The 288,358-nt window shown below is 33.9% G+C and overlaps 1 protein-coding gene across 1 annotated transcript; it reads left to right on the forward strand.

Annotated features, from left to right (window-relative positions):
* The first annotated feature begins 20,490 nt into the window (after positions 1 to 20,490).
* ABCA12 (ATP binding cassette subfamily A member 12) lies at positions 20,491 to 240,766 on the forward strand. Its single transcript, XM_074298763.1, has 55 exons — positions 20,491 to 20,550; positions 21,451 to 21,871; positions 39,477 to 39,570; positions 99,923 to 100,076; positions 111,520 to 111,611; positions 113,641 to 113,741; positions 118,741 to 118,926; positions 120,473 to 120,651; positions 124,989 to 125,101; positions 129,062 to 129,137; positions 131,388 to 131,506; positions 132,482 to 132,588; positions 138,523 to 138,779; positions 138,883 to 138,995; positions 140,645 to 140,769; positions 145,874 to 146,047; positions 149,635 to 149,799; positions 152,769 to 152,982; positions 153,257 to 153,396; positions 154,633 to 154,752; positions 159,258 to 159,348; positions 162,841 to 163,020; positions 164,152 to 164,467; positions 167,302 to 167,416; positions 176,265 to 176,594; positions 178,290 to 178,359; positions 178,445 to 178,579; positions 181,614 to 181,769; positions 183,214 to 183,400; positions 183,990 to 184,208; positions 186,347 to 186,543; positions 187,250 to 187,410; positions 188,525 to 188,761; positions 189,124 to 189,277; positions 192,945 to 193,197; positions 194,260 to 194,346; positions 194,752 to 194,845; positions 197,944 to 198,071; positions 200,912 to 200,999; positions 201,875 to 201,980; positions 208,667 to 208,721; positions 209,287 to 209,464; positions 211,838 to 211,953; positions 214,123 to 214,282; positions 216,012 to 216,265; positions 217,031 to 217,235; positions 220,912 to 221,021; positions 221,963 to 222,104; positions 225,479 to 225,613; positions 229,273 to 229,376; positions 231,828 to 231,920; positions 233,909 to 234,014; positions 236,171 to 236,308; positions 238,547 to 240,383; positions 240,543 to 240,766. The coding sequence occupies exons 2-54, from the start codon at positions 21,803 to 21,805 to the stop codon at positions 238,652 to 238,654; spliced, it is 7,806 nt and encodes a 2,601-aa protein (XP_074154864.1). The 5' UTR covers positions 20,491 to 20,550; positions 21,451 to 21,802; the 3' UTR covers positions 238,655 to 240,383; positions 240,543 to 240,766.
* The last annotated feature ends 47,592 nt before the right edge of the window (positions 240,767 to 288,358 follow it).

Raw genomic sequence — 288,358 nt, forward strand, 5'->3', positions numbered from 1 at the left:
AAGCTAAAATGATTACTATTATTCCATAAGAGGATTAAATAGGGTAGAGAGTAGCATTAGCACCAAATGAAACATGGTGGGAAAACTAGGTTAGGCTTTTTAGCCACCTGTACCTTCTCCTTTGAGAAGAACTCTGAGACCTGCTAATGCATTGAGACAATAATCATAGATTATCACTGTATTTCTATTCCTAACTGAGATCAAGGATAGATTGTTTTCTCAGTTGCAACCCTCAGACTGTACAGAAGTTGATATCCTCGGAAGATATCCTTGAAAGAGAGGCTTTGCATAATTCTAGATGGACTTATCCATATGGTATACATTTTAATGTATACAAAAGCCAACCAAAATGCAAGCTCACTAATCTTATATATAAATATCTAGACTCAGGAGAATCATGATAGCTATCTGAAAATTCTTGAAGGATTGAGGAAGAGGGAATAGACTTGTCCTGACTGGCAACAGTAGAAGAAATATGTGGAGTTATAAGAGAAATGTTGAGTCTTGATGAAATTAAAAAACTTTTAAATCATTAGCACTATCCTAAATGGAATGACCTAACTGGGAGAGGTAGTGAGCTCTTCTTCATTAGAGATGCTCAAGCAAAGCCTGTGTGAATACTTACCAGGAAATTTGGAAAAGGAATTCTTGTTCAAATACAATTGAGTTTAGACAGGTTACCTGTCAAATGTAGAATTCTCTCTGATTCAATCAGTTAGCAACTGGTGATGGAGAAAAAAAAAAAAAAAACAATCTGTTGAATCTCTTGAATATGTTTTCCTTCCTCAAGGCTAGAGACTTTACATAGAAGTTGCATTTATTTGGGGAAGAATAAGATTGGAAAGAACATCAAAAGACCTCATCTTCTTTTCATTCAGTCAGGAATGTTTAAACCATACACATTAAAATGTTGTCCAATTCCTTTAAGAATCTCCCAGAGGAGGGAGACTCAACTACCAAATTTCTGATATTTTACTCTTTGAAGTAAGTGAGGGAAGGAGGAAATGTTAGAATGAGAAGAATCCTTTCTCTTCTTTTACAGGTAATCTTCACATCAACACTGGAGAGTTATTTGGCATTAGAAATGTGATCTGATAACTTCCATTACTGTTCAATTCAGGTGTCCCCACAACTGAGTGCCTTCAATTATTAGAACTCTCTCACAGGTAGCTGGGTGATGGCTGGATTTAGGAATATCTGAGTTCAAATCCAGCCTCAGATACTTAATTAACTATGGCAAGTCATTTAACCCTTTTTGCTTCAGTCTTCTCATCTGTAAAATGAGCTGGAGGAGGAAATATCAAACTGTTCCTATATCTTTGCCAAGAAAATCCCAATGGGATCACCAAGAGTCAGACACAACTGAAAAGCAATAATAATAATGACAACAATAAAAGACATTTAAACTCTAATCAGTGGAATAACTTCATAGGACTGATGATGAAGCATGTCTTATACTTCTCAGCAGAGGGGAGGTAGATTATGAATGTAGAATAAGGCATACATTTTCCAACATGGAAAAAAAAAAAAAAAAAAACTGAGTGCCTAGTCCATAGTTGTGGGTGGTAGAGTTAAAGGCAATAATCTGCTTCTAGTTCTCTAAGTTACTTGGTCTACTTAGAGAAAGAAGTTGTATTCTTACAGACAAAAAATACATATTTACACTTAAGTTTATAGGAAATCAAATAGAATGCGTTAGAATTTGGAAATAAGTAGCTAGGTGGATATCTACAATGGATAGAGAGTGCTGGGCCTGGGTTCAAATATACCCTCAGATACTAGGTAAGTCACTTAACCCTGTATGCCTCAGTTTCTCTAAAATGAGCTAGAAAAGGAAATAGCAAACCACTCTAGTGTCTCTGCCAAGAAAATCTCAAATTGAGTCATGAAGAGTCAGATATGAATGAAAAAAAGGATTTGGGATTTTTTCCCTGAAGTTATACATTGATTGCCTGCTGTCTTCCTCAATAGACTATGCATTTTTTGAGATCAGGGACTGTCTTTGGTCTTTCTGTATATTCTTAAAGGTTAGTTCAGTGCCTGACACATAATAGGTCCTTAAAAAAATATTAATCAGTTGCTAGTTTATGCTTAAATAAGAGCCTATATATAGGAGAGAAAACATATCTATATTCTTAATTTTTCCTTTCTACAGTTGGATGCATATGATAAGAGTGGAAAGGCTTTCCAAGTTAATATTTCAGAATTAAAATATTTATTGTCTCCTTAAAGATGTCTGTTTTAAATATACTGATTTATTTCAGTCTTTTTCATAGTAATAATAGGTAACTTTTATTTAGTGTTCATTTATGTACCAGGCATTATACTAAGTGCTTTACAATTATCATCTCATTCAATTCTTATAACAATAATAGGATGCTATTATTATTATTACCATTTTTATAGATGAAGAAACTGAGGCAAACCAAAGTAAAGTACATCTCCAGGGTCACATAGTTCATAAATGTCTGGGTCTGCATTTGAATTCAAGTCTTTCTGACTCCAGGCTCAACATTTTAAGTGTGTGACATTCCCTCAACAAATCTTTCCCCCCCAAAAAATCTCTTTTTCTTTTTCTTTTGTGTCTTGTGAAAAGTACATATAAAAATTAACAACATCTCCCTCTTACAGATAAAAGTCAAATAACATCAGCTTATGCCAAGATTTTTAACTATTTAATTCATTTCAATGCAGCTCAATTGCTGTCTTGTACTTGAAGCCTTTATTGATCTTCTCAGCTGTTCTCAAACTACTCAATGTTTATCCACTTTGTATTTGTTTTTATTTATTCTCTTTACATTTATTTTGTGTATGTGGATTCATATTTTCACTAAAATGTAAGTCCCTAGAGAGTAGGGAGTGTTTTCTCCCTTGCAACTGTATTCTATTGCTTGGTAAAGTTTGTTAAACTGTTGATGGATTGATTGTTGTCTTTCATTTTCAAAGAAGAACAAAATAGCATTATTCTGTCAGGATAAATGAATAGTGTATTCAAATGTGGTTCATCAGACCAATATGATCTGAGAAGGTTCTGCCATAGATTAGGTACAAATAGTTCACATGAACATTCAGAATGGAGATATTTCTAAATTTGTTCATCTCATATTTCCTTTGAGCTACTATTATTAAGCTTTGCTAGTGGAGCACAGGGCCTTCCTTTATGGGTACACCATGCTACGTTGTCCTGTGCCAATGTCTCCCACATCTCACAACTGATTTCAAAATTCTTCAGAGAGACCTTGAAAATGTCCTTGTATTGCTTCTTTTGACCTTCATAGAAGGCTCGTCTTCTATGAATTCTCTATAAAATGGTCTTTTAGGTAAATATAAGTTGGCATTTGAACAACATACCCAGCTCATCAGAATTGTGTTACCTACAGTAGTGTTTGAAGGCTTGGCAGTTAAGCTCAAGAAAGGACTTCAGTGTCTGGTACCTTATCCTGCCAGGTGATTTTCAGAATCTTCCTAAGACAATTTAAATGGAAGCAATTCAGTTTCCTGGAATAATTATGTACAGATTTCATAGACATACAATTATGGGGTCAGAACAATGGCTCTATAGAACTTCAGTTTGGTAGACAGCTTCATACCTTTGCTTTAGAGTTTTCCACACACTGATCTAGCTCTAGCAATATGTGCATCAACCTCACCATCTATGTAAATATCCCTGGAAAATATATTGTTAAGTAATCTTATCTACAGCATACAAAGTAATTCCACATGTACGCAATGTGATGCCCTTTTTTTAGGGTGTGTTAATTATTAGGCCAAAATTAGCAGAAGCAGTAGAGAATCAATCCATATTTTGATGCATCTTAGCCTCAGAGGCTGCATTGAGTGCCCTATCATCTGTGATCAAGCACTGACTCTTCCTGTACTTTAGTGTTAGTTTATAACCTTTTCAAATTAAATAACTTGCTAACCATGTAGATACTGATCTTGAAGCCTTTTCTTCCTCATTTAAGGCATGGGAGAAAACTGAGAGCCCTGCTTTCAATCTATTGGTGACTGGGAAAGCTCATTATTCAGAACCAATGTCATCATGAAACTAATGGAAAATACTGATGAATTTCTCCAGGCAACTAAAATTTGATGTAATATTCCATAAGCTCTCATGATTGACCGTATTGAAGGCTTTGGTCATTTGGAGTTCTATTCTGCTCCTGGCATTTTTTCTGAAGTTGTTAGTCAAGAAAAGCCATATCATCTGTTCTTTGGCCCTTTCTGAAGCTATAATGGCTCTTGAGTAGATGAACATCTTTCAAGTGAAAGATCAGCCAATGAAGGGAGACTCTGGCAAGAATCTTGCTAGCAATGACTAACAGAGAGATCAAAGTCCACCCATCCACCCCGTGATTGTCACAGGATAACCTATTTCCTTTATAGGAATAGACAAAGGAGACATCTTTGAGCTTTTGGGGGGAATAACTTCATTTTGCCAAATAACTTGGAAATTTTCAGTCAGCTTTTGTATGCTCAGTAGATGCCTTGTCTTGTAATCTCAATGTAAATAGAATCAGCATCAATCATTTTGCCTCAGGAGAGGAGTCTAATGACATTCAAAACTTTTTTCAATTGAAAGTTTGGCTAGAGAGACATGTACTTCAACTTCAGGTATAGGTTCAATGGCTTCAGCACTGATTGATAAAGATCTGAGTACTATGGAAATGTTCAGTTTATTTTTCTAGGATCATATTCTTTTCACTAATCAGTGGTTCCATCAGCATTGAGTAATTGAGATCTTTTGATCTATTGGTCTTTTGTCTTTAGGGCACCATAAAAGCACTTTGGATACTATTAATATAAAACTGGATTTCATTTGCCTTCTCACTGAGCCAAGACTCCTGCATCTCTCTAAGCTTAATTCATTTTACTTTTGGTATACTTAAATGCTACCTTCTTAGAGACAGATAAAATATCCTGCTGGTAAACTGTGTGGAGTTCTCATTTTTCATTTATCAGCTTCTGACTTTCCTCTTCATTTTCATTAAGCCAGTCTTGATGTTTATAAGTGTTATGGTGTGGATCAACTAAACATGATATCATACACAAAATCTCTGAAAAATGCTCACTGCTTTTCTTTTTCATTGTTGCTAACCATGTGTTGGCTCAGCTTTCCCTTCAAATTAGCAATGAAATTTTTGTACAAGGAGAAGCACTTTAATCTGTTGATATTGTCTTTTGGTTGTGGTTTTGTCTTATTAAACAAGAATGTTTAGTTTGGAGGGCATAAATCTGTGATCATTCCAGCATTCTGTGCCACATACTACCTCATCACTTTCCCATCTCATCTGTCACTTTAAATGCCAATGTTTGCTGTAAGGGTGCATCCAAGTTTTAATTGCATTTAGGTAAACTGAAGACAGTGTTGGTGATGAGACCATGAAATGCACAATCTTCAGTAATGAGTGATTGTTTTTGATTCCATTCCTCTCAAGAGCTCCCTACTATGTCTGAAAGTCTGTGCCTACTCTGGCATTAAAATCACCCAGAATAATAAGCCTGTCCTCTTTCAACATTTTGATAATGATCCTCTCTAGGTCTTCATAAAATTTTTCTTTGACTTCATCAGGGTTTCTCATGAATAAATGCTTATATATTGATTGACTCAACAAACATTTTTCACCCTCTAAAATGTTAGGCAGAGTTGTTATAATTAATTAGAGGTGACCCAGATACAATCCCGTTGTGAGTGCAATTGCTTTGGAATGTTCAGTTCCCCAACAGACTCCTCGCCTTTATCCATTGGAAGTGGGATCTGGAAGGATAATACCTTAACAATAGGATCCTGGAGGTGACTGGTTGCAGTTTAGCATCTTTCTGCAAGGCCCTGAGAAGAGATATAGTCACCTACAGAAGAAGCACAGTGCATTGGATGGGAAGGGTGCTCTCTAGATATCACTTAGCACCCTGGAGCAAAGCTCTATTTACCTCATGCTAGTTAGGGCTCTGCTGCAAGCTACTCCATTTTGGAGCATTCAAGAAGGAGTAAAATGTACTTCCAAAGGAATTGGAAATTATTTTTCTTCTATCCATAGGAATACAAGAACCAGCTCAAACAAGGAAAGCCAATTGTAAAATTTTCAGGGTGCGCATTATACCCTAGAAATTGGCTAGGGCTACAAATCAGAGCTTGATTTATTGTTTTGTTGATTGTCTTGAGAAAGTAGTTTGAAATGTTTGTTCAAGCCACTAGGAAGACATAAAAAAATGCCCAGTAGCTAAAAAAATGCTTGCAGGCATTGGGGCTTAGCTTTCAAATATTAGAATGCCACAAAACATTAGGGGGAGGTTACCCTTCAGCAATTATGGGAGTAACAGGGGGAAAAAAAAGTGTTGAATATTCTCCAAGATATTTTGCCTATCCTTCTGTGCCAGGCTTTTCAGGTAAAACTAGCTGAAGAAACTCTGCTTTTTACTTATTAATTCATTTCATAAAATATTTGAAACTCTTTGGATCATGTAACTGGTATAAATTGTTTTTTTTGGCATATAATATTCATATAATGTAAGGGTGTATTCTTGAAAATAGAAAGAAACATCATATATTTTGAACTGATAATCTATAGCTGTAATGAAAACCTGTAGAAAATGTGTTTCTTGAAAATTAAGGGAAGGAGACAGCTAGATGGCACAGTGGATAGATACAGAGCTGGTGAGCCCTGGTGTCAGACACCTAACACTTATTAGCTGAGAGCCCCTAGGAAAGTCATTTAATCCCAATTACCTCACAAAATAATAATAATAATAACTAAGGAAAGAGGTATTCATTTTAGACCTTTATGACATTTGAACACTCGAGTATTTAGGGCTCTTAAGAACAAGATTATAGATCTGTAACTAAAAATGATTAAAGAGGCCATTTAGACTTTTAAATGACTTACCCAGTTAGAAAGTATCAAAAATAGCATTTGAACTCAGATCTTCTGACTTAAGAGCCAGTGTTCTTCCCAATATACTCTACTTATGCTTTTTAGCACTCAGTGATGAAACCACTGGATCCTCTCCAACAAAGGACACGAGGATACCCTCTTTTCTTTTGCCCTTGGCCATTTTCACCAGCAATACTCTAGGTATTGAGCAGTACTGAGCAATTCTTCCCCCCCCACCCCAGACTTTAGTCTGACCTTTATCAGTTATCACACCCATTCTCCAGAGTGAATCAGACAAATCTCAATAAGCTCAACTAGGCATTTGCTTAATATGTGACATGTGCTTCAGAGGGTGTGAAGAATCTCCTGATATAACCTAGATAAAGGAGAGGAATTGTAGTGAGTTGGGCCAAACACTAAACTGAAGACCTGTGTTCTGCTCAGGGCTAGCTGAACCCAGTATCTTGTAGATTCGTCATCTTGAGGATGAGGAAATTAGGTAGAACACTGAAGCCATATTCAAACTGAAACAGAGCTACTCACTAAGCCATATATAAATACGCTTGTAGCAATATATTGATTTAGAAAACCACTAATTTATATTAATTATGTTTTATTATATTTTTATTTATTTTGTTAAATATTTTTCACTTATAGTTTAATCTATTTCAGGCTAGAAACTTCTGGCTAGATGATCTCCTTTGATTCTAGGTAGCCAATTTATAGGCAGAGTCCTGCTTGGGATAGTTTAATACACAAGTGTAGCTTCTTGATCTAACTTGCCTCATAGCCAGGTAAGCTATTTTCTTCAACAGAATCAACAAATCACTCAATGAATATTTATTATGCCATTATGAAAACAAGAACCTTTCTGATTCAATTCCAGATGCAACAACAGAATTCATAAATGCCTTCTCTTATTTTCTGGGTAGATTTATTCTTAAATTTTTAATGCTGCATTTACAACTCTATTGTTTTAACTTTGGTAGAGATATTGGTTAGTTAATAATTTTCTCGATAAGCACACACACACTTATATATTTTTAATTTTAAAGTTAAAGACCTTGTAGTAAGTTTTTTTTTTTTTTAAATCAAAGAGTTGTTTTGTTTATTGACCTATTGCCATTGGAAATTTTGTTCCCGTGTGTCCAGATTTTTGCATGTCAAGCTGCATATAATACAGCTTTAATCTAATCATAAACAGCAATTATATATATAATATGCTACATATGTGATTATATAATCACACAATATAACATATATATATAATATATTCAATTACATATATACTGTATGTTATATACACTCAATTGTGTTTTGCATATTTTATATATGCATACCTATATATATCATATAGTATAGACACATGTATAGTATATGTGTGATATGTGAGTATATTAAAAGGATATAACCATATTATGATATGTTAATATATTACAGTGCATTTAAATGATCACACATAACACTATGTGCATTTTATATGTACATCATGTACATGCATGCACACACATGTGCATTATATGCATGCACATGTGTATGTTTTAATCCATACTTCTGATTTTTATTGTTATAAGGCACATTTGTTAAGAAAACTCTTTGTACTAATATAATCTGGCTCTTTGTCTAAAACTTCTACTCTTTGCTGTCTGGGGCATTGACAAGTTAAGCACACAGCTCAGGGTCACATAGCCAGGATTTCTTTGAAGCAGGATTTAAATGTAGTTCTTTCGAACACTGAGATCAACTAAGCCATACAGCTTCTCATGACAAATTTTTATATATTGCCTCCCATAGGAAATATTCACCTGCTTAAATTGCTTAAATAAATTAAGCCATCCTAGGTTTTGCTGGGTAATCTTATTTCCTTCTTAAATTATAAACCAACATATTAAATATGAATCATTGTATGTGATGTCCCAAAAATCTTTGTGTGATTTTAAACTTTGGGGACACAGCATATGATGGCTCTGAACAAGGTTTTTGTCCAGTCTTATTTGTTTCCTGGTGTTCTTCTGATTTTGCTAGCTAACTTTATGTTTTATGCCAGAAGAGTTTTCCCCCAAGAAATTCTAATAACTTGTTTGCTGCTGACCAACTCAGGACTTTATGGTTTTATTTTCAATTGTTTCCACTCACTCTGTTACTTTAGGTCTAACTAGAGTCATGTTCCTTTTTTTCCTCCTGGTATCAGAAAGTAAAAAGAACCACGAATGACCCAAATATTATTTGACATGTGACTATATTATGGATACATCAAGATTTATTTCTTTTTTTTAAAACCAATTTGTCTTGGTAGCTAAGAGTTGTTTCACCTATAAATCACCTGGAAGGTAATCTAATTAAACTGGAGGGGCTGGTAGAATTAATTCCATCTCACCCTCCCAACTGCACTCCCCATCAAGTTTCCCCTCCATCTACAGCAGCCTGCTCTATGGTCCGGGAACATGCAACAGGGAACAGGCTATAGATAAGTTTGATTGTATGTGTACTTCATTTTGTGCAATGGATGTTTCCTTAAAAACTGTATATAAATGAATTTTCAACCATTGAGAGTTTTTTGTTTTTTTTGTTTTTTTAATAACTATAAAGGGACCCTGTGGTAAGTTTTTTTTTTTTTTTAATTCAAATAGTTATTTTGTTGATTGAACTATTGCCATTGGAAATTTTGTTTCTGTGAGTCCAGATTTTTGCATGTTAAGCTGAGTAGAATAGAGTTTTAATCTATTCATGACAGAAATTACCTTGAGGGAAAGAAAAATAAAATGAAGAGCCCAGATCATATATATATATATTTTTTGAGTAGTTCTTGTCTGAAGACTATGCTTTCTCTTGTGATTTAGGAATTGACAGGCCTGTCTAGTACATTTTCACTCCTGATGGGCCTGTGATAGATTTACTTAGACAGTCAACTAGCATCACTTAACCCTGTTTGCCTCAGTTTCCTCAATTATAAAATGAGCTGGAGAAGGAAATGACAAACCACACCAGGTATCTTTGCAAAAAAAAAAACAAAAACAAAAAAAAAACCAAAAAAGTTGGACTTGCCTAAAAAAATGACTGAAAAACAACAATATTTGCTAAGTGTTAAAAATACAAAGAAATGCAAAAGACAATATGCAAATGTTTATGTCCCTGTTCTCAAGAAGCTCACAAACTGATAAGGGTGACAACATGCAACAATGGACAAATAATGTACAAAGTTGGAGGTAAGCAATAGAAGGAAAGTAGTAGCATTAAGGGGATTAGGAAAGACTTGTAGAAAGTGAGACTTTGGCTAAGGTGGAGATATTTAGTGCAGGCAGGGGAGGGATAGAGTTCCAGGTACAAGTTACAGCAAGTAAAAATGCCTGGAGTCTTAACTGTCTAGTTCAAGGAATAACCAGAATATTATTGTCGTTAGATCACAGAGCACATGGGGTAAGACTAAGAAGACTGGAAAAATAGGACATAGAGGATTTTCTATTTGATCCAGATATAGCACTAGAGGAAACCTCAAAAGTCACAGAAGAGGAAATTGAGACCTTAAGAGGCTTCCAGGGTTACACGGATAGTGAGAGGCAGAACAAAGATAGAACTTAGTTTCTCTGACTTTGCCCCATACCATGATATCTTAATCTTCATTGTTCTGGTTCATGAAATTGCTAGGATCAATCTTGGTTCAGGTGAACAGCTGATAAAATACATAATTTTATCCCCTCAGTAAAGAAATGAGAGTCTATGAATGTTGACTAGTATGTTCTCTCTCACACCCACACCCACATTGGCTAGTTGATTTAAGCTTAATTAATTTTCTTTGTTTCTTTTTCTTTCTTGTTGTTGCTGAGGCAAATGGGGTCAAGTGACTTGCCCACAGTCATACTTCTAGGAAATATTAAGTGTCTGAGGTCAGATTTGAACTCAGGTCCTCCTGATTTCAGGACAGGTGCTCTACCCACTGCGCCACCTAATTGCCCCAATTTTCTTTGTTTCAAGAGAGAATTCATTGGAATGGAAGTGATTAGAATTAAAAAAAAAAAAAACAAACTAAATTATCACTAAAAAAATTTAAATTTAAGAAAATTGCTCAGGAATGATTTTTAATGAATCTAAGTTTCCCTTTAAAATAATATTCCCCATGAGAAACCTTATGGTCACTATGCAGGACAACAGAAGGCATATGTTCAATTTACTATAATTAATTACCCATTAATATATAACTGTTTCCTCATAATACCTTCCCTCCACACATATATATATACAAATATCCCATAATGGGCTGCTTTTAGTCTCACTCACTTCACATGTGTACCCTTCATTAATTTCCAATTTTATCCTGTTCTGCCCTTCCAAGCACTATCTAATTTTTCACTTTTCCTCTTTAGTCAAATTCCTCAAACTAGAGGTCTGGAGAACCATTGCTTCCATTTTGTAGGATCACAGATGTAGAGCTGAAACAGACCTGGAAGGTCAAATACAATCCGCTTACTTTACAGATGAGGACACTAAGATCTGAAATGCTAAGTTACCTGCCCAGGGTAAAACATTTGGTAAGTGTACAAAGCAAAATTTGAATCCAGATCTTTCTGAATCCATATCCAGTGCTGTATCTATCCATTACACTAGAGGTGTCAAATACAAAAAGTTAACCTGAATAAAGTTAAGATGTATTTGGGAGATATTTAGCAAAATAAATAAAAATACAACATAGACAATGTTGATATGTAGTTTTTTAATCTATGCAGTTACAAGGATTCTTAGGTATAGTTTAGTTTCTATCATCCTACAGCAGACTATCCTTTCTCTTCACTCCCTCAAGTTGAGGCTAAATATATATATATATTTTAGTACCTAGGAAAACTTTTAAAAAACTTATAATCTCTAGGGAATCATTTTTCTATATTCTCAATGTACACAGTAGGCACTTAATAAATACTTGTTGATGGTTTGACTGATTAATATTTGTAGAAATGCGGCAAATTTGTAGGATTCTAAGATTTTTGAAGTGAAAGGGATTTTGGAAATATTTTAATTTAGCGATATCATTTGCAGTTGAGGAATCTGAGGCACAAAGACATAAAGTGTATTGCAAGAGGATACACAAGAAATATAGAACTGGAGAGGGGTATCTCAGTCAAGAAGCATTTATTAAGTATTTGTATATATTGGGCATTGTGTTAAGCATTGAGGAGGTACAATCTCTGCCTTTAATGAGCTCACTTTCATAAGAAGGAAGACAATATGCAAATGTCTATGTTTATAAAGATATGTACTGAGTAGATAATAAAATAATCTCAATTCATGTCCCTGAATAGATTCTTTTCCTATTGACTCCAAGTTGACATCTGTCAATTTATCACTATTTTTGGACTAGATTGACCAGTGTTCTTAAAAAGATTATAAAGCATCGCATTCTGAATTTTCTAATGACACAAATTTCATGGTACTAAAGATAATACTCTTTTCAAAATGGCTTTTTTGACTTGGATCAAGTAATATTAGCTAAGGGAAATTAAGGCTTAAAACAAAAAAAAAGTTACTGAGTAAGAAAATTACCCCATCTCTTGTCTTTGTAGGTTGATTCTAGCTTAGAGTCCTGCTCAGATCCACTTATATTTTATCACCAGATTTTATTATTATTGTTGTTTGGAGACTTGGAGGGGGTGTTAGGTTTTTACCCTCTGCTTCCTGGAGGAATTCTCTTGTCCATGTGTCATCACTGGAATACTTCTTTCCTGATAAAGCACTTGAAATTCTAGAAACTGAAACCTTCCCCACACCCACATGTTACATAGTACATCATATCATATCACCATCTTGCATCTTGAGTGGATCTTTGGTAATGATGTATTAGTAATTGGTGTCTCATTATCCTAACTCTCATGGTTCGGACCCGCCCTCCGCATGAAAGGAGTCTGCTATTATTTTTGCAGTGAGCTATCTGTAACTTCCCCCACCCCTCTTGTGCATCTTTGAGCTGGGGTTAAATTCGGACACTTGCTTCCTTTTTTGATGTCTTCCTCTCAGGGAGACTTAATTGTATATCTTTCCCCATTTCCTTTCAATTGTCCTGGAATGGCAAAGATTTTAGTTCTTTTTTACCTTGCTGGTCATCCTTCTCTGAATATTCTCCAATTAGTCACTCTCCATCCTAAAATTGATGCTTACAACTTGACAAATATGGAAATATGTTTAAAAGAATAACATATATTTAGCCTATATCAGATTGCTTAGTATGTTGGGGAGGGAAGAGGTGAGGGAGAGGGAGAAAAATTTGGAACACAAGGTTTTACAAAAAATGAATGTTGAAAACTATCTTTCCATCTATATGGAAAAATAAAAAAACTACTAAAATGAGATGCTTAGAATTCAGTTCACTACTCCATTTATGGTTTAGCCAGAGCAGAACTGAGTTTTATAGCAATATCATGTTGCTCATTATTTGGGACACTATGTTTTTCTTAATAAAGCCTAGGATAACAAAAGATTGAGTTTGGAGCTGTTTTTTTTTTTTTTCTTTTTTTCCTTTTTGGAGGGAAAAATTGAATTATAGTTTCTAAATAGATAATTACCAGATCTTTATTTCCAAGTCTAATAATTCTCCTTATCTATTTATGCATACATCATCTACTGCCTTTTGGAAATCTCAAGTTGGCATTTCACACTCAAATATGTTCAAAGCAGATTTTATTATGTGCACAACCCCTAAGTTCTCTTTTCTCTTAAACTTCCTCATTACTGTTGAGAGCATCAACATTCAACATAACTGTTGAGAACATTCTCCTATCCAATCACCTGGACTCCATGTATCCAATCTGTTACCATATTTCATCATTTTTAATCTTCACAATATCTGGAGCTACTCTCCTAGCCTTTCCCCATCACTCAAACCAGAAAGTCAGATTTCCCAGTGGAAATCTGTTTCTTCTCCCCTTAAGGTATATTTCTGGGGCAATGTCACTTCATTTTATCCAATATTTTTTACTGCTTTCAAATTAAATCAAGGATTTTTTTTTTTTTTTTTTGCTTTACTTAATGTCTTTGATTGGTTATCTTTCTCAACATCCCCCCCCCCCAAAAAAAAAAAAACAAACCTTTCTTCTTCCTAATTTCCTTATTTACTGTTGATAGCACCAATATCCTTCCAGTCACACTAGCTCACATGTAACAACCTCAACTCCCTACTTTCTTTTACTTCCTCCTCCTTTCCTCCTCCCAACATATCTAATCCATTGCTATGTCCTCTCAATTTCAAGTCTGCAATTTTTTCTATATGTTCCCTTTCCCCCTGACACTAACCCTTTGGTGTAGCTCCAGCCTTAGAAATGGGAGTGTGGCAGTATGGCTACCTTAGACAACTACCAACTAAGTTTCAAGCTTTTCTGAGAACTTCTGGATTTTCTGCTTTTGATTAGTAATGTTACAATTTAAAAGCAAGGTCAACTCTCTCCTTTTACATCATAAGTGACTGCGACTGAGTGTGTGATTTATCCAAGATCAGATAGTTAATAGCTCATGCAGAGCTAGGATTCAGAATTCCTCATTTCCAGATCAGAATTTTTTCTATTACTGCATTAGGTAATCAAATGTGTTTTTCATCTTATACATAATTACAAAGCATACACATTGAACTTTTCTTAAAGAGATAGAGATAGAGAAATAGAGGCAGATAAATAGAGAAGGGTAGATAGACTGATAGGCTTCTTCTCTCTATGTGTGTGTCTCTCTCTCTCCTTGTGAAATGTCATTGAGAAAGAAAAGAATCTATAATAGAAACTGTTTTGAATGTCTTCTGTTTTTGTCTGTTTATTGTCCTCCTTATAGTTTTATTTTTTAATGTCCTGAAATAATCTGGCTTTTTTGAATCTCTCAACAAATTTTAGTAAGCACATTTTCCCTTCTATATGAAAAGATATACGTGCTTTTCTAAGAACCATCTCAATAAGATTAATGAAACAAACTTATGTTTTAAAGTAGTGTTGGCTTTGGATGCTATATCTCACTGCTTGGCAAACAGATGACATTTGTTGCCCATAATGATTAAAAGGGAAACATTCTTTGTGTTGGTTGATTGATTTATGCTGAATAAGTTTTTTAAGGAAATGTTCATAATGTGTGTGAAAGTCTGTTGTTTTATTAATCTACCATTTTTTTCATTTAAATAAATTGGTCTGTAGTCAATTCAAATGCATTACATACTTTCTCATTTTGATGGTTTCTTCTAATTTGATATTGATTTTAATTTTTGAACTAACAAGTCAATGGCTGACTGGTATCAGGTCAGTAACTAGCATTTCCCTCTGTTTAAACATCATTTTCATATTCATGATGTTATTTATTGCTCATCCTGTCAATGTCTCAATTTTCTTCTTCAAGAAAATATGGATGATATATAGGAATGAACTTTTAATATAATCTTTAAGTTTTGGTAATACCAAATAATGTTTTCCAGCATATTTTTTCTTTATCTTCTGTCCATTTTTTCTATAGATCTCCCTAAGATTTAAAGTAAGTGTTGATTTAATTCATTGGGTCTTAAAATTGTGTTCTTAATACAATTTTTCTACCTCAACATCTTTGTATTAGACCTTTTGCATAATATGGCTATTGTTAGTCATAAATGCTATAATATAGGTAAAGTGTTCCCAAAAATAATGCCTTGTTGTTTTTGTATGCCCAATAAACTAACACCATTGACTGCTATATTTGCTTCTTTGAGATAAGTATATGAAGCATTCTTATATTTAGCTGTAGCTTTCTTCTTTCTTCTGATTCATTTATATTGGAAATGTCAGTGTTTATATGATTCATTTTCTCCAATAGCATGTCCACTTGTTGGTCATGGAACAAGGATTTCACTTATAGATTTCAAGCATCAATAGCTAATGTTTATAGATAAAAATTATCTCATTCCTAGTAAACTGTGCCCATTTTCCCATCAGTCTGTCCTAATTACTGCAGAACAGAAATATGGGACTATTTGTCATTATCTGACTGTCTTTGTTTCATGAGATATCATGGACAAATAATCCATCACTAAATGATTACTTTACTATCCTACCAGTGATAAGTTTCTGTATTTAAATAGATTGATCACTGAAAAGCAGACATAATCTGTTCTTGGGGCCATACTTAAAGACTTCCCAGCACGGTCAAATCTTTTAGTGATTGTCCTCTGATTAGAGATCCTTTGAGAACTGAAGGTCACTTTTATGTCATGGGAAGGCATTAGAAAAGGTTTTGTGCAAGATTACAAAGACAAACACTGTTATCCTTGTTGTTTTTGAGCATTACATTGTCCTGGGGGGATGGAGGTTGGTATCAGAAAAAGCTTTATGGATGAAGTGAAATATAAGATTACCTAAAGAAAGATGAGGATTCTGGAAGATAAGAAGGGGGAATGTGAATACCAAAGGTGGGAGATGGAACATATGAGTAACTGTTGGTAATCAAGTTTAGCAGAGTAAACAAAAGGAAGAAAATGAAATAAGGCTGGAAAGATAGATTAGAAGCAAATTCTGAAGCACTTTAAAAACTCAGCTGAGAAATTTGCATTACATCCCAGAAGCAATAGGAAGCTGCTGAAAGTTTTTAAGCCAATAAGTAATTCTGTCAGATCTATATCACAGGAAGAATATTTTGGTCATTGTGTGAAGAATGGATTGAAGGAGGGAGAGGCTGAAACAGAGATACCAATTATGATGTTGTTACAATAGTCTGTGCAAGACGTGATGAACATCTGAAGGAGGGTTTCAGCATCATGTAGAGAAAAGTAGTTAGATATAAGTGATATTATGGCAGTGGGCTAAACAGAATTTTGTAGCTGATTTCTATGAAAAGGAAGAAGCAAGAATGACTGTGAGGTTATAAACATGGAATGACTGGGAGGATGGTGCTTTCCATAGAAATAGGAAAACTGTGGATTTAATGGGAATGATGAGATATATAAAGAGATATTATAATGATGGCTTTTCTCTTCTATATGTAATTTGTACCTTTGGCACAGTTCCTGGTACATAGTAAATGCTCAACAAATGCTTATTGACTTGTTGCTTCATATTCCTGAATTTTCTCCCATTGTAGTAAAGTTGTTCTGCTGCAAAGCGATTATGTGACATGAATAGTAGGGGGCAAAGTGTAGAACAGTGATGTCACCAAAGAAACCATTTTAAGTAGAAAAAGCATAGGCCTAGAAATAAAACTTTTGAAGAAAAACACAAAAAACAAAACTCTGTGCTTACTTAGTTTTAATTTTCTTGTGGAAAGCATGCTTTGTGGGAAGCCCCAGAACAATGTCCATATTCCAGATTAATTTTTAAAGAAATTTCTATTGAATTTTTTTCTGAGAATGTTCAGTCTCTCACCCGATCAGAACTCAAAAAAAGATATTGGTGGGGCTTTGTACCAGGTAAAGATATTCCTTTCCTCCTTTTTGCCCTGCCTTGGCATTTCCTCCTATAGGAGAACCATCTGCCCAACCAAACTGCTTCCTCACCTCCCTCTAGAATGTCCCTCTCCAAAGTTCCATAATCATCATGTACTTCTCTCTAGTTCTATCTTTCCCTTTCCTTCCCCCTCCCTAGCAGAATACCTACAATATTCCTTTCAGCTCTAAAACTATTATACATTTTCTTATAAATCTCTGACTTAAGTAATCATATCATATGCTAGAGTTAGCTCAACATGGCTCAAATTGATTGTTAAGTTTTCAGTATAAGCATTTATAGTTTTGAAATGTAATACCATATTTGTATGGTCTTAATTTATTGTTTTGATTTTTTTTAACTTAAGAAGGTGATGATAATGGAGGGGGGTGGCAATGGTTAGAAGTCAGGGAGAGCCAGTTGTTAAACATTTACCTCCAAACTCCTGCATGTGAATTATGTTGAATCAATAGTAAAAGTATCTTGTTGCCATTGCTGCCTCCCTAAACCCAGAAGTTAACATACCTCCCTCCAATCTCTAATGTTTTCTGACTTTCTTTTCTACTTATATTACTATTCATAGAAATTGACAAATTCCCCTTCATTCATGAGTGTTTATTTCCACAGTCGTTCCATTTTTCTGGTACTTACTAAAAGCTAAGACATCTTACTTAGATTCTCTAAGATTAACTAACATGCAGGTTGAGGAGGAGGATGTAGGTTTCTCCTTGCTCCCCCATGCCGTTTTCAGACCCTTTTTTGCACTTATTATACCAAAAAAACCCTCTTTTCAAAATGATTCTATTCTCTCCAGGTTCTTGTTGCTTTTATCTGCAAATTCTTAGTCACTATTGCTCCGTACCTATGATACAGTCTTCTTCATTTTACCTACTATCTCTTTCGATACAAACAATCAGCAAACATCTATTAAATTCTTATGTTCCACACACTATAATAGGCAATGGGGAAATAAAGACAAAAATGAAACAGACATGAGGGACTGCCAATTTGCCAATGCAAAAACTCAGGATAGAAAACATGTCATGTATAAGAATAATAAAATGGTTGGTTTGACTGAATCCGTTCCTCAACTCCCTAGTTCTCATGACCCCTGTCCCCAGACTACCTCAAGCATGCCCAGTAGTGGTTACACCTTGGGTTTCCCCATTTCTCCCAAGTTATCCCAGGTCCTATAATTCTCAGTTGTAACTCCATCCTTTCTCATAATGTATAACTACAACTGCAAAATTTGTAGCTTATCCAAAGCATTGGTATGTTCAAGCTTTTCTGCATCCTTTCTTTTGCAATTAGGCCTTTCTTTGCTCTTATATCTTTAGTATTTAATCTGAATTTGCCGAATGTGCCAAACAATACCAAGGGATAATTATAGTGAGAATTGTCTTTATTCTCTTTGTTTCCCTACCCCTTATTACCAATCCAAAAGTTTTCACCTTTATCTTGTTACTACTATATTGTAGTAGGTATTACATTGGTAACCAACCAATCAGGTAACCTGGGCAACATTGATTTTGTTTCATACACTGTAAATGATTTTGTGTGTACTAAAAACAATTTTAGTTTGAATCTAATCTAATCTACTCTAATCTCAATCAGAGTACCTCCTGGAGAACTGAAGTGCAGTAATGGCATGGGAGAAAAGATACAAGATTGAGAGTGAAAAGACCTACGTTTGAATCTCTGCTCTAATAAATAACCCCCTGTTTGTATGCAGACCTCTCTATGAGGGATCAGTTTTCTCCTTTGTAAAAAACTGAATGTTTGGATTAGATTATAGCTTCTTAAAATGTGGGTCACTATTCCATATGGGGTCATGTAACTGAATGTGGGGGTTGCAAAATTATGATTTAATGTTTGGTTTGTGTACCTGGTTTATATACCTATATATTTGGAGTTGTATAAAAATTTTTCAGGTAAAAAGAAGTCACAAATGGTAAAAGTTTAAACCCTGGATAACATGACCTCCGCAGTCCCTATTAGGTCCAATTCCTTTGATTAAACCTCCCATTTAACATCTTTAGCAGTTTTCTGAGATGGAAGAAAGGGCCTCCTCTTATCCTTTAGCCAGGACAATTGTAAGAGTTTTATTATACTACCCACACTTCTGCTAAGTTCTGAAAAACTATAGATGTCTACCTAAAGAAAAACTAGAAATCTTTGGGTATATGTCTAATCCTTAAGGATAAAAATCATAAAGTTGCTGTAAGCTTTGCAAATCTAAGAAGAGAGATAGATACATAGCTAGACAACAGCTAGTAGGAAAAAAGATTGGAAGGATTTACTAGACTGGAAGCTCAATATAAATCAATGTTGTAAAAGCTAATGAAATCTTAAATGCTTTAATAGAGACATAAAGTTGAAAAATGACTTATTAATACCCAAGTACTATGCTTTGGTCAAACTACATTTGGGGTATTATGTTCAGATATGAGTATCACATTTTTAAAAGGACATTAAAAATTTAGAAAGTACCCAGAGAAAAGTAAACAGAATGTTGAAGGACTTTGAATTCTTAGCCTATAGAGTTTGGTGGGAGGAACTGGGGATGTTTAACCAGAGAAGAGAAGATCAAGAATGGCCTTCTGGTCTTTGAAGGACTGTCTTTTGGAAGAGGAAATAGATTTGATTCTCTTTGGTCTCAGAGAATAGAAAAAGGGTCCATGAGCAATAAGTATAGAGTATAGAGACTCTATATAGAGACAGATTTAAGATTGATAGGAAACACTTTCAGAGCCCTTTAAGAGTGGAATGGATCACAGAAATAAAAAGTGAATGGAAAGTATTAATTTAACATTGAATCCAATAGGTAAATAACCTATTAATTGTAAAATTTTGGTTCTTCTTAGTGTCTTTTCCCCTTATATTCCATAAATAGTCCCTGCTTTATTACCTCAGTTCGCTATTTTCCCATATGAGATCTAATTAAGTGAGAAATGGAGAACTGCCCAAAACTGCATTGCCACAAGGAGCTTTAAGCTATCAGAAGTCTTTGTTTCCTCAATTTCTCCATGATATCCTCATTTGTCTTCTCTCTATATACCTCATTTTATTGTTCAATTATAAAAATCATTCTAAATGATTCAAGAAAGTACCCTGGCCTTCCTCTTTGCAAATTTTATTTTAGTCACTTATTCGCACCAGCTTTCTTCTCTTGATCTGGTTGTTGAAATATGGTTACGACTTGCCTTTTAGGACACTGGATTTAGATTCAGGAAGATGAATTTCAAATATCATCTCATACACTGACTATGGGATTCTAGGTAAGTCCCCTAACCTTTTCCTATCTCAGTTTCCCTATTTCTTAAATGAGATTATTGGGACTGGATAGCCCTCTAAAGTCTCTTCTAGTTTTAAGAATTTGAATCAGTCACACATACACATATGTGTATACATATATACAAACATATACATATACATATATACACACACACACATATACATACACATATACACAACTGCATATACGACTGACCAAAACTACCTAATATAATGTTGCTGGTGAACCCTGGCCTCTGAAGCTACTGCTACTCAATTTTTTTTCCCCCTATGTATCTTGCATGTCATCTAGTAAAGATCTGCAGATTTGTAGGTTCATATTATAATTTTATAAGGGGAGCTTATCAAATTGTAATGACTCCAAATTGAGAAGAACCCCAGGCCATGAATTTATATCTTCAAATAATGCCTTAGTATAATTAAGATTGGGGAATAATCTCTGCCATAGTGCCCAGCATAGAGTAGGTATTTAATAAATTCTTGCTTACTCAATAAACTTAAAAAATGAAAATAGTAGACCTGAAGAATAAGATTTTCTTAATTACATTCAACAATATGTTAAAGTTCAAGCTGGAAATTTTAGGCTTAACTCTGAGTTTATTGTCTCAGGAGATATAATAGTAGTTCAATTAATTAAAAAAAAAAGTAATTATGCCCAGAGCTAGTACTGGGCAATACTTTCTGTGTCATGCCTCTCCTAAAGTAGATGATAAAGGAAGGTAAGAAAAAGCAAGACAAGTCATACTGGCCTGTCAAGGGTCCCACCTAATTCCTTATGACGCGTCCTATGCAGGTGACATGTTCTTGAAGGCGTAGATAGGCAGTTAATTTCATGGAGTGTAGGAGGTGTGTTTTGCTTTTTTTTTTTTTTTTTTTTTTAACAGTGAGAACATTATCTGAATGATATTCATTCTCTTTGGAGCCTAACATAATGCAACTCACAGCAACTGAATATTATTCTTGAATGAGCAAAAGCCACTTAAGCCTCTGATTTTGCCTCTTTCTGGAAGAAGAGCCCATTAAGAATTTCTATTGGATGAAAATTCAGAATAAGAAGAGAATAAACCTAGAAGAACAGTACTGTGGATTTCTGTCCTGTCTCCTTGCTCCTAAAGCTATGCCTTGAAGAGGGTTCAATCCTGCTGGACACTGCAAGTGGGACAGTGAATCCATTTTATATATCACTTTCCAGGAGTGGTGGAAAAGAAAGGATTGTTTCATTTGATTGTTTGAAAGATGGCTTCACACTTCCATCAACTACGGATTTTGGTCTGGAAAAATTGGCTAGGTGTCAAAAGACAGCCGGTGAGTAGAAGTTGGGGTATTTTATTTTAGTCAGTCACAAAAGCTATTATCAGGAGGTCCAAAGGAAAAAATGTGTGAAGAAAACTCTAAGAAGAGTAGCAAGTTCTTTAGAATTCATTTTTGTATTGCTTTGTAGTCAGTAGAACAAGCCTAAACATGGAAATGGAAAAAAAAAAAAAAAAAAAAAAAAAAAAAAAAAAAAAAAAAGAGCTTGGCTTTCCATAGACTCAAAGAATTAGCCAATGTATTATTTCAGCAAAGAAAAACATTATTCATTTTATTACTATTTATTATGGTGTAGCTAGAAACCCAGTATGTAGAGCTAGAGATGATTTCTAGTTTCAGGCTAAAATGCTTTTGAATATTTTCTTTACAAATTCAGTTAGAATTGAAAGCAAATGGAGAATAATATTCAGTGGAGAATTGATAGATAGAAAAAGGGGGGGTAGAAATATAGGCAAATTAAAACCAATACTTTCATAAGAGGACATCTGAGGACTATTAAGATTGGGAATCAATTCTATGGAAATGGCAAATGAAAAAAAATCAAGATGGTGTTACTGAGCTGTTACCATAGTTATGTCTTCCTCATGATCATTGCAAAATCCTTTTCTGTTCTGACACTGATGTTTTCTTTTCAAATTGTAGAGTAAGTTATTAGATTCTTACCAGATAGTATCCCTGGAGATTGGGAGTGGAAATGACTTATGCTCATTACATGTCATAAATTCAGAAGAGAATTTGAAAACTTGAGAAATTCAAACTGGGAATTTTATGTGCTCTGGTCAAGTACATATTTTAAAAATTTTGTTGAACAGGTAAAATAATAGCTAAATAGTTTATGGATTATGAAAAGCCAACATTTATGTGTCCCTTTTTTATTTCTAGGTTTTTTTTTTTGTGATAGTCAACATATTACCTAGGTATTTGAACATAAATATGAAATAGACCAAGAGAAGGAAGCAATTGTCAATAAGATTATAAATGTAGAAATATAAACTCATTAAAAGTTTGGTGACTTCTTTGCAATGGAATAAGCATGAATGAATAATTCTCTCTGTCAGATAGCAGCTACCATGGAGAAATTTGAAAGGTTGTTTAAAGGCAAATTTTAATTTTTCAAAGGTGCTGTGACAAGTTATTTAGAACAATTGTATTTATGTGGGAGTGTGTTTGGAGGGAGGTTTACATAAAACAAAGTTCTAAGAGAAAAGATGAAATACCTAGGCAAGGTCCTTCTTTAGTTCAATGCCATTATCTTTTAATGTTGGGCACTGCCATTAATAAACAGATCATGGAATCTAGATTCTTTCTTATAAGCCAGAAATCCATGAGTATTTCCACTGGTAAGAAAATCCTATGAAAAAGAGAATTTCTCCTGGTTATTGCACCTTTTGTCATTTTAATAACAATATTCTTTCTTATCTGGGAAGCTATTGTAATCTTTCTCTACTTAGGACCAACAGTTATTTAGGCAGAGCAGATTGCTGCTTGCCTGATATGATTTCAGCAGTGACCCAAAGGATGAAAGGAGTAAAGGAATCATAGGTAAATGGGAGAGGAGATTGAATTTGGAAATAAGTGGATGTAGTAAGGTTTGGTAGAGAGGTGAGAGGTTCAAGGGGGGGAACAGGGTAAGAGAAAGAGAAACAAAATGTATAGTGCTGCTGCCTCCAAATAATTCTCTCATTAATCTACCTCAAATACCTGCCTTGCAGTAGCAGTGTGGTTTTTGGAGAGTCTTTTAAAAACCCAATTACTTAAGAAAGAAAAATACATCAGTATCAGAAATTCATTAGCTTGAATAAGTTTATGTGATGGAATAAGTGTCACATGGAAAGTGTCTTAGGGGAATGTGAACCGCTTTGATGACAAAAAGGATACTAAGGAAAGACACAAAACATGAAATACTGCCAGTGAAAAAAAGGCCTCCGTGAATCACCTCAGGGAAGGTCCTTAGTGAGATAGGGGACAACCGTAGAAAATTAGGTACTTGGAGAAGGGTGCAGGAATATCTTTCAGGGGAGGAATGCTAAAGCGAGATAACTTTATATTTGAAATTTAAAAAATTTTAATTTGAAAATTAAGGTAAACTGTGATGCAGTGGTGTGATCATGATGAATCTATTAGTTAAGCTAACAGGAATCAATTTATTTATTTATTTTTTTGGGTCAGAGGTTTTTTTCAATGGCCAAGGACCCCAATTTAGGACTTACCCGGTCTTTTTTTTTTTTTTTTTTTTTTTTTTTTTTTTTTTTTTTTTTTTTTTTTAGATATAAGGGTTTTAAATTTTATTTTATTTTTTTTTCAAGAAAATTTTTCCCAATTGCAATTTTTCATTTTTTAATTAAAGCTTTTTATTTTGAAAACATATGCATAGATAATATTCAATATTCACCCTTGCAAAACCTTGTATTCCAAACTTTTTTCCTCCCTTCCTCCCACCCCTAGAGAGCAAGTAATTCAATATAGGTTAAACATGTGCAATACTTTTATATATTTTTTTTCATAATTATCATGCTGCACAAGAAAAGTCAAATCAAAAAGAAAAAAATGAGGCAAAATGCAAGCCAACAACAACAAAAAGAGTAAAAATACTATATTTTCTCACAGCCTTCTCTCTGGGTGTAGATAGTTCTCTTCATTACAAGATCAATGGAATTGACCTGAATCATCTCATTATTGAAAACAGTCATGTCCATCACAATTGATCATTGTATAATCTTGCTGTTGCCATATGCAATGATTTCCTGGTTCTGCTCACTTCACTTAACATCAGTTTATATAAATCTCTCCAGGCTTCTCCATCATCCTGCTGATCATATCTTGTAGAACAATAATATTTCATAATATTAATATACCATAACTTATTCAGCCATCTCCCAACTGATGGCATCCACTCAGTTTCTGTTTTCTTACCACTACAAAAAGGGCTGCCACAAACAGTTTTGCACATGTGGATCCCATTTCTTCCTTTATGATCTCTTTGGGCTATAGGCCCAGTAGACACTGCTGGATCAAAGTGTATGCACAGTTTGGTAGCCGTTGGGCATAGTTCCAAATTGCTCTCCAGAATAGTTGAATCAGTTCACAATCCCACCAGCAATGTACTAGATGACTTACTAGTCTTAATTTATTTTTGGGGAGTATAGAGTTGTATAGTTGGGGGAGACAATACAATCAATTATGGGGTAGAAATGATCATGAGCGTAGGTACATAATTGATTACATAAAAAAGTGGGGATATGATAAAGGTTAAATTGTTTCTATTCTTATATAGAGAATTATTTATAAGTCCTAAAAACTTTCTCATTATTAGAACAATTAGAAGGAGTTTACCTAGAAAGAAAATAGAAGTATGAGTTGAATGTGATTATTTAAAACAATGTAATTTAGAGATGAAAAAGAAGAATGTACTTGGAAAAGGATTAATGGAGAAGTAAAAAGATATAAATTATCTTATAGAAAAGGGACCTGAAAGAGATTTTAACAGTGGAAGGAAAAATGAAGGAAGTGGGGAGAGAAGCACATGAACCTTACTCTCATTAGAATTAGCTCAAAGTGGGAATAATATGCACATTCACTTGGGTGTAGAAATCTATTTTATCATATAGGAAATAAGGAGAGAAAAGAAGGAAAAGATAGAAATTTGGAAGAAGTGAAAGTCAGAAGCAAAATACTTTTGAGACCAGACAGGGTAAAAGTAGAGAAAAATAGGTTAGTAGGGGATATAAAATGGAGGAAAATACATATTGGGTAATCATTACTGTGGGAAATATGTACAGTGAATTTCTCTGATAAATACTTCATTTCTCAAACATATAAAAAATTGACTCAAATTTCTAAAAATGAGTCATTCCTCAGTTGATAAATGGTCAAAAGATTTGAACAGATAGTTTTCAGACAAAATAATCAAAGCTAACTATAGTCATATGAAAAAAATATTCTAACTATTCATGAGAAAAATGCAAATTAAAACAGTTCTGATTGGCTAATATGACAGAAAAGAAAAATGACAAATGTTGAAGGGAATATTGGAAAATCAAAACAGTAATGTAGAATTGGTGATGTATACTTCCAACCATTCCAGAGAGCAGTTTGGAACTTAGCCCAAAGGATTAAAAAACCATACTCTTTGACCAAGCAATATCACTACTAGGTCTGTATTCCAAAGAGATAAAAAAAGGAGTATATGTACAAAAATATTCAGAGCAACTCTTTTAGTGGTGGCAAAGAATTGGAAATTGAAGAGATTTCCATCAGTCGGAGGATGGCTGAACAAATTGTTTATGATTGTGATGGAATACTATTGTGCCTTAAGAAATGATGAACAGGGTGCTCTCAGAAACCTGGAAAGATTTACATTAATGCAAAGTTAAGTGAGCAGAACCAGGAGAAAACTGTACATAGTAAAAGCAATATTATATGATGATCTGCTATGAATAACAGCTATCATCAGCAATATAATAACCCAAGACAATTTTGTAGGACTTATGATGAAAGGTGCTGTCCATCTCCAGAGAAAAAATTGTAGAACTTAAATGCAGATCAAAGATGCTCTTGTTTTACTTTCTTTATTTTTCTTTGCCAGAATAACATATTTGAACATGTGTTTTGCATGATTACACATGTACAACCTATGTCAAATTGCTTGCCTTTTCAATGTAGTGGAAGGCAAGGGAGGTATAGAATTTGGAGACTTCAAAATTTTGAGAGAATTTAAAAAAATTATTATAGCTTTTTATTGACAAAACATATGCATGGGTAATTTTTCAACATTGACCCTTGCAAAAATTTCTGTTCCAACTTTTCCCCTCCTTCCCTCCACCCTCTCTCCTAGATGGCAGGCAGTCTCATACATATTAAAGTATATCTTAAATACAATATATGTGTACATATTTATACAGTTTTCTTGTTGCACAATAAAAGTTGGATTTAGAAAGATAAAAATAACTTAGGAAGAAAAATAAAAATGCAAGCAGTCCACACTCATTTCCCAATGTTCTTTTACTGGGTGTACCTGGTTCAGTTCATCACAGATCAATTGCAAATGAATTGGATCCTCTCATTGCCGAAGATAGCCACTTCCATCACAATTGATCCTCATAGTATTGTTGTTGAAGTGTATAATGATCTCGTGGTTCTGCTCATTTCATTCAGCATCAGTTGATGTAAGTCTCTCCAAGCCTCTCTATATTCATCCTGCTGGTCATTTCTTACAGAACAATAATATTCCATAACATTCATATACCATAATTTACTCAGCCATTCTCTAATTGATGGGCATCCATTCAATTTCCAGTTTCTAGCCACTACAAAAAGGGCTGCCACAAACATTTTTTGCACATGTGCATCCCTTTCCCTTCTTTAAGATCTCTTTGGGATATAAGCCCAGTAGTAGCACTGCTGGATCAAAGGGTATGCACAGTTTGATAACTTTTTGGGCATAATTCCAGATTGCTCTCCAGAATGGCTGGATTCTTTCACAACTCCACCAACAATGCATCAGTGTCCCAGTTTTCCCACATCCCCTCCAACATTCATCGTTATTTGTTCCTGTCATCTTAGCCAATCTGACAGATGTGTAGTGGTATCTCAGAGTTGTCTTAATTTGCATTTCTCTGATCAATAGTGATTTGGAACACCCTTTCATATGAGTAGAAATAGTTTCAATTTCATCATCTGAAAATTGGCATCTTGCAAGTCATTTTAGTAGACTTAAATTATCAGACTCCTTGATGCCTAGAAGAGTTTGTAAGGACAGACAAGGATAGGCAATATTTTGTTTTAAAATGTTAATTTGTGACTTTTGACTAAATAATAAAATTAACTTGTAAATTTAAACTAACTCAAAGGAAAATTTGCATTTCTGAACTTAACTCAGTAAGGAGAAATGTAGCTTGAATGATTAGACAAAAAAAGGACAGTAACACAGAATGAGTAGCTAGGTAGGATAGTAGACAAATTACTGGACCTAGAGTCAAGAAGACTCATCTTCCTGAATTCAAATTTGGCCTCAGACCCTAGCTATATGACCTTGGGCAAGTCACTTAATCATGTTTTCTTCAGTTTCCTCATGTGTAAAATGAATTAGAGAAGGAAATGGAAAACTATTCCAGTATTTCTGCCAAGAAGATTCCAGCTGGGATTACAAAGAATTGGATAAGATTAAAGAAACAAACAAGCAAACAAAAAATAACTGAATACAGAATGTCTGATTACAGAATAGAATCAATACTTAAATGGTATAGAATAATTTTAATTTACTCTATTTTCCTCATGGTCTTAAACTTCATCTTGGAGGATAAAGGGTTCCACCATTTTGGTAATATATGTTTATATCTGCTGGATGAATTATAGGGGACTGCTTAATCAATAAGAGAATTCCCTACTTATTGTCCAGTTAACAATACTATACAGCCTAGTCCAGTAGATTTTCCATTGATTCTAGAATCAAAGGAAATTAATTCAAATCCATTTTCTGCTCTTACTATGTGATTATAGGTAAATAATTAAATCTCACAAGGTCTCAATGTTCTCATCTGTAAAATGAGGACATTGGACTAAAGATGACTTCTCAGCATCCTTCTATTTCTACATCTTTGGTCCAGTATCTCCATTTCCCCTCCCCAACACCCCCAAAGACTATATCTTCTGTGCCAAATTCTATTCTTGTTCTTGACACACTTTGGGCTTATATTGAAGGAGCAATAGGACTGAAATATAGAAAAGTATTTTACAAGTTCTCTTCCAGAGACTGGAATGGAATTTAGATATATGGAGGTGAAATAGGATTTTTCTATTTTCTTGTAAGTTGTATAGTTGGCCTAGTGGTATATACAAAAATCTTCTTTTCTTTTGTATTTGATATCAGAGAATATCAGATGTTCTTTTAGGACAGTGGGATCAAATTCGGATAGAAAAGATGCCACTATACTAAATATAAGGCTCCCTTTGGGCTGCATATTAACTTAGAGAACCCACATTTGTTTTATTGTATTTTTATTTATTTTCTTAAATATTTCCCAGTTACAATTTAATATGGTTTGGGCCACCTTCAGAACTGCTGTGAGATGCCTTGTGTCCTGTAAATATATTTGAAACCTCTTTTCTAAATCTTTGGTCAGATCTATAATATTCAATATGTTGTTTACCTTTTCTATATCTGAGTATATAGTGAGCCTTGGTGATCAATGGGAGAGAAGACCAACTATCTAAAATTCTTTCTAGTCTTGTAAGCTGTCAAGGAGTGCATGTGGAAGAACATGACAGGAAAATTGGCAACCAGGTCATAGCATCAACCGATCAAGAAGTATTTTATTGAACACCTGCTATGTGCCAGACACTAGGATTAATGCTGATCTCTCCTGATCTGAGGAAGTCTAGTGAGAATAAAGGAAAGTCTTGGTATTACTATCATGCTTTGTAATCTATCAGGCATCATGTTAAAACAAATTAAGCTATTCCAGGAGGGTTCTGAATTTGTTACTCCAAACTGAATATCAGGGCGCTAATTTTTAGCATCCAAGCAATGATGAATTTGGGCTCTAGCTGATTAAATATGCCCTTACTTTATATCCCCATTTTAATTCTGTGATCTAGGTCCTACAGGTGTTAGTTGCAGGTAAATAAACTGAGGCTTAGCAAAGTTGTGACTTGCCTGTAGTTACACTGGTAGAAAATGTCAGAATCAAGATTTCAATCCAGACCTTTCTTGACTCCAGATTCGGTACTTTTTCTACTATGAAATTGTTCATTTTACCTTAAAGAAAAATACTGTTATTTTTCAGAGAAGAAAGCTGGAGAAAACACAAAATGCAGGCATAGGGAGTGTAATCAAGAGGACAAGGAGGGAAAAGAGAGAAAAGAGACCAAACTATTAAAAGAGAGAGAAAAAAATATATGCCTTCATTGAAACTCCTTGAGGACAGAGACTGTGTTGTTATTGCTCCTGTATCACTAATCCCTACTCTGGCACCTGATATATGGTAGGAACTTAATTTATGCTAATTAAATTGAATCAACTTCACCCATTCAGCCAACAATTATTGAGCCCAAACTAATTTTTTTTAAGATGGTCACTGCTAGGTTCTGAACAGATAGAATACAATATCAAAAGTGAAGAAGCAAATCTAATCATAATAAAAATGTCCCCATAAATTGAGGATGATTAAACTATTGCGCCTGGAATCAGAAGACCAGAGTTCTGCCTTCAGAAACTTACTAATTGTATGATCCTGCGAAAAATCACTTTAAATCCTCAGTTTCCTCATCTGTAAATTTATATGAGCACCTACCTCCCATTTTATGATGGAAACATAAAACCCTTTGTATACTTTAAAGTGCTTTATTATCACTACCTATTTTTATTATGTTATAATACAAATCTATACTTAGGAATAGCAATAAAGAAAGGATAATAGACAGTTATATAGTTTGTCAAATAGAAGTTCAGTGGCTGGAATTCGCTGATAATATTACTAGTTCAGGTTTATATAATATTTACAATTTAACAAAATAATTTCCTCACGTTGACTTTATGATTTAGATAAATTCGGTGTTACTATCTCCATTTTATAGGAAACCAGGAGTCAAAAAAGTTATTCATATAATTAAGAGATAGAAGCAGGCTTTCTGACTTAGCTCAGGGCTTCCTCCACCGTACCATGTCACCAATAAAAAGAATTGGCAGGATCAAAAGGGCATAAAGGTTGGAGAAATATTTACTCATCAATTCTTCTTAACCAGATTACTTTTTCTTCTTGTGTTAGTCATCAAGGATATACTTTTACCTGTTAGAAAATCTGCAAAGATTACAGTCTGCTAGTATTAGTTGTGAGGATAATTAATAACTTATGTCACCATTTATTATAAAATGTTGGTAAAAATGTATCAAGCATCAGCGGTATTCTAGGAGCTTTATAATATCAGTTAGGTACAGCCCCTGTCTGGTTGGGATTAATAGCCAGGCAGAAAAACAATAGGGGAGTAGAAATACATTCCAGGAGGAGGTGGGTAGCAATAAGGAGGCTTATTTAATGAGGTGCTTATTAAAAACAGGAAACAGTCATGGAGATGGTAGAGTTTGCAAGCTGAAAGACAACAAGAATGAGACACAAGGTAGTCATCCTTAAGGATGAGGCTTTAAATTGTTTTTGAGTGTTTTCCCTGTTCTATATCATCTTCTGTGATAGCTAAGATTCTCCTTTGTCTTTTCCTTCAATCTTGGTGATCAATTGGAAAACAAGGGGTCCTAGGCCCAGGTTCTTATTGTTGATTGATGGAGGCCTAAAACAAAGGGGAGTTAAAATGAATTAGGATCTTCACATGTAGGGACCCTCTCTTTCTTTGTACTGACTATAAGCTTCCATTTCCTTAGCTCCACTTCACTCAGTCTATTAGTACTTTTTAATTAACACCCAAATTTAAATCTATTCCTAGAGTGACAAGGAAAAAAAATATGGATGTTGGTTCTTTAGGGAGTGTCAGCCAGTTAAGGGTAAATTGTTTAAGTATTTGGTAGAGAAATTTGATGACTTCATGTAAATCAAAATAGAGCATATAGTTTCTAGCAACTTAAGATCCTATTATTTTTTCAGCTGGTTATTATTATTGGAAGGGAAAATCAAAGAAAAAAGTCTTAGCTATGCTAGAATGTAATATGAACAAGGGGGCAGAGTAAAATAGAATCCAAAGACCTAGCAGCTACAAATTGTAACTAAACTCCAAACATATTATGCCAAAGCTTCATAACTAAATTTTTTTGTAACTGATTTTTTTCCCATTCAATTCAACAAAAAATTATTAAGCACAGGTGATTTATTAAACGTAGACTATCCCACAATGTATACAAAGGCAAAATGAAATAGTCCCAGCTCTCACAAAGTTTACATTCTACTTAGAGGAAATCAACTAGATCATAAGATCCTATGATCAAAAATATATATAGCTGAAGAAATTTGAAAGATCGTCTGGTCAAAATATCTGTCTCTATAGGTGAGGAAACTAAGAATGAGAGGTGGAATTATTTAGTAGTAATAATATCTATCTTTTCAAAGTACTTTAAGATAAAAAAAAATAAATCCCACACTTCATATGTATTATCTCATTTCATTCTCACAACAACTCTTAGAGGAAGGTAATTTTATTATCCCCAGTTTACAGATAAAGTAACTGAGTCTGAGAGAGATTGAATGACTTTCCTAGTTACACAGCCAGGTAGTGTGTGAGGTGAGCTTTGAACTCAAGCCTTTCTAATGACAGTCTTACACATTGCACCATTTAGCTATCACCAATTATATAGGATAGTGGTAAAAATATTAGTCTAGGAGTTGAGACTTTATTGTCCACATCACTATGGACTAGTCACTCAATCTCTAAGGGTCTCCATTTCCTCACCAGTAAAATTTTAGAAAGTAATATTGCGATTATTGGGAATGAATGGGAAGCATTTATTGGGGGAAAGGTATATTAAGTGCACATCATATAAAAGTTGATATGCTTCATATTTTAAAAATCATTGTTCGCTAAGACATATACAGTATGATAAAATAAAGTTTAATTTTTTTTAATGAAAAAGGGGAAAATGAGGGGATTGGGCCAGATAATCTTTGAAGTACATTTCAACCAAAAAAAGCCTTTGTGATCTCAATTTTTATAATGTAAAGTTTGCATTACATAAATCTTGATGTATCTTGTTTTCATCTGACAGTGCTATCATACACAGTTGTCTTTCAAGATGACTTTGTTCAGGGTAAACAAGAGGAAGGGAAAGAAGGAACAAAGAATATATTTCCTATGGGAAGCTTTGAAAATTTTTTTCCAAAATATAAATCAAAAGTATTCCTTATCTGTTAGAAGAAGGCAAAAATTGAAGTTTGACAACTTATTATTGTCAATATTGTACTTATTCCACCTCAAAGCTAAGAAGATTCGAGTACAACTCTAATACATTCTAGGTTATGGGACAAGTTAGTCACATAAGTTCTTAGTGTTTCAGACTGGAATTTACAGACTGTAAGTTGCTGAGAAGGTACCAGCAGCCTACATTGATAGAGGGAGTTCCCTCATCTGGGAGTTCCTTATAACAATGAAATTATAGGTTCAGTTCATATCCCTCTTAATGAAATATAGTTTCCAGATCAAGGGAGGTTATGTTGTATCCTATGCTGGCTACAGCACATCTGCAAAATTACATTTTATTTTGAGTATCAAAAATTAAGGAGATGTTGATGCACCCTGGATATCTGAGACATAGAAACTTTCCTTTTGTGATCACTGATGCATTTTGAATTGATAATTTGTGAAATTATGAAATGATGTTATGCATACTGGCTCTTTGGATACTTGTTGAGAAAGATCATACTGGAAAAACTAAGGGGCGATCATTTTAATTAAGCACAGAAGGTATGGAGGCAAAAAAAATCACATAAAACACAGATAAGCAGGGTACAGGGGCAAATGGAGTGGAGACAGGAGATGGGATGGCAAAGAAGGCAGTGTGAGGAGGAGTATGAAAAAGGGAAGAGGTAGAGAGTATCACTCATATAACCATAGATTAAGTTCATTGGAAGCTCACTGGAAAGTAAAGAAATAAGATAGAAAGGGGTCTAGAAACTGTCATGTGAAGACAAAGGAATTGAGTATATCTAGGAAAAAGAGAAGATAGGGAGACAATGAGAGTTTTCCAATAATAGAATAAAGCATCTTGTTGAGTAGTGGGCGTCCTATCACTGGAAAGGATACTTTGGAATTTTTGAAAAGAAAAGTTTAATAATGTTGTATTTAAATGAAAATATTAATTCTCCCACAAGAAAAGATTAAGCAGAGGCTGGATATTTTTGAGGGGATATAAACATTGGGGTCACGTTAGTTGATATCTAAGATTCATTACAATTCTAAAATATTATTATTTTAATGAGAAGTAAGATGTATAGACCTTTTACTTTTTAATAGAGATGGGGAAAGGCATGCATATTGGAATTTATAAATGTCAATTGAAATGCATATTCCCATATATTAACCAAAATTTACATCTTGGTAGTATGTGTTGAAAGAGGAGAATCCAACTAGGTACTTTTGTTAGGGCCTAGACTGTAAATCTCAGACTAGTTCTAGACATTCATAGTAAGACCAGCAGAACACCAGATTTGAAAATTTTGACATGATGTGGTTATGTTAATTTCAAAATTCTGAAAACTTTGAGATGACATGGATATGTTAATGAACTAACTCCCCAAATTTTATCAAAATGAGACCTTAAATCCCTGTCTTCACCTATCCCCACCCCAAGCCCTCTTCCATCTCCAGTGGATCCATGCTGTCCTGTGCTCTAACTAATACTTTCTACCAATCCCCTTCCCCATTAGGATTCTTGGTACCACATAGGTTTCCAGGTTGTTTATCAGCTTGTTTGGGGAACAATGTTGCTGCTAGGAAAACATTATTATTATTATTATTATTTATTTCTCAATTTCACATTTAAATTTCTGGCCTTCACATTTGCAAGATCATTAGTAGAGGGCTATAAATACTATATATTTATTATATACATATAGTCTCTTCCTCATACTGCCTTTTTTGCCATCTCATCTCTTGTCTCCACTCCATTTGCTACTTTACCCTGCTTATATCTGTGTTTTCGGTGATTTTTTTGGCCCAGATTCTTTCTGTGTTTAATTTAAATGATTTCCCCTTAATTTTTCTAGATCTTTCCCAGCAAATAGCTAAAGACTAATGTATGTGACATTATTTCATATTTTCACAAATTATCAATTTAGAATGTACCAGTCATCAATAAAGAAAAATTTACAGGTCTCATATATCCAGGATAATATTAGGGCAAGGGTCACAATGATTGTTTAAGCATACAAGTAATATTCCCTTTTCATTTTATAATTGATTGGAAGTTTGCTAACAAACTTGATTGATCAGTCTGAATTCTCTATTTCCCTTTCAAACTTTATTCCCAATCTTGACTCTACTTACGTGTAGTACAATTGCTAAGACTATTGGTGAGTACAGAATAGAAGAATCAGAGAAGGTATCAATGGAAAGAACACCTCTGGGGAGGCAGCACAATATATAGGAAAACCACTGTACCTGGAGTCTGAGAAACTAGGTTCAAAGCTTGATGCTGAAAGTATTGGCTTTGATTGATATATACAGATATATGTACATGTATATGAATACACATATATATATATATATATTCCCATCTTTCTATCTGTCATCATCTATAAAATGAAAAGAGTTCATTAAAGTACTTCTAAATTTCCTCTGAGGACTAAGTCTATGATTCCATCAGCCTAAGTCACAGAATTTTCTTTGTCCTTTTCCAGGTTTAGATAAGAACAAGAATTCTATGGCTGGTTTAAAATCCCAGTATTGATATCCACCATGTCAAACTCACAGGGACAATACAATAGGCTGCAATAGGAATCTCTGTGGAACACTTATTGATTTCATTTTAAAATATAATGTTATCTAAGTTTTATTGTATTTTTTAAACTTTGTTAAATATTTTAATCTGGTTTGAGCTGTATTCAGTAATATTGTAGAATGAATGGGCATATTTGACACCTCCAGACTTAAACTTGATCCAGTTACCAAATTGTTGACCTATGGCATTATCACAATGACTGGAACATTAGAAAGTATTTAATAAATGTTTATTGATTAGCTGACTGTTCATAGAAATGAAGTCAGTCAAACTTTATTTTCCCATATCTGGGTAGAGTATACTGGATAATGCCCTAGTGCATTGTTTATCTCCCTAGCTTCTCCTTTTTCAAATCTTTTCCAATATTTTATTGTTCCTTCATTTTCAAAAAGTGGAGAACCTTTTGAAATGTGACAAGAGGGAACCAAACCTTAGAGAAATAAAAAGATGCAATACTTTTCAAAAAACATAACAAAATGTTTACACATTCTCTGAAGTTATATACCAAGGGACTGTGGGTTTGGAAAGCTAAATGAGAAATCCCTGGGAGTGATGTGAAAGAATTACTTTTAGTTCAATTATAACATTAATTAACTACTTCTTCCAAAAATTCTGAAGTAACCCTGATTTCAAGAAGTTTAATACCAAAGCCTTTATCGTCCACAAAATATATCGTCCAAACACACAGCTCAGATTTAATATTTGAGTGCCTATAGGGTTCTTGGTACCACATAGGTTTCCAGGTTGTTTATGATTAAGATCAGCTTTGTTTGGGGAACAATGTTGCTGCTAGGAAAACATTAATTTTTTTTATTTCTCAATTTCACATTTAAATGTCTAGCCTTCACATTTGCAAGATCATTATGTGGAGGGGTATATATTTATTATATACATAACATACTCAGGTATGAACAGGTCCATCTGAACTAACAATCCTAAGGGAAATCTTTCAATGACAAGTTTCCTTAAGAAATTTCTGATGGTTCTTGACATTAACATAGTCAAAAATAAATCAAATCATTTTAATCATGAATAATGGTTGATTTTTAAGATCACATCAAAAACTAATTTAAAATTTATCAAAAATGACCAAATTCAGCCCTTTAATAGTAGCTAGAAACTGGAAATTGAATGGATGCCCACCAATTAGAGAATAAATTGTGAATATTATGGAATATTATTGTTCTATAAGAAATGACCAGCAGGATGACTACAGAGAGGCTTGGAGAGACTTACATGAAGTGATGCTAAGTGAAATGAGATCATTATACATTTCAACAACAATACTATAATGATGATTAATTCCGATGGACATGGCTCTCTTCAACAATGAGAGGATCCAAATCAGTTCCAATTGATCTGTAATGAACAGAACCAGCTAGACCCAGAGAAAGAACACTGGGAAATGAGTATGGACCCAACATAGCATTTCTACTTTTTCTGTTATTGTTTGCTTGCATTTTTGTTTTTTCTTCTCAGGTTATTTTTACCTTCTTTCCAAATCCAAACTTTCTTGTGAAGCAAGATAATTGTATAAATATGTATACCTATATTGTACTTAGCATATACTTTAACATATTTAACATGTATTGGACTACCTGCTATTTAGGGGAGGAGTTGGAGGGAAGGAGGGGAAAAGTTGAAGCAGAAGTTTTTGCAAGGGTCAATGTTGAAAAATTACCCATGCATATGGTTTGTATATAAAAAGCTGTAATAAAAATATATTAAAAATAAAAAAAAACAAAAATGACCAAATTAACAACCCAAACCAGTCAAAATGATGGTTTAATTGGTGTGTCCTACAAAATTTGGGTCCTGTCTGTGTCTGAAACAAAATTTTAGTTGATGGTTAACTTATCTGAATTACTTTGTTCATTCTTAAGACCATATGAAGTTCTCATTGCTTGAAAAATCAAGGAGAAAATATTAATATTATTAAATGAGTTCCCTGAGAAGTTTAATGAATTGTCCATAATCATGCAGCTAGTGTGTGTCAAAGGTAGGACTTGAATCCAGGTTAACAGAACTTCCAAGATCAACCATTACAATATGCTGCCTCTTAGAGATTCATTAGAGCAAGATCATTGAAACTGTTCAGGCAAAGGTGTTCTTAAGATACTATTTATGATAGAAAACTAGAAAAATTCCAAAAACACCCAAGTTAAAAAAAGGTTAAATATCTCAATGTTAAAAGAATGACTATATGTCAAAAATCCTTGTGAGGTAAGTACAAATTTCTTAGTAAAATGGAAGTCAGGCAAAAATGAATAAGCAAATGAATGAAAGAATGAGCAAATGAATGAATGAAGCATTTTGTAATAATTTACTACATGAAAAGAACTGTTCTAAATTCTGAGGATACAAATAGAAGAGTAAAAGTTCAGTCTCTGCTCTTAAAGAGCTCATATTCCAATGAGAAGACAACACATGGAAGATTTCATTTGCAGTTCAGATGGAAGGAAAGATTTTATGTATGCAAAAATAAAAATGTACAAAATCAAAACAAAGTTTTCATCTATATAAATATTTAAGTATATAATTAATATCCCATTTCATTTTATAATTGATTGAAAATTTGCTAACAAACTTGACTGATTGGATTGAATTCTTTATTTCCACGTTAAAATCCTATTTACCCCCAACCCTGACTCTATTTGCCTCTGCTTACTTTATGTATAAAGTCACAGTGACAAAGCAAGTGGTAATGCATCTTCTCTAATGTCATTTCCACTGATAAACTCCTATTTCTGATGTTGAAGCACTTGACATTGGGTGGAAGCACTGATATTCCAAAGACTCTTTGACTGAATCCATTGATTGGGCTCTGAGTAGAGATGGTGATCAAAATATTATATCTTATATTTTTCTAGTACTTAAAAACTATGTATTTATAAAGTACCTACAATAGGCTAGTACCTAGGTGACATAGTGGATAGAGTGTCAGATCTAAAGTCAGGAAGACATCTTTATGAGTACAAATCTGGCCTTATACATTTAGTAGCTGTATGATCCTAGTTAAGTCACTTCATCCTTTTGCTTCAGTTTCCTCACCTATAAAATGATATGGAGAGGAAATGGCAAGCTACCCAGTATCTTTGTAAAGTAAACCCCAAATGGGCTCAGAAATAACTGAGTAGCAATAATAATACTCTGGGCACAACACTAGACACTTAAGATGCTTAAGAACCTTGCATTTCATGACTTTTCAAGGTTCCTTTCCTATATAGCATCACATTTTAGCTCTTTGAGAATATTCTTCTTTGACCCTAATTCAAAGCATAAATTTGATCAAGTGAATTAGAATCATAGAATGTTATACCTGCAAAGAACTTTGGGTGCTAATTAACTATTTTTAATCCCTCATTTTATAGATGAAGAAAATGAACCAAAGTTATATAGTAAATAGTATAACCTAACTAGAATTAAATTTTCTTGTTTCTCAGTTGAACCTTCTCACAACCATATTACTTCTATGTCATTAATTATGAAGTAGAAATATTGTGACTATAAAGATAGTTTGGCTAGATTGTGGAAGGCCTTGAGTGGTAGGCTAAGGAATTTTTATTTATTTACTAGGCCATGGATTGCGACTGAAGGATTTTGTATGAGAGAGTGATGTGATCAAAACTATACATTAGGAATATTTCTGAAGAGAACTGAAGTATTTGTTGTAGAATAGAGAAAGGGCAGAGGCAGAGAGACCCATTAGCAGATTATTACACTAGTTCAAAATAGTGTTTTTAAATGATTTTCCTATGTTTCTATATCTGCTGGTGCACTGAACTAATCTTTTTGTAAATACATTTTTCTACTCTCCTTGTTATTAATTTTATAAGTCTATAAAAATTATATGCAATGCATTAATGCTTTTCTAAGGGAATCTTCTTGGGAGAAAAAAAATGACTCATCCTACCTTGACTTTGAAGTAATTTTCTCTAGAGAATTTCATTGTCCTAGATAGATAGGATTGTGGTTATCCACATATCTTTTTTTTTTTTTTTTTTAAGGATAATTTACATGTATTAGGACCTCCAACTATTTACCATTAATAATTCATTACTGATTAGAAGCAGGTAGATGTCTAGCCCATGGTACTATATATCTTTTTTTACTTAGGTTTTGTGGTCAATCAATATAATTAACATTTTTAATATTATTTTACAGCTTTGGTCACTTGTCTTGATTTTATGGCCTGTCATTATTTTCATAATTTTGGCTATTACCCGGACGAAATTCCCTCCAATAGCAAAACCAACCTGTAAGTACCTTATCTAGATTTTTCTTTTTTATCTTCTGGATTTGATTTCAAATTCTCATGACTTCTATACCACCCTGGTGTATTGTTCTCCAATTGACTTCTTTGGAAATTAATTTTCATTTGAGCCTTTTTTTGTGGTCTTCATCATGTTATTTCAAATAGAAATTTGCCAAATAGAAAGTTGCCTTAGAAATATTTATTGTTCTGGGGGTAGGAGGAGAGAAAATACAATGATTCAAGATGCTTTCTTATTTTTAGTTATAAAATTTTGACTCACTTGTTATATATGTGCAATTGAAATTCAACATGGCCTATATGACATGAATCAGAATTCTTGAGAAGGATTATTCCCTACATTTTGCAGTAAATAAAATAATATTTAGAAAGGTTCAACATTAGATTTTTCTCAGTAGTTTTTGCTTTTGTAGTCATAATTAAGTATACAGTATAAATGGTGAAAATTCAGTGTGTAGGCAGGGAGGAGGAGGTGAAGAGGGATGGGGTAATAGCATGTATACAAACTAATTTGTGCTAGAAATATAGACACACTGATTGTTCCTTATATCCTGAGGAGGAAGCAAAGTGACAAGATTGAACCTGGAAGAGGGGTACTGTGGAGATGCAATTCTGGGTGTGTTGGTTTATGGAAGTGTGAAGGACTGGGAGGATAGTTGCATCACATGGTGAGGACTAGTGGAAGACAATAAAATGCAGGTTTGTCAAGCTGAAAGGTGGTTCTGTTGAGCAATTGCCTAAACTCTTCTATGCCAGTGCCCTGAGGCAAAGCTCTGATCCCTACATCCTAGTTACACCTCTCTTTTCTGTAAATGAAATTTTGAGAAGCAAAAAATATACTTAAGTTATCAAAGGTCTCAGCTGCCTCATCAGGGCTTTTTCCCTATCTATGGCTGGGTTATAAAGTGGATGATTTATTTGTTCTAGTTCTTTTATAAACATTTTAAAAGAAAATACAGAGAAAAAGAATTCATAGAACTGTAAGCTAATGCCAAAAGAGAAATAATATTTTTAAAATGATGTTTACCACTCAAGCTTTGCCTGGTGTTGATCTTCTGTCTTATACACTTAGTAGTATAATTCAACCAATTCCCTTATAAGACTTCAAAGAATAAAAAGAAAATTGTACCTTACTTCATGTTAGCATCATTGAGCCATAAGGAAATTTTGGAGATCATCCAGTCTAATCCCTCATTTTATAGCTAGGTTAAGTGACTTACTGAATATCAAAGTAGTTGCAGATTTAGGAGATTTTAAGACTCCAGATTCTCTGTCTTCAAATCCAAGGATGCTCTCTAATAAGCCATATGGTCCTTCCAATGACTGTGACCCAAAAATGTTATAAAGTAAAAAAATTATGAGTAAAGCAAATTGTGTTTCAACTAGACAGAACTTGTTATTTAATGGAATCTCTTTGTCTGATAAATTACCATCTTGTGTGTGTGTGTGTGTGTGTGTGTGTGTGTGTGTGTGTATACATATATATGTGTGAACATGTGTGAATATATGCAGATTGATCAAGATGATGTTAATATGGAAAGTTCAGTGGACTTGGGAATGCATTTTTTTATTTGCTTTACTATTTGTCAAGTAAAAAAAATTAGAATCACATACTAAGCTATTTCAATGAGCTGTGGAAATCAGAATAAAAATCTAGGCTATTTTATAACAAATATAGTCCATCTTAGCCATGGTTTGCCAAACATCATTCAAGTTTTTTTAATGAAAATATAAATAAGAGGAAACATGCTATGCTGGGAAAAGGCACTGAACTTTGAGTCACAAGTCTTGATTTCAGCTCTGTATCTTGACACTTATTGGCTCTGTGACCTTGGGTAAATAAGTTAATGTAGCTTCATTTTCCTTGTGTTTAAAGTGAAGGAGCTGATTTACATGAACTCTGAGGTGTTTTTCTAGATAGAAATATACAATCCTATAAATCTGTATTTTATTAATGATATTGTCATTTACATAGATTTGAAAATCAATAGCATGCACATATATGTGCAATTCAGAATGCTTGTTTATTTATAGGTTTGTAGGTCTTCTGTTTAGTGCATGGTACCCTAAAGTTTATGTTATATAATTTGGGGCCTAGTTCATTGAGCAGTATTATATAAGGTGACTTTTATGTCTCTAAACCTGAATTTAATAGGCAGGAATAGCATTTGCTTCTTTTTTTTTTTTTTAAGAATAAAAGTCTTTATCTTTAGGAATATAAATGAATGGAATTATCACTTGACTTTCTGTATATTTCTGATAAAAGGCAAATTGTTAGAAAGTATTTTAATACTTAAATGGGTTGGAATTAGCTTGGTTTGTTATGGCAAATAATATAAAACTATTGTCCATTGGACCTGCTGATTCACTTTTTTAGCTGGTTGATACCATTGTATGCTGCTTGGATTTTAAATACTATGTTATACATTTAAATTCACATTAACAATCTAAAATTTGTATTTTCAATGTAGGTAACTAATAAATATGGCTTCCCTTAAGTACTATACATATGTACTAAGAAGCTAATTTCACAATTTGCTAATTAAATGAAGAAGGCCAAAGGAACTTGAACCAATTTGTTGTTTCTGCTTTACTTGGTTTTTGGGGAGAATTTTTAATTTTATAGAATTCAGTTTATAAGTCAAGAAAGAAAGATAATATGTGTGAGTGAGGAGTTTTAAATTAGTCTGTCTCATTTAGAAGTTTTGAGAAGTGTGGGGAGAGAAATAGGGAAAGAAAATGACACCTTACTGAAATAACTGCTTTTAGGAATGAAAAAAAAATGGGCAATATTTTTATAAGATAGGGAAGTCCTTCAATTAATATGAAATACCAGTGTATATATACAGCATTTAGAAATATAAAGAAAATAATTCCCATTTCTCATCATGCAACTTTTATACTCTAAGATCATCAGTTGTGTGGCTACTAACTCTCTTTGAAAGTAGGAAGGTATAAAATTATAAGGTGATCAATCACTAAATGGGAGTTGACAATATTCATAAAGTACTTTGTAAACTTTAAAGCATTAAATAAATGCTAGATATCTTATTATTAATATAAATTATGTTTTGAGTTTGGGACTCATCAAGGAACCCATAAATTAAATGCTAGCATGTACATGATTTTCATTTAATTTTATTACTGGAGATTCTCTTTTGTGGAGGGGCTGGCTAAGGAAGAAAACTAGGTGGTGTAGTAGATAAGAATCCTGGGCCTGGGATCATGAAGATTCCTCTTCTAGACTTCAAATGTAGCCTTAGACACTTATTAATTCTGGGACCCTGGGCAAGTCACTTAACCCTATTTGCCTCAGTTTTCTCATTTATAAAATGATCAAAAGAAAAAAAAATGGTCAGCCACTCCAATATCTCTGCCAAGAAAATCTTAAATGAGATCATAAAGACTGGAACATAACTGACAATGACTGGATAAAAACCTGGTATGATTCAGAATAATATAGAACAGTTTTGTTTTGTTTTTTTAAATCACTAGCTAGGAATAAGTAACTTGAAAATGGATCCAGTTTAGATTGAGAAACCCATACTCTGATTCCTAACACCACACTATAGAATCTATTCTATTTATAATTATGGTTTGTAAAATCCAGTGAGATCAATAATGATTCCTCATCTTGTCTAGCTTAAAGTATTACATTATATAGGCTAAGAACTAAAAATAAGGGATGTAATACTATATTTTTCTCATGGTCTTAATGGTGAAATGACATGAAAGAGGTAAGAGGTATGTCTTTTGGAACTTCACAGAGCTTTGCCAAATTTTGGTATACTTTGCAGTATTCTAATTTATCTTAATTTCTCTTTAAACTGAATATAGCTATAGGACTAAGTGCCTCAATTATAAACTAGATTTGGGGGGGAGCCAGCTGGGAAAATGGATTAATGGCCCAGAAAATGTAAGAAGGAGAACACTTTATATTCTGTTCCAGAAGTAGCCAGACTGAAAAGTTATTTTGTATAAATAAAATCTATGACTTATTTTTTTATTGGACATTCTATGTGCTGGTGGTAGAGCTCTTATTTTTGCCAAAAGGATATATGTTCAAATAGGATACTTGCTTCCTAGGTGACACTGGGCAAGTCCCTTGACCTATATACATCTGTTTCTCTGTCTATAAAATGAGGACGAGATGATCTCTAAGGTCTTTCTAGTTCTTATTCAATGATTTTGGGATCTGAAACAAAAAATCAGGTGGTTGAAGAGTACAGTTGTTGGTTGAAGTTATTTCTATTACATGAGATTATAGATATTGAAATAGTTAATGAGATAAAGAACAGAGACATGATTTAAATTAAGATTCTCTTACTTTGAAGCTGGTCTTCACTATCATAATGCCTCCCTTAACTTTTTCTCAGAACAGGATCTTTATTCTGTGTATCCTGTGCTTACTCCCCTCTGGATTATGAGAGATGCTTTGGAAACCAGTACCAGCAAGCAATAAACCCAAGTTATATATCCACAAATCCATAGCACATCAGCTTTCCAAACCTGGCAAGCAGGCTTTCAATGCCTGCTTAGGCATAGGGAAGAAATTAGCAGTCAATGAGATTGAAAATGTCCCAACCACATGCAATGACTTGTCAACAGTCAAAATCCATATGTAAGAGCTGATACAGAAGGCTAGGGAAGTGGAGGTAGCTACTGCCTTCCTTGGGCCCCAGAATTCTTCTTAGGAGTAAAAACAGAAACTGGGGCTAAGCTTAGCTGCATCCTAAGGCTGGGAAATTTCCCCAAAATTGTACCTATGTCTGAGCAACAACTATGTCCACATAAAAAGGCATTTAAGAAATTCTTAATTATTCAGAGGTTGATTGTCTCTTTGTGGTAGGTTGCCACCCATCCTGGTATGACTCAACAGTTTGGGGAATTGTGAGATTTCCCCATGTTCCTGCCATAACCTTTGCCCCATAATGTTCTGGCCTTTGTTATTAGGGATTTGTGTGATCCAGGAGTTTGGGTACTTATAGTGACACTTGTGACTTGAGAATTATCCAGGCTTTTCTACCCTTTTTTCTCTTTTTCTTGCAATCTTTGGTTGGATCCATATTTCGTTAAAATGTCCAACCCTGAGTGGGCACCAGGAAGAAGGAGAACTTCTATTGATTTTGCTTTATGTTAGTGGCAAATAAAAAGTGTTAAGTTGAGGGAACAGGAAGGGAGAACCCAACTATTAGTTAACTGGAGGTTTGGGGATCCAAAAAATGTTATCCTGCCCACATCATCATAGATGATTAAGAAGTAGTTACCAACTCTTCTTATATTAAATTAGCTAATGAGGTGCCTACACCTTGATAGGGGTGAGAAAGCTAGAAAAACCACATGTTAGAGAGGTTATGTCTGGCTATGCTATTACTATAACTTTTTCTGTGCTACTTACTGGTAGAAAAAAAGAGAGGGAAGATTCAGATTCATGGAAACCAGTTACAAAAATTTCTGACCCCTCCCCTGGGCAGATAGTTTCCCAGTAGGAATAAAGAGACCCGCAATCAACAACTTTTATCTTTATCACTGAAATTAGGAGTAAAGGTAATAGTTTTTTATTTTTAACAACAATAATATTACTGAAATATTGTTATTTTTAATATAATATATTAATATCACATATAATTAATAATATAATGATAAACTGCTACATGTATAGTAATATAGCACTTTAAGGTTTGCACAGTGCTTTACAAATATTATCCCATTTGGTCCTTATAATACCCTTGGGGAGGTACTGGATAATCTTATCTCCATTTTACAGATGAGAAAATTGAGGCAGAAATAATTAAGGGCTTTGCTCAGGGTTACATAACTAGTAAATATCTGAGATTGGATTCAAACTCAGGTCTTTCTGATTCCAAATTCCACATTGTAGCCACTGTATCATCCAGCTCATAGTATTTCCCCATCTTGTAAATGTTTCCAGGTGGGAGAAAAAAGAGAGACAGTGAGAGACAGAAAGTGAGAGACAGAGAGATGGTGGAGAGGGGAGAGAGAGAGAAGAGGAGAGGAGAGGAGAGGAGAGGAGAGGAGAGGAGAGAGAATTGCATGCCAGCTTTTACTTTGACTTCTTGAAATTGTAGGGATAAAAGATAGAGAACTGGATTTTTGAATCTGAGCTCTAGGAGCAAATCATTTAACATCTTTGGGTCTCAAATTCCCCATCCTCAAAATGACAAGCATGGACTAGGTTGCTGGAGGGAGCTTCCCTAAGCCAATGAATTCACAATGAAATCTCCTGGACTGTATTACCTCTGTAGTCTCATTCAGTTCTAAATCTATGATCCTATCACAGGCCTCCTGCTTGTATTTTTGCAATAGCTTCCTGGGGCATCTCTTTAGCAATCTTTCTCTGGTGTAATCCATCATCTCTATTGTTTTCAGTTTCATTCAACTAGTATTGAATAAGTGCTTACTATGTGCTTAATAAATATGTGCTTATTAAGCACAGATATGTAGTGACTGCACTTAGTCCTTGGGATAGAAAGAAAAAAAATAAGATTAATCTTCCTCAATGCTTTTTTTAAAGTCATGTCATCTACCCTGCTTCAGAATTCAAAATGGTCACATCTTGCCTATACCAGGGCTTCTTTAACTTTTTTTTTTTTTTTTTTAACTCATGATCCTTTTTGACCTGAGAAATTTTTTCCTGACTCCAGCTATATAGTTATATTAAAAAGGAATACAAATCAAACATTTACTGATGATAAGTCATAATTTTGCAATCTCCACATTCAACTATTTGACCCCCATATAGGGTCACAATCCATAGTTTAAGAAATTTTGGTCTACAGCACCAAATTTGAACTCGCTGGACTGAGTTTTTTAGGCCTTTATACTCTGCATCCACCACACCTATCTATTTTTGTTTCCTACAACTCCTCAGTGTTTACCCTTCACTTTGACCTGCCTCCTCGATATTCCAAACACATACAATGTTAAGTCTAAACTGTCTTCTTTTTCTTTTGTTACCTCAACTCTCTTATTTTCTGTTTTTCTAAATTCTGAGTAATCGTTCAGGCAATTCCGTGAAGTTTTTCCTAATGATTTTCCTTTCTCCTCTCTCTTTAAATTTGTATTATATTTGGGTGTACTTATAGTACACATTGAACTATATAATTTCAAGTAGAAGCATTGTTACTTCCATTTTCTAAATAAGGAAATTGAATCAGGTAAAGGGACTTTCCCATAGTAATTGAGTGAGCTGTCAAGTCTCTTGATCCCAATGCCTGTGTTCTTTCTACTACATTATGGTTTTTGACATAATATTTCTTGTTTCTTGATTATTTTCTCTTTTATGTCGTTCTTCTTCTGATTGTCTTTTACATGTCAGTTCCATCTCTTCAAAAGATCATTAGCTTCTTTTAAAAAAATACTTTATATATTTATTTTTCATTCTTTTTTGAAAATTTTGAGTTCTAAATTTTATCCTTCTCTCCAACCTCTAGCTATTAAGAAGGAAAGCAATATAATATTAATTATACATATGATGTTATATAAAACATAATTCTACATTAACTATGTTGCAAATAAAATAAAAAGCAAAGAAATAAAAAATAAAAGCAAGAAAAATAAAGGGGGAGAGAAAGTATGTTTCAATTTGTACTCAGAATTCATCATGGACTATTAGATTCTTGGCTCATAGACGATCTAGGTTTAAGCAGCTGGGTGATATAACCTGGGTAGAGTGCTTGATCTAAATTCATGAAGATCTGACCTCAAATCTGGCCTTAGATAGCTATGTGATCCAGAGCAAATGACTTTACCAGTCTACCTCAGCTTCTTTAACTGTATAATGGTTCTACAGAATTACCTTCCAGGCCCAGTGCTCTATCTATTGTGCCATCTAGCTGCCTCTGAATACAAAGAATAGTTCAATTAAGTTCTGGTTATTGATCATTATGGACCATAATTTTCAAGTTCTGATTAGAGTGATGATCATTTCCAGGAACTCACCCAGTGGTGAACAGTAGAGACCTAATCTGGATCTGAGATATGGAATGAGCAGAGAGTGAATTGCTGATATTACTTTAGATTTGATCTTTGCCTCCTTGATACACATAAAGCCTTATTGTGTCTTCTGAGGCCTTTGTGATGTCATTGTGTGAATAAAGAGAACAGCAAGCAAACCCCTTAGGAATTCCTTTTATGAGTATTTGTGCATGCACATGAAAGATTTTTGTGTGGGAGAGACTTTACCTTTTGGCTCTTGTCAATGAGAATTCAGGAGACACTTTACTATCTGGCTCTTGTCTGTGAGAATCCAGAAGATGTTGGAACAGTGGGTTCTAAGGGATAGGATTAGCACATTCTGTCAGCAACAGTGCTGCAAGTAGCAGATTTGGTGCTAGTGATACCAGTAATCTCTTATAATAATATGGAGTTTGTTAAAACCGAGGATAGATAGAGACAGGAACTGTGATTTTATAAGAATAAGAAACTGCCAGCTAAGGAAATTTGCTCTACTAATGGTGATTCCTTTTCAATTTTAAGATGTTACAGAGTTACCTAGTTAAGAAATAAAGCTTTTTAATCCCACACCCCTATAGTGAAGAGGTAACACAAAACTGAATTTGGGAGTTGCTAAAAATTTGGTAACAATAACAGGTTTCTGAATGCAATGACCAAAAATTTTCAAAATCAAACACAACAAATCCAAGATATTTCTGGTAATGTTTGCCCATGTTGCATCATGTGACCTCACTGCAATCTTGGTCTTAAAAACACACCATGGACACTTTGCACTGTATATGCATGAATGAATGCTGCCTCAGCTCAGATTTGAAGTGGGTTGCCTAAAAATTTTTTTGGCCATAAAAGGTCGCAAAAACCTGTCCTAGAGCAGTAGACAAGAGTCACATGGTCAATATGTGTCTGAAAATGGACTTAAACTCAGGTCTTTTTAACTTTAAGGCCAGCAATATGCCTCATTTCCAGAGATGAAACTTAAAACACTTAAAACTTTCTCCACCTATCCATGAAACAAGGAAGAGTATGGAAACATGGAATGCAGGATAGGACCCAAGATATCTAACCATCAATGAAATTGTTTTTGGAACAGTTACCTTGCCTTGTCCAACAATTATTTCATTGAATTTCCTGCCTTCATTTAGGTAGTATCACACCCAATATTAGTTACCAAGTCAAGAAGATTACTCAATTAATGTTCTCCTAAATCCCAATTGAACAGCAACATCATCACTCGGTTTTATGTCCAAGAGAAATACATAACCTGATGGGCTGTTATTATTCAGTTGTATAAAACTCTTTGTGATCCTATTTGGTTTTGTTTTTTTTTGGCAGAGATACTGGAGTGGTTTACCATTTCCTTCTTCAGCTCATTTTATAGAGGAGAAAACTGAGGCAAACAGAATTAAGTGATTTGCTCAGGGTCACACAGTTAGGAATTGTCTGGGGCCAGATGTGAACTCAGAAAGCTAAGTTTTCCTGATTCCAGATCCAGCACTCTGTACTGTGGTATCATCTAGCACCTAATTTCAAGGACAATGGTAATGCTAAAGATAAAATTTTTAAAATTTAAGATAAAATTAAGAACTAAGGAATACAGAATAGTTCATAGGATCACAGATTTAGAACTGTAAGGGACTGTGGAAACCATTTACTCCAACCCTCATATTTTACACATCAGGAAACTGATTTTTGGAGAAGTTAAAGGACTTATCCATGTTTACATGCAAGTAGTAAGTAGAACACAACCACGGATTTCTGTTTCCAGATCCAATATACATTCTTTCCCCTTGACATGTTCATCTCCACTGCTCCACTGGCATTTCCTTATTCTGGCTAATGTCTGGTAGAGTTCTCAGAAATGGTGGTCTTGATGTTGCTGACCATAGGTGAGATGTGTTCATATTTAATGCTGTCAAGATACTGACTAGGATTCTAGGACACTCTCTGACCTATTTTTCTATTCATGTGGATTTGATTAACTATGGATTGAAATTCTTGAAAATACTTATAGTATCTAAAAAGAGGGGCAAATCATATTATGTTTAGGATTTTAGCCTTTCATCTATGCTTTTGAATACAGATGTTAATGAATTTTAAAATAAAATAGATGATAGCATAATACACATATCTATCCATCAAATTTCTCTCTCTCTCAGAACAACATAAAAATCAACATAATTTTCAATGTTCTACTAATATTATTAATGCATTTGTGGAAGAGGGTGATATTTTTCTAGAATCTAGGAGCTTGAGATTAATGAGAACTCTGTCAGTTTAGGAAACACTCTGATGGTTCCTAGCCAGTTGGAAAAGTTTTAAATATGACATAGTGGAAAGAGCAGAAAGAGCATTGACTTTTGAGTAGGAGTAGTAATCTGTAAATGTGTTTAATGTAAAAACAAAAGATGTAAATAAAACTTTTTTTTAAACTCCACATCTGTTTTTACTTCAGTTCTTTGCTTCCTTTCAGCTAAGTGATGGTCTTTAAAAATAGAGCTCTTTAGCAGATGCTACCAGGTGTGTTGATGATTCCATACTACAGAAAAATGGCATCCTATAAGAGGGTGGTAAAAATTACCTAGCCTATTGTCAGTGCCAAAGGTTAGTTCCTCCTCAACCCCTAGAAGACATCATGACCATAGTAGACATCTAGGGAAATCTTTTTTCATTTAAGGAAGTTTTCGCATCCTTCAAATTAAGATGCAGAAGTGAGTATGTCTCAGCTTAGCTTATTGCTTATTTCCCTCAGCTTAATGAAGGAATAGCCAAATTCTTCCTAATTTGAATCGCCTACCAATTTGGAACTTCTGTTCTCAATGAACAAGGTTGCTACTAGTTTAGTGATTCATTCTTGTGTTTTACAAGTAAATACTAAGTAGTATGGGGATACAGACAATAGCCCTCTCCAGACTTCAAGAAATTTATAATCAATCTTTTTTTTTGGATTTATGAGAAAGATACATGTCAAAAATTAAATATTATTGCTTCATGGTTTTTTCATTTCAATGGCATTGTACTTCTGTCTACCCAGCTTACCCTCACTGACAAATTTTATGACACAATAACACAAGTTAAACACAAGTTGGTTTTGTGAGGAGGATATCTCAAATGTTTGGGGGTATCAAAAGACTTTATATATAACTTTATAAGTAGATACCATTTAGCCTATGAGGAAATAGAAATTTGCAAATGTTAAATGACTTACCTCTGGTAATACAGCTTACTACAAAGTATCAACTTAACACAAACTTAATAGTAGATATCAGAAAAATGATTTGAACTCATATCTTTCATACTCCAAGTCTAGAGCTCTATACCATGCTAAACTTTTACAATGAGCAAATGTTTTCATCAAAGTATTTTATGCATGTAAAATGTAATATAAATGTGAGTTATCATGATTTATAACATTGCAATTCAGTATCCTATTCTCAAACCATTTATCCTGGTAAAAATTTCTGTAAATTTTGAACACTTTCAAGAGAATCTGCTTATTTCCTCTGAATCCAATTAGCTCTTATTAGCTACTTTTGAAATAGATTGCTAAACACATCCACCCCCCAAAAAAGCTGTGAAAAATTCAGTTTTGTGTATATAACCAAGCTTAATGTCCTTACTGATTTATTTTAGTTTTATGCAGAAAATTGGCATTAAATATCTAATCCAGAAAGTATATGATCTAAGGCAGTGAATTTCATAGGCAAAATTTATTTCTTGAATTATTGCATACTCTGTGATAACTTTGGATAATAACACTAACCTCCCAGAATAATGAGTAATCAGTTTTTCTTCAATGCTTACATATAGTCTCTAGTAGGTTTTACCTCAAATCCAAAACAAATGAGTAAAATTGAGATTAATCTTAGGTGTTAATAAATATTGTTGGAAGTAATTTTAGTAGTGATTCCAACTACTAAACTACTGACACTTCAGTTGCTTACTTATCTTAAATGATGGATATAAAACTCTAAAAATAACTTAATTTTATATTACTTTATTTTTTAAAGAATATGTCATATAATCTTTTTGGGGGGAGGAAGAAGATAGTGTCAAAAGAAAATGCAATATACTATTCCCATAGTTTAGGCATCACTAAGTTGGGAAAAAAAAAAACACATGATAAATACTGGGAAATAGAATAACTGATTAATAAATTCCTATTGCCTATTTTGCTGTATTATTCAGAAGCTTTCATCTTAAGATCTGAAAATAACAGTTTTTAGGAACATTAGTTTATTAACTTAACACTCAACCATAACTGTTATTCACACCTAGTGTAGATAGGATTTATTAAACAATGAGATGTTGGACTTGTAGCTCAACTGGTACACAACATAAATAGGAAATCCTTACCAACATTCAGTTCTGAGGGACACAGCCTTGACAAGTAGAAAACTCTGTAGGCAGTAATTGGAGCTGAAAATTCAGCAAATACTTTTTACTTGTAGCAAGGGTTCATCATTATATGTCTGTTTTTAAAGGTCCATATGGACAGACATGCTTTAATCATGGTCATTCGTGATGGAGGTTTCATAGATCTGAAAGGGATCTTAGAGATCATTTAGACCAAATTTCTTATTTTACAGCTGAAGAATCTGAGTCCTAGAAAGAACTGGTTAGCACTGGGCCTGGATATTGTAACCAAATTTAATAGCTTTTCTCATCTTCATTTGCCTGTATCTTTGAGATGCATTTGATATTATATACTTTCTCTGTTGGCAATCTCTCCTGCACTCCTTTTTTTCTGGTTTTCCTTTTATCTGTTTTCCCCTCCTTCCCTGTCCTTGAACTGTTGGGGGTCCTTTATTGCTCAGTTCTTGACTTTCTCTACTTCTTTCTTTGTAGCCACTTCCTTGGGGATAGCATTCTTTCTTTCTTTTGATCATCATCCATAATTATTTCTCTGATGCTAACTTTAAGAACTATAATTCTTCATCTTTATTCTCTCATCATCACAATCAGTGTCCCATTTTTTCAGTGAAAAACTAAAGGATTTTTCTATTACATTGAACTCATCAAGTTTAAAACCAAACTTACTTAAAAGAACTGGTAACATAATTCTCTTAGTTTTCCAAACACCAAATTTATGAGGGCATTTAAAATTTTTTTCTTCCTTTCTCATGTTTTCTATATCCAGTAGGCCAGCAAATCCTCTTAATTCTTCTTTCCCAATATTTATCCCTTCTTCATTCCTACTACATACAATTCAACTCTGGGCCTTAATCTCCCTAATCCTATAGTAGCCTTCTAAAATATGGTCTCCATCTTGCTTGTTGCTACTGTATTAGTTTTTCCAAAGATATTGTTTTCATTGTCTATCTCCTTTTCCTTCATTGCCTATCCCATTAAGTCCACATTCCTTATTTTGATCTTCCATTTTACCTATCCAACTTCTACTGCTCCCTTTTCATATCAGTCAATTGATTTCATCAAACAGAATCTTTGATTTTACTCATATTATTTCTTTTTCTGAATGCCTTTGCTCACCTTTCTGTAAATTCTATTTTCCTGCTTCTTCAAGATTTAATTGAATATCTATATTCACTATAAAGTTTCCCCAAATTTTCTCAGTCAAAAATAATTTTTATTCTTTTCTGAATTTCTATAATATTTATGTCCTGTACAGTTGATTAAATAATGCATTATATTGGTCTCTAATTATTTTGGCTATATATAACTTATTTCCCTGTAAATATCTATAAGGTCAGGATCCACTATTTTGTTTGTCCATATTTGACATGTTGTTTAGCCTGCCTAGTTATGACCAGGCAAGTCATAATTATTTAATTGAATTTGTAATGATTGTATGTTCTAGGAAGTATATATGTCTCTGCTTCTGGGTGCCATGCAGCATTAAAAAATGGATATAGAGTATTGGAATTGGATTTCACTCCCACTGTTCTTACTAGCAATATGGTCATGAACAAATCTCTAATGCTGTTGGCTCTTGGTTTATTCAGAAATGCAGATACACATAATATCTACCTCACAAGGAGTCATCAGGCTCAGTGAAATGATGTATATAAAGTGCTTTGAAAGCCATAAAGTGCTACATAAATGTCAGTTAATATTTATGTTTTCATGGGAACTGTATTGCATTAAAACCTTTCCCCATTTGTTGCACTCAAGTAACTCTATGATGCTTAACTTTTTAAAGAGGAAAATGGACATGCATTTTGAATTCAAACTCATTTTCCCTAATGAAAAAGTAATTCTTTGAGAGATAGCATAGAAATGTGCTACTGCTTTGCTTGTCCCAAGGCTCTAACCCTTCCATCCCCCAACCCATTCTGTTGTCCAACAACATTCTGTTGTGCACTTCTGGTCCTGAATAGAGGATCATAAACTATTATCATGTGCTTCTCTTTGGCTCCTTACTAGAGAAAGGCTAACACTTTTAGTGGAGTTTATTGCATGCAATTAAAGTGAAAATGACATTAATTTTTGTAAATGCTTATTATAAGTCCTTTATAACCTTTCATTCTTCCCCGTCCCAATCTTTTTAGTCTTCTTATACCTTATTATGCCTTCTCATTATAAACTTTTCAATAGGGTGACACTGGGCTCCTTTCTGTTCTACAAACAAGATGCTATATCTCTTTTCTCGAACTGTCCTCCATGCTTGGAATGTTCACTCTCCTCGTTTCCTCCTTCTAGCTTCTTTCAAGGCTGAATTAAAATCTTAACTTCTACAGAAGACTTTCCCTCTTAATATATAGCTTGTTTGTACATATTTGTTTGCCTGTTACTTTTCTTCTGTTATATTGTTAACTCCTTTTGCCTTTTTTTTTTCCACATCCTTAGGACTTAGCACAGTGCCTAGCATATAAATGGTATTTAACAAATGGATATTGACTAATTGACTGGCAGCATTTTTAAAACATGCTAGAGAGTATCCCTATTTTCATACTTGGCTAAAACCTCTCTTTTCATAACTTAGAAACATTTATAAATGATACTTGTAATAACTAATACTCCCAAACACCAAAGAACACAGTAATCCATAAAGATGCAATTTTAACCAAATATCAAAGGCAAACTAGGTTCATGTCTATAGTGACCAATTTTATGGAAGATGAGAAGCTTATTGAACTAAATTATTCTGGAAAATACAGAAGCAAAGTGAATCATAGATTTAGATCTTTCCAGGAAACTTAGACATGATAGAGTCCAACCTTTTAATTTTACAGGTGAGAAAACTGAGTCAGAGTAGCAAAATTATTTACTCAGGTCTCATGGGTAGTAAGAGAAAGTGCTGGATTTAAACCCAGGGCCTCTTACTTTAGAGAACTAGCATTTATAATCACTTTTTGATTTGCTAAATACCTTATTTAATCCTCAAAATAACCATATGAGGTAGGTGGTACTACTATCCCCATAATGCAGATGAGAAAAGTGAGGCTGAAAGTTGTTAAGTGGTTTACTTAGGGGCTCATAGATAGTGTTTGAAGTAGGTTTCAAATTCAGGTCTTCCTGATTCCAAATTTAACATTCTATCCACAGTAACATTTAACTGACCCAAATATGGCATTTTTCCCCCATAGCATTAACCTGTTGTTAATATCACTTTAAAGATAAATAAATTTCAATTTAAAAAAGCAATGTTTTAAGGGCTCCATTGATGGTGACTGAAAGCTAATAGTAGGTGTTGGACAGAAAGGGTCATAAGAAGCCAAAGGAACAAAATAATCACCAATATTGAAGAATGCAAAAAAAAGAGAAGGAAATGCTATAATAGAAATATTTGAATCTAGTTAAGAGATCACAAGAAATTATAGACGAAGAAATTGTAATGGTTGGGGAAAAAAAGGATCCAGATAATAAGAAATCTAGAACTAAATAAATTTTAGACCCCTTAAGTCATATGTGTTGTGTGTATATGTTTGTTGCTTTAATAATATATACAGTTAGGTGATAATTAAACACGTGAAGGGTCATCCTGAAATGATTGTTCTCTGAGCATTTTTGGTGGTTTTTGCTGAGTCAGATACTGGAATTCTCAGGAGGATTATCGCTCCTAGGTTTGTTGAAACACAGTTAATAATGACTATCATCTAGTTTCTGTTGTTGCATCTATACTCAATATATTCACTGATAATGCACAATCTTGATAGTTTGCCCTGGTCTAGCCAGAAGCATTAAAAGAAAGAGCAGTTAGAAAATAAAGAGCTAAAGAGCACTATGATCTCACATGAAGACTTAGGAAGGTATTTTGTCTTCCTGAGGCATATGTCTGGAATGAGAAGGAGAAAAAGACACACACACACACACACACACACACACACACACACACACACACACACACACACACAAAGAGAGAGAGAGAGAGAGAGAGAGAGAGAGAGAGAGAGAGAGAGAGAGAGAGAGAGAGAGAGAGAGAGAGAGAGAGACACTCTGTAAATATATCAGACTTGATAACCTCTATCTACTTCTGGTGATTCATATATGGATGAATGATATTCTAAGGAAACTAAAAACTCATTCATAGGAATTATGAGACCCTTGGCAAGAAACTGAAGCTGTTAGGTGTACAAGTTTCATTTCCATTCCTGGTGTTGATTGAAGGAGGGAGTTGTAGAAGGCATACACAAATTTAAAAAGTGAACAGCTAGATAAGAAGATGGAGTCTAAGATTTGGATTTCAGGGCCACAATTTGGAATGTAGAAATAATTGATTTGTGATCAGAGAGTGCATCTCATGAGATCTAGCAACTTCTATTTTTCTGGAGACACAAATATTGTAAAGAGGGTTTTGAAATGAGTTAAGAGAGGGAGGGAGAAATGTGCCTATGAATACTGTCAAGCCAGTAATTCTGGATATGATATTCAAGAATATGGGCAATAATAAACCCCAATACTTCATATGTCTAGACACTATTTTTATAGATTATGGATACTATTATTTCATTTTTGACACAAGGAGGTAAATTTTACCTATTGTCAGCTCTGTTGCTTCTGCATGACATTGAGGTAGTCCTGAGGCTCTTCACTAGAAGAGTTTTGAAGGCCATAAGAAAGAAATGTATTCTTTAAGACTATGCCAGAAAACTCTGATGGACCTTATCAACTCAGACTGTGAGTAATAGTATGTCATCCAAGGACAAGGTTAGCTGTTTTCAAGGATGTTCATCAACAGATTAAATACTAGATGTTGAAATTTTGATCCATTACAATTCATAAAACTCTCTACTTTAGTACATGAAAAAGGACTGTGAAAGTATTTGAAATAAGGTACCTTTGAGATTTTGTGGAATGACTCATGACTGCAATTTAGTTATGAATCGAAGTGTATCCATTATTCCAAAACAACAGAATCTTTCACTACTTCCTCTGATACTGCTACTACCCTAAACAATTGTATTAGGAATATTAAAATTAAGTATGAACTAAAGAAAAATAGTAAGTACTAAAGAAAATTAAAATGTTGTTAAGAATGCAACAATGTATTGTATTTCATTGTAATATAGCAATGCATTGTATTATTGTACAATAATAAATAATATTAGTGCTTTTAAAGAATAGAAGGAAGCAGATAAAAGACACAAGTCAGAACTTCATAACTATTATTTGACTTTCTTTCATTTATTTATTTATTTTTTTTACTAAAGAAGCAATATTCAGGTCAGGACAAACATGGTTAACAAGCAGTTGAAAATTTAGAAAAGTGAGGAGGTGGCAAGTGAGCACATAGCTGCCTTCAGGGAAATGAAATCATTAGGCCAAGGTGAACTACATCTTCAGGTGCTAAAAGCCTTGGTAGATGATTACTGAGCCACTGTCAATGTTTTTTAAATAATTATGAAGAATCTTAAGTGATGCCACAGGGCTGACAATAGGGAAAATGTTGCCCTTATTCTCCAAAAAAAATGAAGCATATGTAATTTCCAAACTATTCAAACCATGGTCCAGTGAGCTTAACCTAAATTTCTGTCAGGGTTCTAACACTATATGGTGAAGAGATGCTTCTTTAGTAATTAGAAAGGGATGTAGTAATCACCTGGAGTCATCATGGACTCCTTCAAAAAAAGGGGATGACATGCTAAATTCTTTCCTAGAATTCTGGGTCAGGAAAATATGAGTTCAAATTATGCTTCTAACTCTCCTTAGCTGTGTGACCCTACTTTAAATAACTCTATGGAACATATCCACCAGATTACATACAGATTGTGCTTTTTATCATCAGAGGGAATTCTAATAGCAAGAATTTCCTTTGTGTATAATTATATTCATTGTATGATAAATCAGCGAGATGCTATAAACCAGGAAGCCCTGTAGTCCAAATGTAGCCCTAACCAGGTTTAGCTATAATGGAGAAACATTTAACAAAATAAATAAAAATAAAATAAAACATAAATAACATTGCCTATTTAAAATACATGAACTGATGTTAAGTGAAGTGAGTAGAACCAAGAGAACATTGTACACAGCAACAAGAAGATTATGTGATGATCAACTCTAATGGATGTGGCTCTTTTCAACAGTAAAGTGATTCTGGCCAATTCTAATAGATTTGTGATGAATAGATTCATCTGCATCCAGAAAGAGGACTTTGGACTGAGTGTGGATCACAACATAGTATTTTCACCTTTTTTTGTGGCTTGCTTTTTGTTTTCTTTCTTATTTTTTTCTTTTTTTGATCTGATTTTTTTTTTGTGTGTGTGTATGTGTGTGCAGCATGATAAATATGGAAAAATGTATAGAAGATTTGCACATGTTTAACATATATTGTATTAATTGCTGCCATGGGGAGGGAATTGGGGGAGAGGAGAAAGAAAAACTTAGAATATGAGATTTGTAACAATGAATGCTGAAAACTATCTTTGCATATATTTTGAAAATAAAAAACAATTATTAAAAAAGTAGAAAATGCTACAAAGATCAACTACACACACACACACACACACACACACACACACACACACAACTAAATCAATATGTGACCTGCAGGGATCCTCATGTGAATTAGTCACCCTATTTCTAATTAGGTTTGACACCTCTGGGGTAGATTTAGTATTTGATTGTATTTCAGAAAGGTTCCAAAACAAGTGTTGCCAAAACAATTATGTCCTTATGAATAAAACAAAAGATAATAACAGCTAATTGGTCTGTGGAACATATGAAAAAAGTGCTTTGCAAATATAATATAATTTATCTTCTTAACAACCTAGCTAGAATTAAGGGCTATTGCTATCCATTTTTTGGTGAAGAATCTGAGTCGCCTATCTCAAGTTAAGTGACTTGCCTAGGGTCACCCAGCTAGTATCTAAGGCATATTGGAACTCAAGTCATTCTGGTTTCTGGGATTGTGGGAAGGGTAGCAGATACATAACACAGTGGATAGAGCATCAGACCTAGAGTCAGGAAGATCTAAGTTCAAATTATGAGTCAGATATTTACTAGTATGTGACCCTGGAAAAGTCACAACTCCTATTTGCCTTAGTTTCTCATCTGTAAAATGGGGACATATTGGAGAAGGAAAACCAATCCAGTATCTGTCAAGAAAACCCCATGGACAATTACTTATGGTTATGAAGAATCAGGCAAACTGAACTACAACAACTTTCTGATTCCAATTGCAGGTTCTATCTATTGGGCCATGTAGATGCCTAGATTAAGCTATTAGATTCCTAAAAACCCTTTTGATTGAAGTTTCCTGATTCTGTGACAGAATGTATTGTTTTTATTGTGCAAATGTGGAGGAATCATTAAAAGTCTCATGGAATAGTAGATCCCTTGAACTGTCTTGAAGAAAGACATTTTTTTTTTTTTTAAAGAAGTTGATCTGCAGAAGGAATTCATTACAGGCAAATGCACAAAAAGTCAAGGGGGGCAGATATAATGAAATTTGGGATTGTTCTAGAACCAACTCTAACCTGTTTATAATAACTGATTATTATATCTTCAGAATCAGCCTTTATACCTCAGAAATTGGCAAATCAAATCTTGGCTTGATTTTTTGTTTTGTTGATTATCTAGACTTAAGAAAATGATGGTGAAAATGCCAATAATATAGATTAAATAAAAATGTATGATGAGTACTTTTCTTTTCTCTTTTTTGGAGAATGAATGGTTAAACATTTGCCAGCACACCACTGCAGTAGTTCAATTTGGATACAAAGAAGTATATGAAATGTGTGTGAAGAAAGAAAAAGTAGTCAGAATAGGATGGACTATGAATGCTTGGACAAGAAGAGAAGATTATACTAGGAATCAGGAAGACCTGAATTCAAATCTGACCTCAGATATTGACTAGCAGCCACTTAACCCTGATTGCCTCTAAAAAACAAAGATTTTTTTTTTTTTTAATCGTTTCAGTAATGGGGCATCATTAAATATCTTGGAGTAGGATAGTGACCTGATATGTTTAAAAAAATTACTTTTGCAATAGTGTGGAGGATAGATTTAAGAGGAGAAAGACAAGATTGAGGCAATGAGACCAATGGGGCATCTATTATAATATATTTGTGAACTAATGAGAGACTGAATTAGAGTGGTTTGGTGGGGGTGGGAAGGAGTGTCAGATAGCAGGCATATTCCAGAGATATAGAATCTGACAACTGACCTGAGGCAGGGTTGGAGAAGTGTGGGCGTCAAGAATTCCTGTCATTGCTAGAAATTCCTAATTGCTTCTTGCTCTGTAAGAATATTATCCCCTTGATATTTATATTTATGAGTGTCTGATAACTTTTGCTTTCCTCTAACTCCCCTAACTTCTCACCTCCCCTTTTTCTGTTTCATTAAATTACTTCTTTGTGTCTCATTTTAATCTTTTTTACGAGGGACTAATATTGCTTGGCTTCAAAGGGCAGTCCTGGCTGTAATGGGTAGCTTCACTGCCAAATCCTCCTACTCAACTTATGTGGTTAATTTAAAAATAGTTCTTGCAACTAAAACCTTATTATTCTTCTATACACAATAAAGTAACCCAAGTGTATTGGCTAGAAGACAATTAAGGACAATGCAGCCTATATGGGCTTGGTAAAACCTAAAGGTGCCATATTGTGCTAAAATAAAGGTACCATATCAGGGACCCTTGATATTATTCTTGAAATATTAGGAGAATATGATTATTGTATGTTCAGTTATCTAGAAATGATATTAGACACCCCTAATATTCATGGATTGTGACTACAGAGCTGTTCTTAACTTTAAGAAGATCTAGGTTCAAGTCCTTTTTTCTCACATACATTTTCTTTAAGACCACAAGCAAGTTATTTAATTTCTCAGTTAGTAAATATTCCTATATAGTACTCGGGTAGAACAAAGTTTAAATCTAGTCTCAGATGCATACAACTAGGCAGTCTTATGACTATGGGCAAGTCACCCACTATTTGACTGTTTCCTCATCTGTAAAATGGGGATAATAATAGCTCTTACTTCCCAGAGTTGTTGTGAGAATCAAATGAGATGATAATTATAAAATGCTTAGCACAGTGACAGAGACATTGTAAGCACTATATAAATCTTAGTATTAGCTATTATTACTAAATATGTGTATATGTTGCTGTTGTTGTACATGTGTGTTAAAATAACCATATAGTCTACAATGACTTCCTCATTCAATAGTCAGCATTTCCCTCATAATGATAAGTAAACATGTTAACCTACTTACTCCCCTGAAGGAATTCTCTGTGAAGCCTTTCCATCACCCTTGGCTGTTTCCCTCTTGAAATTATGTTGTATTTTGCATTTATTTACTTATGTCTATGTGTTGCCTTGGTAGAAGGTAAGCTTCCTGAGGGAAGGAACTCTTGCTCATTTATCTTTGCACCACCAGTACCTATCACAAGGCATATCATAGTGTTTTTATTTTTATTCAATTAAACTAAAATTGACATTGTTCAATAGTTTCAATTGTGTCTAATCTTTCCTGACCCCATTTGGGATTTTCTTGGCAGAAGTATTGGAGTGTTTTGACATTTTCTCCTCCAATTCATTTTACAAATGAGGAAATTAAGGCACACAAGGTTTAACGACTTGCCCGGCATCACACAGCTCATTTAAGTGTCTGAAGCCAGATTTGAACTCAGGAAGATGTCTCACCACTGTCTATCCACTGCACCACCAATTAAAACTACGATTAGTAATTAAAATACTTGCACAATTCCACCCTTTGGGGTTTGCTAGCTATCTCATGACTCTACTAATGCTCCACTAATATACGTTTTATCCCCTTATCTCACCAATGAGGTGCTCATACCAAATGAGGAATGCGGGATGACTCCATTTTTCAAAGCTTAGCTGTTCACCCAACAATTCAGTCTTTTACTTTCAACTCTTTGAACATTTCTGATTTCTTTCTTCTCTCACCATCCCTTCTTGAATCTAGATTATTCCCTTATGGTTCTCCTGCCTTCCATCCCAGTGTCCTGACTTCTTCCTCTTTTGTAATTAGATCCCATTGCTTTTAACTGAATCGAGTATGCTCTGCTTTTCTTTGCATTGGGTGTCAGCCAATTCACAACTACTCTATAATGCCTTTAGATATAATTAAATCACTTAGGGAAGTTGTTTGGAGCTTTGTTTAGCACTCCAACTGTATCATAAAGGCCTCATGGAATGGGAGAGATAATATGATAACACAGAGAATAGGTCGATGGGGACAAGTATAATCCAGGACATGCATTTCTTGGGCATTTATAGACTCTTGGTTTAAGTATTTCTTGGTTCACTGTAGTTCTAACTAAATATAAAAATTTCCATTCAATGCTAACAGTATCAGTCAATCATATTTATTGTGAGCCTGTTTATGAAGAAAAATCCATATTCAAATTTGAGCTTACAAACAAACAATTTTTTTGGCAGCTTTTCTGTTGTACAGTTTCAATCAAACAACAAAGATTTTATTGAGCACCTACTGAGCTAGGCCCTGAGGGAACAAAGTCAAAAGTTAACAGGGCCTGTGTTTAAGGAACTTATAATCTAACTAGGAGAGACAACATGTACACATACAAATGTACATAAAATATATACAAAAAGATGCAAGGTAAATTTGTGGGAAAGACACTAGAAGCTGGGAGACATCTGTAACAGTTTATATATTATAAGGCTATTTTGACTGGATCATCATGTTTCTGAAGAGAAATAATATGTGATAATGCTAGAAATGAAGTTTGGGCTCATGCTGGCTAATTCCTAAAAAAAGGAATTTTTATTTGACCCTTGAAGCAAATAGGAAGGCATTGGTGTTTATCGAGTTCGTAAATGAGATCATTGTTTGATCCTTTGCTCCCCCACTTATCTTGGAAAAATACAGAATGTTACATTAGACAAACTCAATTATCCTCTTGGATGGACCTTGAAGTGCCATAGTTGTTCTAATCACTTAGTCTTTGCATCTCTTATGTTTCTTTTCCCTTTTTCTCTGTCCCTAATTCCATGTTCTATGAATAATTCTATTATGATGCAAATGAGAAATAGAAGTAGACAGAAAGTCATAGAGCTTTTAATTCTCTGAGACACGATTTGAATTCTTGTTTTCCTGACTCTAAATACAAGATGCTCTCTTTTAGCTCTCTACAGTTATTTGTGTGTAAATCTTAATTGTCTGCTTAGGTCAATAGTGCTCAAAAGTCTGATCCAAGAGTCCCACAAGGATCTCCATGACTCTTTTAGGGTCAAATTATTTTCACAATAATATTGACATTTAACTTTCAATACAGTAATTATTGATAGAATATTTCACATAAATAAAAACTCCAACTCAAGAGGTCTTCAACAATTTTTAAGAAAATAAAGGGATCTTAAGGCCCCAAAAGTTTGAGAACTGCTGACCTAGATTATGAGCAGCACATTTCCATACATATTAGGCTTTGTCAACATTTGTTTAATGTGTAAACAAATGAATAATCCCCCAAAAATTCTTTTCTCCCCAAATTTATGACATGAGAAATACAAAATAATAGCACATGAAAACAAATTAATATTGGTTATATCGTATTAAAACAAATACCATTGAAATGGAAAAGTGCATCATAATAAAGATTTCTAAGTCTAAGCTATAAGTTCACTTATTTCAGCCAATACTTCATAGCATAAGATTTTAATCATTACAAAAAACTTTGGAATTCCCTTAGAATTTTATGGGATAAAGTTTGATCTTTATTACACAACTACAGTGCATGAATGCTTAGAGCCAAGAATACCTGGGCACCATGAGAGTACAGAACATTTATTTAGCATGTGTATTTATAGAAAGCCTATATTAAATTGGATTCAGGAATATTCCATTCCATTTATGTGCCAAATTTGGTTTAGTCATTTCCCAATTGTGGTCATTTTTGTGTTTTTTTTTTAAATTTCATTTTATCGCTATCCTTAGTTTTTACATTGCCTACACTTCTAAAAAAAAATCCTTTCTCCTTTGCCTTTTAGAAAGCCTCTCTAACCAGTAGGAATTCGATCTTCAGATAATTGAACTTTTTAGTACACATAACTTTGGGGATTTGGGGGAGGGATCTCATCAAGTCACCCTGTGAGTTTGGACACTCTGATCTGAAATGGAGCTCCTATTGCTCAGTCTTTGTTATATTTATAACAAGACTAGAAATGGTATTTCATGAGGTTAGAGCACTCTAAAAAAAAGAAAAAAAGCCAAACAAACAAGAGAGGAAAAATAGTTCAACAAAACTGACAACCTTCTCAAAAAAGTATAATAATAATAGCTAGACATATATATATATATATGCACACACATAGATATATATTTGTGTGTATACATACATATGTATAGGCACATATGCACATATGCATACATATGTGGTTTTAATGTTTATAAATGCTTTATATGTGTGATTTCATTAATTCTCACAATAACCTTTTGAGGAAGGTGCAATTATTATTGCCATTTTTCAGATGAGGAAACTGAAGCTGAGAAATATATTTACCTGCCCAGGGCCACACAGCTAGTAACTTAGGAAGGATTTGAACTGAGGTGTTCTTGGTTCTAAATACAATGTTCTATCCACTGTCTTTTATTTATAGTGTACCACATTTATATTTCCCTATTTCTGCAAAGAAGGAAGGGAGGTGCTGTTTCATATTTCTTTGAGGTCAAGCTTGGCTAATCAGTCAAGAAGCATTTATTAAATGCTTATGATGTGCCAGGTATTCTGCTTTAGCACTGTGGATACAAAGAAAGGAAAAAAGAACATATAATATATAATACTTGCCCTTAAGGAGGGCATGCTAATTGGAGAAATAATATATAAAAGACCATGTACATACAAAATATATAAACAGTTCAAACTGGAAAAATATTATTGGGAAAGGGAGGGACAGGAAAGACTTCTTGCATAATATGTGATTTGACCTGATTATTGTAAAAAGACAGAAGGTGGAGATGAGGAAAGAGAACATTCCAAGCATGAGAAACAGCCAGTGAAAAGGAATGGAGTTGAAAGATTCAGTGTTGCATTCAAAAAACATCATGGTGACCAATATATATGATCCTAGGCTATATATATATATGTATATATATATATATGTATATATATGAAAATCATTTTAAAAATAAGTAGGAAGTTAGGAAGAGACCAAATTTGGATTCTAAAGTCAAAGAGGATTTTTATATTTGGCTCCAGATGTAATGGGAGGCACTGGAATTTGTGGGGTGACACAGTCAGACTTGTACTTGAGGATGATGATTTTGATAGCTGAGTGAAAAATATGTTGGAGTAGGGAGAGGCTTGAGTCAAGAACATCAACCAGCAGTCTATAACAACAGTTTAAATGTGAGGTAATTAGGATTCACACCAGTGGCAATTGTGTGAATAGAGTAGAAAAGACAAATATAAAAGATTTTTTGAAGGTAGAAATGATGACTTTGCAACAGGTTTGATATATGGAGTATGTATAAGTAAGGTTGCAAGCCTGGGTAAGGATGGTGGTATCCTTGATAGAAATGAAGGATTTTGGAAGATGAGAGGTTTCGAGGGGAGAGATAAAGAATTCTACATATAATGAATTTGATTCAATTCAAAATATCCAATTGGCATTTGGAGATAGGAGATAGGCAGTCAGGAGAGAGGTTAGGTTTTGATAAGTAGATCTGAGAATTGTCAACATAGAAATAATTGAACCATCATTCAGTTTCAGTTTTGATATTATTATTTTTGTTTTTCTTTTTACATTGTCATATTCACTGTGCCTATTCTTTTTTGTATATTTTACTTTGCATCAATTCATATAAATTTTCTTGTTTTTTTCTGTATTTAATTAATCATTTCTTACAGCAAGGTAAAAATTCCATTACCTTCATATACCACACTTTGTTTAGTCATCCTTCCATTGATGCAATTCTATTTTTCATCTGGTCTTTAGCTAATAAACAAACAAATGAATGAATGAATGGATAAATAAACATTAAATCTGCTACAAATATTTTGGTGTACACATGGTACCTTTATTTATTTATTTTTTTAGTCATTGGTCTCCTTGAGATATATACCTACCAGTGAAATCACTAAATCAAAGTATATGTATATTTTATTCCTTCTCCTTGTCTAATTCCAAATTGATTTTCAGAATAATTTGCCCAATTCAGAGCTCTGCCAACTGATCATTAGTAGACCTGTCTTTCTAAAACACCCTCCAATATTTAGCCCTTCATCTTTTTTGTTATCATCAATTTGCTATGTGGGACGTAAAACCTCAGAGTTCTTTAGATTTCATTTTCTCCTCATTAGTGGTTTGGAGTAGCCTTTCATATGGTTATTATAGTTCTCACAAGAAATGTAAGTATTTGAATATATATATATATATATATACACATATATTTTATCATTTACTCATTGTGAATGGTAATTGTTCTTCTATATTTATTATTTCCATATATATCTTAAATATAGGTCTAGAGATTTTAGTGATTTGCCAAAGTGGCTTAAAAAAAAGGATTCTAACTCAAGGTTTGGTGACTCCAAATTCAAGATTCAAAATTTAGCTCTCTTTCCACTATGCCATATTTAAATTAAACAGAAGAAAGCAAATGCAAAGTAATTTCATGGAACAGAGTATTAATACCAAGTCTTTCCTGACTTAAGACCTAAATTAAGCCTTGATGGGAGTTAGAAATTTCAAAGGGCAGAGGTGAGAAAAAAGAACCTTTCCTATATGGAGAAGGATTGGAAGAAGGAGATGGAGTGTTGTTTATGAGAAGTAGCAATAGAATAGTCTTTGTAGCTATTCAGTTTTACCTCTTCCCTTTGTCCCTGAAAAAAAGTGGAAGCCATCACCCATCAGGCTAGCTCCACAGGATAATTAGAATCCACCTGTCCTTATGTAGATCAACAGTTGATAAATTTAATCATGACAATTTTTACAATGTATGAGCCAGTGTGAATTGTAAATGTGAACCAGTGATTCATGTGTGATTCATGTGGAAAATTGCAGATTGGTTTCTTGAGGATCCATGTGTAGAGAGGGTGGGAAGGGAGAAAAACTATAATTATATATATGAAAATTACAAAACATCACACAGGGATACACACATCCAAGAGTCTCATAGGGTGTGGATATAAGAGAACAGGTGAATAAAATGTCCCTACTAGAGAAGTGAGATTGAGGAGTGACTACTGCATGGGATGACTATTAATGTCAAAGTGATTGTGTTGTACAGCAGGTTTTTCTCTTCCCTTTTAGAAACAGGGTGGGGAGGATAAAGGAAAAAAGCATTTCTGAAGCACCTACTGTATACTACACAGTGCTAAGAGCTTTACAAATACATCATGTCACATACAGTGCAACCTGAACCTCTCTGCCTCAAAGCCCCTATCTGAGGTCAAGGTACTTTCAGTACTAGAATTAGAACTGGTGGGGATCATAGAAAGCAAGAGTTTGACATTCCTGGCAACCCAGGGGTTTTCCAGAACCAAGACAATATCCAGCTCTTCTGAGAGGTGCTTAAAAGTCCTCATCTTCATTTTAATCAGTGCTTCCTGATCATGCAATGTCCATTTCCCTCTCCTTTGGACTTTTCTAAGTCACCCGGGTCAATTTGCTTGACCCTGGTCTGATGTGGTATAAAGTGCTCTGATGTTGTCATCAGGAGACCTGTGTTCAAATCCTGATTTTTGATATCTGAGAAGGCATTCAATTTCCTTGGTCCTCAGTTTCTTCATCCCTATAATAAGAGAGTTGAGCTAGTTGAATTCTGAGATTCTTTTCAACTCTAGAACTAGGTTGAAAGGATTCCTATTTTGCAATCTTGCAATCTTCTGCAATCAATGCCCTGATATTTTCCCTACCTTCTTTTCTCATAAGAACTTTATTATCCCTTGTCTCATTACTTCATTAACATGCTGACTGGTAAGTAATAATAGAAATTAATGACCAAGAATCAATTAACACACCTACCTTCCTCCTGAATTGTTAGATAGCTAAAATCTTATAGTACCAAGCAACACTATGCAATAACTTGGTTCAACTGTATCTTAATCAAGGCAATAAAGAGGAAAGTACACTGGACTGGGAGTCTGCAGAATAATGGTCTATTTTCTTGCTGTGTGGTCCTACGTAAGAAATTCTCTAAGCCTCAGTTTTTCTCTCTGTAAAATAGCTGGATTATATGACCTTTAAAATCCTTTCCAGAGCACCAGCTCTGAAGTCAAAAGGACCTGAGTTCAAATTCAAGCTCAAATACTTAATACTTCCTGGCTATGTGATCCTGGACAAGTCATTTAACCCTAATTGTCTCAGCAAAAAAAAAAAAAAACCATAAAAATAAAATCATTTCCAGCTTTAGCTTTCTGTGACAGAACTCTAGAAGCTTCTTAAGAAGCCGCTATGTTGGGAATTTAAGACCGATGGCAAGTTAGTAAGGGAGGTATTGTTAATCAGGTAGGCCTTCTAGCAACCTGAAAATCAAACCATGGAGACAGGTGCTAACTGTAACTCTTTTCATTATAAAGATGCTGCAATGAAAAATAGCACTGATGGCATGTATATTGTGCTCAATTCCAATAAAAGGTTGCAATCTTTCAACAGTTTGCCCAAAGCAAACTGGACTTTTCCTGAGAGTATTGATGCAGATAATGAGAGCATACTGTTGCTCTATTACAGGAAAAACAAACAAACAAACAAAAAACCCCAAATTTTCAAGATCCTGTTTTCATTTCAACAAAGGGTAATGTGTTCAGATAAGGGAATTGTAGTTTGGGTACCTAAATTCCAAGAGCAGATGGTTCCCTTAATAAAGCCTTATTATTTTGTTGTAGAAAGTAGAAGGATATAAATTCAGGGGGTCCTTGAAGACTGGTTTTAACTGGAGTTTTTGAATCTCAATTAAGGCAATCTTACTTAAAACAGATGCAGAGAAAATGGGAGAACCCTGTCCCTAACAGAAATTTAAACCAGTAAAGATTACTTTGGAATACAAAGATGTATGATAGGTAACTAAGTAATCATTTTCTTTGGTTAAATGGTGAGAGGCAGAATGATAGGATTGATTTCTTTATTTTGGTATTCATCAAATTCCAGATCTTTTTTTTATTTTTTAAATATTTTTTAATTTTATAATTATACATTTTTTTTGACAGTACATATGCATGGGTAATTTTTTTACAACATTATCCCTTGCACTCACTTCTGTTCTGACTTTTCCCTTCCCTCCCTCCACTCCTTCGCCTAGAATGCAGACAGTCCCATACATGTTAAATGTGTTATAGTATATCCTAGGTACAATATATGTGCACAGAGCTGAATTTCTTGTTGCACAGGAAGAATTGGATTCAAAAGGGAAAAATAATCTGGGAAAAAAACAAAAAAACAAAAGTGCAAACAGTTTACACTCATTTCCCAGTGCTCCTTCTCTGGGCATAGCTGATTCTATCCATCATTGATCAATTGGAACTGAAATTCCAGATCTTTTTAAAGATAAATTATCAAATAAAATGTGACTTGCTAAAGGTAATGGATTTCTGCTCCCCTATAACTAACATGGCCTCTTTCCTATTAGGAATGGAAATTCATATTGTATATGAAAGAATAGACACTGTAACAAGAGCAAAACGAAGGCACTAAAGATAAGAGCATGGTCTCCTATAAAAAAAAATTGGTTCTATTTTGGGGTTTGTGTGCCATGTGACCTTGGGCATATCATCTTATCTTTGTGTCTTCCAGTCTATAAAATGCCTATGAATCATTTTCCTTGCTTCCCTGCTCAGGGCAAGTACTGTCCAGACTTGACAATCATTGTGCTTTGAGAGAAAAGTGAATGGAAGCAACTTCATTTTGGATGGGAAAAAGACATTCTAATAAATCAAAATAATTGGCATCATCTTTTTTGAGGGGAAGATCAGGAGATTAAAGACAGATTTTTTTAGTAGCATTTTAAAATTTATTAATATAGCAAAGTAGATGTAGAGCTGCAAGAGATTTTAGAAGTCATCTAATCCAACTTATACATTCTACAGATGAAGGATCTGAGGATAAAAAAGGTTAAGTGATCTAATTTTAGAAATCAAACCATATATCTACATATTCTATAATAAACACTATAAAGCAGCAGTCATTAAACCCTTGATTTTAAATAGAAAAATAAAGCAGATTAAACAAAAGAGAATCAAAAATAGAGGAACTCATTCAATAAACTTGAAAATATAAGTTACTTGGGAAAAAAATTCTCTACTTGATAAATATTGTTATAAAATGAGAAAGCATTCTGATAGAAATAAAGCTTAGGCCAGCAACTTGCACCACATTCCAAAATGGATACATGTTAATGATGATACCATAAAAATTAGAAGAGAAACATATCATATTTTTTCATAGTTATGAGTAGGAGATAAATTTATAACAAAAAAGGGATAGAAACAATTACAAAATATAAGTTTGATGACATGAAATTGAAAAGCCTTTGTCCAAACAAAATTAATCTAAACGGAAGGGTTTCCTGGGGGAAAGAATTTTTATATCAAATATCTCTAGCAAGAGTTTGCTCTCCTCAACATATAGACAAATAACAAAAATACATAAAAACAAAAGCCATTTTCTAATAAATGAATGGTCAAACCCATAAAAAACCCAGTAAGAAAAATTGCAAACTTTAAGCCCTATATGAAAGAATTCTCCAAATCACTAATAATAAGAGAACTATAAATTAAAACAAAATTTTCACTTCTTCTCAGTAAGTGGTAAAGATAATACGATGGGAATATTCAATGTTGAAAGGGTTGTGTAAAGACACAAACATTAATGCATTGTCGGTGAAGCTGTTTATTAGGACAATCATTCTGGAAAGCAATTCAGAATTCTGTAAATATAGTGATTAAAATACTCATTCCCTTTAGTCCAGAAATTCCACTGTGAGGCATATTTAAAAACAAAGGCTCCATATACATCAAAACTTTTGTAATCACACCAGAAGGGGTAGAATTTGAACCCAAACCCTCTCCCAGGTTTAAAACTGTGGGTTCTGACTGAAAATGGAATCTGATGACTGAAAGTGGGGGGGTCATAAAATTATGATTTATTACCAACAAATGTTGGATTCACATATCTATTTTATATATTTATAAATCTGAAGTCATTGAATGATACATTCAGATCTTTGATTCATTTTGGAATATGGTGTAAGTTGCTGGCCTAAGCCTTATTTCTGCCAGAATGTTTTTCCATTTTTTCAACAGTTTCTATCAAGTAGAGAATTCTTGCCTAAGTATTTACTTAAATAAACATTTCTTGGGCAAAAAAGGTTCACAAGTTGAAAAAGTTTAAGAAGCCCTGCCAGAGGTAAAGTTTTTTCCAGAGTCTTTGAGTCCAGTTGCTGTTCTTAAAGCAAAGACTAGACTACTTCTTGATTGCTATACTTGGTGGTAAGGGACAGTAAGAATTATGTGTGGGAGGGAAGAGTTATTACTTGGCCGAGTTAGATTAATGAACTCAGAGATCTCTTTTTAACTTGTGGATTTTCAGATTTTACTTCTCCTATCCTCACTACTAGAAAAGTTTTTTCTTATTAAAGAATTATGCTTAATTGTGGCTGGATGTGAAAGGAGAAAGATATTTAATGCTGCTTGGGTTTAAGAAGCTTATCTATTTTTTCTTCCATGTGGCAGACTTTCAACTAAGGAAAAATATCCGTTATCTTTTCCCTCTCCCCCCAACATATCTTTTCAGTAGTCTAGGAAACCCTAGTTTCTTCAATGTGCCCTCATCAGTTTAGTCACCCACCTCTGGCTATGTCATCTCTCAGTTTTGGAAGTACTTTGGGATCCAATTAGCCTTCACTTGTTCCTACTTTTTTATTTAACTTTTGATTCCAATTCTCATGGGGTTTAATTAAACTGGAATTAATGTTCACCTGGCCAAAGACCTGGAAGAAAACTCAGTGGCTACCTAATCCAATCACCTCATTTTATCGATGTGAAAATGAGTCAATAGGATTAGCTTACTTTTCCGTCGTCCTAAATGTCATTGATATTAGAAGCTTGATTTGAACTCACCATGTTCTTTGATTCAAGGGCAGGGACTCTTTTCATTATGACACACTGCCTGGATTTCAGATAAATGGCAATCAAAATCACAGCCCATTTTATAGGACAACTATACTTCAAACAATGTGCTGTGCATGAAGCTGACATGAATATGAAAATGAATAGATATTTATTGGGATGTCTTGGTGGGAAAAGCTTGGGATTTATAGAATTGCACAAAGCAAGAAGAAAAATTAACCAGATCATGAAAATTAAAATGAAAAAATGAGCAAAGTCACCCTCAGTTAGGCTGCTTCTCTTAATCCTTGAAGCAGTCAATCCTAAAGCCACATGAGAAGTCATCTTTGAAATTGCAGGTTAGCTTTTAGAGGCTCACCCAGGCCTCGTTTCCATTATTTACCAATATGCCAAAGTGTTGGCATTAAAGCTTTGTTAATTAATATTTTAACAAGGCTATATTCCTCATTTACAGGTCAAGATATCTCATAAAAAGTAAGAGAGGGGCAAATATTTTCTCCCCCTTGAACTTAGAATTTCATAGCCCTTAGTTTTAGAGTACCTATGCCAGCTAATGTTTAATAACTTTACTGTAATTTTTGGTATCTCACTGCCCCAGATTTTGTGGTACTTTATCATAGTCAGTTGTGATTTTACCTGAAAGAAACAAATTATTTTATATTTTTAAATATTTTTGTTGCTGTCTTTTTTTTTTTTGCAAACTGGCAAATGACATTGCCACTCCACACCATACTATTTTTTACAAGGAGTATAATCATGGATAGAAAGGTGACCTCAGAGCTAAGGTGACCTAAATTCAAGTCCCATTTCTGACCCATACTGGCTGTGTGACTTAAGGCAAATCTCTGAACCCCTCAATTTCCTAGATAGTGATGACCTGTATTGGCTGTGGCGATTTTCTTCTCTGCAAGGCCCTTATATCAGTATTTCTGAGATTTTTTTCCCCACATGTGACTCTCTTTTGCCTGAGAAATTTTTATGCAAGCCCCAATATATGGCTATGTAAAATAGGTATACAAATTAACAATTTACTGATAATAAACCATAATTTTTACAATCCTCACATTCAATTATATGATCCCAGTTTTAAAAGCTTAGCTTTATATTAGTAATACCACAGACTCAGTTTGATCACTTTCATTTTCAAATACATTTTATGTTTCCTTTACTCAATGAGTTCTTTTGTAACAACAACAAAAAAAAGTTTGACAAAAACTACACTAAATATGTAGTGAACACATTTATGTAATGTTATATGCAATATTCCATACTAACAACAGTCCCCCATTTCTGTTGTGAAGGGAGAGTTAGGCAGAAAGCAATCACTTTTTAGTGTGTGCTAATAGTTTTATTCTTCCAATTTGGTCTAGGGCATGTCAGACACTGAAAAGAAAGAAAATAATAGAGGAGCTAGTGGGAAGATTGTGATTTCAATTCTTCTCTAGCCCTGAAAGCAAAGTATCTAAAACTGATGAATTTCCTTCTGTTACTCTTCATACCATTAGGCTGAGACTCAGAATTCTTGCTTTCCTTAGGTCACCCCAGAATGCCCAAATAAAAACAAAATCCATTAAATTTGGAAGAAAAAAGAGAGAGAAAGAAGAAGCCAAATGTACTCAATTTCTCATTTAATCCACTTCCTATCTCTATCTCCACTTTCAGCTCCTCTTAGGCTACCCAGTTCTGCTTTTCCTGACTGTATTCTCCTGGGAAGTGTAGATCCTGTGGGGCAGCCTCGGGAGATGGGGAATAGAATAATGGTGGTATTGACATAAATTAGATTTTATTCTTAGAATCTCATTAAGGCAGACACTATGAATTATGCTTTTCTATATTTCTCTATATAATTTTTCATTGGAATGAAAAAAACTGCTAGTTTTAAAGGAAAAGACTTTAGGTTAAGGATCCTGAAAATTACTGTGTGTCTTTGGAAAAAGACAATTTTGAATAGCCCTCCTGAGCCTCAGTTTCCCCATCTGTATAATGAAGAGCTTGGACTGGACAATCCCTAAGGTCCCTGAAGCTTTATTTCTATAATCATCTAATCATATAAAGCACAAAGTATATACTTAATAAATATCTGTGGAATGAATGAGTGAAGAAGCATCATGTATTGGATTTGGAATCAAGCCTTGTTATTGTTCAATCATTTCAGTCTTGTCAGACTTTCTAGAACCCTATTTGGGGTTTTCTTTGCAAAGATACTATAGTGATTTTCCATTTCTTTCTCCACAAATCAGGAGATCTGAGATTTAATTCTAGCTTTCCTATTTATGTGACCCCGGTCATATTTCATTGTATCTCCAGATGTTTATTTCCTCAATGTAATTATTATTGGTATGCTAGGTGCTACAGTGCTGGACTTAGAGTCAGGAAGACTCATCTTCCAGAATTGATATCTGGCCTTATATTTATTTATGTTTATATATAAATGTATATAATATAGATTTGAATATATTCATATATTACAAATTCATATGTTATGTGTTCATTATATTATTATGTTTGTATAATATATGCACATGTCATATTTATTTATATATGTAAATTTATATGTTTATATTGAATAGTTGTGACTGGGCAAGTCACAACCCTGTTTGCCTCAGTTTGCTTATCTATAAAATAAACTGGAGAAAAAATGACAAATTATTCCAGTATCTTTGCAAGAAAATCTCAAATGGGGTCACAAAAAATTGGATATGACCTAAAAATTACTAAAAATTATTATTAATAAAACTAATTATAATTAATAAAATGTAATTATTAATAGAGAGAAGTTTTTGACTTTGTGATTTCTAATGTGATTTCTAGGTCTCTATTCTATGATTATGTAAATGGTCTTTGAATTCTTCAATACTAGCCCAAGTCAATGATTTGGAATAATCCCCTTTCCATCAAACACATGGGAATAAGAGTAGAGGGTTTATAAAGATTTGAATTTTGAAAAAAAAAAAAAAAAAAAGTACTGGTCTTGAAGACTAAGTAGCCAAACGTGCAGCAATGAGACATTTCCAAAGTTGCCAGGAGGCTGCTAAGGGAACATGCAGAGAAAATAAAAGCCGAACTCAATGCAGTCACTCCCTGCATCATTAATCTCTGCCCTATGGGGGAAGGGGAGTTGCTTTGAGATTGCCAATGCAAGTGGGCACAGCAGCAACAGCAGCAGGTATGGGATATTAAAACAGAGAGGTTTTAACAACCAAGGGGAATGAAACTGCAGTGTCTCCCTAAGTGCCACATGGCTGTCGTTTAAAAAAATGACAGAAGGAAGCTGTGGAAAGAAACTGAGCTGCTGATAAAGCCGCGTAATTTCCCATCAATCACCAGCACATCACTAAAGAACTGCCAGCTGGCTAATGGCTAACCAGCCTTTAAAAATGAAGGGAGAGAGATCCTGGGAATTACACAACCAGTTTCTGCAAAACTTTCCCTTAGTACAAGGAAAGGGGAGAAAAAAAAAAAACCCTATTATCTATTCAGACTTTTAAAAGTGAACAACAATTGTGTCCCCTCTAATCTGACAATTTTTCTTTCTTTTGATTGATGTTTGTCTTAACATTACTCTTATTTTTCCTGTATTCTCCTCAGTTTCAAATGTTACTGGTGAAAAGAGAAAAAAGTTATGAAAAACGTACCAACAAAGCAATACTTTGTAACATCGTACACAAAATTCTGCAACTGTAGTCTCCCATCCCTTTAAGATATGTTCTCTGGAATCAAAATTATTCATTTTAATTAATTTGAATTTCCTACTGTTGATTTTCTTGAAAGAATTACCTAAATATCAATGGTTAGACAATCCAGTAAGTAACATATCTTTAATTGGTCTGTTAAGAGTCAGATTTTAAAAAATCCTACAAGGCAAGTTAGAAGGCAGTATGGTAGAATGGAATAATATGTACTTGGGGGCCACTTAAAGATTAGGAAATTCTAACATGAAGAAGGGACATAAAGAATAAGTTGACAGAAATACAATAGAAGAAAATGGCAAAAGATTCTTTGGACACAATAAAAGTAGCATTCTTGTAGTGATATCTGAATTGGTGGGTGGAAAACTTGAGTCCAGGTCCCTACTATGTGACTTTAGACAAATCACAACCTCCCTTAGCCTCAATCTTATGAAATATTATGATACTTTACTCTACTTGTTTCCCAAGGAAAGTTTTTATAAATGGTATACACATACACACAAACTGTGAACTGAGTAATTATGTCGTTATTAAGGGATTCATAAATGTGGAATGAAAAGTCAAGACCAATAACAGAGTTAAACCCAGTTAAGAATAATAAAAGAAAATGAAAGGTTAGTATTGACTGTGGGACCTAGAAACAAGTATATTAACATATTTATTAATATTTAAGAAGAGATGCAAAGAAATGGTATTTTTTTTTGCCAACAGTACAAAATCATTTAAGTTATTTAAAGCTATGGAGGATTTTGAGGAAACCCACAAAGGACTTAATTAAACCAGGTAATGGAGTAACACAATGGCAGATGATACTCAATGGAGATGAGAGCAAGGTAATATATAATGGAAGACTTTGCGTTTGTGCACATTAATGAGCTCTAAATTGGCTGTGTCTCTCAGGAGAAGAGATCTCATAGTAAACAGTTTAAGGCATACACAAGGTCAAAAAGTTCCAAAGTTTTTGTCAATAAGTTACAGGGAAGTACAAGGAAGCATTTTGGGCTCATCATCCAGAAGATCCTTATGATCATTCTTTACTTAACACATTCGTAAAGCTGTCTTACAGTTAATGAGAGCCCTTTATAATTGTAGTGGCTAAACCCAATGTGTTATGGTGTTTCAGGGAAGAGTTTTATATTTGCAATCATTTCATAGTTATAGTTCTCTCCTCTGTATTAAAAATATATAGTGAGATCAGTCATGTTTGACTCTTTGAGATCCCATTTAGGGTTTTTTTGTTTTGTTTTGTTTTGTTTTGGCAAAAAACTAGAGTGGTTTGCTATTTCCTTCTCTAACTCATTTTACAGAAGAGAAAACTGTGGCAAATAGTGTTAAGTGACTTACTGAGGTTCACACAGATAGTAAGTATTTGAGGTCAAATGAGGTCTCAGGTTCTCCTTACTGTAGGCTAAGTACTAGATCCATTATACCATTTACCTGTACTTGGTGACCATTTATCACATTAGATAAATACCAAATCTGTTCTTTACTAACTGTGACTTGGAATAAGTTACAGTATCATAATATATCTAGAGCTGCACGAGGCTTCAGTGTCTAAAAAATCCAATCTGCTCATTTTTTTCACTTAAAGAAACTCAGAATAGTATAGGTTAAGCGATTTGTGCAAGGTCATACAGCATGTAAGGCAGAGAGGTAGACTCTGAACACCAGATGACCCCATGTCTACCAGATGGATGAATGAATAAAGTATTTTTAAAGCATTTACCATGTTCCTGGCAGTATGTTAAACATCAGTGATATGAATAGAAAAGATAGTCACTGTTTTCTTAAATGGCTACTATTAGGTACTTGCTAAAGTCCACAGACCATCTTAATGCTGGAGGTACAAATAAGAACTTTCTAATAGTCTCTGCTTCAAGAAGCTTGTGTACTTGTAGGGGGAGATGAAGAATATGGGAAGGTTCACCATCAGAGTGCATGGTAAAACCTGTGAATCTTTCTAGTGAACTGCACCCTGATTTTCCTTTTTGAACCTCAGTTTTCTTCTCTGTAAAATAAATAGATGAATCTGAATGAATTCTGAGGTCCCTTCCAGCATTAGATATACCAGCCCATGACCCTATGATCAAGAACCAAGAGAAACTTGACTTCTACTCAATAGCAGTTGCATGATAATGAGATTCTTGCATTATTTTTTGAATGAAATAATCTTTTTTGGGTTGAGGATGTGGAATATTAGGTTCCTTTAAATCATCTTGCCATTTGAACTTGAAAACTACCAAGAGTGAATTTCCCTTCTGGCTGTTCTTTGCATAAGAGAGCAATGGATTTGGAGGAGAGCAGCTTGATGTTGCAGAAGAGAGAGACTAGTAGCCTTGGCTGTAAGGCCAGAGGTCACCCAGATTGTCTCTTTATGGTTGGCAGAGGTCTGGGTAATGGAATCTTTTGTCTAGGAGGGAAAATCAAGTCTGACAGGAAGACAGCCTTGCTCCCTATCAGCGGCTCCGTTTGAAAGAAAAGGTTGTGACATACATTTTCTGTTGGCAGGTTGTGACACGCTTCTCTTTGTAGATAGACATCACATGAATACCAAAGACCCGAGGATGATTCAGGCTGTTGAGAAGTGATGGGATCTGGAACCTGACTTCAGGTTTCCCAAGTGAATATGCCATCTGTTGAGTGAAAGAAGTTACTGAGCTCTGGCTTCTTGGGAAGTCTTTAATTTCATCCACAATTCTTAACATTAGCTAAAGCTTTATTATTATTTTTTAAACAACAGTAGAAAAAATTCTTCATGAAATTATCTGAATTGGAAATAACCTATGTATTTAATAGGATATGATTTATCCTCCTTTTTGAGGTACTAGATCCATTTGTAATTCTTATAGCAATCATGTTAGATAAATCACCATTATTCTTATGGGATGATTGAGAATGCCAACCACAGTAAAGGGAACAATTTGTCTATGGTTGCATAGGGTAGCATTTGCAAGATGAGGATTATATCAATTTTTTGACTATGTCCTTTACTTGCTAGTGGCAGAATTTTAAATCCTTGTCAATAAGTTATTACTGGCAGGTAAAAATATAAAGAAAGCCAGCCTGTGAGAAAGCTTGGAAATGGGAAATGACTGGATTCTTGCTTTGTTCATCAAAGCAAATGAGTTAATTAGGAGTTGGAGTATTTGTGTACATATGAATTGTTGCTTTTGCCAAATTCAAACTAGCTTTGTACTATTTCTCTGTCTTTTTTTAATGATATGATGTTCATTATTAGAACGTAAGCTTCTTGAGAGTTGGGGTTATTTGATTCTTTCTACTTAGATCCTCAGCACCTAAGATAGTGTCTGTCACATGGTAGGTGATAAATAAATATTGAATGATTGATTAATAAAGTATTGAGGAAGTTTCAACTTGGTAGCATTTCTATTATTTATGTAATGAGGGAGTCTAAAGGTCAGTGTATGGACTATGTTGGTGCTACTTAAATATTTTTTATTTATATCAGGAACAACTTTGAACAAAAAATAGTAGGTAGGTAGTGGATCATGAATCCTGGTATCTTTCCTACTCAGTAGAGAGATTTTTCTCCTAGGACTTGAGGCTGGATCCTGCCTAGAGGTGGAGATTAAAAGGCTCCAGAAGGAAGGTCCATGGCAAAAGATAAATTACACAATCTGCTGCTGGTGTTCTCCACTGTCATGTAAAACTAGCCCTGGGATGCAAGATCAAGTTCAGTATCTGAGGAGGGAAGAGGGAATGGAGAGACAAGAGAAAAAGCTGTTGCCTATATATCCACTCTTGTTTGTCAGCCAAAATAAAATGTTGCTATGGATAGAAATAATTGCACTGCTTTTAATAAAATAGCAGTGAACTAATTTTTTTTTTTTGAAGTTAGGGCTTTATTAAAAGGGGCACACATTTATTTATTTTTAAAATTTCCTTTACATATATTTATTAAACATCAGTTATGACTATGCAAGACACTGTTCAGAGCTGATTATATAAGATCATGCCCACAAAGAGCTTATGATCTAATGGGTAGGAAGGGGAAAGAATTTTTTGGTTTGTACTTATTACATAATAGTAGTAGGGAACGCCCATATGTGGACTCTTTTTTAACTGATACAGATAAGGAACTGGTCTATAACTTGCAGTCTTACTAAGCTGCCTAGCTCACTGAGAGTTTTAAGTAACTTTCCTGCAGTCACAATCACTGCTTATAGGCTTTCCTGATTTCAAAGCCAGCTCTCTACATTTACACCACATTGCCTCTTGGGGATAGGAATACAATATATACACACAGTTTTACTCCACAAAATTTCAGAAGGGAAAGATCACTTTTATCTGTGTGGTGGGTAGAAGATGGTGGTGATGGTTGTGGTGGTGGTAGTAGGTGGGCCAGAATTAGGGAGGATTTCACAAAGAAAATGACAACCTCAGCTGGGTTATGGAGGATTTCAGCAAATATAAATGTAAAGAGAATGAGTTCCAGGCATGATTAAATGGCTTATTTCAAGGTTAGGTAGTGGGAAATAGTCAGGTGAGAGATCAGGAACAAGTAATTTGATTATAATCTAGAATCCCATTTAGTTGAAATCTGGAATATATAAAGACAAATAAAGTAAAATTGGTCTGGAAAGGTAAATTAATAATCTGATTTAATTATTAAATCAACACTATTTAGGCCTTGGTTCCTAATCTAAGGAATGAAATGATGACTTCTAAGATTCTTTCTTCCTCTAAAATTCTTTTTTTTTCCTTTGAAATTCTTAAACTCTCTAGTTTCCTTCAAATTTCAATTAAAATATAGCCTCGTACATGAGGTCTATCCTTCCAAAGCCCCCAGCTTCTAGTTCCTTTCCCACATCACCTGTATTTTTTGTATATATTTGCATAAATTATGTTGCATATGGCAAAATATGTTACAATGAAAGCTTCCTGAAGGCAAGAACTATTTTGTTCTTGTCTTTTTAACCTCATCATCAAGCATAGTGCACATGGTAAATATTTAACAGTAAATATTTGTTTATTGATGCTTTAAACATTCATAGTATATATATAAAGTTGACCTGTAGTCTCTAACCATACTCTGAGACCCATTTCAAGAGATAGCATCAAGGGTGTCACTTATCTACATGTTTTACTAACGAGTACTCAGCTTCTGAATTTCCTAATTCTAGGCATGGCCTGTCACAATTTGCAAACTCTTCAGTCATGAATTTGGCTATTTTCCCATGTCTACTTAATTCTGATATTACTCACGAGTTCATTCAATTGTAAGGTCCAATTGATGGGCTCTTTGCAGGAGGGAGGGAGAAATTTTTCCCCAAAGGCAGGGAATCATTTTTCATAAGGTCATCTGACCTTTAGCTGGAAGAAAAGAAGTCATAAAAGCTTTCAGAGGAGCTAACTGGGGCTAATGGTAAATGACTCGGTTGACCTGACATGTCACTAAAATTATTTCCCTAATTTAGAGGATGAAGATTTTTTTTTCCTTTGTGCTCCTACATCATTTATAAAATGACTCCTCTATTGTAACAGGAAGAATAGGTTCTATCACCTTCCATAATGAAGAATATAGTAAAACCTGTTAGCCTTTGGGATGTCACAACCAGTATTATAATTACTCAGCACTCATTTGGTGAAGAATTAGGGGTTACTTTTCTTTATCTCCTATTGGGATCTAAATAGTTACATCTTCTTATATAGAAAATGAACAAAGAATAATAGCACATTTATGTGAGCACTGGTAAGCCAGCTGAGTTAGACCTCATTGCTACATTTCTTCAATGCCTTAGCAGATGATATGAATTGCAGTGACCCAAAAGTTTATGAAATGGTGCTCAATCTTCTAAGATGATGAAAAATCTCTAAACTGGTATTCATATGATAGATATAATCCATCTTTGATTTTGATAGGGCACAACAGTATTGATATAAAACTGAAAAAGGCTTAGAACTACTGAGTTCAACCTTTTAATTTTACAAAAAAATATTTATTTTACTGAGATACAGAAAGATTTGGTCAGGGGCAAATTGCTGGTAAGTAATAACAAATTTTGTAGAATGGAAACATCTTCAGAGCAAGATGTAATTCCTTTTTTTGGTAATTTGTATTCTAGGGTTTTGCAAAGGCACTTAATAAATGCTTATTTAATTAATTGATTGAAAAACCAAGACATATCATTGTCACATCTTTAAATCATCTAGCTTTAACATCTAGGCAGGATGTATAACTGATACTATTATAAACTTCATAGATGACATGGTTTTTAGCAGTTTATACATATATAACAGAAGAATGGCATTCGAGAATTGGCCCTTCCACTTACTGAGTAACCACCTTCAAGCTACTCTTTGAACTTCAGTTTCCTTATCTGTAAAAAAAAAGATGAAAACACTATTTTTCATCACACAACAAATAATGAGGTTGATCTATATTTAAATAAATGTGTTAATAAATATGATTCTAGTTCAAAAACCATTAACTTTTACTTCCTTTTTATATTCCATTTCAGTTCTTTTCCACTAACTTTTACTTTCCTTGTTATTTTTCTTGTTTGTTTCTCCTTGCAACTACTTTTCTCTTCACCTATACAATTTGTCTTTTTATATTAGTTCCTTCTTCCATTCTCATTTGTTTACCTTTCACTTTTTGGTCCTTCTCTTTTGTTCTTTCATATTTATTGTTCAAGTCTATTGTATCTTTTCTGCATGACCCCACTTGGTGGCTTTCTTGGAAAAAATACTAGAGTGCTTTGCCGTTTTTTGTTTTTTTTTTTTCTCCTGCTTATTTTACAGATGAGGAAACAGTGGTATACAGTATTAAGTGACTTGCCCAGAGTCATGCTGTTAGTAAGTATCTAAGGGTGGATAGGAACTTTGGAAAATGAATCTTCCTGACTCGAGGCCCAAGACACTCTCTACCCACTGTGTCACCTACCTGCTCAAAAGTTGATGTGTCAGAAGTAGGATATGAACCCATACTTGCAGTTCCCTCTGGACAATCAGCAATTCCTTCAATAAAACTTTTCAATGACCATGTGTTAGGAAAGGATCCATATCTTCATAAAATAGGATTATCATACCCTTGTGAATTTGGTTGTAGACATGATTATCATATTAATGCCAGAGATCTGTATATCACTGTAAAGTGCTAGCTTATCAATATTCTCATTTGATCTTGAAAATTCAGATCCCTCTTAGGGAAGATATGTAATAGAAAGGTCCTTGAATTCAAAGCCAGGAGACCAAGATTCTAGTAATTTAATTCTGAGGCAGCTTGTTGGCATAATAAATAGAACACTGGGCTTAGAGTCTGAAAGAAATGAGTTCAAATTTAACCTCAGAAAATTACTATCTGAAAGCTCTAGCCAAAATATTTAAATTCCATTTACCTCAGTTTCCTTAACTATAAAAAGGGAATAATAACAGCATAACCTCATCAGGTTGTTTTGAAGATTATATGAAATAATTGGGGAGAGCTTAGTTTAGTACTTGCCACATAATAAGTGCTACTTAAAGTACTTCAGAAATATGAGTTAATATTATGATTATTCTCCCTTCCCCCTCTACAAATGAAGGAAGTGATACCCAAAAAGGTTCATGGTCATATATCCAGAAAGTCCCAAAGCTAGAACTACAGACCAGACCAGGTCTTTCCTGTCCTCTTTTAATGTTCAATATATCAACCTCTATGGATATAAAATAAATCAGCAGTTCTACAAACATTAATCTCTTACTACGTGCAAAGCATTCTGAGTGTACAAATATAAAGAATGAAATATCCTATAGATAAAATATCACATAAAGTAAATAAATACAAATAAAGGAGTAATTTGATCATAGGGTAGCTTGAGAGGAGGACACTAGTAGTTGAGGGAATCCCAAAGATGTGGAAGATGGTATTTGAGCTGAGTCTCCAAGGAAGAGAGGAAGCAGAAAAGTATATTAATACCTTCTAAGCTTGGAGGATGAACAGTATAGAGGCATTGATATATGAGGAAGAGAGAAACCCTTGTTTGGTTGGATTGCAAAGACAGGGAAGGAGAATGAGAAAAAATAAGAATGGAAAAATTGTTTAGGGGCATCTTACAGAGGGCTTCAAAAGCTAAGCAAAGGAATTTATTGTTTCTTGGAGATGTGGGGATTCTTGGCCTGAGAATCCATAAAAATTGATTTTTCAAATATATGTTAACATGTATTTGATAATCGTATTTCAATATAATTGAATTATATTGAAACCAATTATATTGGTTTCCTTTGTGATGCTATGCATTTGAAAACATTCTTCTGAGAAGGGGTCCTTAAGATTCATTGGATTACCAAATGGGTCCATGTCTATTCAAAAAGCTTAAGAAACTTTAATTCAAGACCTAGAGACAATGAGCTCCTGGAATTGTTTGAGGAAGGGAGTCCCATGGTCAGATCTGCACTTAAAAATAATTACTTTGGTAGCCATGTGTAGAGTGGTCTGGAATGGGAAGACAATTGAGACAGGGAGATTATTTATGAGATTCTGGCAATAATGTAGTTGATGTATGATAAGGACCTGAACCCTAGTTCAGTGACAGCTTTGTGAGGGTAAAGAAAGGCATGGTTGTGGTATTTGTTGAGATAGAAGGATCAAATTTTTGGCAATTGATTGGAAATGTGGAGGGAAGAAGAGAAAGAAGGTGAGCAACATAACTAGGTTTAGTAATCTGGGAGACTGGAAGGATTTTTTGACCAAAAAAAAATGTCAAGTGTGGAACAAGAATGAGTTTAGAAAAAAGATAATGAGTTCAATTGTGTACATGTTGAGTTTAAGATGAAATGCCAGTTGATTGTAGTAGTTCAGTTTGAAAATGAAACATAAAATATATAGTGAGGAATAGTATGAAATAAGGCTAGAAAAAAATTTGAAGACACATTGTGAAAGACCTTAATAATAGCTTACATCTTCACAACAAATCTTTAAGATATATAGTGAAATAGTATATTTGTTTCCAAGATTTGAAAACACAGGCATCAATCAGGGAAAGGATTTGTTCAGGGTCACAAAGTTAGAAAGAATCACTCAGGAATAAAACCCAGGTGTCCTTATTTCACATGCAGTATTCACTGAACTGTGGAAGGGCATAACTACTACAACCCATACAGAATAAGCATTTTCTCTACAACATACCTGATCTTTCCTTGAAGAAATTCAGTAATAAGGAATCCATTACTAACCCCATGCAGCCCATTTCACTTGGGATAGCTCTAAGTGTGAAACTTTTTCTTGTTTCAAACTCAAATTTACTTCTTTCCAACTTTCTACTTATTACTAGTTTTGCCTCTTGGGGTCAACTCAATTAATTCTAATATTTCATCCATATAACAGTCCTTCAAATTCTTGGAGACAGTTTTCCTGGCTGCCCTTTCCCCCTTTTTATTTATTCTTTCCAGGACAAGTATATTTAATTCTTTCAACTAAATTTCATGGCATTGTCTTAAAACCATCTTGAATGTTTTTTTTTTTTTTTCTGAATATTCTTCAACTAAACAATGTCCTTCCTGAAATGCATCGAAATATCCAAATGTGTCATTACTACTAGATGACTTTGCAGCTGGGTCCCCAAGTCATTCTCAACTTGGGGGGCACCAATGCTAGACTGTGTGAAAAAAACCAATATCAATTCAATTCATAAGGTCATATCATTCAACCCCTTCTTTCAAAACAAAGGAATAAATACTGAGACACAAAAGAACAAAAGGGGTGGAATGTCAGGCACATTCTTCAATAACAAAGCAACCTTTGTAAAAGTTAAAAAGAATAGTGAAAGTCAGTTTGGCCAATCTATAAAATGACCACATTTTTTAGTTTGTTTGGGACAGAACCAGTTTTAGAAAATTTCTAGCAAGTAGACAAATATACCAGATTATATATTCTTGATTGGAATGATGATGACAATGATAATAGCTGACATTTATATTGCACTTTAAGTTTTAGCAAGTACCTTACATATGTGATCTGATTTATTCCTCCAAATAACCCTATGAGTTATTATTCCTCATTGCCAAAAAGGGAGCTCTAAAGTAATCAAAGTTCTGCAATGGCATAGAGAAAGGCTGAGTTGATCAATGAAGATTGGCTAAAATGACCAAAATGAAATGTTTTGGGGAAAGTTTACAAAATAAAAAATGTTTTCTTTACCCTTTAAACCACCTTTTCCTTGAGTAAAACATGTTCCCATGAGAAAGAATGCTGTTATTGGAGGAAAAGTATCTAGGTTTGAATCCCAGCTCTGCCAATTATTACCCATGGTCTTAGGCAATTTACTCCACTCCTCATCTAGATAATTAGGAAATTGATCCAAATGATCTTTAACTATGAAACCATGTTTACTAGGGAAAGTACCAGCTGTCTTCAAAGCTTCTAATCTTTTTTAAAAAAAAATTATACGTGTAGGAAGCAATGAAAATACCTGGTATCTATATATCTATCAATCATAGTAGGAATAAGATCTAGGGTGCTTTGATGAAGATGGAGACTGATTCTGTTCCCAATCCCTATTGGACAATCAGAAACATGGTTACTATATCGAAGGGTCTAGCTGGCATATATTTAGTGAGTTTCTTCAAAGAAATAAAATGTCCCTTGATGGCCTTTTTTTCAAACAGGAAATCTACTCTCCTTTGGTCACAATTTTATTTTGGTACCATTTTTTTCCTTCCCTTTGAGTCTTGGAAGAAAAAAAAATAAAGAGAAAAGGTTGCTGAGTGTAAGAGGGCTATTTGGAATGGTTATAACCTAGAGATTTTTAAAACAATTGAGATTTTTAGGGCCCATCCCAATCAGATCAGCAGATTGAAATATTCCCCTAAAATGGTGCTTTGAGCATATTGAGAATGAAAACGCTTTGAACATTCATAGAGAGTTGATTAACATAATCTCTCTTTGCCTTCTCTGCAATTCACTCAAGAATTGGTTATTTGCCATACCTGTTACGATTGTGCCTTCTGAGACTTGAGTTAAGCAAATTTATTTAAGACATTAATAGATTAGGTCATGGTCATTTGGAAGGAGCCCAGAGAAGAACTTTTTTTAAAAACATACAGCAAGGATAAGCCTGATTCTGACCTAGCATCTTTCTTTTAGATAGCAGTAGAACATCACTCTTGACCCTGAGTCAACTCAATTTTGCAATCAACTTACTATGCATGTTTTGGATCACATAGGTCAACTTCAAAGAAACTGAAAAAAAATTCTGATATACAGTACCACATTCTCCCCATTTTCTCTCATAAATAATCTGCCAAAAGGAAAAGGGAACCAGCAGGAACCCAACCCTCTTCTTCCTGCTCTCAAGTAACCTTTGATGTACCCACCAAGACATTTCTGATTGTGAGAAGTAGCAGCAGTTATGAGGAAAGCTAAAGAAAAGCATTTGGAATCAAATTGTACTTCCCACCACCATCTGTGAGACTTTGGTTGAATTATTTGATCTGAGTCTCAGTTTCCTCATCTGTAAAATGGGAAAGAATTGGGATAGACCAGATGGCTGCTTAGATCTCTTCCAGATTTTTTGATCTAATGAGTTTATGATCTTAGGGACTGAGAATAGACTAGATCTGTGATTTCATTGTTATAGAGAACTCCTGAATCAGGAGACTCTTTCTATGAATGCTGATGGGCACCTCAGAGGCAGTTAGGAATTCAGGAAGACCTGAATTCAGTTCTCACTGCAAACATTGGCTAGCTATATAAGACTGAATAAATCACTTTACCTCTGTTTCGTCAACTGTAAAATGTGACTAATAACATCCCAGAACTCTTGTGAGGATCAAGTGAAATATATATAAAGTACTTAGTACAGTGCCTGGCACATAGTATTTGGTTCCTTTCTTCCTTCTTTCCAACTTACAATCTTAAAGAGTTGCCTAGGCCATTGAAAGGTTGAATAATTAGCCAGTACATGTCAGAGATAAGACTTGAATCCAGTCCTTCCTGGTTTTAGGGTCCATTCTTTGTTTATTATATTACATTGCCTATGATCCTATGCAATAGAATCTTTGAAATTAGATTTAAATCAACTTACTATATGGCAAGTATCACATTAAGCTTTAGGGATTTGGAGATAAAACAAAAATATACTCCCTGTGTTCAAGGAGCTTACATTTGACAAAAATTGAAGAGTTTTTCTTAAGGAGAACAAGGCATTTTCTTATTATTTACATTTAGTCACCATTCCACACAAGCACATAGAAAGTAAGAAATGTTTAGAAACTCAGACCTCCCAATCCATTGGCCCTCATCCCTACCATAAGCAAGATAAGTCTACTTTTTTCATACCTGGGCCATGAAGCAAGACTTGCTTGTGAAAAATTAGTTGGTTAGTTAGTCACATCACCACACCCAGGGACACACCAAAATTTGAAGGTCTATACTAGTTATGCAGGTGCTTATTATGAATTACTACGGAGAGAAATAGATAACACGCTACTTTTAAATATTCACTGGATGCAGTCACATAGAAGAGACACTAAGAAGACCTGCCAACCCTTGGCCACTGAGTGGTAAATAAGACAAATGATGAAATAAAGAGTATGATTAACACTAATAATTCACATTTCTATTGGACCTTACTTCTTCAGAGTTGATAGTATTTTACAAGCATCATCTCATTAATCTTCACAACTTCCTAGGAGGTGGCAAGTGATATCATACTTAATTTTATAGATGTGGAAATATAGACACAGAGAGGTTAAATGATTTGCCTAGGGTCATTCAGTGAATCAGCAACAAAGAGCAGAGTTAGTGCCAACTCTTTAAATTCTCAGCCAATATGAGTTCTATCCTTATAAATTGACAAGTACTGAATCTCCCTGTTTCCGTTTCTGTTCAGTATATTTATCTAGGATACTGACAGATGGTATAGTAGTAATAAGGGTAGTTGAATACCTTGAAGTTAAGACATACCTGAGCTCAGATATCTCACCTTATACTTATTAGCTTATATGATCAAGAGCAAGTGCCTTGATTTCCTTTTCTATAAAATGGCAATAAATAATCTACTTCACCAGCTTGTTTCATCATATAATATAGGATGTCCCCCAAAACCTCAGTGGTTATTTTTTTTTGTCTTAGTATAAGACAGCTACTATATAGCAACTAATAGAGAACTAGTATAAATAGCAAAGTCTACACTATTTATAATGGTGCTATAGTACATAGAGTGCTGGACCTGGAGTCTGGAAGACTCATCTTCCTGAGTTCAAAATTGACCTCAGAAACTTAATTACTGTGTGACCCTCGGCAAGTCACTGAACCCTGTTGACCCCATTGGTAAAATGAACTGGAGATGGAAATGGCAAACCTTTTGTCTAGAAAACGCCAAATAGAGTCACAGAGAGATGGATATGACTGAAACAATTCAACAACAACAATAATTCTAGTGGAGTGTAGCTCCTAAAGCTTAAAACTTAACTGAAATTTTTTGGGTACCCTATATATGTAAAGTGCCAAATAAATATAAATTTTTAATATTGACAATATAAAATAAGTAGCTCCCCCATTATGTGTTAAGCAGAACACAATTCTATTTTCTCTGAAAAGCTGAAGACATTTAAAAAATGTTATAGGTGAGAATACACCAAATGCTTCTCCACCAATGTAATTATATTTTTAAGTCAAGGTTATCTACTGTATACTGTGCCAGTGCTAGTCATCTTGACTTTCATATTGCCACTGGACGTTGATGATACCAGAAGAGTGAAGCTAATGATTTTGTGTGATTCTGCCTCACTTAAATCTAACTCATGCTCAAGTCAAAATATCACCCCTTGCTGTCGGTCCTTTTCAAAAGTGAAGGACCATCACCAATAATAATAGCAACAACAGTCCTTAAATAGCTAGTCCTCATCAGTTTCTATGATGAAGAAAGAAAAAAAGAAGAAAAAAAGAAAAAAGGAAGAAGAAAAAGAAGGAAGAACAACAAGATTAAGAAGAAAGAAAAAGGAGGAGGAGAAAGAGGAAAAGGAAGAAGAAGAAAGAAGAAGGAAGCACAAGCACTTGTTGACCAATCTTTCATTAAGATTTCTACATGTCACTAGGTTGGGTTTTGAATGGCCAGTTCAGGCCCATACATAAAGCCTTAACAACTTGATAGGACCAATAAGCTTTACTGGAATAGGATCCCTGGTCTTATCCATACCACCTGAAAGGTATCAGTGGAAGACCAGTTTATAATGAGTAAAAATAAATTATCTTAATAAGAAAAGAGACTATATTTAACTGGAATAGTCCTTGGGTTAGACATGGTATGAAACTGGAAGTAGTATGACACTAGAAGGCAGAGAACTAGGCTTCTAGTGACAGTTCTTCCACAAACTTTGAACAAATTATTTCAACTTTATGAATCTGTAAAATAAATAGTCTGGGCTTGATGATTTCTATAGATTCTCCCCACTCTCAGTTTTTAAAGTTACTTGTGTCTATGCGTAATCACTTATTATTTCATTTTACTATCAACAGCTATTTATGAAGGACTCATTAGGTCCAGTCAGTGTCATAGGCACAAAGGATATAAAAATAGGAATTAATACATTGTAGAGCCATTACTTCTGATAAGCAATATCCTTCTACCTATCCATAAATGAAGTATTAAAATATGATCTGATTTCGTAGATATCTTACAAAAAGCAGTTCTATTGATTCCTAGTGACTTCTCTTATTTCACTTAAAAGTAATCCTATTCTCCTCAAATTCTATCTTGTATTATATATACTTTTGTACTTTCCTGAACTCCAATTTCCTCTTCTGAAAAAATGTGAAAGATAAACTGGTGGGAGATCTTCCACCTCTAAATTCTGATCTTATTAACTTATTCCACATCCTAATTCTAAGCTCTTTGACAATAGGAACTTTGCTATTTTTTATCTCTGTTTCACCAATGCCCAACACAATTTCTGATCCGTAGTTGGTATCCAGTAAGCATTCATTGAATGGGGAAAAAAAAAATCACACATGGTATATCACTGCACCAAATATACTGCAATAAATTAAAAATGTATTAAGGCATTGTCTAAACAAGACCTACAAATAATTAAATTAATTTCTATTATGGAAATAATGCTAACCTTCATGAATGAGCCCAAATCCCATAGCATCTTTGTTATGTTCAGGTATTCTTCTGATAGAATCCATGGTGAAATCTTTGAAATGATTATCACCAAAGAGGAAAGAGGAAATTGGGCAAAATCAACTAAGATATATACCAATTAATCACAAATTAAAATGTGGGAGAAATCAAATCCCCTATATTTCTTGTATACTGATGTGCAAGAGGGATATACAAGAGGTATATTGTAATTAGTATAATTATTTTGGACAAATGCAATTAAGAATAATGAAAATTAAACTACTCAATACTTATAAGTAAAATAAAAAGTTATATTTAGTGTCTATATTCTAGATAATGAAGTGAGACTATTTCTAGTAAATTTAGTAATTTTCTAAGTTATGCATAATTTTCATAAAGTAGTATGGTATTTATTTTTCCTCAATAGTTGCTTTGCTTTTTAAAGATGAGGTCTACTATTATTATCTTTCTCAATTTACATAGTAATTTCCTGTCATAATTCTTTCCATGCATTGAAGGTAGGCCTGTCATTCAATTAATCAAGCCCAAATAATTATTCATAGGATTTATTTTTCTACATATTTCAATATGCTTCTAAATTCTATTTTTTAAAAGAAAAACAGAATGCAAAAAATCTGGAATGAATGCAAAAAATAATGGTCTTTTTTTTCTTTTTTTCAGAATTTCCTTTTCATAATTAGTTAGCACAAAGTTAAAGAGACATTTTTTCCCTAAATATTCTTCTAGAGCAAATAGAAGCATTACCAATAGCTTTGGCCTGCTTTGCTCTAGTAAAAATAAAAAGAAAATACAGAAGAACATCAATTCCAGTTTTCTTTATATATTATTATTATCAAAGTGCTCAACTCAGAGCTTCCTAATCACATTGGCAGCAAATCAAAGTACATTTATTAATGACAGATCTAGGAAGTAGCCTGTGGAGGCTAGAATTCTTGGGGAATGTTGCCCCACTTGCATGTACCAGATCTCACTTAAATTCATTTTAAGGGACTGGTAAATCTTCAACATGATGGTATTATGTGACTATAGAAACTACCCTGTGTCAATGTCTATTAGAATCATTGTAAAGATTGTTGTTTAGTCATTTTTTTCAGTAATGTTTGACTCTCCATGACCCAAATTTGAGATTTTCTTGGCAAGGACAGTGAAGGGTTTTGCTATTTCCTTCTTCAGCTCATTTTACAGATGAGAAAACTGAGACCAACAGGGTTAAGTGACTTGCCCAGGATCACACAGCTAGTAAGAGCCTGAGATCAAATTTGAACTCAGGAGGATGTCTTCCTTACTCCACACCTGGCTCTATCTACTGTGACTCACAATCAGTTCTCAACAATTAATTATGTAAGGGGGACAAGATAGCAAGGCAGTTAAAGGGAACTCAAATGGCATGCTGCTCCAAAAACAAGTTTAAATATTTTGTAGATCTAGCCCAATGATGTTTTCTTTTTCATTAACATCTGAAATTATGGGAAATTCTTTTTGAATTGTACAAATAGACAAATATTACCAGACATTTTTATACAAAATTTATATAAATTTTTATACAAAAATATTTATCCTATGAGGCATGGAAAAGTAAAAAATAAGGATAAAATAGTCTCTATTTGACTGAGTCTGAAACTTAGTTGCCTATTTCAGTCACTAATGTAATTAATAAGCATTTATTAAATATCAACTCTATTCTAGACACTGTACATATGCTTTGGAAATTTTCCTCATGGAAAGAATAATTAAATCCATGGGCATAGATGAGATCAGTGAGATAGTATAGAAATAAAAAGCACCCTAAAAATGGCAGAACTTTGGGAAAGACCCAAGGTTAGTGGGCATGATATACTAAGAACCAACAAAGAAGATAGAGAAGATATAAGTGGGTAGGAAAGAGGAAGGTGAGGAAGAAAGATAGATAAAATAAAGGGGAAATCTATAAGCACATATTGAATTCATAGAAGAGAAGAAACAGGAAAAAGAATAGGAGGAAAAAAGAAGGGTAAGAGAAGTAGAAATGAGACAATGGAGGTTAGCATTCTAATTTTTCAGTTCCCTTCATCACCCTCCCCACTCTAGACCTAATAATTCCCCCAGAAATTCCCTTAACCCTCTGAAGAAGCCGCCTTTATTATATTCCATTACTGATATATATATATAGCATATAGTATATATGATATTGAATCCATTCCCAATGTGAGTAGATTTTCAGTACTATGAGTTCTCTTCCTCCTTTAATGCATTTGTATCTATTCTTCCTCTGCACCTCATTTGTATGGCATTATTATTATTTTTAACTTAATGCTGCCAATCTTTCTTTTGAGCCACCCTACTGCTGATGTGAATCTTAAACATAAAATATATGCATATAAAAACATAAATAATTTGTTCACGTTTAAGCAGTTTTTCCATGTTAAGTTCCTTAAAAATGATCTTTCCTATTGGCTCTTATATGTGAAATTTTCTATTATGTTTGGGTTTGGTTGATAGATAGTTCTGAAAATCTACAAGTTTGTTGAATGTCCATTTTTCTCATTCAAAATTATAGATAATTTTGTTGGATATGATAATTTTGGCCACAGGCCTTCAAAGGAAATAGTCAATACGCAACTTTTAAGGAATAATATTCTGAGAAAATTCGTGGAAAAGCCAAAAATGTGAATGCTCATACATTGAACTAAGGGGGATTATTGAATTAGGTTCCTGCAACTACCAAAAACTATATTTTTTTTAAGAAATTGGTAAAAAATATACAATTCTTTCTAACAAAGCATTAATTCTGATAATAGACACTTTTCATAACACAGTTAATCATAACATAGCCCATAAAATGCAGTACACAAAATAACATTGGTAATATGAAAAACATTTTTCTTGCTACTAATTCCCTGGAATTTTGTGACCATTTGTGCAAACATCTCAATTAAAAAAAAAAAAAAACTACTGATTTCTACTTATTATGATACATAAAATCTATAGTACCATAAATATCATATAGCAAAGAAAATTCTTAAAGCTAAAACATTTTTGTGGGAATACATTTAGAAGAATTGCACATGTTTAACCTATATTGGATTACTTGCTGTCCAGGGGAAGGGGAAGGGGGTGAGGAAGGGAGAAAAACTTGGAACACAAGGTTTCGCAAAGAAAATTATGTTTGTGTGAACTTTGAAAAATATAAAGCTATTATTATTTTAAAAGTTAAAACTATTTTCAACCTGAATTTTACCTTCCATTCTGTCAGATGGTGGATTTGTATTGTATATTCTCCTACTTTAAACCTCTTTGTCTTAGCCAGCTTCTGAAAACCAAGGGGAAAGGTCACTGGGACTTTAGTCACTACTCTAAGAAGATGCCAAGCCTATCACTTTGGAGCCCATAGGATTAGCACTATGTGTTGGCTGCATAATTGCAACACAAAATTTGAGTTTTAAATAAGGTAACCAATGAAAATATCCATTGAATGTACCCAGAGGTCTTTATTCTTAAACAGTAGGATAAACAGATGAATGAGCCATTTAATGGGATACCAAACACTCACAAATGTCTTTATTACACCTGCCATTTTTTCTTTACTGCAGAAAGCTGCAAATGTGTGATTGCTAAAGCAAAAGTAAAAATGCAGTTACTAAAAAAAATCAAACACATGCTTGAAGTCATGAAAGTTAAACACAGAAATGCTGAGAAATGTTGATTATATAATTATGTTGGCTGATAACTCAATTATTTACCAAGCATTTAAAGTTTTAAAATGCTTGGCCTTGAATTGAACCCTGTTTTCAATAAGAAAAACTGGCTCACTTTAGGGTTCAGCAAAGAAAAAAATCTAATATTTCAGTTTAGTTTAATTTGCTATTCATCAAATTAATGCAGTTTGTTCCAGTCCATGGTTTATAGTTTAGTTTGGCTCAAATCCTGAAATAATATTGAACTGAATTGAATGTTATCCAGGAGGATATTTTGGGAATATGTATGATTTGGGGGGTTGATATGTAGGGGTATGTTTTTTCCTTCATTGTATCACTTGTAAACTTAGAGAAGTCCAGGATTTTAGCCTATAGATACAAGAGATTACTTCTACCTAGTACAAACTTAAGGCCCAAATCAAAAGTTTTCAAAAGTCTATCCATGGTCTCATTATGTCAAAACTTTAGAAAAAGGAATCAGTGTGTGAAAAAGGACTCTCAACTCCATTTTCCCTTTTGCTGAGAGAAAAGTGGTGTTAATTCTGTTGTCATGATGGTTATGTGAGTGTGAATTTTACCTGTAGGATCTCCAAGATTCATGACAGTTTTAGTTTTCTTGAGAGGAAGAGTAAGGTGACTGTGACATTGAATGCCAGTAGGTGTTGCTGGAGTGTCTGCTCAGATGATATAGTTAGTTTTTTGTAATCCATTAAAAGAATTCTAACAATAAGGGCAACTTTGAAATAGTTATATACTTTATGAGAGTACCTATAATAACATGACCCAAGACCCAACACAGGCAGATTAACTCAGGTCACAATAGAATTTTCTTAATAATTTTGTATTCCTTTCTGATTGAGGAGTATAGATTTATAGTTTTATAGACTCTGATGGAGTCACTGGCTTTTGTTCTAGGGCACTAGATTGGTAGAATTTAACAGTAGAACTCAAAATATTTCTTCAGTGTGTTGAACTTAGCACCTAATTTGTTGTGATTCAGTCATTCAATTGTTTCCAACTCTATATGATCCCATGGACTTTGTCTATAGGGTTTTCTTAGCAGAGATACTAGAATGAGTAGTTTGCCATTTCCTTCTCCAGTGTATTCCTATTTTACAGATAAGGAACTGAGGCCAGTAGGAGTTATGTGACTCACTTAGGGTCAAAGAGTTAGTTTGGTCTAAGGCCAAACTTAAACTGAGATCATCCTAAACCCAAGGCCAGTACTCTATCCATGGCATCAACTAGCTTCCCTTTGCACTTAATTAATAAAAAGAAATTAAATAAAATAGAAAGTTACTGGATGTTAGAGTCAGGATGATAATGATGATGATGATAATAATAATAATAGCATTTCTATTTTGCAAAGTGTTTTACATTTATTATCTCACTGAATATCATGAATAGAGTGCTGAATAGGGAGTTATTGCCCAGATTCAAATTCTACCTTAATTATTTAACAAAATTTGTGATCCTGAGCAAGTCATGTAAATCATACAGTTCTCAGTTTCTTCATCTGTAAAACTGGACGTATTAGACTAGGTAGCATTCATAGACTCTTTTAAGTATTAATGTATGATGGGATATTGGACTGAGGTCACAAGATCATAGGAACATAAATTTAGTCCTTATAAATGGCAGAGTCAGGATAAGAATCTAGAGTCTCTGACTTCAAATTCACCTTAATTTCCACCATTCCAGATGCATGACCTTTCTCTACTCAAACAAAATGACCTTCTTGGACAATGACCTCACATTAAACTTTCCAAAATCTTGGTCTTTTCTTTACTAGCCCACAATTAAATGCTGTTTCATGTCACTTGCCCTTGGCATAGTTTGTTATATTTTCCCTGAATACCAAAATATCTAGTGGTAGTTCTTTAGGAGAATTTCATGAGGATTTGTCTCACTCTCTAATCTTTTTAGAAACTGTATACACCTTTGGACTTTCCCCTACCTTCTTTATATTCATATTAGTACCTTAATCCTATAAGAGCTGGACCTCCTTCTATGCAGCAGTTGTATTCCTGAAAAGTTCTCTGGAAACCACATTTTTATAAGTTTGATGACATTTCAAAAGTATGAGGGCAACTTGTTTTTGAAGAGAACACTGAGAAAACTTCTTTGGCAACTCAAGAAGCTATTTGTAATGGAATAATCACCCACTGAAAAATAATTTATTTCTTTTTAAAATGCTAGTGTTAGACTAACTGGCTTGTGATGCTCCTTGTAGCCCTTGGGCCCTATGATCTGTTACATAAATTTAGATTTCTGAAAAAGAGACACATCTATCCTTGCATATACCAAAGAATACTTCAGAGCTAATTAATCACTTGGAGCAAGTTCTTCTTAAGACACTCCCTATTAATTGTGAGCAGTACCTGCCTGAACCTGCTACAAATATACCTGCTAGTATGAAGGTCCCTGCCTTTTCCGTGGCACTATTCCCTTGACCTAATATTTCTTGTCTGTCTTCTTACTATCACATGTTCCTCTTCAGTTCCTATGCCCTTCTGTAGTCAGGGACACAAAGGGGTGCTGATGATGGTTCTGATTTATCCCTGCTGCACCTTTATTTTTTACCTTGAAAATTAGGAGCAGGTAAGAGGGACACAGTGTGTATTGGAGGGTGGAGACACTATGTACTTTAATTTTTTCCTTCCCAGGACCACACCCAAAGAGAGTGAACACTAATAATCAAAGTCTTGTTACAGTTGCATTAATCATTGTAAAGAAATTATTATAAAAGGTTTAAATATATTGAACTTTTATCCATATATAGTCTACTGTAGTAGAATTTTGTCATAAAGGGGAAATGTCAGAGGGATTCCAGGAACTTGTCTTCTGACCTACAAAGAATTTTTTCAAGATGGAAAAACACAAAAGGGAATTACTCTTGGTCTACTGTGGTTTGGATTTAGATTGGTTATGAGTCAAGAATAAGTTTTGTGCCAAAATTGTTTGGGTGAAGCAATGATTTTGATGGCATCAGGAGACACTGGTTGCTAAGGTCATCAGGGAAAGTGGGGATCTAGTTGCATGACTTTCTTCTGAGAGCGAATTTTAAAACATTTATTCACAACAATATCATTCTTCATTTTTTCCTTATGTTTTTTTCCTTTTTCCTCTTCATCTCTCCATATCTTATTTTCTTTTATTTCCAGTTTTCACTTTCTGTTATCTAAAGCAATTTTTATATCCACATGTATTTATGTTACTTGAATCAGATTTCCTTTTTCTCTCCTCTCATCTGGTATGTGACTCCCCACTAAGCTGTACAATTCTTACTCTCTCCTAGTCTTTGTTTTTTCTTCAAAGGTAAAGCAGACTTCAGTAATACCTTCAATAATGCTCTCCACAACTTCAAATCCATAGCATCATTTTAAGGATTTTGTAGAAGGTTTTTTGTTTGTTTTAATTTTCACTTTCCTCATCAATATGATGTTTCGCTCAGTTCTAAAAGCTGCCCTATCGAGAGTTCACTGTTATGGTGTCATTCTACACATGATATCAAATAATTGTATAGAAATTGAAATTCGACAGTTCACCTCTTACATTATCTTCTATTTAGTCCATTGTAAGGGCATTAGTAGATGGCAAGTAAATAGAGTACTAGATATAGAGTCAAGAAAACTCTTCTTCACGAGTTCAAATCTAGCTTCACTACTTACTGGCTGGCTATGTGACTCTAGGCAAGTCATTGAACCAGGTTTGCCTGGATTTCTTCATCTGCAATATGAATTAGAGAAGGAAATAGCAAAAAAAGCCCAAATGGGGTCAAGAAGGATTGAATTTAACTGAAAGGACTGAACAAAATCTATTGTTGCATTTGTTGTGGCAAATATTATAGTTAAGGATATAAAAAACTTTAATTACAAACCTATTGTTTTTTTTTAACCATTTTTTTTTATTATAACTTTTTATTGACAGAGCATATGCCTGGGTAATTTTTTACAACATTATCCCTTGCACTCACTTTTATTCTGACTTTTCCCTTCCCTCTCTCCATCTCCTCCCCTAGATGGCAGGGAGTCTTATATATGTTAATGATGTTATAGTATATCCTAGGTACAATATATGTGTGCAGAACCAAACAGTTCTCTTGTTGCACAGGAAGAATTGGACTTAGAAAAACCTATTGTTTTCTAACAGCTATAATACTTTTAGAAAAAAATTTTTTTCCAGTCAAACAGTTTCTTAGAATTAAGCATAGTAGAGCCTGACTTCTTAATGCCCTAAGAAAATCTCAATCAGTTGCAAAGAGGTGTTAGGAGAGGAACTTCCATTCTGGGAGCTTCCAATATAATGATAATAGTTATTATTTATATAGCATTTAATATGTGTCAAATACTTGTGCTATATTCTCTCTAAGTATTATCTTATTTGATAATCACAACAACCCTGGGAGGCTGGTGCTATCATTATCCTAATTTTACAGATGAGGAAACCCAGGCAAACATTACCTGATTTGGTCAAGGTTACAGATTGGTAAGTGTATGAGGCTGGATTCGAATCCACATCTTCCTAATTCCAGGCCTTGAACTTTACCTACTGCACTGCCTAGCTGCCTCACTATGAAATCCCTTGAATGTATACAAGACAAACTTGTATACATAAGACCAACTAATTAAAATGAAACAATATGACATCAGGTAATCTGATTTCCAATCAGATGAAAGATTAGAGACTTTAAAAATTGGGAGGGGGAGAATTAATAGATACAATTACCTGAATTCAGAAACAGAGGATGTCCCACTCCTCCCAAGTGCTTACATACAATCAAAGGAACATGGAAACAATCTCTGAGTGATTAGTACAGGGCTAGTTTTCAGATAAGACATGTGGATTGCTTGAGATGTACAACTGTGAGAAAATTCCTTGCATCAGTCTTTGCATCTGACTGGATTTCTGGTCAGCATAACTTAGAGACCCTTAGTTAAGGGTCATAATCAATAGAAAGGGAACTGAGTTATCTCCAGAATTGAGCCATGAGATGAAGTCAGTGTGGTTTACTCAGTTCCTATGATGAGCCACTTGCCATCCTAATCTTTTCAATTCCCTCAAAGTAAAGCAAAAATCAGGAAAAATTAAAGCATAATAGTATACCTCTAAATCTGGGTCAAACTTTCCTACAAGTGTCTTAAAATATAAAGTGAATACTAGTCAACTGATCTCAAGATTATTTGGTAGGGATGGAGGATAGACTTTCCTATCATCAAAAGAATAACTTTATTTTAAAAAATCAGACAACTCAAAAATCCTTCCATCTCCTTATCTTTAAGGGAAATATTGATGTGGAAGGGTAAGTTACTGAGAGAAATCAGTTTTTTCCTTCCACCAGAAGGTAATGTATGTATGTGGGGAAAATATTCTTGTATTGCTTTTACCTTTCAGAGCATACTTCTCATACCAGATTAAATAGTGAAACTATTTTTAAAATTCTATGAATTTATTTTCAGGTTACCTTGCACCTCGAAACCTTCCTAGTACTGGCTTTTTCCCATTTCTGCAAACGCTACTCTGTGATACAGATACCAAATGCAAGGATACTCCCTATGGACCACAAGATTTACTGCGCAGAAAAGGAATGGATAGCACTCTTTTTAAAGAAAGGTAAGGACATTTCTTAAACACGATCAGCTAACTTGGAGGCATAGATGTAAGCATCTTGTTGCAATATTTCATTTCTATAGGAAGTTTCCATAATTAAAAAGTGTTTATTTCTCTCTATATAAATATTTTTAATAGAGATTTTCATTCTCTTATTAGGAATAATACTTCTAGGCCCACTAGAGTTGTGTTTTTTTTTTTTAATTGCCAAAACATTTTTTGATGGTAGATGTTTATAACATGGTAAATATAGCCCAAACTTACAGACTTACCTAGATTTCTTTGAATTAAAAAGTGAATCTCAAGAATAAAAAATTATCTTTTAACAATCCCTACTATTCCAATCTCTACATTTTCTAGCTGATAACAAACATATTTTTATAGCAATGGTTAACAATTCTTAAACTTTAAACTTACTTTTTTTTTTTTAACTATTTTTCCTTTTTGAGAAACCTGTGCTACATTATAGTGGTTTATAAATGTGCCCTACAGCTTTCAAGTCCATTTAGAGGTTTCATTTTCCAAGATTTTTTCAATTGTATTTGTTTGTATATTTATATATAAAATTTAAATTTTAAAATTGTGTTCTAAGATTTCAAAAAAGCAAGCTATTTTGCTGTAATAGTTTTTCAATTCTTGGTGTTATTTTAAATTTTTGAATATACTTTGAGCTTCGCTGGTACTCATCCTATTTCATTGTGGGCTTAAATGAGCCTTGAAATGTTTAATCTTTATACCAACTTCTGGGGACAATATATCTAACAGTCATTGAAGTGTATTTTTTAAGAGCGACAGATTTTGCCTGCTTCACTGGGAATGTTGTTGTTGTTTGTAGTCAGTTTCAGTCATGTCTGACTCCTCATGACTCCTTTTGGGTTTTTCTTGATAAAGATATTGGAATGGCTTGCCATTTCCTTCTGCAATTAATTTTACAGATTAGGAAACTGAGGCAAACAAGGTTAAGTGATTTGCCCAAGATCGCACAGCTTGTAAGAATGAGTCCACATTTGAACTCTGGTTTTCCTGATTCCAGACATGGTAATCTATTTGTGGTATCATCTAGCTGCCCCTTCCCTGGAGTAATATTCCTTAAATATCAAAAGAAAACAATGAAATTCCATACTCAAGTGACAGAGAGCTAATAAAAGGAAGTGAAACCAGAGCAATATTCTTTTAAATGCTCACATTGAACATTTTGAATCAGTCTAATATTAGTTAGAAGCACAAATGCATGACCACCATGGTTAAAAAAATTTAAATTTATCAATTATTACTTTTTCCAAGTCTTTCCCATACTACTGGAGTCAGTCAATAAGCATTTATTAGGTACTTTCTATATGCCAAACATTATAAGTACTCAAAATACAAAGAAAAAACCAAAACATAGAATCTGTTCTCAAGAAATTAATATTCTATTTGGAAACATCATATTAAAACAACTATTTTTAAAATAGATAGAAGGCAATATAAAAGGCAACTGTAGTGGGAGTAGGTGGTAGTGTTGTTTGTTTGTCTTTTGTGCTAGAAGGGGACCACAACATCAGAGAGGTGTTACCATGACTTGCAGGTGAATTGGATTTAAGTGAGGGAGGGCTGTGCAAAGTCACCTGCCTCACTTTCTCCTCTAGAGGCTTCTGGGTCCAAAGGCAAAATATAGATCAGAATGAATGAAGATGACCCTCAGTGGGATGGTATAAGAAGTAAGGGGAAGAAAGAAGGTTGTTGGGCAAAAAAGGGTAGAATTTGGGAGGATGGCAGTGCCCTTGACAGTAATGTTATTTGTTTATTGTTCCCAAAGAGGACCATGTGATGGCATGCAAGTGAATTGGATTTAAGTGAGGAAGGGCTGTGCCAAGTCACCAGTCTCACTTTCTCCTCTTCATGTGGGTTCACTGTCAAGATCAGGATGATTGGAGATGGCTTTTGTAAGATAAGTTTCAGTCTGACTGAGGTGATGACCAGTCAGTGATTAAGGCTAGATAAGAAATGAGGCAGAGAAGGACTTTTTTATTGTCTATCTCTCCATCTATGTACATAAACATATACATAAGCTGAGCATATACATCTATGTATATAGACATACACACATACGTACATTTATATGTATATGTTATGTTCGTATGTATATATGTAACCCTGGGAGAGGAAGACAGACTATTTTCAAGGTTTCTGGGCAAAACAGAAACAATGTCATTTATTTTCACTCTGAGCTAATCAGGGCCCAAACAATGACCAAGCTGAAGGTTGAGCTAAGACCAATTGTTGTCAATCATTGAGAGCCCGAATAATTTGTGTTTAAGGTATTTTCCTTAAGGAAAAAAATCTAGTTTATCAGGATGATTTCAGAGAGACCTGGAGAGACTTACATGAACTGATGCTAAGTGAAATGAGCTGAGCCAGAAGATCATTATACACGGCAACAGCAAGATTATATGATGATCAATTCTGATAGACTTGGCTTTCATCAACAATGAGGCGATTCAGACTACTTCCAATGGTTTTGTGATGAAGAAAGCCTTCTGCACCTAGAGAGAGAACAGTGGGAACTGAATGTGGACCACAATATAGTATTTTCACATGTTGAGTTTAAGATGCCTATAGTAAAAGTAAAATTTACTAGAGAAGGAAAGATATGCAACCTAGACCCAGCTTAACTACAAGTTCTCTGAGATTCTCAATGTGATTTGCAGTTCTAAAAAGATCCACAGAAATCTAGTTTTTTTTTTTAAGATTAATAGGTGAAATTTTACTTTCCCTATTAAAAAATCCTGGACAAGAAGGTGGAGTAAAGGCAGAAGTCCCCTGAGTTTTCTCAAATTTCCTTCCAAAAATGTTAAAATAACACATCGAAACAAATTCTGGAGAGATAAAATGAATGCAAAGCTAGAATAAAATTATTTTTCAGCTTGAGACAATTTAGAAACTAAACATGAAACATCTGTCTCACTGGAATGAGAGTGGAGCACAGTCCATCCTAGGCCGTGCCCTGACAAGCTAGCAGTGGGCCTTGGAAATAACTGAATCTTCAGAGGTCACTCCCAGAGCTCTCAACTCAGACAGTAAAGGGGTCAGATAACTGATCAGAAGATGATTACAGAATATACTTGGCTGGTACTGGAAATAGGACTCTATTACATTGCCATTTACATTCTACAATGATAAAGATGTTCAAGAGTTTGAGTAAGAATTTGTTTGATGTGTTGGGGGGATAGGGGAGGGATTTAGGGACTAGGCCAGGGCACATGTTAGTCTTTTTCATAATTCTGAGAAGGGGTCCATTGATTTCATCAAACTGTCAAAGGGGACGATATCACAAAATAGATTAAGCTGTATTCTAGACTCACCTGTTGTAATTTATCAGTAACATCCATAACCCAGAGCTGGTTAGTAACTTTGCATCAATTTCCCACTTCTAGCATAGTCTGTATTTTCTGGAAGTAGCAGGTAATTGGAACTTAATTTACAAAATTAACTACAACAATAAAACTGCATTAATGCCATCATGCTATTAACTTTTATGCCTTATATAGCCATGTGGTGAAGCTGGGTCATATAGCTGCTGTTTTAGCAGCTCTGAATTCTCCCTCTTGGATGAATTTGTGAGCTAAATCAGGGTATGGTGTTACTTCATTTAGAAAGGAAAATGTTTGTTTCTTTTCTGTTTTGGAAAGAAGAAAGGAATACTGTTTTTGGCAATGATGTGAAAGGAAGCCCATGATACTCATTTCCATGAAAAATTCATTGAGAAGCCATAATCACATTCTGCCCCTTTCTTATTGGTCAGTTGCCAAGGTTTTTATGAACCTTGCTGCCCTGGCACCAGATTTCTGTTATTAAGTTCATATTGCTTTGGGAATCAGCTTTGATATGACCTGCCTTTTAATGAATGGCTATAGTTCTCTTCCCATTTCATATCACTTGCTACTTTGAAAGGAAGAACCATTTAAGTTTTCTCCTTTTTAGTAACCCTTGATGATCCTGACCTAAATAACTTGCCTCTCCTGTTTTTCCTCCCTTACCCTTTAAGAACATCTCAGAACAGTGTTGCATTCTGTAATTGCTCATGTGGTTGACATAAGGGAGGATGCATCTGTGAGTAATCTAGAAGTAGGGTAGGACTATTTTAGAGTCATTCCTTCCCTCACCCCACCTCTTTCACTTCCCATACCTCCCCCCACCATCCCATAGAAGAATTACTGTCAATGAACTAACTGCTGCATTTCCATCATTGTGACACTAATCTCAGCCCAATGGATACTAACCTCATCACTCTGCCTCTATTGACTTTCCTGCAAAGAAAGTTTGAAACAGTAAGATCCGAGTAATTGAGGAACATCATATCTTTGATTTAAAATCTAAAAGATATCAAGTAATATTGAGAGGGCTATTCTCAACAGGTAGCACGGAGGTATCATTATGTGGTTCAAAAAAAGGTAGAATAGAACTCTTTAGCCTCTTCTTCCCTCATCCTTACCCAAAGGAGACTTTACTTCCTGTCTGGAAGAGAGACAAAGCAAAGGTTGTTTTGGGAAACCACTCTGACCTTCTCAGAATGAAGAAGGCTTATCAGACTAGGATTATAGCTAACTTCCTTTAAATATTGTTAATTTAGGGAATATGATTTGCAGATTTAAGCTAACTTCTAGATGTTATTTTATTAAATGGGGAAAGCAGGATTCCAAATTTTATAAACATATCTTGCCCCCTTTCTAGCCAAATAGCAGTTCCACAATGAAAACACTTAGCAATTATCACAGAAACCATTTATCTAAATCATAGCAAAAACAGAAATCAGAGAGTATATGACAATATACACCAGACAGTATAGAATGAACGAGTCCTCCCATTGGAAATGAGAATATTCAGCCTTAACCAAGATACTGCCTTTGGCAGTGATATGAAAGAAGCCCATGATACTCATGTCCTAGATTTAAAATCCTAGAGAATCCTACATTTCAAAAAGTGGAAAGTTTCCCAAAGCCTCCAGTGTAGCAATAGCAACAGAGACTTAGAGATTCTCTCGAGTCAGCTTTTTTTCGGAATCTTTCTTTTCAATGACCTGAAATGAGGCTGGCATCTTCCATTTTATTTTTTGAAGCTAAAAAGCCAGAAGTATGTGATTTCTGAAATAAACACAATAGTGAATATGCAAAACATTAACAAACAGCAATGATTATAGCATGAATAGAACACAGAATATAGTCAAATAAGTATAACATAGAAGAAAGAACAAACATACTCAACTATGTAGTAGTTAATATATACAGAAATGAACATGCAATTACATGCAAGACATATTTCACATGGGCAATTACTAGTATCATTTCCTGAATGCATACATAATTGTATTCTCAGGTTTACCTGTAACATCTTAACTTATCCTAGTATCTGGCCCAATATACCTAGTTCTTTTGTCACAGAATGATCTCTGTGCTTCTAAACCAGAACTATTAGTTGCTATAAACTGACCATCAGGATCATTATAGATTTCTGTGTCTGCATCTGACCTGGGAGCCATGTCAAGTTAACTATCAGTATTGAGCTCTGTGGGTTGAATCTGTATTCTGAATCTCTATAGTAGTTTTGAGAAGGAAAGAAGTTGCCTTATAATAATGCAAGTAGTTTCTTTCACTGAGTGCATCATTTTCAGCTTCCATATCTCGGTGAGAAAGTCTTTGTACTAAAAGTGAATAGTCTCTTTTTCTCAATCTTTTCCTAGATGAGTATCCACCTGACCATTAAAAAACTAATTCTTTGGTGGACCAAAAGATGTTCTCTGGATCTAGTTTGTAAACTGGCACTTTGTCCACTCTCTCAATTATTTTGTATGGGTTAGCTTTCCATCTGTCAGCTAACTTGTGAATCCCTTGAAAGTTCCATTTCCTTTTCAAAGGTCTTGACAGCACGCCATGGTATCATAACATTTTTGTTTCTGTCACATATCTGAGCTGAATCTGTGGCTTATTAGGAGTGTACACAGTGTCATCACTTCCTTACATGTGAACATGAAGTACCAAACCACAAATCAATAAAGCAATGTGCTTTATGCTCAAACATGAGCAAGTATGGCATAAAACCTGTAGCATCATTCATAGGGGTATTGGAGGCATGCAATTGAAATGAGAGTGTTAACCATTGAACCTATTGTTCTGGTCACAATATTTCTAATATTTTTAATAGTGTGTGATTGAAATTTTCAGGCTTTAGGTCTCCTTGAGGATAGTAAGTAGGCCTAAACTTTTTGGTACTTGTCCAGGTCAACATTGCCTTGAGTACCAGTAGGTTTTGAGACTGCGGTTATAGGAGAAAGAAACTTATAAAGTGAAAAAAGAGAAAGTCACTCATATTTTGGCCAACATTTTCCCATTAATCAATTTCATTTTGCTGTTTTCTTTTCAGAGTATTTGACTGGTCAAAACATTACCCATGTCAACTTTTATGCAAAGATGGGGTGAAAAAGTAATACAGAAATCTCACTTTGTATAAGCAAAAATAGAAAAATGTCAAGACTTTTGTGCAAGCATTTATTTCAGATGTGTTTTACCCAGGACACTCTCCTAGAGACTGGAAGAAAGTACCTAGATAGGCAAGAGCAGGCTTGGTTCTCCATCTTGAGAAAGACGTTCCTACCATATATAAGGCAGATTGGTACAGAAAAAGGCTTGGGGCAGGAAACTATTTCAATTAAATATAGCATGATATTGCCATAAGTAGCAAGGTGATTAGGACCCCACATGGGGTGTCATGTATAGAAATGGTGGTAGAGACAGTATGATTTTTTTTTCTTAACTATAAACTTTATTTTAATTTCCATTGACCAGTATAGGTGTATCTCTCTCCTGCTCAAAAAACAAACAAACAAATCTTCAATTGCTCCTAGGATTAAATATACATCTTTCAATATGCATTTAAACTCTTACAATATAGTTCCAACATACCTTTCCATTTCTTATTTCATATTACCTCTTCACACACATTTTGGGGTACTCTATACTCTCTGAATTTTACATAAACCACAAATAATATTCCTTCAACTTTACATACCTAAATTTGCTTAGTAATTAATCAGTGAATTATGAAATTGTGAAATGTCATTGTTTCAATTTTGATACCATGAAAAATGCTACTAACAAATTTTTGATATTTGTAAGATCTTTTGTTCTCTAATTTTGAACTCCTTGGAGAATATTTATTGAGCAATAGGCTCTCTGGTTAAAGGTGTCTAAATAGTTTAGTCAGTTTTTCTAAACCATTCAAAGGTTTTCTCCCCACAAATGGTTGAATGACTTGATAGCTTTATTAATAGTATATTAGTAGGTCAATTTTCCCTCCAAAATAGCTTATTTCCATCTTTTGCCACTTTTACTGAGTTACTGAGTATAACATGAATTTTCATCATTGTTTTTATTTTCATATTTCTAATTATTAGTGATTCAGAATGATTTTTGATATGATTGTAGACAATTTGCTATTATTTTGGGGACTGATTGTTTATATCGATCTAATGCTGTCTCAGATGAATAGCTTTTCATCTTATATAGTAACATAATTGTTTTTTATTACCAAAAGTTTGAGTTGTTAGATGAAAATGTAGCCTTTAAGGCTCTTCCAAGATGAAATATCTTCACTACATATATTAAGATCATAAAATATTCCTTGACAAACCCATGTCTTAAAGACAGCTTTGTATAATGATCTTCTTATTGTTAAAATCAATTGAAGCATAAAATAGGGAGAAATATGCTCACCAGGAGTCTTCTAGAGTGTTATGGAGTGTACAGAGTCCAAATGGAAGAGATATTCCTTTTGAAAGGGGAGGTTTTCCAGATATATTCCTATTTTCATTTGACATCATGATGAATCTGTTCATTCTAATTCTAATGTTAGGGCTTTCTTAATGAGACATCCTTATCCACTCAGGAGTGATTGATGCAGCAATCTACAAGAGGGGAAAAATGGATGCAAGATCATAGCATGATATATAAGTGAATAGACAGTCCTTTGAGTTTACAGATAAGCACCTGTATCTTGTACAAGATGGGCAATGAGCTGGCCAAGAATTGAATAGGAAAATAGCCTGATTTGCATGAGGGAAATTATTCAGTATTGTCCATGATCCCAAGTTGCTTCCGTGTATGAAATCTCATTTTTAAACACCAATATTCTCCTGATGATATTATGAGTCTATAAATCACAGTACACCATAATTCTATTAGTCAAAATCATGAGTCACTAAAAGAGAAGTCTATGGGTTGGTGTAAGTAGACTGTTTTATCAATTGTACTTCTGTGCAAAAAAATGACATAAAAGATATCAAGGACATGCATGACAAGAAAAAGAGAAATGCTAGTTTTGCAGTGATAGCAAGGGATCACATACTCAACCCTGAATGATGCAAGTTCCCCTGCCCTACTAAAATCTACTTAAAGGGTAGATAGGTTTATGGAAGGATAGGTATAAAAATCAACAAGGTGAGAAAACATGACTGCACTATAAAGTATTCACAATGGAGAAAGTATCCTGATGAATGAAAGATATTGTAATTAGCTAAATTCAAACCTAGATAAATAAATTTACAAAATTAATTTGCCAGTCACCTAGGAAGTCCCTGAAAGATCTTGGTAAAGAAGATATAAATTTTGATGAGAGTGGGTAGGAGATTAGAGGGAAAGAGATATATCTTGTGCATTGATGTTGCATTTGGAAGAAAATCATAGGTACAACATGATAGGGGAGGTAGTACAGGCAAAAAGCAAAGGAGATTCCTACAACCCAGGAATTAGTATGTATTGAAAAGTGAAAGGAAAGATGGATAAATAAGATGATAGATGGATGGATAGATGGAGACAGTGAAGCAGGGGAGAGCGGAAGGAGAGAAAGTGACAGAGAGATGGACACAGTTACAGAAAGAGAGAAACAGAAACAGAGACACAGAGACAGACAGACACACACACACACACACACACACACACACACGCAGAGAGAGAGAATACTTATTAAACACTTATTGTGGATAGAAATGCAAGCAAGCAAGATAAGCCCTGACCTCAAGGAGATCATATTGTAATGGAGAAGGCAGCAAATAAAGGAGTGCTAGAAAAAGGAGAAAAGAGTGAGACAGATAAAGTGGAAAAAAGTGGAGAAGTGTTATGGAGACTTGCACTCCTATACACACACATTGCGTACACACACATGCACACATACTCACACACATATTCTCTGAAGAAATAGCATATATATATCATATATATATATATATATATATATATATATATATAATATGGGTATATATGCTATAAAAGAGTGTATATACTAATAAGGAGTTATTTTTACCTCTGAGCTGGTTTAGTCCCATCTGGAAGTTAAAAGATGTACTAAATGAATTCTTAAGATTTTTCTTAAACTTAGGTATTTTCCTTAGTTTTTGTGGTCCCTTATGATGAATTCTTTTCTATATACTTACACTCCTCTCTCCTTTCCCTTTATCACTAATTTCTATTACTTTCTCTCCTGCCCTCCTATTTTGCTCATCTCAGCCTATGTTATTCTTAATAGGTTTTGGTTTTTTATTCTATTTAATCAATCAATCAAATATTTATTCACTATCAATTATATACGAAGCATTGGAATTATAAATTCAAAGGATGAAACAATTCACAATCTTTTGAGGAACTTAGGTTTTTATTCTTGAGAAAAACCTCATGAACACAGCTGTTTATGATTTAAAATTTTTATGGTTTTCTAGTCTTTCTTTCAGTAATCCAAACTGAAAAGTACTGAGAAAATAGATAGCCAAGTTAACTCAAGTTTCTCAAACTTTCAAAAACTTCAACTTGAGAAAAGGGAAAAGGTTTAGGTCAGTTCTTATTTTAATCTTGCCTAGTTTTCCCATCCCAAACAGTCAGCAGAAGGAATGAGAAAGGACTTAAGGGAGCAGTATCTAGTCATGAATAATTCACATATACCTTATGAATGAATGCAGGACTTTTGCTGCACCTAGCACATTTTATAGGAAGAGACAGGAAAAACATTAAGGAAGGCAAACAAATGTTACTTTCTCTTTAGTGTTTTAAAAGTGGCACAGTAAGAAAGGAAATGATCCAAATTTCAAGAAGAAACTGACTAAATTAGAAAATACCTGAGAATATGGTTTGAAAATTCTAGTATGATTGTCAAAGATTAAGTCAATTATAAGGAGAAGAGTTAAAGGAAATTTTTCTCTTCACTACTGACATGAATCTCTATGTATCTTTGCCAAGCTGCTTTATTAAATACAGACCAGAAATACATACACACACACACACGCACACACACACACACACACACACACACACACACACACACTATACTGGTCCAAATCCAGAGATAGAGTCTACATTCTCCTTTATGATTCCTATGAAGAGCCAATGATTTACCCAATGGAGTGTACCTGAGTTCAAATCTTGCCTCTAAGACTGATTATCTATGTGACTTTAAACAAATGTCTGGACTTCCATGGACCTCAGTTTCCTCATCTGAAGATGAGAAGGCTAGACTAGATTCCAGCTTTTTCATCTGTGGGTCATGACCTCATATGGGGTCTTGTAACTGAATGTGGGGAGCCATGAAATTATGATTTATTATCAGCACATTTTTTTTATTTGTATACATATTTTATATACCTACATACCTAGAGACACATAAAAATTTCTTGGACAAAAGAGTCACAAGGTAAAAAACTTTAAGGAGCCCTGGACTAGATGACATCTGAGATCCCCTTTCAAGCCCTCTTTTATTATTTGATGATTCTCTCCCAAATGTTAATCTGATCAAGTCCTATTCTGGTTCCCTGTAATAGAGTAACCTTATTTGGAAAATGAATTGTCACAGAAATTGAAAAGTTGTTTATATGAAATGAATTTATTAAATATACTAACATAATACCTTGTCTTCCTTGCAAGAAATGCCTTAGCATTTATCTGTATATGTGATAGAAATGATTCATCTTGTGCCACATTCAAATCTGGTTTTAAATGTCTTTACATAGAAAGATATTTTTCCTTTCATGGTAAAAAATAAACAGATTTCATGTACCCTTCTCTGCCCTCAAATGATATTTCTGTCTAGTCTCCAGTAAAAGAATAAATTTTCATATAAGCCTTCATATTTCATTATAAACCCTTTCATCTTTTTTTGAAAGCTTAATACAAGGTTAAAACAAAAATAACTTTTCTTAACTATCTTTTGGACCATTTCACATGAATAAAAGTTCCCCTTGTAAGAATCTTTATATTGGTCATGTAACTCTTGGTGAGTTCATCCGTTAAAATTCTGGAAAGTAGATTAAGGGAAGGATGAGAGAAAAGTGGTATCACATCCCTGAACTCTTCTATGTAATACATTATTGTAACTGCAGTGGTAAATTAGTATGTGTAAAGTTACAGGATTCTTTCTTATCCCTCTCTAGTGAAATCCAGAGAAAGTCATCCAACCTGAGGAAGGACAGTAATTCATCACCTCGGAGTGTTAAATTTCCAGAAAGAAGGAATACATCACTGGGTAAATGTTCTGTTCTTTTGGTAAAGCAGGTGAAGGTCTAATCTTTTGAAAATCTATTCTCTAAACTTTCCAAACTGAAGTGGACTGCTCCAAAAGGAATCCCTAAGAGACTGAAACATGTCTTATGATTATGGGGGAGGCTGCACTTTTATATTAAGCTCTTTAGAATATACACATACCAAGATCTCCTTTAATTGGCAGAGTCCTTAATGATTATACAAGGAACTTTCACATTGCTCTTGATTATATAAGAATAGGGATCATGCCCAGTTCCTAGCAGCAATGAGGAACTCTCCAAAAATTAGGAGTAAGGTGTATGATTGCAAAGAAAGTGATCAGAAATTTTATTTTTCCTGTCACAGTGACTCAGATGTTAGCTCCTGTAGAATCCCATAAATTGAAAATATAATTTTATTTAGACCTATTTTTATTGTCATCGAGAAATGTCCATTTTGGATGGTTAAGATATCAAATAAATTCAATAATATATTGAATAATTTCATTGCAATGTTGATGGAAATATGAATTCATAAGTGGAAGAATTTGTTTGTCAACACAGATTTAGGGGATTATTTATGATACAAAAAGGCTAAGTGCCTTGCTTAAGGAAACACAGCTAATGTGTAAGAGAAGTAGATTTGAACCAAAATATTTCCTATTCAAATAAAAAGACTAGATGAACAATTGTTAAATATCATGTCTTAGTTCCTTCCAACTATCAGATTCTATAACTTTGTGATTCTTGTTGCTCAGTTCCACCTTCTATCTTCTATATAATTCTGCCTTTTGAATGAAGGAAATCCTGGGGTCAAGATTAGATTGTAGTGAACACAAACACATGTAATCATCTGTGGTTGTTTGCTTAGCTCTATTTGTGAAAACATAAACGAAATGAAGCTGGGGTTACATGAGCCAAAGAAACTGATTGCTAGGGTTCTTCTTCATGGCTACAAATAGCATCTCTTACTTCATCAGTGCATGGTCTTGGTTACAAGGAGCATCAGACAAGAGATATAAATCCATCTATTTCTGACCACTATTGGAGTAACATTAAAAAAAGAAAAAAAATAAACCCTCAAAAGACACATGCTATTAATAGCTCAGAACATTATTTTGAAATATAGCCAGTATTTTCACTGTGAAAATGAGATTTTTCAGACTTTAGTTTATGGAAGAAGCTGGCTTGATGTGTATAAATAATAAAAATATGAAGTCTGTTCCCCTGAATGGATTCCTCAAAGCTTGAAAATCATACTTCTTGAAATTCTTTTGAATGTTTCTTAATGGAAGGAGGGCATTGCTTTCTGGGATAACAATGTTAGCCTTTGATTTTGAATAAAAATAGCTAAGATGGATAATGTTGGGGAAGATAGAATTTGTGTTTTCTTATATCTTTTCCTCTAATTGAATACTTTTAAATAAGATCATAAACATTTCATGTTTATTGGCAGATCTTTAAAATAGATGTAAGAAATGATGGATAAAAGAATAGTAATAATTATAATAATGTGAACTAGTATTTTCATAGTACTTTATAAATATTATTTCATGTCATCCTTACAACAAACTGGGAAGCAGTTGTTGCTATTTATCTCCATTGTACAAATGAGGAAACTGAAGCAGATAATGGTTAAGTGATTTGTCCATACAGTGAGTTTTGGGATTGGGTTTGAAATAGGAACTTCCTGAGTCCAGATTCATCATTCTATTCACTGTGCTACTTAGAAATTTTAAAGAAGGGATAGGTAGGACTTGATTAATTGGGCAAAAATAGTAGTAATGAAGTGTAAGCACTTAACCTAGAATCAAAATATCTAAAAGATTGCTCAGGAGTGTTGATGAGGTGAAACAGTCAGAAATTTGTAATCATTGCTGTTTTTTGAGTGAGGATGAAATTACTAAGACAGACATGTATCAGGCAGTGATTTTGAAGGATATGGTACATGAGGGCCCTCATAATTCCTAATGGGCTAATAGCTATTCTACAATTGTTTTGCATGGCATACTAATTCTATCATTATTTTTACAGTCTTTTCCAGCTCAAGACCTGATTTAGAAAACACCATAACAGATTCCATCTCCACATTCAACAGCAGTCAGGTGCTTGCACGGATTCTAAAGTTGGAAAAGGTAATTTTAGTATGCATACCACAATGAACAGATTATCTAGAGAATAGATGGGGTTCAATGAAGCACCCCATATAGGACTTTGGGATAAATATTTCTAGAGGAAATTATAAAAATTTTCCATCATTACTTAAAGTTTAATACATGGTTAAAGTAAAAATGAAAAACCACCTACTTTAGGGAGTTGTTGTGTGACTCAAAGGAGATAGTGAATGCAAAGGTCTCAGAAAACCTTAAAATATTCTCTAAATGTCAGTCATTACAATTTATGACTATGATTCAGTTCCATTTCTCCTAAGTAAAATTTCCTCTTCTTCAATGCATTTTTCTCTCAAAGTCCTGGAAAGTCAATTTTGTAAAAAAGCAGATGCTAACACATTCTCAGAAACTTTTCATGATAAATACATGATTGTAGTTTTTGATTTCATGAGAATGTGGTCTTTAAATTCCTTCCATTCTGGAACCAGTGGCCAAGATGGTATTTTCCTGACGTGTTCTCACATTAGAAACTGAATTTAAAGATTCTTATAGGTCTTATATATTTACTACTTTTTTTTTTTTTTTTTTGCTAGGTCATTTTTAAGTCCCCAGAAGTATCCAATATCTTATCTGACAAGAGGGAAAGTGTCATAAGACAAGATCCTTTAATCCCTTAAAGAGGGAAAGAAAAACAAACCAGGCTAAAATAGTACACCAAACCTGCCAACTCCTCCATACTATTGCCTCTGGAAATCTGAATGGCAGATTCTTGTTGCAAATCTTTCCCCAAAGAGGAAAATGTCCTATCCTTAATATCTTCTGTAAAACTTACCCACAGAATTTCTACTGTTATTCATTTCATGTCCATCTACTTACTTTTAAGTTTCTCAAGCTGCAAGATGATAGATATAACTTTGGGGACTCTTCAGAAATAAAAAAATACTAGTTTGGGGCATTCAAAAAAAAAAAGAAAACCTATCAGGATCAATTTTTTGAATTAAAACTTTTTATTTTCAAAACATATGCATGGATAATTTTTCAACATTGATCCTTATAAAACCTTGTGTTTCAGATGTTCCCCTCCTTCCCCCCACTCCCTCCCCTAGAAGCAAGTAATCCAATAGATGTTAACATGTTAATATTATATATATATATATATTATATATATATATACACACACACATATATATAAACATCTTAATAACATGTTAAAATATATTAAATCCACTATATGTATACATATTCATACAATTATCTTGCTGCACAAGAAAAATCAGATTAAAAAGGAAAAAAATGAAAAAGAAAACAAAATGCAAGAAAACAATCACAAAAAAGTAAAAATGCTATGTTGTGATATACATTCAGTTCCTATAGTCCTCTCTTTGGGTGTAGATGGCTCTTTCCTTCACAAGATCATTGGAACTGGCCTCAACCATTTCATTATTTAAAATAAAAGTGCTGTCCAAACTGTCCACAGATAATTGAAAGTACAATTAGCTGTATGATATTTTTGTTATAAGGTTCAAATGTATAAGGAATGTAATACTAATTTAAGTAAGAGGAAATGCATCTATTGAGTTATATCTGAGGCAATGTGACATGGTAAAGGAAATCCTTCATTTAGAATCAGGCATACCTGGATTAAAATCTTTCCTTTGACCTTAACTACTTGTATAGTCATGGGCAAGCCACTTAGGAGCATACATTTAGACCTGGAGTGACCTTTAGAGGTCATGAAGTCCAACCCCCTCATATTACAAATGAGGAAACTGAGATCTAGAGATAGTAAGTAAAATGACTTTTCCTATACCTACAAAGTGTCTGAGATAGGATTTGAACTGATTCCAAGTACAGCCCATCTTTTATAACTCTGAGCCTCAGTTTCTATACTGTAGAATGAAAATAATAGCATTATGTTGTAGTGAGGCCCAAATGAGATAATATATACAAAACATATTTACAAGTCTTAAAGCATTGAATAAATATCCATTATTATTATTATTATTAGGAGGAAGAGTACTAGAATTAGAGAAAAAAAAGACATGGGTTTAAACTTTATCTCAAGCAGCATCTCTGTCACCTTTAGCCAGTCACTTTATTTTTCTAAACCACTGTTTACTTATCACCAAAATGAGAGTAATAATGTTTGTTCTATTGACTACTCCGAATTATAGTGCAGTGCTTAATTGCTATTTTTTGAACTTCAGAAAAATACACAGGGTGTACAAAATTTTAGTGCAGCTTAAATTTTAAATAATTTATATTTTACTTGCTTGAAAGTGCACTGAGGCACTGTATTTGTCTTTAGACACTATTCTGTAATTAAATTCATCAATAAGTGTATGTGTTTATATTAGTCAAGTGTTTGGGAGTAAGCTAATTTTTTTGTGTAGCATAAATAGTTCAATACACATACTCGTAAATGAATGATATACCGAAAGACAAAAATAGATATGACATTGCCTGCTCTATTGCTATTCCAACATAAACTACCATAGAACAAAATATGACTATTAATGCTCATCATTGTAAAGGGAGATGACTGTTATCATTTAGTCTAGTCCAGTCTCTGGAAATCTGAGTTTGAACCAAGCACACTGGAAAGTATCCAATATTTCCTGGATCCTAAAATAGCAACTCAATTCTGCTCTCAAGCCACTTCAAGGACAAGGTGAAAGCTAGGGAGAAATTATATTGTCTCATTTTACTTTCTTCTATGCTGACCTCTGGGAATTCATCTTGCATTTTAATTGGATAAATAGCATAGAATCTCAAAACACATTGTGTGTATTTGTACAGGATTTTGTACATGTATATTTATTTTCTACACCATTAGAGTGTGATCTCCTTGAGGACAAGGATGTCTTTTGCCTCTTCTTTGTATTCCAGATATTGGATACTGTGCCTGGCACACAGTAAATATTAATAAATGGTTATTAAACTGAAATTGACTTAAACCCTTCAATAAAACTATTCAATAGTGATGAAATTATAAAATTTTCCTAATTTGCAAAAGAAGACATTTGGAATTTGTCCAATAATGCCCAGTAAATTAAAAAAAAAACAGTAATTCCAATAAAAGAATTCATAATAATAGTTGATATAGTTACATTTGTAAAGGCCTTCCCATAGATTATTTAATTGAATTATCACACTTACCAATTCTGTGAGGTAGGCAATGCATTTATTATTAGTCTTATTTGCAGATGAGAACGTTGAATCTCTAAAAAGTTGAATCATTTGTTCATGGTCATACAACTAGTAAGTAGTAGAGAGATTTGAATATGAGTCTATCTCAAGTCCAAGATCAGTTGTCTTTCTGCTGTACTACACAGGTGGTAAAAATTAGAGTAAGGTGTAAAAGAAGAAGGATGTCAACATAGTACCTTTGCAAATAATCTTGACTTTTCCTCTTCTCCCCTCCTCTATCATGGTTTTTGTTGCCCTTCCAGGAATGATCAGATGAATTAATCGTAGGGACTTGTTCATGTATATCCATGTAAAACAAACATCTGTAGATGGAAACATGGAAAAGGCACTATTTAGAGTGCTTTTCAGGCTATATTGTTCTGTATTTTCCCATGATATTTAGGATAGTGGTTGAATTTTGTGTTGGTCACACTCAGGCACTAAATTCTTGAGAATCATAAAAGTTAAGCAAAATGTGCCCCTGTACATGCCTTGTTTAATTGATCATAATGAATGTGGTCAACCTTAAGGCTGATAAAAATGGCACATCAGAGACTCCCCTCCAATAAGTAAATCCTTTAGGACTCCATTAGCAAAACTTTTTAGCTTGAGAGCATTTGCTAATTACAAGAAGCTTGATCTTTTTTTTTATTATTAATTTTATAATTATAATTTTTTTTGACAGTTTATATGTATGAGTAATTTTTTTTTATAACATTATCCTTTGTATTCATTTTTCCAGATTTCCCCCTCCCTCCTTCTACTCCCTCCCCTAGATGACAGTCAATCCCATACATTTTACATGTGTTACAGTATAACCCAGATACACTATATGTGTGTAAATACCATTTTCTTGTTGCACATTAAGTATTGGATTCCAAAGGTATAAATAACCTGGGTAGATAGACAGTAGTGCTAATATTTTACATTCAATTCCCAGTGTTCTGTCTCTGGTCGTTTCTGTCCATCATTGATCAGCTGGAAGTGAGTTGATCTTCCTAGGTTCTTTCCTGCTTATAACTCTTCTGGTCAAAACTGCTCAATTTGCAAATAAAGAATTTGAATCTTGGAGAAGTGAGGTTATTTGTCCAGTCACACAACTCTAGAGGACCCAATCATTCAGCTCTAGAGTCTTTCCACACTAAACTTTGCTTTTATGAAACTCATGTTTTTCATCTATGAAAATGAAAGGGTTGGATTAAATAATCACTAAAGTTGTTTTTGGCTTCAAAATTCTGTGATCCATAACTCAGTTGAAAAAGAAACATGACAAAGGAGGAATAAGTCAAAATTTGGAATTCACAAATGAACACTTATAGATCCTAAAACACATATACTAAGGGTCTTCATTTTTCTGTCCCATTCAAAAATAATAACATTTTCTGGATAGTCTCACATATAGGTGTGCCTCCTGAGTCTCTCTCTCTGGCTCCCTGCTAAGAAAAAAAGAAAGAAAATTTCATGCTTTAAAAACTTCTTTTGCTGGCAGAGATTTTTAATTCCATGGTACATTTAGATTATTTAGTCAGAGAAGGAAAACTAATTTATTCAAATATAGTTTATGTAAATCCTGTATTTTTATTAATGGCAAGAGTTTCCCGAAATTCTTTCTCCCCTTCTTCTTTCCCTCCTCCTTTTCCCCAGTCTTTTTTCGTTTTCATTTCTTTCTCCTTTCTCCCTTCCCTCTTCTCTGTCATACACACACAATTTCACATATGTGTTCATTATATTCAAAGTATTATTGACCATTTACTAAAGACATTTTCAGGAACCCTAGAACATTGACTTTTGAATCTTTCATATTGATTACTATTGTCGGTTCCTTTTTTTCTAGATGATAAAGCAAAATTCAACTTCAGAAAACTTAAGAAGAGAAATCTGTGAGAATCATCCATCCTATACAGTGGATGACACTTTTTCATGGAACACTCTAGGGAAAAATATTTTCAGCCAGTTTTGCCTTTCCAATATAACTCTCTTAGAGTCATCTATCCAAGAACTAAGAAACCAGCTCTCTCAGGTAAGTTGAAAGTGTTTGATTAGCAGAGTCAAATATCACCTGTTTCTCATCCTTCCTTTGCTATTGAGTCACTCTGAGTCTAAGGGCTGGTATTGACCTAGATCAGTGGTGGAATGTTGCAGGAATATTTCTCTGCTCTCATAATGTCTATAGCTCACTATTGTAGGGCTGTCTCCTCAATGTTTTCTTGAATTGTTTAATCTTATGCAATATCCTCCCTTGTGTAGGATCACCATTATTTCAATATCGAATCCCAAAGGTTGCAGTGCTGTTAAGGCATACCTGCCCCATGGATTATGAGATAAGGTTTTGTTTCAGAGTGGATTAGAGTTCCCATATGGTGGAGATTGTTGTGGAAATGCCTCAAGCTGTATGACTTGTGAAAGTGTAGTAACAATTAAAAAAATTAGTAACACCCAACTTGAAAGGGGTATTAATAAGGAAAGAATTTGGAAAGAGTATTGAGCTAGGAATTAGGAGATCTGCTTTTTGGACTTCGCTCTGCCACTATGTTAAATGGAAGGGGGCAGTGTCCTGCTAGATGATCTTTATGGTCTCTTCCAGCTGTAACATTTCTTGATGGATCATAAGTTGAATCTGGTCAATGTTTCCCTTAAAAATATTACAGAGTATCTTCAAGAGCATTCTCTTGTGGTTCCCAAAGAAACATTAGTAATACAATTCAATTGTTATTTATTAAATGCCAGGGTCTTGTGCTAAGTGTTAAGTATACAAAGTGAAACCAAAATAATTCCTACCTTCAAGGATTTTATGTTCTAATAATATTACAAAAATAAGTAATAAAAAAGTTTATTCAAAATGATTTAGAATGGAGAGGAAGGGCTAAGGAACAGGAAATGTGTCAAGGGAGAAGGGGGAAAAAAGCATGAGGGAAAAAAAATCTCATGTAGAGGGTAGCACTTAAGCTGAGCCTTAAATTACGGATCTAAACATGATATTTTACACTTAAGATCATTCTCCCATATTCAAGAAATTAATTTCCTTTTTCCATTCATTCCAGAGACATTAGCAGTCACTATCTACTTTTAATATTCTTTGTAGAATATAATAATAGTAAAAAACTTTTTAAAGGTATGTAGATTAACAACAATTTAGTAATTTTCAGTGAAATTGCAGTGATCCAGCTCTAATTTTCCCTACTTAATAGAAAATCCCGATTTTATGGAACATTTATGATCAACCAATCAATAAGTATTTGTCTATTTAAAAAATTATACTAGGCCCTGAGAAAAAGAGAAAAAACAAAATGCCTCTACTTTCAGGAGATAATAATAATAAACATGTATCCATAAAATAGATTGTAAGGAATTAATTTTGCCTATCCCATGCTACTACAAACATTCCATTATGTATAATTCCACACATCATGGGGGTTGGGACTTTAAGAAATAAAAGATCTTTTAGAAAGAAGTAAATTCTGAAAGAAGTGCTTTCTTTTTTAAAAAACAGTCACATTTTCCAAATCAGTGAGTGAAGATTAAAACTGTTCTAATATCATTTTTGTTCCTTTGATTTTTTTCTTCAGATCTCAAATAACCCCAACAATCAAATGATAGTCTTCCAAAAATCAGCCAGAGTGCTGTCATTCTTTTCACAACTACAGGATCAAACTGCATTGTGGCAGTTTCTTTCAAGTGTTCCCAGTTTGTTCCAAGATGACACAAAATTAAAAGAGTTATTAGATATCCTCCATAAAGCAAACAGGTAAGGATATAGGAGACTCAGGTGGGAAGGGATTGCCTATAAAAGTATGTTTATAAGGTCACCTATGAAGGTCACGAAAAGGTATTTAGTTCATTGAAATGCCAAGCATACTATCCCACACCATGTAATTACAGACATTTGGTATGACAGAGGCAAGGTGAGTGAAGGTCAATTTAGACTATGTCCTGTAGATCTTGTGCCAGAATGTTCTTTACAGGGTGTTTTCAAGTACATGATATGGTTCATTCAGTTTTAAATGTCTGAAATGTAATTACTGTCCTTACATTCCTTTGCAAAATTAGTCTGCTTTCTCAAAAACATGGGACCATGTCATTTTTGTCAGTTTCTCTTCTATTTTACTATCTTCAGATACATGAATAAGAAGAAAGTGCATTTTTTCTTAAATATGTAAGGAATAGGGAGAATTGGATCTCTTATTTCATCTGTATAGGGCTAAATCTGCAAGAGGGAAGTCCCAATTCAAGTTAGCAATTTCTCTGTAACTTTTATTCTAAGAGTGTGGTCTGGAGAAATGAGAACTTAATACAAATCTAATATGTGTCATATGTGTCCAGGCTCCAAGGCCAACTCTCTATTCATTATGCCAGAGATGTCACACACAAAGCCCTTGGATAGCCTGCAATTTACCACACTACAGACTAGATTAAAATTAAATTGAAAATATTTAATAAATAAACAAAAATGTAATACAATATATATAATGTTAATTTATGTTTTTCTAAAGTCAATATGCAGCTTCCAAGATGCTTATGTCTAATTTAGTGGTCCGTCTTTTCTATTAGAGTTTGAGACCACTGCACCAATTGATATTAGTAACTAAAAAGTAGTCAACCTAAGAAAATGAGCTTGTGTTCCAATTTAGAATTTTCATATGAATATCCTGTGTTATGAATATGTGAGAATGATAGACACTGGGACAGTAGAGAGTAGGTTTTTAAGTGAAGAAATTCTGAGTTCTAGTACTGAATGAGTGACCAAGAAGCAAGGGACTTAATCACTCTGTGGTCTTGCCAATTCTTTGATATCATTAAGTTACAGAAAATTTGCTAGTTTGCCTTAGTGGAGAGAACTTAAGGTTTTGAAGCTCCTTACACTAATGAAATCACAGGTTTGAATAAAACAAACAGACAAACATAAACTCCCCCTGTGTGAATTTCATGTGGAAAAACAAATATTAATTCTCTATGAAATACCAGTAGAGTGAAACATGTAGAAAGAGAATTATAGTGAGGCAATTAGGTAGCACAGTGGATAAATCACTGGACCTGACATTAGAAAGCCATCAGTAAAACCTAAGTTCAAATTCAATCTATCTACCTCAGTTTCCTCATCTATAAAATGGGAATAAGAATAACTACCTTCTAATGTTGTTGTAAGGACCAAGTGAGAATATTTGTAATATACTTTTCAAACTGAAAATTCTGTATAAATGCTAGCAATTGCTGGTATTATGGTTTTTAAAAATTTGATTTGATAGAAAAATGTTGTTTGTTATAATTATATGGATTACTAGATAATAATTATATAGATAATTTTTGACAGAATTAAAAAAGAAAGAAAGAAAGAAATAGCAGCTCTTTATAGAAACAAAAAACAAAAAACAAAAAAACAAACAAAAAAAAAAAAACAAAGGTCATTTCATTGTCTTATCTGCTCCAAACAATTGTCATTCTTTAAGTGACTACTTAATTGTCCCCAATTTGTAAACCTTTTTCTTTACTTGGGCCTCCTTTAATTAATGTTTCTATACTGGCAAGATGTTCCTTAAGAAGCCATAAGTTCCCTCAAGCTTGACAATATTTATCTCCTAGCTTGTGGCCTCACTGCTCTTGTCCTGGTCTTTAGTGAACAAGTAATAGTCACAAATGAGCCTCATAAATACTCTTCCTCATTTCCTCTGGATTGTTCTGTCCAGTGATAAATGGTTCCAAACCCCAAATCACCCAAATCAGATTTCAATAATGTTGCAGTTGTGACACAATTGAGCAAAACCGAGAGTGCTTGAAAGCTATACAAGTAAAGGTCAAAGCTAATTTTGGGCCTAGACATATATTAACAAGTGTATAAACCTCTACCTTTCATTTTTTTGCCTTATTCCTAGGGACATTGTGGGGAAATTTTCACTTTGAGTAGATGAAGAGGAGAAAAAATTAGTTTACAGGAGAAAATATTTCAAGTCATTATCACCTAGAAAATTAATTGTGGGAAGCATTTTTTTGTGGAGTGGGAAATGAAACAAGGAAAGAAGGACTTTTTTTAAGCCTTAATTTATTCAGAGAAGAAAACATTGATGTCCAGTGCAGGTAATAGGCTAGAGCTGGACATAAATCCCAGTGTGGGACCAACAAGTTGGATTTTAAGGTATAATTCAGAAGTCAGACTCAAGGGATTAAGATATCAAGATGAGATTGGGTTAAATGGCAAATGAAGGCCACCATAGAATTGGGAAGTCCTATATCTGATACTGGCTAAGTAAGACTAACTTGTCTGAATAATATGCTTAATTTCTCATATTCTCCCAAGTAGTCCTCTACAACAGGGGTTGTTAAATTACTTTGCTTATTTACACTTAAAGTTTTATTTAAATATGTAAAAATAATTCTTAGTTTTGGCCTCCTATGCCAATTCTTGCTTTAAGACATGAAGCTGTAAATCAGATGTTGATCTTTATCATTAGAGGAATTTCCTTACCTTGGAGTTCCCTATACCAAATGCCATGGAGGGGAGGATTGTTAGAGTAGAGAAAGACCATTTCTAGGACTTCTAGGATTAACATTCCATGATCCTATTCTCTTTGAATATGAGATCCATTCATTGAAAACATCAAAAGTTAAACCCAAACTCTATTGTCATGCATATGGTCGGCCTACATGAATTGGAATATAAGAAAGGAATTATATTTTATATTCCAAATTACATATATGCACTGATAATGGTGTGAGAAAGAAATTTGAAGATTTACTATTGAATTATAAATCACATAGAGTGAACTTGCTCCTGGATTGTCAACTAGCAGTAAACTGCTTAATGATATAAGATAAACTCAAGGTATTTGGAAGCCTTTTGTTTTTTGAAAAGGGGAATAAGCATTTCTATAGTACTTACTATGTGCCAAGCATTGTGCTAAGCACTTTTGCCAATACTATCTCATTTGATTCTTACAATCAAATGGAATCAGGTGCTCTTGTTATCGCCTTTTTGACAAGGAAAAAACAAGGCAGTTAATTTGTCAAATATATGAACTGAAATCTCATCTTGTTTGCCTAAAGGTGATCATTTGATAAAAAGCCTTTTGTTTTGATTACCACTCTCAGTAAATGAAAATGTTGAATGTCTATCTCTTTGATAAGTATTTTAAAATTCCCTGCTTGTAAAATGCAAACATATCTGTACTTGTGCAAATATATTTTCATTTACAAATTGCTATCATCTGGAGAAAAGCATTTTCTTAAGCTATCCATTGCTTTAGAAAAAAAAGTAAAACATAACCATAAAGTATGAATTTGCTAATTAGTCTTCTTTCCTATCAGGTAGTCTTTAGTCCTAGCAGAAGCAACCAGGCCTATGTAAGTGCTGAAAATTAGTTAATTAGGCTCTTAATTTTCAGTTCCAATCAAAATAGAAGGATTCTTGGTCTAAGGGATTTTCTTACCTGAGAGTTCCTTATACTAATGAAATTATAGGTCTGGAGGGGGAAAAAACGTCCTTTCTAATCCTACCATCCTTTGGCTGCATGAATAAGTTTAAAGGTACAGTCTGGAATTTAACTAAAATATGAGTAATTTTGAAAAAAATATATAGTATTTTAAAATGGCATAATATACTTCAATACTCAGTATTTTTATTTTCATGGATCCTATTTAAGAACAAAACTGTTGGATTTCATGACCTCCAATATCTATTTTAACTTCAAATTAGTGATTCTATAATTCTGTTATTAAATTTTGGATATGATTTCTAATCTTGTTTCTTTTAAGGGAAAAAAAACCCATCTTCTCCTTTGTAATCTTAACAGCAGAATGTCAAACTAATGTGAACTTTACTTACTTCATTTTTTGGCCTTTTTAAAAAATAAATGCTATTTTGAGGCTGTGGGTTTTCTGTGAATGTCATGCTCCACTCAGGCTGGAGAACACCATGCTGGGATTTTGTGCATGAATAGGCAAACAAGTAATTAAATTACAAAGGCAGCCTCTTGTCTGTTATGTTATAGGAATAATTTCCTACTCTCCAGCCATTTTCCACTTGAGTAACCTTTTGTTTCTGTCTGTAAACCTTGAAACACAATCTGGTTTAATTGTTTTTCAACTCGTTAGTGCTCTGTTGGTAGTGCAGAAGGTTTCTCCACATGTCACGAATAACGAAGGATTCAAGACCATCCAGAAGTCTGTTAAGCATCTGCTCTACACCCTGGACTCTTCAGACCAAGGTATTTCACTTCAATGCTACTATGGTCAAAGTGTTATTATGTGGTCCAGAATAGCATCAAAGCGAACCAAGTAAAAATTATAACATATAATGTTGGGATTCATATGTTGTCTGTGGTATGGCTAAAGACTATCCCAAAATGATGTTCAGAATGTGGAGAGACAAGGAGGGAAATAGATTGTGCTTGGTTAAATTTTTGTTCAACATGGAAATGACCATTATTGGTAAATGAATTTGAACTTTTAGATATAAAATCCAGGATTTCACCTCAGCAAGACACTTTAATGTGGCAGTAATTAGGAGGGTAGTTCTCATTTAATTTAACCAATCATAAGCTTCTTTTAAATACCATAAATTATAAACTCAACTGAACTTTACCTATTTTTGTTACTCTACCATTCCCCCTTTTACTCCTCCACACACTTCAATCAATAGGTAAAGTTTGGTCATTAGCAGTGACATAATAACCCCTGTTCATCATTCTAAATGGGTATCTTTTTGCTTTAAAGGAGGACAAGTCAAGGATGGGAGGATTAGTGCAGCTCCACCATCTCTAGTAGTAAAACAAATAAAAAATCATGCCCTCTATTGGTAACTTTTTAAGTAGGAGGACAGTATCATATATTTTGGAGGAGAAGGAGAGAATCTGGAATTTGATTAAAGTAATTCCTCCTTCACATACATTCTTGCTCTCATTTATTTTCACTTGTGGATAAATGAAGGAACTGTTCTTTGTCATGTGATTTTTTTTTCTAGATATAATTTCTCACTTCGAAATACTATGTAGTAGGTTTTTTTTTTAATCTTCAAGACAGCAAGCAATGAAAGTGATATTAATGCTTCTTCCATGGTTCTAATAGGCTTTTTAAAAAAATCAACTCTGAACACTGCTATTATCCTGTTTCAATGAAAAGCAAGAGGCAAAGGAATTAGAATAATAGCTAGTAGAATACCTAAATTGAAAAGTTTTATTAGTTTTACAAAATTTTTCTTTCTGTCTGATTATTTTATCAATGACTAGTAGGCAGGATTGGTGTGATAGTTTAGTTTCATGTGTCTTTTAATGATCTTAAAAAAAAAAAAAAAACAGCAAAAGAGCCAAAGCTGTCAAAACTTAGGCCTAATATTCAGTGTCAGTTCAGTAATATATTATCACTCTTTTTCTTTGTGCTCTTTCCATTTGTATTTTAAAGTTTCAAGAACCTTCATTAAGTCCCTCCCCACCATCCTCTTTTATCATCAGACTCACACCTTATAATTATAGAGCAAGGTGATAAAGTTGTGAAGTTTCACAAAGGACAAAAGTTTCAAAAGCTTTTCAAGTGCTCTTAAAGCCAAAGAAATAAATAGTAGTTGAGATTAACAGAGATAACAAAAGTTTTATAAACACACACATACATACACACATGCCCATGTGTATGTATATATGCAGAAATATATATGTATGTGTATTATAACTCAACTTTTCCCTCAAAATAATATTATCCAGTTAGCAACCAGGGAACATTCCGTGTGTGTGTGTGTGTGTGTGTGTGTGTGTGTGTGTGTGTGTGTGTGTGTGTGTGTGTGTGTAAATTAAGCCACTTGCTCAGGGTCACATATCTAGGAAGTATTCAGCATCTGAGGCTGGATTTTAACTCAGATCCTCCTGATTTCAGAGCTGGTGCTCTATCCACTGCACCATCTTACTGCTCCTAGGTCTCTTTCCTTATTATGATAGTAAACTTTCGAAAGTTTCAGGGGAATCACTGTTTTGTTTTGTTTTGTTTTACCCAGAAAGGAGCAAAAAGTATAAAAAAAAAAAAAGTTAGTTAAAATATCTAAGTAAATAATTCATAGTAATTTTGGTATGCTTTGGGTTTTTTAAGTTCTTGAATGTTCATTAGGTAATTAGAATTTTAATATTTGCAATTTGGAACACTGGAGTTCTAAGAGCAAAGTTTACCATTGTACCTCATTGAAGTCTGCTTTTTAACAAAATATGAAAATTTCTGTAAGTTAGTAAAACAAAACGAAACAAAAAATCCCCATAGCCATACCCTCCCTGCTTTGTGGAGGTTATTACTATGCTAGACTTTTATGTATACTTTTTCTAAACATGTCTGATCTCACCAGTAAAAAAGAAGTAAATTCTGACTTCATAGAGGTCCATTAAATTTTACACTTCATTAACATCTATTTAGTACATCATTTCTTCAAAGATATTTTTAGTCCCTTAGGGACGAAAGATCAAATTTGCCTTCAGAAAGTCAATTTATTCCCATCTTGGCATCAGGGTTGGGGCCAATATTCATCTGTTAAAAATCATTTCTCCTAGTTATTCATTTTATCAATTGAATGAGGAAGAAAAATTCCATTATTCTTTTATATACTCAAAGTAAATTTCTTAGCATCACATGGGAACCTAGTGGTAGATCCAGAGGGAACCCTGGAAAGAGCAGTAAAAGCTAATATATAAGCAAAGATCTTTGCAAACTTTAAAGTACTATATAAATGTCAGCTATGATTATTATTAGTAGTATTATAAGAGATCACTGGTTTACCTCACACATTCAAACATGTCTACCACTCATGACAGACAATTTTCTATTCCAGGCCTCTCCATTCCCAAACTTTCATCTTAATTAATATTTCATTTGTCTTTAGAATTAGTTATTACAAGGAAGAAATCATCCCTTATATCCTGAAAAGAGCTTGGGCAAGTCTTACCTCATGACCAGTAAGATTTAAACACTATGTAGGAGAGCAGAGATGACCAAACTAAACAGTTCTCTGGTACTAAACAATAATACCAGAGACAACACTATGGAAATATGACTAGGATAATAATTCAAGAAAGAGCCTTTTGAAATTGTAGAGCTATTTTTATTAACACAAGAAGTTAAGTTAGCTATATTGATTGGCAGAATGTACAACAGCACTATATTGTGTCAATAAGAGCTCATAGGCAACATTAGAATACATTAACTGGAGAAAACAAAAGAGATATTAGACTCAATAATAAAACATCCTATTGATAGAGATTGGGTTGAATAGAAAAGCTTCAATTACTGAGATGTATTAGTTTCTTTATAAAGAATGAAGAGCATCTCAAGAGAAGGTGTTTGCATTGAGAAGCACAGTGATATCATTTCTACAAATGGGATAGATAAAAGCATCAGTGTAATGCATATTTTTTTAATTTATGGTGCAACCGTTGAGAACATTTTCCTTTTTAATGTTGACATAATGCTATTGGATATTTATACTTTTACAACATAACTTTCTACAGGAAGTTGAATTAGCAACATGTTTAACTTTTACGGTTAATGGGTTAAATATTTCAACATTCAACATAATTTGCCCCAGACCAACCTCTTTCCCAATGTATCATGGCAATATTTGAGGCTAACCAAAATAGTTCTTCTAACATGGTCCAGTTTGCATTTTCAGCTGCAATCGTAATAGATCAGGAATTCATGTTTAGGAAAGGTTATAGATACAATGAAGCAATAGACAGTGATGTCAGTAGGCATCGAAGCAGAGCTTGGTTCAATTGAAGGAAGAACATCTTCAGGTCAAAACCTAAATACTGGAAGTTATCCCATTGCTTTGTTTAGCATTTGATCTTGCTTTTATTTTACAATAGCCACCTATGATTCTAGACCCAAGGCAGAATAACTACTTTGACTGTAGAGTTTGAGTGAGACTAGAATTTGTTAGAAATATAGGGCTTTGATCTTCAAGGCAAGGTTGTTTAGTATGCAGATGTTTTTCTTTTTTATAAAATGTTTCTAACAGTTATAAAATCAAAGGTGTCTCATCATTTCTGTAAGGGGAAAAACCCTCAAGATTTTATTCTTGTTTCATTAATTCAAAATAGATCCAGGAAGTTTTTACTTTAAGTTTTATAACAACAAAAAAGCTAATAACATTTTTTAAAAGTTTTAAAGGACAGTCAATATCAATGTTATTTTTCCAGGTGGACCAGGCAATGCAACATCTCGTTGGAAGGAGGAAGGTGAAGAAAAATTATCTCCAAGCAGTCTAGCTGCCCAGTAAGTGTACATACATTTCCTCCCTAAATGAACATGTGCTTTGCCTGAGTAATCAGAACAATTTATAAAGGTAATGGTCAACATAGATATGTATGGGATTATAAACACTTGACTTTTGCTTTTCAATATTATTAAATATCTTTTTCATGCAAAGTATGAACTGGAAATAGAAAGAGAAACATGGAAAAAAAGTCTTTTCCCTCAAAGATCTTTTATTCCTTGTACAACATGCAGATTCGTATGTATAACACAAAGTAATTTGAGGTTAGAAAGAGCACAAAAGCCAAGCCTTTGGAGAAAGTTAAAGAGTCCAGCATGTCAAAGAGATGAGGGGATACTTTTTAATCATAGGGTATCCCTTATTTGAATGCACAGGAGAGGGGGATGGAATTTATCAGTAGTATAGTTGAGTAAAGCATGGAGTGCATAAAGTTATATTATTTGGTCAGCCTATAAGCCAATTGTTAGTTTTGTCTCCCATGACAATTGAATTGTAAAAGATCTATATGCCTTTTCATTTTAAGTAAAAAAAAAAAAAGTTTTAGATATTTCTGGAGATAAACTTTTTTTTTTTTTTTTCAGAAATAGATGCATGCCCAATAATCTGCAGGTCTCAGAATCATTAAAGTCTGAATCTTACCTGAAAATTTTTTTCTTCAAATTAAAACTTCTCAGATATCTGGTGTTGTTAGTCTCCATCATAGTCCCTAATTCTGTTAGAAATAGATATAAGCCATGACTTCTCCAAAATTTTGACATAAAAACCTCAATAGCCAGGAATAAGTCATTAGCTTCTCTTAGCCTCAATTACTATAACATCAAGGTAATAATACTCCATAGGATTTCTTTGAGATTCAAATGATATATACAGAGGAGTCAAGGTAACAACTCAATAAAGATTTGATAAGTATTTACTCTGTACAGGGAACATAGACACAAGTAGAAAGACACTCCCTATTTTCTGGGAGCTTGTATTCTATTTCATATTATATATAATCTATATTATATTCTAATTAAGGAATATAATATATTTTAAAAGTAATTAAAATTAAAAGAAGAGGAGTTGGGGAATGAGAGATGGAGGTATTAGTAACAGTGGCATGGTAGATCAAGTCCAGAGATTCAGGAGCACCTTCTGAAGGGGAATGAAAACATGGCTAACCTGGGCATTGTTTTTTAAAGGTAGGTTCTGGGACAGACCAACCAATCAGAAGGAGAGGCTACAGGGTCAGAGAGTTACTTTCATTTTGAAAAGTCCAGAGATAGAGTGATCTTTTAGAATGAAGAGATTTCTTTGGCAGGTAGAAAAAGTCAGTATTCAGGAATACAAACTAGAGAGAAATGATTATTGAATATAGAGGTTTTTTTATAATCCCAATATGATACTTCTATTTAATTGTAATATAATTTAACAAAATTCAAAGTATTCATTTCTTACATTTTGTAAGAAAGAAGTTGCCACAAAGTCATTAATATTTGTTATATACTCATTGTATACTGATACATATGCTGGACATTGTAACTGGTAAAGCTAGGGAAGAACAAAAGATGAGCTCCTCCCTTCACAGAGCTCCTAATTTATCAATGACATAATAGATAATAGACACATTCACACATATGGGCATATATAATTCCAAAAATAATAACAAAAGATTTACACTCGGATTATGTACATATGACAACTACTTTTTAAAAAAAAAAAAGAATTTTTTTTATTAGTATATTAGTAATTTTGAAGGAAAATTTTAAGGTGTTGATTTCCTTAGGTTTGTTGACTTATGCTGACTGCAATTTGCCTTTTAAAAAATTACTTTTTGAATTTAATTACATATATATTTTCAGATTTGATTGTTTATAGAAATCTCCATAAGAATACATAAAGAAATTTATATTTTATATCTTAATTAAAATATACTTATGAATTAATATGGCATATATAGCAAATATAAGCTTGAATGAATCCTAAATTAAGGGAATAATTCTTTTCTTGGGATCAATCATATAAGACTTTCAAGAAAAAGTAAACCTAATACAATGACCGAGTTACTTGAGGAAGTAATTTATAACAAGGAATTGAACAAAATGACTTGCAGCTTTAAGATTCTGTAAATGTTTTCATTGAAAAAAGTTAGTCAACATAATAACATAAGGACTAAAAAGGTAAATCTTAACAACAGTTTTAAATCTCTCAGTTGTATGCCTTTGTTTTGTATTTATTGTAATTTGGTGCATTTTCTAAAATTTCCACAGGCTCCTTATCCTGGAAAACTTTGAAGATGCCCTCTTAAACATTTCTGCTGAGAGTCCTTATGTACCCTACTTGATGTGTGTGAGAAATGTAACTGACAATTTAGCCAATGAATCACCAGGTAATCCTTTTCTTAATGGTTGAAACAATACTCATAATTTTAGAAACCTTTTTCATACCAAAAAATCTTTATATCTTTAACTGAAAAAGAAAGCGTTGCTCACCCATATACATGAACTTGGAAGCCTCATATAAAAATAAGTGTTAAATATAAGGGATTGTTATTTTCCTAGTATTAATATATTGTTTAATAATAACAACATATGCCAGGTGTGTAGAGATGATAAATATTGTAAACATGACCTTTTGCTACAGCAGCCTCTAATTTCTTTTTTAAAATGAAAAACAAAAATAATGCATATAGATGATTCAGTCACTTTCACAAACTGAGACACAAGTTACCTTGACTGAAGGAGTGACAGTGGTGATGGCATACCATTTTGCTTCCAACCCTCTCTCTCTCTTTTTCATTTTCAATTTTCTGCTTGCATGGACAACCATGAAGGTTGCATTTAATCAAATGTTCCTTTCCCTCTTCTTTTTTTTCCTCTAAAGGATTTTTTTGCATTCTTTCCTTAGAGATATACATTCTGCCTAGGAAAAAAAAATTAACAGGACTCACTAGCAAATGAAAAGTCTGGACTGTTTATCAGGCATGAATTAATCAAGATTGGAAGGACATTTGATTTCTAAGTGATTATGTATCTATTTTTCCAAAAGTATTTCAACTTAATAATGTACTGAAAGATGTCACACATAAAAGCATATTATAAATAACAAAAATCCCTCAAGGTAGCTTCTTGCTTGAAAAAGGTTTGTCTCTTCATTGAATATCCAGGAATATTATTAAAGTAAGCCAAGTGTGTATTTTCACAGTTTTAAAGTCATATTTTTCTAACTAATCTCAGCAATATAGTTTTTATTTTTGCAAAATATCTTCATGATAAATCATACTTTAGTGTTTCAAAAGAAGTGTTTCTAAAATGATCCTAAGCTCGCTTTAAAAATAACATTTATTTCTTTTTTTTTTTAATAGAAAATCTTAAACTTCTACAATCCACCATTCGGTTCAAAAAATCTTTTCATCGAAATGGCTCTTATGAGGACTACTTGCCTCCAGTTTCAGAAATCATAAGATCAAAAGTAAGACCCCAAAAACAAAATAGCAAAAAAAAAAAAAACAAGTCCATCATGTTATTTTTCTTCTTTGAAGAAACATCTATTTAGTTCAGGTTTCAAACAGGTAGCATTGCAAATGGATTTCTTGCTGTTCTTTGGTTCAAGAATGCTAGGGAGAAGAGAGAAACATGGATTCTTTGAACGGCATGTTTTTATTATTGAGGGGTTTAGTATGTTTTTGTTTTTGTATACATGTATGTATGCTTTAACATGTGTTTATTACCTAGGAAAATCAATAGTATGAAATGGCCTATTCCAGTTACTTCTAAATTGTACCTATTAATCAAGTTGTGCCTAATGATACAGTTATCTCATTAAGGTGGTGGATTCAATTGCATTTAACCAAATGTGTACAAATGAGCCTAGTTTTTGAAAGAACCCTGATATTGGGGTTTGAATAACTAAATTTCAAAACAGATATGATTAGATCTCACAAGTGAAACATATTGATAGATCAGATCAAGTCATTTCCTCTTTAGTGCTTTCATATCTAGGGAGTACAGGATACAAAAAAAAAAAAAAAAAAAAGGAAGAAAAAACAATTATTGCCACAATATTTAAAATGTTGGTAATTTCTGAACTGGCTTCTCTGGATATAACATGATTTATAATATAGGTTATTGTTATTATTCAGTTATTTTAATTCTTCCTGATCCAGAAGGATCCCATTTAGGATTTTCTTGGAAAGATTCGGCAGTGGTATGCCATTTCCTTCTGTTCATTTCACAGATAAGGAAACCAAGGCAAACAGGGTTAAGTGACTTGCCCACTGATAGCTAGTAATTGTCTGTCTGAAACCAGCTTTGAACTCTTGAAGATGTGTCTTCCTGATTCCAAGCCAAGTGCTCTATTCCCTGTACCACCTAGCTGTCCAATATAGTTATACATATACTTAATAAGCTAAAATATCATGAAGTCTCCCATATCTTATAATTCGAGATAGTAGGTTTTAAGAACAACATTCTTACTAAGGGAGTCAGTAAAATTAAATTTTAAATCCACCATAACCAATATTAATAATGGATATTTATATAATGCTGTATTGACTACTAAGTACTTTGCATACATTATCTCACTTGAATCTCACAACAGGTTTGTGAGCACAGGTATTGTTATCTCATTTTGCAGATGAGAATACTGAGGCTAAGCTTGTGATTATAGCTATATAGCTTGTAAATGCCAGATGTAGGATTCAGACTAAATTTTCCTAATTCCAAGCATAGTACTCTTTCTTCTGGACATGTTGGCTCTTAATGACCAATTTGGCTCTTTCCCATTTAAGTTACCTATTGCCCTCATCATATTACTGTTTTAGTCCAAATATAGATTAAAATCTCAAAAATGAGATCTGGAAAAATTAGATTTGGAGTAAAAAGAAAAACAACAACAAAAATTCTTCTTCAAATCCTGGCTATGTCACTCATTCACTCACTGTGTCTGTTCTGTGGTATAATTGTGTAACTTTAAATATGGCACTTCAACTCCCTAGGCTTCAGTTTCCTTATTTGCAAAATGAGAAGTCTTGGACCAAGTGATTTCTAAATCCCTCCTTGTTCTCAAATACTCTGTTTTGTGATCTCTTCAAAAGATATCTATCTATCTATCTATCTATCTATCTATATCTATGTATATATATATACATATATATATAATATTATATACACATTTATATGTGTATATAGGTATATACATATATACCTATATACACATATATGTATAAATATATAGAGAGAAGAATTAGACAACATTGCCATATTAAATAAATAAGATTAATTGACTATGCTAGTTGAATGTTTGGACAGTTGAGGAGACAAGGTGTTTGGTGGCAATAGTAGTAAAAGTGACCTTGGTAGCTCTTTATAGGTCCACATCGAGATGAAAGAAAAGATTCCGCACTCAATCCCCTTCATCCCTTAGATGGAGACAGAGCAGACAAAAGCCAAAGGCAGTGTGTGATAATTGGTTGCCTTTTGATTTTGTGTGAATTAAAGTTAGGGGCTGGGGAGTAGGAAGGAAACATGGTGGGGGTTGGGAAGGAAGTACAATCTAAACAACAAATACTGCTGTAGAATTCTAATGCTTCCCTATAATGGTTATGCTCTTTGATGGGTCCCATAACACTGACAGTAGATTTAATTCCTATTTGAAAGCTCTAAGCCTGAAGCAAGGAGGCTGTCTTTTAGTCCAGCCTGGAAAAAAGATCTATCAAATTCAGTGTGTTGTATGAGAACTCATATTGGTCTTCCTTGAATGTACTCTGATCATTAATGTTGCCTGTCCTTTAAAAATACATATACAACATTTTTCCTCTCCACATTTCACTGAAAGTATTTGTTATATCCTACAATAACCAAATTGGAATTTGAAAATATGAAGGTAATAGTATGTCTCTCTCTTTCTTTCAATAATCACTAGAAGATCAGCCATCAGACATTGTAGGGATAGAGATTTAAATGGCATGGTAAAATTAAAAAAAGCACTGGAGTTGAAATCAAAGGGATTGGGTTCAAGTTCCAAGAAGATGACATTTGCTTATTTGTTCCTGATAAAATTATTGTCCTGTAACAAAATGCCAAACTTCCACAATGACAAATGGCCATACCACATGAGAACTAGTTCTACAAAATGGAGGTTTTTAGCCTGGGGAAAGAGAAAACTTAGAGGGGCATGATAGCTGTCTTCAATCACTTGAAGGGATTATAGGTAAATGAATTGGACAAATATTTCTTGACCCTAGAAGGTAAAACAAAAGCAATGAATAGAAGTTGCAAGATCAATTTGATTTGATGCTTGACAAACTCTCCTAACAAATTTTGGTTCGCTTGTTTCAACTATGTCCAACTCTTTTTGACCTCATTTAGGGTTTTCTAGGCAAAGATACTGGAATGGTTTACCGTTTCCTTCTTTAGCTCATTTTATAGAGGGGGGAAACTGAGGAAAACCGGGTTAAGTGATTTACCCAGAATTACACAGTTAGTAAATATCTGAATCCAAATTTGATAAGTCTTCCTGACTCCAGGCACTCTACCCATTGCAGGACCTAGCTGTTGTTTCTAAGGAATAGAGTTCCCCCAAAATTGGAATCTGCCTCAAGAAGTGAGGGTTTCTTCATTGTATATTATCATGAATGCAATAGAAAACTGGCCTTGAATTCACCCTATAATGATTTAGATAACCATATGTTAACACTATCTGTATTCTATTGTACTTTTGTTTAGTTTGTTTAGTTTAGTTTTATATTCACCAATTGTATTTTAATCTGGTTCTTGCCTCATTAGGCATTACAACGTGCCACTATGTTTGAATCCTTTATCGTAGAGAAAATTTATATTTATGTATGAGTTGAATTAATTGCATTCTTTATAATTCTGAGATTCTGTGATTTGTTGGCATTTTTAATACCTATATGATCATTTCATAGTAGTAGTTATAAAAGACTGTTATGGCTCGGGGACACTACATAGATCCTTGTAATTATTTTATTCCCTTTGAATCCTTTAATACTTTGAATGATATGAACTCTTATAGTTAATATGCTACAGTTAATATTTCTCAAGTTGCATCTGTAGTCATATAACAAGAAAAACATGTGTTCTTGTCATAATGACATGTAATTATATACTATAATTCTATATTATAAAAAAGATCATTAAGACATTTTTGTCCAATAAATAAAGGGCCTTTCTTGGAGGAGAAGACCTTAGCTCAACTCTTCTTCCAAGACTTATGATATGGTGATTTTGTAAGGATTTGATTTTTAGGACTCCATCTTGGTTGCTTTGGTCTTTTATTAACACCTTGCTCTCTAGAGATCCTTCTACATTATTGACAAGGTTGCTACATATGGAGACAGAATCAGGAAGGAAAATGTTCTGTGAGTTTCCCTATAGCTTAAAATGATTTTTTGCTTTCGTTGCTTTCATCAGTGTGGATATTCTAGCACAATGCTGTTTTGAACCCACTCCATACCCTCCTAGATAATTTCAATACTTTTGCTACAAAATAAGATAATTGGTCTTCTAGCCAACTTTTCAGTAATGAGTTTCCCAATAGGGGAAGCCCTACCAAAATCAATCATCAAACCTTTATGAAATCCCTACTTCTTTGTGCCTGGCATTGTACAAAAGGCTAAAATAGGAAGACAGAAATGAACTATTCCCTTTCTTAAGGAAGCTTATATTCCATTGGGGGAAACAATATGTATACATAAAAGTCAATGCAAAAATATTTAAGCAAATATAAGATAATTTCCAGTATGGGGTGGGATGGAGTGAGACACTAACAGCTGGGAATAATCAGGAAAGGCCTCATGTAAGAAAAGGTGACTCAAGCTGAGCCTTGAAAAGACTTAGGGAGTTTTAGAGAGTAGGTTGGGAGTAAGTACACTTCAGGCATGGCGGGCAGTTTGTACAATGACATAGAAACTAAAGATGGAGATGTGACAAGTAAGTCCATTTTGGCCTAACCAAAGAGGATTCCATGTTTAAGAAAGGTAACATGTTATAAGATTGAATGGACATGAGTCAAATCATGAAGGGCTTTAAATGCCAAATAAACGTGTTAATCACAGGAAGCCATCCATATGTTTTGAGCAGGTGAATGACATGGTCAGCCTATGTTTCCATGATATTGCTCAGTAGCTGATAGAGGATGGATCGGAGAAAGAAGAGATTTTAGGAAAGAAGCCCAGGAGAAAGCTTTTTAGACCATGAATGGCAGTGATAAAGGGATTCATGAAAGAGATGCTGAAGTCTTTCTAGTTTGATTATACTACACTGATATTTGATAATCCGGAGTCACCTTTGTACCTTGATGAAGCATGAGAGTAGGGAATTAAAATAGAGGTCATTATTGTCACAAATGAACAAAATATGGCTTCTGATCGGAAATTGTTCTTAATTCACCATAAAGATCAGCTGAGAATGTTGTAAAATTAAGATATAGGCATGAATTATATATAGTTTAAGCTTGAATTACCAAATTAATTCTACTTATTTCAGTTCAACAAACATTTATTGAACTATAGTATATCATGATAGGAAATGTAATGTAGAATAAGGTTGATGCTATGTATCAAGCACTGTATGAAGTCCTCCGGATACAGATACAAAAATGAAATTCTTCCCATCCTTAAAGAGCTTATTACTACAAATGGGAGGCAACATGCACATAGGAAATAAATGCCAAATATAGAGTCATTTCAGGCCATTGTATGTGTCAGTGTTGTCACTGGGAAGATCACTTAAAGCTACCTGTAAGAGGTGGCACTTGACCTATGCTTTGAAAGGAGCCATAGGGATCTAATGGGATGCTAATACATTGAAAAACATTAGCCACTGATGGGAATGAAAAAAAATACTTATTTTTCTTTGTTTTAGTATCTTTGTTTAAATATGGTTATTTAAGCTTAAGCTTTCCCCCAAATATAACCTTCCCTTCTCCTCACCTAGAAAACTATCTCTTGCAACAAATAAAGAAAAAAGAAAGAAAAAAAAGTCAATTAGTACCTCAGCAATCTGACAGTATATGCCATATACAACATTAATATTTCCTCACCACTTCAAAGAGAATACAGAGATACATTTAATGTTAACATTTTAAGAGTCTAATACTAATAGGAACAAAGATCTAGAGTTGAATGGGGCTACCCAGGCATCTATTTCAAACCTTCCCATTTTGCAGATGAGGAAATTAAAGGAGTTTAAAGATTTCCCCCAAATCACTAAACAAATATGATTGAATCCAGGACCTTTAACTCAAAGTGGGAAAACAATCTGCCGTGTCCAGACCTTCCATTGGCTGATTGCGCACATAGGTGCGTGCCGCACATAGAAAGAGGCTACGATACAATACTGGATTCTCATGTTTCGTCATAACTTTTGTTGTTGTTTTGAAAAGCTGCTACAACTCCGAAACGTGACCAAACTTCTCTGTGAATCTGAGACCTTCGATTCGATAGAAGAAACCTGCCAGTTTCCTAATATTAGCTTTGGAAGGCTATGTGAAGGGAGTCACTTCCACATGCAATTCCTTGAAGCAGCTGAGCTCGGCACAGAAATTGCAGCAGGCTTACTGAACCATGACCATATCATATCTCAGAAGCTAAAGGATTTGCTTACTGGGGATCCAAACAAAATTAATTTAAACATGGATCGGTAAGTTTTCTCCATTGTCTTTTTTTTCCCACCCTGGCAGAATCTTTCCAAAATTATTGAAATGCTCAGTTGAATTTCTTATTCTCTTTCTATTTTGTTCCAGGTTCCTAGAACAGGTGTTGCAAATGAATTACTTGGAAAATATCACACAGTTAATACCAGTCGTAGAACCCTTGCTGCATGTCAATAATAGCGCGACTGCTTCCGAAAAACCAGGTGTTTTCCCATCCATATTTGAAAATGTGACTTATTAGCATGCATGTACTTCTTTTACTGCAGTTTAAGAAGGGATGAGTCCTTTCAGTTTTTGAAGGAACAACTTCCTTGGCTATCATCTCTTACATGTGAAAAACCTAAGGCTAGGAAATATTCCCTTACTTGCCCAAAGTCACCTAGTAAGCTCAGGGAGGAGGAGAGTGCACAAAGATTTTAAGCTAAGAGCAAATAATATTTTAAAATTTTATTTACTTATTTATATTATTATTATTATTATTATATTACATATAATATATTATTTTATCATTATTATAAATTAAATTTATTTACATTTACTTTTTAATTGGCTGTATTAAGAGAAGCACAGTACATGCCAGTTGCTTTTACAGGGATAAAAAATCAGGTGTAGCTAATTGTCTCATATGTAAAAATCTGAGGAGGAAAAAGCAGTCCTGTCTAAAGACCTCTTATCTAAGACCCTTCCATCAATGTCCTGGCTCCTGAACATTTGTTTCTTATAATAGAATGTATGCCTTCTTAGCATATCTCCACATTGAAAAGACAGGCATTTAGAAATTTTGTCAATTTGTAGCCAGCTATAAGATTGGGTAGAACCAAAGTCCAAAAATCAAAGAAAGCACATTTACATAAGAGAAGCATAATAAAAATAATAAAAAGGTATTTGCAGAGTGAAGATTGTGATCTGCTGAGAAAGGGGAATACAATTGTTATTATTTCATTATGCATGCAATGGGAAGGCAATTATGCCCAAACAAAAGTAATAATTGTAGTCACTGCCTTAGAACCATTTTGAGTTTTACATAGTTCTATTCATATTTTGAATGTGGTAGCTTTGACACATTTTGAGTGTATGTTCCAAAGACTATGTGGGAAGATAGTATGAAATTATAGGAATTAAGGTTTTAAAAGGAATTTTAGGGGCCAGACCCACATCCCTGCTCAATATATGGTAATGATACAAACTTGGGACATAAATTAATTTGATTTTCTGTGATTTTACAAACCAAGAAATATTTGGTGACTTCCAGCTATGTCAAGACACTTCTATATTCTGTGAGGAACTAACCACATATTCTCTGGATCACTAATAACTTAATTTTGAACACTGCATAGAAATTCAAATCACAAACCAACTTGTTTCTTTGAGATAATAATAAATGCTGACATTGATAAAATACTATATTTATTTATATACACACACGTGTATAATCACAGTTGATTCTTGTTGCAATCCTGTGATGTAGGTAGTATAAATATCATTATCTCTCTTTCACAGATGAAAAAGTTGCCAGTCAACGAGGTTTCATGGAATTAAGATTTAAAGTCAGGTCTTCTAACTAAATCCAGTTCTTTCCCCTTCTCTCTCCATGTCCCCCTTCCTAGTACTAGAATGCCTTGGGATAATGAGATTTTCATAAGAATTAATTTTAAATGGACAGGTAGAGTTCTTAGCATAGCAAATCATTTGCCAGAAGTAAGAAACATTTTGATCATACCCCAGGGCATCTATGAAAATATATACTTTACTCTTTAAAAAAATTGTGGAGGGTTCTATAGATTCAGTGGGGCTAAAAAATGAATAAAAGTATGGCATTGTAACCCAAATCCAATGTGTTTCTTTCTTAAAGGTCGATTAATAGATATGTTTAAAAATATTGACCAGCTGAAAGTAGAGCTCCAGAGAACAACGGGAATGCCCAATACAAGTATTGATACACTCTTGACAATGCCCATCCCTGAAAACAGAACCGAGGTATACTATGAAAGACTTTGTACCCACTTCCTCTGTCTGTAAAGTTGAAGTAATAGTTAGCATTTGTCATATCTGTCACATTCAACATTTGTCACTAATATAACTCTGCTCTATAGGCACAGATGTTTGCAAAGTTTATCTTCTAAGAGATTTTACAATGCCCTGAAGCAACTCTGTGAACACTGAAGTTCCTATTTCTGTTCCTTTCTCAGTGGATTATATACAGGTTCAGAGCTGGAAGCTGAAGACCAGAGAGAGAAATAAAATGTTCTTTCCTCTCTTTTCTTCTCCGCTTCCTGTTCCTGGGAATCCTTTTGGAATCTCCTGACATATCTTAAAGGCTCTTTAGAGTTCCTTACACTGGGCAGATTATTTTATATCTTCATGCTTTTATTCTTGCATCCCTTCTTGCCTCTACCTCTTAAAATTCCTAGTTTGCATATATTCAAACTTCATGTGCCACCTGAAGCCTTTCCTGATCCTTTCACCTTCTGCTGCCCTCCTCAAATTATCTTTCCTCTTTTATTTATTTATTTTTTTGTACGGACTTTTGTACACATTTATGTGATGGGTTGATGTAATGGGTTGAATGGAGTTCAACACATGTCTTGGCTCTTGCCTAAATGATATGTACCTTGTTAAGGTGATACAATATCTGCTGATTGTCAGAGGTGGAATTTGCATATGAGATAATTGGTCACAGAGACAGGAGTGGGAAGAACATCCTGACTTTGTGCCAATTATCATCTAGCCAAAGGTAAGAGCATATTTTCCACTCTAGGGATCACCCTCCTTACACACACACACACACACACACACACACACACACACACACACACACACACATACATACACACAATATAATATCTCCCTCAAAAGAATATTAGCTTTTTTGAAGAAAAGTTTCATTTTAGTATTTTTATCCCCACATTTAGCCTAGTGATTGACTTGTAGTAGCATTAATAAATGTTTATTGATTGTTTCTATATAACTGATGGGACATTGTACATTGAAAGAGAGTATCTCAATTAAGTCAAAGTCCCTGTGTTCTAGTGACCCAGTTAAGAGAAACAATTATTTTCTATCCCCAATGCAACTTCTTGGAACAAGCAAAAACAAAATGTTTAAAGACTCTTTAAAAATTAAAAATGATGTCTTGAAGTTGTAGTTAGAATCAAATTTTGTGATCAGAATATGGTATTTGTGGAAATTTATGTTGGCTCATGGTGCCATGTTTTAACTATTTGAAATTAGATATTTGCTTCAGATTTTTTTCTTGCTTCTTTGATAGAAAGTCTGTTAGAAAAATTTAAAAATAAATAAATAAAACAAGAAACAGAGGTACCACAGTTAAAGATTCATTTATAAGCATGTCATGAATGGCTTTCTGAAGTCCACTCCCTTGTTTTAGGTCATTGGAAAACCACTGACGTTACCTTTGGAAGAAATCTCAATGTAGAAAAACAGACGTTTCCATTTGCTCATGCCCTACTAATGAGTTCCCCCTAGAAAACTCTAACCCTATAGCCTGTATTTTGCTGTCCCTTGCCATAGCAAACACCATCCATTTGGTTTTTCCCCTTGAGTTCTCCTTTGGCTTATGTGAACCTAAGTTCTAATTTCAGTATTGATTTTGCAATCACGTTTTTTGCTTCTGAAAAATAGAATCATTTTGATCTTGTTTAAAAAAAAAAAACACATAGATGGACAGCAAGAGTTCTTATTATTCTCAAAAGCTATGAGCAAATCACTTTCCCAGAGTCCTTATTTTCAAAAACTTTCTTTTTCTACCTGGTAAAGAAAGGAAAAGGGGAATTCTTCTATATTCCCACTTATAACACTCTCCTCTTTTTACAGTGTTTAATTCACTTTCTTCATCTTTCTGTCTCTCAATGTCTCTGAATCTCCCTTTCCCTTTCTCTGTCTTTGTCTCTCCCCCGTCTCTTTCCCTTCCTCTCTCCCTCCCTTTCTCTCTCTGATACTGTCTGTCTGTTTCTGTCTCTCTTTCCCTTCTTCCCTCCCTCTCTTATCCTCTCCTTTTTCCTCTCTTTCTTTGTTTATCTGTCTCTGTCTCTGTCTCTATCTCTCTGTCTCCCTCCCTCCATCCCTTCCCCTTTCTCTCTTTTTATCTCTCTCTGCCTCTGTTTCTATTTCTCTCTTTCTGTCTCTCTCTCTCTGTGTCTGTCTTGTGTCTCTCTGTCTCTGTCTCTCTCTTTCTCTCTCTCTTTCTCTGTGTGTTTGTCTTGTGTCTCTGTTTCTTATTCTCTCTTAACCTCCCTCCCTTTCCCTTATTATGTGTCATCCCTTGGCTCTCCTCCTATTTGCCTTTAATCTTTTTGATTCCCATAGCTCAGTCTACAGACTCTCTATTTGTAAAATATATAAAATGGTACATAATTTGGATTAACCCATTATAGGCACATACTTCTGGTAGTGTAAGATTGCCTCAATTTAACATTACTGGAAATTTCTTGCACATAGCCAACTTGACCAAGAGGTAATTACCTTCCTTGTGACCTCCAGTTCTCCAAGTTGTATCTTGATTTTCTGGTAATGGATCTTGTGTCATCATATAATATGACTTGTATGTTTTTGTGAAATGTGTATCCATTATCAATCAAAGGACAATAGATTTAGAACATTTGTGGTAAAAATAAATTACTCTTCGTGATTCATATTTGTGAAAAGTTATGCTGGCCTTCAGAACAATTTTTTAATTGGCTGAAGTTAGATTGTTTGCCTTATAATGATGATGATTTTTGCTTTAAAGTTTTTTTGTTTATTTGTTGTTAGTTTCTAAATAAGATCATCCGGATAAACTCTTCAGGAATTATTTTCTAAGGAGGAAATGGGCCAAGAGAGGAATGAGAATTCCTTAGGTATTTTCTCCCATTTTCAAACCCCAGCACTTAGCCTGATTTATAATAAGCATTTAATACAGGTTGGTTGATGGACTAAAATGTCCAGCAGAAGTTCATACAGTTAGTAACCGTCAGAGTCAGACTCTGGTTATTTGATTCAAAATTCAGGTCCTTTTGGCCTTTTTTTTCCCTTCTTTTTAACTCAATGAAAATCTATGAACACTGTAGAAATTCCCCTGGGGGTACCTCAGAAGGCTTTATATTGACATATGTGAAAATTGGTTGCATGGCATGGGAGACACAGACAAAGGGCCACCCATCATTGGAGTGCCTTCATCAGAGAAGCTTCTGTGCTCTAGGAGAAAATTAGAATTGAATTAGCTCAGAACAGGGACAGCTAGGTGGTGCAGTGGATAGAGCACCAGCCCTGAATTCAGGAGGAACTGAGTTCAAATGTGACCTCAGACACTTCACACTTCCTAGCTGTGTGACCCTGGGCAAGTCACTTAACCCCAGCCTCAGAAAAAAAAAAAAAAAAAAGAATTAGCTCAGAACTGAGAGATGCCCAAAGTTAGAGAAGCTGCCCTAAATGTTCATAGGGACTATTTGTGTCCAATCTGTGGCAGAGCATTCCGAGCTCATATTGGTCTGATCAGCCCCAGTCAAACACACTGTAACTTGACTCTAACATAGGAACAAAGGACAACCACTATCAAACCAACTTCAAATAGTAATTTGTGATACAAAGAAATGTGGCAAGGCTGATATGAGCAATTGGTCCTACTTCCCTTCACATTCTCAAATAGTCATACATCTCTGCATGTAAAGCCATATGTAAGCAGAAATAGAATGTAAGATCTTTGAGGGCAAAGACTATTTTTTAATCTTGTCTTATTATCTCCATTATCTAACACAGTGTCTTAACCAAATTAGAGATGTGTATTTTAAAAGCCTGCTCTTCTCTGCCTACTCTAATAGTATATTAGCTCCAATATATCCTGTATATATCTTCTTGTTTATGTGTTTACCTCCCCTTATCAGGTTGTAAGCTCCTTGAGGGCAGGGACTATTTTTACCTCTGTAAAGTACCTCTTGGCACATGATAGGTACTTAATAAATGCTTCTTGTGGAACAGAAAGAACAAATACTTGGGCCTGAGTCCTTGCTTTGATTTATGGGGAGAGTGACTGGACAAGTCATTCAACTTCACTTTAAAAAGGAATATGATGACCTTAACCAAGTTACTTAAATTCATTGGGCCTCAGTTTCCCAGTAAGATGAAAGAGCTAGTTTAAATGGACTCCTAGAGCCTTTCTACTTCTAAATCTATGATTCTAGGGCAATAAGATCATTTCTTCAGTTGTTTTCAGTCATGCCCAATTCTCTGTGACCCCATTTGGGTTTTCTAGGCAAGATAATGGAGTGGTTTGCCATTTCCTTCTCCAGCTCATTTTACAGATGGGGAAACTGAGGCAAGCAGGGGTAAGTCACTTAAGGATCACACAATTAGTAAGTGTTTGAGGTCAGATTTGAACTCAGGAAGATGAGTCTTCCTGACTCTGAGCCTACAGTTCTTATCTATTGCACCAACTAGTTGTCCATAAAAAATACTAGCCCCAACTTACTCAAATGTATGTTGGAAGGAAAGTATTTTGAAAAACCAAAACACCTTATAAAAATATGAACTACTATTATTATAATTTAACTCTGAGTTAATGCTTGGGTAGAATAACACAGTGAGTCCAGATCAGACTTGAAATATTGTAAACTTGCTAACAAAGAACCCCCCAAAATATCTTTACCATATCTTCTAAATCCTGAACTATCTATATATATATAAAATCAGAGAATTTCTAAATCTTCTTTTGTTTTTTTTTTCTCTCTTCATTCTTCCTGTATACATTTTCTGTATATTCTTACTCTTTTTTTTTTTTTTCCTTTTACTTCCACTTAGTTTTTCCCTGTTTCAGTGTCTAGTCCTTGGATCTATCAGTATTACATATGGACACTGCTTAGCTCATGGTACTGAGAACTTTAAAAAAAAGAAAAAGGAACCAAAAAAATTAGAAGGGATAAAGGGAAAAAGAAGCAAAGAAAAAGGAGGAGAGAAAGACATTTAGGTTTCTAATGATAAAATATTTGCTGTACTTTAAAGCTGAAATATGATAGCACTCAAAATGGGAGGATGAATGAGTCATATTAAGGCAGACTAATGAAAAAATATTTTTCCCTCAAAACTACAGATCATTTCTCATATATTCTGGCTGTATTCTTGTGATTCTAATGTCACCGATCTGAAATTGGAAGTCGAAATGATGGAATTCTGCAACCTATCCATTCCAGAGAGGTCCCGCCTATCCTATCTTACAGGAATTACACTTCTGCATTACCTGGACATTTATAACTTTACCTACAAGGTAAATATTGTTTGTGGTATCAGTTAGTTGTCTTTTGCTTTTATTTTATTACTATTTAATAACTCACTAATGTTCTTGACAACAGCAGGAAAGAGGTTCACTTAGGCAACTATGAGATTATTGCTTTGGAAATTTCCAGGATTTTTTATCTCAAATGCATCTCTACTCATTCCCAATAGAGAAAAACCATACCTAAAGCCATTAATTGGTTATTTTGTTTTGCTCCATGTTCAGTTGTTTTTAGTCATATCCATTTTTTGTGTGACCTCATTTGGGAAAGATACTGGAAAAGATCTTGGCAAAGATGTTGAAGTGACTTGCCATTTCCTTCTCCAGCTGCATTTTTGGGAACCCAAAATTCAGGCTTTGAAAATGCAAATTAGGTCTTTGAAGCAATTAGACTGGAAAAGTTCTATAATGATAACAATGATTCCTTTATTCTCCTAACTTCCCCTGCCCCAGCTCCAGAGACCCATGATTTTCCCCCAGAACAAAGAAAGAACAATTCCTTCTATATCTGTGTGTATCTAGTAGCTGCAAAAATAAGGTGAGAAGGGGAAAGTTAAAAAGATCTAATCCTTATAAGATCACAGAATCACAGAATTTTAGAGCTGAAAGACCATTTCAATGACCAGTTTAACTTGTACCCAAAAAGTAATCCCCACTCAAACATATATACTCAATAATCCAATCCAACAAATGCTTGTTAAGTGTTTAGCATTTGCCAAGCACTATGGTAAACTTAGTAAATACAGTTAATAAAAAGATAGTGCTTGCCCTCAGGGAGTTTATAATCTAATGGGAAAGATAATACATAAAGAAGAAAGGAAAACTGGGAGTAAGGGAGAGGGACATCAAGGGGTATCTTTTTACATGAAATTGAAACCTAGCAGAGCAACAGGTACAGATTGGAGTAAGTCCAAAAGTCAAGTATATGTCTTCTATAAAGGAAGGTGTTGATGGGAGTTTGGTATTCTACCATCCAAGGAGGGAAATGGTATCAGTCAAGATTTGAATTAGCAATATATTGATGAGATTTGAGGAGCTTAATTTGGAATGGGCCTTTTATTCCAGGGAGTTGAAATCAGGTAGGGCAGCAGATGAAGTGAACAGTAAGTAGTCATTCAACCTTTTTTTTTTTTTGAAGACTTTCAATGAGAGGGAAGGCACTCCATTCCATTCTTTGGGATAACTCTAAGCATTAAGAAGTTTTTCCTTACATAAAACCTAAATCTGCTCTTTGTAACCTTCAAATGTTAATGCATCTCCTTGCAAAATTCTGTTTTATTCTAGCATATTGCATCCTATGAGAAGCCAACAAAAAATAGCAGCAGCCCATGTCTTCTACAGTTGGAGTAGGGGCTGAGAAGGGTGGGGTGAGCCTAAGCTGGATGTCTGGCTTCTAGGATTTGTTGATGCTATCTTAGACTATCCAAGTAGAATTTTCTAATTGGCCCAAATGTTAAAAGCTCCAAGACACTCATTACTTGCTCTCTAACAATCAAGAGTTAGGATCTCTGTTTCATGAAATAACCAGTAATAGAATAAGGCTCTGCTGTTTTCTGACAGGGGCCTGGGTTATAAACATGAAGCATGGTAGAGTGAAAAGTGTTGGATTTGGAGGCTGAGGGCCTGGGTTTGAATTTCATGCCTAGAATTGTGTAATCTTGGGTAAATCACTCAAACTCTATGGGTTTCAGTTTTCTAATCCTAAAAAGTGAGGTCTGGCTTTGACCTTTGTGCTATGTTTTAGCTCTAAATTGATTACCTTGTGAGTTTGCAAACTATATGGTGAAGATATATGAATAGATAAATGCATGTTGGAAAAGAATGGCAAATCTCTATCATTCTAGGGCTAGAATTTTTCAAATTAGTATACTCTACACTTAGAAGATATGAAATGTATATTTATGTAGTGAACGGAAATATGAAAATTGCAAGACAAATATGCAAACTCAATATATATATATATGTATATATATATACATATACATATATGTTTGTGTGTGTGTGTGTGTGTGTGTGTGTGTGTGTGTGTGTGTGTGTGTAATGTAATCCCTTTGAGGACAGGGACTGTTTCATTTTATTAATCTTTGTAACTTTAGTCTAGTAAGTATGCTTAACTTAGTAAGTCCGATGTACACAGCAAGCACTCTTTAATGCTGATAAAATTAAATTAATTAGAGCAATAACACTGAGCAATCACGTTACTCTGAATTTCTATTTCATAGATTCATAAGCTGTGTAGCATAGGGAGCCATCCTCAGAGCCAGGCAACTGGGCTTCTAGTTCTGCCTCTAAACCTTTAACCTTTTGTGCCTTTGCCCACCCTCTCACAGAAGTTGCCTAGAATGGGCCAAACTACCTTGGTAAAGGGAATTATCTCATCTGGGGATTCTATCAATGAAATCATAGGTCCGTCGTAGATCCCTATCCTTTGTTTTTAGTGTTCTCCCCAACCTTAAACACATACACACACAGAGAGAGAAATAGAACAAAGAGAGAGGCAGATAGACATACATACACACACACACACACACTGATAGAGACAGAGACACAGACACAGACATTCACATACACACACATATACATCCAAACATAGAGAGAGATTTGGGAAAAAAATGGATTCTTGAAAATAGTTGGGATTTATAGGCCTAAATCTGATGGGTTGTTTTGGGGGGCAATATAACACTAAGAATAATAATGTTTTGGTTTCCTATTTCTAATGATTTATAGCTGAAAACATTTTGTACAAAGTGCAATCCAAGACACACAGGAAGCAAAGCTGTTTTCTTCATTCCATCATATTTATTTCATTCACTTACATTTCCATTTCCTTCTGTGAAATGCTCCTGCAGAGCAGAAACCAGATATGGTATTTCTTGTGGGAATCCAGTAATTAAGCAGCTCTCTAATTTTTCCTAGCAGATAAAGCCTGGCTAAGGTAGTAATCATATTCCTATGGGAAAATCCCAATGTAGGATTGATGACTATGTGTTTGACAAATGGAGGATCACTACTTAATGCTTGAAAGATACTGACTAGGAACGAAAATTAGCCTCTGGCTTTTTTAAAAAAAGAATTTATTCATATCAACCTAGAAACACATAATGTTTCATATGAAGTGGTGAATATTTCATATGAAGTGGTGAAATAAATTGATTGTGGTTTAGAAAATTTATGTAGGAATCAATAGGCAACATTCCAAAATAATTGTGATTCCTCTTATTTAAATATAAAACAATAGTTAAATTTGGCCAATTTACAATAAAGTGGGTTACAAGTGGTTTTAATTATCTGGTCATCTATTAAAAAAGCCAAACTAACACCTGATGGTCTAGCTATCTCTGCCAGTTATAAAGCATGGTATAATTTCTTGATTTTTTTCTTTTAGTATCACACAAACAAAATGTTAGGAAATTGCCTGAATGAGGTGAATTGGGTACATTAGTTGAAGTATACAAGATTTTCTGCTTTCTTGGTGCATAATGTATGATTATGAATGACAGGATAGACAGTGAATTATTTAGCTGGCCAGAACATTATAGACTTTTTCAAATCATTTGTTTTGTTTCCATTTTTGTTAGGTATTTTTCCCTCGAGAAGATCAAGAGCCAGTAGATAAAGTGATAGAACTCATTATAAAGCTGAAAGTCTTTCTCAATCAAATGGTTACTGGCACCCAACCACTGCTCGACAAAATGAGGTCACTGAAACAAATACACCTGTCTCGAAGTGTACAATTATCCCAGGTATGAAAAGTACTAACTGATAATACTCTTTCTATAAAATCTCTTTAGAAATATTACCAGTTGTGTATTGATAAGTATTTAATAAATGTCTTCCTGGAAAAAAATTCATCTCACACTTCCATTTAATCTGAATTATTTAATGTTTTCTCCATCACTTTCTTAAATCTAGACAATTAAAAAAAACACACAATAAAATCAAGCCCTGATTTGTTCTGTTTGCTGATTCCTGAGGTGTAGGTGCTCACGCTAAAAATTTAACAATTGTATCTCATAAACAAATTTGAGTGGTTCTAGAATATCATTCGATCATAGCCACTGAGCTTACACAGCATCTGCTGTATATAAGAAAGAGATAAAAATCTCCCTATAGGTATGAGGTAGCTAAGCAGCATAATGTGTAGTGAGCTAGACTGGACTCAGGAAGATCTGATGTCCACTTACTAGCTTTATGACCATTGGCAAGACACTTAACTTCTGTCTACCTCAGTTTCCTCAACTGTAAAATGGGAATAATAGTACCTATATCTCACAGAGTATGAAGATGAACTATTTATATATATATATATGTATATATACATATATATAAATATGTGGTTATATGTATGAAATATTTATGTTAATATTTGTAAAATGCTTAGCATAGTGCCTAGCACATAGTACCTACTTCAAATGCTTGTTCTGTTCCTTTTACTCTCAGTCCCTAAGTGTTAGAATCTCTTAGACTGATCATATAGAAACCTAAATTGGTGAGTACTATGTGGTTCACATGTATGATGGTTAGGAATATAGCAGCAAAGAAGGGAACTGGAAATAGATAGATAAATGGATCCATGGCATGTGTATGTATATATACATACATACACATGCATTCATGCATCTATCACTTATACACACTCATATGTATATATGCACACATAAGTATATTGTGTCTATGTAGTTATAATTATTTGCAGAGCTCAAAACTATAAACTATAGTTTTAAACTGTAAAATGTAATATGTAATTTTTGTTCTTGATACTTGGTCTGGATCTGAGATTTCATTGACACAGATAACCACAGCTAAGAAAGCTTCCTCTACAAATTTAGATGGACAACTCTTACAACTCATAGTTTTAAAGAATTGCGTAAGCCCTTTTTGTACTGGCAAGAAACTGGAAACTGAGTGGATGCCCATCAATTGGAGAATGGCTGAATAAGTCATGGTATATGAATGTTATAGAATATATTGTTCTACAAGAAATGATCAGGAGGATGATTTTAGAGAGGCCTGGAGAGATTTACATAAACTGATGTTGAGTGAAGTAAATAGAACCAGGAGATTAGTGTACATGGCAACAATACTATACGATGATCAATTCTGATGGAGGTGGTTCTTTTCAACAATGAGGTGATTCAAGCAAGTTCCAATGGTCTTGTGATGAAGAGAGCCACCTACACCCAAAGAAAGGACTGTGGGAACTGAGTGTGGACTACAACATAGCATTTTCATAAGAAATTTTTTTGTTGTTTTTTGCTTACATTTTCTTTTCTTTATCATTTTTTTCTGGTTTGATTTTATTTTTCTTGTGCAACAAGATAATTGAATAAATATGTACTCATATATTGGATTTAACCTATACTGCTACCATGTTTTACAAATATTGGATTACCTGCCATCTAGGGGAGAGGATGGGAGAAGGCCGGGAGGGAAATTGGTACACAAGGTTTTGCAAAGAATAATGGCGAAGAATTATCCATGCAAATGTTTTGAAAAATAAAAAGCTTTAATAAAAAAAAGAATTGCCTGCAAATAATAAGAGATTAAATAGTCACAACGACAGTATATGTTCCAGATAAGCCTTGCATTTAGTTCTTCCTATTTCTAATTCCCACTCTGTAGTCCCACTACACCACATTGTCTCCTTATAATTATTTTTCATTTTGTCCTCATATTTTCAGGGAAAATTCAGGTTAAAATTGTCTTAAATCAAGTCATTATTTTATTACTAATTTTTTTAAATATTTAATGCTCTTTGAACTTACTCCTCTGTTAGATTAAAATAAGTGAAATAAGTGCCTTTTATACTTGAATAAAAACATTGAGATGTAAGCTGTTCTTCTATAGAACATAGCAAACTTCTGATATTGATTTCTTGCCCCCAGGGAATGTCTTGCTAGTTATTCAGTAGGTGTTAATTTTTTTTTTTAAACTGACAGTGATGTGTTGAACAATATTGACTGTTTCCATGTATAACTTGCATTGATCAATAAGTCTAGGCCTCTTAAAGGGAACCCTTCTTTAATTCTGGTGGCAATAACCTGTTCCTGAACTGTCATTATAAATCTCTTTGTTTTTTTTTTTTTTATATCAATAATACGTCTGATTCAATCATTTGTCTAATACTTCTTTGTCAACATCTTACTGGTTGAGTTCCTATAGATGTAGCCCATGCAAGGCCTTTTGAGTCCATGTTGAAACTTAACTGTTCCACAGCTTTCATCTGATTGGAAATCTTATTTAGTTATATTCAGCAAATCCAATGCCATGTCCCTATTTTGAAGGGCATCTAGGTAAAACTGCATAAAGCGCTGAACTTAAGAGTCAGAAAAAGCTGGAGTTCAAATTCTGTCTCAGACAATGACTAGTTATAATTGTTAGTAATTCTCAGTTTCCTCATCTTTAAACTGCAGATAATTGTAATACTTCACAGAATTGTTTTGAGATTTAATTGTCATACCATGTAAATTGTCATACCATGTAAAGCACAATATAAATACTATTTATCATTGTTATTTTTGTTATTTTAATTTGTATATATTATTGTCATTATTGTTATAATGAACATTATTTGATGAATGAATATTATTTGATGAAACTCATAAAAATCTAGGGAGCTGAGTTGTTTTTTTTTTTTGTTTTTTTTTAATGCAGCTGGGCCTTTTTCAAGTGATTCATTTTAATTAATATGCTTCTGATTTTTCTCCCACAGGAAATATATAGAAACCATCATATTAACGGCCCTGAAGGATCATTTAGCACCATCTCTCAAGCCCTGTGCTCTCAAGGAATCACTACTGACTACTTAACAGCCATGTTGCCCTCTTCACAGAAGCCCAAAGGGGGCAACCACACTAAAGATCCTTTGACCCACAACTTGAGCAAAAAACAAATAGCTTTAAAATATGGAATTCCCCTGACTGCAAGTAAGTGGACTTGAAATGGGCACCACAAAAATGCCATTTTCAAAAAGATTTGTTAGTTTAGGGTTTCTTGGTTGTTTCAGAGTGGATTCTAAATGTATTGGAAGTCAAGGTATTTTCTAAATAGTAGCCAAGCAAATCACACAACAGAAAAGAACCATTTACCCCTTAAAATATAGAGCCTGAATTTTTAAATGATAGCACTCTGGATTAATTTGTAATCAAAAAACTATTTAAAGTACATGCATTTAATTATTTATTTTATTTCTCCTTGCAGCACCATTTTGCTTCTCCCTTTATAAAGATATTGTTAATATGCCTGCTGGACCTGTAATTTGGGCCTTCTTGAAACCATTGTTATTGGGAAAGATTATGTATGCACCTTATACTCCAACCACAAAGGCGATTATGGAAAAGGTTTGGACATGTACCTAAGTGATATTGTTTTCCTATTTGAATAGGATGAATTTATAAATCAATTTGTAAGCTTAGACCATTAAGAGTTACTCCAATAGCATCCTCCTTCTTCATATGCTATATATAATACCTTGAGAATCACAAGAACAATTTCCATCACTAACACTGTCTGTAGAAAAGCAGTATAATTAATCCTTTGGAAAAATATAAACCATATTAACTACCACTGTCAAAATGAAGTTATTGCAAGTGAAAAGACCTCAAAATTTTCAAGAAATTCAGAAAGGTTGTATATCAACAGTATTTAACATAAAAACAAAATAAGAAAAGTAGACATTATAGTAAAAATAAAATAGTAAAAAATAAAAGTAATAGCATCTGTAATGATGTGGAGTATTCTATATCATTATAGATGCTATTATTTTCATATATTATATATCATTTATATATTTTATATCAATATATTGTTTATATAATAATAGCTAGCACTTTAATATTTGTATTTTATATGTTTCAGTAATGCACAAATTCTTTGAGAATCATTTGTTTCTGAAATACTTGTAGATTATCACAGGAAATTTTATTATTTACAAAGAATCCTAATGCAACTTGATGTCTGCTTTCTACACTGGAAGTAACAGTATATTTATGAAACCCCCAGAAAAGACACGCTAGTACATTAAAGAAATCATTAGGAAGAGGTCTTGCTATATTAGAGTCTGAGGTTCTAAGTTTGAATTCTAGATAAGATTCAAACCCATATTGAGATTTTCTCATTGTTTCTTGATCTGTAAAGTGATGGAGTGGGCTAAGCTTGGACTAGCTTTAAATATATAATCCTAAAAGCCTTCAGAATTTTTCATGAATAATACTTAGGTAGTTTAAAGAAGCTGAAAACATCAACAATAAAGGGAATTATTTTCACTTTAATTTCACTTTTTTGATTAGGAGTTCTTAACCTTTTTTTTTTTTTTTTTTATCTCATGATCCCTTTGGAAGTCTGGTGAAACTTGTAGACACCCTCTCAGAATAATGCATAAAATAAAAAACATAGGATTACAAAAGAAACTAACTTCATTGAAACATAGTTTTCAAAATATTTTTTAAAACAACTTTGCAGACTTCTGGTTAAAAATAACTGTTTTCGACCAATTTTCATAAAAGTGATTAACAGGTAACTTATGTTAATATAGAAAATCCCTAACAGATTAATTTTTTTTCTTCTTTGTTTTTTAGTCTAATGTAACACTGAGACAACTGGCAGAATTAAGAGAAAAATCTCAAGAGTGGATGGATAAGTCACCACTATTCATGAATTCATTCCATCTGTTAAACCAAACCATCCCAATGCTTCAGGTACTCTTGTATGATTCTATCATCCACCTTAATAAGCATGGCAACTATTTGTGATGTTAATTATTATTGTTATATAAATAAGTAGATGGTACCCAGGCAAAATTTATGGCTACACTGGATAGATTAAAATGAGCGAGATTAGAAGAAAAAACAGATCAAAATGTGCATACCCTTTGACCCAGCCATACTACTACTGGGCTTATATCCCAAGGAAATACTAAAGAAGGGAAAGGGACCTGTATGTGCCAAAATGTTTGTGGCAGCCCTTTTCATAGTGGCTAGAAGCTGGAAGATGAATGGATGTCCATCAATTGGAGAATGGTTGGGTAAACTATGGTATATGAAGGTTATGGAATATTATTGTTCTATAAGAAATGACCAACAGGAGGAATACAACTGATGTTGAGTGAAGCGAGCAGAACCAGAAGATCATTATACGCTTCAACAATGATACTGTATGAGGATGCATTCTGATGGAAGTGGATATCTTCAACATAGAGAAGAGCTAATCCAATTCCAATTGATTAATGATGGACAGAATCAGCTACATCCAGAAAAGGAACATTGGGAAATGAGTGTAAACTGTTATTTTTACCTTCTGAATCCAATTCTTACTGTGCAACAAGAAATTCGGTTCTACACACATATATGGTAGCTAGAATATATTGTAATATATTTAACATGTATAAGACTGCCTGCCATCTAGGGGAGAGGGTTGGGGGAGGAAGGGAAAAAATCTGAATAGAAGTAAGTGCAAGGGATAATGTTGTAAAAAATTACCCATGCATATGTACTGTCAAAAAAAAAAGTTATAATTATAAAATTAAATAAAAATTTAAAAAAAAAAAAAGAAGAAGAAAAAACAGAATCTCAGAGTTAAAAGAAACCTCAGAGACTATCTAGTGTTACCTAGAGAGCACAGAAATTTTCTCTACGCCATATCTAACAAATGATGGTCCAGCCAAGTGAGGAGAAGCTAACTACTTCCCAAGGAAGCCAATTTCCTTCTATAACATTTCTAATTATAGAAAATGTTCTTTAAAGGAGGCCATGAAATCCATCTCCATTTAACATCTCCTTATTAATCTTATTCAGATAGACAACATGGGACCATTGTAAGGATCCTGAAAACTCAAAATCTTTCCTGCTATTAAGTATTTGTTGCTTGTAAACAACCTCTTAGTAAGAAATATTAGTTTCTTCATATAATTTCCCACTAAGAGCAATGACTTATCCTGCAAGGAATTTGTGAGAAAAGAAGCAGCCAATATCTACTTACAATTAGAAAATGCTATGTAAATCAAATAAAAAAAAAGATTATTAGGCACTGTGTTAAACCATAGAAGTAAAAGAGCAAAAAGATCAATAATCTTTGCCTTCAAGGACCTTACTTTTTAATGGGGGAAGACAACATATAAAAAGAAGCAAGAAATTAATGGATGTGGAGAGGACAAAATGGAAAAAAAAAAAAAAAAAAAGAGCCAGAAAGTCAGGAGTAAATCCCTAAGAAGAATAAAAAGTGAACATGGTTAGGCTGGGCAGTTGCCTTAAATTGGATCTTTGGGGAGAAGTTTGACCAACAAAAAGAATGAACCTTAAGTTTGGAGAGATCTTCCAGGATTTCAAGGAGAATCCTTCAAGAACAACTATTGTATTTTACCCTGTTCCCAATTGTGTTTTCCTCTTGCAACTAAAGGAAAGCTTTCAACATCATTAAGCTAACAACAATCTGAAAACCGTACTTGATTTTTGGAGTGTCTCAGGTTGGTATTATGTGCCAGTTGCACTAGTGCATTAAGAATTTGATATGAAAGTCAAATATATTTTTCCACTTTTATTCTCAAGTGTTATATAGCCTCTGGCTTCTCAGTTAACATTTTTGGACTTACCTAAAGAATCCCCAATTTTCCTAGGAGGAAGATTAACTAGTTTTCTGTTATAAGACAATCTCACAGACTCAGAGATAGAAGACTCACTAGGGGCCATCTGGTCTGACCTATACCTGATCAGAAATTCCCTCTTGCAGCATCTCCAATATGTGATTGTTTAGCTTTCTTTTGATGATCTCTAGTGATTTCTTATTAAACTTTTCTTAGTCAAATTGGCAATGGCTATATTCTATGACATAGCACACTTGGAAAACAAACTACAACTATGTTCATATAAGAATTATTAATTAATAGAAGAACTATTGCTATACTCTAGGCCAAAATAAATCATTTATCTACATATCCATTTTCACTTTCTGGGAAAATAAGAATAGTTTTACCAAGCCCAATAGAATAATATCTTATTGCTTATACTATTTCCATAGAATATGAATGTTAGGAAAATAGAAACCGGTTCTCTTTTGATAGCTGAGTGTATTCCTATAATGCCAGGAGGAATGAGACACAAGAGAAGCCAGCAGTGCATTTCTAAAACCTGCCCCAAGCAAGTCCTGAAAACTCCCATGAGGCAGACTGCTTGGATTCCACCACTGTATGCTGTTCTCTGATTAGAACCAAAAGAAACCATTTTCATCACTACCTCTTGTTGGAATCTCAAGCCAGACTTACGTCCCATTATGACGCACATATAATTAGTTTTGTAACCTTTTAAAAAATAAAACTTGAAAAGCTTTAAAAAAATAGCTAGATATAGCAACTAATGCAATGTATTACCCACAGAGATACTTAACACACACTGAGTCAGACTTTCCCTTTTAGAGGATGAATGCCTTCTAAGTAGAAAACCTTTCTTTTCTACTGTGGTAATATTAGCCATGAATACAGAGGAAATACTGTGCAGGTGTTCTCTGTACATATGGCCAACTGATAATATAGCACATTCATTCTGTTCCCAAATATGTATTTTGAGGTTATCATTCTAACTTTCTACCCATGGGGACAAAAGAAACAAAACAAAATAAAGTAATTAAAGAAAATAGAGGTATAACCACTTCTGCCCTCAAATAACTTAATTCTAATTGGGAGACAACATATATAGATGTATAAAATGAATATCAAGTGCTTATAGGTGGAAAGGCAGTAGCATCAGGGGTCAATGTACCTCATTGGGTCGCTTAAACTATTTACATGATATAACAAGCACCAGGAAAAAAATAACAAAGATATTTGAACTCTAGTTTTCAATAAAATTGGACTACCTCTATAGAATCAGACAAACAAACTTCAGTGATGGTATGCACATATTCCAAGCACATCACACCATCAGTCTCTTCTTCTTTCATTTATAAAAATGGCTATTCAGAGAAATAAAATCTCATTCCTTGTATTCGGTGTATTTTAAGCTAACTATTGTAATTTTGGTTTAACAGCTTTTTTTTTTTTCATTTTACAATGTGATATACCATAAGCTCCCTCACTATATGTGACCAATCCTTACAATATATTTTCTTTCAAGAGTTTTGCAAACACTTTTCATTGCTAATTGCTTTCTTTCCACAATGTATTTTAAGTATAAATACTCATCTGATTTTAGAGAATGATTAGAAAGCCATTTCCACTGACAATCAATAATTGAGCAGTAGAAGATTTTTAAAGAAAGTAAGTAGAGGGTCTTCCTTAGTTACTGCAATTACCTTTACTTATTTAGCCAGAAATTCCAAGTTTTTCTAAACCAGGTAAGTTTTTTTAATTAGCTAAACTGACTCATGTCTTCCTAGACAGCAGAAATTTCTTGGTGTGAGAGAAGAGTTTCCAACTGTGATTTTTGGAACTAGACGTAAAAATCTGGGAGATTAATGGACACAGACTAACTTCTGAAGCTTAGGAAACCAAAATACTCAAAGTTGAAATTCAAAAGTTATAACCGGTAGCCAAAAATATGACTATTTTTGTGAATAAATCCCAAAACTAGACACTCCAATAACCCCATCCATTTTCCATTTATTTATCTACTATACCCTAACAATTTCCTTAAACTCCAGCAGCATTCTTCCTGTACAATTTCTCACAATCATTTTATAATTTTCTTCTTTCTCCAACATTTCTCCTAAATCCTTCTTTATTTTACTCTTGAGCAAGAAGGAAGAAGAGAAGTACTTTAAATGCTTATCTAAGCCTTTCTTAGGTCATTGCAACACAATGTTATTAGTCAAACTCTACATATGTAAAGAAGAATTCCCCATTTCATCACACACACACAAATCATAGCATTCATTGGAGAGAGAGTAGAGGAAGGTTAAAGTGAATACAATTCCCAAGTCTTGCATGTCATAATCATATTTAGCAATATGGGGATGCCATCCAATGAATGATGCCTGCATTTTGAAGTTTGCTTCCTTATAGGACTAATTAAACAAAGACCCAACTCTTCATTACCAGCAGCACACGCACTATCTTCCTTTGTCAGGGATTTGAATGTAAGCCTTTGTAAAATGATGCATTGGTAATGCACAGTAGCTGTTAACGCCTTTCACTGTGGGTGTTATTAGGGAGACAATGATTAAACTTGTTTTGTTCTTGCATTTAAACTAATTCTCTATTATTATTGTTTGTTAGAATACTCTGAGGAATCCTTTTGTGCAAGTTTTTATAAAATTCTCTGTGGGACTGGATGCTGTTGAACTCCTGAAACAGATAAATGAGCTTGGTAAGTCACTGTTAGATTATGCAGTTTTGTGGGACCTTTTATTCCCAGATCCTGTCAGGGGAAAAAAAAATGCCACTCTACACCAGAACTCCTTTCCATTTTGTATTCTGCATTGCTTCTCACTAGGTTCTGGTTATTCCATTACTCTAAGGGAAATAAATCCTCTGCCAGGTTTTCCATCCCCTGCCTCCTCTGTCAGCTGTAGACTTATTGTTATTCAGTGGTTTTTCAGGTGTTTCCTACTCTTTGTGACCCTAGTTGGGTTTTGTTTTTGTTTTTGCCAAAGATACTAGAGGTAGTTGCCATTTCTTTCTCCAGCTCATTTTACAGATCAAGAAACTGAGGCATTCAAAATTAAATGACTTACAAAGGCTTATACATCTAGTTCCGTGTCAGAGGCCAGATATGAATTCAAGACGATGATCCTCTTGACTAGAGACCTAGCACTCTATTCACATGGCCACTCAGCTACCAAAAGTTAATTTACAAAGGATACCAAACTCTTCTTTGATGATTAACTTCTCAGATAGTTAACCTTTCTCATTATGGATGACACTAAACATTCAGAAATAGTAATGATACAAAAATAAATCCTTCAAGTACAGTTTCTCCTTTAATGACCACAGATGACTTTCAAGTTCCTAATCTAAAGCATTGTTTTTCATTACACAAAGTTCTTAACACAAAGCAAGTTCTTAATTTTAATGCATGCTGACATCATGATAAGTTGGCTATGGATGAGGGCAAAATAATTCATTAGTAACACTGACTTTTAACATTTTATGCCCACTGTTGAGCCATAGCTACCACACAAGTGGAGCATATGCATCAGGCTATGAGTTGAAAGACAAAGGTGATGGATTGTCTTGTAATGAAAATAAACTAATAGCTAGCAAAGCAGAAATGGGTTCTTCTCTTTCAAGGTCGTTTAAAAGGATGTGTGAAGAGGATGCAAAGGAGCTGAGAGAACTTAGGTATTCCCTCTGCCACATCCCCACCTTCAACCCAGAGGATGCAAGTCATCTCATTCAGTCTATGTCTGATGTGCTGTTGCTATGCAACCCTTAGTATAAGAGCTTTGATATTAGAAAGAGGTGGAATGAAAGAAAGCACATCCTCATCCTAGGTAGTATCCCTCTTTTGGGGGCTGCTTCATTGGTGGCATAGGTTACAAACCACTGGAAAGTAACTATACCTAAGTATAGCCTCCAAATAATATCTGGGACATAAGAGAATCAGTAATAAAGGATTTTCTGTCTAAAAAATCACTTAAACTATCATTTCTGTTAAGAAATATTTTGAGTCAAAGGATCAAGGATAAAATGATTTTCATTTCTGAAAATTTTTGGAGCATATAGAGATAAGGTTTAAAATATGAGACTGATGGTATTTTAACTCTAAGACTTATGGTCATGTAATTATTAGGTAGTTTAAAATTTATTGTGGCAAGATCAAAGAGAAAATTTTCCATTTGGAATGGAATAGGGATAAAGAGAAATGTGCTATTTTTCATTTGTCTCCATTGTATTTTAAATTCCAATTAAATATCTTTCAAAATTGCAAAAGAATATCTGCCTTAGATTACATTGTATTGATTTTCTATGGCCACTGGAGGCCACTGTTCAACCATAATTTTCCCCCTCCCCCACCATTTATCACACCAAAAACCATTTACTTTAAATTCTAGTGCAAAATGCTTTTCAAGGAAGTTAAAAAAAAGATTTGGGGGACATTTGGTTGGTGAAGAAGAACTCAAAATATTTAGTATATTTTTATTCATGACAATTGAGTCAGGAGTTGAAAATTCAAACAACCATAATGTTATAGTCATATTTGTTTTCATATAAATCATTCGTAACAATAGGTTATTATGAGGATACTACAAAATCAAATAAAAAGTAGCTCTTCCTTTTTTCATAGTGAGATAGATGTTTAAAACAAATCCATCCATTCATCCATGCATCCATGCCATAAATTCTAAGTTATTTAATCAAAGTTAATACCAAGGTAACTCATATAACCCTTAAATAATTTAAGTATCTATATCTATATCTTTGTCATATAGTCATTTTCTTTAAGAAATGTTTCCATAGAGGCAGCTAGATGACACAATGGATTAAAAAAACTGTTCCTAGAGCCAGAAGGGCCTGAATTCAAATTTGATCTTAGACATTTAACATTTATTATCTATTTGCTGATCCTGGGCTTGTCATTTAACACTGACTGCCTCACAAAAAAAGGGTGGGGGAGAGAACTTTATAATATAATGTTTCACATAACTTTACATGTAGTTTCATACTGGGGGCTGGAGTGGGGATAAGGGAGAGAATCTGAAACTGAAAAGTTTTTTAAACAAATGTAAAAAAATTGTTTTAAATGTAATTTGGGGAAAATGTTAAATAAAATTTTTAAAAAGAAATATTTCCATAGCCTATTTCATTTGCAAATTACTCTACTATTATTCTCATATTCTAGCTATAATTTCCTTTGCTCAGCTTTTCTCTATACTTCCATATGCAACCTGTTTAGCTAATTTTAAATTCATCCTTCATTTCCTATTTTGTAGTTTGCCCTCTAGTAACTGACAGATAATAGCTAGCATTTATTTAGCACGTTAAGATTTGCAAAGCACTTTACATATGTAATGGGATTTAATCCTGGGATGTACATGTTATTATTATCTCCATTTTACAGATGAGGAGACTTAGATACAGAGAGGTTAAGTGATTTGCCTATAGTCACACAGGTAATAAGTATTTGAATTACTATTTGAACTCAGGTACTCCTGCCTTCAAGTTCCATGTTTTATCTACTTAGCCAGCTAGCTCATTGTTCTTTCCTATAATTTGAGTGCTTCCCAGTAGGAAGGAAGATTGTATGCTGGATAGTGCTGTTAAACTACTGCAGGTTGTAGGAATAGAAGATAGGAATAACTGATATAGAGAACTATGAGGTAGTATAAATTTAAAACTGGGAAGGACCTTAGAGACCTCTAGTCCTCCCCTACTGCCTTTTACAGATAAGGAAACTGAGCCCTGGAAAAGTTGTGATTTTTTTTTTGAAGTCACATAGTTAAAGTAAAAAAAAAAAACAAGATTTAATTGTATCCTCTATTTGCATATCGAGAGCTCTTTCCACTGTATCATACTGTATTATGGTAACAATTAGCTTCTTGATCTTGAGCTTAGATATTACAACATGTAAGTTTTAAAATTTTTCTTTAACTTGATCTTGGCATTGTTACTTTTAATGTCAACTGCATAAAAATTCTCTGTTGAATATTTGTGCTACAGAACAAATTTTGCCTGATGCTTCTTTGAATTTTTCCATATTAAAGCACATTTCCCCCATGTCTTTAATTTTCTAGATCTTCCTTTTATGTGTAACATTTAGTGGTAAATCAGTGCTTTTGGTACATCATTATGAGAATCAGGATTGTGATGTTTTCTTTTTTTTTCCCCTGTTGGCTTTTGTTTTGCTTCAATACTCCAGATATTCTAAGGCTAAAATTACAGAACAACATCGGTCTCATTGATCAGCTTAATACACTGTCTTCCTTGACAGTCAACATTTCCTCCTGTGTATTATATGATCGCATTCAGCCAGCAAAAACAATAGCTGAAATGGAGATGGAAGCTCAAAAGCTATACAAGAACAATGAACTCTTTGGAAGTAAGTTCAACTCTGCTTTTGTTTGAACCATTCCACTGGTAGCACAGAGATTAATCCCAATCAGATTCTCAAGGTGCTTTCCATATTTTCTATGCCGGAGACCTCAGGCAACTGAACAACACAGCCTTGTACACAAGAACTCCGTTTTCATTCCTGGCATAATTATATCCAAAGGAAGCATGCTTATAGTCAGAAAGAGAAACAAATCATTTGCAATTGTGCTATACAACTCCAGCAAAATGAGAGAAAGATAGAATGTTTAAGTTGGAAGAATCTCTGGAAGACATATATGCTTGATAATCTCTGTATACTCTCTGCATCATATCTGAATATCCAGCTTTATTTGGAGACCTATAATGAGAGGAAGCTCGTTTACTTTGACTCTTTTGTTTGTGCATGTGCTTCCCTATTTTCTTTGTATTACCTAATGGGGAGTATAAAGTGTCTTGTGCAATTGATTGTGTTACTGGTTGTAGTGATGGAAAATGGGGAGTGAGCCTGTGATTACATTGATGTCAGTAGTTCCCAAAGTGACCTTCCATTACCATGCAATTCATACTCTGACAGAATGATCCATAATAAAGAAAGATATCACTTGTCTAAGGACACATCAGAAACAGAACACAAATCCAAATCTTCTTGGTTCTAAGGATATCTCTTTGTGACCTGAGGTTGTAAAAATGGAAAAAAATAAGAGGAATTTGCCTGAGTTAAATTAATGTCACAAGGTCAGCAAAAGTGATGTTTATGAGATTTTTTGAGTCATCCTTTCTCCCTCAGGATATCTTAATGTTAGAGGTCACAAGATTGACAATTTTTTTGGTCAAATTAATTACATAATTGTAATAATTTTGACATATTTATAGATAGTGGGTAATGTTTTTAATCTACTATTGAGTTTAATATTATATTTTCAGAAACTGAAACTTCACAAGTTACATCTTGATTAAAAACTGCTATTCCCCCCCTCTCCTGTCCTGATAAATCAAGAGTCCTGGATCTCTTGTCTTTGTCATTAACCCAGATGGGAAAATGTTTGACCTCCCTCTTATGTAGGCCTCCAAACTATAGCAAGTAACCTCTTCCATTAAATTATTTTTTCTTTTTTTTCTTTCATCATTTTCATTATAGGTGTTATTTTCAAGCTTCCTTCTAACAGAACCAGGCAGAGAAAAGACAATCTTGATGGCAGCTCCCTTCCTCCACTAATAGAATACACCATCCGAATGAGTCTCAAGACAGCACAAACAACCAGCAGCCTTCGGAACAAGCTCTGGGCTCCTGGTCCACATAATTCTCCATCACAAAACCAGATCTATGGCAGAGCATTCATCTACTTACAGGATAGCATTGAAAGAGCTATAATTGAATTGCAGACTGGGAGGAATTCACAGGAAATAGCAGTTCAAGTTCAAGCAATCCCCTACCCCTGTTTCATGAAGGACAAGTGAGTCCCTATGCTTTAAATTACCTAATTAGGTGCAGCTTCCATGAGCATCTTTTGGCATCAATTCAAATATGGTCATTGGAATCAAATGCTTGGGACAAACCTTCATTGAAGGGATTTTCTTGGCAAGGTTACAGGAATGGTTTGCTATTTCCTTCTCTGGCTCACTTTACAGATGAAGAAACTGAGGCAAACAGGATTAAGGGACTTGTCCAGGGTCATACAACTAGGAAGTGAGGCCTTATTTGACCTCAGAAGATGAGTTTTCCTGGCCTCTATGAGGATCATCCCCCATCTTGAAGGATGCTCCATTATGACAATGCCTTGTCTTAATGGATTAGAGGTGTTAAGTAAGGGAGAAAGACCAATGGTTTAAACCATAACAAACAGGAATAAATTGAGTGCTACCTCTTTCCAGCCCTTAGTTTTTTTCTGAAAGTAAATGGGAACTTGATGGAGAAATCAGAAAATAGAGAGAGAAAGAATCTTTGTCTGAATCGTTACTGTGTGATAAGCATTCTAAGAAGCATGTCAATGTTCCAAGAAAAATCTGGGATGACTTTATGGAATAGTAGTAGTACCTTTGTCAAGGACTCTTGCAACATCTCAAATGGCTTTGCAAATGAATCTTTTACAATTAAAGATAACTTTTTTCAGGCAGTAAATTTTAATGTTCATTAAGTCTGCCAGTCTGCTAGAGCAAAATGACTCCTACTCCAATAACAGTTAAAAAAAAAAAAAAAGATAGAGAAAGATGTGCTTCGAGCCCATCCACCTACACAGAACTTAGAGACATGTGAATATTACTCTAAAGTAACAAAATTTATTATTCAACCTGCCCTTGGAGTTTTTACATCATTTTGGGGCTGCTCTATTTTTCTGTTGATGTCTCACTCTCTCCCCCTTGGCTGCTTCAAAAAGTCTAGATGAGATGAGGTTGTAACCCTTTGCTGAATAATGATAAGGGAAGACAGATGAGAATTCTTTCTCGTGGGTTGTCAAGGTTAGCTGCTTCTATTATGTAGAGCTGCTAGGACTTCGGTTGCATGAACTGTGTGTGAACTTCAGTGGCTAGTCTGAATAGTAAAAAGATCTGAGAGAGACTTGTGGGGTAAATTAAATTAAAATTCCCATCTGATTTCTGACTATTCCCTACTCATTCCTTCTTCTTGGATTTGAGTACATTCTTTGAGTTCTGACATAGTTATAGCCAGCACCCTATCTGGGTTTTTAATCCCTTGGATTAAAGAATATAGATTTCATTATCAAATGAAAAGGGTAATAGAGTTGGTTTTGATGGTAATTAGCACTAGTACTAACTCTGGGCAAAATCAAGAAGTAAGAAATTACTCTGGACTGTGAGGACTGAGTGTGGATCACAATATAGTATTTTCACTCTTTTTATTATTGTTTGCTTATATTTTGTTTTTGTTTTTCTTTTTTTTTTTCCCTTTTTTATCAGATTTTTCTTGTGCATCCTGATAGTTGTGGAAATATGTATAGAAGAATTGCATATTTAACATATATTGCTATTTAGGGAAGGTGATGGGGGAAGGGAGGGAAAAATTTGGAACATGAGGTTTTGCAAGGGTGAATGTTGAAAATGATCTATGTGTGTGTTTTGAAAATAAAAAGTTTAATAATAAAAAGAGCTCTAAAAGAAAAAAAAAGTCCTAAAAAAAGAAGCTACTCTGGATGTTATTTCCATTCCATGAGCATGCACATTTTGTGTAATAATTATGTTAATTGCACAATATCATCATGAGTAGTGGTAATTTTTAAAAATCACATACATTTTCATTATGTAAACTCTTTAGAAGCTATATCTTAGTTCCAAAAAAAGGAACAATAATGGTGTGAACTTTAGTCATGACAGATATGCAGAGTATATGTCCTGGGGGCAGGTGGTTTTTTGGGGGTCTTCCTTAGGTTATAGCTGCACATGGGCAGACCAGCCCCACTTACTGTAGCGTGGACTCTGAGGACCTTTCTTATAGTGTTCATCAACTTGCCCCTAAGTGTTGTTGCCTAAGTGTTTATTGCAGGATGTTCATGGTTATACATTTCAATTGAAACAATACTAGGTAATTATTTCCTAAAAGTAAAAAATCATTCTTTTGAATAGATGAATCATTCAGCAAAATAAATAGAATACTATGAACGTTTTCTCCATTCTATTCAATTTTGTATCAGTCAATGAAATCTTGATTCTTAAGATTCCAAGTCAACTTTCTTACCCAAACTACTCAAAACCAGTTTCTAAAACATAGCACTACCTATCTGGAATTTCAGATTGTACTGAGAGCAAGGAAGCATGGAATTCAAAGAGTCCCTGCCCCAATTAATTTTGCTTCATTAATATTAGAGTAATAAAAAGGAAACATGGAATATGGAGTGAGGTCTGATCTTGAAGTCAGGAAAATGAGAATTCAGATCCTCTTTTGCCCTATGTTATCAATTTTCTTTTCTTTCTTTTTGGATTCAATCAGGATTAAGTGACTTCTCCAGAGTTACAGAGCTAGTAAATGTCTAAGGCTGAATTTGAACTCACATTTTCCTGACTCAAGGAGCTAGTGCTCTATATTTACTGTACCACCTGGCTTCCCTTCCTTACCTTTCCAGCTGATTGAGCCATCTGTGTTTGGGAGAGTTTCTCAAACAAGTCTCCTTGATATTGGAAAATCATACAAAAGTCTAGACATTACAAAATGGTTACTTTTATTTTCAAAACATACATATATTTTCATTGTGAGGGAAAGGATATTTATAATGTTATATTGTCCAACTCTGCCATTATCCATTTTGGTAAGAGCTATCTTTATTTTTTTCCTCAGCTTCTTAACCAGTGTTTCCTATTCACTTCCTATCGTGCTTATGGTAGCCTGGGTTGTATTTATAGCTGCCTTTGTGAAAAAACTTGTTTATGAGAAAGACCTGCGGCTCCATGAGGTAGGTTGAGAATTCTTACCATACCCTAAAATTTTAAATAAGTTCATTTCTTATTAAAATTAGTTGCTGTGATTTCATTTAGACCAGCATGAACATGAAAAGCTTAACTACACAGTGTGAATTAGCTCTAAGGGAAAACCCTTTGAGAATCATAATGAAAATGGATAAGCCTTTTCTAAACAAACTCAAAAGCCTTTGCTTTCCTCCCCCACCACACAAAAATCTAAGTCCATTAAGCACTTATTAAATGCCTACCATATGCAAAGCCTAGTGTTAGGCAAGGGGGATACAGACAAAAACAAAATAATGCATGCCATTAAGAAATTTACATTCGACTAGAAAGTATATAATATGGAAACATAATATAATGTACATGATAATTGGAGGAGGAGAAAGTCCTACAAACTTGGGGAAATAGGATATAGAATGTTCTTCGTGGAGTTTTAATATATATATAGCAATATAAATAAATAATGATAGTATCATAAATGCAAGTGTTACTCAAAAATAACTCCATTATAATTGGTATAATGGAAAGTATATATAGTAATTCCACCAAAATGGAGGATTATTTGCATAATAACAAGTGGGAATCCAGATAAAGCTGTCATAGTCATCTTGTGTGTGTGTGTGTGTGTGTGTGTGTGTGTGTGTGTGTGTGTGTGTGTGTATGGGTGTGTGTGTGTGTGTGTGTGTGTGTGTGTGTGTGTGTTGTGTGAGTGTGTGTTCATAATTGTGTACAAATGCCTCCTCAAATACTTTGGAAATAATTCCCCATCTTAGAAATTCTTTGTTCATCAATCACTGCCTTTTTCCCCCTGCCATATATATACCTAATATCCCTGAACGAAAAACTTGATTTGGGACATACTGGAATATATTATGTTTTTCTGGAGTTTTTTTAATATGGAAGAAATGAATGAAAATATTTTAAAGAATTTATTTAGTGCAAATCTCTGAGGATACAAGAAAATGGAGATAACCCTTGCTTTCAATGAGATCACATTTCAGTGGTGAAAATGTAGATGGTTTTAGTTGAAAATTGGATGAAAAGGCCTAATCATTTTTGGAGGGCTGTGGTCTAGTAATGTATCTTCTATAGCATCATTGCTATGGATAACAACATCCATTTCTGACATGGAGCCACTTAACTTCAAGGGTAAAAACTTTCTTTTCTGGATTGGTGTTCGAAATGCCAGCCTCTTCTCCCCAAGAGTTGTCTCCCTTTATCATGGTTCCAGGAATCAAGTAGGAAGAAGAGCCAGTGGGCTAGGTCAAGAGTTGGGGAGGGATGCTGCTATTATGAGGGGCTCTTGATTTCAGGATCCTGTCCTGGGTGGGGTAGTGATCAAAGTGAAAATAGTACATTGTTTTACAAATGTTATTCAATGTCATCCAATATTGAAATTCTGTTAAAATGCCAAGAGTGCTGTGAACATTTCCATGTTAATGAGGGAACTCAAATTCCTAAGAGGGGAAAGAAAAGAGAAGAATTATCTCAAGAAAGCTAGGGTGAACAAATTGAATATATGCAAGAGAATTTTATTAGCGACAGTTCTATAAGGTCTAGATTGATGACAAGAGAGACCTGATGACTATGAAAAGGTTTTGCAGACTAGCTTCACTATGCATGCCAGGGATTGGTCAGCTTTCTCTGTAAGAGCTAAAGAGCCTCCCATCTTTTTTAGGAAAACATCATTCTTCCTGCCTTACCCAGAGCATAGACTCACAATAAGGATACCACAGACAGTCTCTGGGAGTATCTGGATATTACAAAAAATAGCAAAGCATGACTTGCAGACTTTTCTAAATTGAAGCTATGAAAGGAGCATGGCTCTGCTCTGAAATTTTGCAGAACTGCAGAATTATACATTGAATCTCAAAGCAAGCAATCTTGTATCAGATTTTTATAAACCCCAATTCTTGGTCTTCTGGGCTATGTTTTCCAAAAAATAATGTTTGGATGGAGTTTGATGCTACATTGTCACCAGATTAAAAAAAAAAAAACTCTCAAAGGTCATGTGATCTAATCCATTTCCAATTTGTTATTCATCACATTGTTGGATAGGATGCTTCCTCCCTAAACAAAATCAATAACATCTTTCAGTTTAGTGTGATGGATAAAATTGGCACATTGTCTTATATTGGTTTATTTTCTCATAATAGTTAAATTACTAATCTTAAATATTACAAATTTAGGTATTTTAGATAAGAGTGTTTGTGATGGATGAAATTGATACATTATCTCATATTGGTTTATTTTCTTATAATAGTCAAACTACTAATCTTAAATAACATAAATTCAGGTGATTTGGAGATTATTTCAATCTCCTTGTTTTGTGGGTGGAGAAAACAAGACTTCTAGAATGTTGCTATAAAATTGCCCAAGTTCAAGTGCTTAGTTAATTAATGGCAGAATCAACACCAGCATTCCTATCTCACCTTTACATACTATTGCCTCAGTTAGCAATCTTCTCCAAATAATGCTGTCCCCTTGTCTCCTTACCTTTGTTACTTGTGCATTTTGACAGCATAGACATCAATATCCAAAAGTTCCTGAATTACCAGCAAAGGCTTTTCATAATGATCACAGTCTATTAAGTTGAAAGGGTTTTTTCAGAGGCCCAGAATAATTTACTAACATTTGCTTCTAGTTCTCTGGACTACTGCTATGCAAATACAGTATTGTCCTATTTATGAATATAGCCAGACTTCCAGGAATTTCTGCTAATCCAGTCTCTGGTTTTTCCCCTCAATGCAGGACAAGGTTATAACATTGTTATTAAGTTAGTAACTTAATATAGCTGCTACTACCCCTGTCTTTTCTAGGAATCCTGATCCACCAGACTTTCTAATAAAATTAGAGCACACATAAGCACAAGATAAGATTCTTTACAGAAGCAAACAAGTCAGTTTTAAGCCTTTTTTTCATTTGTAGAAAACCTGCTGTTTGTGTCTTCCTTATTGTAAGCCTTTAAAACAGAACTAAAACAAAATACAATTAAAATAAATATTTTATGAATACTTTTATATAACTATCATTTTCCATAAAACTATCCCCCATAAAATACTCTTATATAACAAAGAAAAGCAGGTAAGCAAAATAAAACAAATCCAATGACTATCTCAGAAAACAGGTGATAATAGACATCACATTCCACAAAAGCCTCTCTAGAAAGAAGAGGAAAGTATTTCATCTTGAGATCCCTAAAACTTCTTTTTAATTCTGTGCTACTAAAAAAAAGTATTATAGATATAATGTGACAAATGAATTCTGGTCTCTTTTAGTATTGCTTCTGAGATACAGTTTTGTAGTCATTATTTCTATTGTTCTCTTTGCTTTGTTTTCTCCAGCCTCATTCTCTTCTTGCAATCTCTTCTTTATCAAATCTTTCCCTGAATTCCTTTCTTTATTCTTTGTAGTACAATATATTACATAGCATTCTACAACTTGTTCAGCCATTTCTGCAATGGGTGTTTTGTTTCTAATTTGGGGCGGCTACAACGTTGCTATGAAAATTTTATTAATTATGGGATTTTGTCATTGTTCTTTGTCGTTGACCTTTTTGGAAGTTCCACAGTAGTATCACTGGGCCAAAGGCTATGAAGAATTTAGTCATTTTTCTTGCAGCAGAAGGGATCTTTTAGATTTTAAAAACACATATCTTTTACCTGCATATCTCTTGGGCATTATTCTTAGTTAAATATTTCTGTCAATTCTCTATATTGTGAATATCAAACTTCCATCAGAGAAAGATGTACCACTTGCTTTATGTTCATTTTAAATTCCTATCCACATTTATTTTGTTTATGCAAAATCTTTTTTTTTGCATTTTAAAATTTTATTGTTAATATCCATTTTTTAAAAAAAATTTGAGATTCAAATTTTTTTCTTTCTGCCACAAGATGATATCAGTTATACATGTGAAGTCATACAAAACATATGTCCATTTTAGTCATGCTAAAAAAAAAAGCAAAAAAAAGAAAATGGAAAAAAGTATGCTTCAGTCTTCACTCAGAGTTCATTTGAAGGTACATAGCATTTTTTACCATTGGTCTTCTGGAATTGTCTTAGATCATTGTATTGATCAGAGTCCCTAAATCTTTCATACTTGATCATTGTTACAATATAATAATTTACTGTGTGCAATATTCTCCTTGTTATGTTCACATCACTTTTATGTAAAATGTTTTAAATTTTACATAATCAAAACTTACCACAAGTGGATTTTTCTATCATACTGGGTCCTTCCTTGATTTTTTTCTGACATCATGAAGATGCCAGTAGAACAGTTGGGCTGTCCACTCATACCACATGATTACCCTATTATTTTAAAAATCACATATTTCTTTGAGGACATCCTATAACCAAGTTCTTTATGGTTTATTTTTTTTTGTTATTTGCTACCAATCATGCTCGTGCCCACTACACATCATTTCATTGCTCTTTAAGTGATACTCATGATTATTATATCACACTAGAAATATGACTTGGAGTCATATAGAAACTTCAGTGATGAACTTATGACATGATATGAGAAAAATCACATTATATGACTTGGGATTTAAATTTGTGATGAGGGGACAACACATATCACAGATCATTTACACATTATCAAGATGATTATATGTAACTATAATATGTATATAAATATAATATATGATCAGTCTTTTCTGATTTTCCCTTAACCTTATTTGATGTTAAATTCTCCTCACCATCAGTCTCTCAACATTTTTGTCAATGCACAAGCTTAAAATTCCATGGCAATTGCTGTGTGTCAGTCTGATCTTGATCGGGCTATCCTCTTCATCTTATCTTATCTTCGATAGAGTACAGCACTACTGATAGCAACAGATCACATCTAAGTTTGAGAAGCAGATCTATCATTACTTTTGGCAGGTTTGGGAAACATGAAACAAGACTAATTGTGAAACTGATTCCAAAGCAGAAGACTTATACAAAGCAAAGTATAGCCAACATCTTTTTTTGATGAGCCATTCTTCACCAGCATGATGGGTTGGTTCTGCCTTATTATTATAGTGATTTTGGCTGTGTATGCAAACTGCTGCATGCTGGGATTGCCCCTTTTCTTTTTGAACAACTACTGTACTCCTTGTTAGCATTCTGATGCAACATCAATTCCTAAAAAGGAAATATAAGTATCCAAACCCATTTTCCAATAGCTATCCATAGCAACAAAATAACTGGGTTCTTGTGAAGATCAGTGGTCATGACTCTCTTTAGCTAAGTCTAGAAAACGATGCTCTGATCTTTAGTCTTTAAAGTTTACAAAACAGAATTAAGTGGGTTTGAGTCTATTCTTCAGGTTTGCCAAATTATCTTCTGACAAGCCAGTAAACAAAGAGACTTTCAGATATATAAAAGGGTCAAACTACAAATGTCAATTGTCAAGAAAAAAAACATACAAGGAGTTTATACCAAAAATCAGCTATATTTCATGACTAATAATAGTCTAGAGATTTTATACCCAAGTTAATGAAATATGCTGACATATCTACAATTATCAGATGTTAGCTCTAAAAAGAAAACTCTTTCTGGTGGTGAATATCTAAGCATATCTATTAATTTCATGTTTATGTGATATTTATTTAGTAAGTGAACCATTTTAGAAATTTCTAACTACCTCTGTACCAAGGCATACACTTTCAAATCAATTATTAGAACATCCTGACTCAGTTGCATGTTAAGTTGAATATAGCCATCTTAAATCTTCATCACAAGACATGAAACTTCTGTTTCATTTAAGTATCATTTAATTGATAGTATTCATTTTTATGACTGCCACTTCCCAAGAGATGCACTTCCCTCTCCAAACTGTATTCCAAAACATAGGAAACTATATGTAATGAAATAGAAATAAGAAACACACACACACACACACACACACACACACACACACTCATACACACAAATAGCCATTGCTTTGTATCTATAGTCTATCACTTCTTTGCTGAGAGGAGGAAGATATATATTTCGTTATTAGTTCAGAGTTGAAAATCTGAATTGTGATTGTCAAAAAAAAAATGAAATGCCCTTTTGTTAAACCAAAGTCAGGCTTCATGTAACTCCACATTTATTATCTGCCCTGTAAGTATCAAGCAGTATCTCACACCTAGTAGGAACTCAATAAATTTGATGAAGTGAATTGAACTAATAAAAATCTTAAATTGCCCTTTGGGATCATTAAAAATTACAATTTCTCTGCAAATGAGATGAAAAACAAAAATGTTTATACTAATGATTTGTCTTAAAAGAACACTAAAATCCTGTTCTCTTTTCCAGGCTGAAATTGGGGACAGAGGGGAAGTGTTTTTAATAGTGGCCTGCTCCATTAGATTTGAGAATATGAAGTTTGAAGTGATGATTTCATTTATCTCAGTCTTTATTTTTCTCGATGAAACAATCTCAGTAAAACTCCAAAAATACAAACATTGGAAAAGAAAGAAAAAATTCACCTAAAGTATCTTTGCACATAAATCATGTCCAATGTTAACACCAATCAGTCATCATGAATGAGATAGGGACAGGAGAGTAAGATTATGGTATATTTACTGCACCAAAATGGAAAGTGCCCTGAATATGTTATCAAAGGACTCAGCTGTAAATTCAAATTCTTATACCTGCTATCCATGAGATCTCAGGTACATTATTTTCCTTCTTTTGGCCTCAGTTTCCCCATTTATAAAATGACAAGATTGAACAAGATGATCTTGAAAGTCTCTTCCAGTGATAGAGTCTGTAGATAACCATAAAGCGCTTCCAAATAAACATTTTACTTTCAATGACATTATACTTGGTAGATGAGAGAAACTTGTGACCTCAATCTGTCACTTTAAATCAAGAAGCTTTATTTTCATTCCTATGGAGACTAAGATTGGACTTCCATTGGATTGTGTTACACGACCATGGAAAAAGAGGATGAAAATGAAAGTGAAGTTGAGGAAAGCTCACAAGTTTTGTGGTTATTGTTGTTTATCTTTTTGTTTTGTGGTGGGGGGGAGGGATTGTTTTTACCCAGGGATGATTAGCTTATAGCCTGCAGCTTAGGCTGTTGGCAGTCAGGTATCTGTTTCTATGGGAACAAGAGGAGCAGCAGAGTTATCAAAATGTGATAAGTTGCAAAGAATAAAAATTCACTATTGCAGTGGTAGACCAAAAGATCCAGTGAACTCCTTATTATTTTCCCCCTTGGCAAAATTGAAAAGAAAGAAAACACTTGAAATATCTTAGTTTTGCAAAAGGAATGTATTTTATAAATGTTTATAGAGGGGTTTTTTGTTCTAGTAGGGAAAATGGGGGAATGAAATGAATGAACAGAACTAAATAGGCCTAGAGATCTAATAGTTTTGAAAACTATTGCAAATTCCTAAAGTAAGGGCCTAGTTACTTTTCTTCCATCCCCAATTCCCTCACATATATACATAGCCTACAATGAGAGATAACACATAATTGGAAGGAAGATCATGATGAATTTATTTTTCTTTAAAGGAACTCTGGGGTTGATCACTAAACTGGGCTCATTCATTGTATACAATAAGGGCTCAATGGTTGTGTAATTGGATTGAATTAATTTGCCAAAAATATCAATGAAGAGAGAGATTTAGAGGATTCTCAGTTATATGAATTCACTCAAAGTGTTAACATGTATTTTGTAAGCTAAGGGCTAAATTTCAAGGATAGAAAATTGAGAAAAAGAGGAATACTATTCCTAATAAAGCTTTTATGTTTTACTTCTTTAAAATATGACCTATTCCATTTTTTTAGATTTTATTGAAATTAGACTTTGTATTCATGAATATTTGTAGAACAATTGAGTTATTATATGAGCATCAATTCTAATGTCAACTCCATATGAGATGCAATTTCTGTGAATTATTTATGTCAGTATGCATTTTTGTGACATATATTATAAAATTTATTGTAAAATTCTATATGACATAGAATTGATTTAAAGTTGTATCTAATGATTCAAGCCAGTTCCAAGGTCTTGTGATAAAGAGAACCATTTGTACCCAGAGAAGACTGTGGGGACTAAGAGTAGATCACAACATAGTATTTTCACTCTTTTTATTGTTGTTTGCTTGCATTTTCTTTTCTTTCTCATTTTTTTTTCCTTTTTGGAAAAAGGTATAGCATGATAATTGTGAAGATATGTATAGAAGACTCACACATGTTTAACATATATTGGATTATTTGCCATCTTGGGGAGGGGGTGGTGGAAGGAAGGGAAAAAATTAGAACACAAGGTTTTGCAAGGGTGAATATTGAAAATTATCTATGCTTATGTTTTGAAAATAAAAAGCTTTAATAATAAAAAATAAAGTTTTATCTAAAACCAATAGTTTAATCAATAAGGGTTGTCAGGTTAGATTTCAACAGATTTACCTTCAAATTCCAGATCTAAATATTAAAAGACTGTGTTCCCTTGGTCACATAGTTTCCATTTTCTGGTCTTAGCTTCTCCATCTGTAAAATGATGGGGTTGAACAATGTAATGTTAAGATCCTTTCTAGTTCTAAATTCTATGGTTCAATTTACATCCTAGATATAGAATAGAATTAATACCAATTAGTTAACTATCACCAAGGTAATTGATTACAGATTGTACTCCTGAAGAACATGATCTAAGACAGGTAAGTCTAGTGTTGACAATACACTCAGTTAATATATTTACATAAATTAATAAAATGCATAGATGACCAATCATGGGATCTAAGAGATTAATCCCTATTCACCAAGGTCATGTGAAGTAGCTTAATAGTAGATTTGTTGCTTTATGGTTGAACAGTTTAAAAATCAGCCACCCCTTTTCTTTCTTCCTAACAGTACATGAAGATGATGGGTGTGAACTCCTGCAGCCATTTTTTTGCCTGGCTCTTGGAGAGCATTGGATTCCTGCTTGTTACTATCATTATTCTTATTAGCATACTCAAGTTTGGGAATATCCTCCCCAAAACAAATGGATTCATCTTATTCCTATATTTTTCGGACTATAGCTTCTCTGTTATTGCCATGAGCTACCTCATCAGTGTCTTCTTCAACAACACTAATATTGCTGCCCTGATTGGAAGTCTCATCTACATCATTGCCTTTTTCCCCTTCATTGTTCTAATTACAGTTGAGAGTGAATTGAGCTTTATAGTCAAGACATTCATGGTGAGTCTATTGTGGAAATTACCAGGGTGTGACAAGTGGATAATTTTTGTTCTCAGACACCAATTAAAAGTTTGCTTTTCTAAATTTAAAGCTGAGGTGGCAGGAAAACAAACCCAGTCTTTAGATTTATCCTACATTTTTGCATGTCCAAAATGACATATGACTTCATGAAGACAATTTTGAAGATAGCTTCAAAAACTATTTGAACATTTTTTTTCACCTTTTCCAATGTCTCAATGATGATAATTGTCTTTATTTTATGATTATCAGCATCTTTAAGAAGAACAGTATAACTTGTGTAGCATGACAAATATGGAAAAAATGTTTAGAAGAATTGTACAAGTTTAGCCTATATTAGATTGCTTGCTCTCTAGGGGAGGAGGAGAAGGGAAGGAGGAAATTTTGGAACATAATGTTTTGTAAAGGTAAATGTTGAAAACTATCTTTGCATGTATTTTAAAGAAATAAAAAGCTATTAAAATGAAAATGAAAATATACTGCCCTAAAAAAAAGAATAGCATTAATGCCATGTAACATTAGATGACTGTTTCATGAATGGCCCAATGCTTAAAGGCCTAAAGGCCTAAAATATACCTGGAGTCATAGTACATAGTATAAGTATAAGAGAAATGTTGCACATATATGCTGAGGTATGTAGTTTAAGGAAACTCTTCTCCATTTGCATGGCACTTCCCTATGACTTCTCATTCTTATTATAAAACACTGGGCTTATTTGAATGACCATGCTATGTGAAATAAGTTTTTAAACTGAAATTTTCTCTTTATCAATACATTTTCTTGATGATAGTTATGCTTATCATTCTTCAGGCATTTCATCATGTCTCACTTTTCATGTCCCTATCTGGGGTTTTCTTGCAAAGATACTGGAGTGATTTGCCATTTACTTCTCCAGTTTATTTTTTACAGATGGAGAAATTGAGGCAAACAAGGCTAAGTGACTTGCCCAGGGTCACAAAGCTAGTAAATGTCTGAGGCCTGATTTGAACTTGTTTTCTTAACTCCAGGTTTGATACAATAACCACCATGCCCTTCAGCTGCCTTTATTCAAACTTACTACTCTAGTATTACTGTACTAGGAGAGAGGTATCTACACCTGTGGTTTCATTTGTGTGGGCAAAGCTAATAAAAAAAAAATCCTCCTTTTGAGGCAAATTGGCAACTCATCAGTAATTTATAGTCCTAGAAAGTTCCCATTTAGTAATTATTGAGAGATTTAGTGACTTGTCAATGGTGAGCTAGCACATGATAAAAACAATCCTTTAACCAGTTATTCCTAACTCTACATACTGCACTTTGCTTTCTGTCAAAACATACATTAGGAATCTAACAATTTTCAGAGCATAAGAGACAACCTGTGGTTATTTATAATATATACTTTTGGGCAGCACAAAGAATAATGATGTTTTTCCTATTCGTATTCCTCAGAATTTTTTAAAAGTCTATCAAAATGTTATCCTTTATTCCCTAGTTTCTTGGTTGTGGTGCATGGTGGTGATGACAGTGGTGCTGGTGGTAACAGGATGCTATTTAAGGATTATTTCCATATTTCCAAGTATACTTAGAGAATGTCAGTTTTCTATATACCAGTGTCTAACTTTTAAGTATTTTAAGGTCCCTTTGGGTAAAATACATGTTGACTATATAAAATATCACTGCTATTTGTTTTTCTCACAGAGTCTACTGTCCCCAACTGCATTCAGTTATGCCAGTCAGTACATTGCCCAATATGAGGAACAGGGCATTGGTAGGTTCACTTTCTTTAAAATTGGATTTTCATTTTTCACAGTCATAATATATTTCACTGAACATTTTCTGTATTTATTTTGTAGGTCTTCAATGGGAAAATATGTACAGTTCTCCCGTCCATGATGATACCACTTCATTTGGCTGGTTATGCTGCCTAATTCTTATTGATTCTGTCATTTACTTTCTTATCGCATGGTATGTTAGGAATGTTTTCCCAGGTGAGAACACGATTCTAGCAAATAATCTGATGTTGTGACTATATGAAATATAATGCTGAATGGGCTGGAATAGTGACCATTAGTAGACATACCCACATCATATCACTGATCCATTGGAATTTTAGAGCCTTCTATGAACGTCAGTTCTGAGTATTTTGCAAACATTTACATGACTAGGTGGAAGAGACAGTCTTTCAGAGTGTGTGTGAATATATTTACATAATGCATGTTCCCATACATATACACATATATGTGTTTGTATTTTAAAATGTATATATATAGTTAAATATATATATTATGTGTATATGTATATATATACATACATATATATATATATATATATATACACATACACACACACACACACACACACACACACACACATATATAGTGTATCATTATATATATGGAAAGGTAGGGAAGTTTAGACCTGGAATTTCATTGGTGTACGCAGTTCCCCATAAGGAAATTTCCTCTATCCATGCAAATCAGCAGCTGTTCTGAACCTTGTAATCTCATGATTAAGTGTCTTATATGAAGTCACACAGCTAATATGTTGGAAGCAGAAATTCTTGCTGATTCTGAATCACACTCTATCCACTATGACATTCTGCCTTTCAAATGTATGTAATACTACATTGGAGGGGGAAGAGGGGTGTGCAGAAAGCCTGCTAAATGTCACTTCTAAAATTAAAAACCATTCTAAGAGGAAATCACATTTTAGCCTATTATTCTCATGTTATTTCCTAACCCAGAGAATATCAAGGAACATGAAGCAAAATCAAATCAATTCAGGCCTTCTATATTTCAGGAATTAGATGATTTGAATGATTATTAATTATGCAAACTGAACATATGAGACCCTTTATAGAAGAGGATGATTTAGAACCCTTATTTCACTATGGGTCTCAGGTGATATGTATATCTGCGATGACATTTATTAATTTCTTATTTATCCAGATTTAAAAAACATAGCAGATGATTAAATAATGATATTATTGTAATAAGAAACTCAGTATGGTATCATGGTTAAAATGCTAGACTTAGGTTAAAATCTTGCCTTTCACACTTACTAGTTGCTTGGCCATGGTCAAATCACTTCTACACTCTGAGCCTCCATTTCTGTAAAATGGGAATAATATTATCAATAGTACCTCCTTCCCAAGGCCAATGTAACATGCTCAAATAAGATATGTGTATTGTGATCTACAAAACTTTAAAGTTTACTATAAATGTCAATTTGTTATGTAACTTCAAGAGAAAAGATTTTACAAAACAAGGTCATAATATGTCACCCTTTTTAGCATTCTTTGCTTTTACCTGGTAGTTTTTAATGAATATCAGTTAATATAATAACAGAAGCCTTAAGGATGTGCCTTACTTTCAACCAGCTAGACCAGGGGGTCTTAACCTTTATATGTCATAGACCCCTCTGGCAGTAGGTCTGGTGAAGCTAGTGAGTCTTTTCTCAGTCACATTTTTAAATTCCTAAAAGAAAATAGGTAAAACAGCAAAAGAAAACATATTGAAATATTTATCAATTTAAGTTTACAGATTCTAAGTTAGGAATTTTTGAGTTATAGCAATTCAGTACAATAGTTACCAAATACTACTTACCCTTGCTTTCTGTAATTCCCTAAACCCCAGAATCTCTCTAGGGGAAAGACCTCAGTGGATTCCTGCCCTCCACCCACTCTTATGTGACCCACTAATAATACACCATATTGTTAGTGTTTTAATAAGATTTACCAAAAAGCATTACAAAAGATCATTTAGTAGGATGAGTGATAGTGGACAGAGAGGGAGACATGGTTTTAGTAATAATTAAAGAGTGGCAGTAATCCAAAGTTATATGTCATTAATCCAAGTGTCTTGCTCCTCAACAACTTTTCTAGTTTGCTTTTCTTCCTTTGTCTCTTATCTACATCCAATTTCATCTTGCTTAGGCTTGGATTTGCTGTTAACTGAGTTCTAGTCATATTGCTATGAATTTAGTCATCCAGGCCTAATATATCACGGTCCTCTCAAGTCTCCTTCTCCTACAATTAGGAGGATGTAGAAGTTGGAAAGGATTTGCCTAAACTTGCTACATTGCCCCCAGTTTGATTTTTCTTGATTTAGCTCTCTCTGACCAACTGGCCATGGACTGGGAAATTAACACTTCATCCCCCACAAATAACCAACAAGAAAGGATTTTTTCCCCATCTGGTCCAAAGCAACCTTCCCTCCATTTAGGGATTTGACCTTAGTTATCTCAACTTTCCCACAGGGTTTGAACATTCTATCTTCTTTGAAAACTACTCTCTTTTACCTTATATTACTCTCTACCCAAAGCTTTTCTCTTATGACTTTTACCTAACACCTCCCTTTAATAATGAATTGCCTAAAGTGTTGAAAAGTTATATGACTTGGCCAAGATCACACAGGCAATGTTTATCAGAGGTGAGATTTGAACTCAAGTCTTCCTGCCTTCAATGCTAGTTTTCTATACCAAAGCTTCTTAAACCATGGATCATGACCCCACATGGGGTCACATAACTGAATGGAGGATTGCGATTTGATTGATTTGTTGATTGATTGATGATTTGTTATCAGTAAATGTTTGATTTGTACACCTATTTTATATATCAATATCTCTAGATTTACATAAAAATTTTTCAGGTGAGAAGGGATCACTTACAAGTGAAAAAAATTTAAGAATCCTTGTTCTATACATAACTATATCATAATGACTCTCACTTTTAATTTTTGACAATAAATTACAAATAACTTTGAAAATAAAATACAAAAAAATCTTATGACAATGTAGTTTCTTTTCCCTCTTGATGCTATGCAGGTGAAAAAATGAAAATTAGTTAGCATTTTTAATTTGACATTTAGTTGTATTTATATGACATTGACTATCAAGCTGGATGTGACTTTATAATTCATTTGATCAAATTACTTTACTTTATATATTAATGAATATATTTTGTTCATTTTTGAATGTTGCTCATTAATAGTTAATAATCATCATTCTTTATTTTGATTTCAGGGACTTATGGTGTGGCTTCTCCATGGTATTTTCCAGTTCTTCCTTCCTATTGGAAGGAGCACCTTGGATGTGCAGAAGTAAAGCATGAAAAAAGCGATAGCTTCCTCTTCACCAATATTATGATGCAGACCACTAGCATATCTGGCAGTAAGACAAGTGAGTTAATAAAATGTTTATTGGAGGGCTGATTCAAAGAGGAATCATGTGACTGATGGTTTTCATTATGTTTCTTCAAACTGTAAAATTATTATCCTGTTAGTCATGGATGGTTTTACCTACATATATGTATATGGACTCTTATGGGGATTAAATGATGACTTGGACTAGGCTCATTAATTCAGGGAATTAGCATATGATTCTGATCAGGGTAAGATTTCAGAACCACTTCTGGACCTAGTTAGCCTAAAAGAGAAAAAAAAGTTTATTTTCTTCAATCAAGTAATAAATAAGCATTTATTAAACACCTAATATATGCCAGTTTATTTTCTTCAATCAAGTAATAAATAAGCATTTATTAAACACCTAATATATGCCAGGACCTATGTGAACGGTTGAAGTTACAAACACAAAGGATAAAATAATCACTACTCATAAGGCTTATATAAACTTAATTGCTAATTCTAGTCAACTTTCTTTTGTCAAAGAGGATCAAGATAAAAAGAAAAGAGTATGAAAAAATTGGCATCACCCACTTATTATGCATTCAAATTGTCTTTTTCTAGTAGAATGTAAGCCCCCTCAAGGAAAGAATCCTTCATTTTTGCCTTTGTATCACCAATACCTAGCACATAGTAGGCATTTCATAAATATTTATTGATTCATTTGCTTAATTAGAATAACTAATTCATGGTCAAGTCGCACTGAACATCCACATAGAAAAATGATAGTATGTATATTGGAAATTAGAATAGAAAGAGCACCAAACTTGATTAGGGGAGTCATTTTGACAGTTACATGTATCAATTACTAGCTGGATGCCAATGGTTAGCTCATCTGTTATCACAGGTTTTGAGGAGAGTGTCTTATAAACCATAGAATACTAAATAAAACCTTAGATTTTTAATGCTGACCTTATTGATATTAATTATAATTATAATACACAGATTATGTTCCAGTGCATATGCAGGCTTAACTATAGAGTAATGAGATGGTTTACATAGGTTTCACATAAAATCTGCCACATTACTTTCTGGTAATCTTTGCATTTTTTTTCACATATTGAGATCATCCTCTCTTTTTGGTTAATAAAAAATCCACTTTTGTCTTCCCTAGTAAAAAATGGCCCTTCTCATATTTGAGAATTTTATAAGTGAATTAAATAAGTGAAAAATCATAATTTCCATATAGCATTCAGGGACACCTTTCTTCAAACTGATAAAAAAAGACATAAAGCTTTGAGAATAATATGGATTATTAGGCTCTCTTCTTATTCATTTTTAAACTAGATGAAAAGGCCAAAGGCTGTAATAGAGATGATTCAAATGATTATCTGCTGACAAATATTTTTTCAAATATAATTTAAAACCTGCACTTATATTTCCATGATATTAAAAAAACCTAAATCACTTTTGTTCTGATGATTTTCCTCTGGCTTATCCAGGTCCTGAGTATATTTTCCCACCTAACCTGGAGCCTGAACCAAAAGATCTCACAGTTGGAGTTGCTCTCCATGGCCTCACCAAAATGTATGGCTCCAAAGTTGCAGTGGATAATCTCAATCTGAATTTTTATGAAGGACATATCACTTCATTGCTGGGGCCTAATGGAGCTGGGAAAACCACTACCATGTAAGTTTTTGAAGGGCATATTCTTATTAAGAGAACCTACAGCATGTTATTTAACATGTACTCACCTTAACACATCCTCATCTTTAAAGATAGAAAGACATTAGTTATTCACTACTCTACATATAAAAGAAAGATGAGCCACTTCATGGAACATCTATTGCCTACCTTCATGAGGAATTAATCTCTTGGAAACTGCCATAGATCCAACTACCATAACCTGAAGCAATAAGGGAAAAATCTGTTTATGCTCACTTTGATTCTTGAACTACTGTTGCAACTCAGAACTCCTGAGCTCATGGAATCCACCATCATTAGCCTCCCTGGCAATGGGAAGTACAGATAGGTGTGATACCACATTTGATTCTGATGTGAATGAATGAAATTCCCTTGAATGAAACTCTCAAGTAGATGAGGTCACACATGCAATTGAGTATTTTCTCATGTTTTATTTTGTAGCTAGGTTTTCCCATTTACTCTTTTGAAGTTAGTATGCTCAAATACAATTTGCAAATAGATTGGCAAGTTTAGCAAGATAAGTTCAGTTTAATCACTTGATTCATGTCTAATTACTCTTTTGATTTATTTCCAGTTCCATGTTGACTGGGCTATTTAGTGCCACAACAGGCACAATATTTATTTATGGAAAGGACACTAGAACTGATCTGGATCTTATCCGGAAGAACATGGGTGTCTGCATGCAGCATGATGTCTTATTCAGTTATCTCACAACAAAGGAACACCTTCTTCTCTATGGAGCCATCAAGGTTCCTCACTGGAACAAAAAACAACTACATGAGGAAGTAAAAAGGTATGGAATGTGGCAAGGTAATGTAGCCCACAGCAAACTATATATGTTATCCAACTGTTTAATAGGAAAAAGATTTAAAATATTTTTAATTTTTCTTATGCTGCCACTTGTTTACAAGTCTTTTTCTCTATTTGGAGTTCTTCATCAACAAAAGATTATATTGGATCATTCTCCTTCCTTGAGTTTTGTGATATTAAAACCCATCTTGTTTTTCTATTTAGAATAATGATCATAATAATAGTTGGTATTTATATATCACCTACTATGGGCCAGGCACTATGCTAAGCACTTTACAAATATTATCTCATCTATCTAGACTCTCTTCGTAGTTCTTATCCAACAATGGCTTTGACTATCAACTCTATGTTGGTTACCTAAATACAAATATGTCCAGTCCCATGCTGTGAACTGAACTTGAAATGTTCAGTGGATAGTTTGGAAATACAAGGCCAAAGTTAGATTAAGAAGACAGGACTAGAGACATCTAGTGTCATTTGTCAATGGTCAGTATAGGGTTGATCATTAAAACCATCAATGAATGAGATCTATAGGATGGAGGGAGGGAGGGAGGGACAGATGGAGGGAGGAAGGGAGGGAAGGAGAGAGAGAGAGAGAGAAAGAGAGAGAGAGAGAGAGAGAGAGAGAGAGAGAGAGAGAGAGAGAGAGAGAGAGAGAGAGAGAGAGAGAGAGAGAGAGAAGGAGAGAAAGAATATGAATATGACAGAGTAAGCCTCAGGAAAAGTTCACACAGGGCAATAAAAAGATGAAGATGATCCAGTGAAGGAAACCAAGAATGAAAAGTCAAAGGTCATATTATGCAGTGGAAAGAGCTCTGTATTTAGATTCAGAATTGTTTTACCTTCTCTTCAAATTCTAAAACTAGCTACATCTCAGAACTTTTCTGTTTTTGTCAATGAATACAAACTCATATCTTCTTGATTCCCTGTCCACCATTTTATCCACCATGCCAACTACCTAATTCTTACACATTCCAATCTTCTATCAATACTACTTTCTGTCACTTCTTTGTTCCAAAACCTTCAAGGCCTTCCAGTTTCATAGAGTACCAAGTTAGAACTCCTTTTCCTAGTGCTCAAGATTCTCCAAAATATTGTTTTTTTTTCCTGTTCCCTTATTTCTGACTACTTCTCAAAATTTATCCTTCACTTAAGTTATAATTGTCTTCTTCTTTGACCTTGAGTATTTTGTTTTTGAGTATTTGTTTTGGATTGTGTTGTCTCCCTCATCTGGAATTCCCTCTTCTTTCCATTTTACCAAGTCTTTTATATCCTTCAAAGCCCAAATGAAATCAGCTTTTCTAGAAAGTTTTCCTCAACCAGTTCAGCTTTCATTGACTCTCCCTTTCTCCTTCTTCTTTAAAGTCATACCACATTTATACTCTGTAACACATAAATGTATTTAGGACGTCAATGTATGCTCTACTGTATGAGATAATATTATTTTATGGAGGCTAGTGTTTCATCATTGATAGATGATTGTATTTAGATTGTAAGCTCCTTAAGGACAGGGACCATGAGTCATATTTTCTTTACTCATAGTCTCACTGTATCTGGAGTCTTGGGAAAAAAACCCTTTAGACTGAAAAACTTAATTTAATCCTGGATTTTCTTGAGCAAGTAACTTTAACTCCTTAGATCTAGTTTCCTCCACTATTACATGGGAGCAATAATATTTAAGAATCAAACCCTTCCTTATAACAAAATAACAAAAAGAAGATTAACAATAGCCTGTATGTGCTCTTATCTGAAAATGAAAATAACATTCTCTCCTAGTGATCTCCCCAACTCTCTGTTTGGAGAGAAGAGTTATAATTTATTATTTGTTCCCCAGGATTATTATTGATTTTTCAGTTTCTTTAGGTTATTAGTGTTCTTTCTATTTGTATTGTTTTAGTCATGTATATTGTTTATTTGCCTATTTAATTGCATCAGTTCATATAAATCTCCCTATGTTTCTCTATATTCCTCATGTTTACAATTCCTAACTGTATAATAATATTCCCTTAAATATTTGTGTATAGGCATACATATTTGTGTATATATGTAGATATACCACTTTCCATATATCCTTCCAGAATCTCCAAATTTTTATTTCTAAATATTATGTTGTTTTTGAAGGACTTTAAAAGATACTGGTCTGTATAATCATCGGCACAAAAGAGTTGGGACATTATCAGGAGGAATGAAGAGAAAATTGTCCATTTCCATTGCCCTTATTGGTGGATCAAGGGTTGTAATTTTAGATGAACCTTCCACTGGCGTTGACCCTTGTTCACGTCGAAGTATATGGGAAGTCATCACAAAGAATAAAACAGGTATGAAACTCTTTTAGAGGTAAAATGCTAATAGAAAAAAATACCTTTAAATGAAAGCCTTTTCTGGCAACAAGTAAACTCAATAGTTAAGAATGGAAAAATTGAAGCTATAGATAAAATTGCTCAGCAACATTTATTAAGTGTTCATTATGAACTGAAAGCTCAACTAGACTTTTGGAGGCATGTAAATGAAACCAAAGACATTTTGCCCTAGATGAACTTGGAATCCAATTAGAGATATAAAATATACACAAATGAAAATATACTGAAAACATACTAAATAAGTGCTAACAGGATGTGAAGCAATCAAAGTGGAGTGGAATTAATCAGGGAAGAATATTCACAAACCTTAAAAATATTTTCATATTGTGGAAAATAGTAATAATGGAAAGTGGAGCTGAGTAACTAAGGCTAAGACAGATATATTGGTAAGTGACTTGTTGTAACCATGCCTACATTACCTATGTTAGGTGAAACAGAGTGAGAGAGAAGTGGACAAGATATAAATCATAATCAATACTTCATTTCTTTCAATTGTATATTAATTCAAGAGATTTTAATTTTTTAGTGATCACTTTAGATCCACTTAGAGAATTATAGTCAATTGGTTTTGTTTTAGAAAAAATAACACCTTTTCCCCTTTAAATTCCTGGTTTGACACCTAACTCTCCATTTCACATAATAAACTGTCTTTGTCTGTTTTTAGCAAGGACAATAATTCTCTCTACACATCACTTGGATGAAGCTGAAGTGCTCAGTGACAGAATTGCCTTCTTGGAGCATGGCGGCCTTAGGTGCTGTGGGTCACCCTTTTTCCTCAAGGAAGCCTTCGGTGATGGCTACCATCTCATTCTCACTAAGAAAAAGGTCTGTTATATTTGATTGGGCTAGAAAAGGAATTTCACTAATTCACCTGGAAAATTTAAGTGACTTCTTGTTGTTGTTTGAATTGAATTAATTTCAAAATATAACACTCAGGCCTTTATACCTTTTTGATAAAATTCATTATGTTCTAGAAGAACCAATGCATCATATCCCTAAGGGAGTGACTGAGAGCTTTCAACTAGGTTTTCATACTTTAATGTCTTCTAACTTTTAAGTAATAATTCCAGAGTGAGGCTTTTAGGTCAGAAAGAGAAATATGTGAAAGACTACACTATAGACTTGTTGCTTTATTCCAAAGGAAAAAATACAGAATCATTTAAGAAATTTTAATTTACTACCCACTGAAATTAAGGTATGTAAAGTTTTACAGAGAGGAAAAATGGAATTACAATGCCATCCCAACAATGAATTTATATAAATAGAAATTTTGATTATGTTGATTAAAGAAATACCTTTAGTTAGCCAAAAGAGCATTAGGCTTTCCAAGCTTGTGTGTTTTCATAATCTTAGGCTAGTTATGTCTCTTCCTAGAAATTTCTAGAAATTTTGATGTGGGATAGTGAAGGAGTGCCATAGTTTGAATATTAGGCCTTGTGTGAGAAAGACCCAAGTTCAAATCCAATCTCAAATCCTTACTGGCTATATGATTCTGGACAAGTTACTAAATCTTTAACTGAGTCATATTTTTCACTGTAAAGCGAGGATGATAAAATCTTCTACCTCCTAAGGTTATTGTGAACATCAAATGAGATAATAATTGCAAAGTACTTAGCAGACTGCCTGGCATGTATAAATGTCAGCTTTTATTATTAATTATTATTATTATTAGATCCCATAAATTTAAAAACCATACAATTTTTTTTTCCAGATTAATTGGAAGTTATGTTCTAAAGAAAGACAGTAATATACTGAAATCTAACTCTTATTGATTTAGGGTCCTTTTATGCAATGTTGAATACTTATATGTAGATATATGTATATATAACGTATATGTGTATGTGTATATATGCATATGTGTATTATACATAATGTGTGTATATATAATACATACATGTGTATGGATATATAATTATTTCAACTGTTTTGTCTTTTCCAGAGTCCAAATCTACATTCAAGTAAAATATGTAACACATTGGCAGTAACCTCCATGATCCAATCACACTTACCTGAAGCTTATCTCAAGGAGGATATTGGTGGAGAACTTGTCTATGTGCTACCCCCATTCAACACCAAAGTTTCCGGAGCCTATCTCTCTCTCCTAAGAGCTCTTGACAGCGGCATGAGTGATCTTAACATTGGCTGCTATGGGATTTCTGATACTACTGTGGAAGAGGTAGGAACTTACTTCCATTTATTACTGAAAGCTAGGATAAACTTCAGGAAACATTAAGGAAAATACTCTTTTTTTTTTTTTTTTAAGGAGGAAGGACATTTAAAGTTATGTCTCACAAAATCATCTAGTCCTAAGAAATAGGTTTTCAGGTTCTTCCTCCAAGTAAAAGTCACCTGAGAGAATAAACATATTGATGTGACCAGGAAGCATATTTTTTCATTCCTAAAATAAAACTGTTACCCTAAAGAAATGGAAAACATCTGTTCTAACACATGTAAGACTCGTGCAAAGTCAAAATCATACCTCCTGGGAAAAGAAATGTTTGCTACTCCACTTATGAAGTAATTGGGATTGTTTTGTAGGTGTTTTTGAAACTGACTAAAGACCCACAGAAAGATGGAGAGATGAATACAGAACAATTTGCAACAAAGAAAACTGGAGTTACTAAAGTCAATGGCATGATGACCCCTGATGATCTTTCTATGAGCAGCAGCAGCATCACCACTGAAAGAGATGGTACACATTTAATTTTGGTTTTGCTCTTAAGTTGAATAAGTGAAATGAATGGAGCTATCTGGAGACACATTCTTTATATATTACTAAAAGAGACTTTCAGACATTAATTCTATGGTTTGCTATTGATAATTACAAATTATTTTAAAATCCTTCCTGCCTCCCTACTTCCCTACATCCCTCCTTTCTTCCTTTCCTTCATTCCTTCCTTCCTATTTCCTTCCTTCTTTCCTTCATTGTTTAACCCTATTAGAAATGAACTTATCAAAAGTTTTATGAAAAGATAATGTGAGACATTCTCCTTATTAATATAGAATAAGAATCCCTAGCTTCTTGGGGTCATAGGCATTAGACTCTGGCAGTCTGTTGAAGCTTATCGACTTTATTTTAGAATAATTTTAAGTTCTAAAATAAAAATATAGCATTATATTACAATATATTGAAACCACCTAGAAAGCTAGATGGCACAACGGTTGGAGAACCGGACCTAGCATTCAACTAATAGTTGGAGAACTTAGACCTGAATTCATATCCTGCCTCAGGCGAACCATGTAACCCTGGACAGATGACTTAAACTTATCCTGCTTCAGTTTCCTCATCTGTAAAATGGTAATTAATAATAACATCTATCTCCTAGGGTTGTTGTGAGGATAAAATGAGATGATATTTGAAAGCATTTTGTAAAACTTTAAAGTGGTATAGAAATATTGGCTATTGTTATCATTGAAGCAGTTACACACACACACACACACACACACACACACACACACACACACACACACACACATTAATTAGACTCCCTCTTAGAGTCCAAGGACTAGATTCATATTTTAGCATTGACACAATAGGTATGTGACCATGGGTGAGTCACCCATGAGGCTCATTGAGCCTCAGTTTCCTTAGTTGTAAAGCAAGGGTTATATGGTTTGTACTATTGCCTGACAAGATTGCTGTCAGGAACGTGCTATGGAAACCTTTAAGCTCTTCAATCTGAAGCTATGCACAAAGAGTTATAAAACTATGCATATCCTTTGATCCATCAATAATATTATTAGATCTGTATCCCAAAGAGATTATAAAAAATAGAACAGGATTCACATGTACAAAAATATTTATAGCAGCTCTTTTTGTGGTGGTAAAGAATTAGAAATTGAGGAAATGTTCATCAGTTGGGGAATGGCAGAACAAGTTGCAGTATATGAATGTAATGGAATTCTATTGTACAGTAAGAAATGATGAGCAGGAAGATTTCAGAAAAACCTGAAAAGACTTACTTGAATTGATGCTAAGTTAAGTGAGCAGAATCAGGAGACCTTTGTGCACAGTAACAGCAACATTGTATAATGATCAACTATGATAGTTCTTAGCAGTATAGTGATCCAAGACAGTCTCAAAAGAATTATGATGGAAAATGCTACCCTATCTAAAGAAAGAATGATGGTATCTGAATACAGACTGAATCATGCCATTTTCACTTTTTGTTGTTGTTTTTCTTCCTCATGATTTTTCCCTGTTGTTTTGATTCTTCTTTTATAATATTACTAATGAGAAATAGATTTAGCATGAGTCTACATGTATAACCTATATCAGCTTGCTTGCTGTCTTAGGAAATGGGAAGGGGAGTAAGGAAAAAAAAACTGGAACTCAAAAATCTTATAAAAATGAATTTTGAATACTATGTAAAAACATGTAATTGGAAAAAATATTAGTAAGTAGGGGAAGAAACATATGAAGAAAAGGGAGGAAAAGGAACTTAAGCTCTTTAAAAATATGAGTTATAATTCTAAAGGTGAGATGTCACACAAGGTCAATAAATTCCCAGATGGAGTAACTTTGGTTGGAATTATAGGAAGTTCGATTTATTATATTCAAATGTCTTTATATATCCCTTCCAACTCTCTAAAGAGTCTATAATTTCTATGGTGCTAGGTTCTTTACCGAAGGCAAATCTATGAACTAGTCTATAGTATTTCATCAAGAATTTCAGCACTGGGGCCATTTTGGAAGCAAGTATAAATTGAATTTTTAAAATATGAGTATATTAGAATAATGTAGGATTGTAAAAAAAAGACAAAAACTGCTGAGATCAAGAAACATTCCTGGAAGCAAAACTTTTAATTAACCTACTAGTTTTACTAAGAAACTTTTAAAAGATGATTGCTGGTTTTTATACATTTCTGCAACTTCAATCTCATTTTGCCCCTGCAATATTACTCATTTGTAATCTTTTGGGGGATTATAGTCGTAGAGTCAATGGAATTTAATACTTTGATTAGCAAATGACTGACTGCTTCAGAGAGTCAATGTTATATATTTGCCTTTGCATTTGTTTCACAGTTCAGAACTATTCTTTAGTCAAAATGTTCCCTTCATTGACATTATCTTTTAGAAAGCACATTTACCCTATTTGATACACCTGTAAGTCATCCACATGTAATTTCTCAAGAAACAGAAAAGCATACTAATTAACTTAAAATATTCAGCTCCTTATACTATTCCCTTTTGAGAAGATAGGAGTTTGCATTTTAAACTTATTCACTCTGTTTAATTGGAACCCATTTTAAATTACCCAGCTTTGTATTTCCCTTATCAGCTAAATGAAGATCATGATTTCTGCATGGCATAATTTATGATATAAAATTTAAAATATCCACAGCATTGTCATCTTCTCACATGTTAAGTGCCTTGCTGGAAGTTTTTTGAAAAACTGTCATATCTGAACCTATTGGGGGAAGGGATATAGAAATTATCAGCTAGAAAGGACCTATTCAAGAAGTAAAATTTTTATGGTTTTACAAATGTTCTTAACTGTTAGCAGCCATGGAAAATTTCTCAGCACATATGTAGTGCTTGAGAGTCATGAGAAAGAAATTTTGAACTGATGAGTTTTTTCATTTTCTCATAGTAGAATAAGGATTGAGCTTTGAACACTATAGACATGTCTTAACTTTAGAGAAAGGCAAGTGAACCCATATTTCTTGAGATAAAACAGATTTTAATTTTAACTAGTTTGTATTGAATATGAGTGACCACACTTCACCATTCAGACCTAATAGTTGGTTAATGCTCAACAGAGAAGATGACTCCACACTTCAGGAATTTTAGGATGTTCCTAGGAATGGCTTCATGTACTAGTTCCTTCTTACCATTTATGAGCTCTGTTCCTAAATTGGGCTCATGCTCTAACTTCTTTTTAGCATTTATGAACTCTATTCCCATTTGGTCTAATACACATTGAGCCCACATAAAATTATCTCAGTCTTTGGGGACTATCAGGCATAACCTGCCTAATGTTATTAATTGGTTTTAGGGAAACGTGACATTAAGAGAAACAACATTACAGAGGGAAGTTAATAGGAGCAATGTCATAAATATGGAGTGAGGTCAAAAATATAATGAGAGTGCATTCAGCTAAATGGCATTACTGTAGAGTTTGGTTATAATGTATTAACAATTTTATTGTAAAATGAGATTGATCAGGGCAATGTTAGTCTGCCTGTGCAGTTTTCATATTAATGCTAAAAATGCTAATGTGAATATAAAAAAATTTTCCTGCATAACTTGATGTGTGATGCAGAGTTTGTCTGCATCTTTTATAGCTTTTATACATATTCTTGGAAGAAGGATTTCCTGATTTCACCAACAGATCATCTCTGTTTCTTTCAAATAGACAAAGTCTTGACAAGGTCAGAGAGACTAGATGGGGTGGGACTTTTGCTGAAGAAGATCGTGGCCATTCTCATTAAGAGGTTCCACCATACTCGTCGAAACTGGAAAGGTCTCATCGCTCAGATTATCCTCCCAGTAGTCTTTGTAACGACAGCGATGGGTCTTGGTACTCTGAGAAATGTTGGAACGGTTTATCCTGAGATACAGCTTTCTCCATCCCTTTATGGCACCTATGATCAGACAGCTTTCTTTGGGTGAGTTTTTTTTGTAAAGTAACATTTCTTTCCAATTTCAGCCAATCAACTACTTCTTAGTGTTTATTAAGTGTAATGCACATACCAAGCACTGGAGATTAGGAAGAAAGAAAAAGCCAACCCTTGGGGAAGCTAGATGGTGCAGTATATAAAGCACCAGCCCCGAAGTCAGAAGGACCTGAGTTCAAATCTGGTCTCAGACACTTAATACTTCCTATATGTGTGTCCCTGGACAAGTCACTTAACCCTAATTGCCTCAGCAAAAAAAAAAAAAAAGAAAGAAAGAAAGAAAAAGGAAAAGCCAACCCTTCTCAAAACTTGCATTTTAATGGGAGGAAATGTCAGTGATTGGCTACATATAGAGAAGATGTAAGGTAGCCTTAGAAGCAAAGCTTCATGTGTTGAATCACATGCAAGAGAAACAATGTGAAACAATACTGAGAAGCGATACAATCTAATCTTGTTAAAAGCAATAATCAGGTATTAATTCTAGCATAATAGACACTTGTAATGATAGAAACACTTTAACCTTTGGAGCTAATGGATCTAGAGTTACATGGATTTTTGCCCATTGAATTATCAACACGATGAGCCCCCAAAATAAAAAAAAAGAAAGATAGCAATTTGTGTAATATCACTGTGTGACGAATCAAAGAACTTATTTTTAAATCTTGGCTCTATTACTAATTGTTCATTGATTGAGTGACCTTAGGTAATGATTTTAATCTAAAGTCTATAAAAAGTCTATGTTGATAGTTCTTAAAATATTAATAATAAAAGGATTATATCTTAATATGATGCTTTGGGCAGACTAAGCCACTGATTTAGGCAGTCATACATCAGCAGAATTCTGAATGTTTGAAGACAACACAAAAATGCATATTATATAGCCATCTATAGAATGCACAGTACTGATACATATCCATATCTGTGACATAAAATTTTTAAAACAGATTATTTCTTATAAACTTATGTATAATATGCACAGCCTCTTTGAAGCATGTGTGTGTGTGTAGTCAAGAAATAATGGAAGAATCATAATGCATTTTTTTCATTTTTTAGGAACTCTCACCCAAGCACAGAACCATTAGTCTCTGCAATGCTAACTTTCCCTGGAATAGATACCATATGTTTGAACACCAGTGAAACGTAAGATGATCTTTTTTTTCTTTTCCATTTTCTTTTCTTTTCATCATGTTTTAGTTTCCTAATCTGAAGAAAATGTATTTGGAAAAAAATAATTTTATAGAAGTCTCTCTTCAATACTATTCATCATTTTCCTAAATCTTCTCTAGTTCATTTTGTTGCTTGTGCCTCCAAATAAATTTCTAAGATACTACAAAGTTCAGAGTAACTTGGCTTAGTGCTTCTTAAACAGTTAAAAGCTCTCCTTGCTTATCCTCCAAATTTTGGGACATATAGAGCTATATGGTGTTAATTTTAGAAAAATCCACAAATCAGTTCTGGGATTAGTTTATCTGAATCTACATTATGACATCTATCTTTACCAGAAGAAAAAATTGCAACATACCTCTTATTTATTCTCACTTACAGGAGATGTTTAAAGAAAGGTACTTTGGGTCAATGGAATACAAGTGGAGAACCCATCACTAACTTTGGTGTCTGCTCCTGTTCAGAAAATATCCAGGTATTTATGAATAAGATTTCAGGGAAATGGATTGTTTGAAGTATGCAAGAGATATGTAGGTTACAAGGTTGTTGTTGTTGTTGTTGTTGTTGTTGTTCCTTCTTCTGCCACTTAAATACAGGAAACAAATAAATCAATAGGATTGGTTTGGGGTATATGAAGATATTGATTTTTACCTTCAGAATCTTTTTCAACAGGTCATTGGTTTAAATCCATCTTGGGTCATATATTTAAAGGGAGGAAAATTTATGATGGCTTTTGTTCACAACTAACAAAAAAAATGAATTTTTGGTCTCAGTTCAGCTCTATCTAGAAAACTGTATGACACAACAACATGTCAGCATAACTGTCACACTTGAAAATACAGCAACTCAGTTCCTGTAATGTTCAGCTGAAAAGATAGCTAGGGCTAAAACAGAGCCCTGTATGTTTCTTGGTAACACCTCCAGACTGTAATAAAAGCACATTTACTGAAAGAGGCAGAAAACATTACTCTGCCTTCACTTCTCCTGCCCCTATTCCATAGATAAGCACTTTGGTTTCCAGGCATATCAATTCAGCACCTTTTAAGAGTCTCAAATTCACTGGGGAAATTAAAGATGGTTAGGGAGAAGAGACATGTTATTTTCTGAGATTCACTATATTGTCAACTTACCTTCCCTTGGGGGGAGAGATCTAAATATATTTTCTTCCAAATGGCATATAATCACATCCTGCAACCAGGATGGTTATCTATTGTATTGCAAAGGAAAAATGCTTTCCATAAATACAATTTATTAGTGCCATCACTCTGTGGAGATTGTTGCTAATGGTAATAGGCAGGATTCAGCAATGATTCCTTGAATATTAAACAAAGAAATATTTGTGGTCAACATTCCAAAGGGTCTCTTATAGAGTCAAAATGTAATCAGAGTATTTTAAGCATTTTAAAATTCCTCCTTGTTTAACAGTGATCACACATTTGTCTACTTTTAAAACTTTCACCTAAATTCATTTTGGATCTCCTTCAATATATCCAACTCTGTATAATTACATGTATCCAACTTAGTTGCTAAAAGACCATAATGAACAAATCACACTATTCAGAAGTAAAGTAAATCTTATGCATGAATGATAGAGTTGAAAGTGAGCTTTGAGATGCCCTAGTTCAACCTCCTTTTTCAGATTTGGAAATTCAGGTCACATAAGTGAGCAAATAGTAGAGATAGGGCTAGAATTTAGTTCTTCTGATCCTCCTCGATGACAATCTCCTATCTGATGTTCTTTCCACTATAACACACATATTCTTGTACTAAGATTATCTGGAGGGAATGTTAATAAATAAGAGAAATACTCTTAATTTAAGTATTAAAACACTCTATATGAGTCTGTTTCAACACATCCACTCATATATGTGTGTAATTAATACACTGATAAATGAAATTTAAGGTTTTTTTCTTGTAATAGACACCAACATTGAATTGGAAGCTTTATATCAAAAGGAAAGAATATATGATTTGAAGACCTGTAGTTGCAGGATCTATCCTAACTAAATTCTGCTAACTAAATTTATTAATTCTGCAATTACAAAGTAGCTTTAGTTATCTTTGCTCTGATGGATTGGGATTTTGACATGAAAACAGTTGGGAAAATAGCCAAGAATAATTTTCTTATTACTTTCTAATAAGTAATATATTTGATAAGCATGCTGAAATTTTCACATTTAGAATTCTATGCTATGTCTATTGGAGCTATTGTTTGGGGTATGATATTTTTGCATTTCTAAAGTTAATGGTTCCCAAAATATATTTGCTAGTTTTATATCACACTTTAGCCAAATTCAGGAGATACAAAACTGGGATAGATTCTCTTTTTTACTCAATCCATCTTGTCTATTGATTCCTTTGTGGTATTCAAGTAATAGAAAATGGAGAATATGTAGATCACATATACATAGACATGTAACTCTGTGTCAAGAAGTAGGAACATTACTCTCAGAGTAGTTATGGAGCAAGAATAGAAATTTGTTATAGAGTTCTTAGTTGTCTTTCAAGCTTCTATTGTCATTGAAAGCAGAAGACCAAAAAGTAAAAGGATTCTTGCTTTATTGATGTAATGTTTTATTGATGCATTCTGGATTTTTTTTAAGATTCCACAATAAATTACCCAAAATTCTCTCTACCCCACCATCATATTTCTCATATTTAAAGAAAAAATTTTAAAAAGGTAAGCCAAGAAGAATAGTATGATTACAATTGGCATTCCTGACTATAGTCCATCACCTCTTCCAGAAGGAATATAGAATATATTCCAATAATATCATACATCTGAAAAGAACAGTAGCCATTGCATTTGATCTGAATTCTATTAATTTTTTTCATGCTATCTTCATATACACTGTTGTGATTGCTAGAAACATTATTCTCTGCTTCTTATTTCTTTACTCTGTGTAGATCATATAAGCCTTCCCATGCTACCTATTTTGAATCTTCATATTCATCATTCTACAAAGCATAATAATATTCCATTCTATTCCTACACCAAAAGTAGTTCAGCTATTACCCAATATTAGAATTTTTCATTTAAGGACCTGGAAATACAGAAAATTAAATCTATAAATACCTCTTGCATCTGAATCTGTTATCTAAAACTGTAAATGCAATTTTTTTTTCAATCCCTGATAATGAGTCTTGGGTAACTTATTGAAACTAATGTTTTTCTTTTATTTTTGGCAACCTTTTCTTTCTTCCCATGTATTACCAAGGGAGTTTGAAATCACTCTAGTGTTTGTTATTTACACTGCAACCATATCAAGCTTGTCAGCATAGTTCAAGGGATGTCACATACTAGTTAACCTGTGTCCCTCCTGCTGGCTGTATGACAAATCAGAAAATAAAGTGCATTCTACATAAATAATAGCTATTTGTCCTAATTTCTTGGCACAGATGAGTTGACTTCTTTCCAAGCTCTTTAGTCAGGAGACGTTCTTATCTCATTAGAACACTTGCAATGGAAGACAAACCATTAGAGAGAAACTTCTTGACACTAGTCTATTTGATTTGTTTAGCTTTTGCCAGAAGTAACTTTCCTTTCCTTTTTTAAAAAATTTATTCTTTCAGGAATGTCCCAACTTTAACTATTCCCCACCTCACCAAACAACGTATTCTTCTCAAGTCCTTTATAACCTCAGTGGTCATCACATGGAAAATTACCTCATTTCAACAGCTAATGAATTCACCCAAAAAAGGTAAAAATAAACATTTTAACAATGTTATCATAGAGTTTTAACATTAATTTTTTAGTCTATGATATGTCTTAAATGACTGATTTTATCTTTTGGTTTTTGGAAATACTTGCTGCTTTCTCCATGCAACATTCTAATGCTTATTTTGTGGTCAAGGAGAAAGGGATTGCCATTGATAATTTATATGGTTCTATTTTCTTTTTTATTTTAATCTAAATCTCCAATACCTTTACAGAAAAAAAATAGTGGAAGTACAAGCTGTAAACATCATTTTTAAAAACTTCATTTTGACAAAATATAAATTAAAATTTTGGGGGGAGCATGTTTAATATCTGAAGTAGATTGAGAACATAGGACAGAGTCTTATAATGAAAACAGCACTTGGTAAAGGCAAGGGGGACCCAAGTCCTAATTACAGCTCCGCTAGTTTTTACTTAATGTTAAATCAAAGAAGTCACATCACCCTTCTGAGCCTTAGTTTGCCCATCTGTGAAGTGAAGAGATTGAACTAGTTGATTGCTGAGGTTACCTACATCCCTAAAGTTTCTGTTCCAAGGTTAGTGTTAAGTTCAAATATAATTGCTTGGAGTATTGATATTGCTTTGGAGTTCCAAAGAACTCTTGATATACTATCAACCTTAAGTTTATATGAAAGTGTTTGCTAATAATTGGTCCTCACCATGATTCCAGAGGATTGATAATAATCTTTACTATCTACTTCCTGATAGAAAAGTGATAGATTCATGAAACAGAATGAGATATATTTTGAGACATTTTTTAAAAACATAAAGTGGAAATTTGTTTTCCTTGACTATGTACATATATTACAAGAATTTTGTTTTACTTTTATTGTTATTTTTAATTGGAAAGGGGGAAGATTGGAGTGAGAGAAAATAAATGCTTCTTTGTTGAAAAATAAAATGGAATGAAAAAATAATAGCTGAACAATACAAACGCAACAATTATATAGAAAACATGTTAATTAAGCTCATGCTTTCTATTAAGTCAGTAGCCAGGCTATATGGGACAGTGATTACAGCATGACAAGCCTAGGCAGAAACTATTTGTATAAATCTGGAAAAGCCAATTACATCTTAATAACATTCTTGGGATTGTTGATTACTATCCAAGATTAAAACTTTGATAAAACCAATGATATCAATGGGCAGTCAACCTAAAGAAATTAATCAAAAGGCTTTCTTGAGTCCAGATCCTATGAGATGAAGATCCATTCATTGTATAATGTCTATGACTTTGTTATCCCTCCTTCTTTCAGTAGGAATGGGGTGGGAAGGAGAGAAAGAGAGATAAGGTGAAATGAAGGAAGGAAGGAAGGAAGGAAGGAAGGAAGGAAGGAAGGAAGGAAGGAAGGAAGGAAGGAAGGAAGGAAGGAAGGAAGGAAGGAAGGAAGGAAGGAAGGAAGGAAGGAAGGAAGGAAGGAAGGAAGGAAGGAAGGAAGGAAGGAGGAGGGGAGGGGAGGGGAGGGAAGGGGAGGCAGGGAAGGAGGAAGCAGACAAAGAAAGGGGGAGGGAGGGAGAAAGGAGGGAGGGAAGGCTTTGGTTTTTGTTCTTTTTTAACTGTAGTAAAAAAGAAGAGAAGGAAGTCCAGGAAAAAAAGCATATACAAGCAGGACAGTTTTTAAAGCTACAAAACTGTTCTTCTTGTACAATAAAAAGAAACATAAACTAGATTAAGGGAGACCTGCAGCTTCATGTAGAATCCTACTTTTTGTTTTACCATATATATGGAAATGCCCATTTTATTTATGTTCAGAATAAAATATATATTTTTTAAAAAGGTGACCTCAAAATGAATGAAGCTATATGAAAGAAGGATTAATGAGTTTGATCAGTAATATATACTAGCATTTTCCCTATTTTTTATTCCTTCTAGCAGAAAATCTGAAATTGGAGATCATTTATTCCAATACCCTCATCTCATAGAAGATGAAAGAGAATGTATGATTTTTTTTTAGTTTCACATAAGTAGTTCTTGACAAAATTAGTATTTAAAAGTGATTTTGTTGGTCTGGGGGAAAAATAGTACAGAGATTAGAATTATAAAATAGAACCCAAGAAGAAGAGTTAAGAATTTGAAATTATTTGGCTTAAAGAAAAAAATGTTGAAATATAAAATGTACTCTAAGCTTTTTAAGAATATCGAATCTGAGTGGACACACTTACCTATTGGCATAGCCCAACACTCTCAGATCCATTTCTTTCAACCTGAATGTGAAAGACTAACAAAAGTTAAAGTCTCTTCAGGTAGCCCATCTAAAATATAAATAAAGTAGTATTAGCATATGACAACTGTCAAGAAAGGAGTAGAATCAGAACAGATAGCATAGCTCAAGGCATAATTCTTTTACTATAAGTTGATGTATATATCAAGAGTGGGGGAGAACCCTGCTCTTCTCATGAGGCACTAAAAATAAAAAATCAAGATGAAAATATCAATCAGTTAGCCAAGGAGTGTTGAAAAACAAAATAGAACACTACATATTCAATGGAATAAAGATAGAGCCTCTGCAAATAGCTGAGTCTTCCCCTAAAAGTCAATAATTTGCTTTTAGCCTAATGTTCATGGAGAAAAATGGTTAACAGAGCTTAAAAAAGTATTTTTAAAAAGTCATAACAGATTTTTTTTAAAGTTTATAGTATTACAGATTTATTGAATACAGATTTGAAAGGAACTATGAAGATCATATTATCCTACTCAAGGAATTATTAACTAGTCCAAATTTAGAGAACATAAGTATGAATTCCCACTTATTCTATCTAGAATGAAAGAAAACATAACCCCTTTCCCATAAAAATAAATTTAAACTTGTTTTTTTCTTATAGGTATGGAGGATGGAGTTTTGGATTACCTCTGACTAAGGATCTTCAATTTGACATAACAACCATTCCTGAAAACAGAACACTTGCCAAGGTACTTTCTAACCATTGCTTCATACTTTACAAACAATTCAAAATATTAAAATTTATAAGGTGATTGACAAAGTTTTTATAAAGAATATAGATGTGATTCCATTTGCATAACTTGTGTGTTTCTGAAAAGTTTGCCTATAAGTGCAGTTTTATAAATTGAATCATAAAAATCTCCAAGATATTTTGACTTCTAATTCATCTTCAAGAGGCATTTTAATTTTTAATTTCTTCCCTGTCACAAGGTCTCCAAAATTCAACAAAATGACAAATCAGCAAATAAACCAGAGAAAAACTCACTACTTTAAATAATGATAAACTCTAATCTGTGTTTTTAAAATGCTGAGTTTCTAAAGTTGAGACATACTTACCCTTTAAAGCCTGGGGTCTTTTATACAGATTAATATAATAATTCATTAAATAATTGAAGCTCAGATACAAATAGCACATTGATTAATGGAGGAAGATCAGATTTTAAAATAAACACTGATTCACAAGAAATGACAATCTTGTTTATTATTTTTAATTGTTTCTTCAACATAGTTATATGAGATATTACTGGAAAGCAGTTTTTAGTTCTAGGTTCAGCATTGCCAATGACCCTTTGTGGAGCAGATGATACTTCCCTAATTTTTACTTCAAACTTATAACCTAAGTTAACACCATTCCATTGCATATGCTTTCAAACTCCCTATATTGAGACAAATGGAGGTAGTTGTGTCTTGTACTGTGAGTCACATCTCAAAATGTCATAAACGTCCAAGTTGGATTTTTAAATATATTAGGAATTTTCTTATACTGCGTAACAGTTAAACATGAAGCTTTCTTGGGTAATTCTTAGGGTGATGTTGATCTTGTTTTGTCTCGGAATTGCAATAGGTGTGGTACGATCCTGAAGGTTATCACTCCCTTCCTGCTTACCTCAACAGCTTCAACAACTTCCTTCTTCGAATTAACATGTCAGACTATGATGCTGCCAGACATGGTACGTTTCTAGCAGGCAAGCCCTTGTATTGAGACTTCTTGAATGAAAACCTTCTATTCTTCCCACATGCAAAAAACTCTGTGTCTTTATTATCTTGAGTCCACTCTATACACACACACACACACACACACACACAGAAACACATACATCCATACACATGTATGTGATATGTGTATATATGTATACTTATGTACAAAATCCTATATATGCACATGTGTATAAGTATATGCAAAATACATATTTATAACTGTGTATTACATGTATATGTATACATAAATATACATGCACATGTAAATATATACAATATGGATATTTATACCTATGTGGTCCTATTTGTACATAGTTGTTTCTATATTGGCTCCTCTTAGATTCTGAGAATAGGGGTTTTACCTTTCTTTATATACCCAGTGCTTAGCATAGTGCCTTGAACGTAGTAAATGCTTAATACATACTTGCCAACTCATTTTTATCATGGCTTGACAGATATTTTTCATCTTCTAAATCACAATTGAGAAGAAATGTGAATGCATGAATAGAAAATGTGGTTGGCAAATGCTTTATCTAGTAGATGAAATGGCAGACATACTGATGACAGAGAAATATGCTTTTACTTTGACAGTTACCTAACAGAGCTATGAGTTAGTAACTAACATATTATTTGTGCAAAAATAGGGAACCAAGCTATGATATTATAGATAGTGAAGAGTTTTTCTTCTACTTCAAGAAGAATGAACTTATGGTTTCCTTTTTGTTTTATGTGTAGAAATTTACTGAATAAAAAAATTGAATGGTTAATATTTGCAAGTTGAAATGCTATTAGTGAATACCTTAATTTCAGTGTACTTTAGGGTGTTTAGCATGGGGAAGGGAAGACAATGTAGTGGGGCATGTCTCAAATACTTCAAAGACTTTAATAGGTATTGGGAGCAGCTAGGTGACCCAATAGAGCACCAGATCTAGAATCAGGAGGACTCCCTATCTGACTTCAAATCTGGCCCAGATACTAACTAACTGTCTAATCCTGGATGACTCTCTTAATCCTGTTTGCCTCAGTTTACTTATCTGTAAAATGAGCTAGAAAAGGAAAGCATAAACTGCTCCATTATCCTTGCCAAGAAAACCCCAAACGGGGTCATGAAGAGTCAGACATTGTTGAAAAATGACTGAACAAAGTATATAAATGGAAGGAATGTGTAAAATGCCTCTACAGGCCAGAGTGAAATAAGATTGTGTAGAGCTTTAGATGCCAAACCAAGGCCTTTATATTTTAGTCTGGAAGCAGTAAGGAGCTTCTGGATGTTCTTGAGAAAAACTTTTGATTTGCTTTATAATAGTTCCATGGAAGATGGATTGGAAAGGGAGGAAAACAAATATAAAAAGCCCTAATAGGAATTTGTATCAATGATTATTTTTTTCTTTTTTCTAAGAATTATCCATATTATTCTCAAATTATTTAAAAATATAAATAATTATAAATAATGCTTCTGCATATAGAATAAAGATGTAGGGCATTTAGCTGGTTTTACTAGTCACTAGTTTCATGAAGTGCCACATCATTTTCAAATTAGATTGAAAGAGACTAATTTTACCAATGCAATTACTGCTCATCCAACCATTCTCTCTTCTTCCCTGTACTTTCTCTGATTACTTTCCCTTACCCATCCAAGGATTAAGATGGAGGAGAAACTAAAGGTAACACAGTTATTATCAATATTGAATTTTTAAATGAATAAATATTTTGAGCAGGAAGAAATCATAAAATATATTCAGAAATATTAATATTCACCTTATTTCCCCTGAATCCCAGTACTGGGTTCTGATTTGGGTGTGCCAAATTAATAGTTCTGATTTTTAGAAACAATCCATGGAATCAAATGTTTATTCCAACATTTAACTGTTTTGCTCTCAAAAAGTAGTAATTTTCCCCCACCTGAGTTATCGCTTTCCTAGCGGGAGAAACCATGAAGAAAATCATGTGATTGATAGTCCTTAGATCTAGAACATCAATAAAAGGTATAATCAAAAGTGGTAAATTAAATTAAATGGGGACCAAAATCAAGTGGGCTTGATACAACATGGCTTGAAATACAGTTGAATAATTGATTTTCAGGAGAATGTCTTACTTAAAGCAAAAACTATTTGTTGCTTCAGCAAATAATGACAGGATGTATAAGAACCTCAGAAATGATGAGATAAAAAATACAGCAGGCAGGCCTCAAGCCCTGTGAATGAGAGATTGATCTTGCTTTTGATATTGAAACAAGGCATTTAACTGAAGCACACAAGGGATAACCTTCATATCAGAACTCTTTATCCTAGAGTGAGAAAATATCAGTAAAACTAGATTTAAATATGCAGACTTCTGCATTGTGAGTCGGACAGGTTGGATGATTAATACTAAAGAAAAAACTTGGTTTTCATACCCTTCAAAAATATCTTTCAATATTTTTTTCTAAAAAATCTTTGGTTTACATAGCTAACAGATTTGCAATATTTTAGTTTCTTTTTTACATAAAAGGAAAATTAGATTTTATTCAAAATTGAAAATCTGTTAGCCTTCAATGCATTTCTATTGTTTTATAGTCTACAGAGAACCTAGTATGGTAATATTAATATCTTTAAGAATCTAACTAATTATATTTTCCTTTTCCATAATGTACTTGTTCTTAACTCATCTTTATTATATTTTATATGAACTGGGAGTCTCATTTAGCCCGAAAAAATTGATTTTCTTTGAATTCTCTAGTGCTTATAAAAATAGTTTAATTAGCTTTGCTTAGCCATGTCAATACCTATTATATACATGTGGTTCCCTCTAGTGGTTAATTTGACATAAAATTCTTTTTTTTTTTTTTTTTTTTCATTGCTAAAGAGACATGGTAGAGATTTACTGCATTACTGAAGACCAAACAATTAAGGTTTTCCTAAATAATGCTTACAGATTTCCTGTTATATTTTAGTGTTTTTCTTCTGGTCAATAATTAGTTTGCTCTTTGGAGATATAATGGACCATTGTAACCTTGGCTTATAGTTTGCAAAACAGTAAAACTGTGCCAAGGACAAAGGGATTTCTTTCTTTGTATACAGGCAAACCATTCCTAGGTAATTAAGAATTATTACCATTTCACAAGTAATTTGAAAAAAAATTATTTTTGTGACTAAAATATTAGAAAGCTGGCTAGTGCCTAGAGGCTTAGAGTCATCATTAGGTTTTGAGAGATGCTAACAGAATAACCATGAGCAATCATTTAAATTCTCAGTATCCTAATTTGTGTCCCATTTTAACACTGTACATGACAGATGACTTAATGATTTGCATTTATAGAATTTTTTTGGTACACAGGCCTGGATCAAAAATTAAAACACACTGGGGGAAAAAAGGAATGGGAAGGAAATTAAAATGTTGCGTATCTATTATCTTAGAAAACTAAAAGCCCATTTTTTTTTTCAGAGAAAAAAATGTCTTAAGAAGATAAAAATCAGTGGTCATTAAAGTAATAAGCTTCAGAAGTAAACATTTTCAGCAATTTCTTAGGTGGCAAATAATTTGACCCTTTCCTAAGAACTATTCTGAAAGAGCAGCAAACAATTGGACATTTCAAACTTGCAATATCTTTCTCATTGAAATGAGCCTGAATACAAATTTGCAGAATTATCTTGGTCTAATTGTATTAAAAAAGTTATAAAAGTAAAGTATAATATTAACTGAAACTTATACCATATTTTAGGGATTATTTAGCACTTTATATAAATGATCTTTTCAACAATGAGATGATTCAGGCCAGTTGTGATTAAAAAAAAAAAAAAAGCCATCAGCACCCAGAGAGAGGACTGTGGGAACTGAGTATGGATCCCAACATAGAATTTTCACTCTTTTTATTGTTGTTTGCTTGCATTTTGTTTTCTTTCTCATTTTTTCCTTTTTGATTGAACTTTTCTTATACAGCATGATAATATGGAAATAAGTACAGAAGAATTGCCTATGTTTAACATATATTGATTTACTTGCCATCTGGGGGGAGGGGGTGGGAGGAATAGAGGGAAAAAATTGGAACGCAAGGTTTTGCAAGGATGAATGTTGAGAGTTATACATGCATATGTGAAAATAAAAAGCTTTAATTAAAAAAATAGAAATGATCATTTTAAATAATCTTCAGAAGTAGGTATTGTTATCACTACCATACAGATGGCCAAATGAAAATTTTCCCATTGCTATAGAGCTAGAAAATATTGGGGGGAGAATCAAATCTAGGTTTTCCTGGATTTATCATTGGGATACCATGGTATAATATGATTACTCTGTGGTAGTTCTCAATCGTAAATCCTTCTTAAAAATAGAAAATATTAATTTCATAAAATATTGCTATTTATACTTAAGTACAAAGTAAAAAAATTAAGAATTCACTCCTCTCTATCTTTATTCAATAGTGAGACCAAAATCAAACATATTATTTAAACCAAGTAAGTACTGATCCCAGCAAGTACCCAAGGTATATGAACAACTAATGACAAAGAAGCCTCCAGAGTAAAGAGAGTATCTTAACATACTAGATTCTCCCAACCCAGAAAAAAACAGATGAGGAAAGGTTTTTAATTGAGAGAATGGTCAGAAGTGGTGATGTGGGGGCTTGAAGAAGGGAGAAAAGATTTAACACTACACTGTAGAGAAGATGGTGGGCAAGAGAAAAAAAAATAAGCAAAGAGTAAAAGAATTGCCTTGCTGACTTGAGATCCAGTTGAGATTAGGTAACAAATTTGTAGAAGAGCCAAGAAGAATGGTTGAGTGAATACCTTCACCTCTGTTCAATATCATTGTCAATAGAATTGGAGAAGGTGGATGGTAGGAATGATCTAAAATTAGAAAATGGCAGTTTGAAGAGAACCAAGAGATTCAAGAATATAGGGTAGTATATAGCTGAACTCATCAATTAAATTCAATTAACATTCATTTACGACATACTGTGAAGAATGTTAGATTGCATAGTGGATAGTTAACTGGGCTTAGAATCAGAAAGACCCATCTTCATAAGCTCGAAGTTATCCTCAAACACTTTCTGGGCAAGTCAAATAACCCCATTTGCCTCAGTTCATTTGTAAAATGAGTGGGAGAAGGAAATGGCAAACCACTCTCGTGTATTTGCTAAGAAAACCCTAAATAGATTCACAAAGCGTTAGACATGACTGAAATGACTGAACAACAACAAATGGACCAGGCAGTGTATTAAGTATACAAAAAGATAGCCTATGACCTCAAATTTATAATATAGGCTATAGGATTAACTATACTATTAAGATTGGGAAAATAAGGAAGTGAATTGAGCTTCAAAATTCATTTCTGCAACTTAATGCTTATATTGCTTTGGGCAAACTACTTGACCTCTCTAGGATTTAGTTTCCTCATCTATAAAATCAGTGAGTTGGATATGATGTCTTCTAAGTTGTTGATGTTTTTTTTTTAGTTGGAAATCTATAAACTTAAGAAAATAGAGTAGAATAATGGGGAAATGGAAGTCATGGTGAGGGCAAAAATAAGTTTGGGAATAATTTGGCATAAGAAAAAAATGGAAAGATAGAAGGCTGTGATTAAATAAATGAATTTCAGATCAGGAGTGTGTAATATTTGCATGAGATGACAAGATCAAGGGTACAATTATCCCTATGTATAACTGAGATGGAATGGAGGAGTAGGTCACAGAAAATATGATTGAATTTGTTCATATTCATACACCTTTCCATGTCAGAGGATGGACTTGACTTACCTCCAACTCATTGATTAAAAAAATAGCTATTTAAGTAACAGAGAAGCAAAAACAGATTTGCTGTGGGTGACTGGAGAAATTACTCCAAATTAATTTCCTAATTCCTTAAATGACTACATTTTGAGTGAATAATTTAACCAGTTGTAAATCTGTACTATCATCTATCCCTTAATCTTTCATCTTTTATATAAGAATAGCATGAAGGGACAGCTAGATGGCACCAGCCCTGAAGTCAGGAAGACCTGAGTTCAAATGTGAAATCAGACACTTAAGGCTTCCTAGCTGTGTGATCCTGGGGAAGTCACTTAACCCCAATTGCCTCAGAGAAAGAAAGGAAGGAAAGAAGGAGGGAAGGAAGGAAGGAAGGAAGGAAGGAAGGAAGGAAGGAAGGAAGGAAGGAAGGAAGGAAGGAAGGAAGGAAGGAAGGAAGGAAGGAAGGAAGGAAGGAAGGAAGGAAGGAAGGAAGGAAGGAAGGAAGGAAGGAAGGAAGGAAGGAAGGAAGGAAAGGAGGGAGGGAGGGAGGGAGAGAGGGAGGGAGGGAGGGAGGGAGGGAGGGAAGGAGGAAGGGAGGGAGGGAGGAAAAGAAAGAAAAGAATAGCATGGAAAACTTACTCAAATACTTAGTTTAAATTTAATTATATTACCAATTTAGTAACTTTATCATTTTAAGTTTGATTTCTGGAATCTTTACTAAGCTGTGGGATATTTTCACCCCACATGTGAATACTGAAGTTAAGTGGTACTGGACTTATGGAAAATATTTTTCTTACCAAACATGATCATGAAACCAAAGAAAGTCAAGTTTTTTGCTGTTCAGATAAGAAAAATTACATTATTCTTTAATGGGGAATGAGGAACAAACATGTTACCATCATGTGACATCTGTTGATAATAATCGTTGTTGTTGTTGTTGTTGTTGTTTTTAAGGTATTGTCATGTATAGCCACCCATACCCAGGTGTACAAGACCAAGAACAAGCTACGTAAGTTGATAAACTTGTCACTATCTCCCTTTGTTGTAATAGATATCTGATAGAAGAGAAAGTTCCATCCTTTGAAGTCATTGTCACACATAAATGAAAGTCAGTCTGGTAGAGGTGATGAAGAGCCTCCCTTCTTGGTCATAAAGATACTTTCTCTGCAAGAATGCAGAGAAAGATTGCAAAGAGGAACTCCTTGATAGCAGACCAAAAGAATCTTTGTTAATATAGTTCTTAAATGCCTTTCACCTTTCCTCTAAAGCTCAATGGACTTTCTCTTCTTGATAAGGATGTCCTGTGTATACATGCTGTAATCCAGAGAGCCTGAGCTCTTTTCTACCTCACAATTACTAAGATAATCTTCAATCACCTTTATTTCAGGGTTATAGCATGTTCAGGTAATATATATTATTCTGGCTACCTTGCTTACAGTCTTTTTGGTGACTTAGCCAGATATCCAATCTGTTTTCTCAATAGTTTTAGGTATGAATCTTTTTTTCTTATTTTGGAAGGAAATGAGCTTCCCAAACTGATCCTTGTTCCTTTTTCCACCTTCTTCCTGGCATAGGATAAGCAGCTTAATTGATATTTTAGTGGCTCTCTCCATCCTGATGGGCTACTCTGTCACCACATCCAGCTTTGTGACCTATATCGTAAGGGAACATCAGACCAAAGCTAAACAACTCCAGCACATCTCAGGCATAGGTGTGACATGCTACTGGATCACAAATTTCATTTATGACATGGTAAGTGGTTAAAAAAGAGTCAAAGTCTATATGACAAGAGGGATCCAGGGGAGCATCATTGCTTATTTTGATTTTAAGACTTATTATTCTGGCTCATGAAAATTACAGCCACAAACTTCTGGACTCTTTTGGTATCTACATAACACTGAAAGAACTAGAGTTGGAATTCCTAACTTGGGATCCATGAACTAATGCACACATATCTAAACATACCACACACATATACACATATCTCCCTATATATACACATATTTACATATATAACTCATATATATGTATGCAAATACATCTAAAAGATGAATGAACTGATGATTGATAGATGGACAGAAAAATAGGTAGAGACAGAACCTGTGTGCAGACAAGACATAGATAGAGAGATGGATAGAAATATGACCATATGTATAGAAGAAAAAAGATAGGTAGATAATGTGTTTGCATATATAGAGAGATAGATGATAGGTAGAGAAAATATACACATATAGATGCATAAATATAAAATAGTTAACTATATTTCAACTGGTTTCCTTTGTAACTTTATGTATTATATTTTATGCATTTAAAAGCATTCTGAAATGACATCCATAGACTAACTAGACTGAATGGTGTCTATGACATGCAAAAAAGTTTTAAAAACCCCTGAGCTAGAGCCCTAAAACAACACAGTACTGGGGAGAGTGCACTGGACTTGGACTGCAAAAGATATGTCCTCAAAATCTCCTTCAGAATTAATTTCTTTTTTTCCTCCATTTCCTTACATGTAAAAATGAAAGACTTTGAATCAGATGACTTCTCTTTAGCTCAATTTCAGTCTTAAACTTAAAGCAGAGTCCTTAATGTTCTGAGTAAAGAGAGTCAAAGGTGAAAGACAGACAGAGAGACAAAGAGAGACAGTCATAGACAGAGACAGGGAGACAGAGACCACAACAGAGAGAGAGAGAGAGAGAGAGAGAGAGAGAGAGAGAGAGAGAGAGAGAGAGAGAGAGAGAGAGAGAGAGAGAGAGAGAGAGAGATTATTTCTTCAAATAACCTTAGAACTGTACTGAATGTTAGAGGTCATTTTACCCAATCCTCTTATTGTACCAAGGAAAATGAAGTCAAAATGGAACTGAAATCTTGTCTCTTGATTCACTGCCTGCGTGGATAGAGGCAAAGAAACTGCCATTTGATAATATCACCTAATTTATAGAGCAATTTAAATTTGCTTAAATATATCATCAACTAATGAGGAAAATTCAAGATATGGCTCATGTTTGATTATGGTTTCAAATGTAGTAGGGGCAGTAAGGATGCATTTTCTTGGTAGCAAAAGATGGCCCTGATTGTAAGAGGTATTCTTGACTCTAACCATATACACTATTGACCAGAAGTCTGGGAAGTGCCTGTGCTTGCCTGATGATCATAATAAGATTGGGTGGGCAGCTCACTATAAAGATCATTGGTCTAAAGTGCTTGAGAGTAATTAAGTGCATATCCATTTTGTAAATGTGCCCAGTGGGGTTTGAAATGTGTACATTTTATAAGTCAAAACTAAAAGAATGGTGATGGCTTTTTTAGCCTTGATAGTATCGTTAATGTGTGATAACTATTAAGAACATTTAACCATAGGCGTCTGCACAAGTTGACTCATAGCTTACAGATTCTACCATTATCAATTGTGTCCTCATTTTCATTCAGAAAACTTCTCTCCCAAATTAAATTGCAGCCTCCTCCAATGGTGTGCATCTTGTGGCAAACTACTTTTCAGCATTTAATACCTTGCTCTTGCTGAGAAAATACTAAGTCTTTGTTAATATACCTGTGATTCTAAGAAAATTTGGACCTCAATCTCCAGCTGTTTTGTCATGGAGTGACTTACTCTAACAGCTAGAAATTGTCAAACAACTACCTGAAAGAATTCCAATGTTCAAAATAAAATCAATTATTTTGAAGACTGAATCTAATACCAACATACTTAAATGGCTTAACTTTTTTTAGTGAAATACTGTCATCAAATAGCTTCAAGTTCCCTAATTTAGAGGCAGAACTATTTGGGACTATTTGCAGAGTCTGCAAAAGTTGCAGACTAACTTTACCTAATATTGGAAGAGAGAGATTCTAAAGTGGAAGCAATATGTATGTGAGAAAAGGCAATACTTCAATTGAAATATATTTGTACTTTACATATATATATATATGTACATGTGTCTATGTCTATATATACATGCATACACACACACATACTCTCACACACTCACACAAACAATCACACTTGCTTGAGACCAAAAAAAGCTCATATCTTTGTATATCATTCTACATTCTTAGGCTATGCAGGATATTGAATTAAAAATAAATCTTTTCCATTCATTGCACATCATGTTTTACATCTTCTCATAGGTTTTCTATCTGGTACCTGTTGCAATGTCAATTGGAGTTATTGCTGCTTTCAAGTTACCTGCTTTTTCCAGTGAAAATAATTTAGGGGCAGTATCTCTTCTCCTTCTGCTCTTTGGGTAAGTATCCTTCCCATTAATGAAAGAAGAATCTGTTGAATGAATAGAAATGCTGGAGAAGATTAAGAATGAGATCTAAAGCTCATTATCTAATTTGTGATTTGCTAAAAGTTGAGTTCTCTGATTGGTGTCTAAAATAGCATGTTATTCTTGTTTAATCCAAGTTAAAAAAAAAAATAGTTCAAAGATAAATTAATCCTTAAGAGCCTGAGGGAGTTGCATTATTACTTCCTTGATACAATTGGAAAAAATTAAGAAAGAGTAGGATATTTGAAATTAATTAAAACCATATGTGCATTTTTGAGTGTGCTACTCTATATGGTGTATAAATAATAACTTGCAGGAAAAAAAACCCATAAACATTAACATGATACTGTTTTCTGTTTTGAAGTTTGGTTGAAATCACCAAGGTTTGACTAACTGCTCTTTCCATGAATTCATGAGTCTTTAAGGAGCAGCTATAGCTATGGATGACCAATCTGTTCTGCATTCTGTCATACAGGGACAAAGGTTATTCCATTGTTTTTGCTGCGAGTGCCACAATTTTAGAAAATATAAGATTTATTCCATCTATTACATTGCATTATAAATAACTAACTCTGCCTTTATATGTATGTGTATGTGTGTTAACATCTCTAAGTAACATAGCACCACATAAAACTTATGTCTTTATGTGATTTGATCTCTTGGTTATATATTTAATTACTTAGGGAGAATGTTACTGTCATTAAAAAGTACTCATTGCAGGCTAAGATGTGTTATTCTTATTATTTCTTATATTGGTCTTGAATAAGGAACACCTGCCAGCATCAACCTAATCTTAAAATCAGATAGAATTTGTTTCTTTAAAATATAAACTTTTGTGTCATTTAAGAAAAAATATTAAACAATCTTAGACTTTTTTCTGCAATAAGAATGGGTGGGATCCAACTATGAAACATGGTAGCCATTGTATTGCACCATATTATTTTATTATTGAAAAATTCAAGTTATTTATAGAAGTTAAATTTTTTTTAATTTTATTTAGAATTTTTTTCACAGTATATATGCATGAGTAATTTTTTTTATAATGTTATCCCTTGTATTTTTTCAAATTATCCCCCCCTCCCTCCATTCCCTCCCCCCGATGACAGGCAATCCCATACATTTTACATGTGTTACAATAAAACCTAGATACAATATATGTGTGTAAATACCATTTTCTTGTTGCACATTAAGTATTAGATTCCGAAGGTATAAGTAACCTGGGTAGATAGACAGTAGTGCTAACAATTTACATTCACTTCCCAGTGTTCCTTCTCTGGGTGTAGTTATTTCTGTCCATCATTGATCAACTGGAAGTGAGTTGGATCTTCTTTATGTTGAAGATATCCACTTCCATCAGAATATATCTTCATACAGCATTGAAGTGTACAGCGATCTATAGAAGCTAAATATTAAAAATGTTATGGAATATTATTGGTCTGTAAGAAACGATCAGCAGGATAATTTTAGAGAGACCTAGAGAGACTTACATGAATGGATGCTAAGTGAAATGACTAGAACCAGATCATTGTACATGGCAACAGCAAAATTACACGATGATCAATTCTGTTGGACATGGCTCTTTATAACAATGAGATGATTCAAACCAGTTCCAATAATCTTGTGATGAAGAGAGCCATCTACACCTAGAGAGAGGACGGTGGGAACTAAGTATGGATTACAATACAGCATTTTCACTCTTTCTGTTGTTGTTTGCTTGCATTTTATTTTCTTTCTCAGGTTTTTTTCCTTCTTCATATGATTTTTCTTGTGCAGCAAGATAACTATATAAATATGTATACATATATTGGATTTAACATATATTTTAACATATTTAACATGTATTGGACTACCTGCCATCTAGTGGAGAGAATGGGGGGAAAGAGAATAATTTGGAACAGAAGGTTTTGCAAGGGTCAATGTTAAAAAATTACCCATATGTATGTTTTATAAATTTATAATTTAATAACAATTTTAATTTTAAAAAGTCAAATATTAAGACATAACTTTAAAATTCTATTTTATAAGATTGATCTCTTTGGAGAAGGGAGAAGAGGGGGCATATAGAATGATATTAAAATATATCAATAACAATTAATTTGATTAAAAGACACAATTTTAATTTTTATTATTGCTGACCTACAGGTATGCAACATTTTCTTGGATGTACTTGTTAGCAGGACTTTTCCATGAGACTGGAATGGCCTTCATCACTTACGTTTGCATCAACTTGTTCTTTGGCATCAATTCAATTGTTTCACTGTCAGTGGTATATTTTCTTTCCAAGGAAAAGCCTAATGATCCGGTGAGATCCTTTATTAGTCTCCTAAATTTCAGTGAATATATCAAAAGGTTCAATGTTCATAAGCCTAAATTGGAAGAGTTTTTCATATTCTGAGACCCTGGGATAGAGAAGGAAAATGGTTTTTGAGAGAATGCTGTTTTGGAAGAGGGATAAATTCAATTTTTTTGAAATGCTTTTTAAGGCTTACTTCTTACAAAAACCATGACTTTCCACACAGTGCAAATTCTGGTTTAAAAATATTCAACAAACTAAAATTTTTCATATCATTATGTATAAAACCAACCGGTCAGTCTGCCTGAATGGAAATGTTTGTTTTCCTTCTATGAGAGGGTTGGAATAAATATCTCATGAGGCTGCTTACAGCTCTACATCCATGATATAGATAAAGATAGATATGAAGAATAGAAATAATAGTGTAATAACTATAATAATTTGCATTTATATAATACTTTAAAAGCTTCCCCTATCATAACTCTATATCTAACCTTTTGACCTACCTACAATAGATAATTAATAAATGCATTTTGCTTGCTGAGTAATACACAAATAATTAACTAACTTTACAAATAAAGAAACTGAGTCCCTGAGGTAACAAAATTGCTCAAGTGATCACCTAGTTAATTAGTCCCAAAAGTTTAAGGTTTGTTTGGTGCTTTGTGTATATTCTGATGAGCAGGAAGGAAATCAGTGCACTGAAAATAGTTTTCTCAAACAAGGAATGATGCAAAACCAAAGTATTTTCTTCCCATCAAAATGTAGTATATTCATCATCTCATATAATGATCGACTCACAGAATGGAAAAGACTTCAGAGACATGAAGTTGCTATCCAAGGTCACACAATTCATTTGCACAATTTGCATTGCACATTCACGTGCCTCTTTTTACCTGCCTCCTCATTACCAAAAAGGAATCATTCACTTTGGATCTTCCAAATATTATGAAGTTCCTAATTGGTAGGCAACTGCCACTATCTAATATAAAAGCAGATGTTCTTTAAAAGATAGGGTTGTAAGTGAACATCTGTAATACTGTCCTTCCTTCACAAATGCCTTTTTGTTTACCCTATACCAGACCCAAACTTCTGAATTGATCCCAATTGCTAGACTACATCAATTCTGATTAAAGGCCTGACAATTCTTAGGAATATCTCAGTCTCTTCCAAAGATGACAAGTAATTGCTTCAGAATATATGAAGATAGATAGTGCAGTGTATAGAGCACCAGCCTGAAGTCAGGAGGACCCAAGTTCAAATCCGGTCTCAGACACTTAACACTTCCTAGCTGTGTGACCCTGGACAAGTCACTTAACCTTGTTTGCCTCAGTTTCCTCATCTATAAAATGAATTGGAGAAGGAAATGACAAATATTCCAAAATCTTTGCCAAGAAAACCTGAAATCTCACTATTAAGTATAAATGAAAGACTGAACGAGATTAGGACTTAATTACTCTGGTCATAAGGGAAAAAAAGAAACACATGCCACTATTGTAGTCATACTCAGCTTGGTAGACTTGCCAGAAATTGTAATTCATTGGCATGTTATCAAGATGAGACATTGGAGGAAGATAGCGACAAATAAGAAGTTATTTCAGAACTTCATAGAAATAAAGTAGTAAATGTTAGTTTTAATTTCTCATACAAAATTAATCAGCACCAAGTTTTTAATCTTTGCCATTTTTTTCCTCAGAAGCAAAAGCCTAAATTCATTTGGTATTTTTTTTTCTTTCAGACTTTGGAACTTATCTCTGAAACCCTTAAACGGATTTTCCTGATTTTCCCACAATTCTGTTTTGGCTATGGTTTGATTGAACTATCTCAACAACAATCTGTCTTAGACTTTCTAAAAGCCTATGGAGTGGAATATCCCAATGAAACTTTTGAGATGAATAAATTAGGTGCAATGTTTGTTGCCTTGGTTGTTCAAGGCACTGTATTCTTTTTCTTACGACTCCTAATCAATGAATGGCTGATTAAAAAAATCAGGTAAAGTACCATGAAATAGTTGATATTTAGAAGCCATGAGGGAGCAGGAGGCAGAATGGATTGGGAGGGATCAATGTTCCAGTCTTTGTTCATAAGCTGTAGGCAACTTTTTAATTTAAGAAACTTTTAAAAAGTGATTCTGTGCCTGAAAAAAATGATTGTGTCATTAAATCAAACGGGGAAGTCAAAAGAAGGACCTTATTTTACATTGAGGGGCAATTAAGGGGGTAAAATAAGCTTAGTTTTAGGTATGACAAACTTGAGATTTTAGCATCCCTGCATTGGTCATATCCCAGGTAGAGTATTTACATTGAAAATAGGAAATTGAGACTCAAATTGGTGATAATTGAAACAAGGAGAAAGAATAAGTAAGATTATGTTTGCTGTGATTAGAAGTTGTGCTGTTTGGACTGACAATAGAAATTATGAAGGCTTTCCTATGAACTAGATTAGAATTAATAGTCCTAACAATGATAGCAAATATGTTTTTAAATATATATATATATAATATTTAATTATTATCACATGTCCACTGGGATTACAAACATTTCATTACCATATCTCTCAGTAAATTTATGGTAGAACCAAAATACCTATTCTCATAGTTTTTAGATCACCTAATAAATAGAAGATTTAGGAGGAAGTGGCAATTTGTATTTGATAATGCTCTTTTCAGGAAAAGAGACTTTTAAAGGAAATTTTAAATGGGTGTTATTCTTTCAAAAGCCATCTTATTGATACAAGTTCATCATTGCCTCTGTTTAGAATCTTACTCAGAGATATGAATTCGTCATCTATGCTGGAGAACATAGAGGAAGATGAAGATGTTCGAGCAGAAAGGATAAGGGTGGAAACTGGAGGAGCTGAATATGATTTGGTACAACTCCAACGTCTCACAAAAACCTACCAACTTATCCACAAAAAGATCATAGCTGTAAACAATATAAGCATAGGTATACCAGCTGGAGAGGTAAGTTATTAAACCTCTCTCAGAAAGGAATAATATTTTCACTTTCTTTACTTAATCTTTCATTACCCTAGCAAAAGAAAAATTCACCATAGATAGTACAAAGATAATAAAACTTCCTTTTGCCTCTATAGTTTTCTGAAGGTATCAGTCACAACATTAAAATCCCTGGTCAGTAAGTTTAGTAGAGTTTAAAAGGCACTGACTAAATGCAAAAACATTTTATCTGAGTTCAATTTCCAGCCCTGCCACTTACCTCTGTGTGATACCAGGCAAGTGAATTGACCTCTTTGAGCCTCAGTTTCCTCCTTATGTGTAAACTGAAGGGGGTTAACTAGAAGCAATGAATTTTTTGTCATAAGACCCTTTGGCAAATTAGTGAAACCAATAAACCCCTTCTCAAAATAACATTTTAAATGTATAAAATAAAACAATTAGGATTACCAAGGAAAACAATTGTATTGAAATATTTATTCACATGTTGTTTTTTTTTAAATTTTCTGGACCCACATTAGCCCATGCATTAGGTGATTTCTAATCTTCCAACTTCCAGTTCTAAAGCTATATGAGTATCTGTATTATCCACATATTTGGGGAAATGGGTTTTTCCAACCCAACTCATAGGATCCTGCCATAACTTTTTCTTTTAAATCATGTGCTATTTTCTTCCTTAAGGGATAGCAATTTAAGAAACATTTATTAAATACCTTCTACATAAATGAAATAAAAGCCTGGAATAATGGATCTGAAGTCTAAAGGACTGGAAGACCTGAGTTCAGAACCTAATGACTTAAGTTTCATTACCCCCCCCCCCAGGCAGCTCTCTAAAACAGTAAATATCTGGAAAGTTATAAATATGTACTGATAGAGGGTATTTTCATTTTATGTCAGAATGACCAGCTTGGTTTTTGTCTCATAGGGTAGAATTTTCCATATCAATGAAATTACAGGTTTGAAACACCCCCACCCCCATTATGCAAGACATGACCAAAATGAAGCAAGTTTAAGGTTCCAATTGATAAATAGCAGAACTAGAAAAGACTAGAAAAGCTTGCAAAGAAACCTTAGTAATAATAGTAGGTTCTGGGATAAGTCATCAAAAAGAGGACAATCATATTTCAAGTGCCATTTTATACTATGAACTTAACAATCTTCTCTAATAGCTCAGGGTGGTAAGAGTTGGCAGTGACTCTGCTCATCATCTAAGCATTTGGAATAACTGAACTAGAGATTATCTTCTGCCTTGGATTTATGACTCTCCAAAGCAAACAAAATGATTAGTTCAACATCAGAGTCTATTTCATTTTCAACTGGCAGTGGCAGGCGAAATCCTTGCCTGTCCTGACTATTAGATTAGAAGTCCATCAGTGAAATTTATTGAACCCTTCTCAATACAAAATACTGCACCTATTCTAAAGGGGATATAGAGATATGAGAAAGAGAGAGACAGAGACAAAGACAGAGACAGAGACACAAAGATAGAGAGAGATACAGAGAGAAAGAATGACAGTGAGAGAGAGAGAGAAACAGAAAGATAGACAGAGACAGAGACACACACACACGTAGAAAGCTTATTGTCAGTGGCTGATATAAAATTCTTTTTCCTTGGTTTCTTCCCTGTGAATAAAATGTTAGAACATAAGTAAGATGTTTATAAAATGTTGGGGAAAACTTAAAAACAGTTAGTAGAAAATTATTCTTTATTCTGATTGTGTTATTGTTCAACCATTAATATGTGAGTAGAACAACATGGAATTGCTATATATGCTTCTTCCATTTCAAATGAAATAAGAGCATATTTTAAAAGAAAAATATGGGTATTCCTGCTTACTTTCTTCTCTTATTTCTACATAGCTGTTTTTTGTTATAAACTAGATGGGTTTGAAGTAAACACCTACATTTATGGAATTTAAAGAACAGTCAATCAACAAGTATTTATTAAACATTTATTATGTAGTATACACTATATGTAGAGAACTAGGTAGTAGAGCTGACAGAAGCTTGAGTTAGACTCAAGAAAACCTGATTTCAAATTTGCCTTCAGACACTTCCAAACCATGTGATATTTGATAAGTCACCTAAACTATTGTATGCCTCAGTTTCCTCAATTATACAATGGGGACCAAAATAGCAGCTACCTCAAAGGGTCATTGTAAAGATCAAATGAAATGATATCTGTAAAATGCTTGGCATAAAGCTTGACACATACTAATAGCTAAATAAATACTTGTTCCTATCCCCTATCCTGATCCCAAAAATTAGGGATACAAAGAAATCCAGTACCAGTCCTTGTCCTCATGGAACTTAAATTCTAAATAAATGGCACAAACAGAATACAGACCAAGTAAATGGATGGCTTGAAGGGAAAAGTTATAATAACATAGAGAAATTGCTAGAGTGAACCATTCAGTAAAACGATGATTTTATTAATGGGAGACAACCTGTAAATCTTCATTATTTTATTCAGGTCAGCAAATTTTTTTTGTGGTACACTTTCAGACAAGGCATTAGAACATAACTTTTTAGATAGTATTTCCTCATGCTTCATGACCCCATTTGGAATTTTCAAGGCAAGGATATTGGAATGTTTTGTCATTCCTTCTCCAGCTCATTTTACAGATGAAGAAACTGAGGTAAACAGAGTAAAATGATTTGACCAGGCTCACACAGCTAGTGAGTGTCTGAGGCTGGATTTGAACAGATGAAAATGAATCTTTCTGATGTCAGATCTGGTGCTCTATCGTGTAGCTGTACCTTAACATAATGTATTAAAGTAGTATACCTTAAATGTATATAAAAATGTTTGGATAATTAAAATGAAGAAAGGTCTAGCCTTCACATTCTATAATGTCTGTATCTTTTGGTAGTGTCTATCTCATGTCACCTCATATACCTTTGGAGATTGAGCTTCCTTGCCAAGTAAATTAAGCATAATTGTCCCACCCTTTGGTAGATTTGCCTAAAAACTGGCAATGATATGATGTGATATATAACTCAGTATCAGGTTAAACAGGGAAAGTAATATGTGATGACAGACATATTTATCCCAAACCAGGACCAAGTGCCTTAGGTAAATAACTCTTCCTTCCTATTTTGGAAGCTGCTTTGGATAGGATCTAATAGTTGATGCTGTCATTTGGTTCTTGAGTTAATAGCAAACACATGCATGATATTTTAAACTATAATACACACATATATATACATATAACACACACACACACACACACACACACACACACACACACACACATATATATATATATATAAATAGCATGGGTAAATGCCACATGCCCAATCATTTATCTTGGAATATAAATCATAAAACTATGAAAAAAGAGCCAGAATTTTACATCAATCGTTAATGTTATCGCAATTCTTTAAAGTTAATAGACAATTTTCTCACACTAATCCTGTGAGATATGTGGTATAAAACTTATCACCCCCATTTTATATATCAAGGAACTGAGAGTAGGAGAGATGTTTTGTCTATTTATCACATATTTAATAAGTATCAGGGCTGAGATACAACTTGAGTAACTATTTTTCATCATCCAAAAATAATTCTATTAGCATTTCCTTTTCCAATAACTGACTGTCAAAATGAAAAAGAAAGAAGGTATATCATTTCATAATACTCTATAAATTCTTCATGACTGTATAAATCTTTTTCTCAAACCAGTGTTTTGGGCTCCTGGGAGTGAATGGAGCAGGGAAGACCACTATCTTCAAAATGTTGACTGGAGACATCATCGCAACAAGTGGAAAAATTCTGATCAGAAATCAAACTGGGTATGAAAAACTGGTATTCTAAGTAACAAAACACCACCCTGATGAGGAATAAAACTGAATATCCAATTTCCTATTTGGCTTTACTTATGGCTTAAAAGATTTAGATGAGGAGCATTAAAATAAAGAAAAATATATTCAATTATTTTAGTAATAAGGATAAAGGCTTTTGTGAGAATACCAGACTTCCACTGGAATCACTGGAAGTTAGCAATAACTGAGTTCAAATCCAGTCTCAGGCTAACTGTGCTTCTCTGGGAAAGTTTTTTGTTTGTTTGTTTGTTTGTTTGTTTATTTTTTAACTTGCCATCTACTTTGATTTCCTCATTTGTAAAGTGGGGATAACAATACCCATCCAGAGTCATTGTGATAATACATTGTAATAATTGCAAGCACTCTTTGCAAAAAAAAAAAAAAGCAATATATAATATTATTATTATTCAATAATATTCAATATTCAATAATAGTCACCAACTTATATAACACATTTCTCCCTTTTAGCTTATGTAAGCTACCAAAGATGTATGCCTATTTAAGTTGATCTCTCTCTCTCTCTCTCTCTCTCTCTCTCTTTCTCTCTCTCTTTCTGTCTCTCTCTCTCTCTGGGTCTCTCTGTCTATCTCTCTCTATCTGTCTCTCTATCTGTCTGTGTATGTATCTGTGTGTATGTTTCTGTGTATGTTTCTCTCTCTCTCTCTCTGTCTCTCTGTCTGTCTCTCTCTGTCTATCTCTGTCTGTCTCTGTCTCTCTCTCTCTCTCTCTCTCTCTCTCTCTCTCTCTCTCTCTCTCTCTCTCTCTGTCTATCTCTATCTGTCTCTGTGTCTGTATATGTATCTGTGTGTATGTTTCTGTGTGTGTGTGTGTGTGTGTGTGTATGTGTATGCACATCTATCTATCTATCTCTGTCTTTATCTCTGTCTCTTCCATTGATCCCCATGATTCAGAACCCTTGGTCGAGTTGACACACACTATTCATCAATTGGCTACTGCCCACAGGAAGATGCCTTGGATGATCTGGTGACTGTAGAAGAGCATCTGTACTTTTATGCCAGAATCCATGGAATTCCAGAGAAAGACATTAAGGAAGTGAGTATGTGATTGAAAAGCTGAGCTCATTGGGAAAACCATTATTCATTCTTCCTGTTCCAATCCCCATCAATTTGACATGTGAAAACTATTGTACTTGCCGATGTAATGAGAAGCCAGGCTTTAGCAATGCCCTGTAGTTTTATGACATTACATCATCTGGAATTTGTTCCGATTGTGCCTGCTGAACATTTGCATTCCAAATTTTAGAAGTAAGATGAGTGAAGGGTCAAAGGTGCCAAAGTATAGACTTCATGTGGGCTTTAAATATTTTGCAAGAGCTATATGGAAAGGGGAAATGAGCATCATCTTCTAGGATGTAGATTTCAGATTTAAAAACTCTGAAAAGTCTCTCCTTTCTCAAATGCCAAATGAGGGATCACATACCTACAGGGGGCTTTAGCTGGAGTTTGCCTTGGTACCTATGTATAATTTAGTACTCATATCAGCTGCAACTGATTTTGAGACCTTTGAATTGGCCTTAAGATTTCTAGTCCATGTTCACTACTGATTAGGTCTCTGGGGAAACTCACTGTAACTCAGTTATGGAGTTTCAAAAAAAAAAAAAAAACTAAAAACAAACCAATAACTTTCTTGGCCAAAATTATTGAGCAGTCCTTTAAAGATAGAATGATTATTAATATAAAGGGGTTTTTTTTGTTTGTTTGTTTGTTTGTTTTTTCTGAGGCTGGGGTTAAGTGACTTGCCCAGGGTCACACAGCTAGGAAGTGTTAAGTGTCTGAGACCAGATTTGAACTCCGGTCCTTCTGAATTCAAGGCTGGTGTTCTAACCACTGTGCCCCCTAGCTGCCCCTATTAATATAAATTTAAGGTATATTCAGAATGGGCAATCATTTCACCAAGCAGTTAAACCATATGGGAAGGGGATTTCAAGGCATAATATGAAATTTTGGTCAAATAGAGAAGCTTCCATTTTGATTTTAGTGATTAACTGCAGCTCTTATTAAAGATTGAATGGACTAGTTTATTGATATTTTTAAAGCTCTAGGGCTTGTACCTTTTTTCAGCTTGGAGTCTCTTTGCTAGCAGAATTTTACACTAGACATAACTCCAAAAGCATCCCTTGAGTAAATATCACAGTGTAGGTAAGGGTTGGATTATATGGCTTCAAAGATTTCTTCTACCTCTGTCTATGATATAATTCCATGCTCAAAATGCATTAAGAAATACAAACTTATAAGAACAGAATACTTATAAGAAGATAACATATACATATGTGTGTATACATACATATTTGTATATATGTATGTATATAATAGTCTACCATAACTAAATGTTTAAGGGTTTATCTTTTCATTTTATTAATTCCTAAAATACAATATATTTCTCAAAAATGTTTTATAGTCCCTCATTAGAAAAGGGAGCCACCAACTTTTACATGTAGATTCAAATTCTCACTAAGAATATCAGGATTTTCATCTAATATTAACTTGTGAGGTTGTTATCAGATTCTGTCAGGATTTATTTGTTTGTATCTATTACCTATTTTCAATATTCCATATTTTATGTATAGTCAACTTTTTCAAAACATTGTTCATATCTTTATTTTTAATTATTTGTGCTGAGCTTCAACAGTTTCCAAATGGTATCCCTAAGGCTTTAGATAGGTTGAAAAATTTCTGAAGGTACACTCCACTGAAAGGATAAATGCCAAATTGAAAAGGCACATTGGATTTCATAGTGCCACAACTAACAGAGACTTCAACATATTTTATAAGCATGGCTGCTGCTGCAGTTTGATAAAGTGTCAATAGCCCTAGTTCATTTTCTAAAAGAAACACCTAGGAGTGAATGGGTATATATTTTTTCTGACCATTGGTCCTGAATCCTAAAATGAATATTAAAAGATGCTTGGAATGAAATATTAAAAATAAGGCAAATGAAAGGTCAACATTAAAATGGTATAGTCTGGAATGTATTTAAGCTTGAAATATGGGAGTTGGGTCATATGGAAGTTCATGTTCTAAATATCAGAATCAGTCCAAAGAAAATGACACTGAAGTCTTTATATATTTACTAATCATCTCAAGAAGTATAGAAATTTCTGGGCTGAAGAGTGATTAAATATAGAAGATTTTATTTACAACAATTAATTGTTTTTTTTTAAATAAAAATATTACATTTTCTGTTCAACAAGGGAAGTTTGCAAAGATAATAGGCAGAAAGACACACTTGATGGAAAATTTGTCTCAAAATAAAGAAGATGAGATATCAAATTCTATCCTTTCATTGGAGTCATCTCGGCTCCATGTCACTTAAATATTCAATGCCTAGGAGACTCTCTATTAATATAAGCTATAGAGGAAATGCCAATCTGCATTGATAGAGAGAGCTTTCTCCTTAAAAATTCCTGTATCAATGAAGTTATAAGTCTAGTCCCTATCCCATCTCCTTATCCTATTTTGTTGTTCCTTTCTTATTTAGTTGAAGATCTTTGTTTCAAAGAGAATTTTGTGGAGTGGATGGTTATAGGAAAGAAAAAGGAAGAGAAGGGAACAAGCATTTATAAAGTGCCTTCTTTGTGTCAGACACTGTGCTAACTGCTTTATAAATATTATCTCATATGGAAAGAAAAAATTTCACATGCTAATATTATTGTACTTTTGAAAGGAATAGCAAGTTGTACATAGCAGATTTGCAGTTTCATGTACAATCATCTTTTTTTTACTATATTATGTTTAGAAATGCTTATTTTATTCCATAAATAAAGAAACAAATATCTTACATGATTATTTAAAAAAACCCTTTGTGTTTCTGTTTTAAACTTCATCATTATTTGTTTTAAGTTCCCTACTCTGGGAGACAATTAGATGATTTAGTGGATAGAATATCAACTCTGAAGTAGAGAGGACCAAGATTCAAATCTTCAGATACTTGACACTTATTAGCTGTATGGTTCTGGGCAAGTCACTTAACCCCAACTGCCTCACAAAAAAAAAAAAAAAAAAAGAGAGAGAGAGAGAGAGAGAGAGAGAGAGAGAGAGAGAGAGAGAGAGAGAGAGAGAAGAAAATTTTCTCTAGTAATCTTAGTTTTATTGAGGTAATTAAGATCATAAAATCATAGACAAAGAATTAGAAGAAATCTTAGAGATAATCTCATTCAACTCCTATCCACATCATGACATCCTTTTATGATAGCTCCTGATGAAGCTTTCAAGCAATGGAGAATTCCCTTAGGGACAATTCTACCATGGGGAAGTTTCTCTTTAGTATTAACCCCTCATTCTATCTCTCTTTAAAATCCAATCATCACATATAGTTCTCTGTTCCTAATGACAAATTCTTTTTTTTTTTTTTTTTGTAAGGTATACATGTGTATGTACAATTCTAATTTGTTGTTGTTTTTTCCACAGACTGTTTATAAACTTCTTTGGAGACTTCAGCTAATGCCTTATAAAGAAAAATCAACATGTATGTGCAGCTATGGCACAAAAAGAAAATTATCAACTGCAATAGCTTTGATTGGGAAGCCATCAATTTTACTATTGGTAGGTGAATAGTTTATAGCAAAGCTGCTAAGTTTTAGAGAAAGCAGAGCACATTTTCACAAATTCACACAGATTATACTTTTCTGTCTATATTTTTCATCTAAATCAATTAATATCAGAGATCAATTTTGCACTCAAGCAAGATGCTAGAAAATGATACTTCCTTTTGCAAGTTAAGAACTCTGTGTGGATTTCAGCAGAGTAATAAGATGTGTCATGAATAATTCCTGAGAATTCCAACTAATGGACTTAAGGCCAGAACTTGATGGGGCTTAATTCCTGGTTAATTAAAAGGTTATCTTTTCTTACCCCCCCCCTTTTCCTCCTGTAGATTGCAAAAGTTTTTATAGTTTATGATCTTCCAACAGCTACAGATATATTCTACTTTTTTAGTATAGTCCTGCCTAATTTCTTTGATGCTAACCCAGTTTCTGTTTCAATGCTATAAAATCGACTACCTTGGGCTGTCATTCATAGCCCTTGGGAATTTTTTTTTTCAGACTTCAGAGTCTGATCATCAGAAAGGATTTCCTATTTTCTTGACCCCATCTACTTCATTCAGTCCTTCTGGCCCACTAGCCATGAAGTTTATTCTTCACTCTTCAATTCTCAGTAATAAATCCCTCCCCCAAAAAATCTGGACCTTAAAGGTTATATTGTGTAAATTTCCAGCTTTTATACCACTCTATTTTGTAAGTCTGCATACTCTGGTTCTTTAGGAGGTGCTTGCCTTCTCATCTCACCTGAGTCCCTTGTCCTGCTTACCTCAGTGAAGTAGTTTCTAAAATCTTGACCTTTTTGGATAGCTCATCCCCCTGGAACAAAATCACTTCTAACTAATCCATGTAGGCTGCAGTCAGGAGTCTTCAATTTATCATTGCTTATTTAGGCTATTTTTTCTTTAAAAAAATGACAGGAAATGAGACTGGCTGGAGACATTCTACCAGAATTTTCTAACAAAGAAAGGACATTTTAATGTTTTTCTCAATAATATTTTATTTTTCCAATTATATATAAAGATAGTTTTCAACATTAATTTTTGTAAGACTTTGAGTTCCAAATTTTTCCTCCCTCCCTTCCTTACCTCCCCATTCTCCAAGATAGTAAGCAATTGAATATAGATTATACATGTATAATCATTTTAAACATATTTCCATATTAGTCATGTTATAAAAGAAAATAATGAAAGGGAAAAACCACAAGAAAGAAAAAGCAAACAAAAAAGGTAAAAACAATGCTTGATTTGCATTCAGTCTTCCTAGTTCTTCCTCCAAATGTGGATGGCATTTTCCAATTCCAAATCTACTGGAATTGTTTTGGATCACTGTACTGCTGAGAAAACCTAAGCCTGTCATAGGTGATCATCATACACTGTTCCTGTTACTGTGTACAATGTTCTCCTGGTTTTGCTCACTTCGCTGAGCATCAGTTTGCGCAAATCTTTCCAGGCTTTTTCTAAAATTAGCCGGCTCATCATTTCTTATAGAACAATATATTCCATTATATTCATATACTATAACTTATTCAGCCATTCCCCAATTGATGGGCATCCACTCAATTTTCAATTCTTAGTCAACACAAAAAGGACAGTTATAAATACTTTTGCACATGTGGTCCCAAAAGGTCATTTTAAAAAAGAAAATGTTCACTATCTGACTTTGTGAGCTGTTTACATTTACCTTGTGCTGCGCTACTAACTTCTGATTGATATTCTAGTATTCCATAATGTATAGCCATATAATATCAATAGAATATTTTATTTAAAAGAATAACCCTTATTTCAGGGAAACATTGAATATTATTAAAAAGTTTTGCAGTTTCATTTGCTTAATTTCCCTTTGCTTTAATTTTCTTTAATGAATTACCTTTTGATATTGCAGAAATTTCTTAAATAGTCTCTGTGCCTGAAATCTCTCTATTCACTAATCCATACTGTAAACATCTGTCAATTCACTTGTTCCCTAAGCATATGTCTAATCATGTCACTAAAATCTTATTTAATAAATTCCATTGATTCCTTAGTACAACTAGGATCAAAGACAAACTCATGTTTGGAATATGACCTCTCAAGGTATTTCTTTTTTCCTTTCCTTCTCAATTTTCCTTTCAAGGCTTATTTTACACCGTTCCCCTTCACATTTTATGGTTAAGTGAAAGTTGACTTAAAATTACTTTTTGTTGTTCCTCCCACACAACATTCAATCTCCTATATCCATGCCTTTCCACAGGCTGATGTATTCCTATTTCACCTCTACCTATAAATGGCCATGCTTCCTTCAAAATTCTTAATAGATCAAAGGCCTTAGGACTTTTTCTGATCTCCCCAACTGCTAGTCCTTTTTCTCATAAGTGAGCATGCATTACTTTTGTATATTCTTACATGAATATATATTTTCTTCCCTAATCAAATTTATTGATGGCAGGACTTGTTTAATGTTGTGTTTGTATTTCGAGAGCACTTAATAAATACTTATTAATTGATTGGATTCAACTTTCCCATTTACAATGTCTCTCTAACATATAGATATATAGATTGATAGACAGATAAATATAGGTAGATATAGCCAAATGGATATATAGAGATATATGTACATATTATATAAATATGCTATGTATGTTATATAGGATGTATATTATATATTTATTATATATGTTACATATATACTACATACATATGTATGTAGTATATATGTAACATAAATATCCACTTAGTATTATAAGACAAAAAGAATATAGGTTCCTTAAGGGCACATTTATCCTTTATATATTTTCTTTGGCTTATACCAGCAACCTGGTGCAGTAAGAGGTATCATGGCATAGAAAGAATACTGGATATAGAAATGCTAAAGTTCAAGCTCTTTCATTGCCACCTGGCACTTTTGATCATGGACAACTTCTTAACCTCTCTGAGGCAAATGTTTCTCATTTTAAAATAAAGGTAATATTTTATACTGCCTGGAACACTACAATAATAATAATACTCATTTTATCCATCTCAAAAGGGACATTTTAAAATAAATTCTGTCTAAATTCGAAATCACTAGGCAAATGTATGCTGTTTTTATCAAAATTATCATAGTTCAATAAATAATGCATAATTTTTAAAAATATCTTCTCAGGTTGTGACTATGAACCACTAGCTAATGTCATTCCAAAGTTTCTTTACCATTCCAAGCACTCTCACATGTCATCCCATTTCTTTCTGTTGCAACTAGAGAGAATATTCTCAGCAACAATAATAAATAGCTCTGCATTCAGAAGTGGACTGACAATTTGGCTCAGGCCATGTGAGATGGGGACAAAGCCTAGCATTCCAGCCTCTGGACTTGGCCATGCAGGGAGAAAAGTGCCAACCTTATTTTCTCAGACGATGAGGTGGAAATTTAACCAAAAACAGAAGAGGCAGGTGTAGAATAACAAGGTGTCATTTTGCATAGTCACTTTGGGGAATGGAACGACAATTTAAAATGATTAATCTTGGTGCTTTTTGACAGCTGCAAAAACAAGCCTCTGGAACCTAAAATGAGTTAGTCATAGGACCTCGTTAAGGGAGTTCAGGTCTAGGGAAGCCAGATGTGGTGATGATTCATGTAAGGCATCTCATCCAAAAATTAATTAATTTGATTAATTACTTTTTCTTGTATTTTTTTTTTATTAAGGATGAGCCAAGCTCTGGAATGGATCCTAAATCTAAACGACATCTCTGGAAGATCATTTCAGAAGAAGTACAAAACAAATGCTCAGTGATACTTACTTCTCACAGGTAAAGTGAATTGTAGAAACTTGGAGATCTAAGAATACAAACTCTGAAATATATCTTCATGATGATATTCAGGAAAACAATCATTTATAATATTTGCAATTTATTAAAACAATAGACTGCCTTTCACATATACATAGCAATGTTCTAAGAAATATGTGGTAGCAAATTCAAGAATACGGACTTAAGTCACCTTGAAGATATAGGATACAATCCATCATCTATTCAAACTTAATTATATATTTGTTTAGCCAAACTATCTGTTTAAACTTAATCTTTGTTTAATAGTTTCTAAATAAGTATGTAGTATAACCTAAGCATACATTTAAAGATTAGATTAGAGAGGATGTGGATAACATTCTTTAATACAAAGTAATTATATACTTAGATTATTCTCACAAACTTTAAAACTATAAAGAAGACTGTTTAGAGGAATCATGGAAAAGAGAATAGAGAGCTGGCCTTGAAATCAGGAGCACTTGGATTGAAATCTTGCTTCTGAGATATGGTTTTTTAACCAGCACACTCCACTTAACTTCAGAATGCTCCAGCCAACTGTCTAGGACTGGAAGTTACAAAACAATTGCTGATCTGCTTTAATGTGTGGAATATCCTATTCAGAAGTTTTTTTAGCAATAAAATCACCTATCTGTTCTCCAAAACCCCCAAGTCTTTAACCTATATTTCATAATCTGCTAACCAGTGTTAAATCCAGAAATTTGTACAAATAGGATCCCTCTCTCCCAATAGTTATTTTATTCTTTTTAAGGGATAGTGCTGAAACTTAGGGAAGGAAACTAGTTTTTTTCCCATGTCATTGACTAGATGAGCTATCCATCAGCACCAGAGCAATCAACATGAATTGGTCATGGAATAAAGGAATATAACTCTAGATGTGTTTTCTTCTCCTTTATGGATTGAACAAAAGAAGGTATTCCTGATCTAAGTGAATAGAGCTTGACATAGAATCAAGAAGACCAGGTTCAAATCTGGCCTAGGCTGTGTAACTCAGGGGAAGTCACTTAATCTCATCTACCTCAATTCTCTCATCTGTAAAATGGGGATAAGTTGTGCCCAGTGTTATGTGAAGCTAAAGTGAGATAACATTTGTAAGGAGCTTTGCAAACCTTAAAGCTCTATATAAATGCTGGTTATTATTACTATTATTATAATTATAATTAATTTAAGAATATAAGTAATCACTATTGCTTCAGAAATACCAGAAAAGTCATTTTCTTTATTGAACTGTAAGGCTGCTGTTTGGGACCTCCTCCTGTCTCCCTGATAATTACTGGATAGAAGATAGTTCTATTTAAGAAATAAACATCTCTAACTAGGCAAGTACCTCCCTAGATTTCAGTGTTCCTATGGCTTTCTTGTGATTTTCACCTAGTAAATTCATCCCCCAAATCTTTCTAAATTAAAAGATTTTTGAAAGAAAATAAGGATCATATGATCATTAGATCTGAACTGAAAGTGACCTTGGAGTCCTCATCCTATAGATGAGGAACTAAGCACAGATTTAATAAATTGCCCCAGGTCATATAGGTGATCAAGTATTTCAACCCAACCCATCAAGTATTTGAACCCAACTCTTGATTCCAGAGACAATGATCTTAGATTTATGGTGAAAGATGGGACAGGAAGCTAAAACAGTGAGGAGAGAAATCCCTTTCAGCACCAAGGACAGATTCCAGATATTGAAAAGCAGGGCAGCCTTATAATTCTAGTCATAGCCCACTCTAGCCTCCAACTTTTTTTTTTTTTTTTTTTTTTGGCCCATTCTATGCCTTTACCACCCTAAAAATATCATTTAGCTTTAGCGCCTTTTATTCTGGTACTTCCACTGGTGACTCTAGATTGCTATCCTAACATAGACTTTATCCACTTCTACTCCTAAACAAAGCACCCTTGATCTTGTGACAGAAATTCCCATTACTCTCTTTAATATCAGATCTCTTAATAAAGGTCTACTTCCTCTTCTCCATATTCATACTCACTTCCTTGGGAACCAAGAATTTGTAGGACATGGGAAGACCCTGATCCCTCAGAGATTTAGGAGTCATTGATGTCTTCTCATAGGAAATCAAGAAGAAATCAAGTTCCTTCAGTTAAATTGGGAAGACAAAAATTAGAGGAGAAATAGACAAATCCTTTAGGGAAAATTTTGAAAAGAAATTGGGATGTGTTGAAAGAACTAATAGATTTATATGAAGAATCAAGGACAGATTCTATTTGGTAGTGATGATAGAAGCAAAAGTATAAAGGTAAGAACAAGTAAGATAATGGGCTAAGAGGGAGGTGATCCACATAGCAAGAAGAATCATCACAATTACAAAAGTTCAATAATGAAGTCATTATTTTTAGTTCATTAAAGACACACATAATCAAAATTGAGCATTTAATTATAATCCTGTTATAAAATACTGAATATTTTTCCACTTTATTTTTCAGCATGGAAGAATGTGAAGCTCTCTGTACCAGATTGGCCATTATGGTGAATGGAAGGTTCCAATGCATTGGTTCTTTACAACACATAAAAAGCAGGTTAATAACCAATAGATTGTTTCTTAAATGGATCTAGATATGTGCGGGGCTCTGCTTCAAAGATCATTTCAGTTGTCTATTATACAATGAATTGAGAAAATGGAGTGGGGAAGCCAATCATTTGAACGAAATTAATATTTTCCCCTTAAAATTAAAAAAAATATATTTGCTTTGGGTTTATTTTACTTTTAAAACCTGACAATAGGAAACAGCTAAAGCTTACTGAGGTTGGTTTTTCTCATGATGTGTTTGACAGAAAAATTATATACACATATATGTTATATATATATAACATATATAGAGAGAGAGAAAGAGAAAGTAGACAAGGCATTTATACTATTCTTTTATAATTCAGGTTGAGTTGAACTTTGACAAATACATTAAATTCTAGACTTGACAGTAAGTTAATTACCATTTTCCTAGGTCTTCCACAAATTGCTTTATACTTTTATGACTTTGGAAGCCTGTAAGGTGTGTGTATATAGGGAGGAGAGGAATCTCATGTATAGAAACAGACACATAAATAACTTTATTAATACTAATTTATACTAGAATTGATAACCTACGATCACCAAAGGCCTCCCCCTCTCTCTAAATATATATAGAGAGGAGTAGGCAGGAAACTAGGTAGTTCCATAGCATATAGAGTGCTTGGTCTGGAGTCAGGAAGACATGAATTCAAATTTGGGCTCAGATTCTTAAAAAAGTGTTCAACCTTAAGCAAGGCACTGAAATTCTGTTTGCCTCAGTTTCCTTAGCTGTTGAATGGGGATAATAATAATCCCTCAGGGGAGAAAATAAAATGACATAATCTCTGTAACTTGTTTTGTAAGTCTTAAGAGAGTTATTTATATAATCCCTTATAGAGACATATTTATATAGTTATATAAATAAACAAGGTTATATAAATATCACCTACTATTATATATATATGTGTTCACATATATATGTAAAAATCAAATTTCAGAATATGTCTTCCTACCCTACCTCCTAACAGCACTGTTTTCCCATAATATAAGAGGGTTTTCACCAGAAAGGAAGAAGAATGAAAAAAAACCTTATAAACTGTCCTGGCTTTGTGGAGTTTATTGTTTTTACTGTTTATGTTAAGAGTAATATACTTAGAGACAGCTTAGTTGGTGTGTATTTTGATTGGAAGTGATAATAACAGCAGAAATACAGAGGTGGGGAAAAGTAAGGTAAAGGGTTAAGAGGGAAGTATCAAATAGCAAGAAGGATGCAGTACTACTGTACATTCCTGGGAAGTTAATTCAGCTTTCAAATATTTTCTATGCTCCTCTATGAGATAAAGAAAGACATTAAAGAATCATCATTTGTATGCCATCAGAATTCCAAAAGTCTAATAAGGAAGTTATTATTCACTGAAGAAGGAAAAAAAAAAATCCGAGTTTACTTTAACTTCCTCTAGTGGTAGAATTACTGAATCTTTAAAGATGTGCCTTTCTATTCATTAATTCACTTTTTTTTTTTTTTTTTTTTTTTTTTTTGTGCTCAGGCAGTTGGGGTTAAATGACTTGCCCAGGGTCACACAGCTAGGAAGGGTTAAGTATCTGAGGCCAGATTTGAACTCAGGTCTTCCTGACTTCAGGGCTGGTGCTCTATCCACTGTGCCACCTAGCTGCCCCCACTAATTCACTTTTAAATTAAAAATATCTTAACTCTAAAATTGATATCAAATTTCTAAATAATTTTTTATCATGGAAAATCCAAGAGTTTTCTAAAGTGTTGATATTTTCTAAATGTAACTTTTATTCAAAGAGTATGATTGCATGTCATTGTAGATAAAATTTTTAAATCATGTCATTAAAATCTTTTCAGCCTGATTGTCCTGAAGTGAAAATAAATATTTTTAAAGGAACAATGTAGTCAGTTTGCACACCATTAAATCATTGATTTTCACCTAGTTTTCCAGTGAAACAACTTTACTATAGCATTGTTCACATCACATTTTCAATTTTTCCTTCTAGATTTGGAAGAGGATTTACTGTAAAGGTTCATTTTAAAAACAGTAAAGCCAATATGGAAGCTCTGACACAGTTCATGCAACTACACTTCCCAAAAACATATCTAAAGGTAAATGTGTGATTGAAAAAGGGTGATTTCAAATGGAATATAGACTTGGAGGATGATTGAATAATCACAATATGAGCATGGATTTAGAATCAGAAGTCCTGGCTTTGATATTTACTAGTTGTATTACTCTTAGTAAACCACTTAATCTTAGCTTCCACATTTGTAAAATGAGAATAATGACACTGGACTTTACAGAGTTGTTATGAATAGAACAAGTTATAAAGTTAAGTAAAATCTTAAGAATAGAAACTATCAGCATTATGATTTATATTATTTGCTAAATATTTTCACAAATGTATAGAGACTAGAGTTTTCAGGATGTGGTAAAAATTAATCTTAATCCTCAACTGGAGGCAGAGGGAAGATATCAGGAAATGGGATAGTGATTGTTGCTTTAGTTTGTTGTATGTATATAATATTGATCTATCTATTGTATATATATATATATATATATATATATATATATACATATATATATGTTTAGTTATGTGTATATGTGTATACATATATGGAGGCAGATAGGTGGCTCAGTGATTAGAACACTGAGGTTGGAGAAAGGAAGAGCTAAGTTCAAATACAGCCTCAAACACATACTAGCTGTATGAACTTGAATAAATCATTTAACCTCTATTTACCTTAATACACTGGAGGAGAAAATGGCAAACCACTCCAGTATGTTTACCAAGAAAACCCCAAATGAGATCATGAAGAGTCAGGCTGAATAATCAAATGACAACAATAACAGATACACATATGTGTATGTATATGACATGTATATAAATGCATTCTATATGTGTATGTATATATATATATACAATATTTTCTAAGTATATGTCTATATACTATTCAGATATATAATATATGCAAAGCACATGTTGTTGCTATTGTTGTTTAGTTATTTTTCAGTTGTGTCTGATTCTTTTTAATCTCATTTGGGATTTTCTTACCAAAAATACTGGAATAGTTTGCCTTCTTTTCTCTAGCTCATTTTACAGATGAGGAAATTGAGGCAAACAGGGTTAAGTGGCTTGCTCAGGATCACACAGCTAGTAAATGCCTGAGGCTGGATTGAAGCTCTGGAGATAGTCTCCTGACTTCAATTCTAGCACCCTATTGCACTATCTAAATGCCTATGCTAAACAAATATACTATATATAGGTATATATACATACATATATGTGTATACCTGTACATGATAAATACATACATACATGTATATGTATATATACACATATAGTCTTAGGAAGGTAGCATACTTTAGATAATCATCCCAGTTTCATTACTTGCAAGAGATTTTCAAAATGGTCTGGTTATATCTTTGTTAACTTATAGATCTTAAAAATGAATAAATACTTAGTCATCTGAAGAAGATTCATCAGTTATAAAAATGAAAATGTGCTAGCATTCTGAGAATATAAGAAACTGGACTTGGCCTTAAGTGTTGAAAGTAATATAGGCAGGAGGAAATGTAGTATTGTCCATGCATGAAAGAAGTAAGGTAGCTTTTATAGAATGATGAATTTAGGATCTTTTTCTTGTTGGTTTCTTGATGCAATTCTGTCACATGATTTAAGATAACTGCAGAGAAAAGTATTATGGAAAGACAGCTTGGTTATAGTAGAAAGAGCCCAGGACTGTGAACTATGATTCTGATCTGAGAAGATACTAAATGCTGGAAAGGTCCCCTTTTGCCCCAGGTCTCAATTTTATTTATTTCTTCAATTAGGATAAAGCACTTGTCCTGCCTAACTAGAGTAGGTATCCTGCTCTAAACTTTAAAAAATCTAGTGTTGACAGATATAAAAAGAAGGAAATTGAAGTTTCCAATTCTCAGTAACTGAACAATTCTCATAGAAAGATATTAATTCTAAAAGTGATGTCTATAGGATCTTGGAATGGATGTTTACATAAAGTTAATAGAGAGCACTTGATTATTTTCATTAGCTTTTAATGTTGCTTTCTATCTTTTAGATTTTGTGAAAATGTTCATTTCATTTTTGCAAAATGTTATTTTACAATGTAGTCAATATTTACTCTGCAACATCATTTATTGAGGGAAAATGTCTTCAGTTTCCTTAGTCCTCACTAATGTTATGTCTAGACAAGTCAATAGTACCTGACATCCCAAAATACATTGTATTCTTTGATTCTCACAGGACCAACATCTTAGTATGCTGGAGTATCATGTGCCAGTCACAGCGGGAGGAGTAGCAAATATATTTGATCTACTAGAAACAAACAAGGCAGCATTAAACATCACAAACTTTTTAGTGAGTCAGACAACTCTGGAAGAGGTAAGAGAAATGTGATTTATCCCTAAAACTTTACATGCTGTTGAATGTGAATGTTAACTGTGAATGTCCCCATTTATATATATATATATATATATATATATATTTTTTGTTTGTTTGTTTTGAACTCAGGTCCTTCTGACTTCAGGGTTGGTGCTCTATTCACTGCACCACCTAGCTGGCCCCATTTATATCTTTTTAATGACATAGAATTTGCCTTTAATTAGAGCAGTATTTTTGTGTGTAACCACAAATCCCAGCATAGCTTTTGATGAATTTATATTTGAGTTTGAGGGTAAAGTTGTTAGTGGATTTTTTAACCATATGAAAGCAATTATTTAATGAACAACTGATGGTTTTCAGTTCTAGTATTGGCTAGTATGTCTCCTATCTGGAATATTTACCACCCCTTCTCTTTCCTTATCTCTGCTCATTCATACCGTCCTTGCTCATCAAGGTCCCGCTTAAGTGCCATTTCATTTATCAAAATTTCTTGATTCCCCCCAGCTGGAAATGATCTTTCACCACATCTTAGAATTCTTCCTTTGAACGTATGATAATTAACATTTATATATTCAAACATGTTTTATATCTGTGTTGGATTATATAGTTTTTGAGAACAAAAAAAAAACATTTTTTATCTTTGTATTTCTTCTAGTGACCAGCACAATGCATTTTACAATAAAACAAATATTTGTTGAATAAATGAATTAATGAAGAGTAAGCAGATACCTGTACAAAACAATAAGAAGTTTGTATTCAGTTCAACAAGTGAACTTGCAGTTAATGCTTTACTTAAGTTTCTACTTGATAGAATTCCAAAATAAATGTCTTATCAGTCACCTTTATGGAACAGAATCCAGTCAATAGTGTAGGCAGATATATTGAAATAGAATCTTTATCCAAATTTGGATAGACTGACAAGATTGAATCAATTGGGCTTTTGCAAAGAGCGTTCTCTAATGACATTTCTATCATCTAACTTGGTATAAATAAGGGCTTCATAAATCAGCCTCTAACACAGTTGTTCCATTTTAACTTAGTATAACTTGCCCAACTCAGTGCTATGAAAAATCTTCAGTGTATCCATCATAAACATGGGAGTGGAAACTGAACTTTTAATTTTCAAGCATCATACCTGTTTTTATGAGTATAAGTATATAAATATATTTATGAATGACTATATAGAAATAGGAATATATTTATGAGTGATGCCTCTATGCATTATATAGGAGGCATTCAGGAAGCATTTTTAAAGTTGAATTGAGCCAAAACTCTTATAGTTATTTTATTTTTATTTTTTACAATTTCTGACTTTCTTTTTTTTTCTATATATAAAAAAAACTACCTATACATATGTACTGTCAAAGGAAATGTTATAATTATAAAAATTAATAAAAATTAAAAAAATAAAAAAAACAATTTCTGACTTTCCCTTTATCCTTATAGAATACAGAAAATTGCAGGAGGTTCAATTTATTTTTTCACCTCATAGAAGATTTAATTTGTGTCTTTTCTTCTGGGACCTTCAATACTTCCCTCAGCATTAACACCCTCCCAATTCCCCTCAAAAAAAGCCTTAGCCAGCTTAATGATCTGTTTAAAAAACTGTAAAAGACTTGGTTTTGCTTAATAGATGTCATTTGATTGATTGAAGAAAAAATTGTATTGAAATATTTAGATATAAACTGACCCATGATCCTGGTAAAATTTCCATCGGGGATATAAACATATGGGAAGATAAAGCCAGGGTCCTCTTACCTCATCTTGGCAGTCAATCATTTTAGAAAATTCAAATTTAATCAATTAATTAGTCTATTATATAAAAATTACATGCTATATTGGGAGCTTGGACAGGTCCCATATGGTGCCTCCTTCAGTTGCTGATTTCCTTTTAATTGACATCCTTTTAATTCTAGTTTTATGTGCTTTTAAACTTACAGTATTAATTTTAATAGGATGTTTATGATTAGCAAATACCTATTGCATTTTAAACAAGAAAACCTAAAATCCAATGGACCAGGCCACATTTTAGGCAGAGTCTATAACACTATTACTAATTAAGATAAACATTTTAAATGAAGTATTTTGAACATGTGTTGATGTATCGCTAAGTTTTCTTGGAGAAGCACCATGTCTCACTTCTTGTATGTGTGCATTTCTGTAAGCACCCCTTCTACACCCATGTGTTTTGATTTATTTGACCTGGCAGTAACTGTTTGCTTTCCTTTGAAACATCAGGTTTTCATTGACTTTGCCAAAGACCAAAAAGCCCATGTGAACTTGGAAACAAGCAGCCAAGGTTCCAGCATCAGTGGCGACTCTCAGGATGAGCAACCTGAGTCTTAGCACTGGGTGACTCACTCCCACTTGCTCATTGCCAAAACATTCATGGTGAAAAGGAACCACCGGAGATGCCATTTCATCATAGTATCTTAATTTTAAATTATTCTGTTGCATGAAAACTTAGAATTGTATGAGACTAGCAAGGTAACTGAACTGTGGAGCCTGAGGAACAACATGTATCGTCACTATTGAAAAGAACGTACACATGCAGGACACTAAGAAGAGTAACGTGTTTTTGGTGAGATTTCTCAAAGAAAATGCAAAGCTGCTTGAGGGTGGATGGTGACATCTTCCCTTATTCATTTAAATGTTTAAAAAAAACCATGAGATGTAGTTACTGAGTCCAAAAATCAGTGAAGAAGAAAACTTGAGAAAATGGGAGATATAGGAATGTCTTGCAAAGACTGTAAATGTCAGAAAACAACAGGATAGGCATCTTCTCCAAAAGAATGCACCTGTACTGAGTGAGGATCAGAGTCACATCAGTGTCAAACTGTGGCCATAGAATGGATGCATGACACTGAGTCCTGATAGGTAGTCTGTGGACTTATTTATCAATGGGAATATATTGTCTCCCATCCACCCAAAAGAAAGTACATTTCTATAAAAATGTGGCATAGAACAGTTTACCCTGGTGGTAAGGAGAATATATGCCCATTTCTGACCTGTCATCCCTGCCAATAAGGGGACTTAGGGATCAAAAAAAATACCATTTCAGGGAAAAGATGGCTCTGTCAACCAGGCAGATATTGAGCCTGGGAAACTGGGAAAGAAATCATGTGCTGCAGGCAGGCAGTTTTCTTCAGCTATTGATGAAGCCATTTGGCACACCTCTGCCCAGGGAGTAACTTTGGGGAAGGAGGGCACCTTCAAAGATTACTTTTAGCCAAAATGCACAAGCTAAATCAGATTACACGGGTGGCTGTGGGACAGGATCCTTGATAATAGCTATTAGGGTGTTTATATGTTTTGCTCAGTGTAACATTTTGTATATATATATAAAATGATGCCAGTGTTGGCACAATTGTTTCAATGTTGAAAATCAATAAACATGAAGTGAAAAAACAAAACAAAATACAGACTCATAAGGTGTTTCAATTAGCTCAAAGCTTACAAAGGAATGAAAAGCAAATTGGTAACCAGCACTGTCAGGAGGAAGGCTTTGCGTGAAAGCTATGACATCAATCTTAAAAAATTTCAGCATGCATTCCTGGAAGACATTCTACTGCAGTGCAGTGGAAAGCATTCTAGACTTGGAGGAAAAAACATCTGAGTTCAAATCCAACCACTACCAATGTGACTTTGCCCTCTCTCGATTGCTTTTCTCATATGTAAAATAGAGATAATAGACTAGATGACTTCCAATGTCCCTCCAGCTCTGAACTTTGGATCTTAAGACTGAGGTTATAGAGAAATGCATGATGTGGTTTTGAATCTTGGTACCATTTATGAGCTATGTGACAAAAGGCAAAGGGTTTCATTTCTCTGGGTCTTGATTGCTTGCTTTTTGCAAAAGAATATGAGTCTTTCAGCGACATCTCCCCAAAAGTAGGACGTTACCTCAGAAGCATTTGGTGTGTCTGGTTTGTGAGAAGAAGAATGAGAAAGACACAGCAAGGTAGAAAAGAAGGAAGAGAAGAAAAAAGAAAGAAGAATGGAAAGAAAAAAGAGAAGAAAGGAAAGAAGGGAGGGAGAGAGGGAAAGGAGAATGGAAAGGAAGAGAGGGAAGGGAGTGAAGAGAAAAGAAAAGGGAGGGAGGGAAGAGAGAGGGGGAAAGGGACAAAGGGAGGGAGGGAAAGGAAGGGAAGCAGAGGAAAGAGGAAAGGAAGGAGAGGGAGGGAGAAACGGGAAAGAGGAGAGAGGGAGAGAGGGAAAGAAGAGAAAAGGGAAGGGGAAGTGAGGAGGGAAGGGATGGAGAAAGATGGAAAGAAGGAGGAAAATGAAAGAAGGAAGAAAAGAATAAAGAAAAAGAAAGGAAGAAAGAAGAGATAGAAAGAAATAAGGGAAGAAGGAAGAAAGGAAGAAAGGAAGAGAGGAAGAAAGAAAAGAAGGAAAGAAAGGAAGGAAGGAAGGAAGGAAGGAAGGAAGGAAGGAAGGAAGGAAGGAAGGAAGGAAGGAAGGAAGGAAGGAAGGAAAGAAGAGGGAGGGAGGGAGGGAAGGAGGGAAGGAAGGAGGGAAGGAAAGAAGGAAGGAAGGAAGGAAGGAAGGAAGGAAGGAAGGAAGGAAGGAAGGAAGGAAGGAAGGAAGGAAGGAAGGAAGGAAGGAAGGACGGACCCTGCAGAAAGACATGATGCAGTCTGAAGACCAGATGCCAAAACAAGAGGAGCAAAGAATGAGGAGCATCTATGTAATGCCGGTGCCATATTATCAATTATTTCTTCTGAGTTATATTAAGGATATCTAAGGATCTTGGGGTCCTTGTTCAGGCCAAGTCAAGAGACATTTTCCTTTTCCCTTAGTTTCCAAAAGAAATCAACAAGGGCTCTTCAATACTTTAGCACTGATATATAGAAAAGCAGAACCTCCTAAACATTGAGTCTTCATTCCTGTGGCAAGAAGTATCTTCCAGGCATCTGGATCTACTCTACAATTGAAATGGCATTTTACCTATGTTGTCATTGCTGCTATACTGAATATTGCATATTTTAAAATCACTGTGCTATACAAAATCACCAAATTAAAATCATGGGTACTATGAGGAAAATAAGATTAAGGGCACAACACTAAAAAACTCCATTATTGTTTCAGCAAAAAACTTCATATATATAAAAAAAATATTGGAATCTACTAAATAAAATAGTAGCACAGTTTTATACATGAAAAATGTTGAAAATACACAAATACTACAATAAACAATAAAACCATCTATGGCTTTTGGATACTGTTTGGTCTGTACCCAGATTTCCATATGTGGTAAAAGTTAGCAAAATCAACAGCTATGGAGAGATGGAAGCAATGAAGAGGTGGTGGAAGATAGGGAACATGGAGTGCATGAGTAGGGACCAATTTTCCTCTACACAAAGCTCCTAGTATATAATAAGATATGTAATAAATAGGGTTTTTTATTTGAAAAAAAAAAACTTGAACTTTGCTTGTGGAAGTAGGTTTCCAAAGGGTTGCTGTTTGTGAGTTTTAGTGAAATAGTACAATTTTCTCCATTCTTACTATTTCTCCCAGCAAATAAACTCAAAATTCAAAGTCTGAGTTATGCTCAAAATTTCCCCAAATATATCAGTCACATTTGTGCATCTTCAAACAAATATTTGAGTAAAAGTATCTCCCTATTTCAATCTCCTATTTGATGTAGTTCTTTGCTTTACATTGGAATATACCACAGTATTTTGACTACACAATTTTTTTTAATAATCAAGGCTTGTTAACATATATCGAAACTATTTTTAGGTTATTCTTATTTACTATTTTTATTTTCCCCCAGTTACATGTAAAAACAATGTTTTGCATGATATATAGTCAGGCAAAACATTTCCATAATGAAAGAACACAGAGCAAAAAAAAAAAACCTTTAAGAAAAATAAAGTTTAAAAAAAAAGTATGTGCCAATCTGTATTCAGAACCATAATTTCTTTCTCTGGGTATTGATAGTGTTTTTCATCAAAAGTTCTACAGAGTTGTCTTGTGTCATTGTATTGCTGAGAAAAGTTAAGTTGTTCAAAGCTGATCATCTTACAATAGTGCTATTATATTGTACACAAGACATTTCACTTTGCATCAGTTAATGCAAGTCTTTCTAGGTTTTTCTGAGAGAAACTTGCTCATCATTTCTTATAGCATAATTTATTACATCATAATCATATACCACAATTTGTTCAGTCATTCTCCAATTGATGGATATCATTTCAATGTCCAATTCATTGTCCACAGAAAAGAGGTACTATAAATATTTTTATATAAATAGGTCATTTCATTTTTGTTTTTATTTTCTCTTTGGGGGATTCAGATCAATTAGTAGTATAGCTAAGTCAAAAGGTATACATGATTTTATAGCCCTTTATACATATACAAATTGTCTACAGAATGGTTGAATCAGTTCACAACTCCAACAATACTTTCTCCATATTCCTGCTAACATTTGTCATTTTCCTTTTCTGTCCTATTAACCAATCTAATAGGCCTGAGATAGTACCTTAGAAATGTTTTAATTTGCATTCCTTTAGTCAGTAATGATTTAGAGTATTTTCTCATATGTCCATATATAATATTGATTACTTCAACTGAAAACTATTCATATCTTTTGGTCATTTATCAACTTATTTTTTTAAAATAAATTTGACAGTTCTCAATATATTTGAGAAAGGAGGCCTTTATAAAAGAAACTTGCTTCAACATTTTTTTTCACAATTACTATTGCTAAATGTATCTCCTCCACTCCCACTTATTCTATTCTCTTTTTTTCACTGTCCATCCTCAAGTGTTTTCTTTCTGATTTCCCCCTCCCCCAATATCCCCTCTTTTCTGTCACCCCCCTTCTCTTTGCTGATGACCTTCCAAGTTGTCTTGGACCAGAAAATTGTTTAACTCCATGTTTTGTGGGTTCTATCACTCTAGAAATTATTTAAAGTCATTATTTGAGGGTTTTTGAATGGATTTGGGAAGAGCTCAGATGAATCCTTGTCTTTACTCTGTCATCTCAGGTATGCCTCCTATTAAAAATATTTGGGGAGTATTCAGATCTTGTATTGAATTCTGAGTCTACATCTCTCAGATATTTACAGTGATTTAAGATAATTCTCCAAATAAATATAGCAAGTCTAGACAATGCTGCCAAAAAGGAATTGCTCTATTTTAATTACCTTCATTGCATGTAAAGATGTATCCAATTTTGTTTCTGCTGTGGAAATCTTCTCTTAAAGTAGTAACCTCCTTACAATAGAAAATAAAATTTCAAAAGTAGGGAAATAAACCTATTATGATTTGCTCCAATATATAATTCTCCATTTCTTCTACTTCCTTCCAAGGAATATACCTATCTTCTCACTTTGTTTGAGATAACTCACTGATGATCAAAAAAAAATTGATGCCAGGAGGTCATCAACAAAAAAGAAATGTTCCACACATAAACTAAAATATTTATAGCAGCACTTTTTTAATAGCAAAAAACAGAAACAAAAACCAGTAAATTATTCTGAAAAGTATTATTAAGATTAATTACTAAAATTAACCATTAATTATTTAATATAACTTTCTATTTCCATAAATTATTGCAAAAGAATATTATTGTCTAGGAAAAAAATATGATGAATAGAAAGGATAGGACTTACATGAATTGATACATGAAGTAAGAAGAACTAAATGACAGAATGACTACAATAATGTAAATGGAAAGAACAACCATCAGAAAACAATCAAAATTATGTTGCAAAAATATAATGAACAAACATCCCAAAAACAGACTAATAAGAAGCTATTTTCCCCCTTTTTCCAGAATTAAGGAGAGAGGTGAGGAGAAGGTTCATGGATATGGAATATTACATATAATATCCATTTTTAATATTAATTTTATTAACTTCCCCCCTCTTTTAAAAAAATCATTGTTAACAGTAATGGTACTTTGGAAGGAAGGAGACAAAGGGATAAAGAAGAAATCAAGATGGTATAGAAACAAAATATATCAATAAAAAAATTAACTATGGTCTAAGAGAAAGAGGTTATATTTGCTTTCTCTGTTCTTTTTTTTTTCTTTTTGAGGATGGAGGAGGTACAATAGAAATGGTGCAATAGAGAAAAAATGTTGGATTTAAAGTAAGAGGAATTTAGTTAAAATCTCAGTTCTGCCACATACAACCTGTATACTAAGGCAAGTCATTTGACTATTTTCGGTTTCAGTGATCTCACCTGTAAAATCAGGGAGAGGATATTATATTATATGATCTCTAGAATGACTTCTAGCTCTAAATCTATGGTCTTCAGCTCCTGCCCTAGAATAACAGAAAGTTGTTAATTTAAACCTTTCAATAAGCATCATCAGATTGAGTACTCCTTCTACTGGGAAAAAATTTTAGAGATCAATAGTTAAGATTTTCATCCTGCCCAGACAGGACATTTGCCATATTTTTCTGCAAATTATTCTTAGACAATATAATCCCACAATGGAGAACTACATATTGCTTATGCTTGTTCATCTGTCATCTCTCACTCTCACTATAGGGAGAGCCGTATATAAGATCCAAGATTTAATGCTGAAAGAGATTTCATAAGACCTATATTTCATCACCCCCTCCCCTTCTTTGATGGATGTGGAAAATGTGGCTATATATTGCTCAAGATCACACTAGTAATAAATGTCTGAGTAAGGATTTGAACTCATTCCTCTTACTTCAGCTAGCACATCTTCCACTTTGCTAAATGGCCTCTTGCCATGTGTACCTTTGACATTACTTTTCCTGTACCTTCTTTGACCCATATCATCATAGGTAAGATGCTTCCACTTATTAAATTATCACCATACCCAGGCAGCTAGGTGGCACAATGGATAGAGCACCAGCCCTGAAGTCAGGAGGACCGGAGTTCAAATCTGGTCTCAGACACTTAACACTTACTCGCTGTGTGACCCTGGGCAAGTTACTTAACCCCAATTGCCTTAGCAAAAAAAAATAATAATAATTTATTTGGGATAAATTATCACCATGTGTTCTTCCATTGCCCTTTGAGTTACCTGAGCTTGTGATTCTTACATCCATTTCCCAAAATAAGTAGGAAAGGGAGGGAGAAAGAAGAAATACATAAATATCCCAAGAGAGTATGATATTATTTTTACAACACTATTTGATACTCTGGCTATTTTTTATTGTAGTCTGGTGTTGATGCAGAAATTTATCTAATGGTTTTGTTCTAACATTTCATGTGATTATACTCATTTGAGAAAGCTAGGAATTAAGACTTTCTAGGATAAAGTTAATTGCTGGGAGGGAAAAATGTACTGGTGGCCAACAGTTTAATTTAAAATGTTACTGCTCCATGATAAGATGCACATCATTAAAAATGTAGTGCATTTGGGACTGCTATTAATTTTCGTAATGGCAATGCTTCATAGAGGGATTTTTTTCAAGGAATTTTAAGAAATAGATTTCATTCATTCTACATGAAATAACCTTTGCCTGCTAAAAGACAGAATGGATGATACCCATTTTATAAGTGGGAAAACTAAGACAAATAATGTGACAACAGCAAAAACCATAACTTGAATATGATAGTAAGCACAGTTAGATGGAACTTCAAGGAGCTCTGGGAGGCAGGCAACCTAAGTTATAATGTTCTCATTCTTAAATGGTGAAATGGAGTCTGAAAGATTAGGGAATTTGGGAGGCAGAATATTATAAAGTTGGAGAATCTAGTGATGGAAAGGCTCTCAATAGAACCCATGGTTTAACAGATGAGAAACTGAAGCCCAGGAAATTTGTGACCCTTTCATGTTCACACAGATAGTAACAGAGACAAGATTTGAAACCACTAGTTAACTACAAATTGTTTACCAGTCTAGGTTCAAAACCAGCTTCTGATGCACATTGCCTCTGTGCTCTGAATAAATCACTTTTTCTTCCTAGTTTTCAATTTTCTCATCCTCATGAGGGAGCTAAGTGGCACAATAGATAGAGTTAGGAAGACCCAGGTTCAAATCCAGCCTCAGACATTTACTAGCTATGGGATCCTGAGAAAGTCACTTAACCACTATCTGCCTCAGTTATCTCAAAATGGAAGAAAAAAATACCTGCTTTATAGGACTGTTGTGAGAAATGCTGGCAGGCATTAAGTGAGCCTTATTCACTTAACCCTATTTGCTTCTGTTTCCTCATCTGTAAAATGAGTTAGAGAAGGAAATGGTAAACCATTCCAGTGTCTTTGTGAAGAAAACCTCAGCTGAATCAGACCCAACTGAAAATGACTATACAAATCAAGTAATAAGTGCAAATAAAGTAATAAAACAATAAAGGTTGTTCCCTTCCTTTTCTGCCCCCAATTATAAAATGAGAAGAAAGAAGTTTGATTGCATAGTTAGTTAGTTACCAGTTATTAAGTACCTTCTATGTGGCAGGCACTGTGCTAACTGTCCTTTAAGGAGCTCATTCTAATAAGAAAGATAACAAGCAAACAAATACATATAGACAAATTATCTAAGGGAAAAGGGAAACACTGGAATTAAGAGGGATTGGGAAAAGCTAAGGGGCAATTAAGTGACTCAACATTGGACCTAAATCAAGAAAATTCAGCTTCATGAGCTCACATCTGGTCTCAGATACTTACTAATACTGAGCAAGTCTCTTAATCGTGTTTGCCTCAGTTTCCTTATCTGTAAAATGAGCTGCAGGAGGAAATGGCAAAACATTCCAGTATCTTTGCCAAGAAAAACCCAAATGGGATCATGAAGGATTGGACACAATTAGGGGAGAAAAAGATGACTGGGCAAGGCTGGAGAGATCAGATTTTGCTTGGGTCTTAAAGGAAGGGAAATATTCTAGGCATGGGTAATTAGAGAAAATGATGGGAGCAAGAAATAAAGGGGTTTTGGTTGTAGAACAACTAAGAGGCAAGTATTACTGGATTGAAGAATATGTCTTAGGAAGTAAGAATGACAAGCCACTCCCCAATTGACGAATGGTCAAAAAATATGAATAGATAATTTTCAGATGAAGAGATTAAAATCATTTCTTAGTCATATTAAAAATGCTCTAAATCACTATTGATTAGAGAAGTACAAATTAAGGCAACTCTGAGATACCACCTCACACCTCTCGCATTGGCTAAAATGACAGGAAAAGAAAATGATAAATGTTGGAGGGATGTAGGAAAACTGGAACAGCAATATATTGTAGGTAGAGTTGTGAACATTTTGGAGAGTAATCTAGAACTAAGCCCAAAGGGCTATCAAACTGTGCTTACCCTTTTATCCAGCAGTATTGCTATGAGGTCTGTATCTTAAAGAGATCATAAAAAATGTAAAAGGCCCCATATGTGCAAAAATATTTGTGGCAACCCTTTTAGTAGTGTCGAGGAATTGGAAAATGAGTAGATGCCCTTCAATTGGAGAACATCTGAATAAATTATGGTATGTGAAGGTGATGGAATATAATTGTTCTATAAGAAACAATCAGCAGGATGATTTCAAAAAGGTCTATTAAGACTTACAAGAACTCATGCTAAATGAAGTGAGTAGAACCAAGAAACAGAAACAATAAGATTATGTGATGATCAATTGAGAGAGACTTGGCTCTTTTCAACAATGAGGTGATTCAGACCATTTCCAATAGACTTGCAATGGAAAGAGCCATCTGCATCCAGAAAGATAACTATGGAGACTGAATATGTATCAAAGAATATTTTCACCTTGTTTTTGTTGGTGATATTGTTTGTTTGCTTTTTTTCCTCAATTTTTTCACCTTTTGATCTGATTTTTCTTGTACAACATAATGAATATAGAAATATATTTAGAAGAATTGCACACATTTAACCTATATTGATTTGCTTGCTGTCTATGGCAAAGGGTGGGAGGAAGAAAAGAAGAAAAAGTTGGAACACAAGGTTTGCAAAGATGAATGTTGAAAACTATCTTTACGTGTATTTGGTAAAATAAAAAGCTATTAAAAATGAAAATAAGTAAAAGGAAATAGGTATGAGAAGATTGGAAATGCAGGACGCAGTAGGTTATGAAGGGCTCTGAAAGACAAATAGAGAATTTTGTATTTTATCTGGGAGGTGATAGGTAACATTGGAGTTTAACAATGAATGGATGGAAAAGTGAATGAGGAGATTCACCTGCTCTGTCAGATATTATGTGAAACTTTTTACAAATCACTTCTTTTATGCTCATAGCAATGCAGGTAAGTTCTATTATCTTCCCATTTTACAGTTTAAGAAAACTAAGAAGTTAAATGGCTCACCCAAGATTACCGATAGAGGATGTCTGAGACTGGATTTGAACTCAGGTCTTACCATATCTAGAATCATCATCCTACTGAGCCAATGAGTTCTCTTTTAGCACTTGAGACATAATCCTTTCCTTTGCTCAGGGTTATGAGATTAACTCAAGGCAGAGCTTTATGAGTCTGAGTCCAGTGCTTTCTTCACCACCTCATGTGGCATCTCTCTACTCATATGAAATGTATTCTTAGCTTAGTGGTGAGGCTTGCCAACATAGATGGGACAATCATTGGGAGCATTTTGTTGTTATCCTAACCAGGTGGTTACGTACCAAAATAGTTTCCAAAATATTCATTCCATCTGCTTCTGTCATAATTGCTCTACCCTTTCTTGTTTTCATGATACATAGTGCAGACTATTATTTAATGGTGAATTTTCCTTTCGGGAGAAGCTTTGTCTCAGCTCGCTCCGCAAACCATTTAAATCCTACCTAACATTTCAATTAAATGCATTATGCTACTGTATCCATGAGCAAGAACTGCCAGATAGAACTGGGTTTCCATAGTAAATTGATTATTTACAAGGAAATGGTAGCACAAAAGTATATTCTCATTCCTGTAGTTGTTGCCAGCAGAAAAGTAAATGGTTCATTACAATATTTCAGCAAATTATAATTTGGAAATTGACACCCAATTTGTTGGAAAGAAAACAGCTTTTCTTTTTTTCTGTAAACAAAAGAGAAACGGTGTTAAAATATACTCCTTGAGTACAGTATCATGAGTTCATGGATTCAGACTTTTCTATGACTAAATCATGTCTGCTGATAGATACAATAAGTATAGGCAATAAAAGCTTATCATAATCTGGTTACACTATATAACACAGGCATGATTCCTCTCTTGCAAAGGTGTTTTAAAGGGACTTCCTAAGCCTCATTAATTTGAACTCCATTAATTTTAAAGTCCAGTAAAGTACTCTTCTGAAGCATCAAGCTAGTATGGAGGTGACCCTGGGTTTTTGAAAGCTGTACCTGCTGAGTACAAGACCTAGCAACCTAGAAAGTTTGGAGAGAGACTTTGGGAAGGCAAGGTGGTATGGCAACAAGAACACTGGTCCTAGAGATATTTGGTATCTATATTACCTTGGGATAATAATAGTAATAGCTAGCATTTATATAGTGACTTAAAAAGCTTGAAAATATTTTGCATGTTGTAATCTCATTTTATTCTTACAAGAAAGATATTATCATCCCAATTTTACAGGTGAAGAAACTGAGGCAGGGAGAAATTAATTGACTTGCTCAGTGTCTGGGGACAGATTTGAACTCGTGTTCTTGAATCCAGGACTAGGACCACTATGCAACCTAGCTGCCACCAAAACAAACAGTTTGATCTTAACTATACTTAAGCCAATTAAAGAAATTGATACAGAAGTTTAAATAATCAAGTTATTTATTCATAAATTAAATTTGTTAACCAAAGGCAGGAAGACGTGAATTCAAGTCTTACTTCAGACACTCAATAGTTGTGTAACCCTGTGCAAATCACTTAAATTATTGTCTTCCTCAGTCTTCAGTTATAACATGGGGATAATAATAGCACTTACATTCCAGGGTTATTATGAAGAACAAAAGAATTAATATTTGTAAAATATTTAGCAAAATGATTACCTCATAGTGGGTACTAACGAGAGATTTGTTTCCTTCTTCCCTTCTTTTTTTCCTCCCTCCTCCCTTCCTTCTTTCCTCCCTCTTCTCTTCATTCTTTCCTCTCTTCCTTCATTCCTTCTTTCCTTTCTTCTTTCCTTCCTTGCTTTATTCCTTCCTTCCTTCTTTCTTCCCTCCCTTTCTCCCTCTTCCTACCTTCCCTTCTTCCTTTCTTCCAGCCTTCCCACCTTCCTGCCTTTCCTTTTGTCCCCCCTTTCTTCCTGCCTTCCTTCTCCTCTTCCTTAAGGGGCAGCTAGGTCGCCCAATGGATAAAGTACTGAGTCTGAAATCAAGGTCAAATCTTGCAAAGAGGAGGGTTGTGGTGAGGGTTACATGAGATAATATTTATTAAGCACTTAGCACATAGTAGGTGGTTTACAAATATTTTCTTCCTTTTGAAGTGGTGAGATAATATATTGGGAGATCAATTTTTTTTAATCAGAGAAATCATTGCCCTCCCATTGGGTTTACTGCCCCCAAATTAACTTGCCAAGAAAGAAATTACATGAAATCAATATTATTTGATAGCATGAAGGCAGACAACATGACCTACCCTCCCTCACCTTCACAATTGATTTTGTAGCTTCATATGTCCTATTAAAAACAAAGAGTTTCTGCATCTAAGACAGTTTGTATAAGAAGAATGAATAATCAAAATTTAGAATAAAACACAGTGCAGGAGATCTCTTATATTCTGATTTTGGGATGGAGGAAGATTTGTTCAGTGAATCAATTGTGGAAAACAAGGAAATGTTTTCAAGTACTTTGAAGACATTAGCAGAACAAAACAATTATTCTGTTAAATGAAAAATGATTCACATCAAGTTATTGAAGGAAGTACAAGACAACCTCTTAGCAAGATATCAGTAGCAGTTAGTTCATATCATCGTATGTACTTAAAATCAACTGACCTGTATTTCTTTAGCAAGATTCATTTTTGGGGGGGCTAATTCTCTCTGGCCTTCCTTCCCAACAATTATTCCAATAGTTTGGTTTTGTCATATATTTGTAAATAGATATAAAGAGTGATTAAGAGTAAAGTTTTATAACTGTTTGGACATATATACATATATTGTATTTAATTTATATTTTAACATATTTAACATATATTGGTCAACCTGCCATCTGGGGGGGAGGAAGAAGGGGAAAAATTATAACAAAAGGTTTGGCAAGTGTCAATGTTGTAAAATTACTTATGCATATATCTGGTAAATAAAAACTATTAAATAACAAGAGAAAGAAGAAGAAAGAAAGAAAGAAAGAAAGAAAGAAAGAAAGAAAGAAAGAAAGAAAGAAAGAAAGAAAGAAAGAAAGAAAGAAAGAAAGAAAGAAAGAAAGAAAGAAAGAAAGAAAGAAAGAAAGGAAGGAAGGAAGGAAGGAAGGAAGGAAGGAAGGAAGGAAGGAAGGAAGGAAGGAAGGAAGGAAGGAAGGAAGGAAGGAAGGAAGAAAGAAAGAAAGAAAGAAAGAAAGAAAGAAAGAAAGAAAGAAAGAAGAAAGAAAGAAAGAGAGAGAGAGAGAAAGAAAGAAAGAAAGAAAGAAAGAAAGAAAGAAAGAAAGAAAGAAAGAAAGAAAGAAAAAGAATAAAGTTTTAGAATATGCAGAATAAAAGCAGGGTTTCACCTGAGCTCTCCCAAATTCCCTTCCAGACAATTTTAAATATAATGCCTCAAAACTAATTCTGGGTGGCAGAACCCCTGAAAAGACAGGGTGAAATAATTTTCTACTCTAAGACAACTTAGAAGGTCAGCAGGAAATGTCTATTTCACTGGGGTTAGAGTATTACACAGTACAATGCAGGCTGTGCCACTGAAGGCCACACGCTGGTAAACCAGCAGCAGGTCTTAAAGTTAACTAAATCAGCAGCTGTGGCTTTCAGAGCTCTCAGATCACAGATGGTAAAGGGATCAGACCACTGGTCAGAAGGAGATTACAGAGTACCCTTTGCTGGCACTGGGAGCAGGATTCTGTTGCATTGCTTCCAAATAGTTTTGGATCACAGATCCGGGAAGAGAACTAATACCAGCAGGAGCAAGGACCTAGGCCATAGTTCCTGGGCAAAAAAAAGAGTTCAGACCAGAGCACAAGCCAGGAGAGCACTGATCATAGTGGCAGATGTTTGAAAAATGAAAACTTAGAGATCCCCAGAATTAGCCTTGAAAGCAGCTGAAGTTTGGGATAAATGCACCCTTCCATCTGAGAGCAAAGCCCAACTATAACATAAGGTTAAAGACAAGAAATAGACTGGAAAATGATTAAATGGCAAAAAATAAATAAACTGACCATAGAAAGTTACTATGGTGAAAGTAGAGCTCAAAACCTAGACTCAGAAGACAATAATGCCCAAATAGCTACATGCAAAGCCTCAAAATGAAAGTTAAGTTGCCCTCAGCCTCCCCATTCCTCCTCCACCCCACCCCCTCATCAAATTAATTCCTGGAAGAGGTCAAAAGGAATTTGAAAAATCATATAAGAAAGGTAAAGAGAAAAATTTCAAGAGAAATGAGAGTAATGCAAGAAAATCATGAGAAAATAAGCAAGGAGGCATAAAAAGTATCAAAGAAATGAATACCTTAAAAATATATTAGCCCAAATGGTTTAAAAAAATCAGAAGAGAATTCATTTAAAAGAATAATGCATCAAGTAGAAAAAGAGATACAAAACCACACTGAAAAAATTCCTTAAAAATTTGAATTGGGCAAATGGAAACTAATGAATTTATGAAGCACTAAGAAACAATAAAATAAAAATAGAAAAAAGTATGAAACATCTCATTGGAAAAATAAATGACCTGAAAAATAAATCAAGAAGAGATAATTAAAGAATTATACTGAAATCCATAATTTAAAAAGAGAGTCTAGATATCATCTTTCAAGAAATTATCAAGGAAAATTGACCTGACATCCTAGAACCAGAAGGTAAAATAGAAATCCACTGAATACCTCCTGAAAGAAACCCCAAAATGAAAACTTTCAGAAATATTATTATAGCCAAATTCTAGGACTCCCAGGTAAGGGAAAAATATTGCAAACAACCAGAAACAATTTAAATATTATGGGACCATAGCCAAGATAACGTCATTTAGCAGCTTCTACTTTAAAATATTGGTAGGCTTGTATTATATTCAGAGGGCCAAAGAGCTATCCTGCAAAATATACAACCTATCCTGCAAAATTTAGTATAATCCTTCAAGGGAAAAATGAATATTTAATGAAGTAAAGGACTTTCAAGTATTCCTGTTGAAAAGACCAGAGGTGAATAGAAAGTTTGACTTTTAAATATGACTTAAGAAAAGAATAAAAAGGTAAACATGAAAGAAAAATCATAAGGAATTCAATAATATTAAACTGCTTATATTTTTATATGGGAATATAATGCTTGTAAAACCTATAGGAGTCTATATAGATAGAGTACATGAATATGAATTAACTATGATGGAATGATATACAAAAAAATAAAATTAAGGGGAAGGAAGGATACACTGGAATAAGGGAAAGTAGAGGAGAAGATAATCAACACCTGAATCTTATTTTCATTGGAATTGATTCAAAGAGAGAATAATATACACACATTCTATAGAGAATTAGGAAGAGAGATAAAAGAAGGGGGAGGGGAACATTTTAAAAAGGATAGATTTGGGGAAGGTGGTGGTTTAAAACAATACAAAAAAATAAAATTAAGGAGAAGGAAGGATACACTGGAATAAGGGAAAGTAGAGGAGAAGATAATCAACACCTGAATCTTATTTTCATTGGAATTGATTCAAAGAGAGAATAATATACACACATTCTATAGAGAATTAGGAAGAGAGATTAAAGAAGGGGGAGGGGAACATTTTAAAAAGGATACATTTGGGGAAGGTGGTGGTTTAAAACAAAACACTTTTGAGGAGGGACAAAGCAAAAGGAGAGGGGGGAAAGGAAATGCAAGAGGAAAAGTTAGTTGGAGGGAAATACCAAGTAATCATAACTTTTTTTTTTTTTAACCAGAATGAATTTTTTTTGAACTTTATTTTTTTAAATTAATTTTTATAATTATAACATTTTCTTTGACAGTACATATGCATAGGTAAAATTTTTTTTAAGAACATTATCCCTTGTACTCCCTTCTGTTGCAAATTTTTCCCCTCCTTCCCTCCACCCCCTCCCCTAGATGGCAGGTATTCCCACACATATTAAATATCTTATAGTATATCCTAGGTACAATATATATGTGCAGAACCGAATTGTTGTTGTTGCAAAGGAAGGATTGTATTCGGAAGGCAAAAATAATCTGGGAAGAAAAACAAAACAAAACAAAACAAACAAACAAAAAAAAACAATGCTCACAGTTTACACTCATTTCCCAGTGTTCCTTTTCTGGGTGTAGCTGATTCTGTCCATCATTGATCAATTGGAATTGGATTAGCTCTTCTCTATGTTGAAGATATCCACTTCCATCAGAATACATCCTCATACAGTATCATTGTTGAAGTGTATAATGATCTCCTAGTTCTGCTCGTTTCACTCAGCATCAGTTGATCTAAGTCTCTCCAAGACTCTCTGTATTCCTCCTGTTGGTCATTTCTTACAGAACAATAATATTCCATAACATTCATATACCATAATTTACCCAACCATTCTCCAATTGATGGACATCCATTCATCTTCCAGCTTCTAGCCACTATGAAAAGGACTGCCACATACATTTTGCCACATACATTTTGGCCCTTTCCCTTCTTTAGTATTTCCTTGGGATATTAGCCCAGTAGTAGCACTGCTGGGTCAAAGGGTATGCACATTTTGATAACTTTTTGGGCATAATTCCAGATTGTTCTCCAGAATGGTTGGATTCTTTCACAACTCCACCAACAATGCATCAGTGTCCCAGTTTTCCCATAGCCCCTCCAACATTCATCATTATTTGTTCCTGTCATCTTAGCCAATTTGACAGGTGTGTAATGATATCTCAGAGTTGTCTTAATTTGCATTTCTCTGATCAATAGTGATTTGGAGCACTTGTACTCATTATACACTTCAACAATGATACTGTATGAGGATGTATTCTGATGGAAGTGGATATCTTCAACATAGAGAAGAGCTAATCCAATTCCAATTGATCAATGATGGACAGAATCAGCTACACCCAGAAAAGGAACACTGGGAAATGAGTGTAAACTGTGAGCATTGTTTTTTTTTTTGTTTGTTTTGTTTTGTTTTGTTTTTCTTCCCAGATTATTTTTGCCTTCCGAATACAATCCTTCCTTTGCAACAACAACAATTCGGTTCTGCACATATATATTGTACCTAGGATATACTATAAGATATTTAATATGTGTGGGAATACCTGCCATCTAGGGGAGGGGGTGGAGGGAAGGAGGGGAAAAATTTGCAACAGAAGGGAGTACAATGGCTTGATTTCTTATAAATTAAAGTCAATTCTCTGTATATTTTGGAGATGAGGCCTTTATCAGAACCTTTAACTGTAAAAATGTTTTCCCAATTTGTTACTTCCCTTCTAATCTTGTTTGCATTAGTTTTGTTTGTGCAGAAACTTTTTAATTTGGTGTAATCAAAATTTTCTATTTTGTGATCAATAATGGTCTCTAGTTCTCTCTTGGACACAAACTCCTTCCTCCTCCACAAGTCTGAGAGGTAAACCATCCCATGTTCCTCCAATTTATTTATGATTTCGTTCTTTATGCCTAAATCTTGGACCCATTTTGATCTAATCTTAGTATGTGGTATTAAATGTGGGTCCATGCCTAGTTTCTGCCATATTAATTTCCAGTTTTCCCAGCAGTTTTTGTCAAATAATGAATTCTTATCCCAAAAGTTGGGATCTTTGGGTTTGTCAAACATTAGATTGCTATTTTTATTCACTATCGTGCCCTGGGAACCTAACCTGTTCCACTGATGTAATCATAACTTTGAATGTGAATGAGATGGATTCACCTGTAAAATAAAAGTGGGTAGCAAAGTGAATTGGAAACCAGAATCCCACAATATGTTGTTTACATGAAACATATTTGAAGTAGACATACATAGAATAAAGGAAGGGGCTAAAACAGAAGTATTAATCAGGGAAACAAATTTTGTTAAAAAGGTATCATAGACAGTGAAATAATATCAATTTAAACCTATATGCACCAAATGGCAATTTTTTTATTGTAGCTTTTTATTTATAAGATATATGCATGGGTAATTTTTAAGCATTGATAATTGTAAAACCTTTTATTCCAGTTTTTCTTCTCTTTCTCCCCATCCCCTCCCCTAGATGGCAGGCACATCCAAATTCTTAAAGAAAAAGTTAAAAGTTAAAAAGAAATAGACAGTAAAAATATACTAGGGTAGAGCTCAACTTTCCCCACTCAGAAATAAATCTAACCAAAAAAAATAAGAAAAAAGATGATATAAATAAAAAATTTTAAATGTCAGATATAAAAGGTCTCTAAAGAAGGCTAATTAACAGTACGTGTCATCTACCCAAAAATTGGCCATATATTAGAGCATAAAACTTCATAACTAAATGCAGAAAACAGAAATATTAAATGCATTCTTTCTCAAATAATAATGTAATAAAATTATTTTCAATAAAGAGCCATGGAAACATAGATTTAAAAAACTAATTGGAAAGTAGATAATCTAATAAAGAATGAAGAGAGCAAAGAATAAATCATAGAAACAATCAATAATTTCATTAAAGAAAATGACAACAATGAGACAATATATCAAAATTCATAGAATGAATCCAAAGCAGTGCTTAGGGGGAAATTTACATCTTTAAACATCTCAGAAAATAAGAAAGAACAAATCAATGAATTGAGCATGCAACTAAAAAAAGCTAGAAAAAGATCAAATTAAAAATACCAAATTAACCAACAAATGGGAATATTAAAAATCAATGGAGAGATTAGTAAAGTTGAAAGTAAGAAAACATTGAGTTAATAAATAAAACTGGAAAGTGTTTAAAAAAAAACAATAAAATAAACCATTGGCTAATTTGATGTAAAAAGAAAAGAAAGAAGAAAATCAGACTATCAGTATCAAAAATGAAAAGAATGAATTCAAAACACTACAATACTAGCTGAGAAATAAAGTGGTGGTTTAGTGGAACAGATTATGTGCACCATACACAGTAATAAATGACCACCATTATCCAATGTTTTATAAATGCAAAGATCAAAGCTTTAGGGGCACAAATTCAGCATTTGACAAAAACTACTGAGAAACCTGGAAAGCAGTTTGGTAGAAACTAGTTATAAATCACCATCTCATATTATCTAACAAGATAAGTCAAAATAGGTTAGATCTAAGGATAAGATCCATGGATAAGAAAAGCTCTATGGATAAGAAATGAACATATGACCAAACAATAGATGGAGGGCATTATAGAATGTAAAATGGATGATTTCAATTACATTAGATTTAAAAGGGTCTGCACAAGCAAAACCAATGCAACCAAGGTTACTTGAAAAATAGAAAAGTAGGGGAAAATTTTTTATATCAGAACTGATAAAGTCCTATTTTCTTAAATATATAGATAACAGTTAAACTTACATGGATTTAACTTATTCTAAAATTTATAAATGAAGAGGCACTTTTCAAAGGAAGAAACCAAAACCATCTCATGAAAAAAAATGCTCTAAATCACTATTGATTAGAAAAATGCAAATTAAAACTTTACCACCTCACACCTATCAGATTTGTTAACATGCCATATAAAAGGAAATGAAAAATATTTGAGGGGATGTGGGAAAATTGAGACAATAATGCATGAACTGATCCAATCATTCTGGTGAGCATTATAGAACTATGCACAACAGGCCATAAAAATGTGTATTCTCTTTAACCCAGCAATACACTACTCAGCCTATATGCCTAAGAGATTTTCTTTAGAAAGGAAAAGGACCTATTTGTACAAAAATACTTGTAACAGTTTTTTTTTTGTTTGTTTGTTTGTTTTTTTGTGATGGCAAATAATTAGAAATTGAAGGAATGTCAATGGAATGGCTGAACCAGAAAATTGTTGAAAAAGTCATGGTATAATTGTGATGAAATACTATTGGGCTATTAGAAATGATGGATAGGATGCCTTTCAGAAAAACATAGAAAGACATATACGAAGTGAAACAAAATGAAATAAACAAAAGCAGAACATTGTACATAACATCAGCAATATTGTACAATGATCAATTGTGAATCACTTAGCTATGCAGCAGTGTAAGCAATCAAAGATCTAAGATAATTCTGAAGGGACCTTATGATGAAAAATTCTATCTCCAGAGAAAGAATTGATGAAGTCTGAATTCAGATCAAAGTATACTTAAAAAAACAATAGCATTCTTTTGTTTTGTTTTGTTTTGTTTCACATGTCTAAAACAGACATCTGTTTTGCTTGACTTTACATGAAGAATCTATATCAAATAGCTTCATTTTCATTGATGGGAAAAAGAAGGAGGGAAAAAGAAAAAGAATGTAGAATTCAAAATTTAAAAACACAAATGTTAAAAGTTGTTTTTACATGTGATTGGGGAAAAAAATATTTTTAAATGATTACAGCTTTATTAACTTCACTAAAAAGCCAAATGGATGAAGGACACCTATTATTCAGACTATACTATGTAATTAATTGAATCACCCCAAAAAAGTGGACCATTTATACTTATATTGTGGGCAGTGATATTGCAAATACATAACAGATGGTTACTATGTATACTATGCTATGGTCTTGGGGTATAGAAAAAAAAAATACCTGCCCTCAAAGAGTTTAAATTATCTTCTTTTTGATAGTATATATTCATCCTTTAAAAGTTTTTTTTTCTACTTCTGACCCCTTGCTCTTCCTTACTCTTGCTGAATCTATCCAATCAGTTCCCAAACTTATTTGATCCTTCCTCTGTAGCATTTCTCCCAATTATCCTCCTTTCCCTATTCCCTCAACCACCACTACAATCCAGATCTTTATCTCCATTTAATTGAAACATTGCAATTTTGTTTTCCCTGACTCTGACCTCCAGCCTCCCCATCCATCCTCCCTAGAGCTACCAAAGTGACATTCCTAAAACAAAGAATCAAGTCCCTCTCCTACTTAACAAACACCAGGGGCTCCCTGTTAGCTTAATTTATCAAACACAGATTCTTCTGTCTAGAATTTAAAGGCCTTCTTAGCTTGGCTCCAACTTACCACTCCAGCATTACTGCAATAATAATTACTCTCCTTTCACATTATGTGGTCCAGGAAAATCCTTCACATTTCATTCTCCATCTTCTGTCTTGGTACTGATTATCTCCTGCTTGGATCATATTCTTTGGAATATACTCGTTGCTTAACTCTGCCTCTTAGTATTTCTGGTTTCCTTCAAAATTTAGCTTAGTACATTCATCTGCATGAACTCTTTCCTGATCCCCATTGATTTTAGAGCTTTCCTCTCCCAAATTACCTTTTTTTTTATGTTTTGCATATATCTTTCTATATGTATCAACATCCCCAAAAGAATGTAAACTTGTGGACAAGGACTGTTTCATTTTTAACTTAGGACTCCTATTGCCTATCACTGTTTGACACATAGCAAGTAATAAATAATGTTTGTTGATTGATTCCTCAGCTGATGTCATAATTTTAAATAACACATTATGAACATATAATTTACATTCCTCTGAGAGAATTTCCTGCTCTGGAACCAGCTCTTGGAAAGTCCTGTTCTTTGCTCCAGCTCATGACCATATTCATCCCTTAACCACTATAACAGGCAAGATTCCAAGAAATAGTCAAGAAGTGACTGGATTAAGTCAGAAAGATCAGATTTCACATATGACCTCAAATACTTCCTAATTATGTGACATTGAGTAAGTTAACTTAATTTCTCAGTCACAATTTCCTCATCTGTAAAATGGGAACAATAATAGCATTCTCTCATCAGGTTGAGATGAGAATTGAATGAAATAAGCCATAAAAGATTGCATAAATTCTAACTACAATTATTTGCACCAGAACTATTGAGGAAGGCACATGCTCAACTTGATAATACTAGTTTTGTCTTAAAACAAGATGTGACCATATAAAGTATTAAGATTGGTCCCAAACAACAAACCCAAATTTATCAATCCAAATGACTAGCCATTTAGAGAAAGTCTCTTGGAAAATCCTACATTATTTGCAATCACAAGATGAAACAATGGATAGAGTACTGGCCCTGGAAGACCTGACTTTAAAATTCAGCCTCAGACACTTAATACTTATTAGCTGTGTGATTCTGGCAAGTCACTTAATCCCAATTGTCTCACAAAAACAAAACAATAAAACTCTCATTTAAAACCTTTTCGGAGTGAGGTGGAGAAATCAATTTATAAAGCAATAATATATCCCTTTTAATTCTTTGATTCATTTCGAGTCATGGATAGTATGGGTGAACAAACGGAAACAGCTTTTGGGATCTGTGATGAGATATGCCTGTATAAGACCTAGAGCAAACTTATTTATAGTAAGGAATTACTCTGATACTCATGAATAAATGTACTTAAGTGGAGGTAGTAAGGCAAAGAAGGAAGACAATGGAGGAGGGAGGAAGAGAGAAACCTTGTTAATCAACCATGCTGTGGTTTCAGAGGAAATTGAGATTCTAGGTTTCTTCTCTGTGAGCAGGAGGAATTCATAATTGTCCCATGAATGTGCTCTATTGACTAGAATGGCTTACCCCAAGTAAACATAATCATATTCAGATAGGAGGTGACCCCAGATAGTGTGTGGGAGTGTGAAGGCTACCCACAACTGCTAACAGGAAGAAAACTCAGACCTCTGGTATCTGGCAGAGTATTCCAAGTAAATATAGCATTAATCATAAGAATTCTCATTGAGAAGTTCTAACAATGTTCAAAACAATGGCTACATCATTGGAACAGTATGTAATGTCCAAAAACGTGAAGGACCACACTAATTTGGACAGTAAGCTATGGTTGATAAAAAGTAAAAACAAAATTAGATTCCATTATTTGATAGTTATACTTCATATGAAAATGATAGCAATCTTTTTCCTAGATTATAAATCCTTTAAAAAATCTGGAACATTATTACATAATTGTATACAATTTGAAAAGTAGTCATTTAAATTCCTTTTAAGTGACAGGCAATGAGGACACAAATACAGAAAAAGAAACAGCCCATTCTTGAAGAAAGTACACTTCCTTGGATGGTTTTATAATGTTTAAGGATATTCTAAAGCAGGTTATTTTCTTAATCAACTTAAATATTACCCCTATAAATTGTGTTTATATACTCCAATATGCATTCACTCTTGGCTTTACAAAGTTCCAAATTCTTTGAATGTATTTCACAGATTCATTATTTGTCACATTTTAGCTTCAAACAGAAATATTTTATAGAAAGGACTTTCTATAGCCCAGTTTGTCTCTAAAGGTAAGAATAATAGAAAAGTCAAGACTCATCATTCAAGAACAGATGATTTCTTTCTTCAATTTAGCAGGAAGAAAACTTTCTGAGAATAATTCTTTCCTCACTAGATCAATCTGATTCATTTTAACCTCTTCAAACTATATAATGGTCATGGAGGTTTTAGAAAAAGAAAGAAATTGGCTGTGGGCAACTTCTAAATTCATGGCATTTGTGGCATAAATATGCTAATTAAAACAGCATGTTCCTCCTCTCAGTATAAGATAAATACTGGGAATTATACATAGAAGTGACAAACAATTAAACAAAATCTCTAAAAACAGCTAAGGTTATGAATTCATTTTTGCAATTGGCTTCAAGTCTCACACTGATAATTGATATCTCCATTTGAAAATTCTTGTTAAATTTTCATACTTTAGTTGTGTATTCAGGAGAGTTTTCTTCACCTGTACTTTCCTCCTAAATGGGGGAATTCTCCAGGAAAGAAAGAACCATCCAAAAAACTGTCTTTTGTCATTTGAAATTTATTAAACTTGAATGGTACTTATTATTTCATTTATTTAAATGAATTACAAGTGTAAAAAATTAATTTTCACATCAGAAGCAATTCATATCAGATACTTTTTTTACCTCACTGTTTTGTTCAGTCATTACTTTCAAATATTTTATTGAACAAAACTGAACAAAAGCCTTTTGTCCACATATTTTCAAATGTAATTTATTCATTGACAGTGACTTTTATCACATTGGCCACATTCTAGAATTATACTAAAAATGTAAAAATACTGGGTCAAACATCTCAGAAATAAATAACCATCTGGTTAGGGAAGTGAGGCTTGGGGGCAAAATATGTACTTAATTATAGGTAACTCATGTGGAAGTATTTTTTAATGCAAAACATTTTGAAAAGCAAGACAGTTTTTTGTTTGTTTTGTTTTGGATTATTTTAAAAATAGTTTCTGTGCTGCAGGGTATTGAAGCCTCATATAGGCAGAGACAGCAACTATTACTGTTCAGGTAAAAAAAAAAAGCCTCAACATTTTAAAACTGGATCTATTTTCCTATAATTTATATGGTAATTGTGAAGTGTGTGGAAATGACTTAGATACTAATGAAGAACATTAGAAAAAACTGGATCTTGCCATTGGTTTAATGGTTTGCCTTCTCACAAATTCTGCCATCCAGAATGAGAGCCTACAAGCTACTAAGGAATAGTATACCTGAAATCTCTGTGCACTTACAATCTTGGCTGATTGTCATTTTTTTTTTATCTTGGCTCAGAATGGCAGTTGGACAGAAAAATAGATGCTATTTGGCTTTTTTTTTTTTCAGCTTTAAAAGGGATCAATGAAGATAATTTCATCAACATAATATTTTAAGCCTTGGAGTAAAACAAAATACATTGTAATTAATAACTGCCAACTTTTTTTTTCCTTGAATGAGTCAACTTGGATTGGGAATTGTAGGGAAGAGGAGGAGGAGGAGGAGGAGGAATAAAATTGAATGAGACAATGAAGATGAATCTAGGGGGTTCAGGGCTTATAATGAAAACTTGTGATCCACTTCAAATGACCCTAATAATCATCAATGTACATATCCATCTACCTAGTTATAGAACCACAGGAAAATAGAATTGGATGAGACCCAAGAAGTCGGATGTGCAGATAGAATAATATCAGGAAGGTCACCAGGAAGACCTAAGTCCAAACTGTGGCTCTGAACTTACTATGTGACCTTCTACACATCATTTAACTTTTTCTGAGCCTTACAGATTATTTCCTAATCTGTAAAAGGAAATAATAGTAACACCTAACAGAGAGAATTGCTATAAAGACCAAATGAGATTATGTATGTAAATTTTTTGCAAATCTTAAAGTACTATATAAATGTTTAATATTGTTATTATTAAGTCATTGAGTTCAATCCATACCTGAAGTATGAATCCCATCTATATATCCCTGGAAAAGTCATCATCCCCTTTCCTCACTACCTCCTAAGGCACACAGTCAGACATCTCTAGTTCTTGAGATTTTTGTTTATCCCATGCATGTGTACTATGGCTTTTAAAATACCTGAAATAGGCAATCATGATCAGTTTGGTATGTTTTGATGGGCTTAGGGAAGACTTCCTTACCTCCAAATATCAACTGAAATGCCTACTTTATTCATTCAAATAAAATGTGATGCCCCAGAAGGAGATGGAGGGATTCATTAAACCATAATTTATTCGGAGATTAAATTAATTTTCTAAATAAAGTTAGCATCATAGAAAAGAAAAGGGCCTTGAAGAAATGAAAGGTTGGTTTTGATGAGGTTGAAGGAGATATCTGGTTTAGGAGGCCTTGGATTAGGAAGGGAATGGTTGCAGGCAAGAACACAATAATAATAAGTACTACTAATAAGTACTAATATTGGGGGCATAGAGCACTAGCCCTAAAGTCAGGAGGACCTGAGTTCAAATATAGTCTCAGACACTTAACACTTCCTAGCTGTGTGATACTGGACAAGTCACTTAACCTCAATTGCCTCAGCAAAAAAAGCCAAAAAAACAAAAAACTAATATTTATGTAGTATTTACTGTATGCTGGACACCATGCTAAGTACTTTACAAATATTATCTCATTTGATCCTTATGCCAACCCTGCAAGGTAAGTCTATTATTATTCCCATTTTATAGATGAAGTAACTGAGACAAACAGAGCCTAATTGGCTTTCTCAATATCATACAACCAGTGTGCATCAGAGGGCAGATTGAACTCAGGTCTTCCTGTCTCAATGCTTGGTGCTCTGTCTACTATGCCAGTAGCTGTTCCATAAAATGAAATATTTTAAGCAATAGAAAAGTAGCATGAAGGCACTGGGTGCCTGTCCTGGACCTAGCAGTACCTAAGAGGATAACAAAAATATTTAGCAAAATGCTGAAAATAAATTCCATTTGCCAATTCTGCCAAAACTGTCAAAGATGCTATGTTGGTGAATCATGCTTCAAATGTGTCTGACTCTTCATGACTTCATTTGGGGTTTTCTTGGCAAAGATACTGCAGGGGTTTGCATTTCCTTCTCCAGCTTATTTTACAGATAAGGAAACTGAGGCAAATAGGTCTAAAGTGGCTTATCCAGGATAAGACAGTATCTAAGACCAGATCTGAACTCATGAAGATGATTTTTCCTGACTCCAGTCTTGGAGCTACTGACTATAAGATATTCAATTATATACATAACTGGACATGATTCCTAATCACATTAAAGTATATACTTTTATCCAGAAAACTGGCCTACTTATTATATCTTGCACAAGACCCTTCATCTCCTTACTGTGGACATTTTGGAATCCTCATGTCTGGAATTATCATCCTTTTCTTTCCATCTCTTACTATCTATGACTCCCTTCAAATTCCAGATAAAATTCCACATTTGAATTTCACTAATTCTCATTACTACTAGTTCCTTCCCTCTATTGATTATCCACAATTTGTTTTGTATATATATCTTGTTCAGATGTAATTATTTGCATGTTGTCTTTCCATTAGATTGTGAACTCCTTAAGAGTAGGGATTAATTTTTTTTTTTTTCTTTTCTTTCTCCAGTACTTTGGACAGTCTGACATACAAGAGGAACTTAATAAATGCTTGTTGACTAATTGACTCACTTTCTAACAACTCTTGAATTTAATTCAGCAAGCATTCTTTAAGTATCCATCATGTGGAAGTCATTTGCAAAAAAACAAAACAAAACAAAAAACAAGGAACAGCTAGGTAGTGCAGTGGATAGAGCATCAGCCCTGAAGTCAGGAGGACCTGAGTTCAAATCTAACCTCAGACACTTAGAACTTCCTGGGTGTGACCTGGGCAAAAGTCACTTAACCTCAATTGCCTCAGGGAAAAAAAAAAAGGCTTGGGGGGAGGAGGGAAGAGTCTCTACTTTTTAAAGAATATCCCACTCTACATTGTATCATCCTTATGTGTTTCTAATATTTCTTCCACTAAATTGTAAGCTCTTAGATAAATGGGATCTGATTAGACAGTTTTGTATCCTTAGTGTCTGGTCAACTATTTGTACTCATTTAATGTTTTCTGAATTGAACTGAGTAACATAATCAATAGGTAATATTTCAGAATAGACAAACAGCCCCATGAGAAAACATTGGGGAGTGGAAGGAGTTGAGTTAAGAGATGTGAGTCACTTTTGTCCCTGTATCTCCAGTACCTATGACAACATTTGGCACAAAACTAGGTACTGAAATGTTTCTTTATTGATGCAATCTTCCATTAAGATCCTTCTAGATCATTTGCTGTCTCTGATGGATCTGGAAAAACAAACAGTAACAATCTTCCTTTCTTATGAGATTCATGGTTCACTTTCCCTTCTTATCAATCAGAAGAAGCTGGAGAGAAGAGGGTTAAATTATCCAAAGCCTGACTTCTCAGACTGAAGTAGGCTGCAGGAGCAATTTCTGCCTGATGTCTGGGAGCAAAAGCCATTTGTTGCTCTGACAGTGACAGTTTAAGCCTGTTGAAATGGCCAGATAAAAGTGAATCCTGTTCCAGCAATTTGAATGAGATGCCAATCCTGTTTTTCAGAGTTAAGTTAGGCTCCATACATATTTTTTTTTAAAGACACATAAAAGAGCTCTTTAACCTGTCACTAAAGCAAATCTTAATAAATTTAAACTTAGGTATTCATTTATTCCTCCTTTCACCTCCTCTTAAACATATTCTATTGAAATGGAGATTTTGACTTTTAGAAGAATAGAGCGTACAAAAAAGCCTTTATAAAAGAAATTAGCAGATTAATGAAATGGTATCTCTCTATTTTCATCAGAAGGATGTATTTTTAAATGTTTCAAGCCAAATTGTAGTGCACTTGTTTTCATTAGTAATGCAGCTTATCTCTTGGGGATTGTTCCTTTTAAAAAAATGCCTTAATTATTTTATTCTCTATTAATCACTAATTAATTGCAGTCATAATTGTATGATTCTTGAACTCAAGAGAAACTATGAAGCTTTCCTTTGTCTTGGGCTAAAACAGAGTTGGCACTGGGGTTCTATTCCTTTAAATAGGTCTATTCCTTGACTCCATTTTCCAGTTCTATCAGCTACTTTTTTATCTATAAAATAAGGAAAACACATAATTAGCTGTGAAAATTCAGAACTCTTTGTTTAACTCTTGTGTATCACAAATCCTTCTGACATTGTGAGAGAAATATGTTTGCTTTCTTGCAACTCTATGACTAGAAAATCCTAGGAAGCAAATGATTTCTTTAGTCTTCTGAAATAAGATTTTTCTGACCATAGCCAAGTATAGAGTTCTGGGCCTTCCTTTGAGGATGTTCCAAGGCCTCATTCCCAAAAGGCAACATGGTGCCCTTGTTTTGTCTTCATCACAGTCCCCAGTTTTGCAGGTTTCATTCATACATGAGCTTTGGTCAATTGATTTGTTTAAAGGAAATTCAAGGGCAGTGGTAGTCAGCTTCATGACCCAAATTCCCCTAATATTATTTTGCCAAATAAATTTTAACATGAATCCATTTTTTTCAGCCTTATGTGAAAATTGTAATACTAAAGAAAATGAGAGGTTTTTCTCTGTCTTTTCTTGAACCTAGCATTCCTACTCTAGGAAAGCAATGTACTTTCTTAGGAAGGAATTATACAATGTAAGTTACAAAGAATTTTCATGCCATTTGACTCTGTAATTTCATTTGTAGATTTATACTTTATGGAAGTTACTAACAAGGAAAAGACCTATTTGAACAAAATATTCCTAATAATACTACATATATACATAGTAATAATAATATTCATGTAATAGCTCCCAAAAGAGAAACTACATACTCAGTGACTGGAATATCATCAGGTAAGTGAACTGTCACATATAAATGTGATTAAATATTATTATGCTCTAAGGAAATGCAAAATGAAGAATACAGAGAAATATAGGAAGGTTTAGAAATATAGGAAGCAGAGGGGAAGGTAGAATTAAACTAAAAAACTATGCTTTCTTTCCTTTGTAGTCAGAGGATCTGGGTACAAATCATATCTCTATAACATACTATTCAAGTAACCTGGATTAAGTGACTTCACTTAGCCCCTTGGGATTCAGTTTTCTCACTTGTAAAATGAGGTCATTGGAATAGTTTCTGAGGTCCTTTTCAGCTTAAGATATTGATAGATAGAGGGACACATATATGCATGCATTTATCAAGCACTTATGTGCCAAATATGCAATTTTGGGTATGCAAATGTCAGAAAGCAATATGGTCCTTAAAGGAAGTTGGGGTTTGAAAAGAGTACCTATATTGAAGTAAGGCTGGTGGTAAGAAAGTAGAACAATCTGGAGAGTGAGTTGATCTGGGCATGAGAGGATGACTGGGGTCTCCCATGAAATGGAAATCCCAGCCAGGAAATCAAGCCCTAGAATTGAGGCATTTCAAGTTAGGCAGATCTGTGATTCTAAGTAATTGTGGAGGGAGCAAGTTGGAAAAGGGTGTCAGAAGCAAAAGAACAATACAAATCTTGACTTGCTGCATGTATATAATAATGACATCAGCCAGCAACAAAACATTCAGGAAATACAATTGACAGTAGAAACTAAAATAGAAGTTATCAATAAAAATTATTTTTTTTTTTAAAAAGGAAATCTGAGATGCCTTCTCAATTAAATAAGTCCAGTGAGAAGCCCTGATTTACTGTCACCCTCTGCTTCTCAAATTAAATGCAGAGTAGTTTTGCTTTGAACAAAACAGGTGCACCAGCTTTTCTGTTATACATCTGTTGTGGAACATAATTGTAGCATCTGATGTCGATTTAATCTGATTGGTTTCCATTGTAAAATTGGCTGTACTCATCAGAGATTTGGTCCCTAATTATTTAACTAGTCAGTCAACCCTGCTCCATTTTAGTGACAAAAGTTTGCTTTATTTTCTCCCTTCCTTAGTCTTGCTTTTTGTGAGATGACATAACACTTCTCTATAATTTCTTTCTATTTTGTGATAAAAAGAGGACTAATTTTTTTTTCTCGATTTAGTTGAAACTCAGAAGGTATAATTGGGGTTAATCTGTCAGTCTCTGTTAAGGGTATCTCAAATGGAACCAGTTTCCTAAACCAAAAATAATATGAAGAAATTATAATTGGAAATAAAATTACAGTTAGTTTCAATGACCCTTTTTTTTTTAAACAATGACATTGCTGGAGAAAAGTCATTTGAATGACTGGTATATAATTTGGTAATTGTAACATACTTGTACTACTATGCCAGGTCCTGCCCCTATGAATAAGAGAAAAATTCCATTGATAGGCACTTCTTGAGTATAAATGAACCATTTCCAATAGAAATGAAAAAGTATGCCATTGGGTTGAGAGGTCGTGGAGCCATAATTTCATTTTAGCAATGAGATCCCCAAAACATTAGAAAACCAGAGATATGTAAATCTAACAGTTTAGATAGGAAACTATGGATCTCTCTGTGACCAGAAGAAAACCTCAAGGATTTCAAGTTAAATATAGTAGAGGAAAAACAATCAGACATCGGGATGGGGTGGGGGTGAATCACATAGAAATTCTGGGAGAAGATAGAATGTTGGGAGCAACAAAGAGACATCAAGGATCAATGAGTGAGGTCAGAAAGGTGTAGCCTCATGCTCACAGACCTTAAGACCAATGCTAGTCCAGGGTAGTAGGTAGAATAGGAAATCTTATTACCCAGAGCAGAGTTAGCTGAAAAAATAAGCTGTGGAGTTTCTTTGGGTCAGGCTGAGCAGAGAGAAAAAATGAACAAGATAGGGTCAGAGTGATAGTATTAATATCACCCAAGGATGAGGGAAGCAGAACCACAAATTACAGGCTCTCCTTGACTTGGAGGAGACTTCTAAGGCCATCCAGTAATTAATCCATCTAGTATAAAAACACCCTTATGAGAATAAAGCTGACAAATAAGACATCCAGTCTTTGAACAAACATCTCAAGTGAGGGAGAATGCACTATTTCCCAGGATAACCTACTATACTCTCAGACAATTCTAATTGGTAGAAAGTAATTTCATTATTTCTGACCTAAATTTGTCTCTTTGCAACCTCCTCATATTGCTTCTAATTCTGTGCCCTGTAGCTTGAGAGGATGAAGATAGCTGCTGAGTCCCCATTAAGTCCTCTCTACTCCAGACTAAACATCTTATTCCCTTCAAACGCCTCTAGGCATGAACTCAAAACCCTTCACCATCATGATCACACTTCTTCATATTCTCAATATCCTTTGATATCAGAATGCTGGAAGCTCAAGGGCAGAGAACTTGCAAAGCCAGATGGGAAAGAGTCTTACCAAGAGAAACAGGAACCAGTAACAGGGCTTCTCTAAATTAGTTGCTAGAGATAAACACTGCCAAATATGGATAGAATGCCTGAAGCCCAGAAGAAAGAACCTGTCTATTTGACAATCCTAGAAGGTAAGTTCTTACTCTTACATCCTGGTTGTCCATATGTGAATCTAAAGATTGGGGAGACATCTGTGAAAATGAGACACCAAGCTTACTTCTCAGACTGAATAAAAGAACCAAAGAAAGAACCACAAATGATCTAATGTGAAGAAGATCTGATAGAAAAGGCTTAGTCAAAAAGAAAACGTATTGAGAAAGAAAAGTTCTCTTCAGTTGGCATATAGAACCAAGATTGGTTCTGAGAACTTTAGTAAGCTTATAATTTTCTTGTTTTGTTCATGCATCTTCTTTAATAGACATTCTTATAATTTGCAAAATCTAGAAAGGAAGGAAGGAAGGAAGGAAGGAAGGAAGGAAGGAAGGAAGGAAGGAAGGAAGGAAGGAAGGAAGGAAGGAAGAAAAAGACATTTAAAGAATTGCTTGCTACTGTCAAAAGCAGAGTAGGAGAAAAAGAGGAAAATATTGTCATCTGTAGTCAAATGGGAACCCATTCAGTCAGTCAATAAGTGTGTTAAGTCTTCAATGTTGTATGAAGATGTATTCTGATGGAAGTGGATATCTTCAACATAAAGAAGATCCAACTCACTTCCAGTTGATCAATGATGGATAGAAACAGCTACACCCAGAGAAGGAACACTGGGAAGTGAATGTAAACTGTTAGCACTACTGTCTATCTACCCAGGTTACTTATACCTTTGGAATCTAATACTTAATGTGCAACAAGAAAATGGTATTTACACACATATATTGTATCTGGGTTATATTGTAACATATGTAAAATGTATGGGATTGCCTGTCATTGGGGGGAGGGAGTGGAGGGAGGGGAGGAATAATTTAGAAAAATGAATACAAGGGATAATATTATTAAACAAAATTACTCATGCATATATATTGTGGAAAAAAAATTCTAGATAAAATTAAAAAAAAAAATAAGTGTGTTAAATGCCTGATATGTGTGAGACACTATCCTACCTGCTAAAGGTAACATGTAAGCCCTATGTTAAAAAATCATGAAATACTATGGAAAGAGCAGAGAGGAAAGGTACAAAGAACCCCAATACAAAGGAAAATGAGATAAAGAAAGGTCCAGGGGAAAGAGGTTTAAGAATTTGAAGAGGGAGTTATTACTCTCACCAAAGGAAAGGGATCAGAGGGGGTGAAAAGAAATTGGTTAGAGAAAGTTCTATGACAGAGACAGTATTTGAGTTGGACCTTGAAAAAAGGAAGATGGCATTTCCATAGATGGTGAAACAAGGAAATCTATTCCAAGAATGAGAAAAAAGGTGGTAAGAGACCTTCTTCTCAGTGAAAACCTTGTTATTTTTCTGCCAGGACCCTGGGTTGGATGCTTAGAACATGAGGACATCCTTTCCAAACGTGTTGCCACAATTAACCAGCTGGCCAGCTGCTTTCTGTTTTATTAACACTTTTACTAAGGACAAGAACTTTTTGCTCCTAGCATTTTCTCTCCTACTTTTCCTGATTAGCTGTTTAAGACCCCTGCCAGCAATTAACTCCTTAGCATTCTACAGCTGTGCCATCAGCTAGGGAGCTCCATGAGCATGGGGGCATTCAGCATTATTAGGTGGGCCGTCATCATCATCCTTAAGGCAGCCCACAGATGAGAGAGACCTGATGCATTTTTTGCAAAAGGCCCCATTCCCAAACGTCACCATCTCAACCCTGGATGACACCCCACTTTTAATCTGCTCCTGAGATCTGTTTCCTCTAGGCTTCAAGCTATGGATTTTCAACTGCTCCTCCAGCCCGGAGATCGGGGATGACTGATTGGGACACATAATACCCCTTAGATGCCCTGCTGCTGTTTTCAGATCTCACACCTCCCCTCCTGGCATGAACCCTCAAGTAAATTCAGGACATCTCTACAACCCTTCCCAGCCTGGAGCAGTTACAGAAAAAGAGACCTTTGCTCCTTTACCCCAAATGAATTTGGGGGTGACTACTTGAAAGAGGGGAATGACAGGGGGAACCCTGAAACTGTCCTCCCTGACTATGGGGGGGGCGTCATGGGGGTGAATGCTGAGAAACTCTCCACTGGGAGAATCTAGGAGATTCTTTAGGTAATCAAGATAAAGAAGCTTCATTCTGTTTTCTTGGTGGGACTATCTGCACCCTGTTGAGTTGAAAATTAGTCCAGGACCACTCTTACTTAGCTCAAACTTAAGTTGTCTCATTCAACTGGAGATCTAGGCCTGGAGGCAGTGATAACATTGAAGGAATCTCATTCCATTGGTCTATTATAAAAAAGGCAATTTTAAACTCATTTCTTTGCAGAAATCTGAAGCAGGATTGTGCCTTGTCAAGGAACCTCTCTCCTTGGCACAGTTGCCTGACAGGACTCCTGCCCGCTATGAAGAGACCCTCTTCTCAGTGAAAACCTTTTATTATTTCTCTGCCAGGACCTTGCCACTGAGGAAGTCAGTCTTCCTAGCAAAGCCAACAATAAAACTTTCCTTTTGCCAGTCAAATTTTTTGGGTTCATGAATTCTTTCACCTTGCACCTGCGCTGAGAATCCAGAAGGGGTTTCTCACACCTCAACTCTGCACTGCCTACTAACCACATCAGGATGACTTACAGCAAAGGACAAAGAAGAAGGATATGGGGAGCCTTTAAGAGGTACAAAACTAAGTGGTATCAATAAATTTTTACATTTAAAAATGACATCAATATAGTAATGTTCTGCAAATATTTCCATATACCAAAATTATCTTTGCCTCCTATTCTGCAACAACATTAGGTTGAATGATGTTTAATATGTTTTCAGGTACCATGAAACTTCTGCTAATTCTGAGATAAGATAATAGTGCCAACAACAATTATCCTGTTTTGTTTCTTGATTTTTTGTTTTCTTTTTTTCTATAATGCATAACCCCAAAACTAATTTTAGTGAGATTTTATCTCCCAATCCATGATACCAACTACTTGACTAGAGCTTTGTGGAGTGGTTTGGAATTTCCTATCATTTGGTTCAGATATGGCTCAGAACTGGAAACTTCAAGCACATTAATTTTTTTTTTTTTTTTTTAAATTCAAGGACATGACTATCTAAACTGCACTTGCCCACAATAACAATGCATGCTGCAAGTTGCTGGTGAAACTCGGGTCTTCAGATTTTTCTTTATATATTCATTTGAATACAACATTCTTTCTGAACAAAGAAGAAAAAGATGCTGTGGTTGTTTTTTTGTGATCTTTGCCATATATATTCTGCAAAAGACAGGCTTCCTCTTATGAGCTAATACAGCGGACAGCTGAATAATTTATAAACCTAGCAAACCTTGCCAACTTTCCACAGTAACTGAGTTTCCTGATTCCTATAAAGCAAAAAGGTCAGAAGACAGATACAAGAAACCTGCAGGTAATTTGGCTGAAAAGAGTTTGGCTGGTAGAAGAAAGTAAACAACTCTTCTGCTAATGTAGACCATTGGCTGATCGCTTAGATAAATTTAACATGTGAGTTGAGTGGAAGAAATGGGATGAGGATTAATGTTGAGAAAGAAACATGATTTTCACATTAAAAAGATTAGGGAAATCCCAACCTTTATTATAAAATACCCGTGAACCTATAAAGATGATTTATATTACTGGAAAAGTCTTAGCTATTGCTTTTGGCTAATGCTCATGGGAGCCTCTGAAAACATAATCCAATTTACAAGGGGTGTACAAAAGAAACATGTTTTAAAATAATTGCTATTTAAAACTGTAACTTTCAGGGGGCTATTGGCATCTCACCACAATAGAAGGATTAACACAAATTGTGAAAATGCTACTTGTCTTTGATGGTATTTCTGTATCTAGTCTTCCATAGCTTATGGCATAAAATGAAAAACCAATAGAATAACATAATTTTTTTCAACTCATGCCCAAACTATAGTGAGGCTGAATCACCACAGAGGGGAAAAAAAAAAATGTGAAATCATAGAGTACCTAAATTATTAATTAAACTTTCTGAAATCTTTGAACTGACATTCTCAGGAAAACAAACTAGACGGCATACGCAATTTTAGGTTTCTTGTAAGCATGGTTTTTCTCTCTGGCATTTAAGGATCCTGAGGAAATTTGGAGGCACTATGGTCCCAGGATTAATTTTAGGACCATAGTAGAGCAATATGGGAGATGTATTTACCTGTCTGGCTCCTCAGACAGTCTTATTTATCTCTTAAGCAGTGGGATCACAGGTTTCTTAGAGGCTTTTTTAAGCTATGAATTATGTTTTAGGGAGAAAAGAGCTCCCTGGAATTTGACTTACAGTTGCTTTACTTTTAACTTATTATTAGCCCAAGGGATATTTTCTTTTTTTGTCAATGGCTGCCTAGATAGCTTCCCAGTCCAGAACATTTGATTTACATGATAAAGAAGGATCATAAGACCATAGATTTAAGAGCTGGAAGAATCTTAGAGGTCAATGAGTCCAAATCCTTCCTACTGTAATATTTTGTTGAGGAAACTAAATCCCAGGTTGGAGTCAGGTCATTGTTGTATGTCTCACTCTTGGTAGGATGGGCTTTTTCATATCCATTTAAAAGTACAGTCACACAAGTGGCCTGTGAGATCATTGCAGCTATGATGTTTACCAAGAGAGAATACCATCAAGATTAAATCAGAGTATTCAAGAGTCAGTAAGGGACCTTTAGAGGTCACCTAGTCCATCCTCCTCATGAATTGGAGAGGAAATTAAAGTCCCCAAAGATTATATGGTTCGCCCAATGTCATACAACTAGCACAAGGAACTCATGTCTGGGTTTATTGACCCATTGACCAATGCTCTTTGGCTTATATATCCAAACAAGCTGTCTCACAGCCAGAAAATCTACCAAGCATTCATTTGTTGCTAATTGTTCCAAAATTCAATAACATCTAATTTTATTGGGGAAGGTTCTCCCCTCCACAGATACAGATTTCAACTTAGAAGTCATTAAAAATTGCAGTGAATTAAAAAAGAAAAATAAAATCACCATCCTAAAAAGAATCTGGTAAGAAGAATCAATGAATTTAACTACACTGGATTTTGGTGGGCAGATGTATAATCCTTCAGAGAATGTGTACCTCAGGGTCTTTCCTAGTTAGTAGCACCTTCAAGAGCCCATTCTGCTGGCATAGCCCAGGTCAGCTCTACACCACAGTGATTTCCACAGAATTAGAATATAATGACATGGTATTCATTAAAGGCAATTAGGTTGTTCAGTGAATAGATGGTTGACCTGGAGTCAGAAAGCCCTGATTTGAGATCCTGCCCCAAATTCTAGTTATAGGTCCTTGAACAAATTATGCTCACATCCTCATTTTCCTCATCTGCAAAATAAGGGTAATAATATCAACCACCTTTCAGGATTATTGTGAGGATCAAATGAGATATATAAAAAGTATTTGGGGAACCTTACATCTCTCAGTCATTACCATTATGATTTTTTATCATTAAAATATTGTTATTTCTAATGACATTTTAATACAACTCATAAAAGTAGATTCAAATGCAAATTTACTGAGAAGGTTGACCTCAATAGACTTCCTGACTCAAACTAATAGCCAGATTGGGAAATATAATGGAACCTAGACATAAACTAGGAATATTGAAAGCATTGAAGACCTGCAGAGTGTAGTGATGAAATCCTTGGTCCCAGATAACTAAAAGGGCTCTAGGGAGGGGCAGTGACTAGAGAGAGTTCGAATTACTGTACACTATCACTGGAGACCAAACTACTCCCTGAGGCAAGCAGGGAGGAGCACTGGCAGATCTTAAATAGGCCTTTTGTTCTTAAGTAGGTCTTTTATTCCTTGTTGAATTCCTTGCCTTGAAAGTTCCACAGTTACAGTATCCAATCAGAAGACCAATTATGATGGCAAGCCCCAGGTTATTTTTCCCCCCTATAAAAGAGTCTATTGGTACCATAATCACTAAACTAATTTTTAAGAGTTTATCTCCTCTACTAGAGATCATTATTGATCACAAAATAGAAGATTTTGATTACATCAAACTAAAAAGTTTCTGTACAAACAATACTAATGCAAACAAAATTAGAAGGGAAGTAACAAATTGGGAAAATATTTTTAAAGTTAAAGGTTCTGACAAAGGTCTCATTTCCAAAATATATAGAGAACTGACCCTAATTTGAATAAGAAATCAAACCATTCTCCAATTGATAAATGGACAAAGGATATGAACAGACAATTCTCAGGTGATGAAATTGAAACTATTTCCACTCATATGAAAGAATGTTCCAAATCACTACTGATCAGAGAAATGCAAATTAAGACAACTCTGAGATACCACTACACACCTGTCAGATTGGCTAAAATGACAGGAACAAATAATGATGAATGTTGGAGGGGATGTGGGAAAACTGGGACACTAATACATTGCTGGTGGAGTTGTGAAAGAATCCAGCCATTCTGGAGAGCAATCTGGAATTATGCCCTAAAAGTTATCAAACTGTGCATACCCTTTGACCCAGCAGCGCTACTACTGGGCTTATATCCCAAAGAAATACTAAAGAAGGGAAAGGGAGCTGTATGTGCCAAAATGTTTGTGGCAGCTCTTTTTGTTGTAGCTAGAAACTGGAAGATGAATGGATGTCCATCAGTTGGAGAATGGTTGGGTAAATTGTGGTATATGAAGGTTATGGAATATTATTGCTCTGTAAGAAATGACCAGCAGGAGGAATACAGAGAGGCCTGGAGAGACTTACATCAACTGATGCTGAGTGAAATGAATAGAACCAGAAGATCGCTGTACACTTCAACAACAATACTGTATGAGGATGTATTCTGATGGAAGTGGAAATCTTCAACATAAAGAAGATCCAACTCACTTCCAGTTGATCAATGATGGATAGAAACAACTACACCCAGAGAAGGAACACTGGGAAGTGAATGAAAATTGTTAGCACTAATATCTGTCTGCCCAGGTTACTTATACCTTCGGAATCTAATAATTAATGTGCAACAAGAAAATGGTATTTACACACATATCTAGGTTATACTGTAACACATGTAAAATGTATGGGATTGCCTGTCATGGGGGGGGGGAGGGAGTGGAGGAAGAGGGGGGATAATTTGGAAAAATGAATACAAGGGATAATATTATTAAAAAAATTACTCATGCATATATACTGTGGGGAAAAAAATTCTATAAAAAAAAAAGTTTATCTCCTCTTGGAGAACTTAGCCTGCCTAATGACATCTTTCCCCTTGTACTTTCTCCCTAGTTAATGGTTAAAATTCCCTTTTGAAACTTAGCCTACCAGTCAATAGTGTAATAATAAATTCTTTGTCTCTTGTTTTGGAGATGTGTTAGCTTACAAATTCTTTTAAGATACATGACCACAACTGCTTGAAATACCAATAGATTTTTGAGGTCCAAAATCTCCTCTCCTCAACATTTGGTGGACTACAGGCAGAGAGTCCTGAAACCCTGACATATTTTGGGGGTCCAATGTTTCTGTACCCCCATGCCCCATCATTGGGATTTGAGGCCCAGGAGTCCTAGGTTCGAATCTCAGCTGACTTCTACTGTGTTATAATGGATATGTTAATGTCTCTCAGTTTCCTAGCATAAAATGAGTTTAATAATTTCTATATTGTTGACCTCAAAGGATAATTGCAAGGCTCAAGTGAAATACTATATTTAAAGCACTTTGCAAATCATTGAGCAAAATATAAAGGTGAGCTTTAATTATTATTAACAATATGACAAAAGTCTCAGATCACAAAGTTTGAAGTCAAGGATTATTTAATTTCTGTCTTTGCCTGAATTTAAGTCACCCCAGAGAACTGGAAATCTGCCCATGAAACAAGATGAAAAGAACAAGTTCATTTAGCCAAGAGAAGAGAAAGTTAAAGATAGCTTAATATTCTTATCCACCTAATTATCTAGAATCAGGAGACCCGTGTTCAGATCTAAACTCTAAGACAAAATTTCCTGTGTGAGCTTAGACAAATTATTTCACTTCCTCCAGCTAGTTTTCTTGATTTTAAAATGAGAGATTTGGACTAGATAGCCTCTGAGGATACTTCCAGCAAGAATTCACGTACTGTAATGTCAGAGAAACAGAGACAAGACAGAGATTGATTTTTAATTTTTTAATGTGGAGAGTTTAATAAGCTAGTTGACCAATGGGAGTACCATCCAAATCATTCAATCCAGAGTGACTGAGGAACAGCATTTATATAGGATTGTAACTAACAAAGCAAGCAGGTGATACAGAAGCAAAAAAGAATGTTTAGGTCATCAGGCAGCTCTTACACACACACAAAAAAGTTATTTTTCTCTTACCACAAAGCAATAGCCAAATGCATACAATGATGGGAATGGGCTTGGGATGTATACAATGGTGGGAATGGGCTTGGGATGTATACAATGGTGGGAATGGGCTTGGGATGTATACAATGGTGGGAATGGGCTTGAGGGACCTTCCAGAGTCAATATTTCAAAGAACAAGGACTGATCTTATTGGAAGAAACACCTCACAGGTGTGATGGCCAATTAAGCAGAAGAACAGAAATAGGTAAGATAATTCTATGATCATGCTTGTCACTTTGATCTAGTGTGTGAGGCTAAATTCAGGTTCTCATGAGAAACTTACAGGGTCCTTTTTGGTTCAGCAGTCCCTGGAGATCTTTAGGAGGAGAAGATGACTATCCATCTAGGAGAGTTTAAATGTTCATCTTGCAAAGACTGGAGAATTGATAAGAGAGAATGATCTACCTCTAGCCTCCTGACTAGCCATTTCTTAAGGTTTTGGCATGTGTTTTCTATGTGCCTCCTGAAAAGAAAGCACATCTTTATGTCTTCACAAAATAGTCCTTTTGGGACCTAGGAATCCAAGGCACTGAAGTTCAGAAGATCAAGAAGGTAACTTAAAAGTAATTGAAAGTTAAGCCTGATTGAATTCTTCAAGAAGGAGCTAAGTTAAGAGAGATGATTTCTTAAAGTGCATAGCTTTGATTCTTTATTTTTTTTTTTTTTTACTTTTTTGCCAACCTCTGTTATGTACCAGCCAGAAAGATTCTCCTGGGGATAAGAGGGAGCTTTACAATGCCCCAAAGCTTTGGAAGTTTGCAATCCCTAGTCTATGGAATGACCAAATAGACACTCCCATGTTTACTCAATTAGAAAAAGTAACTGGCCATCATCACCCATATGCATATAATTTGCTGTTGATATGTTCTTTCTCCCTTGGAGAAAAAAATATTTGAGGATTACATTAAATTTGATCATCTCTCTTTCTCTCTGTTTCTGTCTCTGTCTCCCTCCCTCTCTCTGTCTCTGTCTCTCTCTCCCTTCAGTGTGCTGCATTGTTTCTGCCCACAACTTTAGTCACAGAACAATTCCCCTGAGCTTAAATGGGAAAAATCTTCAAGAAAACTCTACAATGTTCTAGCTGGCACTCCAAGTCATTTTCACAAAGCTGGGAGAATTTCTGACTAGAAGAATTTTCCAAGTTTATTATATTCATTCTATCTCTGGTTTTGCTCAATTCAGCTTAGACTGATTTAAATGTATCTTCTCAGACATTTACTTGGAGGAACATTTTGAAATTTATTTCTGTACTGTCTGGAAACTTGAACATTTGTGAAATGAGATCTTATAAGGAGACAGATATCTGTCCTAGGCAATTTAGACATTCAGTTGTATAAAGGTATGGAGTTTACCACCAGATGATTTCAGAAAGTCCCTTCTAAATCTATTATGCTGCAATTTAGTCAGCTAACTAAACAAAACCCAGTTGATTTCTGAGCTGGATGCTTCAATATAAAGAAGCTTAGGAAATGTTTTTCCAGCATATCCATTGGTGAAAAAAAGTTCATCCCAATACCCGACCAACTTTTTCCCATTTCCTTAGTTTAAAATTGATTAAAACCTTTGACAAAAATAGAACTGTTAAAAAAAAAAAATCATCACTATTACCCTTGAAAAAATCTAAAATACATTTTCACTTTGAAGATTATTGTCTTTTAATTATTAATCAAATTCTCTCCTTTTGATTATTACTGATTTTAATATAAAAGGCTATGTAATCAGAAAAGTTTAATAGCAGAAAAATTATTAAATACCCTAAATATTTCTGTTGCTAAGATACACTGGTACTTTCTAGTATGTGCCAAAGACATGTAAGGCTTTAAATCAAAATTAAAGACACGGAGTAATTCAGTCTTTTAAAAAATGACAAAATAGTAAAACAAATTTCAAGTGTCATTAAAATCCTTTATTCTAAAATTGTTTGTGATGGAATACTACTGTGCTATAAGAAATGATGAACTCCAAAGAGAAAACAATGTACATATTCAATATGGGTATAGAAATGTATCTTAATTTGCAGAAAAATTGAAGGGGAATGGGATGGGGCACGATGATAAAAGAGTGGATATACTGGTATATAGTGATCAGTATCAAAACACTTTTGAGGATGGACAGGGTGAAAGGAGAGGGAAAAATTAAGTGGCGGATGGGAATATAGTTAGCATTTTTTTTTGTTAACTTTGAAGCAAGTTTCTCGGATAAGTCCTCATTTCTCAAATAGAGGAAACTGAGACAAATTTATGGAAAAAATAGCTATGCCTCAATTGATAAATGATCAAAAGATATGATCTCTGCCCAAAGGATTATAAATTTGTGCATATCCTTTCATCTAACAACACCACTATTAGACATGAATACCAAAAGAGATTAAAAAAAAAAAAAAAAAAAAAGGAAAATGACCTTTATGTACCCAAAATATTCATAGCAGCCCTTTTCTCAGGGCAAAAAATTGGAAACTGCATTTTGCCCAGAAATTGGGAAATGGCTCAATCAAGTGTGATTATGTCTTTGTGACAGAGTATTATTGTTCTATGGGAAGTGATGAGTAGAGTTCTCTCAGAAAGAAAAAACAAGAAAACTTAGAAAGTCCTCCATGAACTCAAGCAAAGTGAAATGTACTGTATACAAAGTAATAGCAATGTTCTAGGATGACCAGCTGTAAATTATTATTACTCTCCATAGTACAATGATCCATGACTACTCTTAAGTACTTATGATGAAAAATCCTATCCATATACAGAGAAGGAACTGATTATATCTGAATACAGATTGAAGCATTCTCTCTTTCTCTCTTTTTCTTTTTTTTAAACTTAATTTTTCATGGAAATGTTTTGTAAAACTTCAAGTGTGATTTCTTTATTGTGGGGAGAAGGACAAGGAAGAGAACCTAGAACTCAAAAAATTTAAAAACAAATGTAAAAAAAAATTTTGAATGTAACTGGAGGAAAATATTAAATAAATAAAATAAAATAAAATGAGACAAATAAGCAAAAAAAAAAAAAAAGGTAAGCTCAATGATCTTAGAAAAAGATGGAAAGTCTTGCAGGAAATAAAGAAGAGTGAAATGAGCAGAACCAAGAAAACATTGTATATAGTAACAGCAATATTGTTTTTAAAAAAATCATTTTTGATTATTATACACAAATTAACTATAAAGGATATATGAAGATGCTGCCTACATTCAGAAAAAAAACTAATAAAGTATATATAAAATAACTTTACACATATATGCATATTTGTGTCTAATAGTACCTATTTCTAGGTAGAAGGAAAAATTTACCTAATTTATTATACATATAAAAGGAATAGCAAGCTGTACATAGTGGACTTGCAGTTTCATGTGCAATCTTTTTAAATTATACTGTTATAGAAATGCTTGTTTTTGTCTCATGAATTTTATATATATGTATATATATGTAACATAAGCTGTCCATTGAAATGCAAAAGACATGGTAAAGTTTACCTTTTTAGAGAAGTCAGGAAGACTATTGTTGAGTAATGAAATAATTGTTCTACATAAGGGAATTTTCCAGATAATAGAAGTCCCTGAACAGTAAATGAACTTTTTCTTTTGTTTTCTTTCTTTTTTATCTTGCTTCTTTCCCTTTTCTTTCTTTCTTTCTTTCCTTCCTTCCCCTCCTTCCTTCCCTTTCCTTCCTTTTTTTTCTCTTTTTCTCTTCCTTCTCCTTCCTTCCTTCCTTCCTTCCTTCCTTCCTTCCTTCCTTCCTTCCTTCCTTCCTTCCTTCCTTCCTTCCTTCCTTCCTTCCTTCCTTCCTTCCTTCCTTCTTTCCTTCCTTCCTTCCTTCCTTCCTTCCTTCCTCTTCCTTTCTTCCTTTCTTCCTTTCTTCCTTCCTTCCTTTCTTTCTTCCTTTCTTCCTTCCTTCCTTCCTTCCTTCCTTCCTTCCTTCCTTCCTTCCTTCCTTCCTTCCTTCCTTCCTTCCTTCCTTCCTTCCTTCCTTCCTTCCTTTCTTTCTTTCTTTCTTTCTTTCTTTCTTTCTTTCTTTCTTTCTTTCTTTCTTTCTTTCTTTCTTTCTTTCTTTCTTTCTTTCTTTCTTCTTTCTTTCTTTCTTTCTTTCTTTCTTTCTTTCTTTCTTTCTTTCTTTCTTTCTTTCTTTCTTTCTTTCTTTCTTTCTTTCTTTCTTTCTTTCTTTCTTTCTTTCTTTCTCTTTCTCTCTTTTTTCTCTCTTTCTTCCTTTCTCTCTTTCTCTCTTTTTCTTCTTTCATCTTTTGAACATCATACAGATGTATTACAGTGACATCTAGTGAGAGAAGTACAGCTATTTGTCTCATTAAAATTGTTCCCAAGGCCACTGAGGTCAGTCTCCATTTGACTTTTTAAAAATTTTTCCTCTTTTTTTCCTCTCTGTTAGATGCCATTTTGAGTTGGAGAAAAAATACAAAGATGAACTTTTCAGAATCATATGTAAATTAAAATTAGGTTCCTCAAATGAGGCTGTAAGGGTATTCTATCAATAAAAAGTCTGAGCTTTACTATGCTGCAAATAGTAGATATTTAATAGATGTTTGCTAACAGTGCATAGTGCTTAGCATGCAGGTAGGCACTTAAAAATGTTCACTTAATGAACTAATAAAATCTGTTCTTGCTTAGAGTCTAGGTTTGGGTTGTTTTGGTTTGTTTTTAAATTTTTTTTACTTTTTGAATTCTGGCTGTATTCCATGTAGATGAGGTTGCCAGATAAGTGGTGTTCTTTTTTAATTTATAAAGCACTTTCAATTTAATAATCTCAGAATGCCTTGCAGACAGAGATATATAGGCCCATACACCCTTCCCCACCACTCCACCCTCCAACATAATAACAAGAATGGGTTTGTTTTTCAGATTGGAAAACAGAGTCATGGAAAAGCTAAATGATTGTCTAACCCGCAAGACCATTCAATTTGTCCAAAAATGCACATGAATTGAGGATAGCCAAAAGCAAGCAGCTGCTTGACAGCGGGGAGGTTCCAGTAGAGGTAATGTGGCCTACAGTTCCACTAATTAAGGCTATGTCCTTGCTGAGAGCACAGCTACGCTTGGCTACCACTTCTCTACACTGTTGAAACCAGCACAATTTCCATCAACAATAGGGATGAGGAGTTTATTCAAGCCTTGCAGGGACCAAAAAGTTACACTTTTCCTTCTCCCTCCCATCCCCATAATTTGTGGAAGATTCTTCCAGAGATCTCTAAAGCCTTATCTCTGATATTTACCCTCCAATGGATCAATGGATCTTGCCTCTCTCTTGTATGTATATAATAGCTTGCATGTTGTCTCTCTCATCAAAATGTGAACTCCTTGATGACAAGAATTCTTGCTTTTTTTTTTGCATTTCCAGAGCTTAACATAATACTGGCATGTAGCAAGTGCTTAATAAATGTTTATTGATCTAACTTGACTTGCCTTGCCTAAGGATGTCCAAATTAGGAAAGGAGACAATTCTCAAAACCTTGGAGAAGAAACCAGCATTCAATACTATGCAGAGTCCTTTCTTTTGAATTATGTCAAGTTGTGTTGATTTCTAGTTTTTAAAAGCCAATTACTATATCTATTCCTTGATGGCATAGGAAGCTATAAAGAATATTCTTTTTTATGACTTTGCTAAATTGCTTGTTGGGGATTGAGTTACCACTTCTGAATCAGCAGATATTTTCCAGCAAGCGGATTTGTGGACTGGTATTCTCCCAGTTTATGTTGTAATTCATCTTATGCACACATTCAATTACTTATCAGGGAAAAGGTTCCAGAAAATTCATAGAAGGCCAAAAACAAAGCTGTGAATTTACAAAATACATACACCATGGTTTTGTTCATTTCCTTTTTAAACTGAGTGATAGAGGAAGAAAAACTCAGCAATGCAACAATAAGCATATTTGTTCAGGTTTTAAGGACATTGTATAATAACTTTTTTTAATGTCAAGCATTAGTCTTAATATCTTTATCCCACATTTGTGGAACTGAATAATAACTACAAGGAAAAAATATTTATTGTGTAAAGAAATCATAGAATGTAAGCGTTGAAAAGGAACTAGACACTCAAAAGATAAGCTAATCTACTTTACAACAACAACAATCTTCATTATGACTGAGGATAAATAGAAACCCAGAGGAAATTATTTATCCAAGATCACACATTTACTGAGCGGTAGTTGTCCTTCCGTGTCACTTTAATATATTATTTTGCTGACAATTACCTACCAAAAATGTGCTGATTTAGTACAAAGCAATCAAAGGTTATGCCAGGGACCCATGAAGAATGAATTAACATTTCCTAATAACTGAGGGAATAAGATTTAGGTTAGAATAATATACTATAGATTATTATAGAGGTCAGCAGTCTATTTAGCCCTAGGTATTGAATAGGTCGAAGGAAGAAGGAATGAGAAAAGAAGAATTCCAAAAGGTTAGGAAGGACAAAAAGAAAGGGAAGTAGTAGGAGATAGTGAGGTATTATAGAAAAAGGTAGCTTCCTATATTTTAAATTTTAGGGTTGAAGGTTCATGTAGCAGAGATAGCCATATGGTTCAATAGATAGAGCATGTCCAGGTCTCGAATCAGAAATACTTGTGTTCAAATATGGGCACAGATAATTATGAATCTGAGCAAATCGCTTAACCCTGTTTGCCTCAGTTTCCTCAATTGTAAAAATGGGATAATAGCAGCACCTATCTTGAAAGGTTGATGAAAGGATGAGATGAGACAATACTTTTAAAGCACTTAGTGCTGGCACATAATAGGAGCTATATATAAATGCTCATTTCCCCTATGACCCTCTTAGTACAACTATACTGAGCCTTTCAAAATGATCAATTTGTAAGTTGGATGTTGTCCTATAATGCTGCTTGACACTATCAAAATATCATTGGAACTCCTTGTCTATTGCTTTCTGAATGCATGGCATATTTTGGGGAATATCTGTAGATCAAATCAGTTATCTCCTAGAATGCTTTGTAATTTACTACTTTGTATTTGTTCTGCATGTATTTATATATATTGTTTTTCTCCTGTTGCATGATAAATTCCCCAGGAGTAGGGATTACTTCATTCTTTGTCTTTGTATACCTAGTATCTAGCATGGTCCCTGGCACATAGTAAGTATTTTATAAATGACTGGTGGATTAATTGATTAATTGACTTTCATGATTTCTGGAAATAGCCAAAAATAAATTTGTGCCAAGGATTGATGAAGAAGATGGGACCAAGCATGGATTGGGTTGAGAATGTTAGAACAATATAATGATGTTATAATATATTCAACTGCAATATAGATTTTTAATATACATAACATTTATTTATATATTTATATTATCTATAATTGCATTTATTGCATATTGCATGTAATATATATTTAATACATGATATTAAATATAATATTTTATTAATATTAAATATATTATAAAATACATAATATATGTTCATAATATAATATTTTATACCGTTTAATTATAAAATAGTGAGAGTGGTTTTTCCAAATCAGTTATAACTTTTCTCTGAAGTCAATTATTAGAAAGTAAGAATTCTGAAAACATTGCTCAACTTTCTTGTCACTAAAATAAAAGTGTTGAACCAGATGATCTTTAAAATTCTTTCCAACTCTAAGGTGCTACTCTCTGAAAGAAAGAGTAGGGAAATAATGGTGGTAAGAGATGCCTTAATGAAAAAATAATCTAAGTCCACTATGCAGAATGGAGAGAGATGGGGAGGCTGGAATTAAAAACAAACAAAAATCTTTGGTTTGAAAAAAAAATCAAATGGTCAGTGGAGGCTTAACTTCAAAGCAGTTTAATCTGAAAATGATCTGGGGGGGGGGTGAGTGATCTTTAATTTAAATATTAGTCCATAGATGATATGGCAGCAAAAGAGAGCTAATAAAAATTTATTTTAATTGAGTTGCTGAATTCAGTGCCAGAGAGGTGGTAGATAGATTCACTGAACTCTGACCTTGTCAGATATCTGGAATGTTATGTTCAGTTTATAGTATTATAGATTTTAAAGTACAGAATCCCAAAGATGAATCAAATGATGAAAAACATTTGCTATGGTTTCTAAATCTCTTCTCATGACTGAGCCTTAGTCAACAGTGCCAGGAACTAGTTATTAAACAATCTGTTTTCTAGATGTTTTTATATTAACCCTGATAGAGTATAGCTTCTGTCAGTAACTCATTTTTCTTTGCTAATTTCTCCATAAAATCAAAGACGAGATTGGAGGGGATGAAGACCCTATTTTTCTCTTTGTGGGGCATTTTGACATACTACCAAATATCAGCAGTCTTCTGGTAAGTAATTAATTTAGTTCTCATATACCAAAAACTAAAGCAAAAGCAAAAACAGCAACAACAAAAAAACACCCTTCTATAACCTTCAGAGATACTTCCAAGGCATATCATTCTTATTTACAGAGGATATTCCTTGTGATGAAAAACTATAAACGAATAAAAGAAGACACATAGTAACTGAAAATTGTCCAATGGTTTTATTACATGTCTTCACAGATAATGATCAAAAGAATAAATGCTAGAATACCAATTAGAAAAGAAGAATTATTCAGAAACTAAATTTCAAGTGGGTAAGTTAATAAGTCAGTAAGTCTGTGCCATTGGTAGATCAGCTGTCTATTGACCAAAGCTAAACTCAACTAAGTTTGAATGGGAGATGGTGAATTTTGAAGCAAAACAATTTTTAAAAATCAATTACTAAGTCATAGAAAAAGTGTGATCAATGGAGGAAGTAGTCATAAAGTAAAATAAAAGATTCTAAAAGTATAGAAGTACATTTTCTTTAGAAGAATAATATTATGTATCATCATTTAATGAATAAGGAACTTGTAAACAATTCTGAGGTATCAAAGTGGGAATTCTGATAAAAACACCTGGTGATCTTAAAAGAATAGCCTATTTGTGGACTATGATGGAAAATCAATCAATAAACATTTAAATGCCTACCTACTATGTAGTGGGCACTGTGCTAAGTACTGGGAATATAAAAAGAGGCAAAAGACAATCTCTGCCCTTAAGGAACTTATGATCTAAAGGAAAATTAGATGTTGGTTTAACTAATTCCACTACAAGGATCAGGATTTTTTGAGACTATCAGTCCTTTTCTTCCCTCTCGGTTGTCTGCGCTGCAAAATGTAGCATCCAAAAAAAAAAAAAAAAAAAAAAAGCATGAACTTTTTTATAAAAACAAAAACAACTTGCTGTTGTAATTCTTCAACCTTAGTTCTTTTCTAAGGCTGAAGAATTACAACAGTAAGTTGTTTTTGCCCCTGAAATACTAATGGTCCTTCTGGTACTCCCTCTTCTGTTTTCCTGTCATTATCATCATTCTCTTCCTATTCATACACCTATCCCAAGCATCCCTCTCCTTTTAGCTGTTTTCTCTCCCACTGCAGCCAATCTCAGGCCTTGACAGCTACACCCTTTTGGGTCCCAATGCTAGTGCAATCTCTCCTTCCATCACCACCACCCCAAATTCCAATGTACTACAGAAGATGAGGATGTTTCTAGCTTGAGCCATTTTCATTTTGATAAGAGGTGGTAGAGTTCTTTCCTACCTGGTCTCATTCTTTTCTTATCCAGTTCAATCTTTGTTATAACCGCATTCATTGAAGTATATGAATGTAATGAAATATTATTATTCCATAAGAAATGATAAGCAGAGTGATTTCAGAAAGATCTAGAGAGACTTATATGAACTGATGCTGAGTGAAGTGAATAGACTCAAGAGAACATTGTACACAGCGACAATGTGATGATCTACTATGAAGGACCTGACTGATTCTTTTCAACAATAGGTGATTCAAGGCAATTCTAATGGACTTGTGATGGAAAGAGCCATCTGCATCCAGAGAGAACTATGAAGACTCAATATGGATCAAAGCATAGAGTTTTCACCTCTTTTTTTTTTTTTTTTTTTTAGTATTGTTGTTCTTTGCTTGTTGTTTTAGAAAAAGGTTTTAATCTGATTTTTCTTGCGCAGTACGACAAATATGGAAA

Source organism: Sminthopsis crassicaudata, chromosome 3 (assembly GCF_048593235.1).
Source record: "Sminthopsis crassicaudata isolate SCR6 chromosome 3, ASM4859323v1, whole genome shotgun sequence".
NCBI lineage: Eukaryota > Metazoa > Chordata > Mammalia > Dasyuromorphia > Dasyuridae > Sminthopsis > Sminthopsis crassicaudata.

Excerpts from the sequence above, each read along its gene's own strand:
- ABCA12 (XM_074298763.1), top strand. The coding sequence starts at position 21,803 with ATGGCTTCACACTTCCATCAACTACGGATTTTGGTCTGGAAAAATTGG. Across the intron at positions 21,872-39,476 it reads TAGGTGTCAAAAGACAGCCG|CTTTGGTCACTTGTCTTGAT; the intron begins GTGAGTAGAAGT and ends ATTATTTTACAG. Across the intron at positions 186,544-187,249 it reads CATCACAAAGAATAAAACAG|CAAGGACAATAATTCTCTCT; the intron begins GTATGAAACTCT and ends GTCTGTTTTTAG.